This window comes from Giraffa tippelskirchi, chromosome 1, assembly GCF_054371585.1.
Source record: "Giraffa tippelskirchi isolate mGirTip1 chromosome 1, T2T-mGirTip1v1.2.pri, whole genome shotgun sequence".
Classification (NCBI taxonomy): domain Eukaryota; kingdom Metazoa; phylum Chordata; class Mammalia; order Artiodactyla; family Giraffidae; genus Giraffa; species Giraffa tippelskirchi.
The window spans coordinates 57,605-339,804 of NC_137275.1; the positions used below are offsets into that span (position 1 = coordinate 57,605).

The window sequence follows — 282,200 nt, forward strand, 5'->3', positions numbered from 1 at the left end:
TGACTGTTTGTGACCACATGGACTGTAGCCCTCCAAGCTCCTCTGTCCATGGGACTCTCCAGGCTAGAATACTGGAGTCTGTTACCATTCCCTTCTCCAGGGGATCTTCCCGATCGAGAGATCAAACCCAGGTCTCCTGCACTGCATGCAGATTCTTTACCATCTCAGCCACCAGGGAAGCCCCTAGAAAAGACTTGCTGCTGACTTAGGGAGGTCTAAATCTACCATGTAGACAGAATGTGGTCAGGTTTAAACTAGCATAAGGTTGCTCTCCCTGGAGGCACAGGTCACACACATGCAGGGTCTCTCATCATTGGACAGGGGCCTCACCTTCCTGCGGGAAACAGAAAGTAAGTTTCTTAAAGAAAAAATCATCACTGGGCTCCGCATGTCACCCACACCAGGAAACTGAAAGAATCTTTGTCATTAAACACTTCAACAGGCAAAACCAAACCGTTACCAGTGTCTTTGGGCACATGGTGGTCAGGATCCAGGGGAGATCCAGGGGTTTCTTAGAGTTGAGCCCAGGGTCCTGTACAGACAGACAGAAAGTGCCCTGATTTCATCATCCAAGGCTTCCAGGAGGAGGCAGCCACACTGGAAGCCTTCTAGGAAAGGATATTCTTTATCAGAATAAAAATTGTTGAAATTGAAAGCATATTAGTTATTATTTGCCAACCTAAAATATTCTTAAAAGCCTGGCCCCCAGATCCTTGCGGTTCCCACTGGTTCCTTTGTGTTCAGATTGTCAGGGTAGAAACAATCCATCATTTCAAATTAGTTTCTTCTAATTCTGTTATTTGCTATTATATGAAGGAAAGGTCACACTTGAAAAAATATATAGGAAAATTCCTGCAAAAAGATTGAATCAAGGACCCCATAAGCTGCATGAACTCTGCCTTCTAACAATTTCAGTTTCAAAGACCGAGGGCAGAAGAAGAGGGGACGACAGAGGACGAGATGGTTGGATGGCATCACCGACATAATGGACATGAATTTGAGCAAGCTCTGGGAGATGGTGAAAGACAGGGAAGCCCAGCGTGCTGAAATCTATGGAGTCACAAAGAGTTAGACACGACTGAGTGACGGAACAGCAACAAGCTTCAATTTTCTGCCTGGAGAAATCTGATAAAATAGGCATCCTGATTTTTTCAATTCTCTTTTCAAACTCTGCTAAAATGAAATTGATATTCATATCAACATGTAAGAATTTCTGAGTTTTGACATGTCACACCAAGGTAAGAGGTGCTGGTGAAAATAGAACGCTACTGGTAGGCAAAACATTCTTAAAGTTTTGTTTCAAATTGGATTTAAATACAACACTACATGGTTATATGAAGTATGAACCAAGAGTCTAAATATAGCAGGCAATATGTAAAAGCAAATTTGATATCCCATATGTGAGAGTAAAAGCTACTGGTTTTTGCAGCAGTCATGTACGGATATTAGAGTAGGACCACAAAGAAGGCAGAGCATCGAAGAACTGATGCTTTCGAACTGTGGTGCTGGAGAAGACTCTTGAGAGTCTCTTGGATTGCAAGGAGATCAAACCAGTCAATCCTAAAGGAAATCAGTCCTGAATATTCATAGGAAGGACTGATGCTGAAACCAAAGCTCCCATCCTTTGGCCACCTGATGTGAAGAGCCGACCCACTGGGAAAGACTCTGATGCTGGGAAAGATTGAAGGCAAATGGAGAAGGAGATGACAGAGGAAGAGATGGTTGGATTGCATCACCAATTCAATGGACAACAGTTTGAGCAATCTCCAGGAGATGGTGAAGGACAGGGATTCCTGTCATGCTGCAGTCCATGGGGTCACAAAGAGTCAGACACAACTTAACAACTGAACAGCAACAACCACGTGAGAGTATATGTTTCTTGTCAGATCTGCAGCTGGTATGTGCAAATTGGTTTAGAATACTCTCCAACATAGATTGTCTCTAGGTCTGATTAAGTGTGTCACAAGGGCATGAATCAAAATGTGATGTATTAATTCCAGGATGGAATAGAATGTTACTTTGAACAGTCTGTAAAACTTACACAGAGTCTGTAATCCACTCAAGATTTCAAATAATAAAACATTTACCTGAAATTTAAAGCCTCTTGGAAAGTTGTGTTCTAAACATTTCATAGATTTCTTTTCATAATCATTTTTCACAGTGATAACACTTTAACTCCTCAGTTGCTGATGTTGGTACCAAGATAAACTTGTCCTCATGGGTGTGGGAGATAAAGTTGATCCATTGTGATTGTTCTCTGGTCAAATGACTCTCACAATTTCTAATTATGTTCTACATCCACAATATTTCTTTTTATATCCATCAAAGTCTACTTCTCAGATCTTCATGTACACCAAATAATAGATACCTGGTGAGTTCAGATTACATTAAACACTCTTTCCATAGCTTTGCCCATGTCAATTGAATCAGAACAAGGTGAAGCATGGAGAAGAGTTGAAATTTTCAATGATTTCTAAGGCCTCTAAAAAAAAACATTAGACAGAAATCCTAGCCTTTACTGGTCTATACGAAAGAATCACAATGTGCCTTTTTCAAGAAATTGCAACAAGTGACTAACTAGATTTGCAATAAATTGGAATTATGCTTGGAATGATTTGAGTTGAAACAGTTTGGATGTGGGCATGTGAGGATATATATAGCATGATACATACTTAAGGAGGTATCAACAAGTATGTATCCATAAATTGATGAGGTATACTTTGTAAACAAAGATGACACATTTAACTTGTTTTCACTATCTGACCCTTCCACAATTTGCCATCATCTACTGACTCCCCTGTGGACTTGGTTTATTGCCACCAGATTAAAACTAGTTACAGGAATCTTTGTTCTCTTTGTTTGAAATTGTTTATGTTTCTCTCTCCTAGGATGCTCTTATAAATGCCACTATCTGTATCACTTATTTTGTCTATAAGGTTGTCTCTTGCATTTTCCACTGTGTAACCATCTTCCATGTATACAGATATTTATATGTCTATGTATATAAATATCTATGTCTATATGTATCTATAATAGATATTTATATCTGTATGTGGCGTGCTGCGATTCATGGGGTCGCAAAGAGTTGGACACGACTCAGCGACTGAACTGAACATAGATATTTATGTCTATATGTACATAGATATTTATATGTCTATGTATATAGATATTTATGTTTCTGTGTATCTAGGTATTTATATATCTATATATCTATGCATATAGACATTTATATATCTATGTACCTAGACATATCACTATCAGTCTGGACATTTATGTATCTATGTACCTAGACATTTATAACTATGTACACTTATGTATACACAAATAGGTGTTTTACCAGTGTAACAGGGCCTGGCGAAAAGGGAACGCTCCTACAAAAAGAGTCAGACATGACTAGGCGACTGAACAACAAAATAAAAAATACACTCGGTTCACCTGTCACCAACAACACATAGTATATCAGTGTTACTACAATATAAAACAAAGGTTTATTTAAAAAAAGAATGCCCAAGGGGACGTCCCTGCAGTTCAGTGGTTAAGATTCTGTGCTTCCAATGCAGAGGGCGAAGGTTCGATCCTTGGGCAGGGAACTAAAGATCCCACAAGCCGCATTGGAATGGCCAATAAATAAATAAAATTATTAAAATAAATAAATAAGAATGTTCAGGAAGAACACAAAAGCTTTGGGGTGTTTCTTCAGGTACATTCCGTATTAAATTACAGTCCTGAGTTAAAACGCGAAAGCTTTCATTTCCAAGGTAATCACAACTGGCCATTAAAGAATCCTGCCGCCTTGTGGCCATTCCCTGAAATAGCAACCTTAAGAGTTTTGCTTAGGAGTGCCTCTCTGTTGTTCAGTCCCCAAGTAGTGACCCACGCTTTCCTCTCTAGGACGTGACGCCGCCTCTCACTGATCCCTGAGGTCGTCCTCTCTAGGAGGCTGACGCCGCCTCTCAATGATCCCTGAAGTCGTCCTCTCTAGGACCTGACGCCTCCTTTCACCGCACTCTGGCGTCTTTCCTCTCTAGGACGTGACGCCGCCTCTCACTGATCCCTGACGTCTTTCCTCTCTAGGACCTGACGCCGCCTCTCAATGCTCCATGACGTCTTTCTGGGATGTCTTTCCTCTCTAGGACCTGACAAGGCCTCTCACTGATCGCTGAGGTCGTCCTCTCTAGGGCCTGACACGGCCTCTCAATGATCCCTGACGTCTTTCCTCTCTAGGACCTGACGCCGCCTCTCACTGATCGCTAAGGTCGTCCTCTCTAGGAGCCTGACGCCGCCTCTCAATGATCCCTGAAGTCGTCCTCTCTAGGACCTGACGCCGCTTCTCACTGCTCTCTGATGTCTTTCCTCTCTAGGACCTGACGCCACCTCTCACTGGTCCGTGACGTCTTTCCTCTCTAGGACCGGACGCCGTCTCTCAATGATCCATGACGTCGTTCTGTGTCGTCTTTCCTCTCTAGGACGTGACGCTGCCTCTCACTGATCCCTGAGTTCTTCCTCTCTAGGACGTGACACCGCCTCTCACTGCTCCCTGACGTCTTTCCTCTCTAGGACTTGACCACGCCTCTCACTTATCCCTGACACCGTTCCTCTCTAGGACCTGACGCCGCTTCTCAATGCTCCATGACGTTTTTCTGTGACGTCTTTCCTCTCTAGGACCTGACGCCGCCTCTCACTGATCCCTGACGCCTTTCCTCTCTAGGACCAGACGCCGCCTCTCACTGATCCCTGACGTCGTTCCTCTCTAGGATCTGACGCCGCCTCTCACTGATCCCTGACGTCGTTCCTCTCTAGGATCTGACGCAGCCTCTCACTGATCCCTGACGCCGTTCCTCTCTAGGACTTGACGCCGCTTCTCAATGCTCCATGACGTCTTTCTGTAACGTCTTTCCTTTCTAGGACTTGACGCGCCTGTCACTGATCCCTGAGGTCCTCCTCTCTAGGACCTGACGCCGCCTCTCACTGATCCCTGACGCCTTTCCTCTCTAGGACCTGACGCCGCCTCTCACTGATCGCTGACGTCTTTCCTCTCTAGGATCTGACGCCGCTTCTCAATGCTCCATGATGTCTTTCTGTGACGTCTTTCCTCTCTAGGACTTGACGCCGCCTCTCACTGATCCCTGTGGTCGTCCTCTCTAGGACCTCACGCCGTCTCTCAATGATCCTATAGGTCGTCCTCTCTAGGACTTGACGCTGACTCTCACGGCTCCCTGACGACTTTCCTCTCTAGTACCTGACGCCGCCTGTGACCGGCCCTGACTCTTTTTCTCTCTCTATGCCCTGAGACGGCCCACTTCAGGTCCTCTCCACAGACCCCGTGCACTGCCACTCGTCCACTTACGACTCTCCACCCCAGGTCCGCTTGACTGTTCCCCTCAGGGTCCTCTCCGCGGACCACCCCCCACCCCCCACCCCCAGGTTCTCTCCGTGGGTCCTCCCGCACCAGGTCGTCTCATCGGCCAGAATCGGGTCCCTAGCTCTTCTCGACAGCCCGCCGCTAGTCCCCTCTCGTCACCTGCCAATGGTCCTCTCATTGGCTGACTGCTGGTCCTCACTATGGCACGTCTCTGGACCTCACTACGACCTGACTCTGGTCCTCGCTATGCCCTTACTCTGGACCTGACTACACTTTGGTTCTGGTTCTGTGTCCTGACACTTTTCCATTCGGTTCCTTACTCTGCTGCTCACTTTGCGGTGACTCTGGTCACTACATCCTGACTTAGTTTACTCTACATCCAGACTTATTCCTTGGAGTAGGACATTTGGAACAGTCCAGACAGGATGAAGAGAGGATTGTCCTCAAGGCAGAGGTGGTCTTGGCAGCGGCTAAGGCAGTCCCTCTTCGCTGTCTGCTCCTGCCCTGGAGTTCTAATTGCCAGATGGGGTATGACTCGGTCTCAGCCTTTCCAGGCAAGAATGCCAGGTGATCTGCCCTCTAATGGAATTCTCCAACCTTCCACTCTCTTGGAAGAGGCTGTCATGGAGAAAATCTTGGAGCATCTGATCAAGTCAGAGGACCCACAGGGGCCATCCCCCAGTCAGCCCGACAATGAGCATCAAATCTGATTCCAAAACACCACCTTTGTACACCTGTGCTAAACTGAATCTCAGAGATAGAGTTTCAGGTGAAGTAGAAAAGCATAGCTATACTGCTTTGCTAGCAAAGAGGGACACAGAAAATTCATGCCCTCAAAAACTGCCCCAAGGCAGGAGGATTTGCTTAGTAGGAGTTTTATACCTATGGGCTTCCCTGGTAGCTCAGCTGGTTAATAATCTGCGTGTAACACAAGAGACCCTGATTCAATTCTTGGGTTGGGAAGACTCCCTGGAGAAGGGGTAGGCTACCCACTTTACTATTCTTGGGCTTCCCTGGTGGCTCAGCTGGTACAGAATCCACCTGCAATGCGGGAGACCTGGGTTTGATCTCTGGTTGTGAAGATGCCCTGAAGAAGGGAATGGCTACCCACTCCAGTATTCTGGTCTGGAGAATTCCATGGACTGTATAGTCCGTGGGATCACAAAGAGTCAGACTGAGTGACTTTCACATTATAGCAATGGTTAAAGGGCAGAGTTGCTGTAAGGATTAGGGTGTGTACAGGGCCTGAATTCCCTTCACCTGACCTCAGGTGGTCTCTTGGTGAGCTTCTCGGGAATGAAGAATGCTACAATTTTCCATTTTGCTGGAGAGGATGTTTACTTGGGTAAAAAGTTTAGAGATATTTTTGTGTGTATCCCTTTTGACAGGAACAGGACCCTGACCCAAGACAGAATACTCTTTCTTGAGTGCTCTTTCCTTCTCTCTGCATCCCCTCCCTCCCCTGATTAGCGCCTCTTCCAGTCTGCCCTTTGGAGCTCAGGGTAGGTCATGGAGCCGGGAGTCTATTCCCAGCAAAGAAACAGGGGACATGGGAAAGGCTTCTGGGCCCAGGAGCCCCACAGGGTCCTGCTCGATTTCACTCCCAGGCCCTGACCCTACACTAACTATGGCCCTGAGCTGTCCATGACGGCCTGAGCTTTCCCAAACTGTCCTCTTAGCTCTCTCCCTAACTAAGGCCCTGATGCTGGTTGTAACGAACACCCTGACAATATCCCTGGGACAAATGGTCTAAAGTGTCTTTTACTAAGGTCTTCAAGTTTTCTCTGAGGCCCTGACATGCTCCCTAATTAAGCCCTTAACGCTGTATTTAGGTGACGGCCTGATGCACTCCCTCTCTCAGGCACTGAAGATGCGCCCCTGATGCTCTCCCTCACTTCAGGGCACTAAGGATTGAAGAAGTCTCTACCTGAGGTGCTGGTACTGTCTGTAACCAATCTTCTGCCTCTTTCCCTAACTAACATCCTCATTTTGCCTCTAAATAACACCCTCAGACTCATCCTAATGCCCTGATGGTGTCCCTAATAGCCCTCAATATCCCTACTTTTGCCATGATCCTGTCCTTAACTAAGGCCCTGAATATGTACTGAAGTAGGTCTCTGATGCTGTCCCTAACTAACACCCTGACACTGGTCACAACTATGAACCTGACACTAGCCCTATTAAGGTCCTGAGATGCTGCTAAGTAACAGCCTGAACTTCTTTAAGGCCCTCAAGTTATCTCTAACTGAAGCCTTGAAACTGCCTTTAAGCCCCAGACACTGTCCCTAGCTAAGGCCCAAACTATACTTTATGAAGGCCCTAAGCCTGTCCCTAACTCTGACACTGCCCCTAATTGAGGCCATGATACTGCCCCTTATAGCCTAAGCTGTCACAAAATAACACCCTGATCCTATTACTAAGGCCCTGACTATGTCCCTAAGAAAGTCACTGAAGTGCATCTAACAGCCTGAACTATCTCTTACTTAGGCCACGAAGTTAATCTCTGAGGTCCTAACAAAGTCCCTAATTAAGGCCCTGTTGCTGGCCCTAACTAATGTCCTGCTGCTGAATCTGAGTCCCTGATGCTCCTCCTGTTATCCTTTGCCCTACCAACAGAGTTTTGCCAAGAGAACACACTGGTCATAGCAAACACCCTCTTCCAACAAAACAAGAGGAGACTCTACATAGGGACATTACCAGATGGTCAATACTGAAATCAGATTAATTATATCCCTTGCAGCCAAAGATGGAGAAGCTCTATACAGTCAGCAAAAACAAGAATGGGAGCTCAGATCATAAACTGAGCCATAAGACTGTGGCTCAGATCATAAACTCCTTATTGCCAAATTCAGACTTAAATTTAAGAAAGTAGGGAAAACCACTAGACCATTCAGGTCAGCAGTGACCACAGGACTAGGAAATGCCAAAGAATGTTCAAGTTCAGTTCAGTTCAGTCGCTCAGTCATGTCCGACTCTTTGCAGTAGTTTGAGCATTCTTTGGCATTGCCTTTCTTTGGGATTGGAATGAAAACTGACCTTTTCCAGTCCTGTGGCCACTGCTGAGTTTTCCAAATTTGCTGACATATTGAGTGCAGCACTTTCACAGCATCATCTTTTAGGGTTTGAAATAACTCAACTGGAATTCCATCACAATGTCACTCAACTCACATGCTAGCGAAGTAATGCTCAAAATTGTCTAAGCCAGGCTTCAACAGTATGTGAACTATGAATGTCCAGATGTTCAAGCTGAATTTGGAAAAGGTAGAGGAACCAGAGATCAAATTGCCAACATCTGTGGGATCATCAAAGAAGCAAGAGAGTTCCAGAAAAATATCTACTTCTGCTTTATTGACTACACCAAAGCCTTTGACTGTGTGGATCCCAACAAACTGTGGAAAATTCTTCAACAGATGGGAATACCAGACCACCTGACCTGCCTCCTGAGAAATCTGTATGCAGGTCAAGAATCAACAGTTAGAACTGCACATGGAACAACAGACTGCTTCCAAATCAGGAAAGGAGTATGTCAAGGCTGTATATCGTCACCCTTCTTGTAGCTTCTATGCAGAGTACATCATGCAAAATGCCAGGCCAGATAAAGCACAACCTGGAATCAAGATTTCTGAGAGAAATAACAATAACCTCAGATATACAACGACACCAGCCTTATGGCAGAAAGCAAAGAAGAACTAAAGAGCCTCTTGATGAATGTGAAAGAGGAGAGTGAAAAAATTGGCTTAAAACTCAACATTCAGAAAAATAAGATCATGGCATCGGGTACCATCACTTCATGGCAAATAGATGGGGAAACAATGTAAACAGTGACAGACTTTATTTTGGGAGGCTCCAAAATCACTGCACATGGTGACTGCAGCCATGAAATTCAAATACACTTGCTCCTTGGAAGAAAAGTTATGACCAACCTAGACAGCATATTAAAAAGTAGAGACGTTACTTTGCCAACAAAGGTCCGTCTAGTCAAAGCTATGGTTTTTCCAGTTTTAATGTATGGATGTGAAAGTTGGACCATAAAGAAAGCTGAGCACTGAAAAATTGATGCTTTTGAACTACAGTGTTAGAGAAGACTCTTGAAAGTCCCTTGGACTGCAAGGAGATCCAATCAGTCCATCCTAAAGGAAATCAGTCCTGAGTATTCATTGGAAGGACAGATGCTAAAGCTGAAACTCCAACACATTAGCCACCTGATGCAAAGAACTGACTCATTTGAAAAAAACCCTGATGCTGGGAAAGATTGAAGGCAGGAGAAGCGGACGAGATGACGGAGGATGAGATGGTTGGATGGCATCACTGACTCGATGGACATTAGTTTGAGTCAGCTCTGGGAGTTGGTGATGGACAGGGAAGCCTGGTGTGCTGCAGTCCATGGGGTTGTAAACAGTTGGTCCCGACTGAGTGATTGAACTGAACTGAACTTGCACCATTTCAGGAGGTGACTCAGTTTTCCCAGGTATCTTTCAATTATACACGAATGCATGGCATATATTAAACCTCCGATTGTTTTTCTCCAGTTCACCTCCCTTTCATTATGAGGATCTCAATGAAGAACATCAAAGGATAGATATAATGCAACACAATAGTATTCAGAGATACAAAGGAATGAACTACCAACCCATTTATTTAAAAAAGCATGAATCTAACACTTACATTACTAAGTGAAGGAATCCAGCCTCAAGTGCTACACACTGTACAAACTTATCAGACATTCTAGAAAAGGCAAAACAGACATGATAAACAGTTTATGTAATATGTGGTTGAAATATTTCATATGGTATTGTAGTGATGAATACCTGCCACTACGCATTTGTCTAAGCACATATATTTTTGTTTTTATAACCCAACAAGTAAATTATTGCCTATTCAAATTTATTTATTTATGCTATGGGAGTGTCAAAGACTGGAATGCAGAATTTAACAAAGAATCTAACTGATTGAGAAATATATGAAAAACTTCAGGACTTCCCTGCTGGTCCAGTGGTTAAGACTCCACGTTGCCAATGTAGGAAAGGTGGGTTCAATACCTGGTCAGGGAACTAAAATCCAACATGCCATATAGCACAGCCAAGAGAATTTTTTTAAAAAAAGAAGAAAAAGAAAAAACCCACTCTTAGTGGTAGGACAAAATGAGCTGACCTAAGTTCACTGTGGAAATGAATGGAATCTGCAGGCCAAAGGCAAAATGTACCATGCACAAACAATGGACTCTGTAAGTTCTTTCCTATGGGAGCGTGTAGCTAACAGGACTGGAACTACTGTATCAGTCATCGAATGGAACAAGCACTGGACTTGATAAATGACAAGTAGTGGAAGCCAGGTTTCTTAACCCCTGGAGTGGGAAGTTACAGGAAGACAAAGGGAGACGGTTACAATACCTGTGTCATAACAGATCAGGAGACATAATTATAAACTATCTTTAGCCTAATACAGAAACATATAGCTCCCTGTGAAAATCTTCATAACTGTGTGTATGCACAGTCTGGGATACATGCATATGTATTTTCATGCATTGTCTGCTGAGAATAGTAAGTTCCCACATGCAAGTTTTTATTACCATTCTCTAATAAAAAGGAATAAGCGTTCTTTAAATATGTGGCTGATACTAGGACTGAGACAGTAAATATGTAAAGCAAGATAATCTTAAAATATGAGAAAGAAGTACCAAAAAAATCCCATGAAAGCTGAATTATGTAAAATAAAAACAGGAGAGCATGGAAAAAGCTCTCAATAGCCAAAGCAAGAATAAACTAAGCAGTCTAATAACATAATGCTGGATTATAACCAAAAATTTAAAATAATTTTCATGTGTCCAAACTTGTTTTAAAAAAAAGTTACATAGGTTATGTGAGTAGTGTTGAATAAAAATCTCTATGCAGAAAGATTCTAAACAATTGATACAGACACTCAGCTGTCCATCAAGTATGTGAAGCTAACTCCCCTCTCCTCAAGTGCGAGTCCTGCATTCTGACTTCCTCTGTAATAAGGCGCACAGGACGGACATGGGGAAAACCGACAATAAAGACAAATAACGAACGTTGGCCAAAATGTACAGAAATTGGAACTCCAACTTTACTTGTGGAGATGTAAAATGGTGCAATCAATGTGTGTAAAACTTCAGCATTTTCTCAAAAATATAGAAATGTAATTATCATATGTTTTGGAAGCTCCACTCCTACACATACATACAAATAATTTAAAATAGGTGTTCAAATATAAAGTTGTACACCAATATTCATAGCAGCACTGTTCTCAACATCCCAAGGTGAAAACAACGAAAATGTCCACCAACAGGTGAATGAATAGGCAAAATAAGGTAGCTCCATCCATAAGATGCATTCTTCTGCCATATAAAGGAATATAGTAAAATAGAGCCGCAGCTGCAGAAAACAGTAGGGGGCTCCTCAAAAACAAACACAGAGTTAACACAGAATCCATCAATTCCAGTCCAGGGAATACACCCAACATATTTAAAACCAAGAACGGAAACAGATATCGTATCCCATATTCACAGAAGCATTATTCACTGTAGCCAAAAGCTGGAAGCAACACAAGCGTTCCACAGATGAATGGATAAGCACAGTGTAGTAGATACACAACGGAACATGATTCAACCTTTAAAAACAAGACAACTCTCACACATGGTCTAACGTGAATGAAACTTCAAGTCATTATGTGAAGTTGAAACAAGGCTGACACAAAAGGAAAAATGTGCTATGATTCCACCAGTACGAGATATCCATATAGGACAAATTCCAAGTAGAGTAAGGTAGCCAGGGATTGAGGGTGGTGAGTGTTTAATGATCACAGTGTCACTTCGGGGAAAGGAAAAGATTCTGGAGATAAATGTTGAGGATGTTTTTACAACGTGAGTGCAGTTAATGCTAGAGAAGTGCATACTTAACATGACTCAGATGATAAATATTATATGTTTGTAATCACAATTAAAAAATGATACAGGTTACAACATGGAAAAGCACTGAAAACATCTTCAGTGAAAGAAGCCACACAGAAAAAGCCACGCAGATCATAGTCATCTTGTCACTTTAAATCCACGGAAGTTTTTAACATGAGGGAAAGCCCCAGTGGTGGTCCCAGAAAAAGAAAACTGCGTTAGAATGGAGAAAGACATTTGCACAAAGTCTGGGCAGCTGATGCAAGTTGAAGCGGTCCTATGGAGAGGATTGTAATGTGGACACCATAACTATCCCCCATTTGGGAGTTATGGGCTGGTTACCTGGGAAAGTGACCCTATTTGGGGTAAAACACATTGCATTTTTCGGTGTAAATCACATTGCATTTTTCGGTGTAAATATAGAAAACCACTATTTAAACTTGACACTTTTGAAATTTTACTAGAAAGTAAATTGCTTTTCAGTACAACCATGTAAGTCACATGCCAGAAAATCAGAGATGGCATCAAACATTGCAATAGAGTCCAAGACTTAACCAGACCAGATTCAACTAAGGTAGTGATGCTAACTGCCTTGTAGTAGTCCACATGGTATTAAAAGTCACCGTAGGAGGAGTAGCCACCATGCCTTGGGTGCTGTGGATGGCCCTGATGGAACTGAAACTATGAGATGTCTGAATTCTAGTTTTCCATGTAACACTACACCAAAGCAACGGGCAGAACTATAAAGTGAATTCAGGGACTTCCCTGGCAGTCCAGTGGTGAAGATTCTGCGTATCCACTGCAGGGGATACGGGTTTGATCCTTGGTCAGAGAACTAAGATCCAACATGCTGAGTTGCATGGCCAAAAAATAAATCAGTAGAACTGCAAGATCATGTGTGATTCTCTACACTAATAATGAACTATCAGAAATAGAAATTAAGAAAATAATCCCCTGTACCATTGCATCCCCCCAAAACTAGAAATTTAACCAAGGACATGAAAGAGCTGCAAGCTAAAAACTGCCAGACATAGTGCTCAATTAAACTGAGCAGATATGAAAAGATATCCCATGCTCATGGGTGACAATACTGTTAAAATCTCCATTCTAACTAAAGTAACGTACACATTCATGCAATCACTACCAACATCTCATTGACATTTTTCACAGAAACAAAAACAATGTTAACATCCGTGTGGAACCACAAAGGACCCAGAAGAGCCAAAGTGACCCTCAGAAAGGAGAACAGGCTGGCAGCACCTCCATCCCTGACTTCAATCTACATTATGCACCTAAAGGCACCACAAGACGTGTGGAACTGTATCAGAAACAGGCACAGATACCAGAGAGCCCAGCAATAAATCTACAGATTCATGGTAATCAATTTACAAGAAAGGAGCTAAGAACATACACCCAGGAAAGGACACTCCCCTCAATAAACTATGCTGGGAAAAATGGACACCACACACCAAGGAACAACACTGGACACCATTCTATACCACAGACAAAAACTGACTAAAAACCCACAACTTTCCACATCAAGCCCTAACTCTCCTGGGTCCTCTGAAGACAGACACTCAGCAACAGTCACACACAGAAAGTTTCTTCCCAATTTTCCTCACCTTCTCCTTCAGCAGCACCACCTCCCTGCAGGTTCTGAGGAAACCAGACTCCTGTCAGACTCGACTGAACCCCACAATGTACCAAAGATGAAGCCCCAGCAGGTCCTGAGGAAACCAGGCTCCCGTCAGCCTGACCTGAACCCCACAATGTCCCAAAGCCAAAGCCCTAATGGGTCCTGAGGGGCCAGACACCCATCACCCTGGATTGAACCCCAAAATGTATCAAAGCTCAAAACCCAGTGGGTTCTGAGAAGACCAGACTCCCGTCAGCTTAAGCTGAACCCCACAACATCCCAAAGCCAAAGCCCTAGTGGGTCCTCAGTGGCCAGACCCCCGTCTCCCTGAACTAAACCCCACAATGTCCCAAAGCTGAAATCCCAGTGGGTCCTGAAAAGACCAGACTCCTGTCAGCCTGAACTGAACCCCACAAGGTCCCAGAGCTGAAGCACCAGCAGGTCCTGAGGAGACCAGACTTGCATCAGCCTGAACTAACCCCACAATGTCCCAAAGCCAAAGCCATAATGGGTCCTGAGGGGCCAGACTCCCATCACCCTGGATTGAACCCCAAAATGTATCAAAGCTGAAGCCCCAGTGGGTGCTGAGGAGACCAGACTCCCATCAGCTTGCACTGAACACCACAATGTCCCAAAGCTGACGCCCCAGTGGGTGCTGAGGAGACCCATCTCCTGTCAGCCTGAAGTGAACCCCACGATGTCCCAAAGCCAAAACTTGAGCAGGTCCTGAGGAGACCAGAATCCCTTCAGCCTGAACTGAACCCCACAAGGTCCCAAAGCTGAAACTCCAATGGGTCCTGAGGAGACCAGACTCCTGTCAGCAGCCACAGGCAGCCAGGTGCTCAGTCACAGCGGGAATTTCGCTTGCGGTGGGAGTGGGTCAGGGAGGCGGGCTCCTCGCTCCCTGCCAGCCAATGAGAATGCAGATCAAGCCTCCCTCACTCGCGCAGGCACAGCTAAGTGGAGACTCCGCCCCTCAGGGCAGTTCCACTAGGTCCATTAAACTATGGAAATTCAAACCGAAATATTGCCAATATCCAAAACTTCTCCAAAATAGTTAAGGAATAATTAACTTGACACTATAGAATGAAATGTAGTCACCAAATTCACTCAAATTTATTAACAGACAGACATTTAAATTTTGAAACTGTCAAAACTGTGGACATAAACATAGAAAATCTACATGCCCCTGGGTTTGGCCTGTGTATCATGAGCTTTGAGTTTTAACACACAAGCTGTCAGTCCACAGAAGAAAAATATTGTGGACTTTATAGAAATAAAGACGTCTATTCTGAAAGACCTCATTCGGAAAATCAAAATACAAGCGGCAAACTGGGAGAAAAATATTTGCAAAATTCATATCTGATACAGGATTTGGACACAAAATAGACAAAGACCTCTTGAACAACCCTATAAACAATAAGTAAAGATCTGAACAGACACCCAGGCAAAAAAAATTATACAGACGCTCAACATCATACAACATCATACACCATTAGGGAATTACAAATTAAAGTCACGAGCTATCACACTACACATATTAGGACTGCTAAACTCTAAATATATGACAATACCAACTGCTGGAGGCTGAGGAATAGCAGGAATGCTCCCTCACTGCTGGTGGGACGCATGCACAGCCACCTTGTAACACAGTTGGGCAGTTTTCTCCAAAGCTAAACAAACCTCACCTTGGGATCCAACAATCATACTTCCAGTATTTAGGAAACTGCTTTGAAAAATCCATGCCCAAATGCAAACAAAGATGAATTTAGGCACAGCAGCACTATCCAAAATAGTTAAAACTTGAAGTAATCAGGGTATGCTTCAATAGATGAATGTATAATCAAATTTGGTATATCGATGTCAAAGCAAGCAGAACATGCCACCCCAAAGTATGCCTCTCTGCTGTGAGGTTTGCTTAAGTCCACTTCCATGAAAAAAGAAGAGGAATCTCAAGAAAATATATAGCAATTGCTGTTTTGTGATGCATATTTACAACAGAGAAATCTCTGCATGTAAGTGTTGTCCCTGTTTGCACCAGAAATAAAAGGATCATTAAAACTCAAATAACTTATCAATGGAGAGGTCCCGACTTAAATCTATAAACAATCATACCCTTCTTTACTGTGTTTTGTATAATCACCTTCCATAACGGGCTTCTCCCATTCTTCAGGGTCTTTTGTTTTTAGCTGAAGATGGTATTTAAGGTGATGACTTTGGACATTTCAGGGAGTGACTCGGGTTTCTTTGGTAGCTTCCCTGTATACAGAAGCTATTTGTTGTTTTAGTCACTAAGTCGTGTTCACCTCTTTGCGACCCCATGGGCTGTAGCCCGCCAGGCTCCTCTGTCCATGGGATTTCCCAGGCAAGAATACTGGAGTGGGTTGCCATTTCCTTCTCCAGGGGATCTTCCCAACACAGGGGTCAAACCCAAGTCTCCTGTATTACAGGCAGATTCTTACCACTAAGCCACCAGGGAAGCATAGAGGAGGTATGCTTCTGTTTTTTCTCCTGGTAATTTGTCTTTTATTACAGAAGGGCAGAGTGACAATTGTTTTTCCTCCCATACACATGCAGTGGAGTATTACTCATCAGTAGTAAGGAATGAACCACCAAACCTTGAAAAGCATGGTTAAATCTCATGTGCATATCACTCAGTGAAAGAATACAGTCTGGAGAGAGAGCACACAGTATGACCTCATTTATGACATTCTAGGAAAAGCAAAGCTACATAGATGATAAGCAGATCATCTGCTGAAGGGGGTTGAAGTATCCCCTGTGATGCTTTAGAATGGACACCTGTCACTGTGCATTTGTCTACGCTCTTCGATTTGTATAGCCCAAGGGATCAAACAATCTATTCAAGTATAGTTATTTAAAGTGTAGGAGAGTCGCAGGACAGAATACACAATGCAACAATACTTAACCACATTAGAAATGCATGAAAAATGTATCTCACTGTAGGAGATGGGGGAAAATGTGACTTTGGAAATGAATGAAATCGATACACAAAAGGCAAAATGACCTGCACATAAACACTGGGCTTCATTTTATAGAGATCTTTCCAGAGTGCAGTAGCTAGCAATTCTGAGACCACTGTACATGTAATCTGAAGAGGAGAAAAGAACTGACAGATGCAGATGGTGGGGGCCAGGCTCCTCGCTGCAGGAGTGGGAAGTTACAGATAAGCAAAGAACAAGAGGATGAAGCTGAGCCCCTGACCACCACTCCTTATGGCTCTGAGTTGTGTCCAACAGGACCACCATCACCTGCATGTAGGGGCTATAACCCACCTGCCCCCTCCTGGCCTTTCCCCTTTCTCTCTGCGATGATTCCAGCGACATTTCCAGCCTGCACCCCTCTCCCAGGCCAGGTGCATCTGTCCATCCACAGCCTCACCATCTCATCCTGGGGGCTAACAGGCCCCTCAAGGACTGCCATCCTGCTGCTGCCCACAGCCAGGAGGCAGCCCCAACTTCTCCAGCTGCTGAGCCCAGACACCTGGTGGAACCAAGCAGGAGCCTATGGGGCCCTCCCAGGACAGACCCCGTCCCGTATCCTCTGCTGCAGCTCCTCTCTGAAGTATGGAGATAACAGTATCTGAGGCACACTCAGGGAGTTGTTTTACAGCTGCTAAAAGCCCCACTGAGTGGAAGAACTTGATGAGCATGAACGCATCACCCCCAGAGTGTCCAGCGCCTGAGGATTTGTGAGGTGAGCTGCCTGTTACCTCACCAACCAGAGAACCGTGCACCAGCGAATCACATACTCTGTGACCCCCCTCCCTCATGTGGCCTGTAAAACTGCTTTCCTGAAACCCTTCAGGGATTTCAGGGTTTAGAGCACGAGTTACCTGTCTCACGGACACGACTGAGCAACTTCACTTTCACTTTTCCCTTTCATGCACCGGAGAAGGAAATGGCAACCCACTCCAGTATTCTTGCCTGGATGATCCCAGGGATGGCGGAGCCTGGTGGGCTGCGGTCTATGGGGTCGCACAGAGTCGGACACGACTGAAGCGACTTAGCAGCAGCTTAGCAGTACCTGTCTCCACGTATTGGTGCCTTTACAATTAATGCTGCACTTTCCTTTACTGCAACTGGTGTCAGGCAACTGGCTTTACTGCACTCAGGTGTGTGGACTCAAGTTTGGTTTAGGAACACGGAGGCCTCCTGGGTTCCCAGTTCCTTGTGTCCCAGGGACTGTCAGCTCCTTCTCCAGGGCGTACGGCCAACCCCCACACTAATTCCCCTCTGCACCCTCAGCCTTGGCCCAAGCCGAATCCCTCCATCAGGCCCTGACAAAGCTCCCTGCCCTCACGGTGCGCCTCACATCCCACCCAACACGGTCTTTTGAAGCCTGAACAAGACCGTGCCCCCTCCTCCCTGTGATTCCCCTCACCTGATGAAGCCAGGCCTTGATCTGTTCCATGTGACTCCAGGATCCTCATTCTCTCCAGACCCCACCTGTGTGGCTGCTGTCTGTGCCCGTCTATATGGGCCTGTGGTGATCTCCTAAAATAAGGGTTATTTTATATACAGATAATGGGGTGAATAGTGGCCCCAAAAGATGTGCCCCCCCCCCAGAACACGGGAACAGGGCCATACCTGGGAAAAGGGTCTTTGTAAATGTAGTTAAGGATCTCAGGGTAAGGTCATCTAAGGTTAGGGTGACCTTCGATCCAACTGACAGGGTCCTTATAAGAGATGAAAGAGGACACAGACGAGAAGCCTCATGAAGATGGAGGCAGAGATGGGAGGGAGGGGGCCACAAGCCCCAGGACCCCTGGAGCCCCAAAGCTGGAAAAGGCAGGAAGGACCCTATCCTGGAGCCTCTGGAGGGACCTCAGCCCTGCACCACCTTGATCTCAGGTGTCTGGCCTCCAGGACTGGGGGAGGATGAACTCCTCCTGTTTTAAATCACCCAACATGTGGTCGTCTGTTAGAGAAGCCACAGAGAACTCACATAGGCCCTGCTCTGTGGGATCCTAGAAGTGTGGGTCTCACTAAAGGAAGATGGAGGCTGGATTACAGAACCCTTAGAGTCAGCACTGGGCCCTCAGAAATGCTAAAGCAGTGGCTGGACCGCAAAATGTTGAGGGGTCAAGTCTGAACCCTGTCCCTAGGGGTACTGGCTGCACATGCCTCCCCGGGTTCTTACACCTGTATGTGGCGTAGTAAGTATCTAGTCCTGACTGAGGACATTAAATGTCACTGTTCACATTGCTCATTAAGAACTCACCAGATACACAGGTGAAAACCCAATTAGAACACTTGTTACACCAATGAGCAATGCTGAAGATGGTCGGGGGGTGGGGACTTACATGCAGACAGCAGCCCTTCCACTCTCCCACCCCTCCTCCACACTCCCGACCCCCCCTTCCACACTTCTGACCCCCTCCTCTACCCTCCTAACCCCCCACCCCCACTCCCACAAGGAGGGTCCTCGGTGGGAAGCTGCGGGACCATGCAGAGGCATCTTGAAGTAAATGCTGCCTGATCCCTAGGCTAGCTGCTCCTGAACATTCTCCACCCATCCCAGTTAAAATACTCGAATATGTGCAAACAAAATTAGAGATACCAAGGGAACATTTCATGCAAAGATGGGCTCAATAAATGACACAAATGGTATGGACCTAACGGAAGCAGAATATATTAAGAAGAGGCAGCAAGAATACACAGAACTATACAAGAAAGATCTTAATGACCCAGATAACCATGATGATTTGATCACTCACCTAGAGCCAGACATCCTAGATTGTGAAGTCAACTGGGCCTTAGGAAGCATCGCTATGAACAAAGCTAGTGAAGGAGATGGAATTCCAGCTGAGCTATTTGAAATCCTAAAAGATGATGCTGTTAAAGTGCTGCACTCAATATGCCAGGAAATTTGGAAAACTCAGCAGTGGCCATAGAACTGGAAAAGGTCAGTTTTCATTCCAATCCCAAAAAAGGGCAATGCCAAAGAATGTTCAAACTACCACACAGCTGCACTGATTTCACATGCTAGCAAAGTAATGCTCAAAATTCTCCAAGCCAGGCTTCAACAGTCCATGAACCAAGAACTCCCAGATGTTCAAGGTGGATTTAGAAAAGCCAGAGGTACCAGAGATCAAATTGCCAACATCTGCTGGATCATAAAAAAGCAAGAGAATTCCAGGAAAAAAAAAAAAACCTATTTCTGCTTCATTGACTATGATAAAGCCTTTGACTGTGTGAATCACAACAAACTGTGGAAAATTCTTAAGCAGATGGGAATATGAGACCACCTTATCTGCCTCCTGCAAAACTTTATCCCGGTCAAGAAGCAACAGTTAGAACCGGACATGGATCACTGGACTGATTCTCAATTGGGAAAGAAGTATGTCAAGACTGTATATTGCCACCCTGCTTATTTAACTTACATGCAGAGTACATCCTGAGAAACGCTGGGCTGGATGAAGCACAAGCTGGAATCAAGATTGCTGGGAGAAATATCAATAACCTCAGATATACAAATGACACGACCCTTATGGCAGAAAGGGAAGAAGAACTAAAGAGGCTCTTGATGAAAGCAGCTGAATCCATGCAGGCTGAAGAGCACCAATGACAGCATAGAGAAATAGTTCTTCTATTGCTTCCTACCAAAAAATAAATAAATAAATAAAAGAGAGAAGAAAGATTGTAACTCTTTTTCTGACACTCAGATCACCAAAGGGAGAAACTGCTATGAGTATGTGGATAGAAAGGACACGTCTTTGGCCAACTGGATGAGGTGAGTGCAGTGAGTCTGCAGTTTGTAGACGTTGCTCTTCCCTCAAGCCCACACCCCTTTCCTTCTCAACCTGTCTCCCTCAATAGCTTTCACATCTTATTTCCTCTTTTCCCTCCATATCATGCTTTTTCATTTCAAAAGACATTAGAAAGAACGAAATAAAAATATAGCATGTGCCCTCAAAATACAAGGCTATATGCTGAACAAAACTGGGGGACTTGAAAACAACTTGAGGAATCTAGATTTACCAGGGACACTTTAACTCACTTAATTGACACTTACCAAGCACTTTATGTTTCAGTTTAGACAATGAACTTCATTACTGAAGTAGATCACACAAACCATGTCCTTTTGGAGAACATACTGCAGACAGACATTAGCCAATTGATTTTAGGAACAGTAACCTTAATTTTTCTATCTTTGAGTAACTGCACAGCGCCAGGATAACCTAACACAGGAGACCTTGAGTCCATGTGGGCAACAACTTCCCCAGGCTCGGTTCCAGTGAGAAGTGAGCCCTGAGGTGTGGGAAGGAATAGGGGGCAGGATGGCTGTGAGCATGGCCATTCTCTGAAGGCCTCTCCTTTCATCAGGGCAGGCAGAAAGTGACTAAACTATTACTGTTCTGGGTCTCAAGCTATGTCAGAGCACGCTCCAAGTTTCCATGGGATGGGGTGGGCAAGTGAGTAGGACCCTGGATACACGTGGGGAGATTGAAGAAAAGCCTCGGGAGAGAAGGCAGGCTGGGCTGAGTGCTGAGGGGTGTGTGCTAGCCAAGGAGCACCAAGTCCTGTGGAATGAAAGAGAACTTAATTTAGAGTTTAGGGGAGCTGGAGGTCACCAGCCTCATGGACAGTCCAGGTGGAGATGAGTCTAGAACTGGGCTCTGGAAAATGACTAATTAAGTAAGGAGAGAAAAACATTCGAGCCAGGAAGAGGACTGGAAACAGGATCTGGAAATAACAGTTCACACGGCCTGGTCTAAGGTGTGAACAGAAGGTCCCCATGAGGGGCGGTGGGAACCACGGCAGCCTCAGAGCCTGAAGGCAAGGAGCTGGGCATGGTCCGACCCTGGAGGGCACTCATCACCTGAGGTTTCTTTCCCTCTCCTGTCCTCGACCCCAGGTATGTGAACTGTGCCCGGGACGACTAGGAGCAGAACCTGGTGCCCTTCCAGTATCACGGGCAGATCTTCTTCCGAACCTGCCAGGTGGTCAGGCTGGGCTGGGAGCTGCTGGTCTGGTACGGGGACGAGTATGGCCAGCACCTCGGCATCAAGTGGGACAGCAGGGGGAAGAGCGAGCTCGCAGCCGGGAGAGGTGAGCGCCACCCCTCTTCCAGCGCCCCAGCCCATCCTGGGGAGCCCCCCGGTCCGATTCCGAAGCAGAGTACAATCCAGTCTAAAGTCAGTCAAGTCGTCATTAAAATGCCTCAGAATTTGATTCATTTCATATGACTGTTAGGAAAGATTTTTATATTAAAAATGTTACTTCAAATTTTCAAAATTGTGTGCAAAAACTATGTCACATCACCTTCTGCTGAAAGGCTCAGAGGCAAACAGCAAGTTTCTCAGCACCGACCCGCCCTCTCACCTCTCCGTGTTTCTTCCTCATTTCCTCCCATTTCTAAGCGACACGTGTACAGTGATTTGCATTCAGCCACTGTTTCAGTTGGTTGTCATGTGAGCTCATACTCTGCGCCAGACAGGGCTCCACCCACCGAAACAGACAGAACCACTGCCCTGGGGCAGCACGGGCTTCACACCAGACAGGGGCTGGTGCTCTGAGGAAAACAGCGCAGGAAAAGTGCCTCGGATCAGCCTGAGCAGAGGGTGGGGTGTGGCGCAGAATGGTGGGGCAGGGTCTCTGCAGAGATAACACCCCTGGGAAAGGATTCCAGGCAGGGGAGCAGCCAGTGCCACAGCCCCAGGGCCGGGACGAGAGGCCATGCCGGTGGTCGCAGGAGGAAGCACAGAGGGCGAGGAAGGAGGCTGGACCGGAAGCCTCAGGGCCCGTGTCCACGTGCAGGCCCCAGGGGTCTTCCTGGGTGACAGAGAACAACCATGAGGCTTTCAGCTGCAAGCGGCATGTTCCCTGTTCTGTGACGATGCTTTGGTTCATTTTGGGGAAGAGACAGCAGCGGGGAGTCCCCTCAGAGGTCAGTTCATTGCCAGACATGAGGGGAGAGTGGGCTGGCTGAAGATGCACGGGAGTGAGGGTGTGAGGAGTCTGGCTGGAGATGTATTCTTAAACAGGACTTCCTAGTGCATGTTAAATGAGCTAAGACTGAATGAAATAAATGAGGTATGAATACTGGTGAGGCTTGAGAAAGGACATGCCTTTATTTTCTGATTTATGGAAAACTGAGAGAGGAGCAATTTGTGAACCAGTTGGGGCAGCAGGAGCCAGAGACCTGTAGTCAGTGGGACCTGGGCCACTCGGTTTCATCCAGTCTGAAACCCACTTCCTGCAGAGATCGGCACAAAGGCTGCTCTTTGAACCAGGAGCCACAAAGTCAGCTTTACTCAAACCTGCTCTAACTACCCCTGTGCTGCCTCCCATATGCAGAGAGCTCCAGGCCAGGTGCCCCTAACTTAATAGACCCTTTCCCCTCACAGGGAGCTGCTCAGGAAGATTCCACCTAAGTCATCAAGAGTCTTATCTCTCAGTAGGGTAAAATACCTGTGACCACGGTGACATGACTTTTCAGATACTTACACACAGGGAAAGGTCCCTGCAGATCCACCTGTATCAGGAGAGACGCTGCCTCTGATGCTGCTGGAAGGTCCCTAGTCTGGGTGATATGTAGAAAAGGCCCTTGACACAGGCTTCCTGGATTTCTGTAGATGTAGTGAATAAGAATGGAATGGAAAAGTGGACTGTAAAGACACACTTGATGGGAGACAAATCGTGCGCTGTCAACACTTAGATGATTCGTGGGCAGGCCTTACCATGGCAAACCAGCTACCTGACCAAAGCTTTCTCTTTCAGCAGAACTGAAGCCCAAGATCCACCCATGTGCCTCCTGCTCTCTGGCCTTCTCTAGTCAGAAATTCCTCAGCCAACATGTCCAACGCAATCACCCCTCTCAAACCCTCCTGAGACCATCTAAAAGAGACCACCTCCAAGCAGAGGATCCCTGCCCAGGCAATCAAAATCAGCAGCAGTGATATTCCGATCCACACAGCCCGAGTGACAAACCTGAGGGTCACGAGGCTAAGGAAAGGCCCCAACCTTTGCTGGAAAGCGTAAGGCTGAAGAGGATTTCAAGGGCCTCTTCCTACTCACCCAGAGGACAAGTGGGGGGTTCTGGGGTGCATGAGAGAATGACAGAAGAGCCCAGCACAAGCCAGAAACTGAATCCAGAGGACACAGGCAAATCATTCATGGGGGCAGGGGCCTCAGGGATTATGAGAGACAAGTACAGAGAGTGTGGGCAAGTCTCCAAGGATAGGTCAAGTCTCATCACAAACCAGAGGACACACATAAGGGAGAAGCCCTATGTTTTCGGTGAGTGTGGGCGAAGCTTCAGTCGGAAGTCAAATCTCATCTCACACCAGAGGACACACACAGGGGAGAAGTCCTATGTTTGCAGGGAGTGTGGGCGAAGCTTCAATCAGAAGTCCCATCTCAACAGACACCAGAGGACACACACAGGGGAGAAGCCCTATGTGTGCAGGGAGTGTGAGTGAGTCATGACCAACAAACCACATCTTAGGATTACTGCAGCCACGGCATGCCTTAGCTCTAAGGGGGCCTCAGAGGAGGTCTATGCCCTGTTACTGTCCCCAAGAGTATGAGGAGAGACTTCCCAGGTGGTCTAGTGGCCAAGACTCCAATGCAGAGATCCACGTTCAATACCTGGTTGGGGAACTAGCTCCCACATGCTGCAACTAACACACAGTGCAGCCGAATAAATAAATACATAAATAAACATTTTAAAGAAAGAGTGTGATAAGCACAGAATTAATTGATTAAATAGACCTTCCACTTTCATGACAGGAGAGGAGATAGATAAACAGCAGAGGGTTTCTTAAGTGTTCCGGAGATGTTCATGCCAATTGCCTTCGTGGTTTTTTGTACTCCTAATAAATTTTGTCTCCAAACAAATCTGAAGCCCAGACTATGTACTTATTCCCCACTTATTGCTGAGAGCGGTGGGGTCCAGTGGTAGCTGAACCCCTGGGAAGGCATAATTCTGGAGCCAAGTCAGTTACGTCATGGTACAGTCGGTTCCTGGGTCCAGGGAGAGGAATCTAGGGTTTGAGACAGACAGGCAGATCTAGGGTTTGCCCTCTGGTTTCCTCTGACCTCTGTGGCCTCAAAGGTGAAGGCCTCATGCACGTATGTGTGTGCATGTGTGTGTGCCTCACTCAGTCTGGGCCATCTGGTCTTTGCCGCTCCCTCAGGGTCATCACAGCATCTGGACTCCAGATTCGACCACAGGGGTCCAGTTCTCAGCCCTGCCCTCAGCAGCTGTGCAACCTGGGGCAAGATGCTCAGCCTCTCTGTGTCTCTGTTCTCATCTGTGATACAGGGTGGAGGCACCAGCATTTTAGTCTGATGCATGAGCACAGGGAGAATCTGGCAGAGGCTGGCTGAGGGTGCAAGCCCCACCTTTGCTGTTCTTTGTGTTTTTTTCTTTAACCTTTTCTTATTTTTTAATTGAAGGATAATTGCTTTACAGAATTTTGTTTTCTGCATGTCCTTCAGCCTCTACACCTTTCAGGTCTTCAGAGCTAGACGAGGAAGGGGCCGTTTAGGCACTTGGCTGCCCTGAGGAGTGGGTGTGAGGTCAGGGGTGCTAAGGGAGGGCGCCCTCCCTTCCCACCACTGCCGTTCCTGCTGAGCGGGGCAGCCCCAGAGCCCCTCCACAGACAAGGCAGTGCCGACAGTCGTCCGCCCTGCCGAGAACAGAGCCTGGAGTCGCGTGTGCAGGAAGTCCCTGTCCGGCCCCCATCCCACCCCCACACGGAGGGTCCTCGAAGCCCACACAGCAGCTTCTCTATGCACGGGCCTCGTACCTGTGTCCACGTGCTCTGATCAACGCTGTCGCAACCCTGAAATTCTTAACTATGGAATAGTTCATCCTTACACGTCCCTTTTATGAGTGAAGCCTGATGGACCCCGGGGTGTGCTGTGAGCAGAGCAGATACACACACACGGGCCCCAGGGGTGACCAGGCTGCACGAGGGGACAAGGTGGACACAAAGACCCCCCAGTGAGTGAAGGTGGGGGCCGCATCAGGAAGCCACGCTTTCTTTGACCCAGAACTGAGCTCCAACACAGAGTGGAGGCAATGGCGTGCTAAAGAGTCGACCACACCCTCCCCTCTGTGAACGACCTCTGCCCTGGCCTGATCCTTCCAGGATGGGTTCAGGAGGCTGAAGTTCACCCGGTCACCAGAAGACACCAAGGGGAGAGTGGGCCGTGGGATGGGGGGCGGAGGGTGCAAACTCCAGGACTGGGGGCAATGGCCCTCAGTTCCCTTCGTGTGCCCGGCTTCTGAAGCATCTCTACATGAACCATGTCAGTAATAACCACCCACTAGTATTTTCTCGTTTCTTTCGTGCTTTCTTAAAGGAACACGTTTGTCTGTGGCTTGGTTTCCCTACAGGAAGGGAAGCCGTATAGATTCCCCATCTTCTGTGGCTTTAGGCAGGGGCCGCGGGAGGGAGAGTTAGGGGCGGTGCAGGCAGAGGGGCTTCAACTGAAATACGGTGGGGACCGAGCAACTTGCAGGGGCTTCTCACCTGCACCTCCCACCGGAGCTGGGCCTGGAATCCCCTGCAGGCCTGAGCAATTCAAAGCTTCTCCCTCCCCTCTGCTCCCCTCTCTTCCCCTCAAAAAGCTGACTCCTGGGCCAGCCCACAACACCCCCAAATCCCCCATCACCCACAGCCCCGCACAGGCCCTCCCTCACAGAAGTGGGACGACCTGCATGGTGGCAGGGATGGTGTGCTACCCCAGAGCTTGGGGTCTCAGCTGACCATGAGTAATGGGGCTGGTGTGTTACACAGCCTCCCAGCCCAGGGAGCTGACAGCAGCCACAAGCCACGACCTGAAGCGGGGGTGGGGTGGGGTGGGGATGTGAGCTGTCTGAGGTCCCATCCTGTCCCCACGACAGCGGCCAGGCCTCACCTGACACCGTGACTGCCCTGCACGGGCACACAGGACAGCAGCAGTCACGGGGACAGGACAGCCAGCTGCCTCCGCCGCAGGCTCCACTCTGACTGCAGTGGTCCCACGGCTGTACCAGCCCCACCTGCGTGCCGCTCTGCTTGGCTACCAGGGCTCAGGGACCCTGCATGAGTCGGTGAGGGCAGAGCTCCAGAGGCCAAGCCTGTCTTCAGCCGCCAGACCCACCCTGGTTGCCAGATTCATGAGCACAACTGGTATCTGAAGCCTTTGGGAGAATGACACCACAGACGCTGACCTCAGAGCTCAGACTCCTGAAAACTTACTAAACAGGTTGCTTTTAGTCTTTTTTTAAGTAGGAGGTTGGCAGGAAGGAGGGAGTGGAATGACTTCCGTGGTGGTGCAGTGGTTAAAATCCACCTACCAATGCAGGAGACATGGGTTCAATCCCTGATCTGGGAAGATCCCGCCTGCCATGGAGCAACTAAGCCCATGCACAACTACTGCAGCCATGAAATTAAGACACTTTCTCCTTAGAAGAAAAGTTATGACCAACCTAGACAGCATATTAAAAAGCAGAGACGTTACTTCACCAACAAAAGTCCATCTAGTCAAGGCTATGGTTTTTCCAGTAGTCATGTATGGATGTGAGAGTTGGACTATAAAGAAAGCTGAGGGCCGAAGATTTGATGCTTTTGAACTGTGGTGTTGAAGAAGACTCTTGAGAGTCCTGTGGTCTTCAAGGCGATCTAACCAGTCCATCTGAAAGGAAATCAGTCCTGAATATTTATTGGAAGGACTGATGCTGAAGCTGAAACTCCAACACTTTGGCCACCTGATGCAAAGAGGTGACTCCTTTGAAAAGACCCTGATGCTAGGAAAGATTGGAGGCAGGAGGAGAAGGGGATGACAGAGGATGAGATGGTTGGATGGCATCACTGACTCAATGGACATGAGTTTGAGTAAACTCCGGGAGTTGGTGATGGACAGGAAGGCCTGGTGTGCTGCAGTCCATGGGGTCGCAAAGAGTCTGACACGACTGAGTGACTGAACTGAACTGAATTGATTCTTAAAGATCTTATTCAGAAAATCAAAAGACAAGCCACAATCTGGGAGACAAGTATTTGCAAAACTCACATGTGATGAAGGATTTGGACTCAAAATAGACAAAGACCTCTTGAACAACCCCATAAAAAATGAGTAAAGATCTGAACAGACAACCAGCCAAAAAAAGATATACAGATAGTCAAAAACAAAAACATGTTCAACATCATACACCATTAGGGAATTACAAATTAAAATCATGAGATATCACATCATATATTATTAGGACTGCTAAATTCTAAATATATGACAATACCAATTACTGGAGGCTGAGGAACAGCAGGAAAGCCCCCTCACTGCTGATGGGACGTATGCACAGCCACTTTGTAACACAGTTGGGCAGTTTTCTCTGAAGCTAAACAAACCTCACCTTGGGATCCAACAATCGCTATCTCCAGTATTTAAGAAACTGCTTTGAAAAATGCATGCCCAAATGCAAACAAAGATGAACTTCTGCAGAGCAGCACTATTCATAATAGTTAAAAACTTGAAGGCAAGTGGAGCAGGCCACCCCAAAATAAGCCTCTCTGGTGTGAGGATTATTCACGTCGACTTCAAGGGAAAAAAAAAAGAGGACTCTCAGTCAACTAAGTAGCAATTGCCTTTTGTGAAGGACATTTACAACAGAGAAATCTCTGCATTTAAGGGTTGCCCCTGTTTGCACCAGAAATAGAAGGATAATTAACTCAAGTAACTTATCAATGGAAAGGTCCCACCTTAAATCTACCAACAGTCATCCTTCTTTACTGTGTCTTGCATGATAACCTTCCATAACCAGCTTCTCCCATTCCCCAAGGTCTTACTTCTGTCTTCAGCTGAAGATGGTATTTAAGGTGATGGCTTAGGACATTTCAGGGAGTGACTCACTTTTCTTTGGTAGCTCCCCTGTATACAGTAGGCATTTGTTGTTTTAGTCACTAAGTCATGTTCAACTCTGGGATCCCATGGACTGTAGCCCCGCAGGCTCCTCTTTCTATGGGATTCCCCAGGCAAGAATACTGGAGTGGGTTGCCAACTCCTTCTCCAGGGGATCTTCACAACCCAGGGATCAAACCCGTCTCTCCTGTTTTGCAGGCGGATTCTTTACCACTAAGCCACCAGGGAAGCAGAGAGGAGGTATGCTTCTGTTTTTTCTCCTGGTGATTTGTCTTTTATTGTGGAAGGGCAGAATGAGAATTGTTTTTCCTCCCATACACATGCGATGGAGTATTACTCAGCAGTAGAAAGGAATGAACCACCAACCCTCAAAAGGCATGGTTAAATCTCACGTGCATATTACTCAGTGAAAGAACGCAGTCTGAAGAGACAGCGCGCAGCATGACCTCATTGATGAGGGATGGGCTCGGTTTGGTAGGTCCTCCTGTTTCCTGGATCTCAGAAGGAGCAGGCCCCAGGGGGCCGTGGAGCAGATATGTGCAGTTCTGCTGCAGATAAGAAATTCAAACTGAAATAGAGATGAATATCTTATGATTTCTCCAAAATAGTTACAGAACAATCAACTGGAAACCATATGAAATGAAATGACTGTAAACACAAACTGTCAAACTTACACAAAATTCACTCAGATTTATTAACAGACATTTAAAATGCAAAACAATCAAAATTACATGTATATATAAGAAAATATACATGACCTTGGCTTTGGTCTGCAGATCATGAGCTTTGAGTTTTAACACAGAAAACGCCAATATACAAAAGAAAAAAATATGTGGACTTTATAAAATTACAGTTTTCTCCCCTGAAAGACCTTATTCAGAAAGTCTAAAGACAAGCCACAAACTGGGAGAAAAATATTTGCAAACACATATCTAGTAAAGGATTTGGACCTACAATAGACAAAGGCCTCTAAAACAGCCCCAGTTTAAAAAAAAAAAAAAGGGTAAGGATCTAACCAGAAACACCTGGCCAAAGGGGATATGCAGATGCTAAATATCATACAAAAATTATACAAAAGTATCATACTACTAGGGAATAACATTTAAAATCATGAGTTAACACACCGCACCTATTAGCACTGCTGTGCTCCGAATATATGACAGTAGCGATTGCTGGAGGGTGAGGAACAACAGAAGCTCTCCTTCACTGCTGGTGGTGTTGCAGGAAGGGGGACCCCTTCCAGGCCCCAAAACTGGGCTCTTGTCTAACACTCGGAAATGAATTGTCCGAGGAGACACACGTGCTGACAAAGAAAGAGATTTTATTGGGAAGGGCGCCCGGGTGGAGAGCAGTAGGGGAAGGGAACCCAGGTTTTATGGTGATGGGATTAGTTTCCGGGTTGTCTTTAGCCAATCATTCTGACTCAGATCCTGCCTGGTGGTGCTGAAGGAGGAAAGTAGGCCGAACAGATTCCGTCTTGAAAATCAGTCTCTGTCTTGAAACCCCTGTGAACTTTGGACTATATGCTTGGGTGCTCACCCGATGGACACTAAATTATGTGCCCAGTATCCATGGAGATAACGTATCAATTGCAAAAGTGACCCCCGGATAAAAGGCCTTCAGGACTCGTACCAAGACATCCTGTCACCAAGGGAGTGTACTAATTTACCCCAAAGCAAAACAAATTATCTGTACAATATCTATTGATATATGTTACCCTGTTTATCCAACTAAGACTTACTGCATATAAATCATAGCTACCCTTGATTATATCTCTCCTTTACACTATCCAGACTAGTTTCAAGGAATCTGGGGATGTGGGTTTGGGCACGTACACTTATGGTATATAAGGTTGTCACAAAAACTGGTCGGGGTCCTTGGCTAAGAGGAGACTCTGCCTTGGACCCACCAGTGTAATAAATTGCTCTTCAGTATTTGTGTTGTCCTTCTGAATGAGTTTGCTTCCCGGAGAGCGTGGCTACAACAGTGCACACCCTGTTCAGCCAAGATGGATGCCAGAGAGGATTCTGGGAGGTGGTTGGACATATGGTGTCTCCTTTTGACCTTTCCCAAACTCTTTCAGTTGGTGGTGGCTCATGAGTTCTGAGTTCCTTACCAGGACCTCCAGTCATAAAACAACTCATGCAAATGGTTACCATGGTGCCTGGGCAGGGTGGGCGGTCTCAGTCAGTGTGCTTCCCCTAACAGTGGGATGCCTGTACAGCCACTTTGTAACATAGCTGGGCAGTTTTTTCCAAAGCTAAACAAGTTTCACCTTGGGATGCTCAGTATTTAGTGAACTGCTTTGAAAACCTATCTCCAAATTCAAACAAGGATGAAATTATGCACAGCAGCACTATTCATAATAGCTACAAACTTGAACAAATAAGGATATCCTTCAATAGATGAATGCACAAGCAAAGTGGGAAACATCCATGTCAAGGCAAACAAAATATGCCGCCCCAAGATATGCCTTTCCGGCATAAGGAATATTTCAGTCTTATTTAAAAAAAAAGAAAAGAAAAAAAAAAAACAGGAATCTCAGAAAACTGTATGGAGATGAAGGACATTTACCATAGAAAAATTTCCATATTTAATGGCTATCCCTCTTTGCACCAGAAATAGAAGGATGATTAAATCTCAAGTAGCTCTTTTCAATGGTGGAGCCCTGACTTAAATCTGCAAACAATCATACATTTCTTTACTGTGTTTTGCATGATAACCTCCCCCAAGGACTTTCTCCTATTGTTTGTATCTGAAGATAGTATTTTAAATAATGGCCTTGGACGTTACAGGGAGTACCTCACTTTTTCTGGGTAGCTCTTGTATATACAGGAGGTATGTGCTTAGTCGCTCAGTCATGTCCGACTCTTTGCGACTCCGTGGACTGTAACCTGCCAGGCTCCTCTCCTCCGTCCAGGGGGGTTCTCCAGGCAAGAATACTGGAGTGTGTTGCTGTGCCCTCCTCCAGGGGATCTTCCCAACCCAGGGATCAAACCCAGGTCTCCTGCACTGCATGCAGATTCTTTACCATCTCAGCCACCAGGGAAGCCCCTAGACAAGACTTAGGGAGGTCTAAATCTACCATGTAGACAGAACGTGGTCAGGTTTAAACTAGCATAAGGTTGCTCTCCCTGGAGGCACAAGTCACACACATGCAGGGTCTCTCATCGTTGGACAGGGGCCTCACCCTCATGTGGGAACTAGCAAGTAAGTTTCTTAAAGAAAAAACCATCACTGGGCTCCACATGTCACCCACACCAGGAAACTGAAAGAACCTTTGTCATTAAACACTTCAACAGGCAAAACCAAACCGTTACCAGTGTCTTTGGGCAAATGGTGGTCAGGATCCAGGGGAGATCCAGGGATTTCTTAGAGTTGAGCCCAGGGTCCTGTACAGACAGACAGAAAGTGCCCTGATTCCATCACCCAAGGCTTCCAGGAGGAGGCAGCCACACTGGAAGCCTTCTAGAAAAGGGTATTCTTTATCAGAATAAAAATTGTTGAAATTGAAAGCATATTAGTTAGTATTTGCCAACCTAAAATATTCTTAAAAGCCTGGCCCCCAGATCTTTGCAGTTCCCACTGGTTCCTTTGTGTTCAGATTGTCAGGGTAGAAACAATCCATCCTTTCAAATTAGTTTCTTCTAATTCTGTTTATTTGTTATTATATGAAGGAAAGGTCACACTTGAAAAATTACATCAGAAAATTTCTGCAAAAAGATTGAGTCGAGGAGCCCATAAGCTGCATGAACTCTGCCTTCTAACAGTTTCAGTTTGAAAGACTGAGGGTGGAAGAAGAGGGGACGACAGAGGACGAGATGGTTGGATGGCATCACCGACCTAATGGACATGAGTTTGAGCAAACTCGGGGAGATGGTGAAGGACAGGGAAGCCCAGCGTGCTGAAATCTATGGGGTGGCAAAGAGTTGGACATGACTGAGTGACTGAACAGCAACAAGCTTCCATTTTCTGCCTGGAGAAATCTGACAAAATAGGCATCCTGATTTTGTCACTTCTCTGCTCAAAGGCTGCTAAAATGAAATTGATCTTCATATCAACATGTAAGAATTTCTGGGTTTGGAGATGTCACACCAAGGTAAGAGGTGCTGGTGAAAATAGAACGCTACTAGTAGGCAAAACATTCTTTTTTTTTTTGGTTTATAAAATGTAATTTTATTTTATGTTACTCTGCTGTTACATAGGGCATAACATTTTCACAAGGCTTTTTTGGGACTACAGTCAATGATTAGCAACATACAATAGTGGTCCAACTCTCTAAATAACAATCACTAGACAAACTGGACACCCTCTCACATGTGCACAAATCTGCATGGAAAAGTACTAATGTTTTAGACTGGACTGTGTGCTTTTTTTCCCCCTTTCTAGTGTATTAAGAAATGACACGCACTTTAATTTGCCAAAAGCAATGCTTGTATTCTGGCAGCAACATGCTACTTCTATTACGTAGTAAAGTGAATACCAGAACTACAAAGGCAGGAGGTGTAAGTGAGTTTTTATTGGGAAGGGAAGTTGTCAACTTAAACAGCAGCAAATGAAGAGTGAATAAGGAAACTCCCTGTTGTCACAGATACATAAGACCTCCATCACATATGATACAGGAGGCATTTTAATCTGTGATCCCCCAGCCCCAAAATGTCAAATGCTTTTCCATTCAATCTAATACTTCTGGATTCCTACTAAAAAGGAATACATTAAGAAGATGGAAAAGCTGCTTACTGAAAGGAAATTTCTGAAGAAGAGTAAGGGAGGGAATGTAGAAATTAAGAAGTTATGTAGAACACTCTTTAATTGTAATTAGCTACATTTTCATATCTTCACAGTAATACAAAACACAGTCACTTGCAGAACTGGTTCAGATTACTTAAATACCAGATACATTTTTAGTCCTCTACATAAGTGTTTGGAAGTTACTTATGTTTGTATGAAATGAAGCTATTAATGCTTTTCTACAGCAGTAACTGCACCCCAGGAAGGCTAAGACAAACACAAATCAAGGAATGGAGTTTTCCCAAAGCTGCAGTGTGAAAAGACTATAGTTGATTCCATACACATGAATGGGCTTCTTTGCTATAGGAAATCCAAATGGAATAAGGAATGGAGATGAGTAAAAAGGTTTCAAGGGGAAGAAAGATGACACCCTGTATGCACTTAGTTTTCTGCCCCTTCTGCCGCATCACATTCGTCTCCTGCACTGTCTGATGTCCATAATGTGAGGTTGTCTCTCAGCAGCTGCATGATGAGGGTGCTGTCTTTGTACGAGTCTTCATTCAGTGTGTCGAGTTCTGCAATAGCCTCATCAAAAGCCGTTTTAGCCAGTGTGCAGGCCAGTTCTGGGTTATTGAGGATCTCATAGTAGAACACAGAAAAGTTAAGAGCCAGCCCCAGCCGGATAGGGTGTGTGGGTTGCATCTCTTTCTTGCTTATATCGAAAGCCTCTTGGTACGCTCCTTGGGAATTATCTATCGTTTGCTTCCGATCATCACCACAAGCAACTTCAGCAAGGTACCGGAAGTAATCTCCCTTCATTTTCAGATAGAAGACCTTACTCTCCGGATTAGTTGCATTGGCTATTAAATACTTATCCAACAATTCCAGGACCGTGGTGCAGATGGACCTCAGCTCGGACTCCACTTTCTCCCGGTAGTCCTTGATCAGCTGCAACTTCTTGTCCGAGGTGTCGGTCTTCTGCTCGATGCTAGAGATGACCCTCCAGGCGGACCGGCGGCCCCCGACCACGTTCTTGTAGGCCACCGACAGCAGGTTGCGCTCCTCGTTGGACAGCTCGGCGCCCTGCTCCGTCACGGCCTTCATGCAGGTGGCCATGTCGTCGTAGCGCTCGGCCTGCTCGGCCAGCTTGGCCTTCTGGATCAGCTCCGTCTTCTCCATGGGGGCCGGGGGAGCGGACTGCGAGGTCGAGCGCGGACCCGGGGGGCTGGCGGGGGGAGGGGGGGCGCGGCGAGGAGGCCTTCACGTCTCCGCGGCCGCGGCGCGAGTCCCTAGGCAAAACATTCTTAAAGCTTTGTTTCAAATTGGATTTAAATACAACACTACATGGTTACATGAAGTATGAACCGAGAGTCTAAACATAGAAGGCAATATGTGAAAGCAAATTTGATGTCCCATATGTGAGAGTAAAAGCTGCTGGGTTTTGCAGGAGTCATGTATGGATGTGAGAGTTGGACCACAAAGAAGGCAGAGCACCGAAGAACTGATGCTTTCGAACTGTGGTGCTGGAGAAGACTCTTGAGAGTCCCTTGAACTGCAAGGAGATCAAACAAGTCCATCCTAAAGGAAATCAGTCCTGAATATTCATAGGAAGGACTGATGCTGAAACCAAAGCTCCCATCCTTTGGCCACCTGATGTGCAGAGCTGACCCACTGGAAAAGACCATGATGCTGGGAAAGACTGAAGGCAAATGGAGAAGGGGATGACAGAGGAAGAGATGGTTGGATGGCATCACCAATTCAATGGACAGCAGTTTGAGCAATCTCCAGGAGATGGTGAAGGACAGGGATTCCTGGCGTGCTGCAGTCCATGGGGTGACAAAGAGTCAGACACAGCTTAGCAACTGAACAGCAACAACCACGTGAGAGTAACTGTTTCTTGTCAGATCTGCAGCTGGTATACACAAATTGGAGAGCACTCTCCAACATAGATTGTCTCTGAGTCTGATTAAGTGTGTCACAAGGGCCTGAATCAAAAGGTGATGTATTCATTCCAAGATGGAATAGAATGTTACTTTGAACAGTCTGTAAAACTTACACAGAGTCTGTAATCCACTCAAGATGTCAAATAATAAAACAGTTACCTGAAATTTAAAGCCTCTTGGAAAGTTGTGTTCTAAATATTGCATAGATTTCTTTTCATAATCATTCTTCACAGTGATAACACTTTAACTCCTCAGTTGCTGATGTTATTACCAAGATAAACTTGTCCTCCTGGGTGTGGGAGATAAAGTTGATCCATTGTGATTGTTCTCTGGTCAAATGACTCCCGCAATTTCTAATTAAGTTCTACATTCACAATATTTTTTTTTTATCCATCCAAGTCTACTCAGATCTTCATGTATACCAAATAATAGATACCTGGTGAGTTCAGATTATATTAAACACTCTTTCCATAGCTTTTCCCATGTCAATTGAATCAGAACAAGGTGAAGCAGGGAGAAGAGTTGAAATTTTCAATGATTCCTAGGGCCTCTAAAAAAACATTAGACAGAAATCCTAGCCTTTACTGGTCTATACGAAAGAATCACAATGTGCCTTTTTTGTGAAATTGCAACAATTGACTAACTAGAGTTGCAATAAGTTGGAATTATGCTTGAAGTGATTTGAGATGAAACAGTTTGGATGTGGGCATGTGAGGATATATATAGCATGATACATACTTAAGGAGGTATCAACAGGTATGAATCCATAAATTGATGAGGTATACTTTGTAAACAAAGATGACACATTGAACTTGTTTTCACTATCTGACCCTTCCAGAATTTGCCATCATCTACTGACTCCCCTGTGGACTTGGTTTATTGCCACCAGATTAAAACTAGTTACAGGAATCTTTGTTCTCTTTGTTTGAAATTGTTTATGTTTCTCTCTCCTAGGATGCTCTTATAAATGCCACTATCTGTATCACTTATTTTGTCTATAAGGTTGTCTCTTGCATTTTCCACTGTGTAACCATCTTCCATGTATATAGATATTTATATGTCTATGTATATAAATATCTATATGTATCTATAATAATTTATATCTGCATGTACATAGAGATTTATGTCTATATGTACATAGATATTTATATGTCTATGTATATAGATATTTATGTCTCTGTGTATCAAGGTATTTATATATCTATATATCTATGCACATAGAAATTTATATATCTATGTGCCTAGACATTTATAATTATGTACACTTATGTACACACAAATAGATGTTTTACCAGTGTAACAGGGTCTGGCGAAAAGGGAACACTCCTACAAAAAGAGTCAGACATGACTTGGCGACTGAACAACAAAATAGAAAATACACTCGGTTCACCTGCCACCAACAACACATAGTATATCAGTGTTACTACAATATAAAATAAAGGTTCATTTAAAAAAAGAATGCCCAGGGGGACTTCCTTGCAGTTTACTGGTTAAGATTCTGTGCTTCCAATGCAGAGGGCGAAGGTTCGATTCTTCGGTGGGGAACTAAAGATCCCACAAGCCGCATCGCATGGCCAATAAATAAAACAATTAAAACAAATAAATAAGAATGTTCAGGAAGAACCCACAGGCTTTTGGGTGTTTCTTCAGGTACGTTCCGTATTAAATTACAGTCCTGAGTTAAAACTCGAAAGCTTTCATTTCCAAGGAATCACAACAGGGCATGAAAGAATCCTGCCGCCTTGTGGCCATTCCCTGCAATAGCAACCTTAAGAGTTTTGTTTATGAGTATCTCTTTGTTGTTCAGTCCCCAGGTCGTGACCCACACTTTCCTCTCTAGGACGTGAGGCCGCCTCTCACTGGTCGGGGACGTCTTTCCTGTCTAGAACCTGACTCCGCCTCTCACTGATCCCTGAGGCCGTCCTCTCTAGGACGTCACGCCACCTCTCACGGCTCCGTGACGCCTTTCCTCTCTAGGACCGGATGCCGTCTCTCAATGATCCATGACGTCTTTCTGCGAGGCCTTTCCTCTCTAGGACTTGACGCCGCCTCTCACAGCTCCGTGACGTCTTTCCTCTCTAGGACCGGACGCCGCCTCTCACTGATCACTGAGGTCGTCCTCTCTAGGACCTCACGCCACTTCTCACTGGTCCGTGATGCCTTTCCTCTCTAGGACCTGACGCCGTCTCTCAATGATCCATGGCGTCTTTCTGCGACGTGCTTCCCTTCTAGGACGTGACGTCTCTCGTCTCTAGGACCGGACGCCACCTCTCACTGATTCCTGAGGTCGTCCTCTCTAGGACCTGATTGAGGAGGGGGCGGTTCTCTCACTGATCCCTGAGGTCGTCCTCTCTAGGACGTCACGCCACTTCTCACTGGTCCGTGACGTGTTTCCTCTCTAGGACCTGACACCGCCTCTCACTGGTCTCTGAGGTCGTCCTCTCTAGGACCTGATTGGGGGGGGGGGTGGTCTCACTGATCCCTGAGGTCGTCCTCTCCAAGACATGACGCCACCTCTCACTGATCCCTGACGTCTTTCCTCTCTAGGACGTCACGCCACTTGTCACTGGTCCGTGACGTCTTTCCTCTCTAGGACCGGACGCCACCTCTCACTGCTCCCTGACGTTTTTCCTTTCTAGGTGCTCACGCCACCTCTCACTGGTCCGTGACGCCTTTCCTCTCTAGGACCTGAAGCCGTCTCTCAATGATCCATGACGTCTTTCTGCGACGTGTTTCGTCTCTAGGACCGGACGCCGCCTCTCACTGATCTCCGAGGTCGTCCTCTCTAGGACCGGACGCCGCCTCTCACTGATCTCTGAGGTCGTCCTCTCTAGGACTGGACGCCGCCTCTCACTGATCCCTGAGGTCGTCTTCTCTAGGACCAAATGCCGCCACTCACTGATCCCTGACGTCTTTCCTCTCTAGGACCTGACGCCGCCTCTCAGTGATCCCTGACGTCTTTCCTCTCTAGGACCTGACGCCACCTCTCACTGGTCCGTGACGCCTTTCCTCTCTAGGACAGGATGCCGCCTCTCACTGATCCCTGAGGTCTTTCCTCTCTAGGATCTGACGCCGCCTCTCACTGCTCCGTGACGTCTTTCCTCTCTAGGACGTGACGCCGCTCTCACGGCTCCGTGACGTCTTTCCTCTCTAGGACCAGACGCCGCCTCTCACTGATCCCTGAGGTCGTCCTCTCTAGGATCGGACGCCGCCTCTCACCGCTCCGTGACGTCTTTCCTCTCTAGGACCAGACGCCGCCTCTCACTGATCCCTGAGGTCGTCCTCTCTAGGAGCTGTCACCGCCTCTCGCTGACCCTGAGGTCGCCCCCTCTAGGACCCGACGCTGCCTCTCACTGATCCCTGCGGTCTTTCTCTCTAGGACGTGACGCTGCCTCTCACTGATCCCTGACGTCTTTTCCTCTCTAGGACTGACACGGCCTCTCACTGCTCGCTGACGTCTTTTCTCTCTAGGACCTGACGCTGCCTGTGACCGGCCCTGACTTCTTTCCTCTCTCTATGCCCTTTTGACGGCCCCCTTAAGGTCCTCTCCGCAGACCCCGTGCGCCGCCACTCGTCCACTTACGACTCCCCACCCCAGGTCCGCTTGACTGCTCCCCTCAGGGTCCTCTCTGCGGACCACCCCCACCCCGCGCCCAGGTTCTCTCCGTGGGTCCCCCCCAGGTCCTCTCATCGGCCAGAATCGGGTCGCCAGTTTTTCTCGACGGCCCGCCGCTGGTCCCCTCTCGTCGCCTGCCAATAGTCCTCTCACCGGCCCACTTCTGGTCCTCACTATTTCATGTCTCTGGACCTCACTACGACCTGACTCTGGTCCTCGCTATGCCCTTACTCTGGACCTGACTACACTTTCAACCCTGTCTCTGGTCCTCACTTGGGCCTGACTCTAAAAGAACTATTCAAATATGCCATACAATACCTACATAAACAGAGTGAAGTTATTTCAAACACAAATACAGATCACTTCAAAGCAAAGGAACTCAGAAGCACCTTCCAGATGAGATTTCCTGGAATGAACAACCACCAAAACGGGAACCAAGATTATCCTACATCTACAGAAACACAGAGTGCATGCCAGCGAGTTATCACACAGTCTGAGTTCTTGAAACATCCCAAGTGCGACTTTCCTAGTTTCCCAGAGTAATTCCTTGGAGTAGGACATTTGGAACAGTCCAGACAGGATAAAGAGAGGATTGTCCTCAAGGCAGAGTTGGTCTTGGCAGCGGCTAGGGCAGCCCCTCTTCGCTGTCTGCTCCTGCCCTGGAGTTCTAATTGCCAGATGGGGTATGACTCGGTCTCGGCCTTTCCAGTCAAGAATGCCAGGTGATCTGCCCTCTAATGGAATTCTCCAACCTTCCACTCTTGAAAGAGGCTGGCATGGAGAAAATCTTGGAGCATCTGATCAAGTCAGAGGACCCACAGGGGCCATCCCCAAGTCAGCCCGACAGTGAGCACCAAATCTGATCCCAAAACACCACCTCTGTACACCTGTGCTAAACCGAATCTCAGAGATAGAGTTTCAGGTGAAGCAGAAAAGCATAGCTATACTGCTTTGCTAGCAAAGAGGGACACAGAAAACTCATGCCCTCAAGAACTGCCCCAAGGCAGGAGAATTTGCTGAGGAGTTTTATAGCTATGGGCTTCCCTGGTAGCTCAGCTGGTGAATAATCTGCGTGTAACGCAGGAGACCCCGGTTCAATTCTTGGGTTGGGAAGACTCCCTGGAGAAGGGATAGGCTACCCACTTTATTATTCTTGGGCTTCCCTGGTGGCTCGGCTGGTGCAGAATCCACCTACAATGCGGGAGACCTGGATTTGATCTCTGGGTTGGGAAGATGCCCTGAAGAAGGGAATGGCTACACACTCCACTATTCTGGTCTGGAGAATTCCATGGATTGTATAGTCCATGGGATCACAAAAAGTCGGACTGAGTGACTTTCACTTTATAGCAATGGTTAAAGGGCAGAGTTGTTGTAAGGATTAGGGTGTGTACAGGGCCTGAACTCCCTTCACCTGACCTCAGGTGGTCTCTTGGTGAGCTTCTCTGGAATGAAGAATGCTACAATTTTCCATTTTGCTGGAGAGGATGTTTCAGTTCAGTTCAGTCGCTCAGTCATGTCTGACTCTTTGCGACACCATGAACTGCAGCACGCCAGGCCTCTCTGTCCTGAGAGGATGTTTAGTTGGGTAAAAATTTTAGAGATATTTTTATGTGTATCCCTTTTGACAGAAACAGCACCCTGACCCAAGACAAAATATGCTTTCTTGAGTACTCTTTGCTTTTCTCTGCATCCCCTCCCTCCCCTGATTAGCACCTCTTCCAATCTGCCCTTTGGAGCTCAGGGTAGGTCATGGAGCCGGGAGTCTATTCCCAACAAAGAAACAGGGGACATGGGAAAGGCTTCTGGGCCCAGGAGCCCCACAGGGTCCTGCTCGATTTCACTACCAGGCCCTGGCCCTACACTAACTATGGCCCTGAGCTGTCCATGACGGCCTGAGCTTTCCCAAACTGTCCTCTTAACTCTCCCCCTAACTAAGGCCCTGATGCTGGTTGTAACAAGCACCCTGACAATATCCCTGGGACAAATGGTCTAAAGTGTCTTTTACTAAGGTCTTCAAATTTTCTCTGAGGCCCTGACGCTCTCCCTCATTAAGCCCTTAATGCTGTATTTAAGTGACGGCCTGATGCGCTCCCTCTCTCAGGCACTGAAGATGCACCCCTGATGCTCTCCCTCACTTCAAGGCACTAAGGCCTTGAAGGAGTCTCTACCTGAGGGGCTGGTACTGTCTGTAACCAATCTTCTGCCTCTTTCCCTAACTAACATCCTCATTTTGCCTCTAAATAACACCCTCAGACTCATCCTAATGCCCTGATGGTGTCCCTAATAGCCTTCAATATCCCTACTTTTGCCATGATCCTGTCCTTAACTAAGGCCCTGAATATGTACTGAAGTAGGTCTCTGATGCTGTCCCTAACTAACACCCTGACACTGGTCACAACTATGAACCTGATGCTAGCCCTATTAAGGTCCTGAGATGCTGCTAAGTAACAGCCTGAACTTCTTTAAGGCCCTCAAGTTATCTCTAACTGAAGCCTTGAAACTGTCTTTAACTAAGCCCCAGACACTGTCCCTAGCTAAGGCCTGAACTATACTTTATGAAGGCCCTAAGCCTGTCCCTAACTCTGACACTGCCCCTAATTGAGGCCATGATACTGCCCCTTATAGCCTAAGCTGTCACAAAATAACACCCCGATCCTATTACTAAGGCCCTGACTATGTCCCTAAGAAAGTCACTGAAGTGCATCTAACTAACAGCCTGAACTATCTCTTACTCAGGCCATAAAGTTATCTCTGAGGTCCTAACAACGTCCCTAAGTAAGTCCCTGTTGCTGGCCCTAACTAATGTCCTGCTGCTGAATCTGAGTCCCTGATGCTCTTCCTGTTATCCTTTGCCCTGCCAACCGAGTTTTGCCAAGAAAACACACTGGTCATAGCAAACACCCTCTTCCAACAACACAAGAGAAGACTCTATGGTTAATACTGAAATCAGATTGATTATATACTTTGCAGCCAAAGATGGAGAAGCACTATACAGTCAGCAAAACAAGACTGTGGCTCAGATCATCAACTCCTTATTACCAAATTCAGACTTAAATTTAAGAAAGTAGGGAAAACCACTAGACATTCAGGTCAGCAGTGACCACAGGACTAGGAAATGCCAAAGAATGTTCAAGTTCAGATCAGTTCAGTTGCTCAGTCCTGTCCGACTCTTTGCGGTAGTTTGAGCATTCTTTGGCATTGCCTTTCTCTGTGATTGGAATGAAAACTGACATTTTCCAGTCCTGTGGTCACTGTTGAGTTTTCCAAATTTGCTGACAAATTGAGTGTAGCACTTTCACAGCATCATCTTTTAGGATTTGAAATAGCTCAAGTGGAATTCTATCACAATTGCACTCATCTCACATGCTAGCAAAGTAATGCTCAAAATTCTCTAGGCCATGCTTCAACAGTACGTGAACCATGAATGTCCAGATGTTCAAGCGGAATTTGGAAAAGGTAGGGAACCAGAGGTCAAATTGCCAACATCTATTGGATCATCAAAAAAGCAAGAGAGTTCCAGAAAAATATCGACTTCTGCTTTATTGACTACACCAAAGTCTTTGACTGTGTGGATCACAACAAACTGTGGAAAATTCTTAAACAGATGGGAATACCAGACCACGTGACCTGCCTCCTGAGAAATCTGTAAGCAGGTCAAGAATCAACAGTTAGAACTGGACATGGAACAACAGACTGGTTCCAAATCAGGAAAGGAATATGTCAAGGCTGTATATCATCACCTGGCTTATTTAACTTCTATGCAGAGTACATCATGGGAAATGCCAGGCTGGATGAAGAACAAGCTGGAATCAAGACTGCCAGAAGAAGTAACAATAACCTCAGATACACAACAACACCAGCCTTATAGCAGAAAGCAAACAAGAACTAAAGAGCCTCTTGATGAATGTGAAAGAGGAGAGTGAAAAAGTTGGCTTAAAACTCAACATTCAGAAAAATAAGATCATGGCATCTGGTCCCATCACTTCATGGCAAATAGATGGGGAAACAATTGAAACAGTGAGAGACTTTATTTTCTTGGGCTCCAAAATCACTGCAGATGGTGACTGCAGCCATGAAATTCAAAGATGCTTGCTCCTTGGAAGAAAAGCTATGACCAAACTAGACAGCATGTTAAAAAGCAGAGACATTACTTTGCTGACCAAGGTCCATCTAGTCAAAGCTATGGTTTTTCCAGTAATCATGTATGGATGTGAGAGTTGGACTATAAAGAAAACTGAGCACTGAAAAATTGATGCTTTTGAACTGTGGTGTTGGAGAAGACTCTTGAGAGTCCCTCGGACTGCAAGGAGATCCAACGAGTCCATCCTAAAGGAAATCAGTCCCGATTGGAAGGACAGATGCTGAAGCTGAAGCTCCAATACTTTGGCCACCTGTTGGAAAGAACTGACTTATTTGAAAAGACTCTGATTCTGGGAAAGATTGAAGGCAGGAGAAGGGGATGATAGAGGGTGAGATGGCTGGATGGCATCACTGACTCGGACATGAATTTGAGCAAGCTCTGGGAGTTGGTGATGGACAGGGAAGCCTGGCCTGCTGCAGTCCATGGGGTCACAAAATGTTGGACACGACTGAGCGACTGAACTGAACTGAAGCTCTTCCTAACTAAGGTCTTGATGAGGACTCTACCTAAGGCCCAGACACTGTTATTAATAACCTAACTCTTTCCCTATATAACACCCTACTTGTGGCCCTAACTCATGACTTGAAAATGGTCCTGTTTCTCTGATCCTGTTCCTTCATAAGGTTAAGAACCTCCTCCTCACAAAGGCCCTGACACTGTCAATAATGATGACCTGACTTTTTCCCTAAGTAACACCCTGATTTTGTCACTAACTAATGCCCTGACACTGGTTCTAACTACAGCCCTGACGCTGGTCCTATTGAAAGCCCTGAGATATCGCTAAGGAACAACCTTACCTGAAGCCTTGACACTGTCCCTAGCTTAGGCCTTGATGCTGTCCCTTATAGTCTATGCTGTCACTAAATTTCCCTCTGAATCTGCCCATAACCAAGGCCCTGAATATGTCCCTAATAAAGTCTCTGAAGTGTCCCTAATGAACAGCCTTAGCTGACTCTTGCTAAGGCCATCAAGTTATCTCCAAGGTCCTGACACTGTCTCTAAGGCCCTGATGCTGGCTCTAACTAACAGCCTGACGCTGACCCTTACTAAGTCCTTGCCCAGGAGTTGTCCCAGGCTGCTGGGCAGCTTTCTGTTTTCCTCATCTCTCGCCAGCTGCCTGCCATTGGCCAATCTAAGATTCTGTGATGCGGTGGTCCCACATAGGATGTGCCTGAGGAGGCTTACCTACCGGAGGATGCTCATAGCCATTCCACCCTCCAAGGGACAGTGGCTCAGGGTGGGAATCTCTCAGCCAGTGTCTGACCTCAGGTTCTGTGTCCCTATTTGTTGTAAAAACCTTGGAGTTACTTCAGTAACATTTTTAAATGGATCTCCCCCTTGGCATATTTATAAGATAAATTTTTACTGAATTAAAATTCAGAACAACATTATTAGAATGAGCAGGAAGACAAAGGATGCCCTCAATGATCTATTACTTGGAGGATTTTGCAATTCTCATGAGAAAACACTCACTCTCATCACCCTCTAGGCATCAGCATGAGGTAGGAATCATCTGCATTCTTTATTTATCCCTCTGAATCTTTCAGAACCTTTCCTTCAGGAGAAATCTCTGGGCTCTTCAGGAACTGTGAGTGGTGATGTCAGGTAAATCTGAAACTGAAAAGCAGAGGAAAAGAGAAGGTGAGGAGATGAGAATTCTTGATGGAGAAGCTGGGGCATCCATGTTGAATCTCAACCTGTGAGTCTAAGTTAGTATCAGTGAAAGTAAGGACCACCAGGACCTGGCCCCTTGGCCTTGTCACCTGGTGTGGGGACTGGAGACACCCAAACTGCCCTGGCCACTTTCAGAGAAATGAAGAAGCTGGGAGACCACGGGAGCCACATTGGAAAAGGTCCCTGCTATGAAGTAAGATGCACTTTTCAACAAAGTGAAGGATGATCCCTTGGTTCTCAAAGACTTGCAAAGATTCTGTGTTCTTCTGGAGACATGTTGAAGCCTCCAGTCTTTGAGGGCAGCGATGAGAAGGAACTGTGCTCAAAACCATCCACAACACACTCCTTGAGGGTGCTGAGGATGACCAGTGTCCAGCCCAAGGGTGTTGTGGGCCTGAAACCCCTTTATCACCTGGGATGGGAGGGGCCCCACGGGCACCCCACTGGGCCAGCAGGGTCTCGGCTTGTAGGCTACAGACCTTTATCAGGTGCATGATCTGCAAACATCTTGTGCCATTTTGGATGGTGGATCTTTTTCTTACTCCTTTTGTGCACAACAGCTTTTGTTTTGAAGAAGTCTAATTCATCTCTTTTGTCTTTTGTTGTTTGTGATCTAAGAAATCATGGCCAAATCCAAAGTCGTGAAGTTTTTCTCTCATGTTTTCTTCTATGGGGTGTATAATTTTGGTTCTTACACCTAGGCCTTTGATCCATTTGAGTCGATTTTGTATAGTGAGGGAAGTAGGGGTCCAACTTTGTTCTTTTGCATGTGGGATCTGGTTGTCCCAACACCTGTACTAATTGTTGGGGAAAAATATTTGCAAATGATGCCACCAAAAAGGTCTAATTTCCAAAATACACAAACAGCACATGCATCTCAAAAAAAAAATTTAAAAATGGGCAGGTCCAAATAGACATTTCTCCAGAGAAGACATACAGATGATCAACAGGCACATAAAAAGACACTTCACATGCTAATTATTAAAGCAACGCAAATGAAAACCACAATGAGGTATCACCTCATAGTCATCAGAATGGCATCGATAAAATGTCTGCAAATAACAAATGCTGGTGAGGGGGTGGAGAAAATGAAATCTCCTACTGTTGGTGGGAACTGATGCAGCCACTGTGGAAAACAGTATGGAGGATCCTCAAAAAACTAAAAAGTTGGCATATGAATTAGTAATCCCACTCCTGGGCACATATCCAGACAAAGCTATAATTCGAAAAGACACATTCATCACTATGTTCATAGCAGCACTATTCACAACAGCAAAGATGTGAAAGCAACCTACCTGTCCAACAACTGATGAATGGATAAAGATGTGCATGTGTGTGGCTGTGGTGTGTGTCTGTGTGTGTGTGTATACAGTCCATGGGGTCGCAAAGAGTCGGACATGACTAAGCAACTTCACTTCACTTCATACATATATATGAGTATCTCCCATTCACACATGCTGTATACACATTATTTAACTTATTTGTGCAACTATGTGAAAGTAATTAACATCACAAAACTGCATACTTAAGATGAATTAAATGGTTAGTGCCACGTTTTGTATTTTTAATGACAATGAGAAAAAAGTGTAGTGGTCATAATTGTTACAACATAAATGAATACTAAAAACGTCCTTGGTGAGAAAAGCCATACCAGAAAAGGCCACCCAGATCCCATGTTCATCTGACCTGCTTTAAATCCATCAAGGCTGTCCAAATGAGGGGAAAACGCAGTAATGGTTCCCGGAAAAGAAAACTGCATCAGGATGGAAAAGGTATCTTCACACAGTTGGGGCAGCAGGTGATGGTGGAAGCGGGCCTGTGTATTAAGCCATAACACAGAATTCATGCTTGCCTCATGGGGGGGCTAGGTGTTGGTGCCTCAGGAGAGTGTCACTGTTTGGGGTAAAACACACTGAACATTTTGTGTGAATTTGCAAATATGAGTACTATTTGCCATTATTAAAAGCTTTCTGTACATTTTAAATTAGTGGAAAGTGAGTTACTTTTCAAAACAACCATGACAATACCATTCAAGAACTCAGGTAAGACAGGCATCAGACTTTGTTATAGAGGCCAAGACTTACCAGACCAAGTTCAACCAAAGTTGTGACACTTATTTCCCTTGTAGGAGTCCACATGGTATTAGTATTAAGAGGCATCGTGGGAAAAGGATGTTAGTAGCCACTAAGTCGTGGGTCCTGTGGATGATCTGGATTGCAGGAGAAGCAGTGAGATTTTAGCTTCACAATCTTTTACATTATTTCAAAAAATATGTTAAAAGATAAATTCAGCAAAAAAAAATGGAATACACACAGATCAATTTTGTTTCTATACAAGAATAACAAACCATCACAAAGCATAATAAAACAATCCCATTCACAATTCAAGAAAAAAAAAACTATCTAGGAATAAATTTAACAAGAGACATAAAAGACCTATAATCAGACAACTATAGGGCATTGATAAAGAAATTGAAAACAGAAAAGAAAAATATCCTATACTCATGCATCAGGGAAAACTATTTTTAAAATATTTTCTACTGAGCCCAAGAGCCTAGAAGCCCATGCTCCACAGCAAGAGAGGCCACTTCCAAGGGAAGCCCACATACCGTAACTAGGAGCAGCCCCACGACCACAACTAGAAAAGGCCCAGGCATAACAAAGACCCAGTGCAGCCAAAAAGAAAAATAAAACAAAAAATAACTTTTAATAAAAGTCTATCAACAAAAGAAAAAACAATGTGGACTTTATAAAATTAAAAATTTCTACTCTATGGAAGACCTTATTGAGAAAACCAACAGACGGAGCACACCCTGTATGTATGCTCAGTTACTTCAGTCATGTCTGACTCTGTGACCCTATGGACTGTAACCTGCCAGGCTCCTCCGTCTATGGGGTTCTCCAGGCAAGAATACTGGAGTGGGTTGCCACACCCTCCTCCAGGGGATCCTCCCAGCCAAGGGGTCAAACCCGCATCTCCCATGTCTCCTGTATTTGCAAATGGGTTCTTCACCACTAGTGCCATTTCCAAAACACGTATCTGAAAAAGGATCTGACTCAAATTAGACCAAACGACCTCTAAAATTTGGTAAAGACTGAATACACACCCGGCCAAAGAAGACAGACAGTGAATAAGCACGCAAGAGCACCCTCAAGACGCTGGGGGAAGGCAGGTGCAGTCAACTTTGGAAGGCAGTGGCACTTTTCTCCAAATCCAAACAGTCTCACCTCAGGATCCAAGAAGTGTATCTCTTGTATTTAGACAACCGCTTTGCAAAACTGGGAAATAAAAACTAGCATCAAGTAACGCATGAGAGCTCTATTCATAATAGTTAAAAACTTAAAAGATATCAGGCTGTCCTTCCATACACATGGAATGACAAGGGACTCCAAGGAGCCAAAACTATCACAGGAGTCTGCAGTTCAAAGGGCCTCCGGGGTGCTGTGCTAAGTCGCTTCAGTCACGTCTGACTGTCAGAGCCCACCAGGCTCCTCTGCCCATGGGAATTTTCCAGGCAAGGATCCTGGAGTGCGTTGTGCTCTCCCCCAGGGGATCTTCCCAACCCAGGGATCCAATTCCTGCATTGGCAGGTAGGTTCTTTACCACTAGCACCACCTGGGGCAAAAGTGCCTAAATGGAGATCAGGGAAACCCAGTTAGGAGAAGGGACTCAGAGAAAAGGAAGTGAGGGAAGGAGACTCTGAGTCACATTCAGAGAAGCCCAGCAGGTAGTTCTGCAGATGGAAGAGGAGGAGGAAGCAGGCTGGAGCTACGTAGAAGACGAAAGAGGGAACTAAAGCAGGGGCCCCCAACCTCTAGGATCTAATGCCTGATGATCTGAGGTGGAGCTGATGAAATAATAATAGAAATAAGTGTTTGGTCACTCAGCCGTGTCCAACCCTTTGTGACCCTATGGACTGTAGCCCACAAGACTCCTCAGTCCATTGAATTCTTCAGCCAAGAATACTGGAGTGGGCTGTCATTTCCTTCTTCAGGAGATCTTCCCGACCCAGGGATTGAACCCGGGTCTCCGCATTGCAGGCAGACTCTTTACCAACTGAGCCTCCAGGGAACAGAAATAGAAATAGAGCGCACGGGAAACGGATGGCACTTGAAACATCCCAAAACCCTCCCCCACCCTGTCTGTCAAAAAATCGTCTTCCAGAAAAACTCCCGAGGTCAAGGAAGGAACTTCAAGTGTACTCAGCTGTCCCAGGCTGCTGGCTTAGGGAGATGCTGAAGCAGGGGTGTCCCAAGAGGTAGAACCTCCCTTGCACGGGGTCCTCAACAGACCTCCGATAGCCTTGGTGATGATCGGAGAGATTTGTTTCATTTTTTTTTTTAATATCCTTGTGGGATAAACTTAAAACTTAGCAATTCTGTTACAGTCTTTAAGAAAATGTTTTCTTTCTTTACTGATCTGTGAAGCACCAACTGTGACGATCACTGTTCTAATATACCTCATAGTGTTGCTGACACTATGGATATAAATGTGTGAAATTGAACTTATTCAATAAAAATGATGAAGCATCTGCCCTGTGCCCAGCACGTTCCAAGGGTTGGGGAGTATAATGAAAATACTCCATAAGATGCACAGCTGGTAGGCACATTCTTTAAAAAAGCCTTTTACACTTCCACCAATAGTTTATTCTCAATGTCAACACTTGCCAATTAATGACCATGCTGGGTAGGAAGCTCATTAAAAACACAGGAGCCAGGGTTCCTGGAAGGATATCCCATTCTCCCTTGGACAGTCCTCCGCCCTCTCTGGGTCTCAGTTTCCTCACCTGTAAAATCATGGACAACTGACTATAATTCACCCCTGGAACCCAAGCCTATTGAGAGGGATGGGAAATATTACTCCAAGCCCGGGATGATAGACCAGATTAAAAGAAAAATGTGGCATTGCTGCTTTTCAGTCAAACAGACAAATACATTGAAGGAAGGAGTCCCTGGCCCTGTGGGATTTGCCTAGGGGTCTAGTCTGGGAAATTCTTACACATCAGGAGATGGCTCCGAGCTGGATTTCCACAAACAATAACATCCATGCGAAGGACAAGCCTGAAGAGCTCTGTGCCCATCAGCCACGGGAAGAGACTGCCTCCCGCCAGCCAGCAGCATTTACGAGTGACCTCCTAAGGCCTTCACCAAACTACAGGGGCACCTCTGGGTTTTCTGTTTCCCTCACTTTTCTGACTCTTTTCTTAAAAACACGCACATTTCTTCATAGGATGCCACAGTGGAAAGAAAATAGGCCTTCAATTTTTAGACCTCAATTTGCAAAAAACTTGGAGCTTTTTTTTTTTTAATTAAAGCACCACATAATTTAAAAATTTTACACGTTCTAATTATTCAGTTCCAAAACACTGCACTTACTGCACAGGGTCCCCATGGAAAGGCCCCCTCTCAGCAGGACAGCCACAGATGCCACCATGAAAGGGCGGCAAGGTGCCCTCCTCCCTTCTTTTCCGCCTGGGTGGCCGCCAGGTTTTTAAATCCACGCACCCTACTAAGTTTCTACGGTGCAATTCGTGGACCCTTCCTTTCCCATCCCAGAAGGTGGTCAAGGGCCCGCTGGGCTGCAAACTGCTGGAAGCAGGGCTGGGCCAACCGGCCAGCGGAAGGGTTGTGGAGTCCCAGCAGGTGAAATCACCAGGCAGGATAAATCGCTTGGACTTCCTGGGGACCTCGCTGCGGGCACTAGGCTGCTTGGGAAAACCGCGCGGGTCTGAGCTTTAGGCAACGGGGTAAAGCGGTAAAGGCCTTGACCCCATTGGCGAGGCCTTTCTGCCACCGCCAGGTTAGGGGGCTCCGAGACTGTGCCAACAGAGAGGGCGGAATACGTGGTTCCCTGCTCCGCCCTGCGCCGCCGAGCCCCAGTTCCCTTACCTGTGGTCCGCACCCCTCCGCTCCGCTCACTGGATGCCGATCGATGCGGACCCAGGAGCCCATGAAATGGGCGTTCGCAGCCGCAATGGAGACCCCTGAGACCCGGGACCCACTGCCTAGGAGCTCGGAGGAGGCGCGCTCCGCCCCCGACGCGGCCAGGTGTGCTCCGCCCACACGCCCGCTCCCAGGAGAGGCCCGCGGGCCTCGCTACTGCCGCCAGGTGACATCCATCCGCGAGCAAATCCACCCCACCGAGACAACCCGAGCTTTCTATCCGCTGATCTATGACTACAGAAAGGAAAGATGACCTGACCTAGGATGGCCATGATATTCTATAGAACCAGAGAAAATTGGTTAAAAAAATTTTTTTTCTTGGAAATTGTAAAGCTGGTTCTTTTGCATATGCAATTAAGAACAATTAGCTTATTAAAAAGCCTGCCTAGGGCAAAGCTTGAAGTTAACCCTTTCCTTGAAAAACACTGCCCACTTTGCCTGAGATCTCAGCCTTGGGCAAATGAGAACTTCAAGCCCCCCCCCCCAAAAAAAGGAGGTCAAAGAGATATTTTAAATCTCAGGCGGAAAACTAGAAGATCTCTGTCTGTCTGTCTGTGTGAATTTATGTATGTCTCAGTGTGAGTCTTCTGTTTTTTGATAATATTGCTGAAGTTGTAAGTGAGTTCTTATTTAAATAATCTAAAGAAAAGGAAGCCCTTACAAATCGAACAGTTCTAAATACAAGAAAAAATTGACCTAAATGAATTTTAGATTCATGTGAACTGGGAAATAGTCAATATTAAATATCTAGTATTTTTTTTTGCTACTCTAATATCGACATGTCTAAGAGTCATTAACATTAAGCATAAAATTTTTATACTGCCTAGGATTATTATAAGTTAAATATTGCTATATTGTTATGTCTGTCACAAGCTTGTCAACAAAGAACGTACCTCTAAAAACAAACAACCAAAAAATCTAAAAAATGTAAATGCGATATGATCTACAAGATGTTCTAGAACTCACACCCAAAAAAGATGTCCTTTTCATCATAGGGGACTGGAATGCAAAAGTAGGAAGTCAAGAGATACCTGGAGGAACAGACAAAATTGGCCTGGGAGTACAAAATGAAGCAGGGCAAAGGCTAACAGACTTTTGCCAAGAGAATGCACTGGTCATAGCAAATACCCTTTTCCAACAACACAAGAGAAGACTCTACACATGGACATCACCAGATGGTCAACATCGAAATCAGACTGATTATATTCTTTGCAGCAAAAGATGGAGAAGCTCTATACAGTCAGCAAAAAACAAAACCGGGAGCTGACTGTGGCTCTGATCATGAACTCCTTATTGCCAAATTCAGACTTAAATGGAAGAAAGTAGGGAAAACCATTAGACCATTCAGGTATGACCTAAATCAAAGCCCTTACGATTCTACAGTGGAAGTGAGAAATAGATTCAAGGAATTAGATCTGATAGACAGAGTGCCTGAAGAACTATGGATGGAGGTTCGTTACATTGTACAGGAGACAGCGATCAAGACCTTCCCCAAGAAAAAGAAATGCAAAAAGGCAAAATGGTTGTCTGAGGAGGACTTACAAATAGCTGTGAAAAGAAGAGAAGTGAAAAGAAAAGAAGAAAAGGAAAGATATACCCATTTGAATGCACAGTTCCAGAGAAGACCGGGCAGAGATAAGAAAGCCTTCCTCAGGGATCAATGCAAAGAAATAGAAGAAAACAATAGAATGGGAAACACTAGAGATTTCTTCAAGAATATTAGAGATACCAAGGGAACATGTCAGGCAAAGATGGGCACAATAAAGGACAGAAATGGTATGGACTTCACAGAAGCAGAAGATATTAAGAAGAGGTGGCAAGAATACACAAAAGAATTATACAAAAAAAGATCTTCATGACCCAGATAACCACGATGGTGTGATCACTCACCTAGAGCCAGACATCCTGCAACGAGAAGTCAAGTGGGCCTTAGGAAGCATTGCTACAAAAAGCTAGTGGAGGTGATAGAATTCCAGTTGAGCTATTTCAAATCCTAAAACATGATGCTTTGAAAGTGCTGCGCTCAATATGCGAGCAAATTTGGAAAACTCAGCAGTGGCCACGGGACTGGAAAAGGTCAATTTTCATTCCATTCCCAAATAAGGGCAATGCCAAAGAATGTTCAAACTACCGCACAATTGCATTCATCTTACATGCTAGCAAAGTAACACTCAAAATTCTCCAAGCTAGGCTTCAACAGTACGTGAACCATGAACTTCCAGATGTTCAAGCTCAATTTAGAGAGGCAGAGGGACCAGAGATGAAATTGCCAACATCCATTGGATCATAGAAAAAGCAAGAGAATTCCAGAAAAATATCTCCTTTATTGATTATGCCAAAGCCTTTGACTGTGCGGATCACAACAAAATGTGGAAAATTCTTCAAGAGATGGGAACCCCAGACCACCTGAACTGCCTCCTGAGAAATCTGTATGCAGGTCAAAGAGCAACAGAACCAGACATGGAACAATGGACTGGCTCCAAAAGGGGAAAAGAGTACGTCAAGGCTATACATTATCACCCTGCTTATTTAACTATATGCAGAGTACATCGTGTGAAATGCTGGGCTGGATGAAGCTCAATCTGGAATCAAGATTGCCAGGAGAAATATCAATAACCCAAGATACACAGATGACACCACCCTTTTGGCAGACAGTGAAGAGGAACGAAAGAGCTTCCTGATGAAAGTGAAAGAGGAGAGTGAAAAAGCTGTCTTAAAACTCAGCATTCAAAAAAAAAAAAGATAATGGCATCTGGTCCCATCACTTCATGGCAAATAGATGGGGAAACAATGGAAAAATAACAGACTTCATTTTTCGGGGCTCCAAAATCACTGCAGATGGTGACTGCAGCCATGAAATTATAAGATGCTTGATCCTTGACAGAAAAGTTATGACCAACCTAGACAGCATATTAAAAAGCAGAGACAATATTTTGCTGACAAAGGTCCGTCTAGTCAAAGCTATGGCTTTTCCAGTAGTCGTGTATGGAAGTGAGAGTTGGATCATAAAGAAAGCTGAATGCCTAAGAATTGATGTCAGACTTCACAGCCTGACAAAATCAAACTATGATTATCAAAAGAAAGTTAGAAGAAGGGATAATTAAGAGTTTAGCATTAACTATACACACTAATATCTAACAAATTAATAATCAAATGGGACATAGTGAATAGAACAGGGAACTCTATTGAACAGACTGTAATAATCTATATGAGGGAAAAAATGGAAAAAGAATAGATACACTTCTATGTAAAATCAAATTAAGTTCCTGTACAGCTAAAACTAACAAAACATTGGAAGTCAACTTGACTCTAAAAGAAAATATAAATTATATAACCTGAAATCCGTCTAGGGAACCCCAGACAGTGGTGACCCTATAGATTAGATATGTGATATTCTATGACATTAATATGACACCACCAAACGTTTTCACTCAGCAGAACCCAGAGCAGCAACCCATTCAAAGGTGCCTGACCTCATGTGAATGTCCCAAGATGAAGAGAAGAAAAAGGACCACAGGTGAATCAGGGCAACACCCTCAATTCAGATGTTGGGAATCTCCGAGGGGCAAGAGCAGACACAGGGTCTCCAAGTACGGGATCCAGACCCACGTGGATGGGGTGAGACCCACACAATCCCCGGACCCTGCATCTGGGGTCGCGTGACTCTTGGTTAGGACACCAGGTCTCTGCTGGCTGGGCCCCTAAGGTGGAAACGAATGGGTTCCTGGAACTTCTCGGGATGGTAGAAAGAAGCATAGGGTCTCCTCTCCCCACACTTGTCCCAGGGAAGTCCTCCTCTCCCGCCCTTCGGTTCTGTCTGATACTGTTTTTACAGCTGTCACGATAATGTTGAAGACACTACTTTGGTTCCAGCAGGCTCGGTCCTTCGTTTTCCCACTGAGGAATTGAGAAAACACACCAGGCGCGGGGCTAGGAGACGAGGGGCAGGTCTGGTCTCTGCTGAGCAGGGACGGCCGACCCGAAGGCGATCACCATAGCAACCTCACCTGCTGCCCGTTGGTTTTCTGCCTCATCCCAGTACCCTGGAATCAACTTACCAGGTGAACCTGCTTCCTACTCAAACTGAATGTGCTGGAAAAAGGGACTAATTACCAGGTAGCCCACCTGAGGTGTCTCTGTGAGCCCCAGGGCAGGTGAACCTGGCAGGAGGAAAGACTAAGAGCCCTACTGCAGCCCTGACCCCTGGGAGGGCCACGGAAGCCCACTCAGAGGAGGGCACGTTACCCAGAGGAGCCCACCTCAGCTCCAGACCCCAGACCTCTGAGCACTGACATTCAGACACAGGCACGGAGTTTTCCAGGACAGAGGACAGGCCCAGTCTGCACCCAGGTCTCCACGTCCTAGTGCACACAGAACATGGTCGGTGTCAATATTCTCACACTATTTCAATAGGCAAGACATGGACTCATTGTAGAAAGCACGCAGTCTTGTCTAAACATAATCAGTGCAGACAGGACTTGGAAAGTCAAGGTGTTCGTCATTTAGACATGTCTGACTGTTTGTGACCACAAGGACGGTAGCCCTCCAGCCTCCTCTGTCCATGGGATTCTCCAGGCAAGAATACTGGAGTTGGTTGCCATTCCCTTCTCCAGGGGATCTTCCCGATCCAGAGATCAAACCCAGGTCTCCTGCACTGCATGCAGATTCTTTACCATCTCAGCCACCAGGGAAGCCCCTAGACAAGACTTAGGGAGGTCTAACTCTACCATGTAGACAGAACGTGGTCAGGTTTAAACTAGCATAAGGTTGCTCTCCCTGGAGGTACAGGTCACACACATGCAGGGTCTCTCATCATTGGACAGGGGCCTCACCCTCATGTGGGAACTAGCAAGTAGGTTTCTTAAAGAAAAAATCATCACTGGGCTCCACATGTCACCCACACCAGGAAACTGAAAGAATCTTTGTCATTAAACACTTCAACAGGCAAAACCAAACCGTTACCAGTGTCTTTGGGCACGTGGTGGTCAGGATCCAGGGGAGATCCAGGGGTTTCTTAGAGTTGAGCCCAGGGTCCTGTACAGACAGACAGAAAGTGCCCTGATTCCATCACCCAAGGCTTCCAGCACGAGGCAGCCACACTGGAACCCTTCTAGAAAAGGGTATTCTTTATCAGAATAAAAATTGTTGAAATTGAAAGCATATTAGTTATTATTTCCAAAATAAAATATTCTTAAAAGCCTGGCCCCCAGATCTTTGCGGTTCCCACTGGTTCCTTTGTGTTCGGATTGTCAGGGTAGAAACAATCCATCCTTTCAAATTAGTTTCTTCTGATTCTGTTTATTTGCTATTGTATGAAGGAAAGATCACACTTGAAAATATACATGAGAAAATTCCTGCAAAAAAAAATTGAGTCAAGGAGCCCATAAGCTGCAAGAACTCTGCCTTCTAACAGTTTCTATTTCAAAGACTGAGGGCAGAAGTAGAAGGGGACGACAGAGGACGAGATGGTTGGATGGCATCACCGACCTAATGGACATGAGTTTGAGCAAACTCTGGGAGATGGTGAAGGACAAGGAAGCCCAGCGTGCTGAAATCTATGGGGTCGCAAAGAGTTGGACACGACTGAGTGACTGAACAGCAACAAGCTTCAGTTTTCTGCCTGGAGAAATCTGATAAAATAGGCATCCTGATTTTTTCACTTCTCTGTTCAAACTCTGCTAAAATGAAATTGATATTCATATCAACATGTAAGAATTTCTGAGTTTTGAGATGTCACACCAAGGTAAGAGGTGCTGGTGAAAATAGAACGCTACCAGTAGGCAAAACATTCTTAACGCTTTGTTTCAAGTTGGACTGAAATACAACACTACACGGTTACATGAAGTATGAACCAAGAGTCTAAATATAGCAGGCAATATGTAAAAGCAAATTTGATATCCCCTATGTGAGAGTAAAAGCTACTGGTTTTTGCAGCAGTCATGTACAGATGTGAGAGTAGAACCACAAAGAAGGCAGAGCACTGAAGAACTGATGCTTTCAAACTGTGGTGCTGGAGAAGACTCTTGAGAGTCCCTTGGACTGCAAGGAGATCCAACCAGTCAATCCTAAAGGAAATCAGTCCTGAATATTCATAGGAAGGACTGATGCTGAAACCAAAGCTCCAATCCTTTGGCCATCTGATGTGAAGAGCCGACCCACTGGAAAAAACCATGATGCTGGGAAAGATTGAAGGCAAATGGAGAAGGCGAAGACAGAGGAAGAGATGGTTGGATGGCATCAGCAATTCAATGGACAGCAGTTTGAGCAATCTCCAGGAAATGGTGAAGGACAGGGATTCCTGGCGCGCTGCAGTCCATGGGGTCACAAAGAGTCAGACACAACTTAACAACTGAACAGCAACAACCACGTGAGAGTAAATGTTTCTTGTCAGATCTGCAGCTGGTATGCACAAATTGGTTTAGAACACTCTCCAATATAGATTGTCTCTAAGTCTGATTAAGTGTGTCACAAGGGCACGAATCAAAAGGTGATGTATTCATTCCAGGATGGAATAGAATGTTACTTTGAACAGTCTGTAAAACTTACACAGAGTCTGTAATCCACTCAAGATGTCAAATAATAAAACATTTACCTGAAATTTAAAGCCTCTTGGAAAGTTGTGTTCTAAACATTTCATAGATTTCTTTTCATAATCATTTTTCACAGTGATAACACTTTAACTCCTCAGTTGCTGATGTTACTACCAAGATAAACTTGTCCTCATGGGTGTGGGAGATAAAGTTGATCCATTGTGATTGTTCTCTGGTCAAATGACTCTTGTAATTTCTAATTATGTTCTACATTCAGAATATTTTTTTTATATCCATCAAAGTCTACTTCTCAGATCTTCATGTACACTAAATAATAGATACCTGGTGAGTTCAGATTATATTAAACACTCTTGCCATAGCTTTTCCCATGTCAACTGAATCAGAACAAGGTGAAGCAGGGAGAAGAGTTGAAATTTTCAATGATTTCTAAGGCCTCTGAAAAAAATTAGACAGAAATCCTAGCCTTTACTGGTCTCTACGAAAGAATCACAATGTGCCTTTTTTGTGAAATTGCAACAGTTGACTAACTAGAGTTGCAATAAGTTGGAATTCTGCTTGGAATGATTTGAGTTGAAATAGTTTGGATGTCAGCATGTGAGGATATATATAGGATGACACACACTTAAGGAGGTATCTACAGGTATGAATCCATAAATTGATGAGGTATACTTTGTAAACAAAGATGAAACATTGAACTTGTTTTCACTATCTGACCCTTCCAGAATTTGCCATCATCTACTGACTCCCCTGTGGACTAGGTTTATTGCCACCAGATTAAAACTAGTTACAGGAATCTTTGTCCTCTTTGTTTGAAATTGTTTATGTTTCTCTCTCCTAGGATGCTCTTATAAATGCCACCATCTGTATCACTTATTTTGTCTATAAGGTTGTCTCTTGCATTTTTCACTGTGTAACCATCTTCCATGTATACAGATATTTATATATCTATGTCTATATGTATCTATAATAGATATTTATATCTGTATGTACATATTTATGTCTGTATGTACATAGATATTTATATGTCTATGTATAGATATTTATGTTTCTGTGTATCTAGGTATTTATATATCTATATACCTATGCATATAGACATTTATATATCTATGTACCTAGACATTTATATCACTATCAATCTGGACATTTATATATCTATGTACCTAGACATTTGTAATTATGTACACTTCAGTTCAGTTCAGTTGCTCAGTCATGTCCGACTCTTTGCGACCCCATGAATTGCAGCACGCCAGGCCTCTCTGTCCATCACCAACTCCAGGAGTCGACCCAAACCCATGTCCATCAAGTCGGTGATGACATCCAACCATCTCATCCTCTGTCGTCCCCTTCTCCTCCCGTCCCCAATCCTACCCAGCATTAGGGTCTTTTCCAATGAGTCAACCCTTCACATGAGGTGGCCAAAGTATTGGAGTTTCAGCTTCAACATCAGACCTTCCAATGAACACCCAGGATTGATCTCTTTTAGGATGGATTGATTGGATCTCCTTGCAGTCCAAGGGACTCTCAAGAGTCTTCTCCAACACCACAGTTCAAAAGCATCAATTCTTCAGCGCTCAGCTTTCTTCACCGTCCAACTCTCACATCCATACATGATCACTGGAAAAACCATAGCCTTGACTGACGAACTTTTGTTGGCAAAGTAATGTCTCTGCTTTTAAATATGCTGTCTAGGTTGGCCATAACCTTCCTTCGAAGGAGTAAGCGTCTTTTAATTTCATGGCTGCAGTCACCATCAGCAGTGATTCTGGAGCCCAAAAAAATAAAGTCTGACACTGTTTCCACTGTTTCCCCATCTATTTCCCATGAAGTGATGGGACCACATGCCATGATCTCAGTTTTCTGAACGTTGAGCTTTAAGCCAACTTTTTCACTCTCCTCTTTCACCTTCATCAAGAGGCTCTTTAGTTCTTCTTCACTTTCTGCCATAAGGGTGGTGTCATCCGCATATCTGAGGTTATTGATATTTCTCCCAGCAATCTTGATTCCAGCTTGTGTTTCTTCCAGCCCAGCGTTTCTCATGATGTACTCTGCATATAAGTTAAATAAGTAGGGTGACAATATACAGCCTTGAAGTACTCCTTTTCCTATTTGGAACCAGTCTGTTGTTCCATGTCCAGTTCTAACTATTGCACAAATAGATGTTTTACCAGTGTAACAGGGCCTGGTGAAAAGGGAACGCTCCTACAAAAAGAGTCAGACATGACTTGGCGACTGAACAACAAAATAGATACACTCGGTTCACCTGCCACCAACAACACATAGTATATCAGTGTTACTACAATATAAAATAAAGGTTCATTTTAAAAAAAGAATGCCCAGGGGGATTTCCCTGCAGTTCAGTGGTTAAGATTCTGTGCTTCCAATGCAGAGGGCGAAGGTTCGATCCTTGGGTGGGGAACTAAAGATGCCACAAGCCGCATGGCATGGCCAATAAATAAATAAAATTATTAAAATAAATAAATAAGAATGTTCAGGAAGAACACACAGGCTTTTGTCTGTTTCTTCAGGTACTGCTGCGGCTGCTAAGTCGCGTCAGTCGTGTCCGACTCTGTGCGACCCCATAGACGGCAGCCCACCAGGCTCCTCCGTCCCTGGGATTCTCCAGGCAGGAATACTGGAGTGGGTTGCCATTTCCTTCTCCAGTGCATGAAAGTGAAAAGTGAAAGTGAGGTCACTCAGTTGTGTCCGACTCTTCGCGACCCCATGGGCTGCAGCCTACCAGGCTCCTCCATCCATGGGGTTTTCCAGGCAAGAGTACTGGAGTGGGGTGCCATTGCCTTCTCCGTTCTTCAGGTACATTCCGTATTAAATTACAGTCCTGAGTTAAAACTCGAAAGCTTTCATTTCCAAGGAATCACAACTAGGCATGAAAGAATCCTGCCGCCTTGTGGCCATTCCCTACAATAGCAACTTTATGCGTTTTGCTTATGAGTACCTCTTTGTTCGGTCCCCAAGTCGTGACCCACACTTTCCTCTCTAGGACGTGACACCGCCTCTCACGGCTCCCTGACGTCTTCCTCTCTAGGAAGTCACGCCACCTCTCACTGGTCCGTGACGTCTTTCCTCTCTAGGACCGGACACCGCCTCTCACTGATCCCTGAGGTCGTCCTCTCTAGGACCGGACGCCGTCTCTCAATGATCCATGGTGTCTTTCCTCTCTAGGAACGGGCGCCGCCTCTCACTACTCCCTGACGTGTTTCCTCTCTAGGACGTCACGCCGCCTCTCACTGCTCCTTCAGGTCGTCCCCTTTAGGACCGGCCACCGCCTCTCACTGATCCCTGAGGGCGTCCTCTCTAGGACCGGACGCCGTCTCTCAATGATCCATGACGTCTTTCCTCTCTAGGACCGGACGCCGCCTCTCACTGATTCCCTGGGGTCGTCCTCTCTAGGACCGGACTCCTTCTCTCAATGATCCATGACGTCTTTCCTCTCTAGGACCGGACGCCGCCTCTCACTGATCCGTGAGGTCTTTCCTCTCTAGGACCTGACGCCGCCTCTCATTGTTCCGTGACGTCTTTTCTCTCTAGGACCGGACGCCGCCTCTGATTCCTGAGGTCTTCCTCTCTAGGACTGGATGCCGCCTCGGTTCCGTGACGTCTTCCTCTCTAGGACCAGACACCGCCTCTCACTGATCCCTGGGCGGGGGGGGGGGGTCGTCCTCTCTAGGACCGGACGCCGCCTCTCACTGATCCCTGACGTATTCCTCTCTAGGATTGAAACAGCCTCTCGCAGCTCCCTGATGTCTTTCCTCTCTAGGACCGGACGCCGCCTCTCACTGATCCCTGACGTCTTTCCTCTCTGGGACCGGACACCGCCTCTCACAGGTCTGTGACGTCTTTCCTCTCTAGGACCTGATACCGCCTCTCACTGCTCCCTGACGTCTTTCGTCTCTAGGACTGACACCGCCTCTCACTGTTCCCCGACGTCTTTCCTCTCTAAGACCTGACGCTGCCTGTGACCGGCCCTGACTTCTTTCCTCTCTCTATGCCCTTTGACGGCCCCCTTCAGGTCCTCTCCAGAGACCCTGTGCGCCGCCACTCGTCCACTTACGACTCCCCACCGCAGGTCCGCTTGATTGCTCCCCTCAGGGTCCCCTCCGCTAACCACCACCCCCCCCCCGCCCAGTTTCTCTCCGTGGGTCCCCCCCCAGGTCCTCTCATCGGCCAGAATCGGGTTGCCAGGTCCTCTCAACGGCCTGCTGCTAGTCCCCTCTCGTCGCCTGCCAATGGCCCTCTCACTGGCCCACTGCTGGTCCTCACTACTCCCTGATATAGGTCCTCACTATTTCATGTCTCTGGACCTCACTACGACCTGACTCTGGTCCTCGCTATGCTCTGACTATGGACCTGACTACACTTTCAACCTTGTCTCTGGTCCTCACTTAGGCCTGACTCTAAAAGAACTGTTAAAATATGCCATACAATACCTACATAAACAGAGTGAAGTTATTTCAAACACAAATACAGATCACTTCAAAGCAAAGGAATTCAGAAGCACCTTCCGGATGAGATTTCCTGGAATGAACAACCACCAAAATGGGAACCAAGATTATCCTACGTCTACAGAATCACAGAGTGCATGCCAGCGAGTTATCACACAGTCTGAGTTCTTGAAACACCCCAAGTGCGACTTTCCTAGTTTCCCAGATTAATTCCTTGGAGTAGGACATTTGGAACAGTCCAGACAGGATAAAGAGAGGATTGTCCTCAAGGCAGAGTTGGTCTTGGCAGCGGCTAGGGCAGCCCCTCTTCGCTGTCTGCTCCTGCCCTGGAGTTCCAATTGCCAGATGGGGTATGACTCGGTCTCGGCCTTTCCAGGCAAGAATGCCAGGTGATCTGCCCTCTAATGGAATTCTCCAACCTTCCACTCTCTTGAAAGAGGCTGGCATGGACAAAATCTTGGAGCATCTGATCAAGTCAGAGGACCCACAGGGGCCATCCCCAAGTCAGCCCGACAATGAGCACCAAATCTGATCCCAAAACGCCACCTCTGTACACCTGTGCTAAACCGAATCTCAGAGATAGAGTCTCAGGTGAAGTAGAAAAGCAAGTTATACTGCTTTGCTAGCAAAGAGGGACACAGAAAACTCATGCCCTCAAAAACTGCCCCAAGGCAGGAGGATTTGCTTAGGAGTTTTATAGCTATGGGCTTCTCTGGTAGCTCAGCTGGTAAATAATCTGTGTATAACGCAGGAGACCCTGGTTCAATTCTAGGGTTGGGAAGACTCCCTGGAGAAGGGATAGGCTACCCACTTTAGTATTCTTGGGCTTTCCTGGTGGCTCAGCTGGTACACGGAGAAGGCAATGGCATCCCACTCCAGTACTCTTGCCTGGAAAATCCCATGGACGGAGGAGCCTGGTAGGCCACAGTCCATGGGGTCGCTAAGAGTCGGATACGACTGAGCAACTTCACTTTCACTTTTCCCTTTCATGCACCGGAGAAGGAAATGGCAACCCACTCCAGCATTCTTGCCTGGAGAATCCCAGGGACAGAGGAGCCTGGTGGGCTGCCGTCTATGGGGTCGCACAGAGTCGGACACGACTGAAGCGACTTAGCAGCAGCTGGTACAGGATCCACCTGCAATGCGGGAGACCTGGATTTGCTCTCTGGGTTGAGAAGACGCCCTGAAGAAGGGAATGGCTACCCACTCCAGTATTCTGGTCTGGAGAATTCCATGGACTGTATAGTCCATGGGATCACAAAGAATCGGACTGAGTGACTTTCACTTTATAGCGATGGTTAAAGGGCAGAGTTGTTGTAAGGATTAGGGTGTGTACAGGGCCTGAACTCCCTTCATCTGACCTCAGGTGGTCTCTTGGTGAGCTTCTCTGGAATGAAGAACACTACAATCTTCCATTTTGCTGGAGAGGATGTTTAGCTGGGTAAAAAGTTTAGAGATATTTTTGCGTGTATCCCTTTTAACAGAAACAGGACCCTGACCCAAGACAGAATACTCTTTCTTGAGTGCTCTATCCTTCTCTCTGCATCCGCTCCCGTCCCTGATTAGCACCTCTTCCAGTCTGCCCTTTGGAGCTCAGGGTAGGTCATGGAGCCGGGAGTCTATTCCCAACAAAGAAACAGGGGACATGGGAAAGGCTTCTGGGCCCAGGAGCCTCACAGGGTCCTGCTCGATTTCACTACCAGGCCCTGACCCTACACTAACTATGGCCCTGAGCTGTCCCCGATGGCCTGAGCTTTCCCAAACTGTCCTCTTAACTCTGTCTCTAACTCTCTCCCTAAGGCCCTGATGCTGCTTGTAACGAACACCCTGACAATATCCCTGGGACAAATGGTCTCAAGTGTCTTTTACTAAGGTCTTCAGTTTTCTCTGAGGCCCTGACACACTCCCTAATTAAGCCCTTAACGCTGTATTTAGGTGACGGCCTGATGCGCTCCCTCTCTCAGCCACTGAAGATGCACCCCTGATGCTCTCCCTCACTTCAGGGCACTAAGGCCTTGAAGGAGTCTCTACCTGAGGGGCTGGTACTGTCAGTAACCAATTTTATGGCTCTTTCCCTAACTGACATCCTCATTTTGCCTCTAAATAATACCCTGAGACTCATCCTAATGCCCTGATGGTGTCCCTAATAGCCCTCAATATCCCTACTTTTGCCATGATCCTGTCCGTAACTGAGGCCCTGAATATGTACTGAAGTAGGTCTCTGATGCTGTCCCTAACTAACACCCTGACACTGGTCACAACTATGAACCTGACACTAGCCCTATTAAGGTCCTGAGATGCTGCTAAGTAACAGCCTGAACTTTAACGCCCTCAAGTTATCTCCAACTGAAGCCTTGAAACTGTCTTTAACTAATCCCCAGACACTGTCCTTAGCTAAGGCCGGAACTATACTTTATGAAGGCCCTAAGTCTGTCCCTAACTCTGACACTGCCCCTAATTGAGGCCATGATACTACCCCTTATAGCCTAAGCTGTCACAAAATAACACCCTGATCCTATTACTAAGGCCCTGACTATGTCCCTAAGCAAGTCACTGAAGTGCATCTAACTAACAGCCTGAACTATCTCTTACTCAGGCCATGAAGTTATCTCTGAGGTCCTAACAAGGTCCCTAATTGAGGCCATGTTGCTGGCCCTAACTAATGTCCTGATGCTGAATCTGAGTCCCTGATGCTCTTCCTGCTATCCTTTGCCCTACCAACAGAGTTTTGCCAAGAAAACACACTGGTCATAGCAAACACCCTCTTCCAACAACACAAGAGAAGACTCTGTGGTCAATACTGAAATGAGATTGATTATATCCTTTGCAGCCAAAGATGGAGAAGCTCTATACAGTCAGCAAAAACAAGACTGGGAGCTCAGATCATAAACTGAGCCATAAGACTGTGGCTCAGACCATCAACTCCTTATTGCCAAATTCAGACTTAAATTTAAGAAAGTAGGGAAAACCACTAGACATTCAGGTCAGCAGTGACCACAGGACTAGGAAATGCCAAAGAATGTTCAAGTTCAGTTCAATTCAGTTCAGTCACTCAGTCGTGTCCGACTCCTTGCGGTAGTTTCAGCATTCTTTGGCATTGCCTTTCTATGGGATTGGAATGAAAACTGACCTTTTCCAGTCCTGTGGCCACTGCTGACTTTTCCAAATTTGCTGACATATTGAGTGCAGCACTTTCACAGCATCATCTTTTAGGATTTGAAATAGCTCAACTGGAATTCTATCACAATTGCACTCATCTCACATGCTAGCAAAGTAGTGCCCAAAATTCTCTAAACCAGGCTTCAACAGTACGTGAACCATGAATGTACAATGTTCAAGCTGAATCTGGAAAAGGTAGAGGAACCAGAGATCAAATTGCCAACATCTGCTGGATCATCAAAAAAGCAAGAGAGTTCCAGAAAAATATCGACTTCTGCTTTATTGACTACGCCAAAGCCTTTAACTGTGCGGATCACAATAAACTGAAGAAAATTCTTAAACAGATGGGAATAACAGACCACCTGACCTGCCTCCTGAGAAATCTGTAGGCGGGTCAAGAATCAACAGTTAGAACTGGACATGGAACAACACACTGATTCCAAATTGGGAAAGGAGTATGTCAAGGCTGTATATCGTCACCTGGCTTATTTAACTTCTATGCAGAGTACATCATGCGAAATGCCAGGCTGGATGAAGCACAAGCTGGAATCAAGATTGCCGGGAGAAGTAACAATAACCTCAGATACACAATGACACCAGCCTTATGGCAGAAAGCAAAGAAGAACTGAAGAGCCTCTTGATGAATGTGAAAGAGGAGAGTGAAAAAGTTGGCTTAAAACTCAACATTCAGAAAAATAAATCATGGCATCTGGTCCCATCACTTCATGGCAAATAGATGGGGAAAAAATGGAAACAGTGAGAGACTTTATTTTCTTGGGCTCCAAAATCACTGCACATGGTCACTGCAGCCATGAAATTAAAAGACACTTGCTCCTTGGAAGAAAAGCTATGACCAAACTAGACAGCATATTAAAAAGCAGAGACATTACTTTGCTGACCAAGGTCCATCTAGTCAAAGCTATGGTTTTTCCAGTAGTCATGTACGGATGTGAGAGTTGGACTATAAAGAAAACTAAGCGCTGAAAAATTGATGTTTTTGAACTGTGGTGTTGGAGAAGACTCTTGAGAGTCCCTTGGACTGCAAGGAGATCCAACCAGTCCATCCTAAAGGAGATCAGGCCTGAATAGTCATTGGAAGGACAGATGCTGAAGCTGAAGCTCCAATACTTCAGCCAACTGTGGGAAAGAACTGACTCATTTGAAAAGACCGTGATGCTGGGAAATATTGAAGGCAGGAGGAGAATGGGATGATAGAGGATGAGATGGTTGGATGGCATCACTGACTCGAGGGACATGAGTTTGAGCAAGCTCTTGGAGTTGGTGATGGACAGGGAAGCCTGGCCTGCTGCAGTCCATGGGGTCACAAAGTGTTGGACACGACTGAGTGACTGACTTGAACTGAAGCTCTTCCAAACTAAGGTCTTAATGATGAGTCTACCTAAGGCCCAGACACTGTCATTAATAACCTAACTCTTTCCCTATATAACACTCTAATTGTGGCCCTAACTCATGACTTGAAAATGATCCTATTTCTCTGATCCTGTCCTTCGTAAGGTTAAGAACCTCCTCCTCACAAAGGCCCTGACACTGTCAATAATAATGACCTGACTTTTTCCCTAAGTAACACCCTGATTTTGTCACTAACTAATGCCCTGACACTGGTTCTAACTACAGCCCTGACGCTGGTCCTATTGAAAGCCCTGAGATATCCCTAAGGAACAACCTTACCTGAAGCCTTGACACTGTCCGTAGCTTAGGCCTTGATGCTGCCCCTTATAGTCTATGCTGTCACTAAATATCCCTCTGAATCTGCCCATAACCAAGGCCCTGAGTATGTCCCTAATAAAGTCTCTGAAGTGTCCCTAATGAACAGCCTTAACTGACTCTTGCTAAGGCCATCAAGTTATCTCTGAGGTCCTGACACTGCCTCTAAGGCCCTGATGCTGGCTGGAACTAATGGCCTGAAGCTGACCCTTACTAAGTCCTTGCCCAGGAGTTGTCCCAGGCTGCTGGGCAGCTTTCTGTTTTCCTCATCTCTCGCCAGCTGCCTGCCATTGGCCAATCTAAGATTCTATGATGTGGTGGTCCCACATAGGATGTGCCTGAGGAGGCTTACCTACCAGAGGATGGTCATGGCCATTCCACCCTCCAATGGACAGTGGCTCAGGGTGGGAATCTCTCAGCCAGTGTCTGACCTCAGGTTCTGTGTCCCTATTTGTTGTAAAAACCTTGGAGTTACTTCAGTAACATTTTTAAATGGATCTCCCCCTTGGCATATTTATAAGATAAATTTTTACTGAATTAAAGTTCAGGAACATTATTAGAATGAGCAGGAAGACAAAGGACGCCCCCAATGATCTATTACTTGGAGGATTTTACAATTCTCATGAGAAAACTCTCACTCTCCTCACCCTCTAGGCATCAGCACGAGGTAGGAATCATCTGCATTCTTTATTTATCCCTCTGAATCTCTCAGAACATTTCCTTCAGGAGAAATCTCTGGGCTCTTCAGGAACTGTGAGTGGTGATGTCAGGTAGATCTGAAACTGAAAAGGAAAAGAGAAGGTGAGGAGATGAGAATTCTTGATGGAGAAGCAGGGGCATCCATGTTCAATCTCAGCCTGCGAGTCTGAGTTAGGATCCAGGGAACGTAAGGAGCACCAGGACCTGGCCCCCTGGCCTTGTCACCTGGTGTGGGGACTGGAGACACCCAAACTGCCCTGGCCGCTTTCAGAGAAATGAAGAAGGTGGGAGAACACCATGGGAGCCACATTGGAAAAGGTCACTGCTATGAAGTAAGATGCACTTTTCAAGAAAGTGAAGAATGATCCCTTGGTTCTCAAAGACTTGCAAAGATTCTGTGTTCTTCTGGAGACATATTGAAGCCTCCAGTCTTTGAGGGCAGTGATGAGAAGGAACTGTGCTCAAAACCACCCAGCACTCACTCCTTGAGGGTGCTGAGGATGACCAGTGTCCAGCCCAAGGGTGTTGTGGGCCTGAAACCCCCTTATCACCTGGGATGGGAGGGGCCCCACGGGCACCCCACTGGGCCAGCAGGGTCTCAGCTTGTAGGCTACAGACCTTTATCAGGTGCATGATCTGCAAATATCTTGTGCCATTTTGGATGGTGGATCTTTTTCCTTACTCCTTTTGTGTACAACAACTTTTGTTTTGAAGAAGTCTAATTCATCTCTTTTGTCTTTTGTTGTTTGTGATCTAAGAAATCATGGCCAAATCCAAAGTCGTGAAGTTTTTCTCTCATGTTTTCTTCTATGGGGTGTATAATTTTGGTTCTTACATCTAGGCCTTTGATCCATTTGAGTCGATTTTGTATAGTGAAGGAAGTAGGGGTCCAACTTTGTTCTTTTGCATGTGGGATCTGGTTGTCCCAGCACCTCTACTAATTGTTGGGGAAAAATATTTGAAAATGATGCCACCAAAAAGGTCTAATTTCCAAAAGAAACAAACAGCACATGCATCTCAAAAAAAAAATTTAAAAATGGGCAGGTCCAAATAGACATTTCTCCAGAGAAGACATACAGATGATCAACAGGCACATAAAAAGACACTTCACATGCTAATTATTAAAGCAACGCAAATGAAAACCACAATGAGGTATCACCTCATAGTCATCAGAATGGCATCGATAAAATGTCTGCAAATAACAAATGCTGGTGAGGGGGTGGAGAAAACGAAATCGCCTACTGTTGGTGGGAATTGATGCAGCCACTGTGGAAAACAGTATGGAGGATCCTCAAAAAACTAAAAAGTTGCCATATTAATTAGTAATCCCATTCCTGGGCATATATCCAGACAAAGCTATAATTCAAAAAGATACATTCACCACTATGTTTATAGCAGCACTATTCACAACAGCAAAGATGTGAAAGCAACCTACCTGTTCAACAACTGATGAATGGATAAAGATGTGTGTGTGGCTGTGGTCTGTGTGTGTGTGTGTGTGTGTGTGTGTGCATATATATATACAGATATACATATACATATATGTACACATATACATATACAGTCCATGGGGTCACAAAGAGTCGGACACGACTAAGCAACTTCACTTCACTTCATATATATATATATATATATATATATATATATATATATACATGAGTATCTCCCATGCACACATGCGGTATATACATTATTTAAGTTATTTATGCAACCATGTGAAAGTAATTAATATCACAAAACTGCATACTTAAAATGAATTAAATAGTTAATGCCACGTTTTGTATTTTTAATGACAATGAGAAAAAAGTGTAGTGGTCATAATTGTCACAACATAAATGAATATTAAAAATGTCCTTAGTGAGAAAAGCCATACCAGAAAAGGCCACCCAGATCCCATATTCATCTTACCTGCTTTAAATCCATCAAGGCTGTCCAAATGAGGGGAAAACTCAGTAATGGTTCCCAGAAAAGAAAACTGGACCAGGGTGGAAAAAGGTATCTTCACACAGTTGGGGCAGCAGGTGACAGGGGAAGTGGGCCTGTGTATTAAACCATAACACAGAATTCATGCTTTCCTCATGGGGGTCTAGGTGCTGGCTCCTCAGGAGAGTGTCACTGTTTTGGGTAAAACACACTGAACATTTTGTGTGAATTTGCAAATATGAGTACTTTCTGCCATTATTAAAAGCTTTCTGTACATTTTAAATTAGTGGAAAGTGAGTTACTTTTCAAAACAACCATGACAATACCATTCAAGAACTCAGGTAAGACAGGCATCAGACTTTGTTATAGAGGCCAAGACTTACCAGACCAAGTTCAACCAAAGTTGTGACACTTATTTCCCTTGTAGGAGTCCATATGGTATTAGTATTAAGAGGCATCGTGGGAAAAGGGTGTTAGTAGCCACTAAGTCGTGGGTCCTGTGGATGATCTGGATTGCAGGAGAAGCAGTGAGATTTTACCTTCACAATCTTTTACATTATTTCAAAAAATATGTTAAAAGATAAATTCAGCAAAAAAAAAATGGAATACACACAAATCAATTTTGTTTCTATACATGAATAACAAACCATCAAAAAGAATAAGAAAAAAATCCCAGTCACAATTCAAGAAAAAAAAAAACTATCTAGGAATAAATTTAACCAAAGACATAAAAGACCTATAATCAGAAAACTATAGGGCATTGATAAAGAAATTGAAAACAGAAAAGAAAAATATCCTATACTCATGCATCAGGAAAAAATATATTTAAAATATTTTCTACTGAGCCCAAGAGCCTAGAAGTCCATGCTCCACAGCAAGAGAGGCCACTTCCAAGGGAAGCCCACATACCGTAACTAGGAGCAGCCCCACGACCACAACTAGAAAAGGCCCAGGCATAACAAAGACCCAGTGCAGCCAAAAAGAAAAATAAAACAAAAAATAACTTTTAATAAAAGTCTATCAACAAAAGACAAAATAATGTGGACTTTATAAAATTAAAAATTTCTACTCTATGGAAGACCTTATTGAGAAAACCAACAGACGGAGCACACCCTGTATGTATGCTCAGTTACTTCAGTCGTGTCTGACTCTGTGACCCTACAGACTGTAACCTGCCAGGCTCCTCCGTCTATGGGGTTCTCCAGGCAAGAACACTGGAGTGGGTTGCCACACCCTCCTCCAGGGGATCCTCCCAGCCAAGGGGTCAAACCCACATCTCCCATGTCTCCTGTATTTGCAAATGGGTTCTTTACCACTAGTGCCATTTCCAAAACACATATCTGATAAAGGATCTGACTCAAATTGTACCAAACGACCTCTTTAAAATTTGGCAAAGATTGTAATACACACCTGGCCAAAGAAGATAGATAGTAAATAAGCATACAAGAGTACACTCAAGATGCTGGTGGAATGCATGTACAGTCAACTTTGGAAGACAGTTTGGCACTTTTCTCCACATCTAAACAGTCTCACCTCAGGATCCAAGAAGTGTATCTCTTGTATTTAGACAACTGCTTTGCAAAACTGTGAAATAAAAACTAGCATCAAGGAACGCACGAGAGCTCTATTCATAATAGTTAAAAACTTAAAGATATCAGGCCGTCCTTCCACAGACGCCTTCATAAGTAAATCAGGACACAGACATGTCAAGGGGAGCACAGTACAGCACACCCAAAATATGCGCATTTGACAAAAGGGTTATTTTGGACTGATTAATTTTAAAAAACAGCAGCACCAGGAGAATCTTGGAAAGCCAAGTAGAAACACCATTTTATGAAGCAGATTTACATTTATTCAGGATATCTCCATCTGTAAGGGTGTGTCCCTCTCTGGGAGAGCAATTGAATGATGACTAAATATCAAGAAAAGCTTGTCTAAGCTGGATGTTAATCTGCAAAACCACCATACCCTTATTTACTGTGATTCACCTAATAAATTTCCTTAAATGGCTTCTTCCATTCCCTAATCTCCTCCTTTCATTCTTAGTTGATGATAGCGTTTAAGGTAACGTCTTAGACCATTTCTTGGACCAGTCTTGGAATGCAAAAGTCAAGAGATACCAGGAGTAACAAGCAAATTTGGCCTTGGAGTACAAAATGAAGCAGGGCAAAGACTAACAGTTTTGCCAAGAGAAGGCACTGGTAATAGCAAACACCCTCTTCCAACAACACAAGAGAAGACTCTACATATGGACATCTCCAGATGGTCAACACCAAAATCAGATTGATTATATTCTTTGCAGCCAAAGATGGAGAAGCTCTATACAGTCAGCAAAAACAAGACCAGGAGCTGACTGGAGCCCAGATCATGAACTCCTTACTGCAAAACTCAGACTTAAATTGAAGAAAGTAGGGAAAATCACTAGACCATTCAGGTATGAACTACATCAAATCCCTTATGATTATCCAGTGGAAGTGACAAATAGATTTAAGGCATTAGATCTGATAGACAGAGTGCCTGAAGAACTACGAATGGAGGTTCGTGACGTTGTACAGTAGGCAATGATCAAGACCACCCCCAAGAAGAAGAAATGGAAAAAGGCAAAATGGTTGTCTGAGGAGGTCTTACAAATAGCTGAGGAAAGCAGAGAAGCCAAAGGCAAAGGAGAAAGGAAAGATATACTCATTTGAATGCAGAGTTCCAAAGAATAGCAAGGAAAGATAAGAAAGCCTTCCTCAGTGATCAATGCAAACAAATAGAAGAAAACAATAGAATGGGAAAGACTAGAGACCTCTTCAAGAAAATAAGAGATACCAAGGGAACATTTTGTGCAAAGATGGGCAGAATAAAGGACAGAAATGGTATGGACCGAACAGAAGCAGAAGATATTAAGAAGAGGTGGCAAGAATACACAGAAGAACTATACAAAAAAAGATCTTCATGACCCAGGTAACCACAATGGTGTGATCACTCACCTAGAGCCAGATATCCTGGAATGTGAAGTCAAGGGGGCCTTAGGAAGCATAACTACAAACAAAGCTACTGGAGGTGATGCAATTCCAGTTGAGCTATTTCAAATCCTAAAAGATGATGCTGTGAAAGTGCTGCATTCTATATGCCAGAAAATTTGGAAAACTCAGCAGTGGCCACAGGACTAGAAAAGGTCAGTTTTCATTCCAATCCCAAAGAAGGGCAATGCCAAAGAATGTTCAAACTACCGTACAATTGCACTCATCTCACGTGCTAGCAAAGTAATGCTCAAAATTCGCTAAGCCAGGCTTAAACAATACGTGAACCATGAACGTCCAGATGTTCAAGCTGGATTTAGAAAATTAAGAGGAACCAGAGACCTAATTGCCGACATCTACTGGATCAAGGAAAAAGCAAGAGAGTTCCAGAAAAACATCTATTTCTGCTTTATTGATTATGCCAAAGCCTTTGACTGTGTAGATCACAACTGTGGAAAATTCTTAAAGCGATGGGAATACCAGACCACCTCACCTGCCTCCTGAGAAATCTGTATGCAGGTCAAGAAGCAACAGTTAGAATCAGACAAGGCACAAGGGACTGGTTCCAAATTGGGAAAGGAGTCTGTCAAGACTGTATACTGCTACCCTGTTTATTTAACTTATATGCAGAGTAGATCATGGGAAATGCTGGGCTGGATGAAAGACAAGCTGGAATCAAGATTGCTGGGAGAAATATCAATAACCTCAGATACACAGATGACACCACTCTTATGGCAGAAAGCAAAGAGGAACTGAAGAGTCTCTTGATGAAAGTGAGAGAGGAGAGTGAAAAAGTAGGCTTAAAACTCAACATTCAAAAAACTAAGATCATGTCACCTGGTCCCATCAATTCATGGCAAATAGATGGGGAAACAATTGAATCAGTGAGAGACTTTATTTTGGGGGGCTCCAAAATCACTGCACATGGTGACTGCAGCCATGAAATTCCAAAGATGCTTGCTCCTTGGAAGAAAAGTTATGACCAACCTAGACAGCATATTCCAAAGCAGAGACATTACTTTGCCAACAAAGGTCCGTCTAGTCAAAGCTATGGTTTTTCCAGTGGTCATGTATGGATGTGAGAGTTGGACTATAAAGAAAGCTGAGCACTGAAGAATTGATTCTTTTGAACTGTGGTGTTGGAGAAGACTCTTGAGAGTTCCTTGGATTGCAAGGAGATACAACCAGTCCATCCTAAATAAAGGCTATCAGTCCTGGATATTCAGTCCACATCGATCGGCATCCAGTGAGTGGAGCGGAGGGGTGCGGACCACAGGTAAGGGAACTGGGGCTCGGTGGCGCAGGGCGGAGTAGGGAACCACATATTCCGCCCTGCCTGTTGGCACAGTCTCGGAGCCCCCTAACCTGGCGGTCGCAGAAAGACCTCGCCATTGGGGTCAAGGCCTTTACCGCTTTACCCCGTCGCCTAAAGCTCAGACCCGCGCGGTTTTCCCAAGCAGCCTAGTGCCTGCAGCGAGGTCCCCAGGAAGTCCAAGGGATTTATCCTGCCTGTCCCGCTGAGAACTTCCTACCTTCAGGCGTGTGAGAGGAGGAAGTTTCTCTCCAATCCACGTATTTGTTTATTTTGGTTTCTTTTCTGGCCGAGGCCAAAGACCTCTTCAAGCGAGTCCAAAGGATCTGATAGGATGAGAGGGTGCAGGTCAATCCATGTGTCAAGCGATCCAGAGAATCTGTCACAGCTGTGACTCGGGCCTTTTTCAGAAACAGGTCCACTTTGATGATTCCCCTGGACAGAAGTCACCCCAGAAGTTTCCTTGAAGGGATCGAGCTGCAGGAGTCGGGGGCGTGGCCCCGCCGCCGAGAGAGGGCCTCCTCAGCCCGGCAGGCCGGCCGGCCGGCAGGGGCTCTTGTCTGTGGGCCCCCCCTCCCTCCCCCTGCAGGGCCCCTCGTCGGATGGCTTCATTCAAATGCAGAAAGATTTCCAGTCAGGTCAGAGCCTTAGACTTTGCCTCGAGCTTCTCTCTACGGAACGGTGATCCACCCCACGCCCCATTTCTCCACCTTGAGGCTCCCCCTCCGGCCCCGCGCGGCGGGAAGGGGCTGGGGGGTGGGGTGGGAGGCTGAGGGACAAACTCGCCTTGGGTCCGGCCAAAGGCGTCTCCTCCTTTTCCTAACCCAGGAAGCCGCGCTCATGCGTGTGAGGATCACGGACGTGCGTCGAAGCAGCCATCGCCACTTGACATCTTCCTCCGTGGGAGGAGTTCCTTCCTGCCTGCCTTCAGGGAGACAGGAAAGGAGGGAGGGGCAGAGCGTCCCTCCGGCGCTGGCCGGTTCTTAAATCGCCTGAATCCAAAACCCTCCACAGGGCACGGAGGTTCCGTGCGGTGCGGTGGGGTGGGGGCGGCGGCCTACTCCGGACCCCAGCAGTTCCCTCCCCTGACACTTGCCTGGAACCCATGAAAAGCTGAGCTGGTGACTGTGTGTGTGTGAGTGCGTGCATGTCGCGTGGACGTGAGAGACGGCACGTGTGCGTGTGAGTGGACGCGAGAGAAAAAGAAGAAAGGAAGGAAAGAAAGAAAGAAAAAAAATCCAGAAGGAAAGAAGGAAGGAACGAGGGAAGGAGGGAGGGACAAAATAGGTTAGTTAGTACCAGCCTCCCTGTGGTGGAAAGAGTTTCTGAGCACAGATCCTCCGTTCAGTGAACCAGTTCTCACATCTCCTCTCAGGAGGCTGTGATGTCGATGGACGGGTTCGGGAAAGCAGGCCTGGGGTGCAAGCAATCAGGTATTTCCTCAGAGGCACTTGTAGGGAAACCAAGGAAACACACAGGTTCATCCCTGGAGCAGATTCGAAACCAGTCGGTGGGGGGGGAGTCAGTCAAGGAGATGTCTAGATGTCAGGGTCGGGTCCTGGAGCGGGTTGCCATGTCCTTCTCCAGGAGACCTTCCTGGCCCGGGGATGGAACCTGGGTCTCCTGCATCGCAGGCAGACTCTTGACCGTGTGAGCCACCAGGGAAGCTCTGTCAGAAATGTTCAGCAAGTCCTCTAGCTTCCATCTGCAGGGCTTCAGGCACAGGGCCTTTTGAGTTCTCTGTCAGAAGGGCAAGAGAACATGGGAAATGTTCCCCCAGAGAGAGTTGTCCCCAGATATCGGAGGCAACTCAGAAAACTTCAGGATCCAGGCCCACTTTCGGGGGAAGAACCACACGCAAAGGAACAAACACACGTAGCACAGGACTCTCCTATCCAGAAGCGTGTATCCCCGTTTCACGGAACCATCCTCCGGGCCCCTAAGGAACGTATGGAAATCACTCTATCGCCAAGGAGAGAAGAATCCTCACTGAGACTTTCTCAAGTCTGGAAGGACCAGGTAGAGAGAAAAAGAGAAACGATTCCATTCTGCTGACAGGGGTATTATTGTATGAAGCAACCAAGTGGATGTCCGTCTTTTAAAATTCACATTTTAAACATTGTGTCCTTTCGGTCCTTTGTTTTTCTCTTTGTATCTGGAAAGCAACAGATTTAACAGTAGGTCCTTTTATTATTACTTATTTTTTTTTCCCTGCCTGTCCGCCTGTCCCTCCGTCTTCTCTCTGTCTCTGTCTCTCGCTTTTCACTCAGGTTAGGGAATTAAAAAAAAAATGAGAAATCTATATTTCTGCAGGTCAGGAAGCAACAGTTAGAACTAGACGTGGAACACAACAGACTGCTTCCAAATACGGAAAGGAGTCCATCAAGGCTGTATATTGTCACCCTGCTTATTTAACTTATATGCTGAGTACAACATCACGAGAAACGCTGGGCTGGATGAAGCACAAGCTGGAATCAAGATGGCCGGGAGAAATATCAATCACCTCAGATATGCAGATGACACCACCCTTATGGCAGAAATGATAGAGTGGGTTTACAAAGTCATGTTCCTTTCAGGTTTTCAGATTCTTTTCCCTTATAGGTTAATCCAAAGTAGTAAGTCTACATTCCTGTGCTGCATAGTAGGTGCTTGTGGATTGTTTGATGTACAGTTTATGTACATGTCCAACCCGACCTCCTAAGTTGACCGTCCTGCCCCTCCCCCTCATCCTATTTTTGTCAAGAAGTCAGGCATCCACTGTAGCATCCTCCATTCATCCAATCCCATGGAGGTTCAAGGGGGAGGGGACATATGTCTACTTATAGCTGATTCATGCTGTTGTATGGCAGAAACCAAAATAACACCATAAAGCACTTATTCTCCAATTAAAATAAATTTTTAAAAAAGAAACTTTCATGGGAAACAAATCAACAATAATTAAAAACTGGGCAGACTATCAGGAAGAAAATTTCAACAGTCAGTCCTACTCACAGTGTTTAAAAAATAATCTATAAAAAAACGTGCTGAGCATTGTGAATTCTTACAGACAAGCAAATCAAAACCACAATAAGGGATCCCTCTGCACCAGTGTGAAAGCCCATCATGAAATATCTACAAAGAAGAAATGGTGGAAAAGGCATGGTGGTGGCATATAAATGGGAACAATCACTAGAGAGAGGAGTATGGAACTGCCTTTAAGATATAAAAAGAGAGCTACCCTGAAACACTGCAGACCCACTCCAAAGAGTATTTGAGAAGAAAATCCGATTTTGAAAAGGCACGTGCAGCCTAGTGTGCACTGGAATACAATTTATAATAGCCAACAAATGGAAGCAAACAAAATGTTTATGGAGAGATGAATGGATAAAGAACAAGCGACATGTATACACAAGGCAATATGACTCAGCTGGGAAAAAGAATGATGAATTTATGTGATTTTCAAGAACAAAGATAAAACTAGGGATCAAAATAAGTGAAGAAACTCAAAATCAGAAGAACTATCATAAGATATCACTTACAAATCTAAACATGCAAACCCATGAATTGAGAAAACATAAGCAGACTCAGAGACTTAAAAAACAAACATATGCTTACTAACAGGAAAAGAAGAGGGTAATAGGTTCCAAAGGCTAGATGCAACAAATATAATTATTCCATATAAAATAATCAACAAGGACCTAGATATACCAAGGGAGTACTATCAACACTCTAATAATCTATATGAAAAAAATCCAAATGTGAATGTATCAGGCTCAGGGGGCAGTGGCTGGTCCATCCCACACCTGAAGTGTCTGGACCTCAAGGCCCAGCAGACCCCAAGCCCTGTGTGTGGGCCCCTGGGAGGCAGACGTGACAGAAGGGCCTCCTCTGTGGCCCTCTTCCTGCCCAGAACATTCAAGGTCCAGGCCATCAGTAGGGAGAGGCAGGGATGGGGGCTGTCCCATGTGGGAAGGGGACACGGGGCAGCTTGTGTGCATGGACATCCTCACCAAGAATGTGGGCTGGTGAGATGCGGGCACCAGCAGGGGCAGACAGTGGGCCTGAGTAAGCAGGGCAGGACCGGGGTACACTGGAGGGGGTGCATCGAGCCTGGCCCATGCCAAGTATCCACTACCTTTCCCTCTCCTGGTCACTGCAGAGGAGGACTGAGCAGTGCTGTTGGAGTGACTTCTCTCATCCCCAGGCACTGCTAGTATTGGCCCTTCAGGCTGAGTTAAGGAGCCTGAGAGTGTGGGTCCAGCTGTGCCCAACAGGGAGGCCTGGAGGGGTTGGGCAGGAAGCACTGGTGCTGTCATCACCTGTGCAGAAGCTTCCAAGCCATTGCCCAGTGGGAGCTCTTGCCCTGCCATGTGGGTTTCATGTCCACAGCTCACATCAACTTCTAACAGCTCAGCTTGTTTTTTAGACACAAAGCAAAGTCCTAATAATCAGCAGTGGAAAACTCAGCACTGGCCACAGGAATAGAAAAGGTCAGTTTTCATTCAATTTCTAAGAAAGGCAATACCAAAGAATGTTCAAACTACCGCACAACTGTACTCATCTCACACACTTGCAAAGTAATGCTCAAAATTCTCCAAGCCAAGCTTCAACAGTACATGAACCGAGAACTTCCAGAAGTTCAAGCTGGATTTAGAAATGGCAGAAGAACCAGAGATTAAATTGCCAACATCCGTTGGATCATAGAAAAAGCAAGGGAATTCCAGAAAAACATCTGCTTTATTGACTACACAAAAGGCTTTGACTGTGTGGATCACAACAAACTGGAAAATTCATAAAGAGATGGGAATACTAGACCACCTTACCTACCTCCTGAGAAATCTGTATGCAGGTCAAGAAGCAACAGTTAGAACCAGACATGGAACAACAGACTGGTTCCAAATTGGGAAAGGAGTACATCAAAGGTTGTATATTGTCACCCTGTTTAACTTACACGTAGAGTACATCATGCAAAATGCCAGGCTGGGTGAAGCACATGCTGGAATCAAGATTGCCAGGAGAAATATTAATAACCTCAAATATGCAGATGACACTACTCTTATGGCAGAAAGCGAAGAGGAACTGAAGAGCCTCTTGATGAAGGTGAAAGAGGAGAGTGAAAAAGCTGGCTTAAAACTCAACATTCAAAAAACTAAAATCATGGCATCCAGTTCCATCGCTTCATGGCAAACAGATGGGAAAACAATGGAAACAGTATGGAACTTTATTTTCTTGGGCTCCAAAATCACTGCAGATGGTGATTGCAACCATGAAATCAAAAGACGCTTGCTCCTTGGAAGAAAAGTTATGACCAACTTATACAGTATATTAAAAAGCAGATACATAACTTTGCCAACAATGTCCGTCTAGTCAAGCTATGGTTTTTCCGGTAGTCAAGTATGGATGTGACAGCTGGACCATAAGGAAAGCTGAGTTTAGACGAATTGATGCTTTTGAACTGTGGTGTTGGAGAAGACTCTTGAAAATCCCTTGAACTGCAAGGAGATCCAACCAGTCCATCCTAAAGGAGATCAGTCCTGAATATTCATTAGAAGGACTGATGTTGAAGCTGAAGCTCCAATACTTTGGCCACCTGATGCGAAGAACTGACTCATTGGAAAAGACCGTGAGCCGCGAAAGATTGAAGGCAGGAGAAGGGGACGACAGAGGATGAGATGGATGGATGGAATCACCGACTCAATAGACATTAGTTTAAGCAAGCTCTGGGAGTTGGTGATGGACAGGGAAGCCTGGCATGCTGCAGTCCATGGGGTCACAAAGACTTAGACATGACTGAGCGACTGAACTGCACTTCCCAATTTGGAACCAGTTCATTGTTCCATGTCCGGTTCTAACTGTTGCTTCTTTACTTGCATACAGATTTCGCAGGAGGCAGGTAAGGTGGTCTGATACTCCGCAGTTTGTTTGCTCCACACAGTCAAAGGCTTTATAGTGTAGTCAGTGAAGCAGAAGCAGATGTTTTCCCTTGCTTTTTCTATGATCCAGTGGATGCTGGCAATGTTATCTCTGGTTCCTCTGCCTTTTCTAAACTCAGCTTGTACATCTGGAAGTTCTCGGTTCACATACTGTTGAAGGATTTTTGAGCATTACCTTGCTAGCATGTGAAATGACGGCAATTGTGCGATAGTCTTAACATTCTTTGGCATTGCCCTTCTTTGGGATTGGAATGAAAACTGACCTTTTCCAACTCTGTGGGCACTGCTGAGTTCACATTTGCTGGCATGCTGAGTGCAGCTGTTTCACAGCATCAACCTGGAGCGGCTCGAACGGTAAAAACCGGCCGAGGGGCGGGGCCTCATAGGCAGGCGCACCGGAAGTACAGTCAGAGCCCGGGGCCGCCTCTCCGGAAGCGGCTGACTCCTGGTGCGTATTTCCGGCGCGACAGCGGACGCTGAAAGGACGCAGGAAGTCTGTCAGGTGCTCCGGGTCTCGTCTGCTCGGCGGCGGTGGAGGCGAGAGCCTCTGCTCCTAGGCGAGAAGTGACCCGGTGTCCGGGAATCCAGATCTCGGTGTGGAGGGTGGGCGCGATGCGGCTGGGCTCTGGGACCTTCGCTGCCGGCTGCGTCGTGATCGAGGTGCTCGGCGTCGCGCTCTTCCTCCGGGGCTTCTTCCCTGCTCCCGTCTTTTCCGGAGCAGAGCGGCAAGCGGAGTCCCCGGCGCCGGAACCCTCTGCTGGTACGACCGCCCTTCCCCCCCCGCCTCCCGCAGCGTTTCTGCTCCCCGGGCCCTACTTTGCCCTTACGAGCCTCGCCTCTTTGTCTTCTTCCCGGGGCTCCCGGGGAGTCTCTTCCATTCTGATCCCAACTTCCTAGGATCCCCTTTTTGCCGCTCCAGCCTCCTTTTCTGTATTCTACAACTTTGTGGCCAGCACCACTACCAGCCCCACTAAGATCTTCGTCCCTGGTCACCGCAAAGTAAGCTCTCTGTACCCGTAAAAAGTAAGACTTTCCCCAGCTGTACTCATCCAGTGAACCCAAACCCCCTTCCCTGAGCAGATGTTTGGGTCACTCCCTGTTCCAGGCACCCTTTTTGCTCAGGAAGACACAGCAGGTAAGTTTCCTGCGACCTCTGGTGTTTTCTTCTGTGGCATTCCTCCAAGGGCCCGTTTTTTCCAGTAAAGACCTCCCCGCGTAGAGCCCTCAAATACCCAGCAATAAATATTAGGTAAATGAACTCGCGTTTTGGACCAAATCCACACAATACTAGCTAATAACTATGGAAAGACAGTTGGTAAGTGCTCGCCCATCCGTTTCCTGCAGCACTGTTTTATATCAAGCTCCCTGATACCCCATTGTAGGGCTTGCAAGGAGGAACTTCCCAGTGTCAATACACCCCACAATGCTAAGGACAATTCTCTCCTTAATACTGGGGCTCCTGAGCTTAACTTGTTACCCACCCTCTGACCCCAGCGTTGTTTCCCAAGAACAAGCCCTTTCCTTTGGGTCAGGATGTGTATATGTGACAGAGTATGTGCTGGAGAAGTAGGGAGAAACCAGATTATAAAGTTCCTGGATACTAAAAAAAGAGTTTAAAGTTCAATTTCCTTTTTCTTTTTCAAACACTTTAGGAGCCAGTTCCAACTGGACCAAGCTCCCACCACCTCTCTTCAGTAAAGTTGTTGTTGTGCTGATAGACGCTTTGAGAGATGATTTTGTGTTTGGGTCAAAGGGTGTGAAATTTATGCCCTACACAACTTATCTTGTGGAAAAGGGATCATCTCACAGTTTTGTGGCTGAAGCAAAGCCACCTACAGTTACCATGCCTCGAATCAAGGTAAACAGTTTGACTTAAAATATTATAGATCATGGTTTGGCTCCTTCAGAGGCTTAGAAAAATGCTCTATTGTCTTTTACTTGGAGTCCCAGTTTTAGCTAAGTGGAAACTACTTTGGTGCTGTCCTCCTAGCTGGGGCCATAGAATGCTGAAGAAGCCTTCCAGGTAGACTGGAAATAAGACACAGGATTGATGCCCTTTGTCAGGTAGCCAGAGCTCATGCTTCATGGGAATCATAACACATTTAGAGCCCGATCTTTTCGGCCAGTCTAATCCAAGAGATACCACCTTCTTTGCTAGCCCGCTGCTTTTAGTCATCAGTGAGTCAGTTAGAATTCTGAGAGGAGCCTCTAGAGTTATCTAGTTCAACCTCTTGATTTTATGGATGAGGAAGCAAACTCAAATAAGTTAAATGACTCATCCAATATTTTTGTGTATACAGTGACCAAATCAACGTGCTCTGGCCTCAGCAGATATCCCTGTTTTTACTGTATAAACCACCTTCTGCCTAGTGGGCATGACTTGACATGCATAGTGCTTTACTCAAGAACTATGGAGAAAGAAAAGAGTAAAACTTTATTTATGGGCTCAAAAACTTTTTTTAAAATGGTATCTCTGCCTGCATGGAAGTTTCAGTCTCTAATGAGAGGCATAGCCATAAAAGAAATGAACATATAAGTAGATGTGCAATTACAAAGTGTGATTAATGCATAATCAAAAAGAACAGGGTTGATGCAGTGCCAGCTAGGGGCTCAGTTGAGATTGGGGTGGTTCAGAAAAGCCTATCGGAGGAAATTACATTCATGCTTGGATCTGAAGGATGAGTAAAGACGTGGGATCGGAAAAGGACAGGAGCTTAAAAGTTTGTGAATGTACTGCAGGCCAGTATGGTGTAGAAGTCTCTAGCTGAGCTTTACATCTGTAGATGATCATGTGACACCTTATTATTTGTTTAGGAGAAGTCACATTTTGATTTAAAGCTTGGGGGCAGCGTTAGTAATACATGACTTCTGGATGAATAAAACAGTCTGGGGTTGAAGGGGTTAATGCTGCATCTTTCACTGACTCTTTTTCTTGAGTGTCCCACTCTGTCTGCCACTTTTGGATGTGCTTTCCCTTCATTCAGCAGTACTGATTGAGCATCTACTGTGTATCGCATGCTGATCCAGATAAGAGGGATTCAGTGAAGAACAAGACAGCAACTATCCTGTACTCATGAAGCTTACTTTCTAATTGAGGGGACAGAAAATATGTATGTGTACAAATAAATAGTCAGAACAGTTTCAGTAAGTGGTAAGTGCTACGGAGGAAATTGAGGAGAACATGAAGAGAGTGATGGGCAGTGACAGAGGCCCCCTGTAGTCAGGTTGCTCAGGAACAGCTTCTCAGCGAGCAGTCATTCTGCTGAAGAGTCCTGTGGAAGCTAGAAGAAAGGCATCCAGGCTCATGACCATCAGGATCATTGATTCTCTGTCCTGTCAGAAGTGTGGAAGGAAATCATTCCTCCTTCATTTTGATAGGAAAAGTGTTATTAGGAATCTGGGCGGTTTTGTAAGAAAAAGTATAAGTGAGCATGCCTGCTCTGGGTTCTGTTCAGTCCTGCACCTTGACCAGTGTGGTTCTCCTGTCTCCAGTTTGTTTCGTTTCACCAAACCAGTGTTTTGTGTTGGGTCCTTGTAGGTTCTTGCTCCTCATTCTTCACCAGTGAGGAACTAGTATACAGGAACCCCATCCTGGAGTTAGGATTTTACAGCTCTGGAATTTGATAGGATCAGGTAAGGCACACACTAAAGAGTGTGTCCCCTGCCTTGCTTGCACTTAGGGAAGGGACTTAGTTCAGCTGGAGATGCTGATACAATTGTCATGAAACACGATTTTAAAATTTCAAGACTGATGTCTCTAGTAGCATGTTCAGATTCTGTTCTGTGTTAAGATTACACAGTAAGTGAAAGTGAAAGTCGCCCAGTTGTGTCCGCCTCTTTGCAACCCCATGGACCATACAGTCCATGGAATTCTCTAGGCCAGAATACTGGAGTGGGTAGCCTTTCCCTTCTCCAGGGGATCTTCCCAACCCAGGAATCAAACCAGGATCTCCTGCACTGCAGGCGGATTCTTTACCAACTGAGCTATCAGGGAAGCCAAGATTATACAGTAGCTTCCTTCTAAAATGTTGTAACTAATTTTTGAATGCCTTTCCTTTTGGGGGAATTTCTAGTTGTAATAATGAGCAGTTACCACTGGCTGCAATGTGCCCGTGGTGCAGGCACTGTTTTCTGCCCTCTGACCACAGCCCGTGGACGAGGCTCCATGACACTGGTGCCACCGTCTTCGTTTCCCCGATGAGGAAGCAGGCTTGAAGTGGTGCAGATGTCACAGCTGGCATTAGAGACCGAGCATAAGCCTGTGTTTGCTTCCAGAGCCTCTGCTGGTCACACGTGTCCACAGTGAGACTGCAGAATGAGGTGACCAGGTCAGAGTCTCTTTCAGTAGTCTCTGCAGAGCCCTCCTTAATTCTCAGAAGACAAGAAACTACTGTTCCCAAGACCACAGCAGCCCCAGGAAAGCCTCCAAGGAGCTTGAAGCTCCTAGGCTCTCAGCTGTAACTCGGTTGCTGCCTGCATGTGTCCTGGGTTGAAGGGGATAGCAGCTCATCCCTGCTCTTCTTGAAAACGTCAGTGTGAACTCAAACTAGTGGGAGGAGGAGGGAAGTGTCTTATGAAAGCCCAGAGGAAGGATGGACAGATTCAACCCTAAGTGGTGGAAGACATTGTAAACAAAAGTCAACTGATGGTAAGTGAGGAAAATTATATTTACAGTTAACACAGCAAACAAGATATAAATCCCATAATATGTAAGGAGGATCTGATCAGAGGCAACAGTCTGGTGGCAACTGGACAAAGGATATAAAGAAATCCACATAGGAAGAAATTGAAATGGCCATAAGGATGTGAAAAGATTCTTAACTCTACTAGTAATCAGATCAGAGGCAACTGAACAATCTGTCTAGCACACTGTAAACATTGAAAGGTTAATGATAACACTCTTCACAAGAAATGAGGTGACCAGATCTCTTTACACTGTTCATGTGACTGAATTAGACTCAGCCTGGACTCCTCCCACCCTTGTCCAGTCTGCTGTGATCTCAGCCTGTAAAACCCTTGCCAGCACCTCGTCTCAGCCAGAACCTGTCCGAACAGATAGGTCACCCTGCTCTACTCCCGGCAACCCCCAGCGGCTCACGCTCTGCCTCCTAACTCAGGCCTCAGGGTGCATGGTCCTGCCTTTGTTCTCTCCTCACACTCATCTAAGCCCGTTTCCCCGTCCTGTGTCTTTTATCCCGCAGATCACATGTTCCCTGTGTGTCCCACCCCCTTTCATGGTGGGGTTTTCACAGTTTGCTGTGTTTCACTCTGGAAACCCCCACTTTGCCTCACTTAGACGACACTACGCCTTCACACCGCAGCTCCAATGGCACTTCCAAACTGGAAGCTTTTTAAAAGCAGTGGTCATTAAATCAGTCTTGGATAAATATACTGTACATCCAAACTCTGGAGTACTGTAGCTGTTAAAAAAAAAAGGTGAAATACCTGTATGCTTTCTGCAGAAAGAGGTTTGTGATGTTATGATGTGAAAAAAACAAGTTGCAGAACTATTTATATAGTTTACCATTTTGATAAAATGTGTACTTTAAGTATTTGTGATTTACACATACAGAACAAAAGGATGAGAAGATACTCACCCAAAGTAACTGGTTGCCTTGAGACCGCATATTTTTGGGGTGAAAAGATCAAGTTTTAAAAAATAAGCTCATTGACATAAATTTTCATGTAGTACAGTACAATATAATATGAGATTTAACAGCTGTATACATCCATGTAACTCCCACCTCACCTCTGGGTTCTGATCCCCATCCCAGGAGTGGTGGTGGTTGTCACTGTTGTTTTGTTGGGATGCTGAAGCGCGCTCTCGAGTCTGTTTCTCATGAGATCCTGAGATGGACCCTCACTGAGGGCTCTGCTCTCGTTTGTTTTTTTAAAGCTAGTCTTGCTGAGGGGCAGCCAGGTGAGCGTGGCTGAGTGGTGACCCAACTGGTCAGAGGTTGTGCTGAAGCACACGTGATGTGGCCTCTGCCCTCTGCAAAGGGACCTGTGTGTGGTTTGGGCCACACACTCATCTTCAGGCAGTTTATGCATCTCCCTAACTCTTACTGACTGTCCGAGCAAGTCTCAAACAGCTGGAAGGAACAGATAGCTCTCTCTCTTATCTGAACAGTTCTCTCTGTTCTCTCCTGAGTTTACACTCACCCCATGTATGCACCCTTCCAGATTCTAATGAGTTGGCTCTTCGCATCAGGTGGCCAAAGTATTGGAGCTTCAACATCAGTCCTTCCAGTGAATATTCAGGGTTGATTTCCTTGAGGATTGACGGGTCTGATCTCCTTGCTGTCCAAGGGACTCTCAGAAGTCTTCTCCAGCACCACAGTTTGAAAGCATCAATTCTTCGGCGCTCAGTCTTCTTTATGGTCCAACTCTCATATCCATACAGGACTACTGGAAAAACCAGAGCTCTGACTATACTGACCTTTGTTGGCAAAGTCACTGTCTGCAGTGATTTTGGAGCCCAAGAAAATAAAATCTACCACTGTGTACAGTTTTTCCCCTTCTATTTGCCATAAAGCGATGGGACTGGATGCCATGATCTTAGTTTTTTTAATGTTGAATTTCAAGCCAGCTTTTTCACTCTCCTCTTTTCACCCTCGTCAAGAGGCTCTTTAGTTCCTCTTCACTTTCTGCCATTAGAGTGATGTCATCTGCATATCTGAGGTTATTGATATTTCTCCTGGCAGCCTTGATTCCAGCTTGTGATTCATCAGTCAGGCATTTCACATGATGTCCTCTACATAGAAGTTAAATAAGCAGGTGACAATTTTCTCAGAAGGTGGGTAAGGTGGTACTCTCATCTCTTTAAGAATTTTCCAGTTTGTTGTGGTCCACACAAAGTCTTTTGTGTACTCAGTAAAGGAGAATTAGATGGGGTTTTTTGTGGGTTTTGTTTGTTTATTTTCGGAATTCCCTTGCTTTTCTCCATGATCCAGTGATTGTTGGCAATTTGATCTCTGGTTCCTCTGCCTTTTCTAAACCCAGCTTATACATCTGGAAGTTCTCAGTTCGTGTGCTGCTGAAGGCTAGCTTGAAGGATTGTGAGTATAACCTTGCTAGCATGTGAAATGAACACAATTGTACAGTAGTTTGAACATTCTTTGGCATTACCCTTCTTTGGGATTGGATGAAAACTGACCCTTTCTAGTCCTATGGCCACTGCTGAGTTTTCCAAATTTGCAGGCATATTGAGTGCAGCACTTTAACAACATCATCTTTTAGGATTTGAAATGGCTCAGCTGGAATTCTGTCACCTCAGCCCATGATAAAACACCACGGGTACTCATAGCTCTTACTGGAATTGGAAAGTTTGTTTTGAATAAGAACGTTTCAGTGTGTATATCCTTACTGAGTTTTCAAAGTCCTGTAGTGGTTGTTTTTGACAGTTTTATCCAGATTTGTCATTGCTCTTGGGGGAGAGGATTTGCCAAGTTCCTCACTCTCCGAGTCCAAGATTAATTCATTTTTGTTAACTTGCTGATAGAGAGGTCTTGGCAGAATTGTTACACTGTTCTCATTGTCCAAATTCCTGTTTATTTTTATCACACAGGTCCCTGGATGCCAGTGTTGTGGATTGCAAGCTCACTCCAGATCCCAGAGACCCATGACCCATTTAGACTCGGCTCAAATGCAGGGGTGGGGTGGGGGAGTGATTGACTTAATTCTGTATCAGAAAGTTGTGAGGACACGTTACACCCACCCACTTTTTCAATAATTATGCTGTGGGGTGGGGGGTGGGGAGCGTGTCCTACCAGCATCCCTGGGCCAGTTTACTGTGAGAATTCTTGTTTAGATGCTGCTTTCCTCCCTGGGTGAATGAGAAGCTATTCTTTCTCAGGAGTGGACAATAGAATTGCTGGATTTTAGGGTCAGGAGTTTGCTTGTTGCGTGAGGCAGTTCTGAAGCTTAGGTGAGGACCAGTCAGTGGGTTTGGATATACAGAGTTCTTGCCACCCTTTGCCATCTGCTTCTGTTCTTAAAATCCATCACTGCCTTTTTGACCACAGCTGTCATCTGGCTACCCCACAGCTGCCTCCTTTATCCTCTCGTTAACGGAAATATGGTCAGTTCTTCACTACTTAGTTTGCTGGTTTTGCCCAGAATCTGTGCCCTGCTTTGTCCTAATACTGACCCACCCTTCAGTGCTGGGGTCGCTTTAGCTTTATGCTTGCCTCCTTGAGTCATCAAGTCATTTCCGTCCCTGATCACCACACCACACTTGGACACCATGGGCAGATTCCATGGACTGACTCCTGAGTGCTCCCTCCTGCAGGCGTTGCTGACAGGGAGCCTCCCTGGCTTCATCGATGTCGTCAGGAACCTCAATTCTCCCACATTGCTGGAAGACAATGTGATCACACGAGCCAAAGCTGCTGGGAAAAGAATCATCTTTTATGGAGATGAAACGTGGGTGAAATTATTCCCAAAGCATTTTGTGGAATATGATGGAACAACCTCTTTTTTTGTATCAGATTATACAGAGGTCAGTTTTTAAGAAAAATATATCCTATGAGACAGCCTGGTACCCTGTTACTTAGCAAGGGGCTACTTTGCGTTGTGTGTGGCGTTTACATTACATTAAGAATAGTATGGAGAGGTTGAAAAACTTTTTCCTTCCCATAATCAGCTCCAAGCCAGAAACATAAACCCTGACACAGGTGTGAGATTAGTTCTCTGACCCTAAAGCCCAGATGGATACCTGTTGATGGGTACCAACAGTCAGGAAGGGCTTCCCAGGAGGAGGCCTTCAGCCTGAGTTTTGACAGCATCTGTGCATGGCAGAGCCCGAGGTGAGCATGGTCTGCCAGGCATCCTGCCTCGCAGCTGTGAGGTTGGCAGCATGAGGGCAGACGTGTGCTGGGTGAGCCTGGTCCCAAGAGGCATCTACCCTGTGCTGGGTGTGCAGCCTCCAAAGAGGAAAAGGGCATAATTAGACCCACAGTGAGAAAGCTGGCCCACGGGGCAGAGGCACTGCAAGTCTGAGCTGCTGTTGGATGGGTCCGTTTGCTTGGCCTTTGCAGTGTCTGCTTTGCTGAAGGTGACCTGTATAGACACCGCAGTTTCTGCCCTTCTGGTGTATGACCACTCAGAAGTACTTCTCTTCGTGGTAGATTCTTCAGTGGAAGGGAGAAGGGCCATCTGAGGAGTCAGGGCTGACCAGGCTAATGGGTGTGTCGGGGCTGTTTGGGAACCACTGAGCGTGTGTCTCTTTCCTCCCTGAATAGTGTTCTCATAGGACACACAGATGCCCTCAGCTTCACTCTGCTGGTTTCTTGAACTCGGGGCACTGTTACCCAAATGCCCTTAGCCCTTAGTTGCCTCGCAACAACCTGTTGAACTTGGTCATCTGGTCAGCTTTAGTTTATGCTCCAGTAGTGGTCTTATAGAATTGTTTTGTCAGAACAACCCTTGTGCATTTAAATTATAATATGTTCTGTTCATAACTTAGAGACACAAAAATATTAATGAAAGCTTGATCTAATGCAAACATTTTTTAAGACAGTTTTTATTTTGAAGGTTTGTTTTTTGGTCTTTGAAAACTCTCATGAATCCTAGTACCTAAAAAAACCACTAGATTTGAAAATAACCATGTCACTTTTCATTGAAGAGTGAACACCAGGGAAATTAGGGAAGCTATTGATATGTGCTTTTTTCCCTTTAAAGGTGGATAATAATGTTACACGGCATTTGGATAAAGTACTAAAAAGGCAGGATTGGGATGTGTTGATCCTGCACTACCTCGGGCTGGACCACATCGGCCACATTGCTGGGCCCAACAGCCCCCTGATTGGGCACAAGCTCAGTGAGATGGACAGCATCCTGATGAAGATCCACACCTCACTACTGTCAGAGGTGAGCATGTCAAGGTGCCAGTGTTTCCTGGAGGAAATGTAGCTTCTAAAGTGCACGCGGGTGACCTTGGTGAGCTTCATGCCCACCAGCACTCAGGCAGCCTGCACCTACAGTAGCACGTGCCATGTGCTGGGCACTGTACCCAGCAGCCCTGCCGAAGAGTGGCTCTTAGTATCTCTGCCTGTTCATCCAGATAATTTCTCCTGAATGCCTTCTCTGTCACTGTTCCTATACAGACACTTGAGGAGCTTAGCCTCTAGCCAGGAGGGAGAACGGAGCATAATCAGTGAGTTAAAGGTATCTTGGACAGTAGTTGATGCTGTAGCAGAAGATAGGGCAGAAGGAGTGTACATGTGAGAGAAAGGCCAAAATTTTAAACAGCAGGGTCAGAGCAGTCTTTGAGGACATGTGAGTGGTGAGCAGAGGCTTGACGGGGGTGGGAGTACCAATAAGCCACGTATGAAGGTATGTTCCAGGCGAAGAAGCAGCACGGGCAATTCAGAGCCTATCAGGTCCATCCCAGGGGCAGCAGGAGCCACTGGCCAGAGCCCTAGGGGCAGAGGGCAGCTGTGTGTGACAAGATAAGGAGACTCTTCCGTGCTCTGTGACCTCCGTTTAATCCCGTTTGTCTTAAGACATTACTGTTGTTAGTTTTGGGGTTTTTTTGGCCGTGCGTGGCATCTTAGTTACCTGACCGCGGATCATACCCAAGCCCCCTGCAGTGGAAGGGCAGAGTCCTAACCACTGGACTGCCAGAAAGTGAAAGTCGCTCAGTCGTGTCCGACTCTGCGACCCCATGGACCATTCAGTCCATGGAATTCTCCAGGCCAGAACACTGGAGTGGGTAGCCTTTCCCTTCTCCAGGGGTTCTTCCCAACCCAGGGATGGAACCTAGGTGTCCTGCATTGCAGGCGAATTCTTTACCAGCTGAGCCACCAGGGAAGCCCCTGGACTGCCAGTGAAGTCCCTATTTATGACATTACTTGACCTTGACCCTTTAATCTGACTGTAAGTTCATAGGTTAGAAAAAAAAATAAAAATAACTCATTTAGAAAGAGCTACTGTTTACAAAGCAAAGCTGAAATCTGAAGTAGTTTTCTTGGCAAGATCATGTGTTCTCCCCAGTCTGGGTGCAACTGAAATGTTTGCCCTTCTCCTCGCAGGAAAGAGATACTCTGTTGCCCAGTCTGCTGGTCCTCTGTGGTGATCATGGCATGTCTGAAGCTGGAGGTCATGGAGCCTCTTCCATGGAGGAAGTAAACACTGCTCTGGTCTTAATTAGTTCTGCATTTGAAAGGAAACCTGGTGAGATCTGGGGAATGTTTAACAGTTTAAGCTGTACTTTATTTCTTTGTTTTCTATACTTTGATTTTAATTTTAAAAACCGTTTTTGGAAGCTGTGTAAGTTTGAAAAACCCTGAATAATGAGAATGAAAATTAATGGGGCAAGGACCAGTCAGGATTTGGAGTTTATGTTTCTTACCCTGATTCTTAAAATGCAGATGTTCCTGTTGGGAATTGTGTGGTATGTATGTCACTGCCTGGATATCTAAAACTGTTAATAAAAAGAGCCAGAGGCTTAGGGACATCTGAACTGCATGTATGAATTGAGAGAAACGTTAAAAATTAAGCTTAAGCGAAAGAATCTATTATTTGAGACTATCTTGAGTAGATAGCAATGTCAGCTAGAGTTATAGGGCCAGTCAGAGTAGGACTGTCTGAGAGCCCATCATCAGCATTGAGACACACCTCAGCTCTCCAACCCAGGCACACCGGGCCCCTCACTCCGCACAGGCCTGCGCAAGACCCCTGCCTCTTCCCTTTAGGGCACACAGGCTGTCAGCTCACGGCTGTTTCCACGCTGGACACTCTGATACTTTTCAGTACCATGGGCACTGCTGACTCCTGGTCCTGGGACTTCCCGCCTGTTTGGTTCCCCTCCACCTGTCGCTCCTCTGCTCAGTTCTCTTGGCCGGCTCGGCAGCCTGGCCCTAGCCTTTTTTCTGGACTGCTTCTGTTTGATTCTGCATTTACCCCTGAGATGATCTCATGCACTTCCATGCCTTTAAATGCCATGAATGGGCTCACACCTGTTGGGTTTATCCTCCAGCTGTGCCTCTTTCTCTCAGCCCCACTGCCTACTGATGTCCTCTTGATCTCCCACAGGTAGAGCAAAACAGACAACCACACCTGCAGTCGGCCCTGCCTATGTCCCTGTCAACAGATGGCGCCATTCACACAGTTCTTCAGGTTGGAAACCTGGGCATCTGCCTTGGTCTGCCCTCTCCCTGCTCCTCACCTGTGCCAGACTGTCCCAGGCTCCGATACACACCACCTTTCAGCAGCTGAACCTTGGATAAAGTAAAAGCCCACGTGAGGCTTCTTGCCTCCCTCACCGCTTTGTCTGGGGCCACATCCCCGTTCCTCATTGAGTCCTGGCCTCTCCGACACGTCCTCCAGGTGTTAAGCTCTTCCTCACATGCCCTGACCCGTCCTCCTCAGCCCCTCAGCCTGCTCACATGCTCGTCCTTGGTCTCACCTTCCCTCTGGTCATCTCTCACAGCACTCGTCCAGTCCACTCCACCATCATCCTTATCGTGGTTCATAACCACAGAATGAACTGTGTGGTTCGTGTACATCTGCTTTCTCACTGTGAGCTAGAGTGGGGCAGGGCCAGGTCTGTTTTATGCATCACTGTATGCCTTGGGCCTCAGCATTGCCTGGTGTTTAATGGGTACTGAAAATACTGAATGAATGAATCTTCTGCTTGAGCAGGGACTGGCTGGGGAAGAAACTCCACCTGTTTCCTTTTGTCTTTTTACAGCACTACCTCCTCTTAAATGTCTGACTCCAAAGACATCAGGTATTGGCTCTTGTAACCTGAGCCTTAACTGGGTGCCCAGCTGGAGCTGGCCTTGCAGTGAGTGTGCACAGTACCCACCGGAGCGCTAGCCTCCGACACAGGCACACCCAGAGCAGGGTCCCAGGGGGCTCGTCTACCTCAGTGAGGGCCCTGGGCCAGATGCCCCCTCTCCATCCATCTGTCCACCCATCCTGCAGAGGACACTGAGCACCCGCGGTCAGCTGGGCACTGCTGGCCCTGTGCACAGGGAGCTTATAGTCTGAGGAAGAGCAGGGACAGCTAGGCTGGCGTGTTGCCATTAATATTATAGGAATGTTAGGGTTATTTTTAACTTAACTGCTGATGTTTCATGGCTCAGACGGGCACTTAAGGATAGCCTCCTTGGGAGGCCTGACGTGTCTTTAGGAAGGGCCAGGGCAGCTGTGCCTGGGGACTGCTTGCAGGGGCTGCTCACGTGGCTGACCTCAGTGCCCACAGTGAGCTCTTCCTTGTTTTGTTGGCTTCTTTGTTTGCTTTGAGAGTAGTTAGAGTCTGTGTTCTCATCAAGCTTATATTTTGAGCCAGGACTCCACCGCTGCCGTTTAGTTCATTCGAAGTTGGAGGGCCATCGTTAGTGTCAATTTGGGGATATATCGTCACCTCTTTACTGGTCAGCTCCACTTCCTCCACCCCAACGTCATCCCCATCCTCAGCCACCAGCAACCACTAATCTCCCTGTCTCTACAGATTTGCCTCTTCTGGACGTTCCATACAAATAGAGCCCTGTAATAAATGGTCTTCTGTGACTGTAGTGCTGCAGAAGACTCTTGAGAGTCCCTTGGACTGCAAGAAGATCAAACCAGTCAATCTTAAAGGAAATCAACCCTGAATATTCATTGGAAGGACTAATGCTGAAGCTCTAATACTTTGGTCACCTGATGTGAAGAGCTAGCTCACTGGAAAAGACAGTGATGCTGGGAAAAATTGAGGGCAGGAGAAAGGTGCAATAGAGGATGAGATGGTTTGATGGCATCACCGATTCAATGGACATGAACTTGGGCAAACTCCGGGAAATGGTGAGGGACAGGTAAGCCTGGTGTGCTGCAGTCCATGGGGTCGCAAAGAATCGGACACTACTTGGCAACTGAACAAAACAACAACAATAAATGGTCTTGTGTGACCAACTTCTTTTACTAGAGTAATGTTTTCAGGGTTCATTCATCCTGTAGCAGGTGTCGGGACTTCATTCCTTTCTTTGGCTGAATAATCCATTGTATATATGTTCTACATTTGTTTATCCGTCCATCAATTGATAGATATTTGGGGTTGTTTCCCCTTTTTGGGTCCTATGAATGATTCTGAACAAGTTTTTGTGTGGACATATATTTTCTTACCGTGTCATTTCTTTCTCCAGTAGAACTTTGCTTCTACTCACCTCTGCTCTGCTATTGGTCAGACACATGCCATTTGTATGTGTTGTAGGCTGACAATATATATGTATGGTTTGATACATACATATATATAGTTCTATATGATTGTTTTGGAATTTAAGAGAAAAATACATTTTATGCTATCTTTTATAACTGTATAGTTACCTTTACTAGTACTCTTTACCTTTTTTTTTTTTTAAGTGGATCCAGATTACCATCTGGAGTCACTAGCTTTCAGTGTGAAGAACTTCCTTTAGTATTTCCTGTAAGGCAGGTTTATTGTTGTTCAGTCGCTAAGTCGTGTCCCACTCTTTGTGACCCCATAGACTGCAGCACGGAGAAGGAAATGCTAACCCACTCCAGTACTCTTGCCTAGAAAATCCCATGGACGGAGGAGCCTGGTAGGCTACAGTCCATGGGGTCGTGAAGAGTCGGACACAACTGAGCGACTTCACTTTCACTTTCATGCATTAGAGAAGGAAATGCTAACCCACTCCAGTATTCTTGCCTGGAGAATCCCAAGGACAGAGGAGCCTGGTGGGCTGCCGTCTGTGGGGTCGCACAGAGTCAGACACAACTGAAGCGACTTAGCAGCAGCAGCGGACTGTGGTACACCAGGCTTCCCTGTTGTTCAGTGTCTCCCCAAGTTTGCCCAAACTCGTGTCCGTTGATTCGGTGATGCCATGCAACCATCTCATCTGCTGCTGCCCTCTTCCCCTTTTGCCTTCAGTCTTTCCAAACATCAGGGTCTTTAATGAGTTGGCTCTTCGCATCAGGTGGCCAAAGTGTTGGAGCTTCAGCGTCAGCATCAGTCCTTCCAATGAATGTTCAGGGTTGATTTCGTTTAGGATTGACTGATTTGATCATCTTACAGTCCAAGGAACTCAAGAGTCATCTCCAGCACCACCGTTCGAAAGCGTCAATTCTTTGGCTCTCAGCCTTTACCGTCCACCTCTCACGTGCGTACATGACGACTGGAAAAATGGTAGCTTTGACTGTGTGGACCTTTGTAGGCAAAGTGATGTCTTTGCTTTTTAATACACAGTCTAGGTTTGTCATAGCTTTCCTTCCAAGGAGTAAGCATCTTTTTAATTTCATGGCTGCAGTCACCATCCACAGTGATTTTAGAGCCCAAGAAAATAAAATCCACTTTTTCCTCATCTGTTTACCATGACGTGATAGGACCATATGCCATGATCTTAGTTTTTTGAGTCCTGAGTTTGCTAATAATGAATTGTCTTTTTTGCTTTTTTAGTCTCAGAATGTCTTCGTTTCCCCTTGGTTTTCTGAACGCTGGTTTTGCTGGGTGTGGCATTCTGGTTCTTTCAGCTCTGTGCCCACGCTGTCCTGCTGCCTTCTGGCCTCCGTGGTTCTGATGGGAAGTCAACCATTAATCTAATTAGTTTTGCTTCACTCCTTGTAGTTTGTCCAACTTGGAGTTCATTGAGCTTCTTGGATGTGTAAATTAATGTTTCTCATCAAATTTGGGAGATTTTCTGTTTCTCAGATTGTACGATTGTTTATTGTATAATTGTATGATTTTTGTCAATCTGTCTTTGCTGATTCTTCTGCCAGTTGGTAATCTGCTATTGAGCCTTCATAGTAAATTTTTCATTTCAGTTATACTTCTTACCTTCAGAGTTTCCATCTAATTCCTAACCCTTTATTGACAATCTCTGAAGGATGGGACCCTGTCATCATACCGCCTTTACTACCTTCCTAGGCAAGGAAACCTGCCTAGTTTCCTTTAGTCCTTTGACCATATTTACTGTGACTGCTTGGAAGACTTTGTCTATTAACTCTGACATATGGACTCTTCCCAAGATGGCTTGTGCAGCCTGCTTTTTTTTTTCTCTTTCAGCTATACTTTCCTGTTTCTTTGCATAATTGCATGTAGTTTTTGATGAAAACCGAACATTACATACTATATTGCAGTAACTTTGGCCCTCCTCACAGGGCCTGTTGTCATTGTTTTATTTTTGTTGTTCAGTCACTCAGTCGTGTCCGAGTCTTTGTGACCTCATGGACTGCAGCATGCCAGGCCTCCCTGTCCTTCACCATCTTCTGGAGCTTGCTCAAACTCATGCCCATTGAGTCAATGATGCCATCCAACCATCTCGTCCTCTATCGTCCCCATCTCCTCTCGCCTTCAACCTCTCAACTTCAGGCTCTTTTCTAATGAGTCAGCTCTTTGCATCAGGTAACCAAAGTATTGGAGCTTCAGCTTTAGTATCAGTCCTTCCAATGAATATTCAGGGCTGATTTCCTTTAAGATTGACTGGTTTGATCTCCTTGTAGTCCAAGGGACTCTCAAGAGTGTTCTCCGACACCATAGTTCAAAAGCATCAATTCTTCTGCACTCAGCTTTCTTTATAGTCCAACTCTCACATCCATACATGACTACTGGAAAAACCATAGCTTTGACTAGATGGACCTTTGTCAGCATAGTAATGTCTCTGCTTTTTAATATGCTGTCTAGGTTGGTCATAGCTTTTCTTGCAAGGAGCAAGCATCTTTTAATTTCGTGGCTGCAGTTACCATCTGTAGTGATTTTGGAGCCCAAAAAATAAAGTCTGTCACTGTTCCCATTGTTTCCCCATCTGTTTATCATGAAGTGATAGAACCAGATGCCATGATCTTACTTTTTTGAATGTTGAGTTTTAAGCCAGCTTTTTCACTCTTCTCTTTCACCTTCATCAAGAAGTTCTTGATGAGCTTCCCTGGTGGCTCAGAGGTTAAAGTGTCTGCCTGCAATGTGGGAGACCCAGGTTTGATCCCTGGGTCGGGAAGATCCCCTGGAGAAGGCAATGGCAACCCACTCCAGTATTCTAACCTGGAGAATCCCATGGAAGGAGGAGCCTGGTACGCTACAGTCCACGGGGTCGCAAAGAGTCGGACACAACTGAGCGACTTCACTTTCACTTTCTGCCGTAAGGGTGGTGTCATCTGCATATCTGAGATTATTGACATTTCTCCCGACAGTCTTGATTCCAGCTTGTATTTAATCAGCCCAGCATATAAGATAAATAAGCAAGGTAACAATATACAGCCTTGATGTATTCCTTTCCCAATTTGGAACCAGTCCACTGTTCCATGTCTGGTTCTAACTTGCTTCTTGAGCCGCATACAGGTTTTTCAGGAGGCAGGTAAGGTGGTCTGGTATTCTCATCTCAAGAATTTTCCACAGTTGTTTGTGATCCACACAGTCAAGGACTTTGGCATAATCAATGAAGAAGATGTTTTTTTCTGGAATTCTCTTGCTTTTTCTATGATCCAGCGGGTGTTGGCAATTTGATCTTTGGTTTCTCTGCCTTTTCGAAATACAGCTTGAACATCTGGAAGTTCTTGGTTCACATACTGTTGAAGCCTAGCTTGGTTGATTTATTGAGTACTTTGACTAGACCACTCCAATGAAACCTTGACCCCCTTGACCCCCACACGTGGAGTCTCTGCCGTCATGCCTGTGAAGGCACTGCGGCCTGGGAGCTGGTGGAGCTGGCAGAGCTCTGTGGTGGTCACTTTCCATGGTGGCTCTGAACTGTTGCCTCTCTTGCTGTCGGACCCACCCAGCTGTTGGCTCCACTCATTGCAGGCTGCCTGCACCCTCATTTTTGGCAGTTGATAATCAGTGTTCTCCATAGTCCGATCTCATCACATTTGGGCCGCTTTGCAAGAGTCTTTCTCAAGGCCAGTCTTTAAGGTGGTTCTGATACCAGGGGAGCCCTTCTCGGCTTATGCACTTGCAACTGGCCTGTGGCTCAGCTGTTGCTCTCAGGAAGCTGCCAGCTTCCTCTTAGTCACTTACCTCCAAAACCTCCATAGTTTTCAAGAGCATCCTTAGGCCTCAATTGCTCACATTCTTAAAATAATTTCAGTTGTTGTTGATGTGTCTCTAGGTCTCCTTTAACTTACAAGTCTCCATCCCCATCCTGTTTTATAGTGATTATTTGTTGAAGAATTTGGTTAGTTGTCCTGTGGAATCTCTTTCTGTGTTGTCTATTAACATGTCCTCTGTCCATCTGGTAAATCCCAGCTGACCTAGAGGCATGAGTAGATTCAGACCCTGCGGCTGTGGTCGGTTTAGGCCAGGTTGTGGTTGGTAGGAAGCACACAGGGTGATTTGATTGAACACTGCTCGTAGAAGGTGAGGTTTAAGAATGACCTACCATCACACATGTCCTAGAGCCTGTCACCTAAACTGCTTTCTTTTTTCTAGGTGATGTCAGACATCCAGTGCACATTCAACAGACTGATTTGGCTGCAACACTCTCAATAGGACTGGGTCTGCCAATTCCGAAGAGCAATATTGGCAGCCTTATGTTCCCAGTTGTAGAAGGAAGACCAATGCGGGAACAGCTGAGGTTTTTACATTTAAATACAGTACAGCTTAGCAAGTTGTTGCAGGAGAATGTTCCATCGTATAAAAAAGGTAAGCCAGTTAGCAGCTGCTAATATGTCTGTCATGGTGTGCACTTCCCCTTGTGCTGGGTGTCTTCCTGATGTTCCCACGATGGGCACTGCAGTGGTCCTGGGGCATTCCTTTTTATTAGTCAGTTCTTTGCATCAGGTGGCCAAAGTTTTGGAACTTCAGCTTCAGCATCATTCCTTCCAATGAATATTCAGGACTGATTTCCTTTAAGATTGGCTGGTTTGATCTCCTTGTAGTCCAAGGGACTCTCAAGAGTCTTCTCCAACACTACAGTTCAAAAGCATCAGTTCTTCGGTGCTCAGCTTTCTTTATGGTCCAACTCTGTCATCCATACATGACTACTGGAAAAACAATAGCTTTGACCAGACGGACCTTTGTTGGCAAAGTTATGCCTCTGCTTTTTAATATGCTGTCTAGGTTGGTCATAACTTTTCTTCCAAGGAGTAAGCGTCTTTTTATTTCATGGCTGCAGTCACCATCTGCAGTGATACTGGAGCCCAAAAAATAAAGTCTGCCAATCTTCATTACCCCTACCATAGTTTGGCCTGAGGCCAAACAACAGGAAGGGAACACAGGCCATCAACAGAAAATTGGATTAAAGATTTACTGAGTGTGGCCCCGCCCATCAGAACAAGACCCAGTTTCCCCCAAAGTCAGTGTCTCCTGTCAGGAAGCTTCCATAAGCCTCTTATCCTTGTCCATCAGAGGGCAGATGAATGAAAACCACAATCACAGAAAACTGACCAAACATCACTTTGCCAACAAAGGTCCGTCTATCAAAGCTATGGTTTTTTCAGTGGTCACGGATGGATGTGAGAGTTGTACTGTAAAGAAAGCTAAGCACCAAAGAATTGATGCTTTTGAACTGTGGTGTTGGAGAAGACTCTTGAGAGTCCCTTGGCCTGCAAGGAGATCCAACCAGTCCATCCTAAAGGAGATCAGTCCTGAATATTCATTGGAAGGACTGATGCTGAAGCTGAAGCTCCAATACTTTGGCCACCTGATGCGAAGAGCTGACTCATTGGAAAAGACCCTGATGCTGGGAAAGATGGAGGGCGGGAGGAGAAGGGGACGACAGAGGATGAGATGGCTGGATGGCATCACTGACTCGATGGACATGAGTTTGAGTGAACTCTGGGAGTTGGTGATGGATAGGAAGGCCTGGCGTGCTGCAGTCCATGGAGTTGCAAAGAGTCGGACACAACTGAGTGACTGAACTGAACTGAACCAAACTGATCACATGGACCACAGCCTTGTCTAACTCAATGAAACTATGAGCCACGCCGTGTAGGCCACCGAAACAGATGGGTCATAGTGGAGAGTTCTGACAAAACATAGTCCACTGGAGAACAGAATATCAAACCACTTCAGTATCCTTGCCTTGAGAACCCCATGAACAGTATGAAAAAGTCATAAGTTTATTTAGCAAATGCTGAATGTCTTCACGATGTTCCTCTTCAGCCAGGGGCTGTTGAGAGCACTAGAGGCTCAGCAGGAGGAGTGCTCTGCCCTCCTGGAGCTTTTCATCCAGAGGAGGAAGGAGAGAAAGATGGCCTCGGGGGCCAGGTGGTGATGGGCGCTTTAGGAAAAAGCTGACCAGGGAAGGATGGGCATGCAGGTGGGCGAGGGCCGTGGGGCAGGTGGCCTGGGAGGGGACCTTGTGGCCAGGCAGGGTCCTGTGGTGAAGACGTGCCCACACAGTCAAGGAGGGACCAGGGGCCAGCGGGGCTGGGGCACTGTGACCCGAGGGGAGCCAGAAGGAGATGAGGGCTGAGGGCCTTCCAGGCACTCAGATGGCCCTCCCTTCCATTCTGAGTAAGCGGAGATCTCCTGCAGGGTGTGGGGCAGGGCCTGAAATCTCCCACGTGCGTTTCCCGAGGCTGTCTGTAGGGGGCGGGTGCGCTGCTTCAGGGCAGGTGGAGGGTGAGGGCCCAGGCGGAGGAATCCAGGACAGAGGGTTGCTTCTGGATCTGTTTTGAAGGTAGTGCAAAGAGGACTGGCCAGTGGCATAAAAAGAAACTTTGGTTTTCAGCTGAACACTGTAAGGAAGCAGTGACCGTCACTGAGGTGGGCAAGGCTGTGGAAAGAGCGAGTTTGTAAGGCAGGGTGCTTGTGTGTGTGCTGAAGGGCCAGGGCGGGACTGGTGTTGACAAAGCCAAGTAAAGAAAGAACTTTAGGAAAGAGGGAGTGAGGGGTGTGTTGAATAGGGTTCAGGGTAAAATAAAATGAGGAACTGAGGGGAATTGCCTGGCACTCCAGTGGTTAGGACCCCTCACTTCCACTGCAGGGGCACAGGTTGAATCCCTTATCGGTGAACTAAGATCCTGCAAGCCGCAGAGTGTGGGCAAAAATAAAATGAGGAATTGAGAACTGACCACTTCTCTGGCCGGTGAGATCTCAGCAGCTTTGTTGACAGAGGGGGTCACGTGCCTGGCTGGCGTGAGTGCGGCAGGTACAGCGGGTCTAACAGGAACAGGGAGATGGGCTGTCGTCTGAGCTGAATGGGGGCCAAGAAGCGGGTGTTCTTGTTTTTGAGCTGGGAGGAAGAACAGGGTATTTTAGCTTGATAGGGATGACACCGACTCGATGGACCTGAGTTTGTGCGAGCTCCAGGAGTTGGTGATGGACAGGGAGGCCTGGTGCTGCAGTCCATGGGGTCGCAAAGAGTTGGACACGACTGAGTGAGTGACTGACCTGAACTGAGGGATGACACAGAACAGGAGGGTCATGGCTTTAGAGAGTTCATTCTGGTCCATCCAGGTATGTCAAGGCTGGTGTTTAACGCTGGGGCTGGGCTTGTTTGGATGCCAAGAAGGTCACTTCCCAGTTTGAGGCAACGTTCAATGGGATGTGGGCGTGTTTTCCTACTTGAGGTGGTGGGCACTGCCAAGCGGAGTGAGAGCCGAGAGTTTGTGCTGAGATATAACCCGACCTCGGGTTGGTTGTGGGAGACGCGCCCTGCCAGCAGGGAGTGGTCAGGAACCAGGGGTCCCGAACGGCAAGAGGGCTTGGGGAACGTCAGCTCTTAGATCGTGAGGCCTCCCCGTGGGTAGCGCTGTCAGAGATGAGGCCCGGCTACATGGATGTTTCAGTCTGGACCAGAAACAAGTAGCTTGCAAATCAGTTGCTGCTGGTACCATGTGTCCCTTCTCGTATACTGAGAACTAATAAAGAGGAAACCAAAAACAGGACAGCGGGGTTGAGAGAACTGAGCGCTGCAGTGGGTGTGGCCATAATGAGCCTGTGAGATGAACTGAGGCCAGTCCCCAGAGTGAGAAGGCACCCCAGGGCCTCACACCTGCAGGATGCCCGTCATCTGCACCATCAGTGAGAGTGTTTCCTGAAACAGAGCTGGGCACGTGTCTGACAGTGAGACAGGTCTCGAGGCCTGCTGTGGTGTCCAGCCAAGTCTGAGGCGGCACACTCACCTGACCATCATTTGGTCGTCGTGGGGGCTTTGCTCGCCTCAGGACGTTTGCATGTGCTGTTCCTGTGGATGCTGCTTTCCCTGCTCCCCTGGGTGGTTCCTGGGTGTCCTTCACATTTTCACTTCACTGTCAGACCACCCTTGTCCCCCACGCTCAACCTCAGTCTTATGTCAGTTCCCTTTGTGTTACCAGGGTCTCTCGCTATACCCTCTACTTTCCCTCCACAGCATTTCTCACTGTGTGTGGTTTGCACGTGTGACAGCCCTGCTGGACCACAGGCCCACACTGGCAGGACCTGAACCTGAGGCACCTAGCATGTAGTCAGTGTTCAATTTTTGTTTGGGTGTGTGCGTAGGTCCCCCATTTCTCTGTGACTCCAGGCAGTGGGGTCCCGACACAGACGCACCCTTGTCTGTGACTTGGGGGTAGTAGAGGGTAGCAAGTAAGGGAGACAGCTTGGATCCAGACTTACCCCAGCCCTCACTGCCAGCCCATGAGCTGGTGTCTGAGTTGCCTCCTCTCTGAAATGGGCGTGTAGTCATCCCAGTCCCACTGGTCCTGGGGACAGGACCGAGTGGGCTCGGGGTCATGCCTGCCCCCAGCACGTGGGGCAGGTCCCCTGGCTCCAGTGGCAGTGGTGGGGCTGCAGATATCTGAGCCCACACTCGGGCTGTGCAGCGAGGATGCCATCCTGAGATCGGGAAACGCTGGGGTGGGCACGCTGCTGGTGGTTTGGGCCAAGGCCCCTGAAGGGCATGGCCCAGACCACCTTGAAACAGCTCTGCTTGAATTTGGAAAAGGATGTTAAGTACCAGGAAGCCTCAGAAAAGAAGTTCTTGCTCTACCGGCCAGTCGAGTCACGACTGAGTCCGGTTCAGCCCTGAAAGGAAGCAGGCAGCCCCAGGCCTTAGGCAGCCTGCCACCCCCGTCCCGGGAGGAGCCCACCACAGCCAGGGCTGGGCTCCACCGACGAGCCGTTTCGCTGCCCTGGCTTTGCATCAGCCATGGATCACCTAGCAAGTGGGGCTGGGAGACTGCCGTCCCTTCCCAAAGAGAGTCTGTGAAGAAGGGAAGCAAGTAAAAGGGGCGCTGACAGTGAAAAGCAGGGGGGGCCCCCCGGCCTTGGGGAAAGGGCCGCGGTGGCACAGGCGTCAGGCACTCCTGCCGCGTCCTCACGCAGAGCCTGAGGGTTGGGAGGATTCTGTAGAACTGAGGGCCTCTTGGTGCTCTGCTTTGATGGGGTGTTACACTCTTGCACCTTGAGGAAGGAGAGAGGAGAGGGAAGAGGCGGCGAGCAGGAAGCCGAGAAAGCGGCTTCTGTCGTGCAGGTGGGGCAGTGGGAGGGCGAACAGGGCGGGCACAGGCCGGCGTCACCGCGGTTGGGGTTTTCCTGGGGGGCGGCCACCCCTCCCAGGAGTTTGAGAGTGTCAGGCTATGCCACGTGCTGTCAGTGACAGGTCTCACAGGTTACACGTGTGTGTGCGTGTCGATGATTGTGTGTGTGGCCTTTTGTTGTTCTTAGAGCCTGGATTTGAGCAGTTTAAAGTGTCGGAAAGATCGCACGGGAACTGGATCAGATTGTACTTGGAGGAAAATAACTCAGAAGTCCTTTTCAACCTGGGAACCAAGGTTCGCAGGCAGTACTTGGACGCACTGAGGACCCTGAGCCTGTCCCTGAGCAGACAAGCGGCCCAGTATGACATCTACTCCATGGCGGTGGGGACCTTCCTAGTCCTGGAGGTACGGGTCCCCAGGCAGGGTGGCTCCGTCACTGAGCGGACAGCCCCGCCAGGGTTTGGTAGTTTCTGAAAGGGGACAGGAGCGGCCCTGTTCCTGCAGTCGTGGACACCCCACTGTTGCTGTTCCAGGTCCTCGCCCTGCTCCTGCTGAGTGCCCCGCAGGCGCTAAGCAGCAGGGCTGAGCTGGACGTGCCCCTGCTGGCGCCCGCACTCTCCCTGCTCTTCTGCCTGCTGCTCCCGGCTCTCGCAGCCCTCCACGTCGTCGTGTGCACCTCCGCTGCCGGCTCGTGCTGCCTCTGCAGCCTCCCGTGGCTGGCGGCCGGCGGAGTGATGGTGCTGATTTCCGCAGTGCTCTGTGCGGTCGTGTCTGCTCTCACCAGGATCTTTGCCGGTGGAAAGTGTCCGAGTCAGGTAGGACTGGCTTTCCAGATGGGCTGCTCTTGTTGCTCCGCTGGTGAGATGTGGGTCAAACCCCTAGTGTGTAGCAGGCACGGTGCTGGTGGGAGCTGAGGAAAGGCCCACACTTCATGGGAGCTGACGGGACACGCTCACAGCGGCGAGTCTCCCAGGCCCCTGAGCATCCCAACTTCACACACACCTGTGTTGTCAAGCCTCATGCCTTCTTTCTCAGTTGGAAAGACGGGGTCCCTGGGACTGTGACCGGGGGCTTCTCTAGAGTGGCTGCACAGAGGAGCAAGCAGCTGACTGGCGGAGATGGAAAAGAAACTCAGATCTCATCCTCATTCTGCCTTGGAAAATGCAGTTTCCTGTTCTAGACTTTCTTGTAGCCTTTGGCTTCTGACACCTTCTTTCATCAGCTGGTTGTGGCAGCGGGCTGGTGAGGGAGACGCAGGCAGTCCTGGCTGGTTCACAGGGCCCAGGGCCCCAGGGACCCAGGGCAATGACTCCAGGCCCCGGAGTGCAGCTCCTGGTCGTGGGGCCGCAGACACCCACCCCTCCGCGTGTGCTGGCGGCTGAGGGAGTGCATATGTTGTCTTTTCCCACACATTTCCCTGCCTGCTCAAGCATGGGGCTCCCCAGAGGAGTTAATTCTCCAGGGCTTGACTAGGTTCACCGTGTCAACATCATGTACTAGGCGCACACGGTTACTAGAATGAATACCAACTAGTACTGGATGATAGTCTTTGAGTCCTCAACTTAAAATGCTTTACATTAGTGGATTTAAGGGTTAGTACTGTGATACCTACCATTGTAATGGAAGCTCTCTGGATTTCTGGCAAGTTCATGGAGAAGCTAGATGTCTGGTTTGGTGGAGTATGCCCTTGGGGTTCTTTGGTCTCAAGTAGTGGGCCGTGGCTGTGGGAGGCAAGGACGGGGTATGAAGGACAGGCTCAGGGCTCTGGCACTGCCGAGAAGGGGGGTCCAGACGTCTTCAGGCTCCTTGTCCCTCAGCTGCAGGCTTGCCGTCCAGGGCAGGGTCACCCTGCTGTCCCCACATCCTCTGGTTCACCCGGGGGGACGGGGTGAAGTGGGTGCTGGGCGTGAGGAGCAGTAGGTTATCTTCTGTGAGTGAGCACTGTATGCTCGTGCAGCAAGAAGGTGGACTGTTCAGATTCTTCCTTACAAAATGCATTTTCCTTTTCACAGAATCCACCTCAGTCTACCTCACGGTGGTCAGAGTTAGATCTTCTCAGCTTCTTGGGAACCGTGGGCCACGTGTTGAGTCTGGGCTCAAGCAGCTTCATCGAGGAGGAGCACCAGACCTGGTACTTCCTCACCAACACGCTGTGTTTAGCTCTGTGCCACCAGGTCCACAGACACTGCTTTCTGGGAGACGACGGCACCCCTCAGCGTCACCCACACGCGGGAGAGGAGCTTGACGAGGTCGCGGTGGCCCTGCAGGGCAAGCGTGCTGGACCTGAGGGCTGGGAGCTCAGCCGAGCGCCCGCGGACCCCTCCTCCCTGGAAGCCCTCAGAGGCCCTGAGCGGTGGATGGTGCTGGCGAGCCCCTGGCTGGTTCTGGCCTGCTGCCGGCTGCTGCGGTCCCTGAACCAGACCGGCGTGCAGTGGGCCCACCGGCCCGACCTGGGGCACTGGCTTACCAGGTGAGGGCGTGAGCTGCGGCCTCGGGCCAGACGCCTCAGAGACCTGTTTCTCCTACTCAGGATAGAAGTGGTATTTGAGATCTGAAGAAATAGAAGACTAACCCATGAACTGAGCTGAAAGGTGAATTTATTTGAGGCTAGCCTGGGAGTTTGGTTTTTCATTGCCAAATCACTGCTAAGTGTTCCTGTTGGAAACCAGTCCGTTTTATAATGATCACTGCAGCAGGATGTAGTTTGTCACTCGCTGCCCTGTCCCCCATGGTGCGGGGTTGGGGTGACAGGCTGGCCAGGAGCCCTGTGCCCCCGCCCCCTCTGTCTCCCTGCCCCCCCACCCCCAGAGGGCAGCTGCTTCTGCGGCCTCTCGCGGGTGGCTGGGTGACCCAGTGGGAAGTGTAGCAAGTACAGAGGACTGAAGTGAGGAGAAGAAACTAGGACAGAAAAGACCAAGATTTGGCTGCATCGTGAATTTTACTGTCAACGAAGTCTTTAAGAGCACAGCAAAATGAAAAGATATTTCCAAGAGAGACCAGCAGAGGCCACTGTTGTATCACTGGGTAGAGCTTCTTGAGAGCTGTTGGCAGAACGCAAGGCTCACAGCTATAGTAGACACACTCCTAAGGGAGGGAGTCCCCGAGGAAAAAGCAGGGAAAGGCGCGTTCCGCTGGTGATTCAGGAGCGTCACATCACAAAGTGCTGCTTTGTACCTGGTGAGGGCTTGGCAAGCACCAGAGCATCCTGGGACCACACACTGGCACAGTCCTTTTGGGTCAGTCCTTCTGGGACTGTACACCAGAGGCTGTAAGATTATTGATTCCTCTGGCCAGATAATTCTTATGGTAAATTTCTCCCCAGTGATAAGAGAACTAGCAAATCTTTGGCAGCCACAGTAACCACAGGTAGCAATTTTCAGGTGCCTGCTGTGTGCCCACTCATTCCATTTTCACAGCAGCCTTGAAAAGAGCGTACTGGCCTGTCCCTGCTTGGGGTGTGAACGCAGAGGGGAGCTGAGGCGTGGCGGGCAGAGCCAGAGCATGTGAGGGTGAGAACGCCGCGGCAGCACAATGACCTTCTAATTTTCCTGGGACGTTGCAGCACTGCAGGAGGACTTGGTGGTTTCCACCCCCAGATGCACTGACAGGCGTGCGTGCAAGGGCACCCCCGCCACCCCTGCCCCCTCTCCAGGGTGTAGCTGTGCTCACTTCTGAGTCTGCACCCTCCCCCAGCACACTGGCCCCCTGCACCTTTCCATCGGGGCGTGACTCCTAGTCCGTTTGTGAGGAGGCTGCAGTTTCAGTGATTCCTCCTCCAGGACAGAGCCTTCAGGAGGCCCCCAGAGACGCCCAGAATTGCCTCCTCTATGCTCTGCTTTCCACCTGTGACAGTGACCCAGGATCTGCATGAAGTGCAGCTGGCAGAGCAGCCATGGAGGCCCCAGTGTGACCCTGTCACCATCCCCAGGACCCAAGCCCTGACACCAGCCTCCTTTCGCCTGCATCTTCCCTAGGAGTTTTTCCATGTGGTGTGGATGTATCTTGATTCATCCACTTCACAGGAATTGAGTGTTTGGGCTTCATGACCATGAGCTGCAGTGAACAAAATGGGAAAGCCCTGCCTCCCAGGACAGCTCACTGAGGTAGCAGGGGGCATGGGCAAGGGCCAGGCAGAGAGACGGCTGTGACAGCCATGTGCCCAGCCTCTCTGCTGGGGCGCCTGCAAGGGGGCAGACACTCCCGAGTGATTCCCTCTGCACTGACAAGTGAATGGAAGAGGGTGCTGCCAGGACATGTCTCCTGTGAGCGGGTGCACACTGGGAACCACACCGTTTGCCCAGAACCTCCTCACCTGTGGTTGGGGAAAGCGAGGCAGCCCCAGAAAGGAGAGCCAGCAGGCAGTGTTGCCCTGACCAGTGCAGAGCTGATGGTGGGGACCAGTTGTGAATGAGCCATGAGAGTTTGGGTTGGCAGCCCTTTATTTGTTCCATCCTTAGCCACGTGTGTAGATCCATAACATCACTAGTTGTCCTTGGTAGTAATTTCTGGCATCTTACATTTCATTCCAGCCCTGATCATAAGGCTGAACTCTCTGTTCTGGCCGCACTTTCCCTCACCATGATTTTTGTGTTGGTTCGGAAGAGGTGCTGCCTCACATCAAAAGTGGCCATGGCGTTTGGCCTGCTGGGCATCTATTGCTACCGGGCAGCCACTGGAAATGTGCTGTTCCCGTGGCAACAAGACAACAGAGACATTTCAAAGTAAGTGTACTAGCAGACACAAGCACTTGTTTTTAGACGTGTTGTAATGTTTTGTGTACTAAAAATGCCATGCAATCTTGAGAACATCAGAGTTGGGTTTTTGTGAACCGCGGTTTTGTCACCAGTTGCTGAGAACACCTCAGCGAGCCAGTCCTGTCGGCCTCTTGCTTTGGCAGGAGAGACAGGAACTTGGAAGGAAGGTCCCTGGGGGGGATTGTTTAAAAATAAAGAATTTAAAGGATTTCATTTTGCTCCACTAAGAAGTAACTAGTAGTGAGGATAATGATGAGTAGATACTCCTAGCAGTTGGGGGTGAAGCATGGCAGAAAGCGCAACTTTCCCATAATTTACATCAGCTCCTGCAGCTAGCTCCTGCAAATCGTCAATACCACTTTCTGCACGTCACAGGGCTTTCTGTTTTTAACAGTCACAAGGGTTGGGGCGAGCAGACCCTGTTTTGGAAGGCTGTTCATAAAATGTGTTAAGAGTCTTAATTTTGTCCAACCCTCTGACTTGGATGTACTCGTACAGAATTCATCTCAAAGATACAGCCAGACATGAAGCAGGAGACTGGGATGTGGATGTGTTCTCTGAAGCATTGCTTACGGTTGCACATAGTAAAAAAGGAGGTGGTTGGCCAGCAGTTGTGGATGAGTCTCTGAGGTCTATGGTTTCAGGTCTTTAATCCATTTTGAATGTATGTTTGTGTGGGGTATGAGAGAGTTGTCCGGTTTGATTCATTTGCGTGTAGCTTTCTAGTTTTCCCAACACCGCTTGAACAGACTGTCTTTCCCCCATTGTATATTGTCGCCTCCTGTGTCGTCAGTTAATTCCCCACATAAGTGTGGGTTCATCTTGGTTCTACATTCCATTCCGTCAGTCCGTGTGTGTGTGATGTGTGTGTTTGTGCCTGTTCCCTACTGTTTTGATTAGTGTAGCTGTGTAATATGGCTTAAAGTTAAGGCTTGTGATACCTCCAGCTTTGTTCTTCTTTCTCAAGATTGTTTTGGCTAGTTGAAATCTTTTGTGTTTCCTTACAAATTTTAAAATTTTAGAATTACCTGTTCTGGTTCTGTGAAAAATACCATTTGTATTTTGATAAGGATTACATGAATATGTAGATTGCCTTGAGTAGATGATTGTTTTAACGATATTAATTTTTCCCGCCCAAGAACATGGTTTGTGTAAACGTGTCTTTACATCCGTTTGTGCTGTCTTCAGTTTCTTTCATGAATGTCTTACAGGTTTCTGAGTACAGTTCTTTTATCTCCTGCTTAGAGTTATTTCTCAGTGTTTTATGACTGATGTGGTTGTCAATGGGATTTTTTCTTACTTTTTATTTACGATAGTTTGTTGTTAGTTACAGAAATGTAAACTATTTCTGTATATTAATTTTGTTTCCTTCAGCTGTACTGAATTCATTGGTGAGCTCTAGTGGTATTTTGGATTTTGTATGTATTATATCATAGCATCTGCAAACAGTAACAGTTGTATTTCTTCCTTTCCGGTTTGGAGTCCTTTTATTCTTTTTCTTATCTGAGTGCTATGGCTGGGACTTCCAATTTATTTCTTTTTCTTATCTGATTGCATGGCTAGGACTTCCTATTTTATGCTGAATAGAAGTAGTGAGTGGACATCCTTGTCCTGTTCTTAGTCTAGATCTTGTCACCACTGAGTATGATGTTAGCTGTGGGCTTATCACACATGGCCTTTATTATGTTGAGGTATGCTCCCTTTATGGAGAATTTTTTAAATTGTACATGGATATAGAATTTTGTCAGAAGCTTTTTCCACATCTGTTGAGGAGGATCATGTGGTTTTTATTCTTCAGTTTGTTAATTTGGTATATAACTTTGATTGATTTTTGGATATTGAACCATCTTTGCATCCCTGGGATAAATCCCTCTTCATCACAGTGTATGATCCTTTTAATGTTTTGTTGAATTTGGTTTGCTGCTATTTTGTTGATAATTTATTATCTGTATTCATCAGTGATGTTGGCTTATAATTTTTTGTGTACAATATCTTTGTCTGGTTTTGATATCAGGGTTATGCTGGCCTCATAATGTGAGTTTGGAAGCATTCCTTCCTCTGTAATTTTTTGGAATAGTTTGAGAAGGATAGATTTTATCTAAATGTTTGGTATTGCTTTGCTAGTCAGAGAAAGCAAAGCAAGTGTTAGCCTCTCTGAAACATGTCAGGGTGCATCCTGAGAGCTATGGCCAGATTGTGTGGGTGGCCAGGAGGCACGGGGGTGCCCCTGGAAACAGGACCTCTCACCTGGTGCTGGAGGCGAGATGATGCCGAGGGCCTGGCTGAGGTGACAGCCGAGGTGCAGGCCTTACCCTGTGGAAGGAAGGTCACCTGGGGAGACACCTTAAAGGCTGTGTACCTCTAAGTCGGAGTTCTGTGCAGATGTCAAGACTGAATGTCACATGTGAGGGCATCCAACCCAGGGCTGTTTGTTTAAATCTCAAAGTGTGTGTTGCTTATATATAGTATCTAAAAAATGATACAAATGAACTTATTTACAAATCAAAGGGTGATACATGAGTAAATTCCTCTTTCCTCTCGGATGCACCTTATTTCAGCATCACTTGCTTCAAGGTATGGACCACTTCCTTATGTTTCATGGAGACAACAGTATATACCTTGTTGGTGTCCAAAACATTGACCAGTGCACCCTTTCATTAACCTACACTGCCTGGTTCCCATTCTTCCTGTAAAATGCTTCCACTCCCCACCCCATCTGTCCTGATTCTAGATGCATCGTGGTTCCAGGTCCATCCTGATTCTAGATCTCCCTCCTGGTTCTAGATCTGCCCTGATTCTAAAGCTACCCTGGTTCTCGATCTCCCTAAAAGCTGTTTCTCGCCTTTCAGTCCCCACAGGTGCTGCTGTCCATCGGTGTAGTGGAATCCCCTACATTCAACTCCTGGCTTTCTTCTCCGCTCTGAAGCCCAGACCTGGCTGGGGTGGAAGGCCTGGTTTCAGTGGTTCTGGACGTACAGGCACAGCTGGGTGGTCAGGGCAAGAGGGGGACCCTTAAAGACGTCAGCGGTGCTCTCCTTCCTGTTCACTGCCAGCCTGCCCGCTGCCCTCCCTGATACGGGACCCGGCCCCTTTCTTCTTGAAGTGTCTGATTGTTGGGCCTTCGCAGATTTCTCCCTCTTCACCCTTATCCTACTGCAGTAGCTTTTCAAATCAGCTGTGCAAAGCAGGTGGACAGATCTTTTGGCCACAAGTGATGGCTGTGGTCTTTCACCCAGGTGATCCTTGGCCGCATGAGCACGATTGCCTGTCAGCCAGCTCCGTCAGAGAAGTGCACGAGTAGAGGACAGGCCTGCGGCCTCTGGGGTCCTGGGGGGCTGATGTGCACGTGCAGACACCCCTGCTTCCACAGAGGACCCCCCAGTGGGTGGGTCCCGAAGTTTGTATTGTCAGCTCAGCTCAGTAGACACATGGTTTTCGTGGGAAAATACATATTTGATTTTTTGTAGCTGGTGCTAATGAATCTGACTTGTTTTGCTTTCTTTAGGGGCATTACCGAGGCTCGTTTTGTTTATGTCTTTGTCCTTGGCATTCTGTTCACGGGCACCAAAGACTTGCTTAAATCTCAAATCATTGCTACACACTTCACGGCCAGGACTGTGGGCCTCTGGGAGATATACAGCGGCTTAGTTCTCCTGGCAGCGCTGCTCCTCAGACCCCACAATCTTCCGATCTTAGCGCTGAGCCTCGCTATCCAGACCATCATGACTCAGTTCATCTGGAGGCCCCTGAAGCATGACGTAGCTGAGGTCACTGTGATGCATTACTGGTTTGGTCAAGCATTCTTCTATTTTCAGGTAGGTTTTCATCATTATCGTGGGTAGGAGACTATTAATTTGTATGTTGTTTCTCTTTTAGTTTTTCTTTAAGAAAATTTTACCATAAGCTGGGAAGTTTAGTGAAAGAACTGTTGGCATGGCAAGGTGAATTATGCTTAAATCATGCATATATTTATAAGATAAAGTACAGTTCGTTTTTAAGACAGGCATGCTTGGTGGCGACGTGCAGCTGCTGTGCGGGTCTGCTTCCCGCGGGCGGTCAGGGGAGTGAAGGGCTTGGCTTTATCAGCTTGGCTGGTGACTGCTCTCCCTGCCCCCTTGCTCTCAGCACTGGGCTGCTGGGGCTCCCGCTTGGCTGTTACTCTCCTGGGACCCGTGCTTGTCGCTTCTCCTCTTCAGTGTTGAAGGGCCCATAGAGGCAGACCCAGCCACCTCCAGGGCAGACCTCAGGGTGCAGCTGTGTACTTGGGACAGCACTGGACAGGTGGACAGAGCATCCAGCTCCTGGCCTTGGAGGGACCGAGTTCCACCTCAGCCTTCGGCCCTGCCCTTGACCTGTTCCCCATACCCGGAGTTCTGCTCACCAGAGTCTCCCACTTGCCCTGGGTGGCACAACAGACCCTGCCGCCTGATCAGGAAGGTGCCCACAGGCTCCCTGTGAACTGAACAGTTCTGCCCAACGCTCAGTGTCAGGAAGACTGACTGCAGGTCACGCCCCCAAGCAAGGAGCCAGTCTCTGACGTTCGGTTTGCTTCTCTGCCACACGTGGCCTCGTCCCACGGCAGGACACGCAGTTTCCATGACAGTATGTGGTATTGGCACATCTCAGGCACTGCCCACAGGCAGCCAGAGCACGTGTGTCTGACAGCCATGGGTGTCCCTGCAGCAGGCACCATCAAATGTGCTGCAGGACCCTAAGGAGCAAAACCAACATGGGTCAGCCCTTACACGGCAGGCCCTACAACATGTCAGACGAATGGGCAGTTGTGTGGCCTTAGGAGCACAGTGGGCCCCCGGGGCCTCTCTCATCTCCCCTCCCACAGCCCTTCCCTTGGGACATCCTTGTCTCACTGTTGAGTTTCCTGACAGGAGGCTCACAGGCTCACTGACCCTTTCCCCAGCCCTCAGCTTACTGGCTCCTCATGGTACAGGGTCAGGGGCATGATGCCCAGCTGGCTTCCACAGCCCTCCATGGGCCCCTCAGTCTCTCTCTGCGTCTAGGCCACCCCTTCTCTCCCCACCCACACACATAGCATCAGGACCGTTGAGGATCTAGCGACCTAACACCAGGAAGGCCCCAGAGCTTGCGGGCCGCGCCTTAGGCCAGCCCTCCCTGACGGCGGAGTCGGCTTTGGCAGCACCTCCAGCACCGCCTGGGGTCAGAGCCACTTTTCTGTCGTCGGCCTACCTCCCCTCGCCACGGCGTTTGAGATTCCTGTTCTTCCTTCTCCTCTCAGTGGCCCCGAGGTCTCCTCAGTCTCGAGGGAGGGAATCACTCAGTCGAGGGAGAGCCCAGAGGGACGTGAGCAGAGGGGGTCATGGGGAAGCTGCACAAAGGAGGGTTTTGTCAAGGGTGGGCCAGCGGTGGACAGCGAACACACGGGGAGTAGACACTTGGCCTGGATGTTTGGGGGTCGGCGCCACCACCCAGCGACGGCCCAGAACGGCACACCGCCCGGGAGGGGTGGTGGGCTTCGCCCAGCTCGGACTGTGTCCTGGGCCATCGGGTAGAAAGTTCCTGGGAAGGGCCTTCACTGTGCTGGGACAGACATTTGTGCTGTCAGGCCTGTAAACAGCGCAAGTGTCTGAGAAAAAGCCACCGGCGTCAGTGAAGACTGAACGGTGGGCGGCCAAACCTTGGGAGACCCTCACTGGGCTTCAAAACCCTGCCCTCCCGGTGGGACGAGCTGTCCTGTTAGTGGCCAGGATCTTGGGCCTGACACCCCCCGCACTCCCTGACAGCAGTGTCCTGCTGCTCCTGTAAGCCGTGTGGCAACACCACCCTTGGCCCCTCGGCCAGGGTCCCCGAGGAGGGAGGTTGCTATGTCTGTCTGAAGTTGACAGTCAGACATTTGGGGCTTTCTACACTCCAGCAGCAGACTTACATTGTATGGTTTCTCAAAGGTAAAAAAACATTCCACTTGCTCCCCCAGCCTGAGAGTGAGGTGGGCAGGTGGAGGGCCATCCTCTAAGGTCAGCCCCGGAGCCAGGAGTGAACGGGCAGCGGGGCTTCTCGGGGCCACGTCACCGTGACCAGCTCTCATGGTCACTAGTGGCCGTGGTACAGGACCAGCCACGTCAGCACTGTTTCTGCCCTTGTCCAGGGAAACTCCAACAGCATTGCCACTGTGGACATCTCAGCAGGCTTCGTGGGCCTGGATGCCTACATGGAGATCCCGGCCATGTTCCTGACGGCATTTGCAACATACTCGGGGCCTGTGCTGTGGGCCAGCCACCTGGTGAACTTCCTGACCTCAGAAGCCAGCAGGTGAGGCTCCTCATCTTTAATCTGATGGCAGGTTAACTCCTGCGCCCAGTAACTTAGAGGTCTTTTTCATCAGTTTTCTTTTCCTTAAATAAGAATGAAGAGTCCACAGGGCATGGCCAGTGTGGGGTGTGGGGCAGGTCTGTGTAGGGACAGCTCAGAGCTCCCTGCGGGCTTCTTCTAGATCATACCAAGTTGGGTCTCCAGTTGGACAGGATGGAAAGCCCCTTCTCATCTCATCTACTTGATGGGGACCTGGTTGGGGCCCAGGGAGGGAGGTGTCCACTGGGGACAAGAAAGCAGGAGTTCTCTCGCGAGTTGGTTCTCACCTCCAGGATCCCTGCTGGAGAGGGGAGCCTGGCCTGTCTCAAGGGGCTCCCCATGGGGCTGTGCCTCTGTCAGCCTGTCCTGCCCCCATGGAAGCCAACGGTCACCAGCCCCAAAAGCTCCTTCCTATCAGACTGACAGGGCAGCCCACCACACTGTCCTGCCCAGCACGTCTGTCCGTCCATCCTTCTCCTGCCCGTTTGTTCCACAGCGTTCCCACCGCCTCATATTCCGAGCTTCCTTCCTTGTTTGTACACCACTCCCCTCGGAAAGGGGCGTCATGAGGAAGGGCCTCCAGCGTCCGTCCACATGTGCCCAGGCCACTTGGCAGTGTGCAGCCTGAGTGGTGAGGGGCAGCCTGCTGCTGGGCCTCCCACATCAGTCAGACAGGGTGCTGGTGTTGCTGCCGTGGGCTGTGGACCCCTGTGAGGTGCTGCAGTGTGAGGAGTGCAGTGTCTGTATGTCGGGGCTCCCTCAGCGTCTCTGAACCCCTAACATGCTCCCCTTCACACACTGGGCGGTTGCGCTGGTCAGGAAGGCCCCAGGAGGACCCTTCCAGCCCAGGGGGGTTGAGCTTCCTGTCTCCACCTGCCTCAGGGTCCCCACTTTCCTACCCCAGAGAGCAGCACAGGCCTCACTAGGGTGACTGCTGACCCGACGTCTGAACCCCACTTCTTTGGCCTCCGTCAAGGGTTCTTCTCAGTCCCACAGGTTCACCCCCAGACCAGGTCCTGAGACACAGGCCTCAGGCCTCGCCCTCCGCCCCCACGCTTATGTCCCCGTGGACGTTCAGGGTGAAGGTGAGCATCAGTGTGAGGCTGACAAGACTCGAGTCGGACTTTGGGGAGGCTCCTGCTCAGGAGGGAGCTCCTGCTCTGAGGCCGCAGGCTTCCCGAGGACGGGAGGTGCCTTCAGGTGGCCTTTGGGGCGTCAGTGGACAGACTTCCCCCGACTCACAGCCACTGCTGGTCTGGTCGTCCGCGCCCCTGAGCCGGGTGCCTGCCGGTGGCCATGGAGGGACATGGGGTGGGTGTGTGGCCTGGGATGCCCTTCCGTTATTCATGCTGCACGTGAACCCTCCCTGGCTGTGAGATCGCCCCTGAGCTGTGGGTTCCTGGACAGCCCTCGGGTGGGTTTGGTTGGGTCAGGAGACTGGCAGGTCCCTTCACACATCTGGGCCGTGAGAAGGTGAGGTGTGCTCCCCCTGCTCTGGGGGGCTGCCTGCTGTGGTACCGGCTCAGCACACACCACGTCTGTGACTGCAGGCCAGCCGAGCGGGTGGACAGGGCAGGTGAAAGCCGGGTCGTGAGAGCCCCGTCTTCGGTGAAGAGCAGCTTCCCTGGTGCTAAAATCACAGCTTGATTTTCCTGGCACTTGACATCTATTACACTTGTATTGGGGAGAAAAAAAGATGTTTGCATGTTTTTTAAGTGAGTTGAAAGCATTTTAGTCAGTTGGGGAGTGTTGTATGATGTTTTCCCTAATTAAGGAACGTTTCTCTTTTATTTTAGAAAAAGTTTTTCTCCTTCATTTTCAGTCAAGTTTCACTCATTGTTTCTGTTTTTATTTTTCCAGTAAAATCAGAAAACTAACCAGACTAAAGTGGTAGAAAAAGAAAATTTCTTTCTTTTTTTTGTTTGATTCCTGGGTCAGGAAGATCCCCTGGAGAAGGGAATGGCAGCCCATTCCTATATTCTTGCCTGGATAATCTCATGGATAGAGGATCCTGGGGGGCTACCGTCCATAGGGTCACAAAGAGTCGGACACGACTGAGCAGCTAACACTTTTTTTTTTTAAGAGGGAGGTGATTTTTCTAAATTTTTTATTTTTTTTATTTTTGGCTGCATCTGGTCTTAGTTGAGGTACATGGGCTCTTAATTGCAGCATGCGGGCTTCTCTCTGACTGTGGCACATGGGCTCCAGAGCACATGGGCTCTGTAGTTTTCAGCAGGCAGACTCTCCAGTTGAGGCGCAGGGTCTTCCTGCCCCGCAGCATGTGGGACTTTAGTTCCCCAACCAGGGATCTAAGCCATGTCCCCTACATTGGAAGGCTACATTCTCAACCACTGGGCCACCAAGGAAGCTCTGAAAATGTATTTCTAATGGCTCAAAAACTAGGCCCTAGGTGGACCATGCCCCTCTACTGAGGAGCTGGCATCTGTTCTAGAGCTTAGCAGTGGGGACAGCCTAGCTGGTCCAAGCTGCAGGGCCTCCGTTCATCCCCTCAATTGCAAATTATCCTATGCTGAGGTTACAGGAACTGTCTCCTCACTGGGGCTGTCACTATGGAAGGAACCCATTCAGAGTCTTTCAACCCAAGCAAGTCAGTGTCCTGAGTTTCCCTACCTTCCTGTCTGGTCGAGAGAGCCGTGGGGTCGGCAGGCTCCCGCTGAGTACAGATGCCCTGGCGCCCAGGAAGGCAGCGGAGCTCATGCTGAGGCCTGTCCACCAGGCCCATCCCCAGGGGTTTCCTGTGCTGGGTGTAGGGGCCAACGCCCCAGGAGGGGAGGAGGTGATGCCTCAGGCCCAGCTCTCCCAGAGCCCCTGCCTGAGGGGCTGGACCCCAAGTGGGACACAAGGTTGGGCTTGAGGACTCACTCCAGGGCTCGTGCCCTGGTGGTTACATGTGTGTCCATGACTTGCACGATCCAGAGTGGCACGCTGTAATGCACGTTTCCCTTTTTGTTGACAGCGGCTCGGCGCTGGGTCGTGCTTGCTTCTGCTACGCGCTCATTTGTTCTACTCCAGTTTCTGTGTATATCATTATGGTGACATCCCTGCGTTATCACTTATTTATATGGAGTGTGTTTTCTCCAAAACTTCTCTATGAGGGAATGCATCTTCTCATCACAGCTGCTGTCTGTATATTCTTCACAGCCATGGACCAAACCAACACAAAGTCTTAGACTGAGCTATTAAGACACTGGAAAAATTATATATTTTTAAACTCTATTGTTTACTTCATGGGTTTGTATCATGAAGGATATCTGTTTAAATGCAAGATTATTCTTTAAAAAAAAGATGTGAATTCTATAAGGTTGATGAATAGTTTCAACTTCTTTGACTACTGTACTTGAATTTAGATTGAGTAGTAAGTTTTAAAAGCTCATCTTAAAGTCCTTAGTTTGGATATGCATCATATGTCCCTGTTGACAATCACTCCAGGAACTTCGGAGCTTTTAATTTCCTCTGGATAAGTTACCCAAATATATGTGTTTAAACTGAAGAATACAAAGTTTCCAGGTTTGTTAGTGTCCAGGGATTCTGTGGGACGAGGGTCATCTGCTGCCAGGGTCCCCTTGCAGAGCCCAAGGCCTTTATGATCCAGGAACCACCAGGGGTCACAGAAGCTTGGGTTTATGTGGGCTGTATCTGTCAGCATTTATGGCATTTAAGATTAGAACTAAGACATTTCAAATAAATATATTCAATTAAAAATAAAGATATAAATCATTTGCAACACCAAGTACTGTAGCCCACCAGGCTCCTCTGTCTGTGGAATTCTCCAGGCAAGAATACTGGAGTGGGTTGCCATTCCCTTCTCCAGGGGATCTTCCTGACCCAGGGATCAAACCTGGGTCTCCCACATTGCAGGCCGATTGTTTACCATCTGAACCACCAGGGAAGCCCCTATTGCGTGTTAATATACCATTTTAAAGAAAAATAAAGGCATCAGTGCTGAATAGTCATTTGAAGGACTGATGCTGAAGCTGAAGCTCCAATACTTTGGCCACCTGACTTGAATTGCTGACTCATTGGAAAAGACCCTGATGCTGGGAAAAATTGAAGGCAGGAGGAGAAGGGAACAACAGAGGTTGGGAAGGTTGGTTGATATCACCAACTCAGTGGACTTGAGTTTGAGCAAACCCCAGGAGATAGTAAAGGACAGGGAAGCCTGGCGTGCTGCAGTCCATGGGGTCACAAAGAGTCAGACATGACTGAGCAACTGAACAACAACCAGGATGGAGGCTTGTTGCAAGGAGAACCAGCCAGGTGATTAGAGAGCTGGAACTTCCAGGCCTGCCCCCTGATTCCTGGTGAGTCAATCACTATTGGCCAGTGACTTAGTCAATCTTCACTATATAATGAATCCTCCCTTTAAAAAAAAAAAAAAAAAGGAGTGCTTTCTTACCCTTTTTGAGAGTTCCCAAGTCAGGGAACCAGGAAGGTTCCATGTGCCAGCGTGCTGGGCCCCCAGCTCCACAAAAAAGAAGGCCTTTGTTCAGGACTTTGCCCTGCATGTCTGTTCATCTGCTTCTTAATTCATATCCTTTAATATCTTTTAACAGTAAATCATCAAACTAGTGAGTAAACAATGTTTCCCTGAACTCTGCTAGCCGTTCTATCCAGTTAAGGGAATGAGCAGAGGAGAGAGGCTCTTGGATGCCTCTGATTGACAGTCAGTCAGTCAGAGGCACAGGCAGCAACCTGGCCCTGGGTTTGGTGTTGTCGGAAGTGGAGGGCGGGATCTGATTCTATATCTGGGTTGATAATGCCAGGACTGAGTGGGATTCACGGACTCCATACTGCCACAGAGAGCTGCTTGGTCAGGAGAAGCCTCCACATGCGGTCATTGGAACTGGGTCCAGCAACTCTTCTCAGTATGAGACCGTTGAGTAGGGTTAAAAATGTGTACCCCTATGTTGGTAGCAGCACTATTCACGGTAGCCAAGACATGGAAGCAGTCTGAATGTCCACCAGCAGATGAATGAATCAAGAGGATGTGGTACATATACACAATGCAATATTACTCAGCCATAAAAAGAAATGAATTTGACTCTGTTCTAGTGAGATGGAAAGAACCTACAGACTTATAGAGTGAAGTAAGTCAGAAAAATAAAAACAAATACTGTATATTAATGCATATATACGGAATCTAGAAAAATGGTACTGGTGCACCTATTTACAGGAAGGAATGGAAACGCAGGTGTAGAGATGGACGTGTGGACACAGTGGGGAGAGGAGAGGGGGGCAGATGGAAAAAGGGACGTGTGGACACAGTGGGGAGACGAGAGAGGGGGGTGGATGGAGAAAGTGACATCAACATATGTACACTTTCACGAGCATTGGTGAGAAGTTGCTGAATAACACAGGGAGCCCAGTCTGGCACTCTGATGACCTAGCGGGTGGGGTGGGGGAGGGGAGGGAGGCTCAACAGGGAGGTGAGATACATATATATATCACTGGAGAAGGGAATAGCAAACCACTTCAGCATTCTTGCCTTGAGAACCCCATGAACAGTATGAAAAGGCAAAAAGATAGGACACTGAAAGATGAACTCCCCCAATATGCTACTGGAGATCAGTGGGGAAATAACTCCAGAAAGAATGAAGAGACGGAGCCAAAGCAAAAAGAACACCCAGTTGTGGATGTGACTGGTGATGGAGGCAAGGCCTGATGCTGTAAAGAGCAATATTACATAGGATCCTGGAATGTTAGCTCCATGAATCAAGGCAAATTGGAAGTGGTCAAACAGGAGATGGCAAGAGTGAACATCAACATTTTAGGCATCAGCAAACTAAAATGGACTTGAATGGGTGAATTTAACTCAGATGACCATTATATCTACTACTGTGGGCAAGAATCCCTTAGAAGAAATGGAGTAGCCATCACAACAAAAGAGTCCAAAATGCAGTACTTGGATGCAATCTCAAAAATGACAGAATGATCTCTGTTCATTTCCATGGCAAACCATTTACTATCACGGTAATCCAAGTCTATGCCCCGACCAGTAATGCTGAAGAAGCTGAACTTGAACGGTTCTTTGAAGACCTACAAGACCTTCTAGAACTAACACCCAAAAAAGATGTCCTTTTCATTATAGGGGACTGGGATGCAAAAGTGGGAACTCAAACATCTGGACTAACAGGCAAATTTGTCCTTGGAGTACAGAATGAAGCAGGGCAAAGGTTAATAGAGTTCTTCCAAGAGAATGCACTGGTCATAGCAAACACCCTCTTCCAATAACACAAGAGAAGACTCTACACATGGACATCACCAGATGGTCAACACCGAAATCAGATTGATTATATTCTTTGCAGCCAAAGATGGAGAAGCTCTATGTAGTTGCAAAAACAAGACCAGCAGCTGACTGTGGCTCAGATCATGAACTCTTTATTGCCAAATTCAGACTTAAATTGAAGAAAGTAGGGAAAATCACTAGACCATTCAGGTATGACCTAAATGAAATGCCTTGTCATTATACAATGGAAGTGACACATAGATTCAAGGGATTAGATCCGGTAGACAGAATGCCTGAAGAACTATGGACGGAGGTTCATGACATTGTACAGAAGACAAGGAGCAAGACCATCCCCAAGAAAAAGAAATGCAAAAAAGCAAAATGGCTGTCTGAGGAGATCTTACAAATAGCTGTGAAAAGAAGAGAAGCAAAAAGCAAAGGAGAAAAGAAAAGATACACCCATCTGAATGTAGAGTTCCAAAGAATAGCAAGGAGAGATAAGAAAGCCTTCCTCAGTGATCAGTGCAAAGAAATAGAGGAAAACAATAGAATGGAAAAGACTAGAGATCTCTTCAAGAAAATTAGAGATACCAAGGGAACATTTCATGCAAAGATGGGCTCAATAAAGGACAGAAATTGTATGGACCTAACAGAAGCAGAAGATATTAAGAAGAGGTGGCAAGAATACACAGAAGAGCTGTACAAAAAAGATCTTCATGACCCAGATAATCACGATGGTGTGATCACTCACCTAGAGCCAGACATCCTGGAATGTGAAGTCAAGTGGGCCTTAGGAAGCATCACTACAAACAAAGCTAGTCGAAGTGATGGAATTCCAGCTGAGCTACTTCAAGTCCTAAAAGATGATGCTGTGAAAGTGCTGCACTCAATATGCCAGCAAATTTGGAAAACTCAGCAGTGGCCACAGGACTGGAAAAGGTCAGGTTTCACTCCAATCCCAAAGAAAAGCAATGCCAAAGAATGCTCAAACTACTGCACAATTGCACTCATTTCACATGCTAGTAAAATAATTCTCCAAGCCAAGCTTCAGCAATATGTGAACTATGAACTTCCAGATGTTCAAGCTGGTTTTAGAAAAGGCAGAGGAACCAGAGATCAAATTGCCAATATCCGCTGGCTCATCGAAAAAGCAAAAGAGTTCCAGAAAAACATCTACTACTGCTCTATTGACTACTCCAAAGCCTTTAACTGTGTGGATCACAATAAACTGTGGAAAATTCTGAAAGAGATGGGAATACCAGACCACTTGACCTACCTCTTGAGAAATCTGTATGCAGGTCAGGAAGCAACAGTTAGAACTGGACATGGAACAACAGACTGGTTCCAAATAGGAAAAGGAGTACGTCAAGGCTATATATTGTCACCCTGCTTATTTAACTTATATGCAGAGTACATCATGAGAAACGCTGGACTGGATGAAGCACAAGCTGGAATCAGGATTGCCGGGAGAAATATCAATAAACTCAGATATGCAGATGACACCACCCTTATGGCAGAAAGCGAAGAAAAACTAAAGAGCCTCTTGATGAAAGTGAAAGAGGAGAGTGAAAAGTTGGCTTACAGCTCAACATTCAGAAAACTAAGATCATGGCATCCGATCCCATCACTTCATGGGAAATAGATGGGGAAACAGTGGCTGACTTTATTTTGAGGGGCTCCAAAATCACTGCAGATGGTGACTGCAGCCATGAAATTAAAAGACGCATACTTCTTGGAAATAAAGTTATGACCAACCTAGACAGCATATTAAAAAGCAGAAACATTACTTTGCCAACAAAGGTCCGTCAAGGCTATGGTTTTTCCAGTAGTCATGTATGAAGGTGAGAGTTGGACTATAAAGAAAGCTGAGCGCCGAAGAATTGATGCTTTTGAACTGTGGTGTTGGAGAAGACTCTTGAGAGTCCCTTGGACTGCAAGGAGATCCAACCAGTCCATCGTGAAAGAAATCAGTCCTGAATATTCATTGGAAGGAGTGATGTTGAAGGTGAAACTCCAATACTTTGGCCACCTGATGTGAAAAGCTGACTCATTGGAAAAGACCCTGATGCTGGGAAAGATTGAAGGTGGGAGGAGAAGGGGACAACAGAGGATGAGATGGTTGGATGGCATCACTGACTCGATGGACATGAGTTTGAGTAAACTCTGGGAGTTGGTGATGGACAGGGAAGCCTGGCGTGCTGCAGTCCATGGGGTCGCAGAGAATCAGACATAACTGAGCGACTGAACTGAACTGAATTGAACTGATATATGTATGTATATAAACATATATATATATAATTATGGCTGATTCAAGGTGTTGTACAGTAGAAACCAACACAACATTTTAAATATTTAATACAACATTTTAAAAAAAAGAATGAAATGATGCTCTTTGCAGCAACATGGATGAACCTGGAGATTATCATGCTAAGTGAGGTCAGTCAGACAAAGACAAATACCATATGATATCACATGTGGAATCTAAAATATGATACAAATGAACTTACTTACAAAACAGAAATAGACCCACAGACATAAAGAACAGGCTTGTGGTTGCCGAGTGGGGGCAGGGAGGTGGAGGCGGGGTGGAGTGGGTGTCTGGGATCAGCAGATGCAAACTCGTATATATAGGGTGAAGGAACAACAAGGTCCTACTGTAGAAGACGGGGAAGTATATTCAGTATCCTATGATAAACCGTAATGGAAAAGAATATATATGTATAACTGAATCACTTTGCTGTACAGCAGAAATTAACATTGTAAGTCAACGATATTTCAATTTTTAGAAAACATGCAGGCAACACTATATAACATGCACAGACACACACTTTTGTTGTGGAAGCACAAAAACACTCCAGGCGTGACCCACGACAAGCGGGAGGTGAGAGTAACCCAGAGGGTGAGGGGCACTCCAGTTGCTCGTAGACACTTCACATATGTAACAATAAAAGAGAACTGTGGACCGAACATGGGAAATGATATTTTAAACTGCTTTGTGTTTTGTTTTTGATGCATGTATTATATTACTTGCAATATATTAGATGTAACATCCTTCCTGATAAAAATAAAGGAAGTGTGTGGGGAAGAGGTGTCCTAAGAACACAGTCCCATACCACGGTCGTGGGTGCAAGGCCTTGCACCAAGGCCATTTCCAGAACTGACTGAAACCCTTTGTAACCATTGCCAAAAGTACCCCCGATCATCACTAACAGGCTTCCTGACTCCAAAATAGGCAGAGGCCCAATCCACTAACAGACTTCTTGACTCCAAAACAGGCAAAGAGGCCCAATCCAGTAGTCACCGTATAACATCCTAACCAATCACCTAATGCCACCCTTCCAGCAGGAATTTTTTTTGTCTTGAGGCTATAAAAATTGGCTACTAACCCATGAAAAGGGCTTCCCTCATAACTCAGTTGGTAAAGAATCTGCCTGCAATGTAGGAGACCCCAGTTCGATTCCTGGGTCAGGAAGATCCACTGGAGAAGGGATAGGCTACCCACTCCAGTACTCGGGCTTTCCTTGTGGTCAGCTGGTGAAGAATCCGCCTGCAACACGGGAGACCTGGGCTCGATCCCTGGGTTGGGAAGACCCCCTGGAGAAGGGAAAGGCTATCCAACCAGTATTCTGGCCTGGAGAATTCCATGGACTGTAGAGTCCATGGGGTCGCAAAGAGTCGGACACGACTGAGCGCCTTTCACTTCACAACCCATGAAAAGCATCAGCTCTACCTGGCCTGTCAGGAGATCGGCCGCTGTGCTCACAGGGCCCTCATTGTCTCTGCTCTCTGCTCTCACTCCTTTCTGAAATGCTCTGTGTCTGTAAACACTTTTCCAACCTGAGCTTGGACTGCCATGACACTTAAGTTAGACTGGTCAGCAGCAAGTCACCACCGCAGCTGTCAAGTCTTTGAATGGCGGCCGGTCTACTTTGAGATGTGCCTTATGTGTAATATACAACCAGATTTCTTCACTTAGTATGGAAAATATATACAAAAATCTCTTTACTCTCTAGTCTCCCAAGAGTGGCACTTGGCATTTGCATCAGGGCAAGTGGCAGGATGGAGCATGGGGCACCCTCTGGAATTCCCGACATCCAGTCCCCGGGGTAGCCATTGAATGAACACGGAGATAAATTAGCAGAGGCTGTATTGACGGCCCTGGTGACGGGCATAGGGGTGGAGCCCCTCAACAGAGAACAAGGAGAGGCTGCGTTTTGGCAAAAGTCTGAGTTTAAGGGTCCTAAGGGACCCTGAGGAGGGCAGTGGGCAGGCTGTTTGCTGAAAGCACAGGTCTGCAGAGAGCCGGAGGTTGCTACACTGCCACACCCGCGCTCACAAAATGCCCACAAATGCCACTTGGAAAAAGAACCTTGGTCCCACTTGTGGCTGGAACAAGGCAAGGGGCCTGGGCACAGCGAAGAACTGAGCCCAGACCCCTGTTCTCACACCAGCTCCATCCCAGGCACATAGCCCGTTCCCTGAGCTTAGGTTTTCCTACCTCTGAAGTGAGCTGTTTCCAGGATTAATGAGACAGCAATCTTAAAGTGCTTGTTGCACAGGGCCTGGCCCATAAAGAGCTCTCAACACAAACTGGCCATTGGTCAGATGACACCACACTGACAGATGGTGGTGGGCCTAGGACTCGGGCTGGAATGCAGGCTCGGGCAAGGCTAGTTGGTTGGGCAGGTGAAGGTGGGGTCTCGGGAAACTCCTGGAGCTTTCCCCCGCCTCCAGGCAGGGTTGGCGATTGCAAGAGGTGAGGGAGGCAGGAAGTGGCAGAGCTCACAGCTCTGGGCAGCTCCACGGTGGTAGACAACTGAAATCTTGCATTTAAGGAAAACTAACCTGAGCTACACTCAAAGGCAGAAGGGGCTCCCGGGGCCGGCCCACTCCACGGGAGCAGGGGGTGCCGCCTCCTGGGCCGACGGCTCAGACGGCCCTGCGGGTGCACGTGGAAGAGGCTCCCAGCAAAGGCGACGTCCCAGCAGGGCCAGGACACGAGATGGGGGTGAGGGTCCAGGGACGGACACACATGTTGAGGGGACTGTGTGAGCCAAGGCCGGGAGGAGGAGCAGGTGGAGAAAAAGTCCCTAAAATGAGCAAGATTGAGGCCACTGCCGAGTCCACACTGCCCCAGGCAGAGAGGCCCCTTCAGAGCGCATACTCTCCGGCCTTTCACTGGATGGGAGTGGAGTCTCCAGCAGGACTCCAGCCTCTGGCACAGAGGCCATGCCTACCCCTGCCCCCCCCCCAAGCTGCTGAGAAGAGGAAGCAACATGTGCCAGGCAGGAAAGAACCAGATCACGGGCGCTCTCACCGGAAGACGCTTGCAAATACGCCAGATGTTCAGAAAGTTTTCCCCCTGGGTGATTAATCTCACTGTTTCAGCTTTTTTTTTTAATGTTCATCTGACAGATGGCGAGGGCACCACCAGCTTCACCCCTGCACCCTGGCTCAGGGAAGGGATGCCCTCCTTGGGTATTCTCAGCAGCTGGCCCCAGGCAGGAAGGAGGGCACAGGCCACACAGTTGCACCTGAGTCGTACCAGGTTCAAAAGTGTTCAATGCAGTCCCCAAAATTCTTATTCACCTAGAACATGACCTTATCTGCAAATAGGGTCTTGGCAGATCACTCTGTACTAGAGAGGGACCTAAAGCCAACGAAGTCCTTATAAGAACCAGAGAAGGGCACACACAGAGAGCCAGAGGCCATCAAAAGTGGATCAGGTATAACGTGGTACATCCATGGGCCCAGGTATGCCTAGGACTGTTGGCTCCCAGAGCCTGGAGGGAGGAAGAGAATGAGTTCTCCCTTAGGGCTTCAAGAAGGAGCCAACCTTGCCAACTACCTGACCTTAGACTTCTGGCCTCCAGACTGTGAGATAACATATATTTGTTGTTTTAATCCATGTAGTGTGACACAGTCCAGGGAACTAAAACAAGCTCCTACAATGTCCAGGTCAATGAGATGATCCAGTCCCTGAGATGGTCCAGGCCCCTGAGATGGTCCAGTCCCTGAGATGGTCCAGGCCCCTGAGATGGTCCAGTCCCTGAGATGGTCCAGGCCCCTGAGATGGTCCAGGTCCCTGAGATGCTCCAGGCCCCTGAGATGCTCCAGGCCCCTGAGATGGTCCAGGTCCCTGAGATGCTCCAGGCCCCTGAGATGATCCAGTCCCTGAGATGGTCCAGGCCCCTGAGATGGTCCAGGTCCCTGAGATGGTCCAGGCCCCTGAGATGCTCCAGGTCCCTGAGATGCTCCAGGCCCCTGAGATGCTCCAGGTCCCTGAGATGCTCCAGGTCCCTGAGATGGTCCAGGCCCCTGAGATGGTCCAGGTCCCTGAGATGGTCCAGGCCCCTGAGATGCTCCAGGTCCCTGAGATGCTCCAGGCCCCTGAGATGGTCCAGGCCCCTGAGATGGTCCAGGTCCCTGAGATGCTCCAGGTCCCTGAGATGGTCCAGGCCCCTGAGATGGTCCAGGCCCCTGAGATGGTCCAGGCCGCTGAGATGGTCCAGGTCCCTGAGATGCTCCAGGCCGCTGAGATGTTCCTGGCCTACATCCTGGTACCCCTTATCATCTTCCCTGCTCAGCGACACCAGTTGGTTTGCCTCCCCATTCACACCCACCTCCTGACATGTCCACGGTGCACAACAGCTTCGGTCTCCACACTTACTGATTCTCTGGGCCCCAGACAAGAGCCCCCTGTGCCCCACAGAGAGGGCTGAAAGGTCAGACTGGGTCAGGTCCATGAGGTTTTACTTTTTCTTCAGAAAAGGTAGTTCTTGGAAGTTCCTGGGAAGGACACCACGATCTGACACGTGTTTTAGGAGAAAGTCGTATCAGGAGTAGAGCTGATAAAGGGCCCAGGCTGGTGGTGCAGGAACAGTGTGAGCACACAGCAGGTGCACAGGGCAAAGTTGGGCCTGGGCGTCAGGAGAAGGGCTCCCTTCTGCAGCCACAGGCAGCAGAGGAAGGGCCACAGCGGTCTCCATCCCTGACCGGCCTGTTGGGCCCTCCTGCCCTCGATGTAGCCCAGGTGGCTTGAGCACACAGTCTGCTGGACCAGGACCAGAGTCACACAGAGGCAGAGGGGAAGTGACCGCTGTGAGGAAAGTGTTGTGCTCTAACACAGATTGCATCGATTCAAAAGGAACAGGATTTCTGTTGACATTCTGTACAGGAGCGATGGTAGATGAAAAGGCAGAGACAGAACTTCTCTAGATGAAACTCACCTGTGTGAGGATGACCCTCCAAATGTGGAGATTTTGAGAAAACCATTAAAAACAGTGACAGGAACCCCTAGGCTTTCTCCCACCACCCCCAGGAAGTCCTTAGAATTCAAACTGGGGATGTAAGGATGTATGGGCACTACTTTCCAAAGTTAGATTTTTATTTTTCATTTTGTTGAGTTTTTTCCTGTAATTACTGTGCTGAAAAGTAGCAAATTAAACAAAGATATCAGATCATCTAGAAAATGAACCACCTAACATTAGGCTGCTGGCTTGCTCTCCTATAAAAAGAAGTTCACAGGTATATAAAGAATTTATACTTATTTACGTGCCAGAATTCATTTGCTTAGAGTCTCTTATTTATTCATTTTCATTCATATTTTGGTGAGAAAATGGCGCTTTGGGCAATAACAGTGAGGGCTTGCAAGGGGCCTGTGCCCAGAGCAGGGCTCAGCGGGTCACTCAGAGGTCTCTGCCACACTGCTGCCCGGGAGCCTGGGAGCTCGACCCGCACACCCTCACCAACCTGGACCCAACCTTGACGCTGCCCTGGTGTGGCTGGCTGTACTGTGCTGCCATCTGGGTGAGGAGCCGTCCCACCAGCCTGGATGTGACAGAGTGTGCAGGCCGACATGCAGCTCAGCACCCACAGAATCCTCCAAGGAGTGCTCCCCATAAGCGTGCTCCACGATGCCTCAGCCAGGGGTACCAGCCCACAGCCAGGCCACTCCACCGACACTCTGCACCTGGAGTTCTAGTGTCCCAGGCAGGCCACTGGCCTGGCCCTCAGACACCAGGAGGCAGTGTGTGTGTCTGTGTGTGTGTTCACGCACTGGTGCATGTGTTTGCAAACATGTTATGTCTGGGAGTGTAAACACAGGTATATGTGTGCATAGATGCATGTGTTCATTTGTGTGCATTCCTATGTGCACACAAGCTCATATGTGCATGCATCTGTCACACATAAATGTATTCCTGCGTGTACATTCACATGTATGTGCATATACACACCTGCACATGTGCACACATGTGCACATGTGGTTTTGTGTACACAAGTGTGCACTGCATGCACATGTATGCGTGCACACGTGTGTGCATGTGTGTGCATTTGCACATATTTGAGGTTCCCACCTGCATGGCATCATGACACTAGCCAAGAGTAAAAACATTGATAACCAGCAGTTTGATCTTCACCACAAGCACCATCTGACTGATTTTTTAAATGAAATGATTCCTTAATTATATCAGTCAAAAATTCAGTTTTGTAGTTGAGATTTGTGTGGCCAAGAGCACCTCCTCTGCCTGCGGAAGGCATGTGAGCCGGGCCACCCTGGGAGCGCTTGTTCATCAACATTAAGGAAACACCGGTTTGTTTGGTGACTGTGTCGTGTGTTGTTAATTAAGTCATTCTTTTAAATGTAAACAAACTTTATGTTTAAAATAACTTACAAACTTAAAATTAAACAAAGTAAAAACACAAAAATGTGTTTATTTAATTTGGTATTTCATCATGATATAAACTCTTGGTTTGGCCTCCACCAGGCCAAGAGTTTATTATTAGTGTGGGAAGTACAGTAAGACTCATATTTTAAGAACACTCCAAGAGCTGGGTTAGTTTCCAAGGAGCATAAGAATCAATTCTAAACAACTACCGTAAATTTTCAAAAGGAGAAAAAGCATGAATGAGCTGGCTAACCTCCCAGGACCCTGGAGCCATCACAAGGGTTAGAAAGAGGCGAGGTGGCGGCTCTCCAGTGCCTCCCTGAGTGCTGGTCTGCAGAACAATTTGAGGGAAGGCATAGTGGAGATTTTATTTCTTTAGCAAACTTTAAAAAATAAAACCCTGGTATCCCATATCATTATATCGGCTTCTGTAAAGTGGACTTAACCATATTCTGGAGTTAGAAACACCTCTTTAAAAATCCCATCTAACTTCTTGGTCACATGTACATTTGACGGGGGGAAGCCACTGTCTGTACCCCTGGATGCCCTCTGCTGCCCCATCCCATTCTGCCTCATCCCAAGGGAAGCCTGAAACCTTAGCGAGGTCATTGATTTTGCCTGCAAGTTTGAAAAACAAACCATGTAAGACAGAACCTCAGGAAACAGGAAGGATACAGGAAGGTCTGACAGGTGTCCGCGCGGCTCGAGCGTTTGCTCCATTCCAGTGGTCCCTGCCCAGCAGCCTTCCGAGAGAGCTCACTGTGTGCCCACTCCCTGGGTGCACCCTAGCTTGGCTGCCTCCTCATGTGGTTCTGGGAAGTCAGCCTTGCAGCTGCCCCTGAGGTCTGTGCTCCATGAGTGGGGAGCAGCCTTGCCTTATTGATTTGATCTAGGTAGATGGGGAAAAGCTTTTCAAAAGTCTCTTTTGCTGCCACTTATCACTTTTTCTGCTTGGGTTGATGGCCAGTGGGCTGGTGGTGTGTGTGTGTCGTGGGGGGGTGGGTGGTCAGGTGCTAAGGACCAGCAGGGGAACTAGTTGGGCTGGGCCCTCACCCTGGCTGAATCTCAAGGCCTAGTATGGACCATTATCTGAAGAGGTCTGGGTTTGAGGACCTGGGAGATTGGCCCGGAATGATTCTTTTTCCTCGGATGGCATCAGCATAACAAGGAGAAGACACTGCGCAAGGCCCCTGTGATCAGAATCCCCGAGTTTCTCAGTGATTGTCCAAGCGTCAGCATGACAGCTCTGCCCCCCCGAAGGGCGACAGGCCCCCGCTTCTCTGTGTGGACAGCGGGCCCTCCTCTCGAGCAGCCTTTGCTGCGGCTGGGTGGCCCTGCTGGGCATGGGTAAGATGCTGGACTCGGTCACCTGGGTACCGAGGAGCTCTGGCTTGGGGCAGGGCAGCTGGTCTCATCCCAGAGCCCGCACCTGGAAACTACCCTCCAACACCAAGTCTGGCTGCTTTTCCACGATTAGAAGTGGACCCCTATACACTCGAGAGAGATTACACATTATTTCCTTAGCTTTTCTCACCTCAGGTGTCCTGTGCTGTGCTCACCCCAGCAGGGCACCAGGGTGAATCCTCAACTCCCTTTGCAGGAGGGTCACACCATTTGGGCCAAAGCGGGACTCTGCTTATAGCACGTTCAGAATTAGCAGCACACCTGCCTGGAGCCACAATTCCAGCACATGGTAGTTGGATCACCTTTCTCCAAGATCCAGAGCCTACCTGGATCCCAGTCAGAACCACAGGACTGGGCAGAAACACATTTCACCATCGTTCAGAACGCGTTTCACGTTGTGTGTTTAAATAGGCACACACATGTGTACCCTAATGATTTAAAAGTATGACCTTCACATCAATTAAGGCTATTTAAGGGGTATATTTCAAATGAAATGCTATAATATCCAAAATTACCAGATTACTGAATTAACCAACAGGATAATAATCTTTGCCAGAAAAACTATGACTGTGATTTCCAAAATAGGATTGGATTGTTCATATGTATTAACCAAAATAAGCTCAGTTTTGCTGTAAAAACCCAATCTCCAGTTTCCAGAAAAAGAAATGTATGGGACCTGATATACACACAGAAAGTTAGCCTCGGAAAGAGGTTGGATTTAGCCAACCAGCTAGCATAATACAACTGTTCAAACGCCACATCTGTCAGACAAAATTCAATCATTTTCCCCCCAAATTGATTTGTGTGTCGACATTCTCTAACCCCAATTTGATGACTATCTCCAATAACATAACAATTAATTTAATAAAGGAACTCACCAATTTTAAATTGCAATAAATTTACCAAACATTTTCACTATTTATGGAGAGCTTTACAGTAAGAAAGTTATCAACAAAAGCAGGCACATCCGTGTACAAAGTGTTGCTGTGGGTGCTTCTTCACGTCTTCCATTCCGACAGTATCAGCCGCTCCGTCTTTCTGTTCTCTCAGTCAGCGTTCTTCCCGCTCGCTGGGTGAGCTTTCACCCGGGCCTGGGCCTCGGGGGCGCCCAGGGAACGGACTTGCCAAAGAGAAGTGCGGTGGGGGCGAGCCAACCCCAAAATATTTATTGTAAACCTTAAAATGGAGTCCGGATACGAGCAGACACAGAAAAGAAGAGAAACCTCCCAAACACAGAAATAATAGTAGTGGAGGACAGTCTCGCGGCGGGGAGCCCCCAGAGGCGCCGGGCCAGATCGCCCCTGAAGCTGCAGCGCCACGGAGAGGCTTGGTTTTGCGCTCTGCCAGCCCCCCACCTCCCTCGCCGCCGCGGCAGGGCAGGGAGACGGGCACGGCCGTCCGCACAGGCCCAGGGGCTCAGCAGGCCCGGCCCGGCTCCCAAGGGCGCGCTGCCTCGCAGGGCGGGCGGCAGCAGTAGGGGTAGGAGGCGTTGAGGTCGGGGTCCGAGGGCGCGTACCCCGGCAGCTCCACAGACGGGTGCCCCCCGCAGCACACCTCCACGCCCGCCTCGTCAAACGCGTGGAAGACGCCCACGTTGATGTAGGAGACCGCGTGGTGCGTCGCGAAGCCCGCGCAGTCCCCCGGGGCGGCGAAGTCCGACTCCTCCGGAGACAGGATGGAAGCCTCGCTGGGCCGCGGCTGCAGCCTCCGCCCCCGCCGGCCCCGCCGGCCCCGCCGCGCCCGGGAGGCTGGCGGCTGCGCGCGGAGCCCCGGGCCGCCGCGAGGCCGCGCCAGGGCCCGGCCTCCCTTCCGCCGGCCGCGCCGGCCGCGCCGGGCCTGAGACGACTTGTAGTTCTTGACCAGCAGGAGGCTGAGCAGGCCCAGGAGGCACTCGAGCGAGTTGAAGACGGTGGAGAGCACCAGGCCGCGCTGGTAGTCCTTCAGCTGACGGCACTTGGCGGAGGTGGCGCTGTCCAAGGTGCCGCGGGTGCGCGGCGCGCCGGGGGCCGGGCCGGGGCCGGCGGCCGCAGGGCCCGGGGCCGGGCCGGGGGCCGCGGCCGGCGCGCGCGGCGGCAGGCAGTAGTGGGAATACTTGCGCTCCACCAGGGACACGGTGTCGCCGTCGATCACGGCGCCCGCGAAGGCGCTGAGCACCCCGAGCATGAAGACGAGGACGCCGAGCAGGAGCAGGTTCTGGCTGTTCACCGGCCCCGAGGGCCCGGCGGCGCCCCCCGGGTCGCCCGGCGCGGCCTCCGCAGCCCCCGCGGGACCGGCGGCGACCCCGAGACCCGGGCCCGGCCCCGGCCCCGCGAGGGGCGCGTCCCGGGGCCCGCAGCAGAGTAGGGCGGCGCCGAGCAGCGAGAGGCCGGCGGCCAGCAGCAGCCCCGAATAGAAGGCGCCGGCGGCCGCCCCTAGCCGGAACGGCTCCCCGCGCAGCTCCGAGCCCAGCGAGAAGCACTTGAGGCCGACGGCGGCGGCGCTGAGCGCGCAGGCGAGCAGGAGGCAGGAGGAGAGCGCGGCGCAGGCCCCGCGGACGCTCCACTTCATCCTCCGCGCCCGAGCCGGCCCGCACCCCGCGCGCCCGCCGCCGCCCGCCGCCGCCCCCGCCGCCTGCGCCTCCTCCCGGCGCCGCGCGGCCGGACCGCCGGCCTCCTCCTCATCCTCCCGCGTCCTCCCGGGCCCGCGCCGCCGCCGCCGCCGCCGCCGCAGTCGGAGCCCGCATCCTCCGCCTCCCGCCGCCGCCGCCGCCGCGGCCCCGCGCAGGGAACCGATGCGGCGCGGAGGACCGCAGGGCGCGCGCGCCCCCTCCCCAGCCCGCGGCGCCCCTCCCAGGACGCTCAGCTCCCCCCACCGCCCGCGGCCCGGCGCGCCCAGCCCAGGCACCGCCCTCCCCCGCCCCCCCAACCCGCGTCGCCCCTGGGACACCCCTCGGCCACCCCCCAAGGAGAAGCCCCCCGCGCCGCGTCTCTCCGCCTTCTTCCTCCGAGTAGCGCCCGGGCCTCCCTGGGCACGCCGCTCCCCACCCCCGGGCGCCCGCCCCCGACGCCCCCAGGCCCCACCCCCAGCGCCTCCCACCTCTCGGGCCCCCGCGGACGCGCTCCGCAGGCCACAGGGCCGGGGTCTCACTCCTCGCCCCCCGCCTGTCGGAGATCAGGAAGCCTGAGGAAGTTGGCCTGGAGTGCGGAAACAGAGGACCCCCGCGATGAGGGCCACGGGGAAAGCCTGGGTGCGGGCGGGGAGGGGCGAGTCCGGGGGAGCAGGGGTTTGCGTGCGGGGGAGGCGGGCGGGAGGGAAGGGAAGAGAGGAGCCCGGGCAGGGGTGAGCCGGCTCCTCGCGGGAGCAGGGCGCGAGTCCAGCTGCGGGGCGGAGGGAGGGCCCGGAGGAGGCGCTCGGGTACCGGGACCCTCGGGCGCCGCGGGGGAGCGCGGGCCCCAGTGCGGTGAGGGGGGGGCGTGAGGCCTCGGGGAGCCCTGGAGGAGTCTCCTCCGAGCCCTTCTCAGGGATCATGCGGGACTTCCCCGCAGATGCGGCTGCGAGTGAGTTAATTCATCGGAAAGTGGTTCACGGCCTGAGAGCAACGCGGGAGACTGGGGGTGCGGCGCGGGGGAGGGTAAATCGCCTCCTTCCGACCGACGCGGCGCGCTCGGTGGGAGAGGAAGACGTGAGGCCGAGCAGGGCGTGGAGATGGCCTCGCCCGGGCCTCTCGGGCACCCAGCCTGCTGAAACGAGGCCTGGGAGCGCGTCTCCGGCAAGCCCTCTGAGATCCCACCGCGCTGAGCGCCCTCGGTTCTTTCCACACCGGCTGTGCCGCTGCTGCAGCGAGGCCCGGGGACCGATGACTCACCCTGCCGGCTAATTACAGCGTTAAATAACTTCGCGCTGGATCCCGGGGAAGCGGGCGGCGCAGCAGCTAGGGAACGCGATGCGGGAGGAGGGGCCGGGGGAGGTGCAGGGGTGCTTTGAGAACACTCCCCCGTTCCTGCCGCCCGCTTGGCAAGTTCTGGCCCTTGGAGGCATCCTCCAGAGCTCACAGCGTCGGGCCCTCTCCTGCAGTGTCCAGCGGTGCCCGGTGAGCAGGGGCACCAGCCCCCAGAGGGCCCTCGCGTCTGGAGGAAGCCTCACCCACATTCGCCAGGCAGCCCGCGCTAGGGGACCCTCGCCCACGTTTCACGGAAACCATCTGCCCAGTGAATATATGTGAAGGCCCTTCGTGCGTCTCTCTGGACATTTGCGTGGGACGGACGTGAACGGCGGTGGCTGCGCGAAGAAGCAGCAGGTTTCGCTGTATTTTTAGCAGGAAGTGCAGATTTTAGAGCATCAGCTGAACCTCCTCGTTCAGTCCTCTCCTCCTGCATGACGACTTGCCAGAAAAGTAGGGATAGTGAGCCTTCTTTCACATTTATGGGGTATAGGTTTTAAAGGACAGTGTGTAAATCAGCTTGTATAATAATCGTGGCACCCACGCGTGTGAGTGGAGTTGCCATGAGCTGACTTCCAATGATTATTTCTGTTTCCAGGGAGATGAGGTTTGCAGCCACCTCCGTGGAGGATGCAGCAGCTTCTTCGTTGCATGCGCGGTGCTGCGGCAGCCGGATTGGTGAGGCTTTGCGGGAGGAAGTGAGCTGCCGCGGCTGGTCCTGAGCCCGGCCTGGATGGAGGCCTGAGTCGACCTGGGCGCGCTGCGGTCGGCCGTGCAGCAGCCTCTCAAGTCCGAGGACCCAGGCAGGCTCGTGGTTTAGGATTTCTCCAGGATCTGACCTCCTCTGTCCTCCAGAGCCTGCTTCTGCCAGCCCCTCACTCGACCCCTGACCACTGCTCTGTCCCTTAAATGAGCGTTGCGTCTTACCAAAGCAAACCCTTGGCATACACTGTTCCCTTTTCTGCTTTATGTTCCCCGGGCCTCATCCTCACCTGGCTTCTGCTGTCCCCTTTCTTAGACCTTAGCTTCAGCTCCCTTAATTGCCTTAACTTCTGTTGGGTGCCCCCTGTCCTTTCAGCAGTATAAAGAGTGCTCCCAAAGACTTTCCTGTTTAGTCCCGGCAACGAACCCTGAGGCAGGTGGCTCTGCCATCCTCACAAAGGTTTTCCACCCCAAACCCAGACTCTGCCCACCTCCCTGGTCCCCGCCTCCCTGTACCCCCACCTTCCTGCACCCCGCTGCATCCCTGCCCCTCAGCTCCTGGCCAAAGGTCCCCCATAACAGGTAGGATCTCCCAGTGGTCCAGATGTCTGTCTTCCCGACCATATTGGGGGCTCAGTGCAAGCAGGGTCTATGTCCAGCTTGTCCCCACCCCCTCCCCATCAGGCCCCATCCTGGCCATGTGGAATGGACAAGTGAAGAGATGAATGAATGGGTGGACTGCCGCCAGCCTGGGGTTGCTCTGACCTGTGACAGCATCTAATGTCAGTCCAGTTTTGCTCCCAAGGAAAACAGGGCCAGGTGACACAGACCAGGTCCGCGGGACGGAGAGGACCCACCCCCCTGCTGCAGTGAGGGAGGCACTCTGGCCAAGAGCCAGAGTGACACAGACCAGGTCCGCGGGACGGAGAGGACCCACCCCCCTGCTGCAGTGAGGGAGGCACTCTGGCCAAGAGCCAGAGTGACACAGACCAGGTCCGCGGGACGGAGAGGACCCACCCCCCTGCTGCAGTGAGGGAGGCACTCTGGCCAAGAGCCAGAAGCAGAGCATGTGGAGCCCTGCAGGCCGAGTGACCAGCAGGTGTCCTGTCGTGAAGGGCCTTGAGCTGTGCAAGTTCGGACTTCGTCCTGAGGGTGAGGAGACCTTAGAAGGGCCAAGGGTACTGTGGGGTGTTCTAGACGCACTGCTGTGAGAAGACTGGGCTGGGGGCTGGAAGCATGTAGCGGTCGGGGCAGGTGGAGGGTCCTGCCCCATCACGGTGCTCATCGAACGCACTCTCGGGCTCCCGCCCCAACCGCCTGGCACTTGCAGATGGCCGGCTATCTCTTTTTTGGCTGCTCCGCCGGAACGCGGACAATGGTCAGCTATCTTGATGAGTGTGTCCGTCTGCCCTCTGTGTCTGCAAGAGGAAGGGACAGCAGTCTGCAGTCCCTGCCACACAAAGCTCCTGGGGACCCTGTAACCACTCCACTCCCACCTCTGCAACCCATGCATAGTTTGAAAGTCAGTTCCACTGCTTTTTTTTTAATGGCTGTGCTGGGTCTTTGCTGCTGCTCGTGGGCTTTCTCCAGCTGTGGCAAGTGGGGCCTGCTCTCTAGTTGTGGTGCTTGGGCTTCTCACTGCCGTGGTTTTCGGGTTGCAGAGCACGGGCCCTAGGGCTCTCGGGCTTCAGCGGTTGCGGCTCAGGCTCGGCAGTTGTGGCTCACGGGCTTTGTTGTCCGAGGCAGGTGGGATCTTCGCAGACCAGGACTCAAACCCATGCCCCCTGCATTGGCAGGTGGATTCTTTACCGCTGAGCCACCAGAGAGGCGCCCCCCTGCTTCCTGACAGAGTCCTTTCCCCCAGCCCCCGACAGGCTTACCTGTGAAGCTTGTCCCCTGCCAGCCCCTGGCACAGCGGGATCCAGGGGGTGACTTGAGGGCTGTGGTGAGCTCTGAGGCAGGGAGCTCATGCCAGAAAGAAGCAGCACCCTCATGAGAAATGACTCTACATGGGGAGGGGTGGGTGGCAAGGAGTGATTTTAAGAATTACAAACCCTACCACATGCCAAGTGAATTCACAGGGACCCTGTGGCACCTCTGTGTGGGACACATCACTGTCAACAGTCTAAGACCAGAGACCAGAGAGCAGAGAGGACAGTGTTTTTAAGTCATGTGTTTTTTTGATTATAGCAGTAATCCGGTGTCAAGTGAAGGATGTTTTCCCTATTAACGTTAAATTGCATTTTAATATTTACATATTTATTAGCATTTAAAATCCAATTTCCTACAGTGTTTACCTCAATTAATTTGGCTGATTCTAATTATTTTTTCTAATTTGTTTTTCATTTTACTTTCCAATATTTCATCCTTTATCTTTTTAACTGGCTAAGTGCTCAAATTTTTCTTTCATTATTAATTCTAAGCCCCCTTTTTTGGGGAATGATCTGTATAGGTCTTCGTGTATAAGTGCAGCCACCTCTGCACAGGTGATGGTTAATCTGAAGAACTCAGTCTCACAAAACCAGAGCCTGTGAATTCTTGGAGACACAGAATGCACCTTATTATTTTATAAGTTTTTGTCTTGTATAATAGAGCCACAGAAAAGCCCATAAAACATGCATGTAACAGTTTAATGACATAAATGAGCATCTGTGTCCTTGCCACCAAATCAGGAAACAGAACGCTGCAGACTCAAGGAGGCAGCTCACCTCCCCTCCCCCAAAGGGCCTGCTGACTTCATTGAACTGCTTCCTGTGTTTACTTGTACTTTAATCACCTAAGTATACATCCCTGGACATTTCAGTCTGGCTTTGCCCATTTTGTTTAGTTATACAAGTGGAATCATGGAGCCTGATTGTTGCACATCTTGTTTCTTTCGTCCAGCTTGATGCCTGTTTTTGTGTCTGTAGTTTATCTCTGTCAAAGCTGTACTAAGCCACTGTGGGAATGTGCCACAGTTTATCCACGTTACTGATGATGAGCATTTGATTGTTTCTGGTTTGGGATATTATGAATAAAGCTGTTGTGAACTTTCTTATGCTTGTGCACTGATGCACCTGAGCGTGGATTTTATTGGCTCTTGAGTAATATAATATATATGCTCAAAACTTTTGGGGCCCATTTTTATTGAGATACAGTTTATGTGCAATAACAATCACTGATTTTAAGTGTTTGAATGATTTTGGACAACTGTACACATTGATATGAGCCTCCACCACAGTCATGACCCAGGAATAGTCCAAACACCCCCCAAAGTTCCCCTTTTCAGCAATGCTGTGCTCCACTCAAGGCCCTACAGAACTCATCTGCTTTCTCTTGCTATAGTTTTGGTATAAAATTTCAGATACTTGCAGTCATAAACTATACTGTCTTTCATGTTTGGTTTCTCTCACTTGACAATGCTTTGTTTTTATTGTTGAGAAGAATTCCACCAGAATTTGTTTATCATTCATAAAATGATGGACTTTTGTTTGTCCATATGGAGTTATTATGAATTAATGTTCATGCACAAGTCTTTTGTGAAGGTGTGTTTTAATTTTTCTTGGAGTGGAATCTCTAGGTTTTGTCTTAAGTTTATCTTTAATTTTATAAGAAGCTGACCAATTGTTTTCCACAGTGGCTGTACCATTCTACATTCCCCTGAGCCATGTATGAAAGTTCCCCACACATCATCCCTTCACCAAACCTTGGTGTTATCAGCAGTCTTCTTAGTAATGTTGACCATATGATTTTGACTGGAATCGTATTGAACCTGTAGATTAATTTGAGCATAACTGATACGTTAGCAATATTGAATCTTCTGATCCATGAACACAGTTTATCTCTACATTTACTTCAGTTCAGTTCAGTTGCTCAGTCGTGTCTGACTCTTTGCGACCCCATGAACCATACCACGCCAGGCCTCCCTGTCCATCACCAACTCCCGGAGTCTACCCAAACCCATGTCCATCGAGTCGGCCATGCCATCCAACCATCTCATCTTCTGTCGTCCCCTCCTCCTCCCGCCCCCAATCCTTCCCAGCATTAGGATCTTTTCCAATGAGTCAACTCTTCGCATGAGGTGGCCAAAGTATTGGAGTTTCAGCTTCAACATCAGTCCTTCCAATGAACACCTAGGACTGATCTCCTTTAGGATGGACTGGTTGGATCTCCTTGTAGTCCAAGGGACTCTCAAGAGTCTTCTCCAACACCACAGTTCAGAAGCATCAATTCTTCAGCGCTCAGCTTTCTTCACAGTCCCAACTCTCACATCCATACATGACTACTGGAAAAACCATAGCCTTGACTAGACAGACCTTTGTTGGCAAAGTAATGTCTCTGCTTTCAAATATGCTATCTAGGTTGGTCATAACTTTCCTTCCAAGGAGTAAGCATATTTTAATTTCATGGCTGCAATCACCATCTGCAGTGATTTTGAAGCCCCAAAAAATAAAGTCTGACACTGTTTCCCCATCTATTTCCCATGAAGTAATGGGACCAGATGCCATGATCTTAGTTTTCTGAATGTTGAAATTTAAGCCAACTTTTCCACTCTCCTCTCTCACTTTCATCAAGAGGCTTTTTAGTTCCTCTTCACTTTCTGCCATAAGGGTGGTGTCATCTGCATATCACTTAGATCTTCATTAATTTCTCTCATTATTTTATAGTTTTCAGTATAAAGGACTTGCACACATTTTGTTAAATTTACCTTTAAGTATTTTATATATTTAATCCTTCTTTAATTATTACTTTAAATAACCTTTTGTTGTCCAATTGTTACAAGGATATGGAGAGATGTTTGATTTTTAAGTTGCCTTTTAAATCTGCAGCCTTGCTAAATTGACTTATGCTAGCAGCTATTTTATAGATTTCTTAACATTCTGTATATAAACAACCATATCACAGGTAAGTAGAAACAGTTCTCATGCTTCCTTCCCCACCTGCATGCCTTTTGTTTCTCTTTCTTACTTTGCTGTATGGGCTAGACCCTAATGCATAGTAGCAAACAGAGGTTGCAGGAGTGAACTCCTTGCCTCATTCCTGATTTTTCAGCTGCACCATGGCATGTGGGATCTTAGCTCTCTGACCACTGGCAGCTTGGGGTCCTGATCACTAGACAGCCAGGGAAGGCCTTATTGTTCCTGATTTCAGTGTGAGATCATTTTGATCTTTCATCCTTAAGTATGATGTATGCTCTAGCTTTCGAGGAGAAAATTTTTACTAGGTTGAAATCTATTTCTAGTTTTCTGAGAGTTTTTTTTTTGTTAATCATGAACAAGTGATGAGTTTTCTCAACTTTTTGTTGTTGTTGCTGTTGTATTTGCTGAGATTATTATATGGTTTTTCCTTTTCAGTCTGTAGTATGGTGAATTACATTCATTGTATTTCTGAGCTAAATTCCACTTGGTTATTCTCACGCAAGTAGCATCTGGTACCTATTGTCAGGAGTACAAATACTTCTGCTCACTACATCTAGGTTTAGGCATCACCAGGGAAAACACAAAATAGTCAAGCACTGGCTGGACCGAGCTTTACTCACACAGAGATGTGACAGCGCGAAATGACGGCTTCACTAGTGTTGAAGCTCCATGGCCAGCGGGTCCTTCCCAGCAGCTGAGATGTGGCCCAGAGCAGCGTGCCGGCCACTTGTGCTGCAGCAGGAGTCTCCCGTCTCCCCCCAGCGTGGACCAGACATGGGGTTGGTCAGGGGCCATGGCGCACACTGTCAAGCAGGAAAAAGGAACATAGTTTGAGCCCAAAAGAGGGAAAAATGTTCCAAAGCGATAAGCAAAGTGCGGTCTGAAACTCTACTTCTTGGTGAAGAGATGCCCCTGAGGCCCACTCTCACGCCACCAAGGCAGAGGTTAAACGACTGCCTTTCTCAGCAGTCATGATGGTTCCCTCCTTTTCATCCTGGGCTCACGTGATTTGCTATTATTTTGTTGAAGATTTTTGTGGCTGGGCTAATGAGGGATATTATTTTTAGCTTCCTTGTAATATTTTGTCCTGTCTAGTGTCACAGTGATGCTAACTTCACTAAATGAGTTGGGAAGTGCTCCCTTACCTTCTCTGTTCTGAAGAATCTGTAGAACTGGTATTATTTCTTCCTTCAGTATTTGGTAGAATTCACTTGTGAAGCCATGTGGGGTTAAAGTTTTCTTTCTGGGATGATTTTAACTGTAAGTTCAATTTTTAAAAGCAGTTGTAGGGCTATTCAGGTTATATAATTTTCTTGAATAAGCATTAGTAATTTGTGTCTTTTGTCTATTAAAATAAAATTTTTAGATTTGTTGGCATAAAGTTGTCCACAATATTCCCTTAAAAGTTGTGATTTTTATTGTGTGTAAAATATATCTCAATAAAGCTGAAAGAGTAAAAGGTTTAAATTTTTTTAAGTTTTTTTATGTCTGTAGGATCTGTAGTGAAATTCCCTCTTTCATTTCTAATATTGATAATCTGATTTTTTTTTTCCTGGGCAGTTATCAGCCTGCAGTCAATCTTTTATTACAAATAATTAAATCTCCCCACAAGGTCTCAAACAGTATCAAACACCGTTTCATATCTCTCAACACAGAGCGGACCAGGCATTCAGTACTAGAACCAGGAGAGAAGTGTTAAATTTCAAGCCTCTGATCACATCATGTGGTGACCCAAGCTTGTGTCATTTTCTCACGTTATCCAGCTGTGCATCTCACACTTCTTGTCCTCTCTGTGGAGACAAAAGTTTCTAGTTCACATTCTAAGTGCAGGAAGTTGAGAGAGACAAACTCCAGTGAAAACACATCAATCTCAATTCAACTCAGTTTAAAAAAAAAGCAAACTTAAATTATTTGTGTTGAGGGGACAAAGGGAAAGGAAGGCATGGGGTTAAGGGTTAAAACTGTGGCAAAGACCAGATGCTACACATGGCGTGCTGCAGTTCTGGGATCTATCTGTTATACGATATTTTAAAATAAAGTGGCTTTTGTGGATTTTTTTTCTCTTTTGGTATTGTAAACATATGCTGTTTAGTAGTACGCAAATTTAACACTTTCTTTTTTTGCAAACAAAACAAAATTGAAAGCCTTTAAGGCAAATGAACTCCTAAGGGAAAAAAGAAAGTCATTTGTTATAAAACTGTGAGAATACCCAAGCAAGACCCCACTTAAGATTCGTCAGCATGAACTGGAGAGCTTTTGTCCACCGTTCCTCAGAGTTAAACTGTGTTTTGATGGAATAGGAGCCACCACTGCCTCCTGTGTCTTCAATTTTGCCTTTCTCCACATCCATCCTGCAGGTGAACACGGCAGAACTCATTAGTAACTGAGACCCGAGTTAAGTCAGTTCAGGCAAATGGGCAGGGACTCGATCATGGGACCATTCACGTCATTTTGTCTGTTAAAGAACTCTTGGCGAGGAATGGTAGTGTATTTTGGATTTGCTTGAAAGCCCAGTATCAAGAAGCTGTCACAAGCGCCTCATCATCATTGCGGGACAGGACACACACGCAAATGGATGAGCAGCCGGGGGCAGAGGGTGAGTGAGGGGGACAGTGCCCTCCGCTGTTTTCCTGGGCGCCCCTCACTCATGGGGAGGGACGGGAGGCAGAAGAAATGCTTTGTTTGGGTGATGGAAGCAGCTCAGCCTCACTCTCTTAAGTGAGGTGCCCATCTGTCTCTGAGCTCCTACAAAATTTGATGAAAGGAAGCATTCCTGTATCTTTCCAAGGGCATAAGGGAAAACTTCCTTGAAACTGGCGAGCAGGCTTGAGCTCTGCACCAAGAAAATCCCCCACACCATGGAAGTCAGCATTTTCTCCTGGGATCAGGTGGTCACACTGTCTTGCTTGCAGTGTTGGATCCATCCTGCCCATCAGTGTCATGGGATTTTACTCCGTTTTCAGCTTTCCCACCACGCGTACTAGTTTTGCTTCCATTCTTACTATCCCTTCCATTCTGCTCGCTTTGGTCCTACTTTATTCAGCACTGGGGAATACTAACCTTAGCTTTGTCTGTCAGAGACTCCAGATATGAATGGTTTCCATAGGGAACAAGTCGATACCTCTGAAATTTCAGACCCATCTTATTGGCCAGGGTGTGGAGCAGCAACACTGTCTGGCCCCAAGCAGCATTAATCTCATTCCATTCCACAGGAACACTGGGTAGCCGACTCAGTCTGAAGTTATTGATTGTACCAAACTGTCCACTATGCCAAATGTGGAAGGTTACATTAAAGATGTTAGTGTTCTTCAGCTTGTCCAGCTGCATCTGGGCATAATGCATCTGTTTTTCTACACTCTTCAGCTCATCATTCAGTTCTAGCTGTTGTCTTTTAAATTCACTGTATTCCCTTTGATACTGAGCTTCCTCCTGATCCAACCTCTCAGCCTCAGCCTGGACCTTCTCAAGATTTTCTGCCACTATCCTCCGGTTCTTTTCCCCATCTTCCAGCTCTTGGATCAGCCTCTCCTCTAATGCCAGCTCCTTTAGCTCTCACTCAGGCTGTCCGCTGTCATCTTTATTCATTTGCTCTAAGATCCCCAAACAGCATTTGTAGTTCTGACACTCATCTTCACTGACGTTAGCTGAGGGTCCAGCTGGTCTAAGAGAGTGTCTGTGCGTCCCTCACACAGCAGGCGATCCACAACTGTCTGGCCTGACATGATGTCAAAAAGGTCCCCAGTGACCTTTAGTCTTCAGCTGAGGTTCTCCATGGTGCTGCCATCGGATGCCTCCCCAATCAGAGTGAAGCTGTTGACGCTTTCTGTGGACATCATCCTGGCTGGGGGGATGAATCTGCAAGAGACGCCATCCTGGTGAGTTTCAATGAATGGCTCCTCTGCTGAGTCAGCCTCTTTCTCCTGGGTCTCTCCTGGTTGCAGCTGGGCTGCGGCAAGGAATGGAGCTGTGAGCGCCTGGGTGGTGGCACGGTCCAGGCCCCTGCAGCTCATGTCCGCTTTCAGAGGCTGGCTGCAGCGCCGACACGTGAAGCTCACCTGCATGGTGCTCCTGGGTGTCTCAGACCCCTCCATCCCCCGGGACCCAGAGCCCACCACCGTGATCCGGTCTCCCTCAGGGGTACCGCAGCCTCGGGTCTGTCTGCGAGCAGGACTTCCAAGACTGCCATTGCCCAGCCTTCACTGCATTTTTTTTTTCTTGATCAGTTTGGTTAGAGGTTTGTCAGTTTTTGGTCATTACCAGAAACTACTTTCTAATTTCCTTTCTTTATTTTTGGTTTTATATTTCACTGATTCTGCTCTTTTATCCTCTCTTTTTTCTGCTTACTTTGGCTTTAGTTTGCTCTTTTTTTTCTAGTTCTGATTTGAGACCTTACTTATTTTCTTATACAATGTTTTAATGCATAAATTTCCCTTTAAGCATTGCTTAGTGGCTTACATCAACAATGAGTGAACTGATTCCCTTAATTTGAACTTGAATTCATAAAAAAATTCACTTTTTCTTTATATGCCCCCATAACTTTTTAATGTGCTACCTGATGGAAGATACTAGAAGACAGTACTCAAACTGGAAGACAGGAGCTGGGGAAGCAGATGGGTGGTGGGTGGGTAGATGGTGGATAAATAAGACATGTGGATAAAATAAAATACAAGAGGGACTTGGACCAATGGTGATAACGTGTCATGAACTGGGGAACAAGATTAACCCAACTCTGATCTGTGGTTAAAAAAGAAGTTAACTTCCTGTGTTGTGCTGCGGCAGTAGTCAGACTCAGATGGGTGTGGCTTACCACAGTCACAGTGTCCCTCACGCGTATTTCACAGTCGCAGGTCTGTCTTCTTCATTCTAGGACCCAGATAGCCCCTTTGGGGATGTGATGTGTTCACCGAAGAGGGATAAAAGGCAATGGAGCCCCATGGCTATTTAGAAGGGCCTTTCTTGCTTCCTCCTGAGACAGGCTGGGACCTGGGCCCCTTTGCTGCCATAAATGCACCTGGACACACCTCTCCTCCAGCAACAAAATACAAAAAAACTACATAGGACCAAAAATAACTGTGTACTTGCACAACTGGGCCAAATTCTGAACAAAAGTTACCAAAAGACCAAAAAAAAAAAAAAAATCCAACTGCCACTTATGAAGAGCCAGAAGCAAAAACAGGGGTAAGAGCAAAAGCAGGGCACACATGCCCCCTGCTCTCAGCATCACCAAAGGGCAAATCACCTCGATCACCCACCCCCTCGTTGGCCCAACCCCTGGACACACCCCCACCGTCACCCCATACAAGGAACAAGCTCCCCAGGGAGAAAGCGAGCTGGATCAGTCGTTTCAGTTCCTCAGCCGTGTCCAGCTCTCTGCGACCCCATGGACTGCATCACGTTAAGCTTTTCTGTCCATCACCAACTCCCGGAGCTTGCTCAAACTCGTGTCCATCGAGTCAGCGGTGCCATCCAACCATCTCATCCTCTGTCATCCCCTTCTCCTCCTGCCTTCAACATTTCCCAGCATCAGGGTCTTTTCCAATGAGTCAGTTCTTTGCATCACGTGGCCAAAGTAGTAGAGCTTCAGCTTCAGCATCAGTCCTTCCAATGAACACCCAGGACTGATCTCCTTTAGGATGGACTGGTTGGATCTCCTTGTAGTCCAAGGGACTCTCAAGAGTCTTCTCCAATACCACAGTTCAAAAGCATCAATTCTTTGGTGCTCAGCCTTTTTTGTGGTCCAGCTCTCACATCCATACATGACCACTGGAAAAACCACAGCTTTGACTAGACAGATGTTTGTCAACAAAGTGATGTCTCTGCTTTTTAATATGCTATCTTCGGTGGGTCATAGCTTTTCTTCCAAGGAGCAAATGTCTTTTAATTTCACGGCCGCAGTCACCATCTGCAGTGATTTTGGAGCCCAAAAAAATAAAGTCACTGTTTCCACTGTTTCCCCATCTATTTTCCATGAAGTGATGGGACCAGATGCCATGATCTTAGTTTTCTGAATGTTGAGTTTTAAGCCAACGTTTTCACTCTCCTCTTTCACTTTCATCAAGAGGCTCTTTAATTCCTCTTCACTTTCTGCCATAAGGGTGGTGTCATCTACATATCTGAGGTTATTGATATTTCTCCCAGCAATCTTGATTCCACCTTCTACTTCATCCAGCCCGGCACTTCACATGCTGTATTCTGCATAGAAGGGTAACAATATACAGCCTTGACGTACTCTTTTCCCAACTTGGAACCAGTCCATTGTTCCATGTCTAGTTCTAACTGTTGCTCTTGACCTGCATACAGATTTTTCAAGAGGTAGGTAAGGTGGTCTGGTATTCCCATCTCTTTAAGAATTTTCCAGTTTGTTGTGATCCACACAGTCAAAAGCTTTGACATAGTCAATAAAGCAGAAGTAGATGTTTTTCTGGAACTCTCTTGCTTTTTGGATGATCCAGTGGGTGTTGGCAATTTGAACTCTCGTTCCTCTGCCTTTTCTAAATCCAACTTGAACATCTGGAAGTTCTCAGTTCACGTACTGTTGAAGCCTCACTTGGAGAATTTTGATCATTACTTTGCTAACATGTGAGATGAGTGAGATTGTGTGGTAGTTTGAACATTCTTTGGCTTTGCCTTTCTTTGGGATTGGAATGAAAACTGACCTTTTCCAGACCCGTGGCCACTGCTGAGTTTTCCAAATTTGCTAGCCTATTAGTGTAGCACTTTCACAGCTTCATCTTTTAGGATTTGAAATAGCTCAGCTGGAATTCCATCACCTCCACTATCTTTGTTCATACTGAGGCCCACTTGGCTTCAGACTCCAGAATGTATGGCTCTAGGTGAGTGACCATATCATCATGGTTATCTGGGTCATTAAAATCTTTTTTGTACAGTTCTTCTGTGTATTCTTGCCACCGCTTCTTAATATCTTCTGCTTCTGTTAGGTCCCTACCATTTCTGTCCTTTATTGTGCTCATCTTTGCATAAAATGTTCCCTTGGTATCTCTAATTTTCCTGAAGAAATCTCTAGTCTTTCCCTTTCTATTGTTTTCCTCTATTTCTTTGCATTGATCACTTAGGAAGGCTTTCTTATGTCCCCTTGCTATTCTTTGGTACTCTGCATTCAGATGGGTTTATCTTTCCTTTTTCCTTTGCCTTTAGCTTCTCTTCTTTTCTCACCTATTAGTAAGGCCTTCTCAGACAGCCATTTTTGCTTTTTTGCATTTCTTTTTCTTGAGAACTTGTTTGTTTTCACTCCCTTCTACTGCACCAGGGACCCCACTAATGCCTTGCCTGAACTTCTTGTCTGGCCTCTGTTGATAGGGAAAGGCCAAGCACCCTGGTATCACTCCCACATTCTGTTAGCCAAACCAACAGGTCAGTTGCCTGAAGTCGATTGCAGGGATGGAACTGAAGAAGTTTAATCCTCTTACCAGACCATCAGCCACTACTTTATGACCCCCGCTGGGCAGTGGTATTTTATCCCAACTCCTTACTTGTTATCTAACTTGCAGTCACAGTTTCTTCTGGGCAGACAGATCCTTTGAACCAGAATATTTGTTCACAGGACTTTTCAGTATCCTCTTGGCCCTTGCGTCTGTGGTCATCGCCTGAGTTTTCTGTCTCAGTCAGTGTCACACCCGCCCTGAAGTTAGGGCCCATCCTTTTAGCTTGTTCTCTGTGCGTGCGGACACTTCCCATGGTGGGCCCCACCCTGAGATTCACACTCAGGCCCCAGAACCTCCTGGTCTGTTTCTCTGGGGAGCCCTGGCTCATACAGTAACAGCTGAACGTCCCCTACAGGCTCAGAAAAGCTGCTCAAAGGGCTAAACCAACAGCTGCTGAGGACGGCGGGCTCCAGGCTCCCTTCAGCTCTCGGCTCTTCCCTCCTGCGCTCTCGGCCCCGCCCTCACACTTGTCTTTCCCAGGACAGCCAGGTCTGGGCGGCCACTGTGCGTGCCCGGGAGGAGGGAGTCGTGACTGAGCAGCGTGGCCGGGACGCATCCCTCGCACCAGTGGCTCCAAGCTGATCCCTGCCAGCCTCTGGCCCCAGCACGAGGCTGTGGCTGGTTTAGACCAGCCAACTACAGCTCGCGGCCAACCTGGCCCACCACCTGCGTCAGCCTCCAGGGCTGCCCTCACCGAGCGCACACAGCAGCGGCTTTAACCGTTTATTCTCTCAGTTCTGGAGGTTAGAAGTCTAGGCTTCAGCACTGCTCCCCTCGGGGGAATCTATTCCAGGACTCTCTCCAGCCCCTGGTGGTGGTTGGCAGTCCTTGGTGTCTCTTCGTTTGTAGATACATCACCCAGCCTTTGCCACCATCCACGAATGTTCTTCTCTGTACCTTTTCTTATAAAGACACCACCTAATCCAGTAGAAAAGGAGTATATCAAGGCTGTATATTGTCAACCTGCTTATTTAACTTATATGCAGAGTACATCATGAGAAACGCTGGGCTGGACGAAGCACAAGCTGGAATCAACATTGCTGGGAGAAATATCAATAACCCCAGATATGCAGATGACACCACCCTTATGGAAGAAAGTGAAGAAGAACTAGAGAGCCTCTTGATGAAAGTGAAAGAGGAGAGTGAAAAAGCTGCCTTAAAACTCAACATTCAGAGAACTAAGATCATGGTATCTGGTGCCATCACTTCATGGGAAATAGATGGGGAAACAGTGGAAACAGTGGCAGACTTTATTTTGAGGGGCTCCAAAATTGCTGCAGATGGTGACGGCAGCCATGAAATTAAAACATGCTTGCTCTTTGTAAGAAAAGCTATGACCAACCTAGACAGCATATTAAAAAACAGAGACATTACTTTGCCAACAAAGATCCATCTAGTCAAGGCTATGGTTTTTCCAGTGGTCATGTATGGATGTGAGAGTTGGACGGTGAAGAAAGCTGAGCGCCGAAGAGTTGATGCTTTTGAACTGTGGTGTTGGAGAAGACTCTTGAGAGTCCCTTGGACTGCAAGGAGATCCAACCAGTCCATCCTAAAGGAAATCAGTCCTGAATATTGATTGGAAGGACTGATGCTGAAGCTGAAGCTCCAATACTTTGGCCACCTGATGTGAAGAGCTGACTCATTTCAAAAGATCCTGATGCTGGGAAAGATTGAGGATAGGCAGAGAAGCGGATGACAGAGGATGAGATGGTTGGATGGCATCACTGACTTGATGGACATGAGTTTGAGTAAACTCTGGGAGTTGGTGATGGACAGGGAGGCCTGGTGTGCTGCAGTCCATGGGGTCGCAAAGAGTCGGACACAACTGAGTGACTGAACTGAACTGAACTGAACTGAATCCAGTAGAGCTCATCTTAACTGGGTTACATCTGCAAAGACTGTAGACAGCTGCGCTGATGACTCAGACGGTAAAGAATTTGCTGTCAATGCAAGAGACCCAGGTTCAATCCCTAGGTCTGGAAGATCCTCTGGAGCAGGAAATGGCAACTCACTCCAGTATTCTTGCCTGGAGAATTCTATGGACAGTGGAGCCTGGCAGGCTATAGTTCATGGGGTCACAAAGAGTCGGACACAACTGAGCGATTGATTATCACTGTGAAGACTATTTCCAAATAGATATTCCCTTTCACAGATTCCAGGCTAAAAAAACAAAAGGCAGAAGTTGATCCACCGGGGCCTTCTATACAGTTTTAAAAAAGACCAAGCCCTGTGGTACCAGGGGGATGCCTGCTCCTTTTTCCCTGCCCCCCTGAAGCTCTCCTGTGAACCCCTCAACCCACCCAATGGAGGCAGAATGCTCCTTGGTTGCACTCATAGCCATAGGTCCTTCTCTGATTAAGTTAAGTGAAGCTATTAAAATTCTGTAAGCTTAAAGGATTCCATTTCTTCTGCCCTCTACCCCTGGATCCACGTAGGTAACGGCCTGGGTGAGTGTGGGCTGCTCCCAGCTCTGGCCAGGGAGGCAGGCAGTGTTAGCAAGGCCACCTGGCAGCACCCAAAGTCACGCCTTCTCTGGAGGGCTGGCAGCAAGGGTGACGCTCCCTCCATCCGAGCTCTCTGCTGTTCCAGGACTGGGGTGGAGAACAGGCAGCATTTCAGTCAGTTCAGTTCAGTCACCCAGTCGTGTCCGACTCTGTGACCCCATGGACTGCAGCCCACCAGGCCTCCCTGTCCTTCACCATCTCCTGGAGCTTGCTCAAACTCATGTCCCTTGAGTCAGTGATGCCATCCAACCCTCTCATCCTCTGTCATCCCCTTCTCCTCCTGCCTTCAATCTTTCCCAGCATTAGGGTCTTTCCCAGTGAGTCAGTTCTTTGCATCAGGTGGCCAAAGTATTGGAGCTTCAGCTTCAGCATCAGTCCTTCCAATGACTATTCAGGACTGATTTCCTTTAGGATGGACTGGTTGGATCTCCTTGCAGTCCAAGGGACTCTCAAGAGTCTTCTCCAACACCACAGTTCAAAAGCGTCAGTTCTTCTGCACTCAGCTTTCTTTATGGTCCAACTCTCATATCCATACGTGACTACTGAAAAGACCATAGCTTTGACTTGACAGACCTTGGTTGGCAAAATAATGTCTCTGCTTTTTAATATGCTGTCTAGGTTGGTCATAACTCTTCTTCCAAAGAGCAAGCGTCTTTTAATTTCATGGCTGCAGTCATCGTCTGCAGCATTTACCTCCCCTCAAAACCCAAACAGAAACATCCTAAGTGTCCATGAATCGAAGACTAACCAAATAAGTCAGGGAAGCTCCACAAAATGGAATTCTAGGCAGCCCCTAAAAAGTAATGACAGGCCAGAAATGACCTGTGCCCTGGCTCCGGGTGCAGAATCGCTGGCTTGGAACTGTGTTCAGAGAGGAGGCGGTCTGGAGGAAGCGACATCGCCTGCAAGGGCAAAGCTCCTGGCACAGTACGCCTCTAGCGAGTGCAGCGGCATCTCCACTGGACCCACAAGCGCCTCCAGGGAGGTGGCGGCGTGATCCTCAGCGTTGCTGGCTCTCCAGCGATGCCACTTCTCACACGCTCAGTGTCAGTGGAAGAGCTGCCTCCTGTGCGGTGCTGACCCACGGGAACACTGCCTCAGACCCCCCTGTGGCCCCAGGGTTGTGCCCCAGGCCCTGCCTCCGGCCCACCTCAGCCCCCCGACCACCGACCTGGCGCTGGGGGTGGGCACAGTCTCCCTCAGCTGCTTCTCCTGCCGCTTCTGCCACCCCGGTGGGCGGGAGGCCACCAGCTTTCTGAGTGGCCGCCCCTGCGGGCTGGGGAGCCCACGCCCATGAGGCAAACCATAGCCAGTGGGCAGGGGAGGTTGGAGGGAAGGCCACGGCCACATCCCCCCTCCCCTCCTCCCTCCTTCCTCGGCTGTGCCAGGGCCCGGGGCAGAGCGCTCGCACCTGCTGCCCGGCCAGCTGCGTCTCTGGCTCCTGGTGAACCCGAGTGTGCTCTCTGCCCAGCACGCTGCCCCGGGATGGCATCTCTCCTGTGAGGCGCTTACGCCAGGCTGTCCTCAGGGAATCAGCCACACGGGGCAGGACCAGGTGCCCCAAATCTTGGTGGCCTAAACAGCTTTGTGTCTCATGGTCTGTGAGTCAGTCATTTTGGCTGGGCTGAGCTGGGCACTTCCGCCAGTCTTGCCGGCGGTCACCTGCAGCCATGGTCAGCTGGCAGGTGACTGAGGCTGGAAGGTCAGCCCCTGGCCCACCCGGAGACTCAGCCACTCCATGGGCACCACCACTGCCCCTGCCGCTGGGGGTGGGCTCACAAGGGACCGCAGTCATCCTTAGTCTCCCTGGGGGCTGTGCAGACCCTGCAGGACGGGGCCCAGGGTGTCCCGACCGTCTTTGAAGGAAGCATGTTCTGCCTCCTGCTGCTGTGCCTGCCCTCTGAGTGCCCCGCGGCTCATGCTGCTGGCTTCCAGCCGCACCCCTGGAAGGGTGTAGGTCCCCACTCCACACTGGAGGTCCGACGCATCAAGACCCAAGTCTATGCTACTCTGAAGATAACGGCAGCAGAGAGGGAAGAGGTTTCAGCTTCTGACACCACAGTCCAGAGAAGCACAGACTCGGGGGGGCTCCCTCACCGCCCCCCACTCTTCCCGCTCCGCACCCGCTCCCTCCAGGCCCCCAAGGCTGACCTCTCTTCGCTCCATGTCCCTGCCTCCCCTGCCCCGCGAGCTGTCCCTGTGCACCACACCCGAGCCACACACCTCCTGGTTCCATTTCTCACCCAAAGCAGCACAGCAAGAGGCTTGCTGGCCAGAGTCCGCCCTGGTGTCAGGCAGTGGGTGGGGGCGGGGTGCACACCCACCCCAGCCTGGGTCCGAGCTCCAGAAGCTTCCCTCTGCCCCGCACAATAGCACCGTCCCCATCCCTCCAGTGACATGCCTTGCAGAAGGACAAGGTCCTAACGGATGTGTCTGTTTTCTGCACCACAGAGTAAATGATACTTCTGAATGTGAACTCCGATTTCCTCACCCTTTCCATCCTCTTGCCTGGTTCATTTTCATTTCAGGGCACTTGCTCCTTATGAAATTGCATCCTCTCCACAGTTTGGGCAAGGACCTAGAACTCTCTCCATGTAATAGCTCCCAGGGAGGGCTCACTGGTAAGATCCCACACTACGATGAGGGAAAATCAGCAGGAACCTGGCAAAGTGGCATTCCCACATCTGCTCAAACGCCTTCCAAGTTCACCTACGGAGAAGCTCTCTGTTGTGCCTGATGGACCCTTGAACAACAAAAAAATGAAGACCATGGCATCCAGTCCCATCACTTCATGGCAAATAGATGGAGAAGCAATGGAAACAGTGGCAGACTTTATTTTGGGGGCTCCGAAATCACTGCAGATGGTGACTGCAGCCATGAAATTAAAAGACGAATGCTCCTTGGAAGAAAAACCATGACCAATTTAGACAGCATATTAGAAAGCAGAGACATCACCTTGCCGACAAGGTCCATCTAGTCAAAGCTATGGTTTTTCCAGTAGTCATGTATGGATGTGAGAGTTGGACCATAAAGGAGGCTGAAAACCAAAGAATTGATGCTTTTGAACTGTGGTGTTGGAGAAGATTCTTGAGAGTCCCTTAGACTGCAAGGAGATCCAAGCAGTCCATCCTAAAGGAAATCAGTCCTGAATACTCATTGAAAGGACTGATGTTGAAGCTGAAACTCCAGTACTTTGGCCACCTGATGTGAAGAGCCGACTCACTGGAAAAGACTCTGATGCTGGAAAGATTGAAGGCAGGAGGAAAAGGGGAAGACAGAAGATGCGATGGTTGGATGGCATCACCGACTCGATGGACATGAGTTTGAGCAAGCTCCGGGAGTTGGTGAAGGACAGGGAAGCCTGGCGTGCTGCAGTCCATGGGGTCCCAGAGTCGGACACTACTGAGCGACTGAACAGCAACATGTGTGCGCCCCACAGGAGCCTCTCCTCTCTCCATACCTTACAGGCAGCCCTAAATGGAACATCTAATTGTATCGAGTCCACCCCTGGGGCTGCTCAAGAGCCTGGGACCCACCAGTGGGCACGTTGAGAAGTGACGGGGGAGGAGCCCCCCTGCAGGTGAGGTGGCCAGGCGCTTACACCATGTGCCCAGGACTCCTCAGGGCACTAACGCCTCAGCGCCCATACCTACAAGTGCTTCGGGGGGCAGCAAAACCCACCAGCAAGTAGCTGTGGGCTCCCTTCATGCCCACCCACTCCCACCAGGGGTCTCTCGTGGGTGCTCTGCCCCGAGGACTTGCTGAGACCCTCCAGCAGCTGTGCCCCAAGCCCAGGGCCAGGCCCTCCGTCCTCACACAGGGGAGAATCACTCCTCCTTTCCTCAGCCCTGTGGAGGCAGAGAGAGGAAAAGCAGAAACAGGGACGGTGGCCCCTGGCGGAGTGAATGCAGGGCCTGGGAAACGCACCCAGAGATCGGCTCCTCTGGGCTGTTTGGCCAGACGGCCGCCCCGTCGTGGGCATAGCCCCCACGTCCAGCGCGAGCTGGACTCCAGCTCGTGGTGGGAGGGGGCCCTGGATGCTGCCCAGGGCTGAATTTACAGCGAAGTGACCCTCAGCCCGGGCCCCAGCCCGAGCTCTGCAGCTCTGGCCACAGCACCTGTGCCCCCACCCCACCTCTCGCTGCCCCCCTGGCCGCAGCCACGCTCCCTAATTTGGGAGAACGGGGCCCTCAGCGCAGCCCTGAAAGGCCTCTGCTGCGTGACGAAGCGGAGGCAGGACGGCACGGCTCCAGGCCGGCACCCTGAGCTCGGCCAGCTGGGCCTTTGTGGCTGATGCAGCTGCCAGGCACCCACCCAGGGCCCTCATGGAAGGCCCCCCGGCACGGAGACTGGTGCTGAGCAAGCTTGCGCAACCGCAGAGGTGCTGGCGCCACACTCCCACACGCATGTGCATACATGTATGCCCACACATGCACGGCACGTCCACACATTTCCACCAGCTCAGTGCACACAGCCCTGCCTCCTAGTTATGAGCATGATAATGACATAGACACGGTAACATGAGAAAGACAAAGAAACTCAAGGCCCTTCTCCTCCCGGGCCTTCGTGACTTGGCCTCCAGCTAAACCACTCCGCTTCCTCCTCTGGCCGGGGAGCTCAGCACCCCTCTGGCTGCTGCAGAAGGCGAGCCCAGAACGCCAGCCCCCTCAACTCTGCTGAGTGATGTGCATGCTGGTCCCACGGTGGACAGAGCTCCTACCCTTGACCGTGCTGCAGTCCCTGAGCACACGTGCACACTCACATGCACGCACCCTCGTGCACACCCAGCATATGCACTCACATGCATGTGCACATATCTGCACACGGTTTCTAGTGTGAAGGGAAGTGAAGGGAACCCCTGCAGCCAGAGAGTCAGGCAGACCTGGGGTGAGTCCTCCAGTTGTGACCCAAGCTTTTTCACCTCATCCCGGCTCGCAGGGAGGCTGGGACCGGACCTCGAGGAGGGAGGATGGCACGGCCCTCAGCAAGAGGCCCCCACTGCCGTCCGGGCCCACAGGTCCCTGTGTGAGGCCCAGACACTCAGGCGTGACCCCGTCCGTAACACCGGGTGGTGCCGGCAGAGCCACCCTGGGCTCCGTGTGAGCAGAGGGCCTGGCAGTATGAGTAAGGGTCCCAACAAGTGGGAACTGAGCCGAGAAGAGAGAAGTATGGTGGGTGCTCGTGGAGACCACTCCTAACTAGAGACGCAGGCTCTTGACAGAGAAGAGCCGCCTCCTCGGTGAGAAGAGAAGGGGAGTCAGTGCAGATCCCCTCCTGGGGTTCCGGCTCCACCCCTCCTCCCTTCTCCCCACTTCCCTCCCCAGGGGTGGGCAGCGCAGTCCGGGGATCCAGCCCCACGCCCCTGAGCAGAGCTCTGCCCCTCTGCCCCACCAGAGCCCAGGTCTGGGGGCCCAGGAGACCCGGGGCTGCTGCTGGACCATCCCCGATCCTTGGGTGGCCCCTCATGGCATTTGTGCCATCACCTCTCCCTGGGGGTGGATGGGAGGGCCTGCCCCCATGCCAGGACCCCTGCCACAGGCAGAAGGCCCTGAGCTATTACCCCGCAGCCCCCACCTCAGGGGGTCTGATGTTCCCAGGAAGCAGGCGGTCCGGACCCTAAGGGGAGGGAGGGCAGGCGTGGGCGAGTCAGCTGGTCTGGTAATCATCACTAAGACAGGCTTTGCTGATGACAGTGTTTGCTGGAGGGCCCTGTGCACAGGGGCGGGTGCTGCTCTCGGACGGGCGGCCGGAAACCATGAGCCTCAGTGAGGAGCAGGTGCACAGGTTCCTGGACCAGAACCCCGGCTTCGCGGACCAGTACTTTGGGAAGAAGCTGAGCCAGGAGGATGCGGCCAGCGCCTGCGAGGACGGGTGCCCAGAGGGCTGCACCAGCTTCCGAGAGCTGTGCCAGGTGGAGGAGAGCGCGGCGCTGTTCGAGCTGGTGCAGGACATGCAGGAGAGCGTGAACATGGAGCGGGTGGTCTTCAAGATCCTGCGGCGCCTCTGCTCCATCCTGCGCGCCGACCGCTGCAGCCTCTTCATGTACCGCCAGCGCAACGGAGTGGCCGAGCTCGCCACCCGCCTCTTCAGCGTGCAGCCCGACAGCGTTCTGGAGGACTGCCTGGTGCCTCCCGACTCCGAGATCGTCTTCCCACTGGACATCGGGGTCGTGGGCCACGTGGCGCAGACCAAGAAGACGGTGAACGTCCAGGATGTGATGGAGGTGGGGTCCGCAGGCCCCAGGGGTGCCCAGGTTTTAGGAGGCAGCGAGTGGAGCAGAGCCAGCTCAGAGCTTGCAAGAGGGGAGGACTGAGGTGGCAGGGAGGACGCCTGCTGCCCCCTGAGGCACGACTCCCTGGGCGGGGTTCGGGCAGGAACAGCTCTGGGCAGGGGCTGGTGCAGAGGCCCAGGAAGGCGGGGCCCCTGGACCCCAGAGCCCTAAGCTCGCAGCCTCGTTAGAGACCGTACCACTCGCTGGGGTTGGGCAAGCTTGAAGGTTCAGAAGTTGGTCCAGTTTCCCTGCTGGCCTAGTGGTTAGAACTCTGCTTTCACTGCCGTAGCCTGGGATTCAGTCCCTCATGGGGGAGGAGATCCGAAAGTGTCCCAGCCAGAAAAAAACAAGAAGCTGGCCCAGGGCGCCCAGGGGCCAACATCTGCAAGGCGTGTGGGGCGGGGCCCACAGTGGGCACAGGCAGGACTGGCCTCCTCTTCCGACCTCCTCACCCCCTTGAGAGGGTCACAGGTCTCGCCTGGGCGTGGCTCCGCCCCCTGCCCTGCTGGGAAGGGTCCAGAGGGAGGCACCCACAGGGACAGGCCTCTGCCACAGCAGCCACAACCCCTCTTCCCTTGAGACAAAAACAGACTTGTGGGTGCCCAGGCCCCTGGCTCCAGACTGCAATCCTCTTAAACTTATCTCCTCGAACAAGGCTTGGTCCAGCGACCTGAATATGCTAATCTCTGGGATTAGCTTCATCTTCACTTCCTTTTCAGGAAATAGGTCACCCATGAATCGGAGGGGGAGGGTTGGGAGTGTAAATTACCAGGAAAACATCTGCAGGAGTTGAGGGGCTGCACCGAGCGTCCCCCTGCCCCTCCCTCCCCCTCCCCCCACTTCATCTCACCCCACCCCCTGTGAGCCTCCACCCCCCACTCCCCGACCCAGATCTGTGCTGCTGGCTCTGAGGTTCTGGTCCAAGTGGCTGGAAGGAGTGCGGCCAGGCGGCTGCTGAGAACCGAGGGCTCGTGGGTAGACAGTGGGCGGAGGTCGAACGCTGGGCAGAGTGGTGCCCGGCAATGCCATGGTCTCCGAACCCACGTCACTGAGGCCTCTACTCTGTTGTGGGGGGCAGTTGCTGTGTGGGGAAACTCCCAGGAAGCGGGACGGCCTGGACGAGGGAGGAGGGCAGGACTGGGCAAGCCACGCGGAGTGCAGGTGGACCAGGAGGCAGGCGGGGCCCGGGGATGCTGCAGTGACTGACTGATGACCGGGTCTGGGCAGTAGGCACTCTAAAGAAGTCACAGGGCTTGGCTAGGTCTGAGGGACAGGGAGATAAGGCCCAGGTCCCCTCTCTGGGGCGGTGTGTGGATGCCAATCCTTGGAAAGGGGACGGGTGGGCAGGCGTTTCTGGGCGTGAGGTCCAGGATGTAAGGGACAACTGGACCAGGACAAAGCTCAGATGAGCTGTTTCCTTCAACCAGCCCCTGACCAGGGAGAGGCCCTGAAGAGCAACTCCAAGACTGGGGGAACCTGCCCTGGGGGCCAGACATGGACAAAGGTCTCATCGAGGGGGCAAGAAAGCCCGTGGAGCAGATGCCTGCTGGAGCATAGGCCCAGGAGGTCCACGGGGCTGGCAGACAGGTCCTGAGCACGGGAGAGGGCTCAGGGTGGCTGAGCGCAGGAGGAGACCATAGCCTGGACCAGGAGGGGCTTGGGGACAGCTGGACTAGACAGACTCAAGAGGCATCTGGAAGGCCAGTTAGCCAGATGGCAGCAGATGTGGAGGCACTAGGCTTGCTCATAGCCAAGCTCTGCAGCCTGCGGATAGAGAGCTGGTGGTCGTCGGCTCTGAGATGGAGTGATAAGGACTGAGCCATTGGCCGTGTCTGCGTGTGCTTCCCAGGCCCCTGATACCCAGGGCGTGGCCCCCTGGGTCTTAGCACTGGCCTGGGCAGCTTAGCTGTGACCCCCAGGTATAAGGGGGACTAGGACTCCGGGTCCACAGAGCGATGGCCTCTCCCTTCTCTCCTCTTGTCTCATAGTGCCCCCACTTCAGCTCCTTTGCGGATGAGCTGACCGACTATGTGACGAGGAACATCCTGGCCACACCCATCATGAACGGCAAAGATGTCGTGGCTGTGATCATGGCTGTGAACAAGCTGGACGGCCCATGTTTCACAAGTGAAGATGAAGACGTGAGTGTCAGGGCCCTCCGGGGCGCACGCCTGTGCCTGGAGGCGGGGTCTGTCTCCTTGCGTGGCCCCGAGGGCTCACCTGCTGCAAGTCAGCCCGAGCGTGTGCCGTCCCCGCTCTCAGCAGCTGGGGGTCTCCTCCGCAAACACACACCTGGGCACACATCTGAAAGCCGGGGTTTTTCACTGCGGTTGTCACAACCTCTGTTTCAGGTTTTCCTGAAGTATCTGAACTTCGGGACATTAAACCTGAAGATCTACCACTTGAGCTACCTGCACAGCTGCGAGGCTCGCCGCGGCCAGGTACCCGCGCGCCACCGGCCGGGCGCCCTGCCAGCCCCCCGCTGCCCACCTCCGGGGGACTGCGTGCGCCCAGGCCACTTTCCCCAGTCTCCCTGGACAGAGGCACATGGTGCCATGGGCACCTGGGCACCTTGAGGGGGAGGGCCCAGGGCTTTGCGGCTGTGGGTCAGGGCAGTGAGTGCGCAGAGCTGCAGGCAGGAAGGCCAGGACCCTGTGGGAGGCCGAGGGCCTTGCCCTCGGGCCCAGGGCTTTGACCACCTGCAAACCTGACATCACCTCTCCGCCTTCTTCAGAAGGAGCAGGGGTGGATGGTGAATGTACAGCAGGTTCAGAGAGTCCCAGCACTCCTCAGCCAAGCCTGTAGGTGGACTCTGCCCCTGCCACACAGGAGAGAAATTGCCTCCAGGACTGGAGCCTGCTTTGTCCCTAAGCAAGGAGGCTTCAGGGCCTCAGCGGGGTTCGGCCCATGGTCCTCTGTGCAGAAGGGAAAGGTGGGGGGATGCTCAGGGGAGGGAGGCGGGGGTGAGAGGAGGCCCGGCGGGGCCTGAGGCCAGCAGCCCCGGACTGCGGTGTGGGGCTGAGAGCCAGGTAGGGCGTGGGGCCGGCAGAGCCCCCCGAGAGCTGCAAAGTGCACTCGGAAGAGCTGCTGGGTGGCCGCCGGGCTCCACGCCGTGGGGGCAGGGCCACACCAGAGATCGCTCTGCCTACTTCCTTCTTTCTGTTATCATTTGCCCATTAGTCTGGACGCAGGGGTATTCTTTATGCTTTAAGGTGTAACCCAGCAGGACTAGACTGATTATATCGTTCAGCTCATCTCCTCAGTGGCTCCTGTGCCCTCTGGCATGTCCAGCAACCGCATCATTCTGGGTGGCTTTTGTTCGGTTGGTGGGCGGGCGGGTGGGTTTTCGCTTCCGGCTTCTGCGCATCCTCAGTGCTTCCCAGGTAGCTTCCTTACTCTCACACATCCTTACTCTCTACAAAATGCTCCTGTCTCCTTTGTGTGTTCCTGCCCGGTCCTGGAATTACCCATTCCTCAAGTGTACTGCCTCCTTTTGTTGGAGCTAGTCTTAGAAACAATGTCCAGGGCGCCAGGGATGACCTCGCCCTGGCACGCTGTGGCTTCCAGGCCCTCAGTCGGAGGAGCACAGAGACGTGGGTGCGCGTGCACAGCTGACACGGTTTCTGCGGGTAGCCCTCTGCGTCTACACTAAGTTAGGCCCGAGTTCCCGTTGATGTCTCCACCCCCACCCCGTGAGTCCTTCTGACCTCCTCCCTCCCGTGCGCAGGGAGGTCCCCGGCTGCTGTCTTCTGCTGCTGGTTTGGTCGTTGTCCAGTTTCGGCGCACGTGTATGGCAGGGTCAGAACTGTAACCTGTGGTCCACGGGAAGCAAGTTCGTCACCGGAGCCCAGAGGGTGTGCACTCCTCTGTCTTTGCTCTTGCAGACGCCTTCATTTCCAAAATGCTGAGGGCAATGCCTCTCCCTGTCCCCTTCCATGAGGAGGTCTCTTGCATTCTCTTGTCACAGTCTGCATTCTTTCCTGGAATCCTTCAACCTATTAATGATTTTTTATTTGCAAACATTACAGTTCATTCTTTGTGCTGTAGCTTTTTACAGATCTTGACAAGTGCATCATGGCATGCATCTACCGTTACAGTGTCATAAAGAATCATTTCACCACCCGAGAAACCCCCACCTCCACCAAAGCCCTGACAACTGATATTTTCACTGTCTCCATAGTTTGCCTTTTGCCGTCATGTACTTGGAATCATACAGTGTGGACCGTTTCAGGACTGGCTTCTTTCACTTAGTAATACGCGTTTAGGGTTCCTGCACGTTATTTCATGGCTTGTTAGCCCAGTTCTTTTCATTGTTGAATAATATACCAAAGACTGGATGCATCATAATTTATTTATCTACTCACCCATGGAAGGACACCTTGATTGCTTCCAGTTTGGGGCAATCATGAATAAAACTGCTATAAACATTTGTAGACAGGTTTTTGTGTGGGCATGAGTTTTCAATTCAACTGAGTAAATACCAAAGAGTGTGATTGCTGGATAATATGGTATATAATTGTGTTTAACTTTGTGAGAAACTGTCCCAAAGTGGCTGTCGTGTTTTACATCCCCACCAACAATGAACGAAAATCCCTGTGGCTCTGTCTGCATCTCTGTCGGTTTTTTAGATTTTGGTCATTCTTACTGTTGCTTTAATTCACAGCTCTAATGACAAATGACTTTGGACATCTTTTCATATACTTATTTGCCAACTGTATTTCCTACTCTTTGGTGAGGTGTCTGTTCAGATCTTTTGCCCGTTTGAAATCAGATTATTTTTTTCTTATTGTTTAGTTTCAAGAGTTTTTTTGTAACATTGGGTTTTAAGTCCTTTATCAGATATGTATTTTGCAAATATTTTCTCCAGTGGTATAGCTTGTCTTTTCATTCTCTTACCAGTATATTTGGAAAAAAAGTTTTATATTCTCTTTTTTTAAATTGAAGTATAGTTGATTTACAAGGTTATGTTAATTTCTGCTATATAACCAAGTGATTCAGTTATATATATATATACATTCTTTTTCAAATATTCTTTTCCATTATGGTTTATCACAGGATATTGACTATAGCTCCCTGTGCTATGCAGTAGGACCTTGCTGTTTATCCACCCTATAAGTAGTGACTGAAATCTGCTAACCCCACCCTCCCACTCCACCCCTCTGCAACCCCCTTCCTCTGGGTAACCACTGTCCATGAGCCTGAAAACATAATTTTTTAATTTTAAAAAATTTATTTATATAAATTTATATATTAAATATAATACATCTGATAAAATATTAATATTAATCATAATATTAATTTAAGTGTAATGTTAATTATAATATAATTAATTTTATTAATAAACATAATATATTAAATAAATTTACTAGGATGGATTGTAGTTGAGTGTTATAAAACTCCTCAGCAAACTCAAAGTCATCTAGATTTTGTCGTATGTCACCTTCTAGCAGCTTTATACTTTGCATTTTACACTTAGGTCTATGAGTTAATCTCAAGAAAGGTGTAAGGTTTGTGTCTGCATACAATTTTTTGCGCATGATATCCAATTGTTTCAGCAGCGGTCAGTGAAAAGACCAGCCTTTTCCCACTGAATTTCTTTGTTTCTTTATCAAACCGCAATTGACTGATTTGTGTGAGTCTATTTCTGGGCTTTCTGCTCTGTTCCATTGATCTATGTCCTTATTTTTCACCAATACCATGCTGTGTTCTATCTTGATCACTGTAACTTTATAGTCTTGAAGCTGGGGATATCAACTCTCCAACTTTTTTTTTCCTGCAGTATTGTACTGGCTATTTTGTGGGTTTTGCCTTTCCATATAAATTTTAAAATCAATTTGTCCATATGCACAAAATAGCTCACTGACATTTTAACTGGTTCTGGATTAGATCTGCACATTAGGTTGAGAAGAATTGGCGTCTTAACAATAAGGATTTCCAGTTCATGAATGGAGAATATCTGTTTATTTAGATTGTCTTGATTTCTTCAGAGTTTTGTCAATTTTGCATATGGACTCAGTACATATTGAGTTACTTTGCACCTAAGTATTTAATTTTATGCTAATGTAAGTGGTATTGTGTTTTTAATTTCAAGTGCCAGTTGTTCACTGCTCCTATAAAGGAAAGCAACCGACTTTCCTGACGTCAACTTTGTTATCTTATAAATTTAAGACAATAATTAGTTCCAGGAGGTTTTAAAAATTGATCCCTTGGTGTCTCCCGTGAACGATCACGTCATCTGCAAGCACAGACATTTTCATTCCTTCCTTCCCCGTCTCTCCCCCGTTGTTCTTTCTCTCTGTCTTGGTGCCCCTGCTGGGACTTTCAGTACGACGCTGCCCAGAGTGGTGACGTGGCCATCTTTGCCTTGCTCCTGATGTTAGGGGAAGAACCAGTTTCTCACCATCAGATATGACATTCGCTGAAGGGTTTGTGTAGAAATTTTTCTAGTTGACAAAGTTCCCTTCTATGTACACTTTGCTTAGAGATTTTATTCCGAATAAGTGTTGGATTTTGTCAATACTTTTCTCCATCAATTGATGTGATCATGTTAATGTTTTCCTCTTTTGCCCAATAATATACTGGGTTACATTAACTGATTTTCAAATGTTGGACCAGCTTTGCATACCTGGGAGGTATGCTGTCACTCCATTGTGGAGCATAATTATTTTTATGCACTATTGAATTGGTTTGGCTAATATTTTATTAAGAATTTTTGTACCTATGTTCATGAGAGATTTTGGCCTATAATTTTCTTTCTTGTAATGTCTTTATCTGGTTTGGATATTAGGGTAATGCTGGCCTCATAAAATAGGTTTCGAGGTTTTCCTTCTCCTTCTATTTTCAGGAAAAGATTGCTGTGAATTGGCATAATTTCATCCCTAAATGTTTTGTACAATTCACCAGTGAAACTATCAGAGACTGGTGCTTTCTTTCAGAAGATTATTAATTATTGATCCAATGTCTTTAATACTTATAGTTCTATTCAGATTATTCTGTTTCTCCTTGTGTTGGTATTGGTAGTTTGTGTCTTTCAAAGCATTGAAACATTCATTTAATCTAAACTACTTAATCTAGATTATCAAATTTGGGGGCATACAGTTGTTTTTAATATTGGTTACTTATTATTTACTTCCTTCTGCTTGCTTTAGGCTTAAAATAATCTTTTTTTCTACTTTCCTAGGATTAAATTATTGATTTTAGACTGTTATTCTTTTTTAATACATGCAATCAATGCTATAAATTTCACTCCAAGCCCTGCTTTCACAGTATCCCACAAACTTTGATAAGTTGTATTATCATTTAGTTTAAAATCTTTATAAATTTCTCTTGAGACTTCTTCTTTGATCCATATATTAATTAGAAGTGTATTGTTTAACCTATTTTGAAATTTTCCAACTATCTTTCTGTTAATGATTTCTAGTTTACTGCCCTGTGGTATTGGAGAAGGAAATGGCAACCCACTGCAGTATTCTTGCCTAGTGAACCCTGTGAACAGAGAAGCCTGGTAGGCTGCTGTCCATAGAGTCACAGAGAGTCCGACACGACTGAAGCACCTCAGCATGCATGCATGCATTGGAGAAGGAAATGGCAACCCACTCCAGTGTTCTTGCCTGGAGAATCCCAGGGACAGGGGAGCCTGGTGGGCTGCCATCTATGGGGTCACACAGAGTCGGACACGACTGAAGCGACTTAGCAGCAGCCCTGTGGTATGACAATGTATTCTTATGATTTTTAATTCTTTTAAATGTGTTAAGACATGTTTTGTGACCCAGAATATGGTATCTCTTGGTGAATGTTCCATGTGACCTTGAGAAAAATGTGTATTCTGCTGTTGTTGGATGAAGTTGTCTACAGATATTCATTGCAGCCATTGTTGTTTAGTTCAACTATTTTCTTACTGAGTTTCTGCCTGTAAGATCTATCAGTTAACTGAAAGAAGAATGCTGATGTCTCCGGCTGTGATAGCGGACTTGACCCACTGTGACCTGCAGCTCCTTTTAGTCTTAACTCTGTGCGATCTGATGCGCTGCTGTTGGGCGTATACACGTTAAGGGTGAGCGTCTCCGTGGAGAAATGACCCTTTATCATTATGTAATGTCCCTCTTTACTCCTGATAATTTTTCTTCTTCTGAAGAAAAATCTTATCTTCTGCTTTGTATAAAATTAACATACTTCCTCAGCTTTCTTTTGATTGGTGTAGCATGGTATATATTTCTCCATTCCTTTACTTTTTTCGCAATTATTTTCCTTGTGATAAAATACACATAACAAAAAAATTACTACCTCAATCATTTTTTATGTTTTTTTGTTTGTTTTGTTTTGTTTAATGACAGTGGATTACATTACGTTTATTTCTGTACAATCACATTGCTGATTTTGGTAATACAGAGGATGCTCATAATAATTTTATAATCTTCTTGAATGCCTAGACTTAACGTAAAAAGACAGCATGGGGCCAATTTGTCACACTTTTTTTTGGACAAAGCAGGAGAATTTGTTGGGAAAGGGCGCCCGCGAGAGCAGCAGGGTGAGGGGAAGCAGGAGGACTGCTCCGCCACGTGGCTCTCAGCCTCGGGTTTTATGGGGATGGGATTAGTTTCCAGGTTGTCTTTGGCCAATCACTGTGACTTAGAATTCTTCCTGGTGGTGCACGCACTGCTCAGCCAAGATGAATGCCAGCGGGAAGGATTCTGGGAGGTGGTCAGACACATGGTGTCTCTTTTGACCTTTCCCAAACTCTTCTAGTTGGTGGCTTATTAGTTCTGTGTTCATTACCAGGACCTCCTGTCATAAAATAATTCATACAAATGGTGACTATGGTGCCTGGCCAGGGTGGGCAGTTTCAGTCAGTGTGTTTCCCCAGCAACTCCCTGCTAAGAGACTTCATACTCAAGATACTTCTTGGGAACTGGGGCAGAAGTCTCTTTCCTTCTGTGACTACTTCCTGCTGTGTGTGGGCATGGTCCTGCCTAGCAGAGCAGAAGTCTCTCTCTACCTGATCTAACTTGATGAAGTATTCTGTATCTGAAACGGCTTCCACCCTTGTAGTAACAGCAATTTAGCCTGAAACTATTGGACCCTGTCAGAGATGAAACAGGGGCCGAACAGGAGGCCTAACAGAATGGTCATCACCAGTCCCCAGAAAAGGAAGGCAAAATTTGGGGTGAGGGCTGCAGGGTGTGTGTGTGTGACTATCTTAATCATTTTTAATCTACAGTTCAGTGGCAATACGTACACTCATATTGGGCAACCACCACCACCATCCATCTTCAGAACTCTGTACAGATTCCCAAACTGGAACGCTGTCCTCTTTAAACACCAGTTCCCCAGACCACCCATCCCAGCCCCTGGAAACCACATTCTATTTTTCTGTTTCTATGATTTTAGTGCATATAAGTGGGATCCTACAGTATTTGTCTTTTTGTGGCTGGCTTATTGCACCGAGCATGTTACGGAGTTTTATTCCTTCTTAAGGCTGAATAGTGCAGCATTGTATGCATATACCACATTTTTTGCTTCTCTATTCATCTGTTGATGGACACTTTTGTTGCTCCAACATTTTAGCTATTATGAATAATGCTGCTGTGAACATGGGTGCACAGATATCTCTTTGAAATCCAGCTTTCAATTCTTTTGATTGTATGACCAGAAATGGAAATGTTGGATCATATGGTAATTCTGTTTATTTTTTTTTAAAAAACCTCCATATTGTTTTCCAAAACGTCCCTGCCACATTACATTCCCACCAACAGTGCGAAAGGGTCCCGGTTTCCCCACCTCCTCACCAACACTCACTTTCTGTTTTGGGTTTAATGGTAGCCACCCTGATGGGTGTTAGTTCTGATTGTAGTTCTGACTTGCATTCCCCTAATGATTGCTGATATTCGTCATCTTTTCATACGTTTATTGGCCATTTGTATTTCTTCTTTGGAGAAATGTCTATTCAAATTCTTTGCCCATTTTTTAATCTGGTTGTTTTTCTTGTTGAATTTTAGTAGTTCTCTACATAATCTTTGTGTTAATCTCTTATCAGATGTGTGATTTGCAAATATTTTCTCCCATTGTGGAGATATTTTCTCCTTCCCTTTTTACTCTGTTAATGGTGTCTTTCAATGCACAAAGGATTTTACTTTTCAGGAAGTCCAGTTTGTCTATTTTTTCTTTTGTTGTCAGTCATAATGTTATATCTAAGCAATCATTGCCAAATCCAATGTCAGGAAGCTTTTTTCCTGTATTTTCTTCTAAGTTCATATTTTTAGATCTTACACTTAGGTGTTGATCCTTTTTGAGTTTATTTTTGCTTATGGCGTGAGATAAACGGTCCAACTTCATCATTTTGCATGTGGGTATCCAGTTTTCCCGGCACCATTTGTTGAAAAGACTACCCTTTCCCCACTGACTGGTCTTGGCTTTCTTGTCAAAAATCATTTGACCATATATGCCAGGGTTTATTTTGGGGCTCTGTAAGCTATTCCATTGGTCTATATGTCTGTCTTTATGCCAGTATCATGTTTTGATTAATGTAGGTTTGTACTATGTTTTGAAATCAGGCAATATGAGTCCTCCAGCTTTAGTCTTTCTCAAGATCGTTTTAACTATTCAAGATCCCTTGAGCTGCTATATGAACTTCAGAATGTGTTTTTATACTTCTGCAAAAGCATCATTGAGATTTTGATAGGGATTATATTGAACTTGTAGGTTACTTTGTGTAGTATTGACATTGTAACAAATTAAGTCTTCTTCATAAGCAAAGAATGTCTAACTATTTATGTCTTCTCTAATTTACTTCAGCAGTATTTTAGTTTTCATTGTTATAATAATTCTAGTTTTGAGGTCCTTTCATTTCACCTGGAGGGCATTTCTTGCTGGGAAATTGTAGTGGTCATTAATTCCTTCAACTTTTGTTTTTCTGGAGATGTCTTAATTTCTCCCTCGATCTTAAAGAGCAGTTTTCCCAGATATAGGATTCTTGATTGACAGGTTTTTTTGTTGATTTTTTTTTTTAATTTTAGCACTTTGAATACACTAAGTTGGGCTTTCCTGGTGGCCCAGTTGGTAAAGAATCTGCCTGCAATGTGGGAGAGGTGGGTTTGATCCCTGGGTTGGGAAGACCAGCTCAATCAGTAAAGAATCTGCCTGCAATTCAGGAGACCCGGGCTCGATTCCTGGGATGGGAAGATCCCCTGGAGAAGGAAATGGCAATCCACTCCAGTGGAGTGGAGTTCCCTGGAAAATCTCATGGACAGAGGAGCCTGGCAGGCTACAGTCCATGGGGCTGCAAGAGCCAGACACGACTTGGTGACTGAACCACCGCACACCAGGTCACTGCCTTCTGGTCCCCAAAGTTTCTGATGAGAAATCTGCTGATAAACTTAGTGAGGATCCCTGTATGTGATGAGTCTCTTCTCTCACTGTTTTCAAGAGTCTCTCCACCTTCAACAGCTTGATTATAACCTGGGTGTCTTTGGATTCATCCCATTTGCTGTGTGTCGAACCTCTCGGATGGTGGTATCAAGTCTTGCCTTCAATCCCAGCCCTGATTTCTTCCCGTACGCTCACTCTGTGCCCCTCTGCCTTTGGTGAGGCCTAGCCGTCCCCCCCGAGGGAGGGTTCTGAGTGGCTTTCATCCTACCCTGGCCCTGAAGCTGCCTTTCTCTCAGCTTCTTCTCAGCCAGGCCCTTTAACCTAACTGCTGTGAGGACATTTCTCCAAATTCGTATCTGCAGCTTCAAGCAGTGGCCTCAGGCCAAGATTCAAACCCAGCCCACACACCCCAGGTGTGGGACTGGGGAGGCAAGTCTGGGAGCACCTTCTGGACTCTGCCCCACCACACACCTTCCCCCAGCAAATCTCACCAGGGGCTTGTGTTCCCTCCAGGAAAGTTGGATCTCAGGAGAAGCCAGGTTTCTAATTCTCTACCTGTCAAGTTCTGACCCCTAGCCCTTGCTATGGATTTCCTCACTTTTCAGCTCCTCTTCCTGCAAACTGTCCCAAGGTCCTGCCCCTTCTGCCTCTCTTGTTAGCCCCCCCAACTCAACAGTCAGAGCCACACTTTGAAAATGGAGGCCCTGTCACTGGGTGGCCCTCAGGACCTCTCCTGCAGCCCCTGCCCCTTCCACCTCCCCTACTCCACCATCCTGCCCCAGCCATGCTCCTCTCAAGGGCTTATGGACTTGCTGGTCCCTCTGCCAGGAACACTGCCCTACACGTGGCACAGCTCCTTTGCAGACAGGCCTCCCCTGACCCGAGCACCTCCTCACTCTAGCCCTGCATTCCCTCCCCACCTCCACCTGCCGGACCCCTGCGTTTGCTCATCTCTCTGTGACGAGCCAGCTGGTTGCTTTGTTTGTTTGTGTTCTAGCCTGCACTCCCCTCACTAGAAGATGAATCTGAGAGTCGAGGATTTTTGTCTGCTCTATCGTCCAGTTATTCCTGTCCTAAGGCAGGTGGTAAATATCACTGCAGCAAAGGAATCCCTGACACTTGGGAAACACTCCCTCCAGAGACCCGCAGTTTCCAGCTCTTCAGGCCACATGCATGTACAGATGTGGGAGTTATAAAGGGGGCTTCCAACAAAGGGCGTTCATGTCTGAATTAAATGCTTTGATTTCCACTCAGATGTCGCCTAACCCCAGTAGAAAGCCACTTCTGAGACCTTACACTCTGAACAGCATTTTAAAGAACTCTAATTACTTCACAGCTCTACCTCACAGCTCTTTCTGAAAAGAAAAGACTGAAATGAACAAAGCCCGGCTCCCACATTGCCTGCGGTTCAGTCTGGTGCCCACTCCTTCCTCATGCTGTAGGGGAGCCCCAGTTGCCAATTAAAGTGCTTCTCCGCACAGTGCCCCCCGCCTCGCATAGACCTTAGCAATCCTCCAGGGTCCTAGGCCCCCTCCCCAGTCAAGAACCACTGTCAGTCAGCTCTGGTCCCTCTCCCCACGGACTCCGCCTCCGGGGCTCCCATCAACCCCTTTTTGAAGGTGTCTTGGCCACTTTAGTCAGAGGCCAGAGAAACAACAAAGAAATCATAGACTCGGCCCTGGGATGTTGGAATTTCTCTCAGATCTGCTGCGTTGAGAGGCCCCAGGGGTACAGAACTGGCTCCACGCCGCCCAGGCCATGCTTTTGTCCACGACCCGTTGGCTGGTATGAAAGCAGAGCCTGTGCACTGCCGCTCCCGGGACGAGGTGGGCGGCGTCCCCGTTCACAAGGCTACATAAAGAGCACCCAGGCTCAAAGCTGTCTCGTATCCCTGACCCGTGGTCAGGGTCAGTGTTCGGAAGTCAGGACACGTGAGTGGAGGCAGCAAGGAGGGGCGGGCTCGCCCCCGGGCAGTGCAGACCGATTTCTGTCACTGCAGCTCCCACTCTGATGCCACTGGACACACGGCTGGGAAAAGACGTGTTATAGGGTGAACCTTCCTTCCACCGTCAGAAACCATAAGCATACAAGTAACAGTCAACTGTAGTGAAATGACGGGGAAACAATGCATTTGCATATTTATTATTTTTGCCTTAATGTAATTTCTTTCTTTTTCTTTCTTTCTGTTCTTTGGCCTTGTGGCTTGTGGGATCTTAGTTCCCTGACCAAGGATCCAACCCAAACCCTCAGCATTGAAAGTGCAGAGTCCCAACCACCGGACAGCTAGGAATTCCCTAATTTTCTTAATTTTTAAGTTAACATTATTTAACTTGAATAATGGCTGTGTTTAACAACTGATTCTCAAAATTCTTTAAGATTCAAGAACTTGCCCCTAAATAAGGGCCTTGGGAGCTGAAGCAGCCCAGGGTCTCGGGGTCACCTTTCCTACCTGCCCCTGCCCTCCAGGCAGCCTGACGTCTTCTCCCCATAGTATGAGCATAAGCTTAGGCCTCACACGCCAGCCTCCCCACTCCAGGGGCGGTGCAGGCCTCTGCATTATCTGTCCCCAAATGCAACTGGATGCCCCTCACTTCCAGGGTCACCAGGTGGCCCCTCCCGGATCTCATCTTGGAGCGTTAAAGAGGAGCACCCCGCATGAATCTGTGAAGGGCAACAGTGCAGCTCCTGCCGACCACAGGCTCCTGGTCACTCAGACAAAGAAGGGGCTCCAGGGGCAGCAGCGAGACAGCACCATTCACAGCAGTTAAGACGAGCAGTCCAAGGGCCCACAGAGGACAGACTGGTCTGGGAAGGGCCGCCCCAGACAGGTGTGGGACAGACAGCGGGGGCCGGACGTGGGGCAGGTGCTGCATGCATCCATTAAGACAAAGTTCTAGAACACTCAGAGCTCAGCGGCCAGCGGGGCAGTTCCAGGAGGGATTGGGGTGTTGGCTGGGGGCTGAGGACCTTCTTGGGGGCTGGAATGCTCTAAAACCTGGTATGGCAGTGGCTACAGGTACCCCCTAAGATGCCTTCATCCCATCAGATGGTACCCCAGACTCAAGTCAGAGAGAAACAGGAAGGAGGGGAAGGCAGAGGCCTGGGGTGGGCCTCGCACCGGGCTTCAGACCACTGTGGACACGCTGCCTGACCCGCTGAGCACCCATGTCCTTGGGGCCATGGGAGAACCTGCTTCGGCGTCCGGCATGCGGACCGGCCCTCGGTCCGGCTGTGGCCCTGGAGGGGCCAGGCAGAGGTGGAGAGCGGTCTCCCCTGGAGGCTGTGCTGTGACACCCAAGTCCGTTCCTCCTCAGCCCGTCCCTCTCCGAGAGGACAGGTTTGGGGACAGAAGTACTCAGATGACTCAAAAATTAGGCTTGCGGCCCAGACACCCCCACCCCCAGCCTCAGCTGTCCATGACACCCCTGAGCACCCGACCGCCGCCCCCGACACCTGTGACATGGGTTCTGCTCCCGCCAGGACTGGTACCAAGGAGCTCAGCAGGTCTCTTGGGGGAGAGGCAGAGGTGACTGACGTGCACACACTCACTCTCAGATGCGCACATTGCCACACAGACTCACAAACTGGCAGGAAGGGAGCCGGGCAAGGAGGCTGGCTCCTCATGGTGGTGGAGGAGGGACCGGGCACCGGGCCGCCCTCATTACAGGTCAGAAGGCTGGGAGGCGGGGAGCATGTGTGAAGGAGTGGGGCCTGGCGGGGCCGGCCCGGGGCCGCGGCTGAGGGGGTGGCAGGAGAGGCTGACCCTGCACAGTAGCCGGGGCCGGTGGGGGGCTGGCGTCCCGGGCAGGGTCTGGCCAGGGCCTCCTGGGCCGTGTCGGTGCATTCTCGCTTTCAACTTGCTTTGCGGAGACCATGAAAGCACCTGACATCCAAAAAGCAGCGAATTCATGTTCTGAAGCCCCAGCTTCTCACAGGCTAGTTATGGAGGGCTGACTGGTCAAAACTCTGCCTTTCAAGCTCATGGCAATTGATCTAAATTTTCACTCATTCACTCACTACCACAGCCTGAGGCCAGCACTGAGCAGTGAGTGGCAGGCATGTGGCCAAAGCCTGGAGAACCTACCTGCCAGGAGGCTTCCGGGGACCCTGAGCAGGGAGCTGAGGGCCACCTGCTGGATCAAACCTGGGGTGCTGGCACCCTGCAGAGATACCAGGAGAGGTGCCACTGCCCGTGTCCCCGGGGCACTGCCTGTGTCCCCGGGGCGCCACTGCCCGCGTCCCAGGCTTCGTGTGCACACGTGGAAGTGTGTATCTCAAGTGTGGCAGCCCTCACAGGTGCTGCTGTGCCCACGTCCCTGGGGCACACTGCCCGCGTCCCGGGCTTCATGTGCGCACGTGGAGGGTGTGTCTTGGGCGTGTCGCTCCCCCAGGTGCTGCTGTGGTCGGCCAACAAGGTGTTTGAGGAGCTGACAGACATCGAGAGGCAGTTCCACAAGGCCCTCTACACCGTGCGGGCCTATCTGAACTGTGACCGGTACTCGGTGGGCCTCCTGGACATGACCAAGGAGAAGGTGAGGCCCCAGCGCCACAGGCCCCCGGCCGCCTCGCCCCGCTGCACTGCTGACTCGGGCCCCGATCCCGTTGCTTCTCTTCCAGGAATTCTTTGACGTGTGGCCTGTGCTGATGGGAGAGGCCCAGGCGTACTCAGGCCCCCGCACACCGGACGGCCGAGTAAGTCGCTAGAGGGGGACAGGACCTCGCCCTGCGCCTGGCTTCCCGGCCCCTCCACCGGGGGGAGGGCTCGCCCCAGCTGACCCGGGTGCGGGGGGAAGGCTCGGGAGCCTGTGGCAAGGAGAGGACAGGGCGGAGGGCTGGCTGGCTCTCTGACGGCTCCAGAGGGCAGGCCCCCGAGGATGTCTCCCTAGCGCCAGCCCCCTGCAGTGCTCCGGGGCCAAGGGCCAGGCCTGGTCCTGACGAGGGCTGTCAGCCTGGTTTACCGACCAACATCTGCTCTGGCTGAGCAGACCTGTCGCTGCCCTATTCTTAAATCACTCTAACATCCACCCGAGCAGGGCCGCGTCAGGGTGCGGGCAGGGTACGGTCGTGTGCAGATACCTCAGCCGCACGTTGTGCATCCAGCCTGGGTCACATGTCAGAGCTGTGACTCAGTCTCCCCTCCTGTCAAGTGGGGGGACAACAGGCTATCTCAGGGACTCCAAGGGTTCTGTGTGCCAAGTACATGTGGGAATCTCTGCACAAAGGCCGGCCGTGACCACAACTTGTCCTAGTTATACGAGAGAGACAGGTGTGTGTGTGAGAGACAGACAGACACACAGGCCTGGCTCAGCGGCACGCACTTGTGTGAAGGATACAGGCCAGCGTGTGTGTGCGCTTCGGTAGGACGTGGCTGGATGGAAGACAAACGTGTGTCCCAGGACAGTAAGTGATGGTCCAGGTGTGTGGCAGTTCACGTGTGTGCCTGCGTGTCAGTATCTGGGCTCACGTGGCATGGCGTGTGTGTGTGTGTGGTGCGCTCATGCCCGCTGCGGTCTCTGCTTCTCAGGAAATCCTCTTCTACAAAGTCATTGACTACATCCTCCACGGCAAGGAAGACATCAAGGTCATCCCGTAAGTGTCAGGGTTCTGAGACGTGCTACCCAAGGGCAGGGCCCCCAGGACCCAGGCTAGACGGGGCTGAGGACCTGTCACGGGGGAGTCCCTGGCCCCCGGCTCGCCCCAACACATGTCGACGCTCCCTGCGCCGTGAGGCAGGACAGAGTGTGGAGGGAGACGGGCTCAATGGTCTTGGAGGAAATGACTGGGGTCACGAGGAGGCCTGACGTCCCACGAATGTTGGTGTGGACTCAGGGCTCAGCTGGGCTGTCCAGGTGGCCCTGTCAGCAGCAACTGGCCTTTGAGGCCCTTAGGATCTCATCTTGGTTCACCCGGCCAGCCCATGGGCAGAGTCTCCAGGGAGGCCCAACACTGCACAGCCAGGGGGCAGAGGCTGGGACGGGAGGGACCAGCCCAGTGGGCAGAAGAGCCAGTGGAGGTGAGGGCAGCCTGGAGAGACCATGAGTGGCACCTGATCCCTCCAGCCCCACAGCCGCACGGCGTACGAGCCCCAGAAGCCCGTCAGGACCTGGCCCCGTGGGGCCCACGCAGGGAGCGGGACCCTGAGCCAGGCCTGCAGGGGTGAAGCCTGTGGCTCCCAGGAGGATGAAGGGCTTCCTGCAGGGCGAGGGCCTTCTCACGGGCAGAGAAGGAGGCACGACGCAGCTCAGGTGTCCCCAGACCCAGCCCTGGCCTGCCCTCCCCTTCTTCAAGTCTTTGCCAGCTTCCCACACCCACCCGGAGCCCGGAGAAGGGAATCAGCACAGACACACACCCAAGCACCTGCCCATCCGCCCTCTGCTTCTCTCCCCACAGCTCGCCCCCGGCCGACCACTGGGCCCTTGCCAGCGGCCTTCCAACCTACGTGGCAGAAAGTGGCTTTGTGAGTCCCCCAGAGCCCTGCACCTGACCCATTGCACGCCAGCTCTTCCCACAGGCCTGTGTGCCCCAGCTTGCCTATGTAGAAGCTCGTCAGCTTGGACAGTCTATTTTAGAATCATACTCTGTATTTGGCCGCTTCAAGTGAAATTGTGTTTCTGATCCTTTTTCAGATCTGTAACATTATGAATGCCCCTGCCGATGAAATGTTTAATTTTCAGGTATCTGTCTATTCAATAATGGAATGTGTGCTATACTTTAGGAAAGAAGATGTTGTGGTTCAGAAATGATGGACTGAATTTGTTTTTGCTGCTTGAGAAACAACCTCAGATCTCACAGGCTAACGGCAGCAAAGCGTGTTCCATGCACGCAGGTCTGCTGGTTGGGCCAGTGTGGCTGCACCTGGAGAGGGCTCATGTCTGCTCCATCTGGGGACACACAACCAGGGTGGGCTCTTTTCCGAAGGAGGCCTGAGACATGTGGACTGGTGGGGCTGGGCTTTATCTTTCAGGGCCTCCTCCAGGAATCGGCCAGGGTCCATATTTCACTGGCCAATCACGAGTGGAATGTGAGCAGGGACCCACCGCATCATCCGCGGGGCCCAGGGGATGCCAGGTCCCTCGTTCAACAGTTATTGGGAACTTGGCAGCAAAGCATTCGGTCGAGCGGGGGGTGGGGGGGTTGGCCCTCCAAGCTCGCCCGGTGAGGCGTCCTGGTGGACGTCTTCCGCCTCCTCCAGGAAGAGGTCACCGCCAGCTCGCAGGCAGGGTGGGCCGACAGATGGGAGCAGGGACCCAGCCTCTGCCCTTTGAGGGCAGAAGCAGTGAGGTTCATGCTCCCTGGGTGACGAGCAGGCCCAGGCCAGGGTCAGACCCAGGGCGGTGGTCAGCTCTGGACGCCTCTCCCCGCAGGAGGGGCCTCTGGACGAGTCTGGGTGGATCATCAAGAACGTCCTCTCCATGCCCATCGTCAACAAGAAGGAGGAGATCGTGGGGGTTGCGACATTTTACAACAGGAAGGACGGGAAGCCCTTCGATGAGCAAGATGAAGTCCTGATGGAGGTAAACACCTGTCACAGGAGGGGCTCTGGAGGTGACCCCTGGGCATGGGAGACACCACCTGCTCCCGGCCCTGACCGGGCACGAGGTCCCACCCTGGGGGCCGGGGGCTGGCCCACCAGGGGCTCCCTGTGCCCCGAAGGGCACACCTGGGAGCCGGCCCCGGGGGTGCCCGAGGGGGTGACGTGCGCCTGCAGTCTCTCACACAGTTCCTGGGGTGGTCGGTGCTGAACACCGACACCTACGACAAGATGAACAAGCTGGAGAACCGCAAGGACATTGCCCAGGACATGGTCCTGTACCACGTGAGATGTGACAGGGAGGAAATCCAGCTGATCCTGGTAGGTCCGGCGCCCCCACGGGAGCGAGGGTGTGGCCTGGACTTGCAGGCACTGCACTGCCAGGGGCTCCCTGCCCGGCCGTGGGCCCCCAGCAGTGACCCCAGCCCCGCGGGGCGTGCTGTGTGAGGGCCCTACCGCCATCGTCCAGGCGGAGAGCTTGGGCCGGTGTGGAGGGAGCAAGAGCCGGCCCGAGGCCCCCGCCCCTGTCTCTGAGGCCAGAGGCTCCGGCTGGGGCTCCCCGAGGGATCACCCTGTGCCCCAGCCGCGAGGGGTGCAGCTGACACCGTCACGGCCTCAGAGCACGTCTTCTCTCCCAGCCAACAAGAGAACGCCTCGGGAAGGAGCCCGCCGACTGCGAGGAGGACGAGCTGGGGAAAGTCCTGGTCAGAGTCCGCCCCGCCCCGGGGGCCGAGGAGCCCTGCGCGTGGGGGAGCTGCCGCCCCCTAGCGGCAGAGGGTGGTCCTGCAGGGTTTGCGCTGAACCCGCCCGTCCCCGTGACCGCGTGTGTGTCCCGTTCCACGTGCCTGTGTATTCACACGTCCTTGTCGCTCTCGGCGTGTGCCCACGCATGTGTGTATCTTTGTGTCTCCCTCACAACTTCACTTGCCCGGTGGGCAAATTCTTGCTGCTGCGCCAGCGGCGGGAGAAGGGGAGAGGAAAGGGGCTGAACCGGGAGGGGCTGGGAGCCCTCAGGCTGCAGGCGGAAGTGAAGAGACACCTGGCGTGTCCGAGCCCGGACAGAGGGTCCCAAGAGGAGCCGAGGAGCAGGGGGGCTCCGGCGGGCCTGCCCCTCACCCCACCGTCCCTCCTACAGAAGGAAGTGCTGCCGGGGCCCGCCAAGTTCGACATCTATGAGTTCCACTTCTCAGACCTGGAGTGCACAGAACTGGAGCTGGTCAAGTGCGGTATCCAGATGTACTATGAGCTGGGCGTGGTTCGGAAGTTCCAGATCCCCCAGGAGGTGAGGGCTCAGGTGTGATCCAGGATCCCAGCTCTCCCAGGAGCTCACAGAGAGATGGTCGGGGTCCCGGTTCCCGCAGGAAGTTTGGGGGCGAGCCACGTCCACACAGAATGGACAGTGCAGGCTGGCAAAATACACACAGCAAGTATGTGGAGACTCCATGACTGGATGGACGGACGGACAGAGAGTGTGATACGCAGGTGCTACAGGCAGTCTGATCACGCACATCACTGGGCAGCAGCGGGTGTCTGGTGTTGGGAGCAGGGGGCCCAGCAGAAGCAGCCCAGCTCCTGCGCAGAAAGCAGAGGGTGCCCTTCAGGTGTGAGCACAGAGGGCCCTCGGGGCGGGTCCCCGGGGGGGGGGGCCCTCCCAGCTCTGCTGCTTCCCTTCGGTTTTCTGGCTTCTGCCCGTGTCCACCTTCAGGGGGCATCTCCTTCCCCACTTAAGTCAGACAGCATCTTCCTTTACGGTCTGGACAAGCTCAGAAGTCTGGCATTTTCTAAGATGCTGCACAAAAAAACTAAGGGAAAACACAGACGAAATACATTACAGAAAATACTAGCAGAATGGAAAAATTCCAAATAATTTCTGGCCCTAAAAACCGCCGTGGAAGTGATAAGAAGCTCCGTTGAGCCCATGTTCTACCATCCAAACCCAACTACCCTTCAGAAGAAGGCTCACACTCCTGCTGCCCCCCAGCCTCTGGACCTTCAGCAACCATCTCTTTCCCTACCACTGTGCCCAGTGCCCACACATCCTGCCCCACTCAGGGGCCCACGGCTGAAATGGGCATTTTCTTCCAAAGTATCCCAGGCCCCTCGCCTGGGGTCCTTTCCCAATCTGAGGTTTGGCGACAGGATGGAGTCCCCAGGCATCCTGTGAGCGCTGGAGCTGCTCGGGGCCTCAGCTCCGCTGCTCCGGCTCCCTGCCACCCCCGTCCGCACCCCACCCCGGTCCGCCCCGCTTCCGCCCCGCGTCCGTCCCCTTGTCCGCCTCTCATCCACTCCCGTCTGCCCCTCGTTGGTGCCCCCACCGTCTGCACCCCACCGTCCCCATCCGTCCCCTGTCCGCCCCGCGTCCGTCCCCTTGTCCACCCCCCATCCACTCCCGTCTGCCCCACATCCGACCCTCATCTGCCCAGCATCCACCATCGTCCGCCCCGCGTCCGCCACCCCCCGCCCCGTCCCCCTACCTTTTGCCCCGCATCCGCCCCCTTGTCCGCCCCTCATCCACTCCCATCCCCCCCCGTCCACCCCGCGTCTGTCCCCTTGTCCAACCCCCATCCACTCCCGTCCACCCTCGTCCATGCTCCCCATCCACCCCCCATCCGCCCCGTGCCCGCCCCTCCTCCACCCTTCATCCGCCCCTCGTCCGCCCCTCATTCGCCCTGCGTCCACCGTCGTCCGCCCCCCGCCCCGGTCTACCCCTCGTCCACCCCGAGGTGCCACCCACCAAGGCGGTTGGAGGCCAGTGGACAGGAGGGCCGCGGGGCAGGGAGGGACGTGAGCCTTTCGCACTGCCCTCAGCTGGAAATGCGTCACTGGGACTGGGCACTGCGGTGCCTGGACCCCGTGTCTCACCTCCCACAGGTCCTGGTGCGGTTCCTGTTCTCCGTGAGCAAGGGCTACAGGAGAATCACCTACCACAACTGGCGCCACGGCTTCAACGTGGCCCAGACCATGTTCACGCTGCTCATGGTGCGTGGACGGGACAGGGGTGGGGAGCGGGCACCCTGTCTGATCAGGGCAGGGAGGAGCTGCCTGCCCCCCACAGTGGCGCCCGGGGAGCCTGGAGGTGGGGCCTTCAAGGGCCCGGAAGCGGGTGGCGGGCACCGGAGCTGGGGAGGGGCGGTGGGTTCCGCTGAGCTCCCCGGGGCCAGGCAGGGCAGGAAGGGAGGCGGGCGGCAGAAATCTGGGTGCCTGTCTCTGCAGACAGGCAAGCTGAAGAGCTACTACACGGACCTGGAGGCCTTTGCCATGGTGACCGCCGGCCTGTGCCACGACATTGACCATCGAGGCACCAACAACCTGTACCAGATGAAGTAGGCGCGCGTCCTGGGGCCTCTGAGGGTGCCGCCCCTTCCCCTGGGGAGCTGGGCACGCAGGCTGCCCTGGGGCCTCTGCCCGCTGCTTGTGCTTAGCCAAACCTTTGTGACAGGTCCCAGAATCCTTTAGCCAAGCTCCATGGCTCCTCGATTTTGGAACGACACCACCTGGAGTTCGGGAAGTTCCTGCTCTCCGAGGAGGTCCGTGTCCTCCCCTCACTCTCCCGTAGCCCCTGGCCAGCTGACCTGCGCCTGCACCCCTGGGCCTCCACTGCCAGGGACCGCTCCACACCGCTCTGCGGCTGGAGAAGGGAGGCCGGCTCGGAAGCGATGGGGGCCGGGGGACCCTCCTGGCGGTTCCAGTTTGGAAATGCCCCCTGGGGGCGGGGGCGCAGATCTCAGGTGTTGAGGGAAGATGGGTGTTAGAGGCCGCCCAGTGCAATACGGGGCCACCAGCGTCTGGTGCCCGTGACCCTTGGGTAGAAGATGGCCGGCAACATGGGAGGGACAGACGGACGGCCTCCAGGAGGGAGTGGGGGAGAGGCACAGAAGGGGTCGCAGCTGTGACGGGAGCCCCCCCGCTCCACAGACCCTGAACATCTACCAGAACCTGAACCGGCGGCAGCACGAGCACGCGATCCACCTCATGGACGTCGCCATCATCGCCACGGACCTGGCGCTCTACTTCAAGTGGGTGCCCCGGGGCCCCGCTGGGAAGGAGCCGGCGGAGGGATACCTGGGGGCCCAGACAGACGTGCCCCTCCGCAGGACCGCAGGCCTGGACTCGGGCCTCGAGTCCTCTCCTGGAGGGTGGGTGGGGCTCAGACCAAGGAGGACACGTTGGCGCGGGGTCCTGCGTGGGTGGGAGGCAGGGGTCGACTCCCTCCCTTTGTCCTTCGGGTTCAGAAAGAGGACGATGTTCCAGAAGATTGTGGATGAGTCCAAGAACTATGAGGACAGGAAGAGTTGGGTGGAGTACCTGTCCCTGGAGACCACGAGGAAGGAGATAGTCATGTGAGCAGAGCGCGCGGCTCCGCCGCTGGATTGCAGCGCTTCCGGCAAAGTTCCGCAGGCGGGACTAGGAGCCCAGAGCCAGGGCAGCTCACTTCCGGACAGCGTCCATGCCCCCACCCCACCCGTTCTCCGTTTGGGGGAGGCTGCAGGATTTGGGATCAGACAGGCCGAGTCCACAGTTAAATAATTTGCTCATGTTATGAGTCTCCATTCCTTCATCTGCAAAGTGGAGATTCAGAGCTAGTCCAGCCCCGGGCCTGTCCCAGTGGCCCAATTAGGAACTATGTGTAAATCACTGGCCCCCAAGAAATGCGTGCTGACTGTCACCTCTGGCGGCCCGGGGTGACGGGAGGGCTGGGGTGGCGCGCAGGGCAGCACGTCCACTGCTGGAAGGACACTGGGGCTGGGACCTGGGCCCCCCCCAGTCACTGGGCCTCGCAGGGGAAGAGAGCAGGCAGGAGGGCAGGGAGGGAGGCCAGGCTGGGCGTACCTGGAGCTCCATCTGCCCACAGGGCCATGATGATGACGGCGTGTGACCTGTCTGCCATCACCAAGCCCTGGGAAGTCCAGAGCAAGGTCAGAGTCATGTAGGTCCCCAGATGTCTTGCCAGTCCCATGGGGTTGCAACTAAGTGGGGCCCGGGGTAGGGAAACAGCCCCACTTGTCTGCAAGGTGAGGCAAGGGCGGCTGCCCAGCTCTGGGGCCCAGCCAGTGTCGCCATGCTGGGGGAGGCTGCTGCCCTCCTGGGCACCACGGCAGTGTAGCCTCAGTAGTAGAGCCACCAGAGTCTGGGGCACGGAAGGCCGAGGGCCCTGGCCGTCCTGGCAGGGTCTCAGGACAACGTCTGACCAAGCTCTGAATCCACCGGCGCTTGCCTTCGGTGTGCCTTTCAGGTCGCTCTGCTGGTGGCAGCTGAGTTCTGGGAACAAGGGGACTTGGAGAGAACGGTTCTGGATCAGCAGCCCATTGTGAGTGTCACGTCCAGTATCCTCCACACCTGTCCCGGTCCTTGGGAGCCTCAGGCCTGGCTGGGTGCAGACTGGGGACCCCCGGGGGTTCTGGAATCCTGGGGCCTAATTCTCACTTTGTGGGGTCATGTGACATGAACCTGGGTCTGGATCTGGGTAAAGTTGTGGAAATACAGGGATTGGGTAAAAATGTGATGCTCCTCAGAGGTGGAAAGCTGTTGCCAAAGCTGCAGAGCCAGGCTGCGGCTCCTGGCCAAAAGCCCCTGTGGGCCTAGGCAGCTCTGCAGTGAGGCCCTGTGTGGCTGTGAGCTGCTCCAGGGAGGCTCAGGGTGGGTCAGGCCTGGCCCATGGGGAGAGTGCTGGGCAGGGAGTGGTGGCCGGAGTCCAGGGCTCACCTGGATGTGGCTGTGGCTGTGGAGGGAGTAGCCGAGGTGGGGAGTGTGCGGCAGGGCTGGGGTGGTGTGCAGAGCAGGACTGTCCACTACGGGAAGGACACGGGGGCTTGGATCTGTGCCTGCAGTCACCAGGCCTCACAGGAGTGGAGGTGAGGGAGGGAGGCAGTCTTGGTGTACCTGGAGCTTCATCTGCCCACAGGCCCACAGGATGCCAGGATCTTTGGGTCAGCAATGTGGGGGTCAGGATTCTGTTGCTAGACCGAACTGACAGGTGCATGGGGACAAGGACACGAGCGCTGCCCAACCATGAGCAGAAGAGACGGAGGGAGGTTTGGTCTCACAGGCCAACTCCAGCCACCGGAGAGCTCTCTGAGCATGGGGCTTCAAAGGCCTGGGGCCAGGTGCAGACTGCAGGAAAGGGTGCCCTGTGTCTTGGCGAGAGGACAGGCAGCCTGTCTGTCTCCCCGGGCTAGGCCTCTAGGGTCCTGCGTGACTCACTCCAGCACGCTGAGCTCCAGAGAGTGTGCAGCTATGAGGAAGAGACTGCCAGGAGGTAGCTCAGGGAGGTGGTCCAGAGGCTGGACACCAAGTCATCTCCTTCAGAGTATCTGGGCTTTGCCCCTTAGGGGTTGTGGGCCAGGTCTCGGGTCAGGACCATGGATAGCTCATGGGTAGCCGGAGGAGCTTGGCTCCAAGCTCCACACCGGGGCTGGCATGGCAGGGGCCCGGGGCTGCCTAGGGCAGCTCCCCAGAATGGCGCAGTGTCTTGGAGGGGAGTGGGGGGTCCTGGGTTTCCCTTCCAAGGTGAGCCCTACATGGACAGGTTCATCAGGCGGGGGTGGGGCTGAGTCCTGGGGCTCAGGGAGGTGTCGGGGGCCTCACAGTGTCCCTGCTCCTCCTTAAGCCAATGATGGACCGGAACAAGGCGGCCGAGCTCCCCAAGCTGCAAGTCGGCTTCATCGACTTCGTATGCACGTTCGTGTACAAGGTGAGCAGCGCAGCCCAGGGCCTGGCTGGGTTTGCGGGGGAGGGGTGAGGTGGGGGCTGCTGTGGGGCTCCTCTTCCCTCAAATCTACACTTAAACTCGAAATCGCCAGTCTCACCCCAATGGGGTCCCCTCCCTGTCAGTTCCTCAGAAGGATCATGAAATTTCCCACCCCAATCTCTCCCTCCCAGAACATCCTCCTGCGCGCCCTGATGTCACACCGCAAACATCCCTTCCCGAACCCCATCTAAAGGCACCCCCAGGCAGGCCCCCCACAGTGTTGTCAAGGCACCAACTGCAGGATGCGGTGCATCCACTCAGGGTCTGAGCCCTGGGAAGATGGGGGTGGTCCAGTTGCCAGCTGGGTGCGCCCAGCCCCGCAAATACCTGGGCAGAGCCGGTGCAGGGGGATGTGAGCCAAGGACCTGGGGCAAGTGCTGGGACCTCGGCTCCAGGGACTGACCAAGAGGCGGAGGCAGAGCCCTCCCGAAGGTCAGCTGCCACGACTGTTTGCTGCAGTCTCGGGGGCAAACCCCATATTCCAAGAAGGAGGTGCTGGGTTCTGACCACCTTGTCCCACTCCCCACCTCAGCCCCCAAGGCCTCATGCTTCCCTTTACTGAAGCACCAGCTCCCTTTTCTGCCTCCACCAGGACGCTGGGGTCTGTGAGTGCCGGGAGGAAGGCGGGATCAGGATGCACATGCTGGTCCTTAGGTTGTCACCGCTGGGGCCCGCCAGGCACTCCCCTCCTGTGCCTTTCCCCCCTCCATCTACCTGCACAGCCTGTGTGTTCACATGTGTTCATGTGTGACAGTGTGCTCTGTGTGACATGCGCTGTATGTATGAGGGTGAAGGAGCCCCAGGGCCCGCACGTCTGCCCAGCCTTCTCAGACCCTTGGCTAGGGAATGTCCTTTCTGCTTGGATGTTTTCTACTCTATTCTTCAAGATGTCACCCCGCAGCTCCTGTTCCAACCTCAAGGACACAAACCACAAGGCCTTATCCCTTATTAGGTCTTTGCTGGGGATATGGCGTCTCTAACCACCCCACCTCTGGCCCAGCCCGCCCAGGAGCCGCTGGGGATGTGGTCTGACTTCTGTTTCCTTTCCAGGAGTTCTCCCGCTTCCACGAGGAGATCCTGCCCATGTTTGACCGGCTGCAAAACAACAGGAAGGAGTGGAAGGCCTTGGCCGATGAGTACGAAGCCAAGGTGAAGGCCCTGGAGGACCAGAAGAAAGAGGAGACGACGGCCAAGAAAGGTCTGGGCTCCACTCCAGCCTCAACCAAGGCCACGCGGCCCCGGCCCTGGCCTGCAGGGGGCGGGTGTGAGACGACACTTCAGTCTGGATAAGGCTGGCTTCGGGGGCCAGGCAGTCATTGTACCTGGACTCCAGGCTGCACGGGCAGCACCCCCCCTCACAGAGGGAGGCACAACCCCTAGGAATGGGCTGGCTGACTCAGCGCAGCTGATGAGCCCAGTCTGAAAGGGCCTGCTCGGCATTCTGGAGGGAAGCCACGTTTATAAAGGGGCGGAAAGCCAACTCTTAAGAGCTCCTCTGTTCCCATCATCAGCAGTTCCCTCTTAAGTAGCTCATGAACTCTATCTGCGCTCCCACACCAGCCTCAGAGCTGAAACAGCAGACCCACGGAACCTAAGAAGCAAGCTAGGGGCCAGCACGCGTGGTGTCCCGTCTCGGGTGCAGAGCCTGTTCCCCTCCCCACCCCACTCCCAGCACTGCGGGAGCGTGGCTTCACCCTCACCAGCTGGCGCCCCCGAATCAGAATCCGCGAGCCTCGCTTGTGCTCTGCGACTTTCCTCCCGCTCTCCGAAACGTCCGCAGGGGAGAGAACCAACAGAAACCAGCCAGCCTGAGGCCCCTGCTGGAGTGTCACCAGGAACTAAATCAGCATTGGCTGGGCTAATGGGCTTAGGCAGACCAGCCCCTGCTGTGCCCGTCCCCCTGCAGGCCGCTCGAGGCCCTTGCTCACGTCTTGTCTTCTCTTGCAGCGGGCACAGAAATCTGCAACGGTGGCCCGGCACCCCGGTCTTCTACATGCCGCATCCTGTGAGGCGGTCGGCGGGCCCCCTGCCCCAACCCCACCCGGGCCTCCGCCTCTAACCACTGGTACAAGAGGTGAGGGAGCCTGAGAAAATGACTGAAGACCATTTTGGATACTTTGAACTTTTTTAAGGTTTGTGTTTTTATGAGCTGAAGTCAACGATGAACGATCTGAACAGTGTGTAGCCTACCTTACCCTCATCCATCTTTTGGATACATTATCATACCACCAAGAGATCTTCAAAAAGGGTCTGTGAACTGTGTGTCTGAAAGCACTGGGTGAATATATTCACAACTGCACATGTATTTATGTGTATATGGGTGGAGAAATGGATATATAGATGCCAATTCCCATCTGGTTTAAGAACAAATATATGAATAGAAATTTAGAATAAAATCAAAAGAAAACATGCTGCTCATTTTTATGTGGTGGAGGACATTCATTTGTGACCAACCAGAAATCCCGCCAGGAAGGTCCAGGCTGTGAGACCAGTGATCACAGCTGAGTGATCTGTGCGGAAATAATCTGTTAATAAATGCTGCCCAGGGAGCTGCTCTGAACCGTGCTGAGGGACCCGCACCTGTGGCCTGCCCGAGTCCTCCTGCACCCCTGAGGTTTCCTTCATGGAAGCAACCACCCGCCTCCAAGGACCAAATGGTTCTGAGCCGGGAAGAAAAGCCAAGTCAGACCCAGACAGAACACAGGACTCACACTTGAAATGGGTGCTAAATATCTGATAGAAATAAAAGGCTTTAACTTGTAACGTTAGCTTCAAAGCAACTGTTTCCACACACTGGAAATTCCTCTTGGCTACAGCCATGGCCAGTGCTGCAAGGTCACTTGGGTTAAGGCTGGTTCAGATGCCGCTTCTCCCAGCACTCCCGGCAGCAGCGGGCAGGGGACGCACAGGACCCACACAACCTTCAGCTCACAGTGACGCCTGGGGACAACACCGTGTGACTGGGCCCCCCCCCCCCAGTTCCCAGAGGGACCCAGTGCCAGCCACCCACCAACCTCAGGACCTCCTAGGGGGTGTGCACTATCACACTCCAGCCTCACCTTTACTGAAAACAGGGAAAACAAATGAACTGGGGCTCGAAGCCTGGAAGTCCACTCCAGGCACAAAGCTGGAATAGCGACTTTTGACACCAGGCCTCATGCATGCATATTATATATATAACATTTGTGGGTTTTCCAAGTGGCGTCAGTGGTAAAGAACTTGCCTGCCAATGCGGGAGATGTAAGAGACAAGGGCTCATTCCCTGAGTCAGAAAGATCCCTTGGGGGAGGGCACAGCAACCCACTCGTGTTCTTGCCTGGAGCATCCCATGGACAGAGGAGCCTGGCGGGCTGCAGTCCACAGGGTCGCACCGAGTTGGACATGACTGAAGCAACCTGGCACGCATGCACTGGGCTTGAAGAGGCATAGCCAGCAGGGGCAGAGTCTGCTGTCTGCTCAGGCACAAAGGCCCAAGCCCACCGACAAGCTAGCTGTACCCCAGCCAAGTCCTCAGGAGGCCACATCATCCCCTACCTGGGGTCAAGAGGAGAATATGCAAAAGGAGAAAAGAAATCCAAGTTCTACCTCTAAGGGCATCAGGACACCCCCACCCCTCCCACTTGGCAAAGCCTGCCCCCTTTCCTGAGCCAGGGCTGAGTGGAGGTCAGCAGCACCCATGATGCTTGGGCGAGCTGCGCCTCTGTTACAAACTGCATCCTTAGGGGCTCCCCTCAATCCCCACCTGCACCCCTAGAGCAAGCAGTGAAGTTTCTCGTGTTCCACCCTGTTTATACACCAATCACTGAATCATTGATTAGTTTTTATGGAATCCCTCTCCATTCACACCGCACATAATCTGAGAAGGCTGGCATACAACTGAGTCTGAGTCCAGAAACCAAACTACTAGGGACAATAAAGGCAAGTCAGAGACTCACAGAGCACAGAAAACTTTATTCATCCACACTGCTCCGGAGAACGGCAGGCTCACTTCAATATGGTATCCTCCTGGGCTGGAAAGTTAGAAGGAAAACACACCATCACACAGCTGCACCGCCCAAAAGGACCACCTTAGGTTTTGGGGTTAAACCGTCCAGCGTCTCATCTCAGGGAGCCTGGCTATGCTGTTTCCACTCTGTCCTCCGCCTTTCCTGACCTGCGGGTCCTCACTGGGACCTGCCCCTGCAGTCAGGGAGGGTGGAGCCTGGCTCTGATTGTGTGCCCTCTAAGGGTGAGACAGTCCACCTCTAAAGCCCAGGGCCCGAGCCTCACTAAAGGCAGGGTAGCACCCGCGCCCAATGGCTCTCCTTCCCCACTCCCACCCCACGCCGCAGAGGATGGCCCAGGGGCCAGTGGAAATGGAGAAGGCGGCCTTTCTTCTCCACTTGCTGCTCCATATGAACAGCAGCTGTTTCTGAAAACCCATCGCAGGGCGGGGGACAAATCTAGGAGAGCCAGCCGCATGAGCACCTTCCGCTAGCTCCCGCTCAATGCGCTTCTGCTCATCTCGCTTCTTCTTCTCCTCGGCTGCGAGCCTCCTCTCCTCTTCTGCCCGGGGTTTCAAGTAATCTGTCAAAGGGAAGGCGGGGATGGGGGTGTCCAGTGAACGTTTTCACTTAAGCTCTAAAAGCAATTCAGTTCACAGGCAAAGTCACCCTCAGGTACACTGTGAGTGCCAGGGGCGCCCGATTCCCACTCTCCTTCACCTGGATGTAAGTAAAGACCTGATATCCACTTCCTAACGGAGAGCCCGACCCGGAGGGCAGCTACAGGACGCCCGTGGCCCCACCAGGCAGCCAGCCGCCCCGCACTCGGTCTTCTGTGCTGCAAGGGGCTGCCCGGCCAATCTCCAACCGGCCGCGCGCGGGGGTCCGGCCCTCTCTGGTCTCAAGTCAGGGGCCTCCCGCGCCGCCCCTCTCCGGCCCGGCCGGGGGGCCGCAGACGCCCGCAGACACTCACTGTAGCGCTTGGCGCCGTAGGCCATGCCGAGAAACAGGGCGGAGTAACGGCCGAGCTGTGGGGAAAAGCGGTCAGGGGCGGCAGGGGGACCGCGCCTGGGGCTCTCAGCCCACAGGGTCGGGGTCCGGGGCGGGGGTCCCGGGCGCTGAGAGAGGGGTGGGGAGAGCGGGGGTCACACCCGCGGCGTCGGGGCCCGATGGGGGGGGGTCTCAGCCCACAGGGTCGGGGCCAGGGCGGGGGTCCCGGGCGCTGAGAGAGGGGTGGGGAGAGCGGGGGTCACACCCGCGGCGTCGGGGCCCGATGGGGGGTGCTCAGTCCACAGGGTGGGGGCCAGGGCGGGGATCCCGGGCGCGGAGGTGGGTGGGTGGAGCGGGGGTCACACCCGCGGCGTCGGGGCCCGATGGGGGGGTCTCAGCCCACAGGGTCGGGGCCAGGGCGGGGGTCCCGGGCGCGGAGGTGGGTGGGTGGAGCGGGGGTCACACCCGCGGCGTCGGGGCCCGATGGGGGGTCGCAGCCTCTGGGTCAGGGCGGGAGGCGCTGAGAGTCGGGGGCGCCGGGCCGGGGCCTCGAGCCCCGCCGAGGCGCTCACGCGCTTTGCCCACGCAGAGCCGATCAGCGGCGGCGGCTGCGGAGCTTGGTTCACCTTGATGAGCGGCGAGACCTGCACCGGCGGAACCATCTTGTCCGTGACCCTCGCGCCGGAAGCACAATTCGGACCGAGGAGGACGCCGCAAGACCCTGAACACAGCGGAGACGCAGACGCAGAGGCGCGGCCGGGCGTGCGCATGCGCCGTCCACAGCGCGAGGTCGCCGAGTGCCGACCCCTGGCGGCTGGAGGGCGAACGGCGCGCGCGCCCGCCCGGCGTGACGTCGTCAGGCGCGGGGCGCTGCGGGTTCCGCATGCGCAGTGGCCGGGCAGCGAGTTCGCGTTCCCAGCCGCGGGTGCGAGCCTCCTGTCCGCTGAAGTTTTCGAACCAGGTTGAGCGCAAATCGAGGTCCGCACACCTCGGGTACAAATATTTGAAAAGTCTGAGTCCACTGTACAAAGTGCAAACCCGAGCGCTCTCCCTCCTGCCCGTCCCGCCCCTCCCGCGGCTCCAGTGCGGCCGCAGCCACACCCAGGCCTGTCCGGGCCGCGGTCCCCCCAGACCAGCCCTGGGGACGGCCCCGGAAGGGACTCCAGGCGTCCCCCCAGACCAGCCCGAGGACGGCCCAAGAAGGGGCTCGAGGCTCTGGGCAGGGAATCCGGGGTCCGGGTACAAAGTGTAGCCTGAGTGCAGGCTGGCTCCCAGCGGAGTGACCGTGGCCAGCCCCTCTGGACTCACAGGCCAGGTCGACCGTGTGACCCGAGCCCCTTCCTGGGGCGGCACGGCCGTGGGTGCCCCTTCGCCCACCACCAGCCCCATTCTCAGCCTCCAGGCAGAGCTACGGTTTCCTCACCCCTGGAGCCTCCTTGGCAGAAAGGGGCACAAGTCCTCCCTAGAAGGCCAGCCTAGCAGAGCCTGCTCCCTCGGTCTCCTGACTCCAGCCCTCAGGACCCTGTAGCCCCAAGTTTCAAGGTCCACATCAGAGAGGCCCTCACCCTCACTTCTGCCTTCAGCCGGGGATGCAGGGGTCACGCTGGTGGGGTATTCTGTCCCTCAGCCCTGTGGTCAGCCCCGGGGAAGACACAGCTGACCCAGCCCAGGTGTGCAGAGAGGCTTCCCAGAGGTGGACAGTAGTGGCCACTCTCCCAACTGAACCTGCTGTGCTTACACACAGTTCCCATGGCAACGGGGGTTGGGGACACCTGGAGAATGATGGAGGGGGCAGCCCCGTGGTGCCTGTACCAACCACAGGCCACCAGGGCAGCTGATACCCCTGCCCAGTGACCCCACCCCCACCCCTCATTCCTGCAACAGGCAAGATCAAAGTCAAGGATGACGAACTGGATGCCACATTCAAGGCGCGTCAGGGCCCATCAACTTCACCGAGTTCCTGAACGTGTTTGGGGAGAAGCTGAGGGCGAGCACTGGGCCAGCTTCAGGTCTGCCAGCACTCTGTGTGCGGTTAGTTGACTGCTAACACATCTGCATAAAACCCACATTTGCAGACCTCTTGAGGATCTCCAAGACCTGGCATTCCGGGACCCACATCTGGGGGCCCTGTCGGCCCCCAGCCCAGGCCCACCTCTCCTCCACTGGCTGATGGGGGCCTCTGTCCCTCACTGAGAAGTCGCCCACCTCTGGGCCTGGCAGGACCAAGGGGACTCCAAGAACAGTACCCTGGGGTGGGAGCTGAGGGTCTCTCAGGTGCTCAAGAGTGGGAAGGCCACTGAGAGCATCGACAGGGCAAGGACGTGGAGCCCTGGGTGGCGAGGGACAGGACTAGCGCCTGAGACGCCCAAGGCTCGAGGCCTCCTGTGGGCAGGCACGGACCCTGAGGAGACTCCTCAGCACATTCAAGATGCTGGACCCCGACGGCCAGGGAAGCGCCAACAAGGACTAGTGAGCAACCCTGGGCACCCAGGCAGCACCAGGGCAGGAGGAAGCCAGGCCCACCCCCAGCCTCCACCCCACCTGCCCCAGCTTTCAGGTCTTGATCAGCCTGCCCGGGATCCTGAGTCCCTCAGGGTAACCCAGGGCAGGATCAGCCATACCCACGTGGGGCCAGCGGTCACTGCCATTCAGACCATCACTGGGTTTTTAGCCCCTCTGGACTAAAACAGGTCCTCCCAAGAAGGCCAGCCTAGCAGAGCCTGCTCCCTCGGTCTCCCGACTCCAGCCCCAGAACTCCAGTCCTGTTCAGCCTCATGAACAGGACTATTCGGTGTGCCAGGCTCTTGTCCCAGTGATGTGGGAGTCAGGGATGGCTCCCTGTGGTCCCCCTAGTGCCCAGGACTCACCCAGGGCCAGGCTCCCCAGAGGTACCTGCCCTGTGAGCAGGTGGGATTGAAGGGGGCAGCCCTGCCCTGGGGCAGCCCTGTCGCCCATGAGGACCCATCACAGGGCTCCCCTGGGGCCACCCCTCCAGTTCAGGGCCAGTGCCTTTCCCATAACAGCCTAATTTGGCACCTCCCTGCTGTCCTCAGCAGTGGGCGGCAGCTCGTGTCCCAAGGTGACAACGTGACTGCTGAAGAGGTCTGGCCTCTGGCACCCTACGTCCTTCCCCGTGGCCCTCTGTGAGGCCCAAGCATGGCCCTCGGTGCTCCGGGGGAATGTGCCTTGGCCCCCAGAAGCTGCAGCATGGGGAGGGTGGGATGCCCAGTGTCCAGGAAGGGGGGCTCCAGCCCTGGCCCTGCAGGGTCTCCCGCAGCTTCCTTCCCCCCACGAACAGAAACAAGACCGAGCCTGGAGTCCAGTTCCTGTAATTCACCTGCTGGCTGCAGCCTTGAGGACTCGCCCACTCCCTCCACCCTGGCCTGGGCCTGCCACCCGCCACCAAACTCGCAGGTTGACCAGATGTTCCAGTTCTCCACCATCGATACTGCAGGCAACCTGGGCTACAAGGTGCTCAGCTACATGCTCACCCATGGGGAAGAGCGAGAGGCACCCCCACCCCACTGGGCTGTGGCCGGTTGAAGAAATGTGAACCCACAAACCTTCCTGCCCACAAACAGCGGGCAGAACCCATGAACAGTGTCTCTGTTGGGGGGAGGTGTCCTCCTGGGGGTGGGAGTGTCCGTGGGGTGAAGGTCTGGGGTGGGGGTAACCCCTTGGGGGCAGGAGGGTCTTCAGGGAGTAGCAGCGTCTGCCGGGGGCCCACGCTCTGCCTCCTGCCCAGCCTGGCCCCACCTGCTCTGCCCATCTATGCTGGCACCAGGCTGGAGGGCTGGTCCTTCAGTGGTCAGCAGAGGTGGCTCTGGTATGGGTTCCTTCAAGGAAGGCCTTCCTCACACCTGTCCACTCCACACTCAGCCATGCTGGGGCCCTTGGAATCCCACACTCACTCAGTTCCCCCTCACCCTGGGCCCCCAATGCCAGGCCAGCCCCTGAAGCAGCCACCCTGGGCCTGGTCTGGCCACTGGGGTACCCCTGGTCAGTGGCCTCTTGTCTACACAGCAGCAGCTCTTGCTATGGCCACAGCGAATCCCCTGGGCCCCCCTGCCACGACCCTGGGTCCTCCAGGATGCCAATGTCATCCCAGCCTCAGTCATTACAGGTCCGGCCAGAGGGACCAGAGCCCACATCTCTGCCTCCCCTTCACATCCCCAGGTCCTCTGTTTCTCATGCCAACTGCTCTCCAGCCTCTGGCTCTCTACAGGGACCCTGAGACATCTTGGAGGGCTCCCAGGAGGAAGGAGGCAGGGCCAGGAGCACCAGTTCCAGGAAGGGGCTGCTGGGGGCCAGGGTGCTGCGGTGGAGCCTCAGGGCATGGCTGCCAGTTAGGGCGCGTGGTCCAGGGGTGCTCCGGTTGCTGGGCGCTCATCCTCCTGAATGGAGGGGCTGGCGTCGGCCTCAGCCTGCAGGCGCCGGTAAGGGGTGTGGAAGGAGAGCACCAAGAGGCAGCTGAAGAGGACGCAGAGGCCGGCCATCAGCAGCATGGGCTCTGGGGAGACACGGCCAGCTCTGCCTGAGGCTCTCCGAGCGCCTGGGCACTCACCCAGGTGCAGGGGACCCCAGAGCAACCTCGGGCACAGATCCCCGCCCAGCCCCAAGAGGGAGGTTCGCAGACCCAGGGCCCGTGAGCCCCAAGGTCACCCCACCAGCTCTGAGGACGTGGGTGTGCAACACAACCCCACTCCTGTCTCTCTGGCTTTCTGTCTCCATCTCTGTCTTTCTCTGCGTTTCTTCCTGTGTTTTTCCTGTCTCTGATCTCACTTCAAAACTGCTCACATGTGGGGTCACAGGTGGGCTCCCGTGAGGGCTTCTCCCGCCAGGCTGCGCTCCAGGTTCTGCCTGCTGCCCTCGGGTCCACCCCAACCCACCTCGCCCCCCAACAGGCGCCCTGCACCCGCCCGCCAGGACAGTAGAGGTTGCCAAGAGAAAGAGGCCAGTGGAAGGGAGACTCCAGGGCTGGGTGGGGCCAACCTCTGGGCCTGTGCCCTCACCCTTCCAGTCCAGTGGGCCCTGGCCGTCCCGGCAGGTGGAGACAGACGGCTCCGCGCGGCGCACGGTCAGGGAGGTCAGCAGCACCATGATGAGAATGCCCTCAGCCTGCCTGCACAGCCACAAAGCCCTCAGCCCTGCCCAGGAGCTGCCCCAGGCACCCCGAGGGCAGCACACAGCAGGTGCCCAGGTCGCCCGCAGTGCGTCCGCGTGGGGGGAAAGGGGAGGGTCCCTGGGTCCCTAGGGAAGCCATGGGAATGGGCACTCACCCCAGCACAAAGACCAGGCCCGCGGCTGCACCCTCACCCACGGGGAAGGAGCACTCGACAGCCAGCTCCATGGCAACGGGCGCCACCGAGAAGCCGAAGAACCCCAGCAGCGAGCAGATGGCGGCCAGCACGACGGTCTGTCCCTGCAGCTGGGACACCTGGGCAGCGAGTCACAGACCAACAGGGCAGGAGTCAGAAGTGCCCCAGCCTGGACCCCAGGCCCCTCCAGGCCCTGTCGGGAGTGGGGCAGTGCCAGGGCTGGAGAGGCCACAGCGCCCACTTCACTCCAGGAACACCCCGATGGGGGGGCCTGGCTCTGAGTCGGTCTGGATGTCTGTTACGGCCAACCTGCCAGCTGCCCCACCCCTGGGGCACCCCACTCTCACCCTCTGCAACGTGGTCTTGGCTCGAGAGGACTCTTACCACAGCAAAGGCCACGCAGGCCAGAGACGTCAGGCAGAGGCCGATCTTGATGGCCTCAGTGAAGTGCTTGGTCCTGTCCACATACAGGCCCAGAGCCACTGCCCCTAAGAGTCCAGACGCGATGAAGAGAGCCCCGCAGAGGCCCGCAAATTCCTGGAGGGTAGGGGGCACCTTGTCCATCATCTGAGCCCAGGAGGTGGCACTCATCCTTAGTATGTACACCACCACCAGGGAGCCCATGGCAGGGTCAGCGAGCAGTGCTGGAGGCCCAGGCAGGACTGCGTGGAAGGCTCGGGGGCGGGAGGTGTCCTCCCTGGATGGGCCACGTCCTTGTCTCACCTCCACCCAGGAACCAGACAAGTCCTAGAGAAAGGGCCCGGCCTCCGCAGACGCCCTCAGTGCCTGTCACCGCTGAGAAACTAGAAACACTCGGGACCTGAACCCCACACCCAGTGCTGAAGCCAGACCGCAGTGGGCACAGCGGAGATGCTGTGGGTAGAGGGGCCCTTCCCTCCGCACCTGTGATGTCAGAAGGACCCACAGGCCTGGGGGACAGGCATGGGAGCAGGTGGGCTCTGCCAGCACCCCGGCCCACGGCTGCGACCCACCGTCTGTAGACACAGACTCATACAATGTCTCAGGAGCACCCTAACAGGAGGTCACCCTGTCCAGGTGTGGAGACAGCACTTGGGGAGCTCGTGGGCCACTCCACAGCCACCAGCAGGTCGACAGGCCCCCAAGGCTGTGTCTGGGCTGGGGGCCCCCAGGTCGGGGCCAGCACTCACGCTGGAGTAGCCATTCACGCAGAGGACCTGCTCCAGGAGGGCTGAGAAGCTGGAGAAGATGCCAATGCCGCCCCCAAAGCACACGGCCAGGATGACGTAGGCCTTGTTCCTTGCGAGCTAAAGGGGAGGGGTCGCTCAGTCCAGAGCCTCAGCAGCCCAGGCAGGGGCTCCAGAGGAGGCCTGCCCCTCCCCCTCCTTGCACCCCCGCCCCGGGGCCCACAGCACGCGCAGCACTGACCAGCTTCAGCCCGGCTAGGAACGACAGCGAGGTGGACTGGGCAGCCCCCGCAGAGGGCGGGGTGGGGGGCACACTCTCCCAGAGGCATGCAGTGGCCAGCAGGAAGGCAAGGCCGGCAGGGAGGATGTAGGTGCCTAGCTGTGGGGAGGGTGTACATGAGTGCACGCACACAGGTCCCGGTGGATGCACGCACGGGCGTGAGCGCACGCACACAGGCCCCCGTGGATGCACACACGGGCGTGAGCGCACGCACACAGGTCCCCGTGGATGCACACACGGGCGTGAGCGCACGCACACAGGCCCCCGTGGATGCACACCCGGGCGTGAGCGCACGCACACAGGCCCCCGTGGATGCACACACGGGCGTGAGCGCACGCACACAGGTCCCCGTGGATGCACACACGGGCGTGAGCGCACGCACACAGGCCCCCGTGGATGCACACACGGGCGTGAGCGCACGCACACAGGTCCCCGTGGATGCACGCACGGGCGTGAGCGCACGCACACAGGCCCCCGTGGATGCACGCACACAGGCCCCCGTGGATGCACGCACGGGCGTGAGCGCACGTACACAGGCCCCCGTGGATGCACGCACGGGCGTGAGCGCACGCACACAGGCCCCCGTGGATTCACGCACACAGGCCCCGTGGATGCACGCACGGGCGTGAGTGCACGCACACAGGTCCCGGTGGATGCACGCACGGGCGTGAGCGCACGCACACAGGCCCCAGTGGATGCACGCACGGGCGTGAGCGCACGCACACAGGTCCCCGTGGATGCACACACGGGCGTGAGCGCACGCACACAGGCCCCCGTGGATGCACACACGGGCGTGAGTGCACGCACACAGGCCCCCGTGGATGCACACACAGGCACCTCAGCCCTGCTCCCCAGGCTCCAGACGAGCTGCTGCCTCCCCACTCCCTGCCCCCGCCCGTCGTTCCAGGTGGACGCCAGCAAGCCCAGGGCCCGTTCGGGGGCTCCTCTGTGTTGCTCCATTCAGAAGCCTGGCTTTCAAAATTCCACCCAAGGGTGACTCCAACAACGACGGCCTCAACTCGACCGTCTCTGGGAGCTCTATCCAACTGTCACCTGGACCCCCTCTCCCACCTCTGTGAGTGACCCCAGCCCTCACCCAGCTGGAAGCCCCTCACTCTTCAGCGCACCCCACTCCCTAGCTGGAGCAAAGCCCAGGCTCTCTCCCTGGACACTCCAGGCACACCTTTCACTCCCCGAGCCATTCTGGACCAGATGGAATCACTCCCCCTTCAGATCTCCCCCGGGTGTCCATCACATCAAGCCAACCACCTGCCACCTGGATTGACGCTTCCCTCCGCCCTCCCCTTTCTCAGCAGGCACACACCTCTGGCTGCAGCTGCACCCCTCAGTCTCGCCTCCACCTCAGCGCCTTTCTCTGCTGGTCCCTCATCCTGCCCCCCGCCCCCCCAAATGCGTCACCCTGCTGCAGCCAGCCTCTCGCCGCCCTGGTGCTCTCTCTCCTCCAAGGAACACACTCAGCACCCCAGTGCCCGGGGTTGTGCCTGGCACTCGGAAGGTGCCCAGTACTTGCAACGGAGGAAGCCCCATGCACACGGGGTGCACTCACCCGTGTCCACAGAAGGTCCGAGTGCACACTCACACGGACAGTGTGGGTGCACGAGCCCACCACTCCTGCACACATGTGCACACACGCACTAGCACACAGCCCACAAACATGCACACACACACGCAAACACACACAGCCACTCAAGCACAGCCACACACTATACGCCATACACAGAGGTGCACACGTGCGTGCACCTGTGAGCTCCCTCACCATCCAGGGGATGTCCTCCTCCGTCTTCACCAGGATGGGAGACAGGATGTTGGCTGTCAGAATACCCAGGGGATTCGCTAGACGGACAGGGACATGTGTCAGCTCAGGAAGGCAGGCTGGGACCCCATCCACGGAGGAGCCCTCGGCCCCCAGAGCGGGGAGCGCACAGAGGCGCACGGGCCATACGCTAAGCCGGAGGGGACGCCGGCCTCACCGAGACTCACCCATGGTGCCGATCATGTTGGCTGTGGCTCGCTGGTGCTCAGGGAACCACAAGGCAGCCAGCTTGGCTGGAGAGAAGATGACCAGAGCCTGGGCCAGGGCGCAGACGCCCTGCCCGCCCAGGAGGAAGAGAAACGGGTCCTGGGTGCCGATGTCCATGCAGGGCGTGGAGCGGATCACGCTCCCCAAGAAGTTCAGGAACGCGCCTAGGGTGGTCTGCAAGGGTGGGGTCAGAAGAGCTGCCCACCAGCCGGGACGCCCCCCAGCACCCCAGCCTCTACTCGCCACCCAGTGGCTCTGCCTGGGGACTCGGATCTCGGGAGGAGGGGCTGGCTCTCGATCCCACGCTCGGGGACCCGCCCGTCCCAGGGCCCTGGTGTGCGGTCTGACTCACTGCCCAGCGGAGTCCGACGGAGTCCAGAACCCAGATGGCCACCACACCAGACGGGATGGACACCACGAGGTAGACCAGTGACAGCCAGTTGACTTGCTCGGTGGAGAGGAGGAAGTGCCGGGCGATCGTGTCAGCCACGGGTGCGAAGCTGAGCCACAGCTGCGAGACACAGGCTGGCATCAGCCCGGGGCGGGCACCACAGACACTGCGGCTGCCAGCTGCCCTGGGTGCGGCCGGCTGGTCTGAGGGAGAGAAAGGGTCCAGGGGTCCCGTCAGGGCTGGGGTCTTCACTAGGTCACGCCAGAGGGAAGGCACCAGCTGGGGGCTCAGACAGCATGTTGGGGCAGAGGACCAGAACCATCCTCACAGACATGGTCCCAGGGCAGATGGAGGCTGACAACCTGGCTGGACCCTGCAAGACAGCGAGGCCCCCAGGACTGACCCTCCAAGGAGAAGGCCTGGGGCTGACAGCAGAAGAGAGATGGCCACCACGCCGGGGTGGGGGGCGCCTAGACTGGCTGCTGGCCAAAGCTGGAGCGCCAGAGAGTGGGAGAGGGTCCCCTGGCCCCCGCCACGTGGACGGGACAGGCCAAGGAGCACATTGTGGGGGGCCACTCCGTGGACACTCAGTGCCTGTGGAGGACACCCAGGTGGGCCAGGGCTTACTGCAGGAGGGAGTGGGGAGGCGTCCTGGCTTGGTCCAGAAATGAAGGTGTCACAAATCAAAGCCCGCGGACTCCACCTCTGAGAGGACACAGCAAGGCAGGAGCCCAGCCAGGCCGCACAGCCTGCCCCACGGCGGAGGCCGCAGGGTCCAGCCTTCCTGACCCGAGCAGAGCTCTGACCGCAGAGCCCCACATGACAGCGACCTTGGGCAACAGTTGCCTTTTCTTCTCCTTTTTCAGGACAGAGCTTCTAGGTTCAGGAAGAGTCTCGTGCAGGCCACCAGCTTCCTGCCCAGCTGACCCAGCGGTGAGAAAGCCGGGCTCTGGCTGCCACGCTGTCTGAGCACAGCCCACCTTCGGCAGCCTCGCCCCTCGGTCCTCCCCAGAACCTATGGCCAGCGGGGCAGAGACGGGTCTGAGACGCACACAGCAACGTGGGGGCGGCTGTGTGCCCACGGCACGGACTTCCTCCACGTGTTCCCAGCCTGCCAGGAGGCCTCGTGCATCCTTTGAGAACGTGGGCGGCTGTCCCCCACGCTGGCCCTCACCCAGACCCACTCCAGGGCCACTCAGACCTCATTGCAAGCGCCGCCCACGTGCCCTTCCCACCACCCACCCCGCCTGGGACCCGAAGGCCCTGCGCATCTGGCTGCAGGAGGAGTAGGTGAGGGCGCACCTCTTCACCTGGGCTCCCTGCCGTGACCTCGCGGGGACTGTGACAAGCCCTGGTGTGATTCCTGTCTGCTCCGCGATGACTGGGGACAAGTGCAGGGGCACAGCCTCGGCCTCCAACACCCACCCCAGACACTGAAGCAGCTGAGGGGGCTGAGAGACCCCCGCTCTGCATTCTCAAACCACTGCACCCAAACCCAGTCCTGGCTTCACACTGTTCAGACGCAGACCGGCGGCTGCACAGAGAAAAATGTCTCTGAAGTCCCAGGCTGGGCATGCCCCTTGTCTCAGCACAGAGCTGGCCAGCAACGAGAGGAGGAAAGAGGTCCCAAAAAGTTTGCAATGACCTCCAAGAGGGGCTGTCGCCCAAGAACCTCTCCAAGGTGGTTCCTTCCAGGGCTGCCCTGGCCTGCCAGCCCCTCCTCGTCACAGTCTCTGCATCTGACCTCCCTCCGCCACTCGGGGCCTCCCTGAGCCTCGGGCCCCACTGCCCCCCATCACTTTGTGTTTCATGATCGTGGCCACTCCTTGCTGCCCAACCTCCTGAGGTCCGGTCTGAGGCCGAACAACATTCTTTCAGGCAGCCTACGGGAGGAGACCCGGGTGCCCTGTGACTCTGCGGCCTGACCGCTCAGCAGGCAGCCACTAGGCCTCAGGTTGGGAAGAGCATGCAGTCCAGGGCACGCAGGATGGCGCGGCCCGGGGCTGGCGGAGCACAGAAAGGTCTGCTGGCTGAGCCGTGGTGTGTGCTGGGCTGGTAGGGGGCCTGGGCCCACAAGGGGTGAGTCTGGGGGAGCAGCAGGCTGGGAGAGCTGGGGCCCGAACCGGCAGACCTGGTTCTGGCAGGAGGTTCTCTGGTCTCAGGGGCTGTGATGACAAGCTGTCTCCGCCAGCAGTGGGGTCGGTTCTAGAACAGCTGAAGGGTCACTGCCGACCCCAGCTGGGTGGCTGTGAAGAAAGGGACTGGGTGGGCAGGCAAGAAAGGCCCCTGGTGAGGGACCTTGGAAGTGAGCCAGAAACCCCGGGAGGGCAGCCAGGGCCCAGGGAAGACAGGCAGGTAGAGGGACAGAGCAGGTGCCCAGGCTGCGGTGGGGTGCGCTTGGCAGAGAGGGGAGGCCGCGGGAGGAGCCCTGCGTGGCTGTAGACCGTGACTCCTTCGGAGGTAGGAGAGGCATCCTGTCGAAACCACCGCGAGTCTCAGGACCTGGGCTCAGGCCCCGTGAGGACAGACAGGAGCCCCGCTCTCCTTGCGCAGCCTCGGCCAAGGAGGGGACTCTCCGCCCCAGGCCTGCGCTGAGGTCGCCGGCGGCCTCGCGGGAGGCCCTCCCCCGCGGTTCCGCCGTCGCGAGACGCGAGGGCTGCGTCCCGGGACTGGCCTAGCGGGTTCTCCGGGGCGCACCGGACGTCGACGGGCCGGGCTCGGCAGGGTCCCGGCCTGTCCCGCAGCCCTGCCCCGCCCGCCCGGCCCCGGCCCAGCCCCTACCGTGGCGTTGGAGTAGCTGAGCAGGCTGATCACCAGCAGGAAGACCCACCGGCGGGCGTAGGCGCGGTAGCCCCCCAGCGCGCTTCGGGCCCAGGTCGCCGCGGCGGCCTCTGGCCAGTCCCCCGCCGGCCCCGCCATTGCCGCCGCACCCGGGCCGCCGACTTTTGGAGGCGCGCTCGCGGGCCAGGACCGCCCTCGGAGGTGGGGTCGGGTCAGAACCCGCCCCACAGGCAGGGGTTACCACTGGTCAGGCTGAAAGGACCTCTGTGAGGTCCCTGCGATGGATGCGCCCATGCACGCGTGTCAGGAGAGGCTCCGAGAAGCCACTGCCTCGCAGAAAGGCCGCACTTCCTGAAAGGGGTTGTGGAAAAAACCCCTCCGCCACCCCCACCCACCAATTTCCTGAGGTCCGAATAAGTAACAGCTGGAGGCTGGAGGCCAGCCTGAAAGAGGAGGCTGGAGTCAGTTTGCAAAGCGCCTTCAATCAATGCTCTAGACTCCACTAGATGCTCTTGACTCCACTCGAGTCAGCCCTGCAGAAAAGCAAAACTGAGAGAGGACGGGCAGAGGGGGAGGTGGAGATTAGTCTCTCCTCCTGCCCAGGGAAAGGACTGTGCCAGAGCACAGGACCTTGGGCCAGGGAGGAGCAGGTGACCTCTCCCTACCTGGGACTCTGCAGTTTGCAGCTGAGAAAACATGAGACATAGATTTCTGTGGGCTTGAACACAGGGATCCCAAGGGAACATTTCAAGCAAAGATGGGCAAATAAAGGAGAAAAACAGTAAGAACCTAATAGATGCAGAGATATTAAGAAGTGGCAAATATACACAGAGGAACTATTCAAAAAAGTCTTAATGATCTGGATATACATGATGGTGTGATTACTCACCTAAGAGCCAGACATCCTGGAGAGTGAAGTCAAGTGGGCCTTAGGAAGCATCACTATGAACAAAGCTAGTGGAGGTGATGGAATTCAGCTGAGCTACTTCAAATCCTAAAAGATGATGCTGTTAAAGTGCTGCACTCAGTATGCCAGCAAATTTGGAAAACTCAGCAGTGGCCACAGGACTGGATAAGGTCAGTTTTCATTCCAATCCCAAAGGAAGGCAATGCCAAAGAATGTTGAAAGTACTGCACAATTGCACTCATTTCACATGCTAGCAAGGTAATGCTCAAAATCCTTCAAGATGGGCTTCAACAGTACATGAATCATGAACTTCCAGATGTCCAAGCTGGATTTAGAAAAGGTAGAGAAACCAGAGATCAAATTACCAACATCCGTTGGATCATAGAAAAAGAAAGGGAATTCCAGAAAAACATCTATTTCTGCTTTATTGAATGCGCTAAAGCCTTTGACTGTGTGGATCAAACTGTAGAAAAACAAACTGTAGAAAATGCTTAAAGAGATGGGAATACCACACCACCTCACCTGCCTTCTGAGAAACCTGTATTCCGGTCAAGAAGCAACAGTTAGAACTGGACATGGAACAATTGATTGGTTTTTCCAGTAGTCATGTATGGATGTGAGAGTTGGACCATAAAGAGGGCTGAGTGCCGAAAAATTGAAGATTTCGAACTATGGTGTTGGAGGAGACTCTTGAGAGTCCCTTGGACTGCAAGAAGATAAAACAAGTCAATCTTAAAGGAAATCATCCCTGAATATTAATTGGAAGGACTGGTGCTGAAGCTGAAGTGCCAATACTTTGGCCACCTGATGTGAAGAGCTGACTCATTGGAAAAGACCCTGATGCTGGGAAAGATTGGAGGCAGGAGGAGAAGGGGACGACAGAGGATGAGATGGTTGGATGGCATCACTGACTCAATGGACATGAGTTTGGGTGAACTCTGGGAGTTGGTGATGGACAGGGAGGCCTGGCGTGCTGCAGTCCATGGGGTCGCAAAGAGTCAGACACAACTGAGCAACTGAACTGAACTGAACTGAAGGCTGGAAGGAGAGAAGGGCCACCTCCTTTCTCCCACAAGAGCTCTCCTGTGGGTGGGCAGTCTCCTGTCCAGCTTCCTTCCTCCTCTGAGGGCCCCTGCAGGCAGGTGGCTGGCTTGCGCTCTCCCTCCTTGCCTCCCCTTGACCCCCTGCTCTGCCGCAGGGCTCTCCTCCCTCTCCAGACGGCTCTGGTGGAGTAGGCAGCACAGAACCACCAATCGCCTTCCTACACATCAACTTTAAACATGTGGAAACCAAAATTAAAGACACATGCTTTACAGTCACATCAATTCACTTTAGTTGCTCAGTCGTGTCAGACTCTTTACAACCCCAAGGACTGCAGCACACCAGGCCTCCCTGTCCATCACCAACTCCTAGAGTTTGCTCAAACTCATGTCCATTGAGTCAGTGATGCCATCCAACCATCTCATCCTCTGTCGTCCCCTTCTCCGCCTGCCCTTGATCTTTCCCAGCATCAGGGTCTTTTCAAATGAGTCAGCTCTTCCCATCAGGTGGCCAAAGTATCGGAGTTTCAGCTTCAACATCAGTCCTTCCAGTGAACACTCTGGACTGATCTCCTTTAGGATAGACTGGTTGGATTTCCTTGAAGTCCAAGGGACTCTCAAGAGTCCTCTCCAACACCACAGTTCAAAAGCATCAATTCTTCGGCGCTCAGCTTTCTTTATAGTCCAACTCTCACATCCATACATGACTACTGGAAAAACCATAGCCTTGACTAGACGGATCTTTCTTGGCAAAGCAATGTCTCTGCTTTTGAATATGCTCTCTAGGTTGGTCATAACTTTCCTTCCAAGGAGTAAGCATCTTTTAATTTCATGGCTGCAGTCACCATCTGCAGTGATTTTGGAGCCCCCAAAAATAAAGTCAGCCACTGTTTCCCCATCTGTTTGCCGTGAAGTGATGGGATCGGATGCCATGATCTTAGTTTTCTGAATATTGAGCTTTAAGCCAACTTTTTCACTCTCCTCTTTCACTTTCATCAAGAGGCTCTTTAGTTCTTCTTCACTTTCTGCCATAAGGGTGGTGTCATCTGCATATCTGAGGTTATTGATATTCCTCCCGGCAATCCTGATTCCAGCTTGTGCTCCATCCAGCCCAGCATTTCTCATGATGTACTCTGCATATAAGTTAAATAAGCAGGGTGACAATATACAGCCTTGACGTACTCCTTTTCCTATTTGGAACCAGTCTGTTGTTCCATGTCCAGTTCTAACTGTTGCTTCCTGACGTGCATATAGATTTCTCAAGAGGCAGGTCAGATGGTCTGGTATTCCCATCTCTTTCAAAATTTTCCACAGTTTATTGTGATCCACACAGTCAAAGGCTTTGGAGTAGTCAATAAAGCAGAAGTAGATGTTTTTCTGGAACTCTCTTGCTTTTTCGATGATCCAGCGGATATTGGCAACTTGATCTCTGGTTCCTCTGCCTTTTTTAAAACCAGCTTGAACCTCTGGAAGTTCATGGTTCACGTGTTGCTGAACCCTGGCTTGGAGAATTTTGAGCATTATTTTGCTAGCCTGTGAGATGAGTGCAATTGTGCGGTAGTTTGAGCATTCTTTGGCATTCCCTTTCTTTGGGATTGGAAGGAAAGCTGACCTTTTCCAGTCCCATGGCCACTGCTGGGTTTTTCAAATTGGCTGTCATATTGAGTGAAGCACTTTCACAGCATCATCTTTTAGGATTTGAAATAGCTCAACTGGAATTCCATCACCTCCACTAGCTTTGCTCGTAGTGATGCTTCCTAAGGCCCACTTGACTTCACTCTCCAGGATGTCTGGCTCTAGGTGAGTGATCACACCATCGTGATTATCTGCGTTGTGAAGACCTTTTTTGTACAGTTCTTCTGTGTATTCTTGCCACCTTTTCTTAATATCTTCTGCTTCTGCTAGGTCCATACCATTTCTGTCCTTTATTGAGCCCATTTTTGCATGAAATGTTCCCCTGGTATTTCTAAGTTTCTTGATGAGATCTCTAGTCTTTCCCATTCTACTGTTTTCCTCTATTTCTTTGCACTGATCACTGACGAAAGCTTTCTTATCTCTCCCTGCTATTCTTTGGAACTCTGCATTCAGATGGGAATATCTTTCCTTTTCTCCTTTGCTTTTCACTTCTCTTCTTTTCACAGCTATTTGTAAGGCCTCCTCAGACAGCCATTTTGATTTTTTGCATTTCTTTTTCTTGGGGATGGTCTTGCTCCCTGTCTCCTGTACAATGTCATGAACCTCTGCCCACAGTTCATCAGGCACTCTGTCTGTCAGATCTAGTCCCTTAAATCTATTTCTCACTTCCACTGCATAATCGTAAAGGATTGGATTTCGGTCATACCTGAATGGTCTAGTGGTTTTCCCCCACTTTATTGAATTTAAGTCTGAATTTGGCAATAAGCAGTTCATGATCTGAGCCACAGTCTGCTCCAGGTCTTGTTTTTGCTGACTACATAGAGCTTCTCCATCTTTGGCTGCGAAGAATATAATCCATCTGATTTCGATGTTGGCCATCTGGTGATGTCCATGTGTAAGTCTTCTCTTGTGTTGTTGGAAGAGGGTGTTTGCTATGACCAGTGCATTCTCTTGGCAAAACTCTGTTAGCCTTTGCCCTGCTTCATTCTGTACTCCAAGGCCAAATTTGCCTGTTACGCCAGGTGTATCTTGATTTCCTACTTTTGCATTCCAGTCCCCTATAATGAAAAGGACATCTTTTTGGGGTGTTAGTTCTAGAAGGTCTTGTAGGTCTTCATAGAACTGTTCAGCTTCAGCTTCTTCAGCGTTACTGGTCAGGGCATAGACTTGGGTTACTGTGATAGTGAATGGTTTGCCTTGGAAATGAGATCATTCTGTCATTTGTGAGACTGCATCCAAGTACTGCATTTTGGACTCTTTTGTTGACTATGATGGCTACTCCATTTCTTCTGAATGATTCTTGCCCACAGTAGTAGATATAATGGTCATCTGAGTTAAATTCACCCATTCCAGTCCATCTTAGTTCGCTGATTCCTAGAATGTCGACGTTCACTCTTGCCATCTCCTGTTTGACCACTTCCAATTTGCCTTGATTCATGGACCTAACATTCCAGGTTCCTATGCAATATTTCTCTTTACAGCATCAGACTTTGCGTCTATCACCAGTCACATCCACAGCTGGGTATCATTTTTGCTTTGGCTCCATCCCATCATTCTTTCTGGAGTTATTTCTCCACTGATCTCCATTAGCATATTGGGCACCTACCGACCTGGGGAGTTCATCTTTCAGTGTCCTTCTTTTTGCCTTTTCATACTATTCACGGGGTTCTCAAGGCAAGAACACTGAAGTAGTTTGCCATCCCCTTATCCAGTGGGCCACATTTTGTCAGAACTCTCCACCATGACCTGTCTGTCTTGGGTGGCCCCACACAGCATGGCTTAGTTTCATTGAGTTAGACAAGGCTGCAGTCCACGTGATCAGATTGGCTAGTTTTCTGTGATTGTGGTTTCAGTCTGTCTGCCCTGTGATGCCCTCTCTCAGCACCTACTGTCTTACTGGGGCTTCTCTTACCTTGGACGTGGGGTATCTCTTCATGGCTGCTCCAGCAAAGTGCAGCCACTGCTCCTTACCTTGGATGTGGGGTAGCTCTTCACGGCCGCCGCTCCTGACCTCGGACGTGGGGTATCGCCTCTCAGCTGCTCGCCGCTCCAGCACCGCACAGCTGCCCCTTGCTGCAGTTACATCAAAGAAAAGTAAATACTTTGGTGTAAGCTTAGCAAAGTGTACAGAGGATCTGTATGCTAAAAATTATGCAACAGTAAGGAAAGAAACCAATGAAGACCTGAAAAAATGGAGGTATATACTATGTTCATGGATCAGAAGACACAGCATGGTAAATATGTCAAATGTTTTCAGATTGATCTGTAGGCTTAGTGCAATTCCCATCCAAGATTTTTTTGTAGACATAGATGGGGAAAATATTTGCAAACCATGTACCCAACAAAAGACTGGTATCTAGAATATATAAAGAGCCCTCAAAACTCAACAGAAAAAAAAAGTGCAGTTAGAATATGGACAAAAGACATAAAAGTACATGTGTATATTGACTGTGGCATGGATACACTCATGTCAGGCACACACACATAATGAATGCGGGTGAAACTGGAGAAAAAGATCATGGATTGTATTCGCATCTGTGTTACGGCTGTAATTGTGGACATCTGTTTTGCAAGAAGTTAGATTGGGGGGAAACTGGGCAGAGTGTAAAAGGAACCTTGGTATTGTTTCTTACAACTGCATTTGAATCTATAATTACCTCAAAATAAGAAGCTTAACTTTTAAAAACTTGTATAATGTGGAAAGTACATTCATCTGGAAACAATGACTTTCTTTACTCACATTTAATGAGAGAGTTTGTTTAAATTCTGGACAAGTTTCTTAGGGTAAGCACCTCCGCTGTTCAGTTTGACCCACGCTGCAGCAGCATGCACACGCGTGCCTCTCTGTGCCTGGAGCCCTGGTGCACCGCGTGCCTCTCTGTGCCTGGAACCCTGGTGCACACGCATGCCTCTCTGTGCCTGGAACCCTGGTGCACACGCGTGCCTCTCTGTGCCTGGAACCCTGGTGCACACGCGTGCCTCTCTGTGCCTGGAACCCTGGTGCACACGCGTGCCTCTCTGTGCCTGGAGCCCTGGTGCACACGCGTGCCTCTCTGTGCCTGGAGCCCTGGTGCACACGCGTGCCTCTCTGTGCCTGGAGCCCTGGTGCACACGCGTGCCTCTCTGTGCCTGGAGCCCTGGTGCACACGCGTGCCTCTCTGTGCCTGGAGCCCTGGTGCACACGCGTGCCTCTCTGTGCCTGGAGCCCTGGTGCGCCGCGTGCCTCTCTGTGCCTGGAGCCCTGGTGCGCCGCGTGCCTCTCTGTGCCTGGAACCCTGGTGCACACACGTGCCTCTCTGTGCCTGGAACCCTGGTGCACCGCGAACCCTGGTGCACACGCGTGCCTCTCTGTGCCTGGAGCCCTGGTGCGCCGCGTGCCTCTCTGTGCCTGGAGCCCTGGTGCGCCGCGTGCCTCTCTGTGCCTGGAGCCCTGGTGCGCCGCGTGCCTCTCTGTGCCTGGAGCCCTGGTGCACAGCTCTGGAGCCGTCACGTCTCGGAAACACGCACCCTTTGGTCTCCACAGAAACCTGCCTTGTGTGCTGCTTCTGAAAATCATCCAGAAATGCTTCTTTAAAATAACATTCGACACAGAATTATGATCGAAACTGAGTTTCTATTTCTTTTTCTCTTTTTTCTGAATCAAAGACAGACTCCTATCAGCATCCCGCACAACCATTCACTGGAGCTTCTCCAGGCCAACATGTCTTTCTTAAACTGTCTCTTGCTCATAATTAGGCAACTGAAGGGGGTCTCTGCCAAGACTGGAGCAAAGGCAGCATAATAATACCAGGGAAGAGATCTCCGTCGCACAGTGAGTTGCCCCATCTTGTTTGTTTGGTGTGTACTTGGTTTTTATCCTCTCCCCTCAGGAGACTGCCAGCTATGCGAGGGCAGGAACCAGTCTGTCCACACCCAAAGCCCTGGAGGGCATGGGGCCAGCAGGTGGCTGTGACTGAGGGCAGGGGGTGGGGGTGGGTGCCTTTCCTGCCTGTGTCCTCCACCCTCCACGGCAGCCCCTGCGTCTCCAGGCCCTAGCCTGCCCGGCAGGTTCTCCAAGGGGGCTGACGAGCTCACCGATGTGGCAGGACCCGCCAGACCATCTGGTCCTGAAGCACAGGGTCCCCTCTCCTGGAGTCTGAGCCCCTGCTGTACACACACCCTAATACTACACACCTCGGTACCACCCTGGCAGGGACTGAGTAAGCAAATCAGAATCCGGATTCTCCAGCTCCTCAAAAGGACAGTGAACTTCTTCCGTATGGGAGGCCAAGCAGGGGTCTGTCTGCTGAGAACTCTTGACAAAACTGCCCTGGAACATGAGCTTATTTACTTAAATGCAGAAAGGCTCTGACTGCCCAGAAAGAAGCCCTCAGGGCCCATCCCCACCTTTCCCCGGTCTCTCTCCAGTGTAGCTGGGGGAGGTTAGCACAGGGTCACATACACCCCAAAGTCCTGGCAAAAGCATCTGGGACTCAGCTTGCCAGCCCTTCCCACAGAGAACCCTGGGGCCCCCCACCTGCGCTTCTCAGAACCGTTCAGGCTGTGGAAGAAGTAGGAGCTGGTTTTCTCACTTTTGTATGTATCTGTACAAGATGGGCAACTTTTTGTGTATGCACGGTGTGAGGTCATATCCTGTTGGAGCGGGCAGAGGAAGAGAGGGAGGGAGAGAGGGAAGTAGGTAAGTGATGCCGTGCATGGCCGGATGCCATCTCGTCCGTGTGTCTGGTATGAGATGGTACCCAGTGTGTGTGCACGCTGTGTTATGTCAGGCTGTGTGGTTAGCAGCTACTAAGGTATGCGAGGTGTGAGATGGGTTTGTCTTTTCTGTGTATATAGTACGTAAAAGGGTTACTTAATTTTTCTGCCTGAATGGAAAAAATGGGCATCTCATTCTTTGATGTAAAATGAACAGTTAGATCAGAAACGGTGAAGGGTCTGAGACAGCTCTCCCTGCAGCTAACAGGGTGACCCAGTACAGTCTCCCGTCTGTGGGAGCAACACCCGGGTCAGAGGCAAAGAGTGTTAGTTCCTTGCAGCAGTGGTAATGCCCAGACCAGCTCCTCCAGCTCCTCCCCACCAGCACGCAGAGGTGTGTTTCAGAAGAACCTTGAAATTAGGAACTCTGATCTCATATGGGACTGCTTGGGGACCTCCCATCCTGCCTTCTAGACAGAGAGAAATGTTCATTTGCTCTGGGATGTAAGCAGAACTTCCCCTGGAGGGGACATTCCTGTCTACCCTGGAATGTCTCTGAGATGGGCCTTCCTGACTTGGCTGTAAATGGCCTTGCTCGGAGTGCCTGGACCATGCAGAAACAGAAACAGGAGATGATCATGGAGAGCTCCTAGGACCTATTTTTTAAAAATACTTATAGATGGAAATCTAATTTTCTTAGTGTGGATATGGCGTGATGAATATTTTAGCATGGTGTTCTGAGCTGGAAAAGTATGGGTTGTCCGTGTGTGTGTGTGAGTGACTAATTTATTCGCTTAAAGTGTGAGGTGGATGTCTAACTTTTTTCTCTATATGACTGAAATTCATTCTCATTTTTCTGTCCGTTGTATGGCATGATGTTTTGTGTATGGTATGAGACAGTTATCAAATTTTCTGGTACATTGGAAATGGTATTTTTTTGAGTGTGTGCTGTAATTGAATATTTAATATTTTGTATATGATATGAAATAAAGATGGAGAAGGAAATGGCAACCCACTCCAGAATTCTTGCCTGGGAAATCCCATGGACAGAGGAGCCTGGTGGGCTGCAGTCCATGGGGTCGCAAAGAGTCGGACACGACTGAGTGACTAACGCACACTCATATGAGATAAAGATCTCATTTTTTATATGCATGGTGGGAGAGGGTATCTAACCTTTCATATGTGTTTCTGAGATGGATATATAACTGTTTTGTGTATTGTGTGAGAGGGACATTTATGTAAATATGTGTGCATATTCATGGAGATAAACATGTAGCACTTTAATTTCTATCAGTTCTAAATATTTAGTACTTTCTTTTGTAATCCTCTTTTTAGATAACAGCTGTATTGAGATATAACCCCCATGTCAATACTCCTGTCACGGTGAAGGGGCTTGTGTAACTGAAGAAGCTCTGAGCCATGCTGTGCAGGCCCACCCAAGACAGACGGGTCACGGTGGAGAGTTCGGACAAAACATGGTCCACTGGGGGAGGGAATGGCAAGCCATTCCAGTATTCTTGCCGTAAGAAACCCAAGAACAGCATGAAAAGGCAAAAAGATACGACACGGAAAGATGAGCGCCCCGGGTCAGAAGGTGTCCAATATGCTACTGGAGAAGAGCGGAGGGCAGCTACTAACAGCTTCAGAAGGAGCGAAGAGGTTGGGCCAAAGTGGAAATGATGCTCAGCTGTGGATGTGTCTGGTGGTGAAAGTACAGTCTGATGCTGTAAAGAACAATATTGCATAGGAACCTGGAATGTTAGGTCCATCAATCAAGGTAAATTGGACGTGGTCAAGCAGGAAAAGGCAAAAGTGAACACCAACATCTTAGGAATCCATTAACTAAAATGGATGGGAATAGGCTAATTTAATTCAGATGACCATTATATCTACTACTGTGGGCAAGGATCCCTTAGAAGAAATGGAGTAGCCCTCATAGTCAACAAAAGAGTCTGAAATGCAGTAGTTGGTGCAACATCAAAAACGACAGAACGATCTCTGCTTGTTTCCAAGGCAAACCACTCAACGTTACAGTAATCCAAGTGTACACCCCAATCAGTAACGCCGAAGAAGCTGAAGTTGAAGAAGCTGAAGAAGTTGAAGTTCTATGAAGCTCTACAACACCTTCTAGAATTAACACCAAAAAAAGATGTGCTTTTCATCACAGGGGACTGGAATGCAAAAAGTAGGAAGTCAAGAGATACCTGGAGTAACAGTCAAGTTTGCCCTTGGAGTACAAAACAAAGCGGGGCAAAGGTTAACAGAGTTTTGTCAAGAGAACGCACTGGTCATAGCAGACACCTTCCAACGACCCTCACGTGGACATCACCAGATGGTCAACACCAAAATCAGATTGATTATATTCTTTGCAGCCAAAGATGGAGAAGCTCTATACAGTCAGCAAAAACAAGACCGGGAGCTGACTGTGGCTCAGATCATGAACTCCTTATTGCCAAATTCAGACTTAAATTGAAGAAAGTAGGGAGAACCACTAGGCCATTCAGGTATGAGCTAAATCAAATCTCTTACGATTATATGGTGGAGGTGATGAATAGATTCAAGGGATTAGAACTAGTAGACAAAATGCTGGAAGAACTATGGATGGAGGTTTGTTAACATTGTACAGGAGGCAGTGAACAAAACCATTGCAAAGAGAAAGAAATGCAAGAAGGCAAAGTGATTGTCTGGGGAGGTTTGACAAATAGTTGAGGAAAGAAGAGAAGTGAAAGGCAAGGGGGAAAGGGAAAGATACACCCGACTGAATGCAGAGTCCAGAAAATAGCAAGGAGACATAAGAAGGCCTTCTTAAATGAATAATGCAAAGAAATAGAGGAAAATAATAGAATAGGAAAGACTAGAGAGATATTCAAGAAAATTGGACATATCAAGGGAACATTCCAAGCAAGGATGGGCGCAATAAAGGACAGAAATGGTAAGGACCTAACAGAAGCAGAAAAGATTAAGAAACAGTGGCAAGATACACAGAAGAGCTATATAACAAAAGTCTTCATGATCTGGATGACCACGATGTTGTGGTCACTCGTCTAGAGCCAGACATCCTGTAACATGAAGACAAGTAAGCCTCAGCAAGCGTTACGACAAGCAAAGCTACAGGAGGCAATGAAATTCCGGCTGAGTTATTTCAAATTCTAAAAGATGATGCTGTTAAAGTGCTGCATTCAGTATGTCAACAAATTTGGAAAACTCAGTAGTGGCCACAGGACTGGAAAAGGTCAGTTTTCATTACAATCCCAAAGAAGGGCAATGCCAAAGAATACTCAAACTGCCCAATTGTGTTTACTTCACATGCTAGCAAGGACATGCCCCAAATCTCTCAAGCTAGACTTCAGCAGTACTTGAACCAAGAACTTCCAGATATAGAAGCTGGATTTAGAAAAGGCAGAGGAACCAGAGATCAAATTGACAACATCCGTTGGATCATAGAGAAAGCAAGGGAATTCCATAAAAACATCTATTTCTGCTTCACTGGTTGTGCTAAAGCCTTTGACTGTGTGGATCACAACAAACTGTAGAAAATTCTTAAAGAGATGGGAGTACCAGACCACCTTACCTGCTTTCTGAGAAACCTGTATTCAGGCCAAGAAGCAACAGTTAGAACCAGACATGGGACAACTGACTGGTTCAAAATCGGGAAGGGAGTATGACAAGGCTGTATATTGCCACCCTGCTTATCTAAATTACATGCAGAGTACATCATGCAAAATACCCCAGGCTGGATGAATCACAGACTGGAATCCAGATTGCCAGGAGAAATGTCAACAAGTTCCCTGGTGGCTCAGACGGTAAAGCGTCTGCCTATAATAAGGGAGACCCAGGTTCAATCCCTGGGTCATGAAGATCTACTGGAGAAGGAAATGGCAACCCACTCCAGTACTCTTGCCTGGAAAATCCCATGGACAGAGGAGCCTGGTAGAGTACAGTCCATGGGGTCGCAGAGAGTCGGACACGACTGAGCAACTGAACAACGACAGCAAATGTCTTCTGTGACCGCCCTCTTCACTGAGAGTAATGTTTCCAAGGTTCTATGTTTCTGCATGTTAGCCCTTCCTTTCTTTTTATTGTCAAATAATATGTCATTCATTATATGGATTTACCACATTATCCATCCATCAGCTGATGGAATTGGACTGTTTCCACCTTGAGACTTTTATCAATAATAGACACTTATATGCCAGTTTGGGGCAGACATTTGTTTTCATTTCTCTTGGGTCTGTACCTAGGTGTTGAACTGCTGGGTCATATGCTAACTTCACATTTAATTTTTCCAGGATCTGCCTGACTGTTTTCCAAAGTGGCTGCACCATTTTACATTCCCATCAACAGTGCCTGAGGATCCCAATTTCTGTACGTCCTTGGCAGCACTTGTTTTTGCCTGTCCTTCTCTTTTCGGCCTCACCACGCAGTGTGTGTGTGGGCTCTTAGTTCCCGGACTAGGGATCAAACCTCTCCCCTTCCTACGGTGGAAGCATGGAGTCTTAACCACCGGGCCGCCAGGTAAGTCCCTCTCCTGTCCCTCTGACTCTAGCCATTCTGGCGGCTGAGAAGCGGCGTCTGTGGTTTTGGTTTGCGTTTCCCTAGAGGCTGACGATGAGCATCTTTACATGTACTCATTGGCCAACTGTGTATCTTCTCTAGAGAAATATTTATTCAGATAATTTGTTCACTTTTTTAATTGACTGTCTTTTTATTGTTGAGTTATAAGTGCTTCTGCATTGTTTGTATTCTTACATATTCTTTTTTTGAGGAAGTTTTTTGTTATTTATTTATTTATTTGTGGTTGTGCTGGGTCTTTGGTGCTATATGCTGCTGCTGCTAAGTCGCTTCAGTCGTGTCCGACTCTGTGCGACCTCATAGACGGCAGCCCACCAGGCTCCGCCGTCCCTGGGATTCTCCAGGCAGGAACACTGGAGTGGGTTGCCATTTCCTTCTCCTATGCAGGCTTTCTATAGTTGCAGGGAGCAGGGCCTGCTCTTCATCGCGGTGTGTGGGCTTCTCATTGTGGTGGCTTTTCTTGTTGCGGAGCACAGGAAGGAAACAGATGAGTGTGTGGGCTTTAGGGTTGTGGCAGGTTGGCTCAGTGGTTGAGGCATACGGGATCAGTTCCCTATGGCATGTGGGATCTTCCCAGACCAGGTATCTACCTGTGTCCCCGCGTTGGCAGGCAGATTCTTATCCACTGTACCACCAGGGGAGTCCTCTTACATATTGTTTATGTTCTAGATACAAATCTCTGATCAGATTATGATTTGCAAAAATTTGAGTTTCTCTTCACTTCCCTGATGGTGTCCTTTGAAACACATGTCTTTCATTTTATGATGTTCAACTTATCCATTCTTCCTCGTGTTGTTTGTGCCTGTATCCTGTCTAAGAAACCATTGCCTAATTCAAGGGTTATACCCATGCTTTCTTCTAAGAGTTTAAAAGTTTGAGCTCTCACATTTAGGCCTTTGGTGCCTTTGAGTTAATTTTTTACATACATATGTGGTAGCAGTCCAATTTCATTCTTTTGCATGTGAATATTCAGTTTTCCCAGCGCCATTTCTTGAAAAGACTATGCTTTCTCCATTGACTTGTCTTGGCATCCTTTTTGAAAACCAGTTGATCATAAACGTGACGGCTCATTTTTGGACTCTCAGTTCTAGTCCATTGATCTGGGTTTCTGTCCTTACGCCAGTACTGTCTTGATTACTGTAGCTTTGTAGTAAATTTTGAAATCAGGAAATAGGAGTACTCCAACTTTGTTCTTCTTTTTCAAGATTGTTTCGGCTATTCTGGGTCTTGTGAATTTCCACACACATTTTAGGATCACATTATCAATATCTGCGAGGAAGCCATCTGGGTTTTGATATGGGTTGTAGATTAGCTGTGAGAACATTCACATCTTAACGGCTTTGTTTCTGATCCCTGAACATGGATGTCTCCCCGTTCGTTCAGGTCTTCTTCAATTTCCTTCAAAAATGTTTCCTAGTTTTCAGAATATAAGTATCATACTCTTTCATTACATTGATTAGTAATGTGCTTTTTAATTAACACACTATACTTTTTAGAGCAGACTTAGGTTCACAGAAAAACTGGTCACAAAATACAGAGTTCCCACATGTCCCGTGTCTTCCAGCCCCCAATTATTAACATCGGTATGTTCGTTATAATTGCTGAACCAAATTGATACATTGGTGTGTACTGGTATGCATCAATACTACATAAGTTCAGAGTTGACACAGCTGTGCATTCTGCGGGTCTGACAAGTGTGTGATGACGTGTGCCCACCATCATAGTCTCACACAGAGCTGTCTCACCCCCGAAGGTCATCTGTGAGCCGCCTGCTCACCCCTCCCCACCCAGACCCCTGGCAACCACTCATCCTTTCTCTCCACAGTTTTGCCTTTTCCAGAATGTCATCAAGTTGTAATCATATAGTATGTAGCCTTTCCCACTGGCATCTTTTACTTAGAAATACACATTTAAGGTTTCTCCATGTCTTTTCAGGGTGGCTCAGAGGGTAAAGAATCTGCATTTTTTTTTATGGCTTGATAACTCATTTCTTTATAATGCTGAGTAATATTCCATTGTCTGGATGGACCACAGTTTATACATTTACTGAAGACATTTTGCTTGCTTCCAGTTTGGGCTGCTGCTAAGTCGCTTCAGTCGTGTCCGACTCTGTGCGACCCCATAGACGGCAGCCCACCAGGCTCCGCCGTCCCTAGGATTCTCCAGGCAAGAATACTGGAGTGGGTTGCCATTTCCTTCTCCAGTGCATGAAAGGGAAAAGTGAAAGTGAAGTCGCTCAGTCGTGTCCGACTCTTAGCGACCCCATGGACTGTAGCCTACCAGGCTCCTCCGTCCATGGGATTTTCCAGGCAAGAGTACTGGAGTGGGGTGCCAGTTTGGGCAACTATCATTAAAACTGCTATAAACATTTCTGTGCAATTTTCAACTCCTTTGGGTAAATACCAAGGAGCATGACTATTGAATCTAATGGTAAGAAAATCTTTATTTTCTAAGAAATTGTCACAATATCTTCCAGCATGACTGCACCATGTTGCACTCCCCAGCAGTGATGAGAGCTCCCAGTCCACGTGCTCACCGGCGCCGGGTGGCGTCAGCGCTCTGGGTTTGGCCGTTCTCCTAGGCGTGCAGTGGTGCCAGAATGTTGCTTTGGCTCACATTTCCCTGATGATGTATGACGGGGTCTATCTTCTCACGTGCTTGTTTGCCATCGCTAAGTCACTTGGTGAGGTGTTTGTTCAGGTCTTTTGCCCATTTCAAAGTCCGGCTCCCAGAGGTACAGCCCCAATGACCGCCCACCACTGGGGGCCTGGCTCCCTCTCAGGCGCTCGCGGGGCTCCTCTCCCCCTTGCTGGAGATGACCTGGGACAGACTCTGCACAGATTGTGCCGCCCCCTGGAGGGTGCTCACGGGGGGTGGTCAGCAGTGGACACACGGGTGTGGGGTGAGGCACAGAGCACCCGCTGCAGCTGGATTCAGGTTGGGATTTTTAGGCGACACTGCGTTTGAGCAGGAGGCACGGATGTCTGGCCATCTCTCTTTTAGGTTGGCATTCCCACTGCTGTTGTTGTTCAATCACTAAGTCAGGTCAGACTCTCTGTGACCCCATGGGCTGCAGCACGTCAGGCTTCCCTGTCCTTCATTATTTCCTGGAGTTTGCTCAAAAGCATGTCCATTGAGTCAATGCCGCCATTCAACCATCTCATCCTCTGTTGCCCCTTCTCCTCCTGTCCTCAATCTTTTCCAGCATCAGGGTTTTTTCCAGTGAGTCAGTTATTCACATAATGTGGCCAAAGTATTGGAGCTTCAGCTTCAGCATCAGTCCTTCCAGTGAATATTCAGGACTGATTTCCTTTAGGATGGACTGGTTGGATCTCCTTGCAGTCCAAGGGACTCTCAAGAGTCTTCTCCAGCACCACAGTTTAAACGCATCAATTCTTTGGCGCTCAGCCTTCTTTATGGTCCAATTCTCACATCCATACATGACCACTGGAAAAACCATAGCTTTGACTGTATGGACCTTTGTCAGCACAGTGATATCTCTGCTTTTTAATATGCTGTCTAGGTTTGTCATAGCTCTTCTTCCAAGGAGCAAGCATCATTTAATTTTGTGCCTCCAATCACTGTCCATTTTGGAGTCCACAAATATAAAATCTGTTACTGTTTCCACTTTTTCTTCCATCTATTTGCCATGAAGCAATGGGACCAGATGCCATGATCTTAGTTCTTTGATTGTTGAGTTTTAAACCAGCTTTTTCACTCTCCTCTTTCACCCTCATCAAGAGGCTCTTTAGTTCCTCCTCACTTTCTAACATTAGAATGGTATCATCCATCCAGTTCTAACTGTTGCTTCCTGAACTGCATACAAGTTTTTCAGGAGGCAGGTAAGGTGGTCTAGTATTCCAATTTATTTAAGAATTTTCCACAGTTTGTTGTGATCCAGACATGGAACAATGGACTGGTTTCAAATTGGGAAAGGAGTACGTCAAGCCTGTATATGTCACCCTACTTATTTAACTTCTATGCAGAGTACATCATGCAAAATGCTGGGCTGGATGAAGCACAACCTGCAAACAAGATTGCTGGGAGAAGTATCAATAACCTCAAATATGTAGATGACATCACCCTTATGGCAGAAAGTGAAGAGGAACTGAAGAGCCTTTTGATTAAAGTGAGAGAGAAGAGTGAAAAAGCTGGCTTAAAACTCAACATTCAGAAAACTAAGATCACGGCATCTGGTCCTATCACTTCATGGCAAATAGATGGGGAAACAATGCAAACAGTGAGAAACTATTTTGGGGGCTCCAAAATCACTGCAGATGGTGATCACAGCCATGAAATTAAAAGATGCTTGCTCCTTGGAAGAAAAGCTATGACCAATCTAGACAGCATATTAAAAAGCAGAGACATTACTTTGCCAACAAAGTTCCGTAAAGTCAAAGCTATGGTTTTTCCAGTAGTCACGTATGGATATGAGAGTTGGACCATAAAGAAAGCTGAGCGCCGAAGAATTGATGCTTTTGAGCTGTGGTGTTGGAGAAGACTCTTGAGAGTCCCTTGGACTTCAAGGAGGTCCAACCAGTCCATCCTAAAAGGAAATCAGTCCTGAATATTCATTGGAAGGACTGATGTTGAAGCTGAAGCTCCAACATTTTGGCCACCTGATGCGAAGAGCTGACTCATTTGAAAAGACTCTGATGCTGGGAAAGAGCGAGGGCAGGAGGAGAAGGGGATGACAGAGGATGAGATGGCTGGATGGCATCACCAACTCAATGGACATGAGTTTGGGTAAACTCTGGGAGTTGGTAATAGACAAGGAGGCCTGGCATGATGCAGTCCATGGGGTCACAAAGAGTGGGACATGACTGAGCAATTGAACTGAACAGCATTGGCAGGTGGGTTCTTTACCACTAGTGCCACCTGGGAAGCCCAAAATCTTTGACTGTCTTCAGTTCAGTTCAGTCGCTCAGTTGTGTCCGATTCTGCGACCCCACAGACTGCAGCACGCCAGGATTCCCTCTCCATTACCAACTCCCAGAGCTTGCTCAAACTCATGTCCATAGAGTCTGATGCTATCTAACCATCTAATCCTCTGTCGTCCCCTTCTCCTCCTGTGTTCAATCTCTCCCAGCATCAGAGTATTCTCCGATGAGTCAGTTCTTCGCGTCAGGTGGCCAAAGTACTGGAGCTTCAGCTTTAGCATCAGTCCTTTGACTGTGTGGATCACAATAAACTGTGGAAAATTCTGAAAGAGATGGGAATACCAGACCACCTGACCTGCCTCTTGAGAAACCTGTATGAAGGTCAGGAAGCAACAGTTAGAACTGGACACGGAACAACAGGCTGGTTCCAAATAGGAAAAGGAGTACGTCAAGGCTGTATATTGTCACCCTGCTTATTTAACTTATATGCAGAGTACATCGTGAGAAACGCTGGGCTGGATGAAGCACAAGCTGGAATCAGGATTGCCGGGAGAAATATCAATCACCTCAGATATGCAGATGACACCAACCTTATGGCAGAAAGGGAAGAAGAACTAAAGAGCCTCTTGATGAAAGTGAAAGAGGAGAGTGAAAAAGTTGGCTTAAAGCTCAACATTCAGAAAACTAAGATCATGGCATCCGATCCCATCACTTCATGGCAGATAGATGGGGAAACAGTGGAAACAGTGACAGACTTTATTTTTCTGGGCTCCAGAATCACTGCAGATGGTGACTGCAGCCATGAAATTAAAAGACGCTTACTCCTTGGAAGGAAGGTTATGACCAACCTAGATAGCATATTTAAAAGCAGAGACATTACTTTGCCAACAAAGGTCCGTCTAGTCAAGGCTATGGTTTTTCCAGTGGTCATGTATGGATATGAGAGTTGGACTATAAAGAAAGGTGAGCGCCGAAGAATTGATGCTTTTGAACTGTGGTGTTGGAGAAGACTCTTGAGAGTCCCTTGGACTGCAAGGAGATCCAACCAGTCCATCCTAAAGGAGATCAGTCCTAGGTGTTCATTGGAAGGACTGATGTTGAAGCTGAAACTCCAATACTTTGGCCACCTGATGTGAAGAGCTGACTCATTGGAAAAGACCCTGATGCTGGAAAAGATTGGGGGCAGGAGGAGAAGGGGACAACAGAGGATGAGATGGTTGGATGGCATCACCGACTCGATGGACATGGGTTTGGGTGGACTCAGGGAGTTGGTAATGGACAGAGAGGCCTGGTGTGTTGCGGTTCAATGGGTCGCAAAGAGTCGGACATGACTGAGCGACTGAACTGAACTTCCAATGAATATTCAGGACTGATTTCCTTTAGGATGGACTGGTTGGATCTCCTTTCAGCCCAAGGGGCCCTCAAGAGTCTTCTCCAACACCACAGTTCAAACACATCAATTCTTCAGCACTCAGCTTTCTTTACAGTCCAACTCTCACATCCATACATGACTACTGGAAAAACCACAGCCTTGACTAGACGGACCTTTCTTGGCAAAGTAATGTCTCTGCTTTTTAATATGCTGTCTAGTTTGGTCATAACTTTGTGACCCTATGGACTGTAACCTGCCAGGCTTCTCTGTCCGTGGGTTTTCCCAGGCAAAAATACTGGAGTGGGTTTCCCTATCCTTCGCCAGGAAATCTTCCCAACTCAGAGATCGAATCTCTGTCTCCTGTATTGCAGGTTAGACATAAGACACACCGGTTCGATCCCTGGGTCAGAAAGATACCCTGGAGAAGGGAATGGCAATCCACTCTAGTATTCTTGCCTGGAGAATCTCATGGACAGAGGAGCCTGGCAGGCTACAGTTCATAGGGTCGCACAGGACTGAAGTGGCTTAGCACAGCACGACATAGTCAATGAAGCAGAAGTAGATATTTTTCTGGAATTCCCTTGCTTTTTCTGTGATATAACAGATTTTGGCAATTTGATCACTGGTTCCTCTTCCTCTTCTAAATCCAGGTTTTACATCTAGAAGTTCTCGGTTCACGTGCTATTGAAGCCAGTCTTGAAGGCTTTTGAGCATTACTTTGCTAGCATGTGAAATGAATGCAGTTCTATGGAAGTTTGTGGAGGCATTCCCATTAGGGCTGTGAAATGATAGTATTTTAACACCGTACTTCTTCATCAGCTGGGATAGTCACAAAGAAAACTGATCCCTCAGCAGGTGTTTGGTTACCTTGAGATGCAGTTTGTATGCAAGGCCAGGAAGATAACTGATTTTCTCCCATCATCCATCAGGTTTGAAGATTATGAGTTGGTTCCTCAGGGCCCTACGCTACCGCCGTGCTGTGTTTTTAAGTAGCGTCATGTATCCATGGTTTAAGCATGTTTGGTATTGTAACCCGTTGCTGCTATTATTCTTTTCAGTGCTCAGTGGCCCACATGTGGCTCCTGGCTCCTGTCCACAGGGATCTGTGCCTTTGCTTTCTGTGGCCCCCGTCATTTCCTGATTCATGTCCAAGAGTGCCCAGCCACTCCCTGCCTTTGAGTACGTGGATAGGGTATAAAATCCACCGTAGTGTCTGTTTCCTGGTTCTGGCTTTGGCATCATCTGTACATCGGCCCCGGCGACCAGCGTTCTCCTCTGCTCTCTGGTGAGTCTGCTGGACCCGACCCAGGGCACTGTCCTTGTGGAGTGCTTCCTGCCTGTGCTTTGTCCTGGGCAAGGTCAGACTCCGGACACCCTGTTGTTCCCTCCACGCTTCTCCACTGTAGGCTGGTGGGGGCTGCCTACCTGCTGAGGGTTAGGTCATCGGGCCTGGGGCCTGGCCCACGAGGGCTCCTGGGCTGGTGGGACATGCCCTCCCATCATGACCTCCCAGAACATCTGTCTTGGCACCTCTCAGAGCTTCTTTGCAGCCCCAGACAGCTTCCTCCATGTACACCCCTCTCAGGGCTCAGCCCAGAACTCAGGCTCTCCTCCCAGCCCTGCAGCGCCCCTCTGAAAGGCCCTCCTGTGCTCTCCCTGCAGCCTCGGCCCCTTGGCCTCCGAACTGTGGCTTGCTCCATTCATCTATTTCTCGGGTCACGGCCTGCACTGCCTGGTGTGGCCCAGTTTTTAGCTGTCTCTGGTGGGAGGGCGAATTCGGTCCCTCCACACACATGCTGACCTCAGGAAGCAAGGCAGGAGGTTGTCACTACCTGCTTGTCATGGAGCCTTGGGGGCAGTGTTGGCCAGCTGACTGTTGCTGGGCTGCTGTGCCTCCCTCTGTTTTATGAGGGGTCCAGGAGACCGAAGTCCCACTGCTGCCACCATCTTCACAGATTTCTAGTCCAGAGAAATATGTGCAACATGCAGTAACCCCCACAGTCTGGGTACCCTTTTCTCCTGCTTGGCCACCTTAATGCTGTGCCCTGGACACCATCCTGGAGGCAACCCCGTGACAGCATGCATAGGTGTCTGCACCTTTATTACAGATGCAAGAACCCCTATGTAGAGGGTCAATGGTTTATTAAGTACTTGCATCCATACCTATGGACCATTCCAGCTTTTCTGTTATAAATTATGTTGCAGTTAGCAGCCCTGTTGTATCTTTTGTACTTTGTATCTTTGGGACTTCCCAGGTGGCTCAGTGTGTAAAGAATCCCACTGCAATGCAGGAGACACAAATTCGATCTCTCAGTCGGGAAGGTTCCCTAAAGAAGGATAGGGAAACCCACTCCAGTACTTCTGCCTGGGAAACCCCACGGACAGAGAAGCCTGGTGGGTCAGTCCATAGGGTCACAAAGAGTCGGACACCACAGCAGTGACTGAGCAGGTAAACACACAGTGTGTCTTTAGGGTGTTTTCCTACCTGGGGACTCTGGGCCAAAGGGTGATGCCCGCGTCGCTGTGCTGAATATTGTCAACCCCCTCTTTGTTGCCACCAACGGTACATGAGAGGAGGGTCTTGCCAACAAGGTAAGTTGTCAAGTGCTGTGTTTCTGTTGCCGTATTGGTCAAGAGAGGCCTCAGGAGATATCTGAGCACAGGTCTGAGGGCGGGAGGAACCCTGTGGGTGGCCACAGAGTGCCCCCTCAGGCCTGGGAGCAGCTCAGCCGTGCCCTTGAGGTGTGAGGGCCCGGCATGTCCCGGAGGGCCAAGGAGGCCAGACCAGAGTCAGGGCAGGGCCCAGGCCCGAGGCAGGACCTCTGGGGATTGCAGCAGTGACTGGGGCTGAGGGGAGGCCTGGCGCACTCTGACCTAGATGCTGAGGGTCAGCTTGTTAGCTGCTCTGTCCAGGAGAGACCAGGGGTAGTGGGGTATGGCAGCCACCTAGACAGGACAGGTGGGCCCAGGCCAGGAGCTGCAGAGGCTGAGAGCCACGGCCGCATCAGGCACACGTGCAGACAGAGCCGAGAGGACCTCCTGATGAGCCAGATGTGGGGAAACAGCAGCGGAGGGCTCAGGCACAAGCCCAGGTGCTTGTGTGCCAGTAGCAGAAAAGATGGAGCCCTGCTGGCCAATATGGGGAATTTCACCACCTGCAGTCACTGAGGGACACGGAGGCGCACAGGCCCAGGAGGGTCACTCACGTCGGGACAGAGCTCAAGAGCACGGGGCAGAGTGAAAGCACTGGCCAATGTGGCCGCAGAGAGAGGGGACGAGGATGGCCAGGGTCCGAGAAGGTGCTAGTTAGAGGGCAGGACCCGGGCCAGCCAGCCGAGGGGCCGCGTTTCCGGGAGCGGAGAGCCACGTGCGGGTCAGAGGTGACGGCAGACGCAGCTCACAGACTCTGGGGTGACCTGGGCCAGAGTGTTTTTCTGGGGGAGGGCAGAAGCCTGCAGGGTTAAGAGACCAAACAGGAAGGGAAATTGGGTGGGCCAGTGTAGACGGCTCTCCTGAGGAGTCATGCTACAAAGCTAAGCAGAGAAGCACAGGTCAAGAGAGCCCGTTTCATCTGTCGCTCAGACGGACAGCCTCACTGGAGCGGTCCATCAGGGAAGAAGGGGCCATTCAATAGCAAGGGAGCAGTGAGGGGGCCCGGGGGTGTGGAGGGGGGGTGCCTCTGGGGGTGGCTGGGAGGCAGAGGAGAGAGGACCGCTCCCCTCTGGGGAAAGAGGAGGCATGGGTGAGGTGGGATGAGGGTCTCCTCTCTCTGCTTGTGTCCTGGCTTCTGGTTCCTTCTTTCTGTTCTGCCCTGTTGACGTATGACCACACAGTGTAACCCGCACATGCCTGAGCTGTGACCCATGTGCACACTCACGAGCTTATCACCACCATCAACACAGCACACAGGCCCATCACGCTAGGCGTCCTCAGGCCCCCTGTGACCTTTGCTCCTGTGCTTTGGCTCTCAGTGAGGCTCCTGGATGGTTTTGGGCAGAGGAGGGACATTCTGCAGCTAATGTGTTATGAGAGTTACCATTTCATGTTGAGAGTAGATTTGGGGCCCAAAGAAAGAAGCAGAAGGGCAGTCCTGAGTTGATACACCAACTGGCGAGATCGACGGCCTTGGACCAGGGTGGGGTGGGGGAGCGGCAGCAGATTCTGAGGGGCCCGCTGACAGCACACGTGGGGGTGGCAGGAAGGAGCCCACCTGCAAGGGGGCTGTGGGGAGGTCAGGAGTGGACCTTCTGTCATCAGAGCCTGAGCTTCTCAGATATTGCAGCAGAGATGAGGCCGGGCAGCTAGACACAGGAGCCCAGGCTTCAGGCCAAGGTCTGGGCTGTTGTCATCAAGGAGGTTACCCTGGAGAATAGGTGGGCAGCGCAGATGTCTGGTCTGCACCCTCAGCAAGAGACCCCAGGCCTGGAACAAATTTGGACCTGTTGCTGTGCCTCAAATGCCTGTTACTGGCTCTTCCCAACTTGCAGACAGGTGATCACAGTGTCAGAGGGCTGTCAGATGACTTGTTGGGAGTCACCTCCCCTAAGTCCGGGGCTGATCCCAGTCTGCTGTCCCCTGGGCCTCCTCTTCCAACCTGGGTCAACTGAGCTCCCATTTCTTGGAAGAGAGAAGCATCTAGAATAGACCATGCATTGGGGCAGGGTGTGGACCACCCCCATATGAAGGGCTGTCAAATGCCCCCATATCTGGTCCCCAGTCCTAGGTGGGGACTGGGGTTCATAGAACATGTCACTCTCCCTTCATACCCAGTCACCACCGAGGTAGTAATTGGTTTTCTCCCTCTGCAGCGTGGTCACTCTCACCTTGTACCCAGTCACCACCACTGAGGTACCACACTGTCTTCTCCTCACACTAGGTAGTCACGCTCCCCTTCTACCCAGTCCCCAACCACTGAGGTAGTAAACTGTCTTATCCTCACATATCGTGGTCACTCTCGCCTTGTATCCAGTCACGACCATTGCGGCAATACATTGTTTTCTCCACACACAGCGCGGTCACTCTCCCCTTGTACCCAGGCACCACCACTGAGGGAGTAAACTGTCTTTTCCTCCTGGCACCCGAACTCCATTTGTGGCTTCAGTCTACAGCCTTGAATATTTGTCTTTACTTGCCTTCTTCTGCTGAGCAATGCTTTCCCCAACAATGTGTCCACACTGCACTGGCCATGGCCCCAGAGGTGCCTCACCACCCTCATCCCTCCACCAGCCAAATCACAACACTCGCTTGTGGGGGCCTCCTCCTCAGTCTGCAGACCCCTGAACAGGGGTCTTTCCCACTGGTCCCTCCTGGACTCCCTCGTATCCCCACTGGGAGGGCTGCCGGGGGCATGGTCCCTTGTCCTCACTCACTGCCTTAACCATCTCATCATCTCCAGGTGCTGCAAGCTCCGGCTGCACTCCCGTAGGCCCCAGCCTCACGGCAGTCCCAGTTGGGGGTCAGGTGACATCACCCTCCCCAGAGGGTCAGCAGCTGTCCATCCCTGCCTCCTCTCATGCCAGCTACCCCAGCAGTCCCACCCACCCTCCAGCTCCCCATCTGGTGCAGCGCCCTGGCTCTCCCCTGCTCTGCCCCAGTCCCGCCCCCACAGACACAGGGCAGCGGGAGGCCAACCCCAGGTAGACGCCCTCTGCTCAGACACTCCAGGAACCTCTCCGTCTGACCTGATCTCCAACCTCTCTGTGCCCTCCAGCTTTCGGCTGGTCTCTGGAAAGCATTCTTTACACTCTCTCCCACCCCGGGGCCTGAGGTTGGCTGGACTCTCCACGTGCGAGCCGCCCCCAACCGGTTACTTGCAGGGCTCGCTGCTCCTCACGACCCTTCCGTGCCGGTTCAATCTAATGTAACCATCTCCGGGCACCCTCTGCCTGCCCCAATCGGCTTCTTTCCCACAGGACACCATATTTACGCTGTCCTTTGTGATTCTCGCCCCCCACTGCAGTGTGGACCCCACGAGGGCGTGGACGTCATGATCACTGCTTACAGCTCCAGGGCAGGGCCTACAGAAAGGCGGACCCAAGGACGGGTGGCGGGGTCAGCCTTGCTGCCTACTGTCTGGGAGTCCAGAGCCAGGGTTTCTGTCTGTCCGCGGCAGCCCCGCTCCTGCCTGATGCTGGTTCCCAGGAAAACAGGAATGCAAGAAAGAGACTGCCTCCCTCGGAGGAAACCCCAGGTCTGGGGGCGGGGTCCTAACGCCAGCTGCCTGCAGGACCCGGGGTTCCGCAAGCCGCGCCTCCGCCCCGCGCTGCGCCTGCCGGACCCGCCCCGCCCCGCCCCGGACTCGCCCCGCCCCGCCCCGGACTCGCCCCGCCCCGCCCCGGACTCGCCCCGCCCCGGACTCGCCCCGCCCCGCCCCGGACTCGCCCCGCCCCGCCCCGCCCCGCCCCGGACTCGCCCCGCCCCGCCCCGCCCCGGACTCGCCCCGCCCCGCCCCGCCCCGGACTCGCCCCGCCCTCGGCCCGGCCCCCGTCCCGCCCCCGGCCCGGTCCTGCCCCACGTCCGGCAAGGCCCCGCCCCATCTCTGGCCCCGCCTCCCCAGCCCCTCTAGCGTCTCACGCACCCGGCTTGGTCTCTGCACGGAGCCCGTCCCGAGGCTCCCTCTGACCCCGCCCTCCGTCCCCACCCACAACCTCTCACCACGCCCCCGTCCTGGGTTCCGCGGCCGGCAACCCTCGCCTCTTCAGGCTCCAGAGCCTCCCCAGCCCGGACGCGCCTGCGTCCTCTGGCTCCGCCCTGGCCCCGCCCCCAGACCGCCCCCTCCAGGACCCGCCCCTGCCCCGGCCGCCGGGTGGGAGCCGGGCCGCGCAACGCGCATGCTCCAGGCGCGGCGCCCCCGACTCTGCGGTCGGCTCCGCTCGGGCATTTCCGCCTCTTTGTTTTAAACTCCGGACGGGTTTTTTTCTCCTGCTCTTGGGGGGGACCCGGAGGGAGCGGCGCCCCCTCCCCCTGCCCGCGCTGCCCCCGCGTGCGCCCAGCTCGCCCGCAGCTGAGACGGCAGGTCAGTGAGTCCGCGCCCCGCCTGGCCTGGCCCGTGGCGCCCGCTCCACAGGCCGCGGCCTCGGCCCGTATTCGGGCCCGGAAGGCTCCGAACCCCGGCCCGCGCCCCTGCACCCTCGTCGGCCCGGCCTGCGGGGCCCCGACTCCGCTCGGCAGGCCCAGGCCCGGGCCAGACCCACGGGGGCCGGACCCAGGGAAGGGCCCGACCTCGGGACGGGTCTTCGGGGAGCGACCGGGGATGACTGGATCCCAGGACCGGCCGCTGGGGGGGACCAGACCCCTGGACAGGTCACCAGGGAGGGACCGGGGAGGACCGGACCCCTGGACGGGTCACCAGGCAGGGACCAAGGAGCACCGGACCCCTGGACGGGTCACCAGGCAGGGACCAGGGAGCACCGGACCCCTGGACGGGCCACTGCAGAGGGGCCAGAGAGGATCTAACCCCAGGATGGGTCGTCAGGGAGGATTGGACCTTAGGACCCACGGAGAAAAGACTGGGAAGTAGTGGACGCCAGGACAGATCACCTAAGAGAGGCCAACTCCGATATGGGTCATGGAGGAGGGCTGGGACCTTAAGACTCAGCGAGAATCAGCTGGACCCTGAGACAGGTCACCAAGGATGGCCAGGACCTAGGAACAGTTGGGACTGGGACAAGTCACTGAGGAGCCATGGACCTTAGGATGGGTCACCCGGGGGCGGTCTGGACTCCAGGACTGGCCCATGGAAAGATCAGGACTTGAGTAAACCCACTAGAGAGGACTGAGACCCCAGGACTGGTCCCCAGTAGGGCCAGGATTTCAAAACTGTCCTGTGAGCACTTCTGGGACCCTGGGACAGCCCCTCCTTCCCAGGAGTCAGGACCCTAGGGCTGTGCCACGTGGAGGGCTCTGTCTTGTGACAGGCTGCAGGGATGACCCAGGTAGGTCGTGTAGGAGAGTTGGACGCTGGGCAGTCCTGGAGAAGGCTGGCTCTCAGACAGGGCCAGAACTGTGATGAGAGCTGAAACTTGGAAACAGGCCCCCAGGAAGGCTGCGACTCTTGAATGAGTCACTGAGAAGCACCCTGGCCTCAAGGGTGGTCTCTGAGGAGTGCTGGGACCCCGGCCGGACCCCCAGGGGCCTGGGCCCTGGGGCAGTTTCCAGAGTGCCGGGAATCCACTCAGCTCACTCAGCTGGACCCCACCTGCTATAAAGATCTGGAGCATCAGGGATCCCGGGCACCTAAGCCCCACAGGTGCAAACCAGCCCTGTCTGTGAGGCCCCTGAGCACCTGGGCCCCACAAACCTTTTGACCCTCAGCAGTTGCTGCCTGGACTGGGCCCCGAGGTTAGGCTGGGTTGGGACTGATGGAGCTCCTACTCCACACTGGCTCCGTGCCCCAAGCCAGCACGGTGCCCCTCCCCAGACCCGGAAAGCTGCTCCCTACCCTCTGCTCCCTGTCTCTGCTCCAGGGCTGCCTTTTCCTTGCCTGGACTCTGTGGCCAGTGTCAGTCACCTTCAGTCACTTCTGCCCTCCCCGCCCTCCGTTGGTGTCACCGAAAAAGCCCCATTCTCTAGGTCTAGAGGCGTTTTCCATGTCCGGGAATTTCCAAGAGGGATGGTATCCAAATGGCCATATGGGTTGCAGGAAGGGCTTGGGGGCCATCGGTCCAGTGTGTCAGGTGAGCCATCAGGCACCTTTTCCACTCCAGGAAAAGACCCTGGGGTGGGGGCTCTGCTTCTCCAAAACCTTACCATCTGACCTCACCCAGATCTTGCCCGCGGTGTCCTTTACTTTGAAATTAGGGATGGAGATGTGCTGCCTTTGGGCCGGGGAAAGGCTCCAGAGTGTGTCCAGTACATGAGGCTGCCCAGGTGGGCACTGTCTGCCTGGCATGGGACTAGCGTGCGGCGCGTTCACTGTATGGACAAAAGGCAGGAGTGCATTCAGAGAGGTTGCCCTGTGTTAGAACCCAAGGGAGACGCTTGAATGATCAGTTCAGTGTTTCATTTTGTGCCATAACTTCTCTTCTTGGTTACTTAGGAGAAACCCCCTTTGAACTTTCACTGTAACATTTCATAGGACCTAATCTTAAATGGAGTCCATGAATAGTCCAGCCTAGAAACTTTTATTTATCAAATGTAACCACGCTTGGGACCTTCTTGCTCAGTGCTTGCTTCCGATTTTGTTTGTTTGTTTAAATATAACACTTTACTTTTTAAAAACTTAATTTTCGTTGAAATTTTGGAAAAAACTTGTGAAACTGGGCATTCAAGTTTGATTAGGCTCTTTATTTTCTCATTTTGGGATTTTTGAAGGTGTGATAGCGCTGGATGGTTGTATTATTTCTATATTACTGTCCTGCAAGTTACCCCAAAATGTAGTGCGTTAAAACCACATCAGTTATCTCACTGTCTGAGGTCTAGGCACGGCTTAGCTGCGTCCCCAGCCTCAAGAGTCTCACAAGGCTGCAGACAGGGTGCTGGCTGGGGCTGTGGTATGTCTGTAGGCTCAGCTGGGGTATCTGCTTCCAGGCTGCTGGCTGGAGACATCCGTAAGGCAGCTCGAGGGAGCCAGTGACTGAATCGGAGTGTGAGCATGGGGCCACACTGCTCGTGACCTAATCTTGGCTGGGGTATCCCATCCCTTTTGCCATGTTCTTTGTTAGAACCTAGTTACCAGGCCCTGCCCATGCTTGAGCAGGAGGAACACCACAAGTGATTCCTGGGAGGGGCCGGGGGCCGCCGGGCCACCCTAACGCCTTGCCTGCATTAGATGTTGGCTCCTGAGAAGTGCCCTGAAGCGTGAAGGAACAGGACTGTGCAGAGCGGTGAGGTCAGCCCGAGGGCGCAGCAGCTCAGCTGTCTCCCGAGTTACCCAGGCTGTGCTGATGGAGCGATGCTGGAGCTTGCACACGACGGGAGAGAAGTTACAAATAGGAAGGATTCTTAGGAGTGCGCCTGGAACACGCGCAGCAAACCATCAGCCCCCACCCCCACACAGGGAGACTGTAGGCCTGTGTGTCCGAGATGTCGAGTTCTTTGAAGCTTCAAGTGCAGTGACTTTAGTTGTTTCTAGAACTTTGATTCCTGCCAGTTATTTTGCTCTGGGAATTATAAACGGATGTTTCTAAGACATTTTTGAAGTGTGAGATCCAAGATGTTTTCCATATTTGACCCTCGAAGGGAAGAGTGCTCCAGGAACCTATGTGATGGGGCCTGGTTCTCAGCCCACTCCTCCCCTCCTGGGTGCCTGGACCCCGGTTCCTGGACTTCCCATTGCTGGGGCAGGGCTGCAGGACTGTGAAGGCTATGAAGGACACCCATGCGGGGCCTGCCTCCCTCGAGGACTGCTCACCACACGGAGGGCGTCCTCTCCTGCCACCCTGCTCCCTGGGCCTGCTGGGTTTCCGCCCAGCTGGGGTGAAGCAGGGTCGTTTCCGGTGATCACACGTATTCGGGTTATACGCAGGGTTTGTGTTAGCCTATACTGTTCCTCTTTAATTTACCAAATGACAGGATTTCTTATTTCATAGTTTTATTTGCTCAATGGTCAGAATCGAATTTGAAGTTGAAAATCAATTTTCTTTTCTATTGAAATATGTTGATGTTTGAGGACAGTTTCTTACTACCTTTCTGATATTTGCTGTTGCTATTGCAAAAATGCTGCACAATTCATTATGCTTCAAAAAATGGAACTATTCTTCAGTTCTACAAGTTGATAGTTTTTCACTGTTTTAAAAAAGGGAGATATTTTAAAAGTAACTAGACTGTCTTTAAAAACTAGTTATTAGGCTAAAAATATTTTCTTTTTTTGAAGAGAACTTCTAATGCTTAGGTGAATTTAGAGAGTGGAGGTTAACGGGATTTTTTTTTTTTTTTTGCAAACGCATCAATATTTGCTGGACTTTGCCACACTAACAGAAAATTCCAGGTGTTTGACACGGAAAAAGCAAAGAGTAGGAAGGTGTCCACAGACCTCCCTGAAGTTCCTGGCTAATCTGTGGGTCCTCTGTGCCTCTGGTGGCGGCCCGGCGGGTTTGGTGGGGGGGGTCTTGTCAGCTGCTGTGTTTGCTGATTCTCAGCAGGGCCTGGTGCATAGAAGGTGCTCAGCTAACTAAAAGCTGACCTGCTCCCTTCTGCGGCCCTGTTCTGGAGCTGTCGTGTGCATCAACGCCTTCTGTGGATCACCGAGGACGACCTGCTCGCCCGCGGCTGCTGGTGGGACACGCCAGGCGCAGGGCGCGGTCACAGGTGGTGAGGGGCCGAGAAGGGTCAGCCTCTTCTGTTCTTGTTTGAAGTGATTTAGTTATACTTAAAAAACAATTATTTATTTACGTATGGCTGCACTGGGTCTTGGTTCCTGCATAGGCCGTTCTCTAGCTGCGCGCAGGGGCCGCACTCCCATCGCGGGGCGCGGACTTAGAGCGGGGGCCTCGCGTGCGGCGCGCCGTCTAGGGCACAGGCGCAGGAGCTGCGGCGCCCGGGCGTGTGGACCCTCCGGGGTAAGATCGGACCCACGTCTCCTGCGGTGGCGGGTAGTGTCTTGACCGCTGAGCCACCAGCGAAGCCCCTTTTAGGTTTTTAGCAAAGTTTCTGAGGAAAAAAAGACGAAGTGGAGAAAAAACAGATTAGACAGTGAGCGCCCTCCTGCCCTGACCGCAGGCTCAACAATCGTGTGTGTTTTGCCACATTTGCTCATCAGTTTCTCTAAACACACATGTATTGTTGAATCATCTGATGGCTCAGACAGCAGAGAATCCGCCTGCAGTGCAGGAGACCTGAGTCCAGTCCCTGGGTCGGGAAGATCCCCTGGAGAAGGGCACGGCAACCCACTCCAGTGTTCTGGCCTGGAGAGTCCCGTGGACAGAGGAGCCTGGTGGGCCACAGTCCAGGGGGTCACGACGAGTCGGACACGGCTGAGCGGCTAAGCGCAGCACACTCAGCGCAGCCCCCTTCTGCCCTCACCCCGGACCCGGCCGTTCCATGTTTTGCCACATACGCTTATTGGTTTCTCTAAACACACACTCACTGTTGAATCATCTGAAGTAGCTGCAAACCATCTGCCTCGTTCCTTAGGTGACTCAGCACGTGATGCTGGTAAGAAGATGGTCTCCACACGACTGCGACATCGTGGTCACACTGAGAAGTGGACGCTTATTCCACGTACTGGCTAATTTCCTGTCCACTCTCAGCTCTTCCCGGGTGTCTCAGGAAGGTCTTCCTGAGCATCATCCCTGAACCAGAGGCAGGTGGTTCCCTGCGTGGCACTGGGGTTCTCCCACCCTTTCGGGTTCCCCACAGCACAAAATTTTCCAGGCCACCCATCACTTGTGAGTTTTTCTGACTCTTCACCCAGGGTACCGTCCACCTTTGTCTGTGTCCCCTGTTTACCCTGTGGACAGCGTGGGGCTGGGCCCCTCCTGGGGTGAGAGATGGCCTCACGGGCTCCGTGTTGTGCTGGCAGGCCGTGTGTCCCTCACTCAGCACTGCTGTCACTGCTGCTGTGCCCCGTGGACTGGGCCGAGGCTGCGGGGAGCCCAGAGGAGCCAAGCTCTGTCCTGGGAGCGGCACCCGCTCTTGCACGTGGGGGCTGCCTCAGCCGCCCCATCTGTGTCTGACCTGGAGGCGTCCGGGGGCCGTTTTGTCATCCTCACAGGCAGATGGTGGCGAGTGTGGTCAGCTGTGTTGCTTCTAGCAGACTTTATAAAAGGGTTAGTAGGTAGAAAGTTTTTGAAGTTGTCGGGAAATAGGCGTACTGCTATGGAGTAGCGTTTCCTCTGGGTAGAATAACTTCTTCCGTACCCTGGAGACGGGAACTGCGGGAGGCATGCCTCACAGCAGCCGCCTCGAGAAGGAGCTGGGAGACGGGGGTCTCCACACCGCTGCTGGAACGAGACGTCACAGACAGGGCGGTTCAGGGAGGCTGAGGTCCAAGCTCAGGGTGCCAGTGGGCTTGGTTCCGGTGAGGCCCTGTGTCCTGGCCTGAGGACGGGCCTTCTCGCCCTCACAGGCAGACTGGAGCAGGCTGGCCCCTTCCCGGCCGGGTGCTCACCCATCAGCCCCGACTCATGAGTCAGCCTCGAAGAGGCCCCATGTGTGGAGATGGGGTTGGAGCTTTAACACGTGAGCTTGAGGGGCACAGTTCAGTCCGTACCAAGGGGTTCTTGCTTCTTCCACTTGTTTATTAACCTAATGCTTGTCTCTGGAGCTGGGAGAGCAGGTGCTGAGTGAGAACATCTCCAGAGGTGGTGGCTGCTTTGTTTTTCACGTGTTTGGGAAAGTCGCCCTTTCCTCTAGAAGCTAGCAACTTTCATTTCTCCAAACACTATTGTCTCACTTTCTATTGCTGGAAAACGAATTGCTACAAACTTAGTGGCTTGAAAGGGCACCCACTTACATGTCACGGCTCCGTGGGTCAGAAGTCCAGCAGCACATGGCTGACTCCGCTGCCCAGGGGCAGAGGGGCAGCCCTTGTCAGGGACTCACCGATGGGCCCCGCCCTGGCCTCGAGGCCCCATGGTCCTTTGTCTGAGGGCTGAGGCCCGTTGATGCATGTTGGGTTCTGCTGTGACCTACTCTTCTGCCACTAGCTGAGAAAACTCAGCTCTGAAAGACCATGCAGTTTGGTCAGGCGCTGGATACTTGCCCTGTTGTAAGGTCAGCTAATTTGAGACCTTAATTACATCTTCAAAAACCCCTGTACAGCAGTAGGTGGGATATTTAGAGCAGAGGTGTGTGTCCAGTAGGGCCCAGGATCTTGCAACCATCTCAGAATTCTGCCTTTCATAGTCTTCCCTCTGGCCCCCCAAAATTTATGCTCCCCAAACGTGAAACCCCCTTGCCCCTCCCCTCCAAGGCTCCCAGAGTCTCAGCCCCGGAGTCACCTGTGTGGTGTGACCTGCCAGGGGCACCTGCGAACCGAGTGAGGCGGTGTTCTCCCTGGGGCTTCCCAGCACCACGGGCAGGCTGGCCAGCTGTTGTAGCTCAGACGTGGGGTGGGGGTGACAAGGAGTCGTGTTGAGGCACAGTTCTGAGGCCCCGTGGGGAGCCCAGCCCGGGTCCCTGGTTCTGCCTGAGTCGGTCTTTTTGGTGGAAGGGTCACGTGTCTGCTCCTGAGCAGGGTTTGCAGCCAGCTGCCTGCCAGCAGGATCTTGGGGTCCCTCAGCCCTTTCGCTGTGTTTTTTGTGCTCCTGAGTGGGAAGTGGGTGAGACTGTGCGTCAAGTCTGCTTTCTGGCCGCACTTCCTCCTCCTGCCTTTGCCTGCTGTCCCTCTCCTGGTCCACGTTCTCGAGGGTCCGGCCTGCACCCTCTGCCCTCCTTGGTCCTCTGTCCGCGTCCCTGGTCCCGGCTGGAGGCCTCATGCTGGGCTCGTGGGGCCCCGGACCCTGTCCGCACGGCACCCCCTGCCCCGGTCAGAGCGGGGACGTCTCTCCACACGTCCTTCCTCGGTCACAGCCAGAGCAGCCGGCCTGCCAGCGCCCGGCGCTCACTGCACCTGTGCTGGCATATCAGCACCTGCCGGCGCGTGACGCGCTCCAGGGCGTTCTGTGAGCGGGCGTTTGCGCGTGTTCCCGAGGCCTCTGCCGGTCTGCTGGGTCAGCCGTCTGGCTGGATGTAGAACCCTACATTCCAGCTGTCTTTCCTTGGGCTCCTTGGAGTCGGGCGCTGCAGGTGAGGAGGCTGCTGCGGGCGATCCCTCCTCCAGGCTCCTCCTGCCCCAGAGCCTTCAGGACTCTTCCTCTTGCCCTTGATGTCTTCAGGTTCAGGGACCTGCGTGGACGTGGGGCGGCACCAGGGCCCTTGCCGTCTGACTCCCAGCTAGGGAGACACGCGAATCGTTTTTTCCAGGTCATGAAGTGTCAGCTGTGAATGAGCACACGGAGGACCCGGGGATGCGTGCGCTCCCAGCCTGGCTGCAGACTGTCCGTCAGAGCTTCTGTCCGTTTCCCTTTTCTGGAGCACCTGTTAGTTGGACGTGGCATTTCTTCTATATCCCATCTTTTCTACCCTTCGGACAGATTTTCTCAGTGTCTGTTGAATTGTCAGCGTTCCCGGTCACATGCCTGACAGTGCGATCTAGGTGCGAGTAATAATAGAGTGGTCAGTTAAGGGTTGGAGGGGGAAGGCTCGAAGTTGTTCGTGTGGGTGTGGACCTTAGGATGGTCTCGGAGAGCTCACTGCGGAGGGGACGCTTGAGACAAGACTTGCTGGGAGGGAGCCAGCAAGTGGGCCCCAGAGTGGGGATATTCCGGCTGAGAGTACAGTCCTGCAGGGACCCCAGGCGGGACTGCAGCTGGAGTGTCCTAGAACAGCAGGGGCCCATGGAGGGCTGTGGAGCTCCCTGAGCTTCGCAGGACTTCATGCTGGAGGTCCCCCGAGCCGCGCTGAGGGGGACGCAGCCGGCATGGATGACCTGGGTGAGCAGGGCCGCTGTGAGTGCAGAGCCCCCGGCCGGCCGTCCTCCAGGACTCACGCAGACACCTTGCTGCCGCCAGACAGCGTTTGGGTCCCGTGACCCAACAGGGGCTTGCCTGGTGAGCAGGACAGGGCAGACACCCACGACAGGTGTGTGAGCGAGGTCACCGGGGCCTGGCGTGGACAGGCCAGCGTGGGGAGACGGCCTCAGGGGGCCCAACAGAGAACGGGGCTCTTCCCAGGCACCTGCAGGGACTCTGGGTGCGGGCAGCCTGGCCAGCTCCCCCAGGCGGAGGGGTGGGAGCTGAGTGTGGGGCTCCGCTTGACATGGCTGGTCAGGAGAAGAGGGCGTGTGCAGGGAGCCGGGGCCGCAGTTCGTCAGCTCTGTGTGAATAGAAACAGGTAGGTTTCCTGGAGTTCTTAGAGCACGTCAGAAATCTCTCAGGCCGACTGGACAGTGCTTACTTCCTGGACGCCGGCTCTGGGGTGGGCTCCCTACTGGACGTGGTACGCTGTGGTGAGGACACAGCCTCAGCCCTGTGGGGTCGCGGGGCACAGACCCTGAGAATGTGACAGCAGGGGGAAGGGCGGCAAATGGGTTCAGACTCGAGCTTGGGTGGCCCGTCCAGGAGTCTTGCTGGTCTGTGATGGCCCCTTGAGGGTGGATTGCCAGGCGTGTACACAGCCGAGAGGTGGGTGAGGCCCCGGGGGATGGAGCTGACGTGGGCTGAGTGCGCGTGGGTGGGCGCCGATGTGGATGGAAAAGCTGGTGGGCGGGGAGACGAGCTGGACGGGGGAGCGTGGGGGAGGGCTCAGCTTGTCCTGAGGCTCCTTGATGGATTTTTCAGGGGGTTTCGGGTTTGCTTTTCTAAAGTTGTCAGACTTGTCTGTGGAGAATGAATCGGTAGTATGAACGGTTGGGAGACTGTCCTGGTGGCTCTGCCATCCATTCAGCAGCCACAGAGATGTCCGGGGAAGGGCCGTGGCCACAGAGGACTGATGGAGGCTCTGGCGTTGGGGCGAGGATGGAGTCAAGGGGGCGGAAGGATGGGCCCCCAGGGCAGCGGGCACGGGGCAGATGGGCACGGCGGACCTCCACAGTGGGAGTTTCCCCAGCGGGCCATCCACACAGAGCCGTGGGCACCCCTCAGCACAGAAGGGGTGAGCCGCCCATCCACGTGGCCGCTCGGTGAGTCTCAGGAGGCTGCCTGGCCCTGTCTACACAGCGTCCAGAACCAGGGCCCAGGGGCCCCTTTAAAGTTTGTGTCACTGGTCGGACGCTCCCCAGTGAAGCTGTTTCGTAAGTTTTCAGGCTGCTCTTGAGCAGTTCTGTGACAATAAATTTGATGACCTGTTTCCTAGGAAAATCTAGCTTAACAGCACTAACACCAAATAAATCGAAAACAGTAAGGTTCTCATAAGATATGTTGATAGAAGGAAGTACGACCAGGGTGGGCTTGTACGGGGAGGTGGTTCTTTCTCGGGGGTCCTGAGGGCAGGGAGCTGAGGCTGGCTGTGGGCAGAGCCTCCAGGAGGAGCACACCAGGCCACAGCCACGGTCAGAGAGCCCAGACTGTGCCTGGTTCTGGGCACTGGTGTGGGGAGGCATCCCAGAGTTTGTAACTGAGGGTCTGAGGACGCGTGTGAGTGTGGGTGAGGGTGTGTGTGTTTGCAGTGTCAGGCGGAAGTGAGGGTGAGGGTGTGTGTTTGCAGTGTTGGCGGAAGTGAGGGTGAGGGTGTGTGTTTGCAGTGTTGGCGGAAGTGAGGGTGAGGGTGTGTGTTTGCAGTGTCAGGCGGAAGTGAGGGTGAGGGTGTGTGTTCGCAGTGTTGGCGGAAGTGAGGGTGAGGGTGTGTGTTCGCAGTGTTGGCGGAAGTGAGGGTGAGGGTGTGTGTTCGCAGTGTTGGCGGAAGTGAGGGTGAGGGTGTGTGTTCGCAGTGTTGGCGGAAGTGAGGGTGAGGGTGTGTGTTCGCAGTGTTGGCGGAAGTGAGGGTGAGGGTGTGTGTTCGCAGTGTTGGCGGAAGTGAGGGTGAGGGTGTGTGTTCGCAGTGTTGGCGGAAGTGAGGGTGAGGGTGTGTGTTCGCAGTGTTGGCGGAAGTGAGGGTGAGGGTGTGTGTTCGCAGTGTTGGCGGAAGTGAGGGTGAGGGTGTGTGTTGGCAGTGTTGGCGGAAGTGAGGGTGAGGGTGTGTGTTCGCAGTGTTGGCGGAAGTGAGGGTGAGGGTGTGTGTTCGCAGTGTTGGCGGAAGTGAGGGTGAGGGTGTGTGTTCGCAGTGTTGGCGGAAGTGAGGGTGAGGGTGTGTGTTCGCAGTGTTGGCGGAAGTGAGGGTGAGGGTGTGTGTTCGCAGTGTTGGCGGAAGTGAGGGTGAGGGTGTGTGTTCGCAGTGTTGGCGGAAGTGAGGGTGAGGGTGTGTGTTCGCAGTGTTGGCGGAAGTGAGGGTGAGGGTGTGTGTTCGCAGTGTTGGTGGAAGTGAGGGTGAGGGTGTGTGTTTGCAGTGTTGGTGGAAGTGAGGGTGAGGGTGTGTGTTTGCAGTGTTGGTGGAAGTGAGGGTGAGGGTGTGTGTTTGCAGTGTTGGTGGAAGTGAGGGTGAGGGTGTGTGTTCGCAGTGTTGGTGGAAGTGAGGGTGAGGGTGTGTGTTTGCAGTGTTGGTGGAAGTGAGGGTGAGGGTGTGTGTTCGCAGTGTTGGTGGAAGTGAGGGTGAGGGTGTGTGTTTGCAGTGTTGGTGGAAGTGAGGGTGAGGGTGTGTGTTCGCAGTGTTGGTGGAAGTGAGGGTGAGGGTGTGTGTTCGCAGTGTTGGTGGAAGTGAGGGTGAGGGTGTGTGTTTGCAGTGTCAGGCGGAAGTGAGGACGGTGAAAGTGCTTGGTACGCGGGGAGCAGCAGTGAGTATTGGGGGTTGAGACTGAGAGGGCTTTTTCCTTAACTACATCCAGTGAAGAATTCCAGGTTCTGATCAGTGAATATGTTTGCTACTTTTATGCAGCGCAGCAAGCCTGGTGTGTTTCCCTGGGGGAGGAAAGGGGGCAGTGTGTGTCACACGAGGGTATCGCGTGGGGAAGTACTCCTTAAGTAGGCTGTGGCGTCGGGGGTGTTGCAGACGGGTGGACAAGGTGGACAGGGCAGTGGTCCAAGACGCATGGACAGGAAGAAGGGCCTCTTCATGCAAGAGCGAATGCCCCTGAGTTCTGGAGTGACCCTGAGAGATGTCCGGCATGCGGCCTGGCCCTTCTGCAGTGTCCGGGGCTGAGGCCAGCGTCTGACACCTGCTGCTTACCCTGGTGGCAGGGGCCGCATGGGAGGGGTCAACTGGGCTGCAAGTGGGCGGCGGTCTTACATCTTGGGGGGTTGGCGATGTTCTCATCACCGGGACTTTGTGGAGTAGAGGACGGAAGACGGGCAGGGGGGTGACTGGGTCGTGGGGTGGGGGGTCCTGTGGAGGTGGGTTCTGTCAGGAGGGAGGTGTCGAAGGTTCCGGATGAGAAGGGCTTGCTGGGACTGTCAGAGCCCTTGAGAAGCAAGCGGGTAGGGCCTGGATCAGCCCAGAGCCCGGGGAAGGGGGTAGAGGTGCCACCCTGCCCCGGGGGAGCAGGTGCTGCAGGAGGGCAGCAGAGGGGACGAGGCCGCAGCAGGGTCAGGGCCCCGGGGCGGCCAGGCCTCGGTCACCGTCTCGGCCTGGATGGGCTTGTCTGGGCAGACACGGAGAGGCCCGGCGGGCCTGGGGCGTCAAGAGGCTGAGGGCTGTGTCCCGGGTGTGCAGGCGCGCAGGTGGACTCCTCATGCTCAGGGCTGTGGGTTATTTCAGCCAAAGGTCACAGCGGAATCCGTGAAGGAAGCGGCAAATGGGACGAGCCTTGGGGGTCCCGGCACCGCGTCCAGAGTCCTCTCCCTGAGTCAGGATGGACATGCTCAACGACGGGAAGGGCTGTCACCCCAGAGACCAGGGCCCAGGGGGCTCTCACTGAGGCACCTGCCTGGCAGGCCCTCAGCTCCTGAGGACGTGGGTCTTGGTGTGGACCCCGCTGAGCTTTCAGGGAAGTTTTAAATCACCGGTGGGAACTGTCACCAGCCTGGTTTCCAGGCGCCAGCCAAGGCCGTCCTCACTGGCCTCTTCCCGCCGAGTCTCAGCCACCAGCCTGGGAGGAGCAGGAGCCGGTGTTGCGGCTATGCTGGCCACCGCACGGGACAGTCCAGGGGTCGGCACTGGTGTCGAGGGTCACGGGGCCAGAGGATGGAGCCCTTTAAGGAGGGGCAACCGGTTGTCTGAAGTGTTGCATTATTTTTTGGTTTCATTTTTGAAAATTAAAGATCTTGTGTACATATATATAACGTTGCATCTGCCACTCAGGACACCCTGACACATCAGACTCAGGAGGTGTCAGCAAGACTGGGTCAGGGCGGGGGCCTGCCCCCCACGTCTGCGCCCGTGAAGCCCACGACCCCGGGGGCCAAGGCTGGTGAGAGTGGGAGTGTGCAGTGCCCCACGGCGGAGCCGCCCGGCAAGACGGCAGGGCTGGTGACGGCCAGGCGCTGCACGTGTGTCCTCAGCCTTGCGTCGTGCCTCACACATCTGGTCTCCGCCCGCCTGGAATTGCTGTTCGGGGATGCTTGTCAGGAGAGGCCTGGCGTAAGGGAGAATTCTCACCACTAGGAGTGGTGCTTGCGTTCGGTGGGTTTTTTGGTGAAGTACACTGTTTAGGGAGGTGCTGTTCAGATGCACTGAAGTGCCCGGTTTCATGGTGCAGTTGCTGTCTGGGAGCACCTGTCCAGTCATGCGTCCCCCTGGCGCTGATCTCTGGTTGCCTGCTGCGTCCAGGAGAAACACGGCCGCAGCTGCTCCCCACAGGCGGCTGGGAAGAGAGCTCTGCAGTCAGGCATGAACCTTCCAGTGGATGGAAGTGTTAGTGTCTCTTAGATGGAGAGCTTTGTTCAGGTGGGGAAGTTCCTTCTGCTCTTAACTTGCTGCGAGTGTGTGTCTCTGGGGAGATCTTAGCATCTCTCTCCTTTTAGCTTGTGTCATAAATGACATTCGTTTCTTATTCGGAGCCCCTCGTGTTCCAGGGTGCCCCTCCTGCTCGCTCTGCAGGCGGCGCTGCAGCTGTCCGTGGTCCGTGTCTCCGGCCCCCCTGGCCTGGGTTGTGCGGCCTCACCCCCAGTCGGGAACACACGCCTCTGCGCTCGGGTGGGTCTGGGGTGGGCTGCCACACGCAGGTTTGGTGGAGCCGGCCTGGCTCAGCCTCCAAAACTCTTGATTCTGTTTCCATTCATCTCCGTTCTGGTGAGCTGTTTTCAAGCAGTTTGTCAAATTTCTTAGGAGTTTTCAACTCTGTTGGCGTGAAGTTAGATGTCACTGCAGGGAGGTGCTCTGGACCCCGTTCTCCCGACCTCCGCCCCTGCTGATGTGTCCTGTCTGTCCCCCCCGGTGTCTGAACGGCGTGGGTGCTCGTGGTGTTATCACTTAATGTCTGTCTTCTCCTCGAGAATGTCGGCTCTGGGGATTTGTGTCCCTTGCTCACTGACGTCTGAGGTCTCCCGTGCAGTGTCTGTGACTGTGTCGCTGGCCATGTCTAAGCGACGCTGCCGCTGAAGCTCTGCAGGCGCACCCCCACCCCCACCCCGGAGCTCCGAGAACCACTCCAGCTCCTGGCCCTTCAGCTCCGTCTCCCCGACGGCCGAATCCTGCAGGGGCCTGGCGCCCCGCTTCACTGCTGCCGCTCGCCCCAGCCCCGCACTGTGTTCGCTAGGCGTGGCCCTGGCGCCGCCATCCGCAGACACACGTGCCCTTTGGCGTGTCTGTCCCCTGCGGTGGCCCAGAACCCGCTCGGAGCCTGTGGGTATCCTCCTGTGGGTTCCTTAGTGAGCCGCCCTGGGGACACCTTCCGGGGCGGGAAATGCGAAAGCAGCACCGGAGTCACATGATCGCTCTCCTGGCCTCCCGCCAGGTCACCCCAGAGCCCACCGCCTCCCCGGGAGCTTCTCTGGGCCCCAGGGCACGTGGGGCAGCCCCCAGCTGCACCTCCCCACCCCCAGCCCTGGGCCTCGAGCCACCAGGCTCCTGTCAGGGCCTGCCTGTGTCTCCGTGGTTCCTGCAGGTGCTCTACCGTCAACCCAGCTTGCTTTTCTCTTTGTTGTTCTGAGCAGGTAAAGGAAGAGACCTGTTGACCTGAGCAGCCGAAGCTGCTTGTCCAGGGGCCAGGCTCCGTGGAACGGCACGTGTGAGTGACACCCCATCCCTGTGTCTCCACAGGCTTCAAAATGTAGCGGAGAGCCTGGCTCTGTGCACAGGTAATGCAGTGTGAGCTCTCAGCTTTTCCTTCTTTCAGTGCATGTGAGTTGATTAAACTTACCTTGAATTACACTCTGTCTTATACTGACTCTGTTGTAGCCGTAGAAAAAGTCAGCGCCTTGTAGCTCCTTTAAAATTTCATCTCTGATGGCTCCAGAGCAGGTTTGAGCACAGTTACTTACACATATTCCAGTTTTTTCCGATTAATATTTCTGATTGACTCCGTTCTGCTGTTTGCTACGTGGGGCTCTTCACAGCTTCTAGCAGAAACCTAACTACAGGGCTGTGTACGTTGCATAAATGACGTGACCTTGAACAGCAGGTGCCATTTCTGTGCTAGAAAATGGAAACACCGCGAGGGACGCAAGCAAGGCGCAGACGTGAGGAGCCAGAGCACGGAGGGCGTGGCGGCCGAGGCGTGAGCGCGGCGTACCCGTAGGCGGAGGCGTCCGATGCAGAGGCAGCAGGAGGGACCGACGGCCTCGAGGAGGTGGGGATGGGCTTCTCGCGCGCGGCCTGCCGTCCTGACGCGTCAGAGGTGCCTCCGGGGCCGCCTCAAGCGCCGTCCGCCTGTGGTCTGGAGAGTGCCGCCGGCCCCCCGGGTCCTGGCCGAGGTGGGGCGACGGGGCGTGGGCCGCTTGCGAGCGTGGCTGGTCACACGCCTGACTGGCGTGGAGGGCCGTGTGGGCAGAACTGGAGGCCGGGCCCCCCATGGGGCTCAGGCTCTGGTAGTCGCCTGTCAGGCGTGATGCCAGGGGGCGCCCCTGCAGCGGGGTCCTCGCCCGGGTGTCACCCGTCACGCCGTCGGCAACACATGGGGCTGTCTTCCTGAGGGTCCTGCCCTCCTCAGGGGCTGCTGAGGGTTTGGAGACTTCGTGCACCTTCACTTCCTCGGTGAAGTCTTCCCCCACTGATCCCCACCGAGGCTTCCTGAGCCAGCGTCCCTGCAGTTGTCCTTGGGTGGTGACCCTCACTGCCAGCCTGCCGTCCATTCACCAGCTCGCGTTCTGTGAGGAAGGGCGCCCCTGCCTTTCCTGTCTGTCCGCGTGGCCTCATAGGCTCCTGTGTTATCCCGCTGACCATCAGCAGTGAGAGTTGCTGTCCCGGTTCGAAGCACAGAGGTCCGCCAGGTCCTCGCCCAGCCAGGGCCGGCTGCGCGTCAGCACTGCTGGCTCCTGCGGCAGAGGCGGTGTGGAACCTCTCGGTCCAGGGCTGCCCAGCAGCGGTCACTCCCAGGGGACATAGTTGAGAGTGGGTGGGTGTGTCCACACTCGCACACACACGTCTGTATCTGTTTGCCTGTTGCCACTAAAGATGAGTTCACACTGATCTTGACCCCGGTCTGTGTGATTTGGAGCTGGCTTTGGCCTGGCTGTCAGGCTGGTGGCAAGTGTGAGCCTGGCGGGCGTGTAAACAGTGCCCAGTGAGCCACGGGCGCGGTGCTGGGCCCGGTTGGGCAGGTGGTAGACAGCGCCCCGGGCCCTGCGTCCAGCAGAGCTCTCGGTCGGTGCCCTCCCATCTCCGCTTTGCTTTGCTGGGCGACGACTCAGGTTTCTCCCCCTGCAGTTACTGCCCATTTCTTCCTCTTCCATGGGGCACACAGGCCCTTCTTCGCGAAGCCCGTCTCAGCAGGTCAGCGGGGAGGCAGGCTCCGCACATCACCTGGTAACCGGGACACCAGAGTGCCTGGCCCCGCAGACTTAGGTTTGCTTCCCGGGGCCCGCGGAGCCCCTGTGGGAATGACCCCCTGTCGCTCCTGACAGCTCGAAACCACACGGGTCCGCGAGAGGGGTGTCTCCGGCGGGGGCCCGTGCTAGCGTGCCCCTGCGATGCCTCCCGTCCTGTCTTCTGTAACAGGCGTGCGGTGTTCTGGCTGGTTTAGAGGCCCTCGCGTGTCCGGCTGGACCGCGCCTGGCACTGTGCTGGCTGCATCAGTCTCTGCCGATGGTCGATCTGGGGTTTGGTGTGAGGTGACGGTTTCGTCTCGGGGTCGGGGCCCTCCTCCTGGGTCTGGTGTGGCCTCATCTGCCCGCCCAGCCGCTTCCTTCCCTCTGCCTGTCCTCAGACAGCGCTGAGCCAGGAACGTCTGTGCTGGAGCCATTGCGTGCACTGTGTCTGCTGGTGAGGCCTTGCTGTCCAGCTCACTGACCAGGGGTGCTGTGGGCCTCCTGGCCTTGGCCTCCATCTCCTGGGGCAGTTCTGCCTCTGGGCAGAGTTGTCAGTGATCCTGGCTGTGGAAGCTCCTGGCACCCTGTGTGGTGTAGCATCCAGATGAGTCTCCTGCTCGAACCACAGCGAGTGTCCCAGAAGCTGGTGGCTGAGTGAAGCCTCAGGGGTCTCACTGGCCAGTGCTGCCGGCTGGGCGTCCAGGGCTACAGTCCAGGTGTGGGCGGCACTGCTTGTCTCAGAGCTCCCCACTCCTGGAAGCCCCTTCCCCGCTCCCCGCCTGCAGGCAGCTCCTGCCATATCTCCTTTGAGCCTCCTGCGCCCCAGAAGGGCCCTGTGGTGACACGGTCACCCGGGGACTCCAGCGGGGATCCCGTCTCAGGGGCCTTGTGCTCCATGAGGTGACATACAGGTTTTGGGGAGGACGTAGCATCTTTGGGGCTGCTTCTCCTGCACAGCCTTCTATTAGGGAGGTGACAACAGACCCTGCCCTTGGGAGCCTGTGGTCTGGGAGGGGAGCCAGTCAGAGCCACTGCAGCTCTGGAGGGCGGCTCTGGGGCGGAGGCGGCGTGTCCACACTCCGAGCACGGTGACAGAGGTTTGGACTTAGGATGCTGTTGTGCGCTCTGCTTCCTGCGGGGAGCGGGCCCCGGCTGCTCACCTGTGTCGTCTTATCGGAGGAGCCAGAGCTCCAGACAGACCGTCTTCTGCCCAGCACAGCCCACCTGCTCCCTGGCCTCTCCTCCCACGGCTGCAGAGACCTCTCCTGCCTCGCACCGCCTCACCAGCTGACCTCGCGGGTTCTGAGCAGGAGGAGCGGGCGGGGGCCCTGGAAGGAGGGGTGCTGCCCCAGGGCGGGTGACCTGCTCCACCGGGGGCGACTGCGTGTCTCATCGTGGAAGCAGGGTCGCAGGGTGTGGAGCTGACACAGTGGGAGCAGGGGGGCCTGGCCTGGTGGGAGAAGGGGGTGGGGGGGACCTGTCCTGGTGGGAGGGGGGCCTGGCCTGGTGGGAGCGGGGGGACCTGGCCTGGTGGGAGCAGGGGGACCTGGCCTGGTGGGAGCGGGGGGACCTGGGCTGGTGGGAGGGGGGACCTGACCTGGTGGGAGCAGGGGGACCTGGCCTGGTGGGAGCGGGGGGACCTGGGCTGGTGGGAGGGGGGACCTGGGCTGGTGGGAGGGGGGACCTGACCTGGTGGGAGGGGGGACCTGTCCTGGTGGGAGCACGGGGGGGACCTGTCCTGGTGGGAGCAGGGGGGGGGACCTGTCCTGGTGGGAGCAGGGAGGCCTGGCCTGGTGGGAGCAGGGGGGGACCTGACCTGGTGGGAGGGCGGCCTGGCCTGGTGGGAGCGGGGGGACCTGGCCTGGTGGGAGCAGGGGGACCTGTCCTGGTGGGAGCAGGGGGACCTGACCTGGTGGGAGGGGGGACCTGGCCTGGTGGGAGCGGTGGGGGGGGGGGCCTGGCCTCAGCCCTCCTCATGCTGAGCTCCTCCTGGCCACAATGGAGCTCGATTTATATTGAACCTGAACCTTTGGTGAAACATCGGACTATGTCACACTTTGGTTAATATGCTTTTTTCTCTTGCAGAAGCCAAAGATGTTGACCAGAAAGATTAAACTCTGGGACATAAACGCCCACATCACCTGCCGCCTGTGTAGTGGATACCTCATCGACGCGACCACGGTGACCGAGTGTCTGCACACATGTGCGTGCAGAGTCCTGTCCTCTAACACTTGGGCTTCTTTCCCCAGAGCATTTACTCAAGCACAGAGCAAGACCCAGCAGCAGAAATAAAGGAGATCCTGAAGATAAATGAGAAAAGTTATCTAAAGTTAAAACACTGGGGGTTATTTCACTGTAAGAGGTATCATTTGAGAAAGCTAAATAAATGCAAGAAAAACTTAGTTATTTGTATGTAACAGCTAAAGCATTACATGTGGTATGACAGAATATTGGTTTCTGGTGGGCCAAAGTGCTTATTTTTGCCATTTGCAAATGAATTCCTTAAACTTTGTGCCCCCTGCCCACCACGGCCGCTGGCCTGTTGCAGGGTTTAGCTTTGCAGCTGGTGCTGAACTTGGGTGCCCTCCTCCTTCAAGTGGTGCCCCCCGCCCCCACAGCCTTCACCAGCAGGCTGGTCCTGGGAGGCTGGCCCGGGATGCTGAGGGCACGTCCTAAGGTTAAGCGAATCCTCTGAATCTTGTATTTCTCAGTTTAGAAGATGCTTGCCAGTTTTGATCAAATTTTTATTTTAAAGGTAATTGTATTTTAGATACTGGCTGGCAGTGTTTTACGTTACACTCACTGAGTCTTATCCCATTTGGTTGTGCAGAGAAGTTCTAGTGCTCTCTTAGACTAACATAGAATTTACCTGTTCACTGCTGTGACGGGAGCCCCGTGATGGGCGTGAGGGCACCTTCCCCCTCCCGTCTGTGTCCTCCGTGGGTGGTGGGCCCAGGTAACGGGCCTGTTCCCGGTGGCCCGGGGCAGGGGGCCAGCGGGAGGAGCACCCCGCCCGCCGCTGACGCGTGCGCCCTCCGCAGTCTGCCGCAGCTGCCTGGTGAAGTACCTGGAGGAGAACAACACCTGTCCCACGTGCAGGATCGTCATCCACCAGAGCCACCCCCTGCAGTACATCGGGTGAGCGCCTCGGGGCGGGGGTCTGCGGGAGGGGGTCTGCGGGCTGTATGTCGGGTGAGCGCCTCGGGGCGGGGGTCTGCGGGCGGTACGTCGGGTGAGCGCCTCGGGGCGGGGGTCTGCGGGAGGGGGTCTGCGGGCTGTATGTCGGGTGAGCGCCTCGGGGCGGGGGTCTGCGGGCGGTACGTCGGGTGAGCGCCTCGGGGAGGGGGTCTGCGGGCGGTACGTCGGGTGAGCGCCTCGGGGCGGGGGTCTGCGGGCGGTACGTCGGGTGAGCGCCTCGGGGCGGGGGTCTGCGGGCGGTACGTCGGGTGAGCGCCTCGGGGCGGGGGTCTGCGGGAGGGGGTCTGCGGGCTGTATGTCGGGTGAGCGCCTCGGGGCGGGGGTCTGCGGGCGGTACGTCGGGTGAGCGCCTCGGGGAGGGGGTCTGCGGGAGGCCTGTCGGGCCCGTTCTGCCCTGTCCTGACCTTGCGGCTCCACAGAGCTTCAGGAGAGGGTGGGGGGTCGGGGACTAGGAGCACGGAGGGTGTCGTGGGTACTGGAGGCCGGCTCTGTTGTGTGTGTGCGTGTGTGTGTGTGAGATCCACACGTTCACGTCAACACGAGTGTCTTGACATGAGAGGTGCTCCTTGGGCAGGTCCTGGTCAGGGACGTTTGAAAAACCCCCTCTGGTCTGGCACAGCCCGAGGCTGCCTGACACCTGCAGGACTTGAGAAGCCCAGTGGGTGGAGGTCGCTGGTCGCCGAGGGTCTTGCTTGGGTCCTTCTCTGAATGTTCAGCAGCATCTAAAGTCCACACTCAGTGACGTGTCCGCTCGGGTCCTGTGTCACTCCTGCTGGCACAGACGTTTTTATAAGTACAAACTAGAAGCAAAACCCAACTACAATTGCAGTTTGTGATTGTGGAGTTTGTTGCTGTTACATGGAAACGTTAGAGGGTTGACGTTTCTGCCTAACCCACCTGTTCTCTTCCTTCTGCCAGTCATGACAGAACCATGCAGGATATTGTTTACAAATTGGTCCCAGGCCTCCAAGAGGGTAAGTGTCGGAACCTCCCCCTGCACCCCTGCGTCCTCAGCACAACCTCCAAGCGCCTTTTCCCTTGGGGGCCCTGGCTTTGGACGTCTCACTTGGCCCTGCCCTGAGCCCCCTGCCGTCTGCTCGCTGGTCTCGTCCACCCTCGCTCACGCGTCTCTCTCTGTGCTCGGGGGGCACTCGGTGCCCGGCATGTGTGCAGCCCCCGCCGGGCCCCGGGGGCAGAGCGGGGGGCCTCCCGTTCGTGCTGTCGGAGGTGAAGCCAGGAGCCCCGTGTCAGCCAAGTTCAGTTCAGCTCAGTCGCTCAGTCATGTCCGACTCTCTGCGACCCCATGAACCGCAGCACGTCAGGCCTCCCTGTCCATCACCAACTCCCGGAGTCCACCCAAACCCATGTCCATCGAGTGAGTGATGCCATCCAGCCATCTCATCCTCTGTCGTCCCCTTCTCCTCCCGCCCCCAATCCTTCCCAGCATCAGGGTCTTTTCCAATGAGTCAACTCTTCACATCAGGTGGCCAAAGTAATGGAGTTTCAGCTTCAACATCAGTCCTACCAGTGAACACCTAGGATTGATCTCCTTTAGGATGGATTGATTGGATCTCCTTGCAGTCCAAGGGACTCTCAAGAGTCTTCTCCAACACCACAGTTCAAAAGCATCAATTCTTCGGCGCTCAGCTTTCTTCACCGTCCAACTCTCACATCCATACATGACCACTGGAAAAACCATAGCCTTGACTAGACGGACCTTTGTTGGCAGAGTAATGTCTCAGCTTTTTAATATGCTATCTAGGTTGGTCATAACCTTCCTTCCAAGGAGTAAGCGTCTTTTAATTTCATGACTGCAATCACCATCAGCAGTGATTGTGGAGCCCAAAAATATAAAGTCTGACACTGTTTCCACTGTTTCCCCATCTATTTCCCATGAAGTGATGGGACCAGATGCCATGATCTTAGTTTTCTGAACGTTGAGCTTTAAGCCAACTTTTTCACTCTCCTCCTTCACCTTCATCAAGAGGCTCTTTAGTTCTTCTTCACTTTCTGCCATAAGGGTGGTGTCATCTGCATATCTGAGGTTATTGATATTTCTCCTGGCAATCTTGATTCCAGCTTGTGCTTCATCCTGCCCAGTGTTTCTCATGATGTACTCTGCATATAAGTTAAATAAGCAGGGTGACAATATACAGCCTTGACGTACTCCTTTTCCTATTTGGAATCAGTCTGTTGTTCCATGTCCAGTTCTGACTGTTGCTTCCTGACCTGTATACAGGTTTCTCAAGAGACAGGTCAGATGGTCTGGTATTCCCATCTCTTTCAGAATTTTCCACAGTTTATTGTGATCCACACAGTCAAAGGCTTTGGCATAATCAATAAAGCAGAAATAGATGTTCTTCTGGAACTCTCTTGCTTTTTCGATGATCCAGCAGATGTTGGCAATTTGATCTCTCGTTCCTCTGCCTTTTCTAAAACCAGCTTGAACATCTGGAAGTTGACGGTTCACGTATTGCTGAAGCCTGGCTTGGAGAATTTTGAGCATTACCTTACTAGCGTGTGAGATGAGTGCAATTGTGCGGTAGTTTGAGCATTCTTTGGCATTGCCTTTCTTTGGGATTGGAATGAAAACTGACCTTTTCCAGTCCTGTGGCCACTGCTGAGTTTTCCAGATTTGCTGGCGTATCGAGTGCAGCACTTTCACAGCATCATCTTTGAGGATTTGAAATAGCTCAACTGGAATTCCATCACTTCTGCTAGCTTTGTTCGTAGTGATGCTTTCTAAGGCTCACTTGACTTCACATTCCAGGATGTCTGGCTCTAGGTGAGTGATCACACCCTCGTGATTATCTGGGTCATGAAGATCTTTTTTGTACAGTTCTTCTGTGTGTTCTTGCTACCTCTTCTTAATATCTTCTGCTTCTGTCAGGTCCATAGCATTTCTGTCCTTTATCGAGCCCATCTTTGCATGAAATGTTCCCTTGGTATCTCTAATTCAGGATTTAAACTTTAAATACAAGCTTTAAGTCAGTCTTATGAGACTTGAGAAGAAATACTGTGTGGTACAAGTATCCTGAGAATGGGAATGACCATTCTCTCCGCAGTTCTGGGCCCTGAGACTGTCCTGTCCTTGGTGAAGGGTGGTCCATTCAGAGTGGGTGCTGGCTGGTGGGGCAGGGCGAGCTGATAAAACCTAGGTGCAGCTTTCTTTCCAAGATAAGAAACGGCAGCAGTTCGTTTGGGAGTGTTTTCTCACCGCTGTGTCTCACAAGGTGATGATTTAAGGAACAGCCTCACTCTTGTTAGCTCAGTAGATGTCACATCTGACTTTTAAGACACAACTTAGGCAGTAATACTGGTAAAGTCTTCTTTCACTGTTCACAGAATTCATTCAAGAAAGAAGAATTTAAATTTTCTGAGTAAATATATGTAGAAACTGTCATCTTTTGATATTTGAAGAGTTTTCTATTTCCCTGGTGGCTCAGATGGTAAGGAATATGCCTGCAGTGCAGGAGACCTGGTTTTGATCCCTGGATCAGGAAGATCCCCTGGAGAAGGGAATGGCAACCCACTCCAGTGTTCTTGCCTGGAGAATCCCATAAAGAGAGGGGCCTGGTGGCTGCAGTCCATGAGGTCACAAAGAGTCAGACATGACTGAGCGACTAACACTTTCTTTTCTAGTGCTGGGGAAAGGCAAAGAATACATGAAAATAAAATACTGGTAGTGATAGTGTTAAAGATTATTCTAGGGTATTTTAAACATGCTAAAGGCAAGACTTCATAAAGCACTTATGACCTGGAGTCCGGAGCTTTTGGCTTGGTCCCCCTTCCTTTTGTTTCATCCAGAGATGTCGCCGTTTGTTTCCCCAAAGAGGATTCTTTTAAAACAAGGAATACAGCACCTTTGCAAACTAAGAGGGTAGCGCTGAGTCTATTAGTGCCAGGAGCTCGTGGGTGGGGCCGGCCCGGCTCTCACGGTTTGGCTGATCCCAGGCCCCTCGGTCCCCACGTTCCTGTGTGCGGGCGGGATGGAGAGGCCCCGTGCGATTCTGGCCCCTCCCAGGTGTGATTGTCCAGACAGGACTTCACGGGTGTGGTCCCGCGGAGCCACAGCTCGTGGGTCCCAGTGACCCTGCGTGTGTCCCAGCGTGTGTCCCTGAGCCTGTCCCAGCATGTGTCCCGGCGTGTGTCACCAGTGTGTGTCGTGTCCCAGCGTGTGTCACCGGTATGTCACCGGCGTGTGACCCTGCGTCTGTCCCAGCGTGTGTCCCTGAGCCTGTCCCAGCATGTGTCTCCGGCGTGTGTCACCAGTATGTCACCAGTGTGTCCCGGCGTGTGTCACCAGTGTGGGTCGTGTCCCAGCGTGTGTCACCGGCGTGTCCCAGCGTGTGTCACTGGCGTGTGTCCCAGCACAGCGGTTAGGTTAGATTTCTCTTGTGCACCCGCGGTCGGGAATGGGTGGTGGTGTCTCACGTGTGCTGTTGAGCAGGGTTCTGAGACTCTGCAGTCCCGTCTGAACATGTCTGCTGGACAGGATGAGGCTGGCAGGCAGGCACGCTTACGATTGGCCTAGCCCGCATTGCCCAGTGCTAAGCATTCAGATTGTTTCTGATCCTTCAGTTGGAAATAAGGCTTTATCTCCTTAGGCACTTACCTGATTATTTCCTTGGGATACATTACTAACAGTTTATGTAAGTCACCCTGATGCTTGGAAATATTGAGGGCAGGAGGAGAAGGGGCAACAGAGGATGAGATGGTTGGATGGCATCACCGACTCAATGGACATGAGTTTGAGCCAGCTCCGGGAGGTAGTGAAGGACAGGGAAGCCTGGCGTGCTGCAGTCCATGAGGTCATAAACAGTTGGACATGAGTTAGCTACTGAAAAACAACTTTCCTGAAAAGTTATCCCAATTGACATTTCTATACCTGTGTGTATCTGACATCGAATATTGTTATTTTCAATTCTTTTTCATTTTGATAGGTAAAAATTAAAGAAATAGGAATTAAAACTAGGTACAGGCAGACCTCAGAAATACTGCAGGTTCAGCTTCAGACTCACAGTAAAGCAAGTATCGCAATAGGGTGAATCACATCGATCTTTTGGTTTCCCAATGCATATAAAAGTTATGTTCATGTTATACTGTGGGCTACTGAGTGTACAATAGCATTATGGCTAAAAAGTAGTGTATATCTCTTAGTTAAAAACACAAAATGAAAAAAAAAACAATTAAAATAATAACATCAAGGTTCCCTGATCACAGATACCATAACAAATATAACAACAGTGAAAAAGTTTGAAATATTGTGAGCGTTACCAAAACGTAGCACAGAGACACCAAGTGTGCAGAAGCTGTTGGAGAAGGCGCCAACCGACTCGGTCGCGGGGCTGGCACAGCGCCTGCCCGTGTGAGGCTGCACGTTCTGCGTCCCGGTGAGGTCTGTCTCGCAGGCCCGCCCTCGAGCATAGAGAGGAGTGGGCTTCAGCACACCGTATACGGGATTGTTTACGGGAAACGCTTCCCTTCAAGCTAACCCTAGACTTGCCCAGGTCTGGGATTTGTGTGTTTGGCTCCGGCGCCCCCCCAGCTCTGCGCTGGCCCTCACACATCCGTCAATTCTGAGAGGCCTCCCTCTTTCCGTCTTAGCCCGCTGCCTCACGCGTTTGCTTTTTCCTGCACAGTCAGGTATTTTGCAGCCTCTGCCTGGGTCTAGGACGTGGCCAGGGCGAGTTCTTGGCCTCACAGAGCTCTGGCGTTTAGGGAGGGAGGTGTGCAGTGACTGAGCTTTACTGGGCCATCTGCACGTGGGTCTTCTCCACAGTCTGCCTTTCGGTTACGGGTCTGGGTCAGATTTCCTTTGCTCCCGGCCACGTGGTCCTGAGCAGTGGCTGCCGCTTCGTACCTGGGTGTGAGCCGCTTCTCAGTAGCCGCCTGCGTCGCAGAGTCGGCCCTTCCCAGGGGTGTGTGAGGACCCGGCTGGATCAGCTGTCCTCTCGCCGCCCGGCCCCGCGCCCCTCAGTGTCTGAGGCTGACGGCTGGGGCCCTCTGCCACCTCCGTCCAGCAGAGACGGCTCCCCTGTGGTGGGCAGCTCCGGCCCCCAGGACTAACGAGCGTGGCTGCTGGCCGTGGACACCACGAGTACCCTTTTCCCCTCAGGCACACCTGGGGCCCGCCTGGGGGCGCCTGGGCACCTGCCGTCACAGGGCCCAGGCTGCACCCTGGGGCAGGGCCCAAGCCACACAGCTGGCAGCCACCCTGAAATCCTAGGGGGAGCAGTCCAAAGCTGTTCATTTCTCATGAGTAGCAGCCTTCAGACCTTTTCATCTAAACCTGCTCCTTTTTTACATGTGATAATATTTGTGAGCAGAATTTTAACATAATCCATTGTCTGCCTAAAATTAAGGATTACATGTTAATTTTTCATAGCGGAAATGAGAAAGCAGAGGGAATTCTACCACAAGTTAGGCCTGGAAGTGCCTGGAGACATCAAGGGGGAGACGTGTTCTGCAAAGCAGCACCTGGACCCCCACCGGAACGGTGAGTGACCCGTGTCTCACCTGCACGAGCCCCTGCAGGTTCCCGATGGGCGTGGTGGGCGTCAGCGTCCATGTGGAGCTGACAGGAGCGGGGGACGCTGAGAAACAGGGTCCCAGTCCCAGGGCTTATGTGGCGGGCTGTAGGGGGGAGCTGCGGGGGCCCCAGAGGTGCCTGGAGGTGGGGTGTGCAGGGACCACGTGTGCACGATGGGCCTTCCAGGGCTCTTCTCCCAGTTTGCCTGTTTTCTTGCAGAAAGGCCAACTTCTCTTTGGCTTTGACGGAAAATTAATGGTGCTTTGAATCTGTACATATCGTTACAGTTTATTCAAACCTTTGACTCCATGGGCCACACAGGTTCCTAAGCACTCTAGTCTGTTCTGTGTATCTCTGAGCATCTGAGAAGGGGAGGCCTTGGCTGCCAGCCCAGAGGAGCAGGGGCTGCATAGGTGCAGGCTCGGGCTCAGGGGTGAGGCCCAGAGGCAGCTCGGGAGCCAGGAATCCCGTCTTTCCCTAGCTGGAGGCCTTACTCTTAAAGCCATGTGGGACCAGCGCGAGCTCAGAGCCGTGCTGTTGGGTGGAGTTGAGGTGTGACATCCTGGTGGTGCCCAGTCGACGGTACCCTGCCCAGGACCCCCAGACGCACGCGGCCCCGCTGCAGCCTCGCGAGCTCTGTGACTGAAGCCCTATCCACCAGCGCTCCTCCAACTCTTACGTGTGTGAACTCCTGTCACCGGGGGATTTTACAGCGTTCGAGTGTTCTGTGGGGGAAAAATAATGGTTTAACACTTGGGATGTTGTGATGCAGTCTTTTCTGTTTTTGCTAAAAGGAGAAACCAAAGCAGACGACAGTTCGAACAAAGAGGCGGCGGAGGAGAAGCAGGAGGAAGACGGTGATTATCACCGGAGCGACGAGCAGGTGGGCGTGCGGCCCGGCCTCGGGGGTCTCCTGACAGAGTCGGGAGGAGGGGAGCCGGTGGGCTCTCCCCTGACAGGAAGGGCCGGGAAGAAGGGAGCAGGCGGGCGCGCGGCCCGGCCTCGGGGGTCTCTCCTGACAGAGACGGGAGGAGGGGAGCCGGTGGGCTCTCCCCTGACGGAGACGGCCGGGAGGAGGACACAGCAGAGATGGTCGGTGCTGGCGGCTCCCTGAGGCTCTCTCCCGACCCCTTCCCTCCTCCCCTTTCTCCTCCTCCTCCTCTGGGCCGCACAGCTTGTGGGATCTTGGTTTCCAGGGACTGAACCCGCGCCCTCAGCGGTGAGAGCGCCGCCTCGCAATTCTGGACGGGGAACTCCCCTTCTGTGGCCAGTTGCCAGAGTGAGCCCTGCCCACTGAGGAGTGCTTTAGGAACGAAGAGGTTAAAGCGGATGTCTTCAGCGGGGAGTGGGGGACGGCGTCTTCCGTGCAAGCTGCAGTGAGAGTGACTGGGAGGGGGCCGCTGTTGGCGGCACCCACTGTCAGGGATCAGGGGAGTCACCGGGCCCTCACGGGGTGGTGCTGAGAGCATGACTGGTGCGCCTCCTCGCCTGCGGGCTGCTCCCCGCGCTCCTTGACTTGGCGCCTCCAGTGGTCCTCACGCTCCCTGATGGAACTCTCATCAGCGTCAGAGTAAGAAAATGTCTGCCCACGGCTGTCACTCAGTGTGATTTGGGAGGTCCCGGCCCCCCCAGTCAGGAGACGGGAACACGAGCTGGGCGTGCGGTGACTCTCGGGCACACGTGTGTGGCTCAGCTCCTCAAGATGCTGAGACCTGTTTTCTGGTGGTAAGACCAGCATGTAAGAGTCAGCGGGTGGGCGACCTCGTTCAGAAAACCAATAAGAACTTTAAGGCAGCCTAGCAATAAATGTGAGAGACCGAAACAAAGATACCAGAGCCTTCCGGAAGAACACAGGAAATTGCATAATTGGGCATTCCGGGATGGAAGGTTGACCTTAGGATTCAAGTTCTCCCCAAATTAATCTCAGTGGTTGTGATTGTAATCAGTTTTATACATAGGAATGTAACCAACTGCTTCTGAAGCTCATCTGAAAGAGGAAAAAGTCGGGAATAACTATAAGAACTTAGGGTCTTGGCTGTAGCAGAATATATATGTAACATATCCACGCACACACGTTTCTGCATATAGGCCCCTCAGGAGACACTGAGATTCAGTTCCAGACCGTTGTAATAAAACAAATCATGAATTTTATTTCCCAGTGTATATAAAAGTTATGCTTCCACCATATTGTGGTCTATCAAGTGTAAGGTTTTGTTATATCTAAAAAACAACGTTGTTTAGTCGCTAAGTTGTGCCCGACTCTTTTGCAACCCCATGGACTGTAACCCTCCAGGCTCCTCTGTCCATAGGATCTCCCAGGCAAGAATACTGGAGTGAGTTGCCATTTCCTTCTCCAGGGGATCTTCCCAGGCCAGGGATCAAACCCACGTCTTATGCATCTCCTGCATTGCAGGCAGATTCTTTACCACTGAGCCACCAGGGAAGCCCTCGGGAAAAAAAGTAAGGTACATTCCTTAATTAAAAGATAACTTTATTGCCAAACAATGCTAGCCATCATCTACCACAAACATTCAATTCATAAAAAACACAGTATCTGTGAAGTGCAATAAAGCAAAGTCTGCCTATATATATATTCTGACATATGGCAGCTCAGTGGTAAAGAACCTGTCTGCAAGGCAGGAGATGCCTGAGACATGGGTTTGATCCCTGGCTTAGGAAGATCCCCTGGAGAAGAAAATGGCAACCCACTCCAGTATTCTTCCTTGGGAAATCCCATGAACAAAGGAGCCTGGCAGGCTACACTCTATAGGGTTGCAAAACAGTCAGACACTACTGAGCAACTAAACACACATACATGTATATATTTAATAGGTAAAATAATGTGTATATATGCACACTGACATTTATTACAGACATGATTAGCGTAGTGTGGATGTAAAGATAGAATAGCGGAACCTTACTTTTCCAGTTTATATGCTTCTGTGTTGTTGAAAACTTTCCCCAGGTGCTGCAGGAAGAGGAACATCTCTGTGGGGTGTGGGAGTGTGCTCAGATGTGTCTCAGTGAACAGAGAGCACAAACACGGGGGTGCAGGGCGCCTCCCGGGGCCCACGTCTCCACCTTTCTGGGCTCTGAGAGGTACCTCCTGTCGGACTCGGAGGTCTCGCTGGGTCTGGCTCAGGCTGCTGGCCCGGCCTCTTCAGGTGCAGGGTGGGCCACCTTGTTAACCCCTGTTCTGTCACTTTTAAACCTCCAGCGTTTATTGTGACTAAATTTTGCCTTTTTTATCACAAACATGCCAAAGAAGTGTCTATGTGGTTGGCTGCTTTCAGAAGAGCCAGCAGGCTGTCCCAGGGACAGGGGGACGGGCCCCACTGCGTCCCTGTGAGGCTGCGAGTCCACGCCAGACTGAGCCTCCTGCACTGGTCTGTTGCTGGCCCCGAGGAAGGTAGAGCGGGGGTGGCCGTGGCCCGAGACAGGGGCCTGCTGGGGCCCCCAGGTGTGAGGAGCAGGGGCAGGGCAGGGCCTGCAGGGAGGGAAGGCCGGGGGCAGGGCGGCCAGGCTGGAGCCACAGGTGGGCGGGGACCGGGCAGCAGGGCCCTGGGCAGGTGGTGGTGCAGGTGCCTGGCGCTTGGCCCGGGACACACTTGCAAGCAAACCTGGGGGCCCTGCTGGGCTCCTCCGACCTGAGTCCTGAGTCTTCACGTTTATGATGCAGCCACACACCATAGACACTACAGAACAGGCGTCTTTGTGCAGCCCCCTTTTCTCAGTTAAAATTGGCTTTTGAGATGGTTTTTGAGGTGCATCATGTGGCCACGTCCTACGGTTGCCGTGTGATGTGGTGCCACGGTGGGCCTGCGGTGTGTCCTGGGCGCGTGCATGGCTCAGGCCTCGGAACAAGGATTATTCCAGCCCTCACAGACTCCTGGGTGCTGGCCTTGGTCTTCCTGGTGCGTCTCCACTCGCTGTTCGTGCCAGACTCCGGGGTCAGTGATCTGTTTATTGCCCGTCCATCTCCAGCTCCTGGGGCGGCCCTTGGTTCCTTCACACGCAGATTCTTGCTGTGTTCATGGATGTGTGTTGCATGTTCTGATGTAATCATTTCACAGGAACTGTATGTATCTGTTTAGCTTTGGTATCAAGGGGAGAAGTCTCAGAGCTGGAGATAGTCTCTCTCTCCCTTTTTTATTCTCTAGGAAAGTTTGTATAAGATTGAGAACATCCGTTTTATTGAATATTTTGTTTAAACTTCCCATGAAGCCATCAGATCTTGGTTAATTTGTTTGAAGATGGGTAGGAAGATTTTAAACTATAAATTAAATTTCCTTAATGATTTTAATCCTCCTCAAATCTTTTGTTTCTTTTTTGGATTATTTTATAAGTTATATGTTTTCTAGGAAAGTTTCTACTTGGACTTAGGTTTTCACAGAATTCTTTTGTCTTTGGGCTTTGCCAAGTGTCTGGTTGTTCTCCATTGCTCTTCCTGGTATCCCACTGGTGTCTCCTGCTGTTCTGGTCGTTCTTGCCAGAGATGGAGCCATGTTCTTCTCTGTTAATCATTCCTTCTTTCTGCTCTGTGTTCCCTTTTGTTCCTTCTCTACTTTCTTGAGTTGAATGTTCTTTCATATGTGCATTGGAAATTTTGAACATCAAATCTTATTAAACAAGGCTGCAGTAATCAAGACACTGTGTTGCAGGTGTTAAGGTAGATTTTTTTAATCATTGTGGAATGTGGAAATAAGCCCTTAGATTCAAGGTCATTTGGTTGCAACACAGGTGCCATGGCCCTTCCTGAGGAAAGACCAGTGTCTTGGATGGTGCTGGGAAAGCTGGACACCCACGTGCAGAAGATTCACTCATGCCCCTGCCTCTCACCACATGGAAAGTGAAAGTGAAAGTCGCTCAGCTGCGCCCAACTCTTTGCGACCCCATGGACTATACGGTCTGTGGAATTCTCCAGGCCAGAATACTGGTGTGGGTAGCGTTTTCCTTCTCCAGGGGATCTTCCCAACCCAGGGATCGAACCCAGGTATCCTGCATTGCAGGCGATTCTTTACCCAACTGAGCTACCAGGGAAGCCCAAGTTAACTCAAAATATGAGGGCTCAAACCTGGAAACTTTTCAGGAAAATGTGAGAGAAACTCCTTAGCATCTTGGGTTAGGCTTGTAGTTCTCAGATCTAAAACCAAGAACACAACTCAGGAAAGAAAACTGATGAAAGAAAATTCATCAGATGAAGAAAGACTGCTCTTGGGACTCCCTGGCGGTCCAGGGGCTAAGATTCTGTGCTTCCACTGTGAGCGCAGCTCAGCCGCTGGTCTGGGAGCTGAGATCCCTCAAGCCACACGGCACAGCCAAAGGAGTTGCTACTCTTCAAAAGACACTACTGAGAAAAATTTAAAAGACCGCAGACTGGGAGAAAATATTAGCAAATGACATTTCTGAAAAGGACTTTAAAAAAAAAAAAAAGGACTTTTATCTAGATATGTAACTCTTAACTTAATAACATGAACAATCCAATTAACAAATTGGCAGACATTTCATCAAAGAAGAATTATAAATGTTTAATAGTCGCATTCCCTGGTAGCTCAGGTAGTAAAGAATCTGCCTGCAATGTGGGAGGCCTAAGTTTGATCTCTGGGATAGGAGGATCCCCTGGAGAAGGGAAGGGCTACCCACTCCAGTTCACGGTTCATGTATTGTTGAAGCCTGGCTTGGAGAATTTTGAGCATTACTTTACTAGCGTGTGAGATGAGTGCAATTGTGCGGTAGTCTGAGCATTCTTTGGCATTGCCTTTCTTTGGGATTGGAATGAAAACTGACCTTTTCTAGTCCTGTGGCCGCTGCTGAGTTTTCCAGATTTGCTGGCATATTGAGTGCAGCACTTTCACAGCATCATCTTTCAGATGTTCAAGCTGGTTTTAGAAAAGGCAGAGGAACCAGAGATCAAATTGCCAACATCTGCTGGATCATCGAAAAAGCAAGAGAGTTCCAGAAAAACATCTATTTCTGCTTTATTGACTATGCCAAAGCCTTTGACTGTGTGGATCACAATAAACTGTGGAAAATTCTGAAAGAGATGGGAATACCAGACCATCTGACCTGTCTCTTGAGAAACCTGTATACAGGTCAGGAAGCAACAGTCAGAACTGGACATGGAACAGACTGGTTCCAAATTGGGAAAGGAGTACGTCAAGGCTGTATATTGTCACCCTGCTTATTTAACTTACATGCAGAGTACATCATGAGAAACGCTGGGCTGGATGAAGCACAAGCTGGAATCAGGATTGCTGGGAGAAATATCAATAACTTCAGATATGCAGATGACACCACCCTTATGGCAGAAAGCGAAGAACTAAAGAGCCTCTTGATGAAAGTGAAAGAGGAGAGTGAAAAAGTTGGCTTAAAGCTCACCGTTCAGAAAACTAAGACCATGGCATCTGGTCCCATCACCTCATGGGAAATAGATGGGGAAGCAGTGGAAACAGTGTCAGACTTTATTTTTTTGGGCTCCACAATCACTGCTGATGGTGATTGCAGCCATGAAATTAAGACGCTTACTCCTTGAAAGGAAGGTTATGACCAACCTAGATAGCATATTAAAAAGCAGAGACGTTACTCTGCCAACAAAGGTCCGTCTAGTCAAGGCTATGGTTTTTCCAGTGGTCATGTATGGATGTGAGAGTTGGACGGTGAAGAAAGCTGAGCGCCGCAGAATTGATGCTTTTGAACTGTGGTGTTGGAGAAGACTCTTGAGAGTCCCTTGGACTGCAAGGAGATCCAATCAATCCATCCTAAAGGAGATCAGTCCTGGGTGTTCATTGGAAGGACTGATGTTGAAGCTGAAACTCCAATATTTTGGCCACCTCATGTGAAGAGTTGACTCATTGGAAAAGACCCTGATGCTGGGAAGGATTGGGGGCAGGAGGAGAAGGGGACGACAGAGGATGAGATGGCTGGATGGCATCACTGACTTGATGGACATGGGTTTGGGTGGACTCCGGGAGTTGGTGATGGACAGAGAGGCCTGGCGTGCTGCGATTCATGGGGTCACAAAGAGTCAGACACGACTGAGCGACTGAACTGAACCCACTCCAGTGTTCAGGCCTGGAGGATTCCATGGGCAGAGGAGCCTGGCAGGCTGCAGTCCATGGGGTCTCAAAGAGTCAGACTTGACAGAGCAACTTCACTAATAGTCACATGAAAATGTGTTCAACATCATTAGTCATTAGGAAAATACAAGTTAAAACCATAATGAAATAGCATTTTACACTCACCAAGATGGCTGAAGTCAAAAAGATGGTGACAGTTGTTGGCAAGGAGGCGGAGAAGTGGGTCAGCAGTGCAAGGTGTTGCCGTACGCTTGAGTCTTCGCACTTGACTGTTGAAAGAAGTCAGATGGGAAGACTGTGTTGTATGATCCCATCTGTAGACCGTCCAGGAGAGGCTGGTCCACAGATGCAGGCCAAGGGTGGTTGCCTGGGTGGGGCAGATTGACCACCAAAGCCATGAGGGTCTTTATGAGGTGATAGGTCTGACCTCATACAGGGTGGCATGGTGGTTGCACAACTCTAAATTGGCTAAAAATTACTGAGTTGTATACTTAAAACATATATGTAAATTATACTGCAGCAAAGCTGTTAAAAAAATTACAAACGTGCTTTTAACTTAGTGTATTTAAATAGGTAATGCATTTGGGGGCTTCCTGGTGGTTCAGTGGCTAAGACTCCCCTGCAGAGGACCGAGGTTCAATCCCTGGTCTGGGAAATAAGGTCCTGCATGCCGTGCAGCGTGGTCAGAAACACAGGCAGGTGGTGCACTTGTGCGGTCCAGAGGGCAGGTCACGTGAGAGAGGTCCGTGTCGCTGTCCCGAGCTCCCCTTCGTAGGCTGCCCTTCGGGGTCACTCCCGTGTTTGCACAGACTGGGCTTTGCAGAGCACATGTGCGGAGCGCGTGTACGGAGCACATGTGCGGAGCGTGTGTGCGGCCCTGTGCTCCCTCCTCCCTGGTGGCCCAGCCCACGGCCTCCTGCTCCTGTTGTTGGGGGGCCTGTGCCTTCTTTCTCTGGTTGACACCTCTGCGTTTTTTAAAAGTCCAAAATAGATAAAGTCTCTCCTTGTCTCCCCTAAACAGTGCAGGGCTCCCCGCCGCCTGGGCCCCCGAAGCCCAGCCATTCTGGCTGCTCCGGGCTCCCTCTCCCTGAGCTGCTGCCTCTCGTTTGGTGCTCGGGCTCCGTCTCCGTTTGCTGGTGACTTCATTCCACTTCCTCTCTGAGTGACAGTTGGGCTCTCCTTTCTGGCAGCACGGTGGGAAGCCCCGTGCCCGGGCTCAGCGCCTGAGCGCCACCCCCCCTGCAGACCCGCCCAGCCCCCTGGGCCTCTGTGCCCTGTGCTCGGAGGGGTTGCACGTCTGGGCGCAGGTTTCCTCCGATTTCCTTGGTTTCAGGTTCTTTTGCTTCCTGGCGTTGAGGACTTAGTGTCTTGCGTCGTTTGGGGGGATCCTTTTGCCTTTGTTTTCTCCTTTCCCTCTGGTCTCGTGTGATTTTCAGACTCTGTGGTCTGTCTTCATGTGTCCTCTCTTTCCTTTGTTTTCTTATTTTAATTGATACCTTTGTGTCTATACTTTCTTTGGGTAACTTGCGCACATTGATCTTTCAGAAAATTGATCTGCATTCAGCTAAGGCTAATCTGTGGTTTGACCATCATTGAGTTTTTAATTCAAATGAATATGTTTTTTTATTTTTGCCGGAGTCCTGCTCCAGCAGGTCCAGGGGTTCCCTCAGGATGGACGGCGTCGGCGATGTGAATGAGAAGACACAGGAGTCTCGGTGTTTCCGAGTGTCTCCTCCTTTATTGTTTTTTAAGACAGCTTTTATATCTTTAGTGGTACATAGAAACAAATGTATAGAGTCATATCAAATCAGCTTAATGGGTCAACAGTGTTGACCTTTACCGACATCGTTTGCATATCTTAGTTCATTTTGTTTACATCCTCTTCTGGCCTGGGGGCCTGCTAACACCTTGTGACTCTCCTATTGATAAGGGTTGATCAGTCAGAACACTTTTGTATCAGGCACAGCAGGAAAGAATTCGTCAATAGAAAGTTTCAAGGTAAAACCTGTTTTTGGTAATTTACTCTACGCCTTGAGCTTAACAGAAAAGAATGTGGTCCCATAAAGTCATAGAACAGCAAGCTGAAGGTCAGCTCTAAGTAAGAATCTTCAGTTAAATCTACAATTGTCTTATTATTTGTATTAAAGCTAAACTTTTATTTATATAAATTGTTAACTATTATGCTTTCATTATATAGGCTAAATACGTTAAGAGTAAAAACATAGTGAGTGAATATAGACTAAGTAACAGTTTTATAAAGCAATATTTCTTATATTTCCTAACAAGCCTTTTTTCTTGTGAAGGGTTTTGTGCCCATAAGGGCCTTTTGTGTGGAGGCTCTCAATGTTATTTTATTATTAAGGAACAGTTATGCACATTGGCTCCAAAGGCACAGGTACACTTACTAAACAAACCAATATGTTAGCAAAAGGAATTTAGATCAGCATATTCTATATCCCAGATAATTTTATTTAGGGTGCTACCGTTCAGGGGCCTTGTTGATTTGAGGTTTCAGAATGATCTATTTTAGAAGGAAATCGGGAAAGGCCTTTTGCTTAAGTCATAGAAAATAAGAAGAGGTTTTTTTATAGTAAACATCAGAAAGACAGATATCTTCAAGGTGAGCGCTGAGGCAGCCTTCCGAGAATCCCTGAGGCCTGAGAAGCCCTGCTCAATCATTCCTCTTTCCCGTGACTCTGTCATGGGTGGGATCTCATGGGCTGGCTCCCGGCATATTTTTACAAGTTATATTTGAATATCTTTTATACCTGCCTGTTCTTTATTCATAATGTTATATTTTTAATTCCTTCTTTCATAACTAGTGATTTTAGATATACATATTTCAGTTATTAGTGATTCTTTTGTCTGAGTTTTGGGGGTCTGGTTTTTAGTCACACCCTAACCATTCCTGGAGAAAGACTTGCCCCAGCGTGAGGCGAGGCGTCTCAGCTGGGGCCAGCTCAGCCGTGCAGCGTGGCCAGGCTGTCCCTCCGCTGCGTCTGCCATCGGGAGTCACTTTACTTAGTTTGTTGTCTTGACCTTCCCTGTCACACGCTGAGTACTCCGACCCATGGACTCGTGATCTCCCAAAAGGGAAACGTGAACTTGAGACTTTGTGCATTTGCTCAGAGTCCTCCGCCCTCTGGTGAGCTGGCTGAGCGTGGTGTGCCCCTTGGTGACCCTTCCTGGATGTGGGGGCCGTGGTGCCGCCACGTGTGATGTCTTTCCTCATCGTTCCTGCGGAGCACTTGGCCTCTGTGGTGACACATGTGTGTGTCCCGCCAGCTAGAAGCGTTTACAACAGGATTTCCACCTTTGTCGGTGTAACTCTGAGGCTAGCATGTACTGCCACAATAAATAAATAATTCTCAGGTTTACTTTAAAGAACTGTATTAATAAAACAGAATTAATAATGTTAGATTATTTTTCACAAAATAGCAAAAATAAACAGATTTTAAGGTAGTGTGTTTAGGTCAACACAGAGTCATGATTTCCAGAACGTCTGTAGTCTTAGATCTAACTGAGAAGGCCTGCAGGGAGCAGCCCTGTGGCGACCTCAGCGCGCCCCCCAGCTGAGCCCTCTCTCTTGCAGGTGAGCATCTGTCTGGAATGCAACAGCAGCAAACTGCGGGGCTTGAAGCGAAAATGGATCCGCTGCTCAGCCCAGGCCACAGTCCTGCATCTGAAGAAGTTCATTGCCAAAAAACTTAACCTCTCGTCTTTCAACGAGGTAAACAGAAACTGTAACGAGTCGTTTCTTATTTGTAGAAGTGATACTTCCGAAGTTCTTTGGGTTTGTTTGCTTTTTACGATTTTGTTTGGAGATTTTCAATCAGAAAAAAAAGTCTTGTGTGTTGCCTACTCCCAGTTAGCGTGGCAGTAAATAGTGTTGGAGGCCCGGAGCCCACGAACATGGAAGCCACTGCTAAGAGAAGAGGAAGTGCTAACAGGATGGCAGCGAGATATGTTACCGATTTTCACAAGAGAGATTCTGGTCTTAATTTCACAAACGGACGGGGATGGATAGAGCGCGTGGGTAGACAGAGAAGATACTTCCAAGTGTTGGTGGATGCTGAGACTAAAGTAAAACCTGTGCTCTAGTGTGCAGAGAAGGGCGGTCCCAGAGGGAGAGCGGGCACACTTGCTAGGGGTGTCGGACACCCTCCTGAGGGCATTCGCTTCAGCTCAAACGTGGCTTGTCCGCAGGGGCTGGCTGTGCAGAAGTGTCAGGAGAAGGCACTGTGTGATGTAAAGCCAGGGACTCATGATGAAAACAGCCCTCAGCCTTCAAGGAAAGTGGTGTTGGGGTCCGGAAAAGGAAGCAGGAGAGGCCAGTTGGGGGGACTCTGGCAGAAGCCCCAGGAGAGCAGGCCAGTGAGGGTGGAGAGAGGAGGCCAGCTTCTGAGATGTGTGTCAGAGAAGAGTGAGTGGACGTGGCCCCACGGAGGTGTGTCCACACCCCAACCCCACAACCTGTAAACATGATCTTTCTGGAAAAAAGATCTTTCCAGATGTAATGAAGTTGAGGGTCTTTAGATGAAATAATCCTGGATTGACCCTCAATCCAGCAACATGTGCCCATACAAACGGGTCCTTAGATGAAGTAATCCTGGATTGACCCTCAATCCAGCGACATGTGCCCATACAAACGGGTCCTTAGATGAAATAATCCTGGATTGACCCTCAATCCAGCGACATGTGCCCATACAAACGGGTCCTTAGATGAAATAATCCTGGATTGACCCTCAATCCCACGACATGTGCCCATACAAACGGGTCCTTAGATGAAGTAATCCTGGATTGACCCTCAATCCCGCGACATGTGCCCATACAAACGGGTCCTTAGATGAAATAATCCTGGATTGACCCTCAATCCCGCGACATGTGCCCATACAAACGGGTTCTTAGATGAAGTAATCCTGGATTGACCCTCAATCCAGCGACATGTGCCCATACAAACGGGTCCTTAGATGAAGTAATCCTGGATTGACCCTCAATCCAGCGACATGTGCCCATACAAACGGGTCCTTAGATGAAGTAATCCTGGATTGACCCTCAATCCAGCGACATGTGCCCATACAAACGGGTCCTTAGATGAAGTAATCCTGGATTGACCCTCAATCCAGCGACATGTGCCCGTACAAATGTGAGGCAGAGGGAAATTTGAGACACACAAAGAGGAGAAGATGGTGTGAAGATGGAGACAAGATTGGGGTGATGTGACCACAAGCCAAGGGATGCCTGCAGCCCCCAGAAGCTGGTATAGTTTCTTCTTGGTGCTTATAATAAAATGTTAAAGGAGAAGGATGAATTCAAGAATGAGCTGCCAACAAAAAGGAACCTACAGCCTATCCAGATTGTAAAAAGATGGTAATATTAGGAATTTGACCATTAGAAACACACTCAAGAGAGAAGGGCAAGTGTGTAGCTGTTCAACCTTTTGCTTAAGGATTTAGTTGTTTGACTCTTGGTGGCTCAGCTGTCTCATGGGAGGATTAGAGAGAAGTTTATCCAAGAGAGCTCCACAGAGGATTTTCATGTCAGTGGCCTGGATCGGTGACATACGTGGGAGACCCACGGTGTTTCTAAGAATGTGGTGTCGGCAGAACCACCACCAACTTGGGCTGAAGGGGCAGAGACAGGAAGAAGAGAGAGAAGGCTATCGTACTTCCAAAATTCGACCAGCAGGAAACAGGCTGGTGAGAGCTGCTCAGCTGCCAAGGTGAGCCTCCCCAGAGGGTGAGGCCAGCACGGGCCCAAGAGAGCAGAACCTTGACCCACAGTGATCTGTTTTCAGATCTTGAGACCAAATGGAATTTCCATACTGGATTTCAAATGTTATGTAGACCAGTGATGTCTTTATGTCTTCTAATATATCTCCCTTTTGGACTTAGAATATCTATCCTGTCCCACACTTGTATTTTGAAAGCAAATAATGTGTTCTCTAGTTTCACAGATCTTCAGTGGGAGAGGAATTTTTCCTCGGGATGCATCATACTCAGAGTCTCACCCATAGCTGATTCCCGTGATTTAGAAAATAAGCTCTGAGACTTTGAACTGATGATGTCAAGATGAGATCTGGGGATCTGGAGTGGACACTACAGTGGCTTGAGTCTCTTTGGGCTAAAAAAAGGGATGCAGGGTGGATGTCAGTTTTATGGGGTCAGAGGGCAGACTGTAGTAGGTTAAGTGGTGACCCTGCAAAAAAAAATACGTTCACTTTGTAATCCTGAGAACATCAGCATACTTCTTTATTTGAAAAAAGGTCTTTGTAGACATGCAAAGAATGTTGGAGTGAAGAGACCTCCTGGATTATCCAGGTGGGCCGTAAATCCAGCAACCGGTGTCCTTAGAAGAGCAGACACAAATTGTCTCAGTAGATTTTAAAAGATGTTATACAAAGTATCTTCTCATACCACAGCTGCACGAGGTTAGAAGTCAATAACCGAAGGAACACTGGAAAATTCACAAAATTGTGGAAATTAAGCAACTAGTGGATCAAAGGAGAAATCAAAGAGTGGCTAGAAAATACTTAACAGACAAATAAAAACAAAAATGCAGCCTATCAAAACTAAGGGGACGCAGTGAAAGCAGTGCTGTGGGGGAGGCCACAGCCGTGAGCACACGAAGACAAGATCTCAAATCAACAGACTCAGTCTACAGCTTTAACGATCTAGACAAAGACTAAGCTAAACCCAAAGCTAGCAGAAAGAAAAGAATAATAAAGGTTAGAGCAGAAATAAACAAAACAGGGAATAGAGAAACAATAGAGAAGTTCAGTGGTTTTTCAAAAAGGCCAACAGTATTGACAAACTTTGAGCTGGAAGGACCAAGAAAGAGGACTTAAGTTACACAATCTGAATGGAAGCAGGGACATCACTCCTGATTCTTCAGATACAGATTTTCAGAGAGCACTCTGAGCAGTTGTATGCCCACAGATTGGATGACCTAGCTGAAGTGGACAAACCTAGAAACACAAGGCCTACTACGACAATCACAAATAAATAGGAAATTTGAATAGACCTGTAACTGGTAAGGAGATTGAATCACCAATCAGAAAACCTTGCAACAACAAAAAAGTCCTGGACCTGATGGCTTCACTGAATTCTGACAAGCATTTAAAAAACTAGTATCAACCCTTCTCAAACTTTTCTAAAAGATTGAAGAGGAGGACCACTTCCTGACTCATTTCATGAGGCCAGCATAACCCTGAGAAAGCCAGATAAAGACACTACAAGAAAACTGTGCAATATCCCTTATTAACATTGATGCAAAAAATCCTCAACAAAATAGTAATAAAGAGAATTCAACATATTAAAAGGATTTACACACCATACCTAAGTGGGTTTCAAGGGATTAGATCTGATAGAGTGCCTGAAGAACTATGGATGGAGGTTTGCGACATTCTACAGGAGGCAGTCATCGAGACCATCCCCAAGAAAAAGGAATGCAAAAAGGCGAAATGGCTGTCTGAGGAGGCCTTACAAATAGCTGAGAAAAGAAGAGAGGCTAAAGGCAAAGAAGAAAAGGAAAGATATACCCATCTGAATGTAGAGTTCCAAAGAATAGCAAGGAGAGATAAGAAAGCCTTCCTTAATGATCAGTGCAAAGAAATAGAGGAAAACAACAGAACGGGAAAGACTAGAGATCTCTTCAAGAAAATTAGAGATACCCAGGGAACATTTCATGCACAGATGGGCACAATAAAGGACAGAAATGGTATGGACCTAACAGAAGCAGAAGATGTTAAGAAGAGGTGGGAAGAATACACAGAAGAACTATACAAAAAAGATTTCAATGACCAAGATAACCACGATGGTGTGGTCACTCACCTAAAGCCAGACATCCTGGAATGCAAAGTCAAGTGGGCCTTAGGAAGCACCACTACAAACAAAGCTAGTGGAGGTGATGGAATTCCAGTTGAGCTATTTCAAATCCTGAAAGATGATGCTGTGAATGCTGCCAGAAATTTTGAAAAACTCAGCAGTGGCCACAGGACTGGAAAGGGTCAGTTTTCATTCCAATCCCAAAGAAAGGCAATGCCAAAGAATGTTCAAACTACTGCACAATTGTACTCATCTCACAGGTTAGCAAAGTAATGCTCAAAATTCTCCAAGCCAGGCTTCAGCAGGACGTGATCCATGAACTTCCAGACACTCAAGCTGGATTTAGAAAAGGCACAGGAACCAGACAGAGTTCACATTGCCGACGTCCCCTGGGTCATCGAGAAAGCAAGAGAGTTCCAGAAAAAACATCTGCTTTGTTGACGACGTCAAAGCCTTTGACTGTGTGGATCACAACAAAATGTGGAAAATTCTTCAAGAGATGGGAATACCAGACCACCTTACCTGCCTCCTGAGAAATCTGCATGCAGGTCAGGAAGCAACAATTAGAAACAGACATGGAACAAAGGACTGGTTCCAGATAGGGAAAGAAGTACATCAAGGCTGTATATTGTCACCCTGCTTATTTAACTTAAATGCAGAGTACATCATGTGAAATGCAGGGCTGGATAAAGCCCAAGCTGGAATCAAAATTGCCAGGAGAAACATCAGTAACCTCAGATACGCAGATGATACCACCCTTATGGCAGAAAGTGAAGAAGAACTAAAGAGGCTCTTGATGAAAGTGAAAGAGGAGAGTGAAAAAGCTGGCTCAACATTCAGAAAACTCAACTCAACATTCAGAAAACTAAGATCATGGCATCTGGTCCCATCACTTCACGGCAAATAGAGGGGGAAAAAACAGACACAGTGAGAGACTTTATTTTCTTGGGCTCCAGAATCACTGCAGATGGTGACTGCAGCCATGAAAGACGTGTGCTCCTTGGAAGAAAACCTATGACCAACCTAGACAGCATATTAAAAAGCAGAGACATTACTTTGCCCACAAAAGTCCATCTAGTCAAAGCTGTGGTTTTTCCACTGGTCATGTATGAATGTGAGAGTTGGACTATAAAGAAAGGTGAGCGCCGAAGAATTGATGCTTTTGAACTGTGGTGTTGGAAAAGACTCTTGAGAGTCCCTTGGACTATAAGGAGATCCAACCAGTCCATCCTAAAGGAGATCAGTCCTGAATATTCATTGGAAGGACTGATGCTGAAGCTGAAACTCCAGTACTTTGGCCATCTGATACGAAGAACTGACTCACTGGAAAAGACCCTGATGCTGGGAAAGATAGAAGGCAGGAGGAGAAGGGGACGACAGAGGATGAAATAGTTATATAGCATCACCAACTCGATGGACATGAGTTTGAGTAAGCTCCAGGAGTTGGTGATGGACAGGGAATCCTGGCGTGCTACAGTCCATGGGGTCACAAAGAGTCATACACAACTGAGCGACTGAACTGAAGAGTAAGGAAGAAGAATTTGCAGAAAACTCTAAAAATTCCACAGGAAGACCCTGTCAGAACTAACCGCAAGGCAGCAAAACGCAAAGTGAGCAGAGAAATCAGATGCATTTTTGTACATGAGCAATGAACAAGCTGAAAAGCAAATTTTAAAACTAAATACATTTATAATAGCATCAAAAAGAATAATATACTCAGCCATAAAAAGAAATAAAAGTAGGTCATTTGTAGAGACGTGGATAGACTTCAAGAGTGTCATACAAAGTGAAGTATCAGGGAAAACAAATATATTAACACATATGTGTGGAATGTAGAAAAATGGTTTAGATGACGTTATGTGCAAAGCAGAAATAGAGACACAGACGTAGAGAACAAACATGGACATCAAGAGAGGAAAGCTGGGAGATGGGATTAATTGGGAGGTTGAGGTTGACACATGCCCTATGGATGCTGTTTATAAAGTAAGTGATCAATGAGAATGTGCTGTGCACTCAGAGAACTACTCACTGCTCTGTGGTGACACCAACGGGAAGGAAATCCAAAGAAGAGGGCATATGTGTATATGTATAGCTGAGTCACTTGGCTGTACAGTAGAAACTAACACACCATTGTAAAGCAACTATAGTCCAATACAAATAATTTTAAAAAATGAAATACTTAGGAATTAAGTTAACAAAGGAAGTGAAAGACTTGTACAGTGAAAATTATAGAAAATGCTGAAAAAATGAAAGACAGAAGCAAGAGGAAATGTATACCACATTCATGGATTAGAAGACTTAATATTGTTTAAAATGTCAGTATTACCCAAATGATCTACCGATTCAGTACAATTCCTATCAAAATCCCAAAGATATTTCTTGCAGAAATAAAAAAAAATGCATTCTAATTTTTTTATGGACTCTTAAGGAATCCAAATAGCCAAAACAACCTTGAAAAAGAAGAACAGAACTGGAGGACTCAAAGTTTCCCAGTGTACTAGAGAGATGCACTAACCAAAACGGTGGTGTTGGTGTTGAGACAGATTAATGGAGCAGAACAGAGGATGGAATAAATCCTCACATATGTGGTCAGCTGACAAGGGTCCAAGATGCTCTAACGAGGAAAGGACAGTCTTTTCAACAAATGGTGCTGAGAAAACTGTATATCCACGTGCAAAAGAATGAAGTTTGACCCTTACCTAGCCCAACATACAAAAATTAATTCAAAGTGTATCGGGGACATAAATGTAAAACCTGAAACAATAAAACTCTTAAAAGAAAACATAGGACAAAAACTTGGCATTGGATTTGGCAATGATTGCTTGGATAGAATACCCAAGGCACAGGCAACAAAAGAAAAAAATAGACAATTTGGACTTCGTTGAACTGAAAAAAAAAGAAATTGTATGGATGGAAGGAAGTATTTATAAGTCATATATCTGACGAGGAATTACTATCCGGAATAGATAGACTATTTCTAAAATTGAGCATAAAAATAATCAGTTACAAAATGAGCACAGGACTTGAGTAGACATTTCTCCAAAGATGTACGAATCCCAATAAGCACATAAAAACATACTCGACATCACTAATCACGGGAGAAATGCAAGTCAGAACTGTGATGAGACCTACCTCAAATCCAATAGGATGGCTACTGCAAAAAATAAGAAACAAGTGCTGGTGAGGATGTGGAGAAATTGGAGCGCTTGTGCACTGTTGATGGGATATGAAATGGTGCTGCCACCCTGGAAAACAGTACGAGGATTTCTCAAAAAATTAAACAGAACTACCATGAGATCCAACAATTCCACTTCTGGGTAATACCCAAAAGAATTGAAAGCATGATCCCGAGGAAATATTTGTACCCCCATGCTTGTAGCAGCGTTATTAACAGTGGGCAAAAGGTGGTAGCAACCGAGTGTCCATCAGTGGGTGATTGATAAGCAAAATGCGGTCCGTCCATACAATGGAATATTCTGCCTTAAATAGGAAGGAAATTCTAACACCTGCTACAGCATAGATGAATCTTGAGGAGACTGTGCTAAATGAAGTAAGCCAATCACGAAAGGACAAATACTGTCTGATTCCACTTGTACTAGGTCCCCAGAGGCATCAGAATCATAAAGACAGAAAGTAGAATAGGAGTTGCCGGTGCTGGGGAGGGGACTGGGCGGTTACTGACTAAGGGGGCAGAGTTACAGGTTCACACACGCAGAGTCTGGATGGGCAGCAGCTGCACATCAGGGATGCAGTTAATACTACTGAGCTGGGCACTCAAACGGTTAAGCTGGTAAAGTTTACGTGCATCTTACCCTAGTTATTTTAGCGATAAATAAGAATGAACTATTGATGCGTACCGGAGAAGGCAATGGCACCCCACTCCAGTACTCTTGCCTGGAAAATCCCAGGGACGGCAGAGCCTGGTGGGCTGCCGTCTATGGAGTTGCACAGAGTCAGACACGACTGACGCGACTCAGCAGCAGCATTGATGCATACAGAGAAGAGAGTAGAGGGAGTTTGGGGCCACCTGAGGACGGAAGGAGGGTTGGGAGGACGCTGCCCCGGGCCAGGGAGCCCCGGTGCCTCCAGAGGGCCTGAGCCTGCGGGCTCCCAGACAGAACTCTGAGGACTGCGCCCCTGGCGTTCTCTGTCCTGACCCGCAGGTGTGCTGCGTGCATGGCAGACACAGGAGGCACACATCGGGACCCCCCTCCCCTGCCTTGAGAGAGACGTTTAAAAGACCATCTGGGAACTCCTGGCGGCCCAGTGGTTAAGACTTGGTGCTTTCCCTGCAGCGGCCTGGGTTCAGTACCCTGGTCAGGGAACTACGATCCTGCGAGCTGCACGGCACTGCCAAAAAAATAATAATAAAAAGACCATCTGGGTCAACATCATTTGTCATCAGGGAAATGCAAATTAAAACAATGAGATCCCGCTCCAGACCTATAGAACGTCCAAAATCCAGGACCCCAGCACCACCATGTGCTGGCAAGGACGTGGAGCAACAGAATCTCACCACTGCCGGTGGAAATGCACAATGGTGCAGCCACTGAGGAAAACAGTTCAGTGGTTTCTCACAAAACGACTCTTATCATACGTACAATCCAGCAGTCAAGCCCCTTGGTGCTTACCCAAAGGGGTTGAAAACCTAGGTCCACTGGAAAACTTACACACAGATGTTTATAGCAGCTTAGTCATAGTTGCCAAAACCTGGAAGCCAAAGCATCCTTCAGGAGGTGAATGGATAAGTAAACTGTGGTCCATCCAGACAGTGGAACGTTACTCAGCCGAGAGAAAAGAGCTAACAGGGCATGAGGGACGTGGAGGAACCTTCCGTGCGTATGACAGTGAAAGAAGCCAATCCAAAAAGCCTGCACGCTGCGATCCACGCCTGCGACATCTGGAAAAACCCGTGGAGACGGCGCAAGAGCCGCGGTTGCCAGGGGTGGAGGGCGAGATGGACCGGCCCCCTGAGGAGTCCTAGGGCCGTGACCCTGCTCTGAGTGACGCTGTCCTGGAGGACACTCGTCACTCTGTGTCCAGACACGCAGAAGGCACAGCACCGGTCCTGAGCCTCGTGGAGGCCGTGGGCTATGGGAGGTGATGATGTGTTGACTGAGGTTCATCAGGTGTAACATGTTTACATCAGGGATGTTGATGGCGGCCGGGAGGCTGTGGGGTGGGTCCAGGAGATATGTGAGGACTCTGTGCCTTCTGCTAAATTTTTCTGTGAACCTAAAACTGCTCTAAAAAGTATTTTAAAAAAGGGAAGAATTGTCTGTGGAGCTCATAACCTTTTTCCACTGAGGTGAGAGGGACAAACCTGGCCAGGATGGACTGAAGCTGGGGGACAGGGTGCTTGTTGGTGAGAGTAGCCTGGAGGCTGCCGTCCCACGACAGGGGTGCTGCCTTGTGTGTGGACAGAACTCCCTGAGCGCTCTCCACCCTCGGGCGGGGTGGGGAGGGGCCTTCCACGCGCTGCTTCCCGCCAGTGCTGCCCCAAAAGGAAGGCAGGTGGCTCTTCGCTGACGGGCGTGCCTGCCTGGACCGGAGGCCCCGCGTCCTGAGCACCGCACCCTCGGCCCCGCTGACTGAGGTCTTGTTCTCCCGGCAGCTGGACATTTTATGCAACGAGGAGATCCTTGGCAAGGACCACACACTCAAATTCGTCGTCGTCACGAGGTGGAGATTCAAGGTGAGACTGTGCTGTGATTGTCTGTGGTTATTTCAGAGCTTAGGAATCAGCCCACCGTGGGGCTGTCAGCAGTGGGGTCGCTCGGAAGTCATCAGCCCCGGAGCTGTGTGGCCGTGGGTGGTGCAGTCCCCAGGCCCCCACTCGTCTCATCCCTCCTGGCCAAGGTGACTGACGTCCTGGGGAGGGAGTGGCTACTGCAGTCAGAAGGCACCCTTCAAGCCACGGTGCCTCTCTGGAGCAGGAAACAGACGGGCGTGACCCCCAGGGTCTGCCTGAGAGCAGGGAAGACAGGCTGGCCGAGGCCGAGGCCTGGGGGCAAGCGGGCACTAGACAGGGCAGGCGGGGGGCTCCCCTCAGCAGCTGACCCCCGGGGGCCCCGGGCCCTCCCCTCCTTGTCTTGCAGAAGGCACCCCTCCTGCTGCACTACAGACCCAAGATGGACCTGCTGTGAGCCCAGCAGAGACTCAGCCCCCAGGCGCCCGAGGGCACGGGCCAGGCGGGGCCACAGCACTTGGGTGCTGCCCTGGGCGCCGTGTGGACCGGACCACGAACACAGAATATTTATCACTTTTGTATGAGAGAGAATTCGCACGCGACGAGACGCTCGGCACAGGGCTACAGCCGTGACACGCACGGGGACCAGCGTGAGGACGGACGGGGCAGCGGCCTTCATTCCGACACGTGACATTTGCTTGCTTTCCAGGTCTTGAAAATCTCAGTCACTTCCGTTCAGTTTATGAGTTAGGTTTCACGATAACCCCCAAATACTTGTACGTTTATTGAATCCTTCCTAAGTTATTGAAAAAAATGTCTATTCATGGTGAATGACGATATTTATGTTGCCTTTAGCTTCCTGAAGACTTAGAAGATATATAAAAATTTAACTTAAAAGCAACCAAAAGAGGTTTCCATGAGTATCGTGAGTTAACCGTGGTATTCCATTCTCCACGTTAGGGAATGTGAAGCCGGGGGGCTCTGACCCCCAGGGGACCCAGAGCCCAGGGCAGGGAGCTGCACCCCAGCACCAGTGCGGCTGCTCAGCAGAGCGGACTGGACCAGTCGACGCTGGTTCTCAGAACAGTTCTTCTCAAAACTTGCTTTTATTAAATAGGGCACAAGTTGCTCAGTGCCGCGGCTTGACTTCACTCTGATTCTTTCCCTTTTTCGTTTTGCTGAAGGAGTCGATGCTGGTTGTGGGGGTGGGGCTGGTGCCCGGGTATGTGTCTCCACTGAAGCCCCAGGCGTGCAGACCCCGGGGCCCGCCAGGCCCACCTTCAGCGGCGGGCACGTCTGCCCTGCCCACCCCCTCTCCCGGAGCAGACGGCGGGGCCAGCGGGGTCCTGTGCGTCGGAAGCTGCTGTCCTCAGTCCCTTAGGACCTAAAACCCGGCAAAGGCAGCACACACTCTGTTAACCTTTCTCCGCCCAAATGTTCGTATTTTTGTGGAATTCGAGAATAAACTCTTTGCCAGCACATCCATCTTTGTTCTTTCAAGATCGTAATTTGGAACGTGTGGAGGCAGGAGCGAGGTGAGGGCCCTTTCCCGGGTGCAAGCTTGTCCCGGCTGTGTGTCTGCCCCCGTGTGCGTCCGGGGGCTTCTGCTGAGCTTCGGGCTCTTCCCTGCCGTCACCTCGGGGCCCTGGGGTCCTGGGGCCGCCTCGTTCGGTAGGTAGTCTTGATGGTCTCCTGAGAGCTGGGTTTCCCGTGAAGAGCTTCACCTTGGTGACTAGAATTTTTCTTGAACTTGCTTTGGAAGTGGTGGTCAGGCTCATCTACATTCGAGTTTGTTTATTTTCTTTTACTTCCTGTTTCATATGCATAAATGTCAGAAGCAGCTCCTTAGTGATGAGTGAAATGAACTCAGTCTAAGTGATTTTAATATAAGGCCTTTCAGAAACATAAAACCAAGTTTTTCCCTAGGAATCAGTCGAAGTTCACCTCTTTGTTTAAGCCCATTACTCCCAGGACTGTTTGAATTATTAGTTACTTAAGCTCATTTTTCATCCAAATTGTTTTTTTAAGAGTTCCTATTCAAGGGTTTAATGAGTAGATGTGTATGAGTAAATATTACCTGTCTACCTCAAATACACATTTCTGCTGAAACGTTCTGTAAAACCACGTGTTCTCAATGCAGTTGAAGTATAAGATTAGAATTTAGGTATTCTGTGTGGTCAAGGTAAGGAAGGGTTAAACAGTATGAGCGTCAGAATTCAAATACCGTTAATTCAGGGTCAGACTAACAGGAGCCTGGCCGTGTGACCTCAGTGTGTGTCTGTAACCTTGCGGCTGTCTTGCGATCACTTGAATTTGCTGTGGTGCTAAAGTCGATGAGCTTAATACACAGAGAGGCAGAGGCGGTGAGCTGCCGTCCCCCTGGGCCCCGACCACCCGTGATCTTGCGTGTGTAACGTGTGGCCCTGATGAAACCTCAGCAGCAGAAGTACCTATTTTTCTAAGATGTCCCCGTGCAGGCTGTCTTCACTGCAGGAGAGCCGGGTCCTGCCGCCTCTGGTGCGACACAGCCTAAGGGCCGGCGCTGGGGGCCCTTCAGCAGAGGGGAGCCTGCCCTGTGCTCGCTGTCTGCTTAACATCAAAGGGAGACTCGTATCTCTTCCAGCTGGAAAGCCGGGATCAGTTAGTAATTGGATCCTGTCACTTTTTTTTAAACAGATGGAGTTACTGTGAAGTAGTTTTCACAACTGTTTATGCTGGTAAAACAGACGCTGTCAGTCAGCAAGCAGCAGCAGCGAGCTTGTCACCAGTGCAGGGTCTCACTAGACACAGGTGTCATGAAAATAGAAGATTCAGATAGAATATATAATATTGAATTTAAGATTTGGGGGGTGAAAAAGAAGAAAACTTAACTTTATAAAATTATTTATTCTATTTTAAGCCTTTTATCATATTTTCCCATCCAATTGTTTGTTTTCAGTGGTCCAGCTTTATTTACAGGCATATAAATTGAAATTGTGAGGTGTTTTGCAAGCTTCTTCTTTTTACTTTGAGTAGCTTTTCATTTGTGTGTTTTGTTTTTCGTGGATGAAGCGTGGTTTGTGCGTCTGTGCAGTAGGCTCCAGCGTGCGTTCACGAGAGTTACGCTGAGTTGTCCACAGCATCTGTTCTGCTGGCCCGAAGGGGGTGCAGGGGGCCCTCCGAACGTGTACACTCAGCTCTGATTCTTCTCCATCGTGGTCCTCATGAGAATGCTGTTGTTGGGAGTGTGTGGGAGCCTGCGCGGGGGTGTCGGCCATTGGTGAGAGTAAGGGACCGCGTGGCCAAGACTGGCCTCGTGCCTTGGGCCCCACGTGCTGGTGGGCCAGGACACGCCCCGTGCTGACCACAGATGTGATGGTGCTGTGTCCTGGGCTCCTGAGCCCTGCAGGGCGTGCGGCCTCCACGCCCTCTGGTGATATTAGAAGTCTTTAGAAATTCATTTGTTTTTTTCTCAAAGCCCACGGGATGTATTTTACAGTGATTTTGAAATGTGTCATTGGATTGAATATTCTAGGAACGAGCCAGCTGATTTCTTCTTTGTACATGAATATTTGATGTACTCTCAGAACACTGAAAATACATTTAGTGCAGATAAATCACAAAAAGCTCAGTTTCTCTTATTTCCTCAGGAAATCATTTACACTCCAGTGCATCACGTGTGACCTTCGCGTGATAAACCAGTGTGTTTTAAAGTAAATAGGTTGGGATAAGTTGTTAGGAAACGATTTGGATGACACCAAAGTCATCGCTGAGATTCTGCCCCTGCTGGGGAGCTGCCCGTCTCATCAGTTCACGCGTCTCCAGGTCGGGGGCGCGTCTGAGGGGCCTGGATTTTGCGTGTCCCTGAGCACGTGTGTAGCATTTGTGTAAATGTGTATTCCAACAGCTTCGTCAGGTGCAAGAAAACCAATTTTCCTGACAGATGTGGCTTTCGGGGGCGAGAGCCCTTGCCAGCCCTGGCGTCCCACATGGAGCTTGGGGGCTGGGGGGCTGTGGAGCTGACGCTGCAGACACGCGCTTCTGACTGTTGAGTTTGGAAGTTTACACTTTTTATGCTTTCTGTTGGTGTGTAATTGTTTTGTACTATTGGTGGCTAGATTTTAATCTAAAAATCTTTTTTGGAATATTGCTTAAATGTTTTGATTTTATGATAGTGAAGCTTGTATTCAGTGTTTTGCCAATTGATATTATATGCTTGTAATAAAAGCAAAAGGAAAACCTACCTAGTTCTCTGAAGCTGGATGTTTGTTACCTAAGATGTTTGTACAAGTGTCAGTTGGTGCCCTGTTAGGGTGATCTAGTACCTTGTGTATCGGTGAGGACGCACACACACCACGCCAGGCCCACCCCGCCCCCAGCCCGGACCCTCTGCCCCACATGGCATTTGCGGCCGTGACCTTGGATGCAGGCTTCATTGACCTGGTCTGGTGGTTAGCACCAGAGGTTTGATGGGGCCTCTGGGAGCCCACGCTTGTCTGTCTGCCTGGAGAGGGAACTGTCTTTGGTTTGGAGCTATGAGTGCCAGGGGAGCCATGTTAAAGAAAACCTCTGATTCCTGTTATCGGCAGACCGCCAGCAGATTGGCAGCCTCTTCTCCTGTTAGCTGGGCTTCTCCAGAGTGCAGGCCCCACAGGACACACGTGCACGCACGTTTCTCGTGAGGAGGCCCTTGAGGGGGTGAGTGATGCCCATCCCCATGGGAGGGCTCAGGCAGGCCACCCATTCTAAGGTTCATCTCACCTGGGACACCCTCACACACACACCAGAATAATCGTCACTTGGGCACTGGGGCCACGTCAGGTTGACACATGAAATCAGCCATCACAGACGGTTTAAGGGAAAAAGTACTGTGCCCAAAACTTAATTTCTAAAGGTTAAGTAATTTACAGCAACCTTGAAAATCTGAGAAAGCTAGAATTGAAAAAAGGGAGAATGTATTGACCAAAATTATACTCCTTGAGTTTCAGATCAGTAAACTTTATATTGGAGGTAATTGGTTTACAATGTTTTGCTGGTTTCTGCTGTACACCTGGGTGAATCAGCTATAACTGTATATATATCCCCTCTGTCTCGACCCTTCCCCGCCTCGCCCACCCCCCCCACCCCCCCCCAGGTCATCACGGTGCACAGGGCTGAGCTCCCTGTGTTACACAGCAGCTTCCCGCTCCAGCTGTTTTACGCATCACAGTGTATATATGTCAGTCTCCCTGTCTGTCTCCTTCTCCCCTCCCCCACCGCTGTTTGTTGTCTCTGCGTCTCTATCCCTGCTGTACAGCCAGGCTCATCTGTGCCATTGATTCTAGCTTCCATACATATGAGTTAATATATGCAGATCAGTAAACTTTAATGTTAAATTTAGTCTTAAGAAACTAATTGTACCTATTCTGCTTAATTTTGGTAAGTCATTTACCCCATCTAACGAGTGTCAAGATGCCAAAGCCACATGTAAACGTTCAGCGAGGTGCTGGGCGCACGATTAGGTCCCGTTTGTTGGGCTCCACGTGGACAGCGAGCCGCTGGGCAGGTGCCTGGGGAAGGCGAGCCCGGGAAAGAGCGAGAAGGCGACTGGCCAGGCCCCGGAGCCAGGAGGACGCGCTTCGAGGGAGGGTCGGACGATCGGCTCCGCCTAGAGCTCTGGCAGCAGGTTTACTTCTCCAGCGAGAAGTGGACAAGTCCCGCTTTCACCGTCAGCGCCGTTTCCGCCTCGGCCAAGATCCTGAGCGAGGCGGAGCGCTGGCCGGAAACGAGCGCAGCGCGCCCCAGGAGCCTTCGCCACGCCTGCTGCCCGTCCAGGTTAAGTGTCTCCTCTGACTCTTGGTTCCTAAGGATAAACCCCGCGGTGGGGCCCCTGAGGACAGGCCCGGGGGCGGGCCCTCCTGCTCCTCAGTTCCCCTGGAGCACGGCTGCACTCCCGAAAGAGGCTCCCCCAGGGCACACCGCCACCTCATCCGGGCGGATGTACACCCGGGGCTTTGGGTGCGTTGTGGCGGGAGGCCTGAGAGACGCTTCCCCAGCTTGGGCCCTGTCTGTCTCCACCGCCAACAGGCTGATGTGTCCGTAGGACTCTCCTTGCAGCCTCATTGTCTCTGGGTTTTATTTGCATGTGAAAATATTAATCATTTGACCGTTACATTGAATCCTATGGGGTTTGTGTGTGTGTGTGTGTGTGTGTGTTTCAGGTACTACGATACAAAATTACTTCTTTAGGAACATTTTTAGTCAAAAATCTTTTGAAGCATAGAGAGATCTGGCCTTTATAACAAATACGTCTGAAAATGCACCAAATAAGAATATATTGGTGGGAAATGGCTTCTCTACTAACATCGTGGGAAGCACAAAGAAGCTGTTATTCCAGCTTCTGGGAAGCACTTCCGGTGATTCTACTGTTTATAGTCTGCTGTCTGTAGGACCCCAGGGCTTGGGCAGGGGCATGCTGGGACCCCAGGGCTCTGGAAGGAAGGTGTGGTCCCAGGACAGCCAGGGCTCCTGAGAGTCAAGGGTCCCAGGGGCCCACACTTCTTTCTCTTCCTGTTCCTACGTGGTCCTGTGGCTCTGTAGGCGTCACAGGTTCACCTCCTCCTTCCCTCTGTCTCTGACCCCACACCCAGAGCAGCTGGAGGGGCCCAGAGCCTGCCCCTCCCCGAGAATGCAGCCAAGAGGGGCTGGATGCTCCCCACGGAGCTGTGGCTGGTCTGGTCCACCTGCTCCTCCAGCACCCCAGTTGGCCCCTGCAAGGGTTCATTTCGTTGCGGGGACTTGCTCAGCAACACTCACAGGTAGGGGGCCCCCCTGGGGCCTGTCAGAATCGCAGGGCGTGTGTTCCGTTTGGCATCCAGCGTGGACAGCACCTCCTTGGGTTGTGTCAGTGTTGGCGTTTCACCCACAGCATGCCACGTTCATGTGCTTAGACTCCCTTCAGGGTCTTGCAGAAGCTTTTCCACGTTTTCTTCATGCAATTCTCACATATTTCTAGTTTGGTTTATTTCATGTATTTTCTCAGCGAGATGGGAGCACCTGGTATTGTGAGGTAGAGAAAACACTGGTGGTTGTACCCAGTCTGCTGGTTCTGACTGTGACTGGTGGCCGTCCTTGATGCCCACCCTGGTGACAGCATCAGAACCACACAGACCCACCACTCCTCACCCAGAAGAACATCAGTGGGAAGAGACCTGCTGTGCAACCCGACTTGAGTGGGGATATTCTTAACATTGCCATTTAAGCACGATTGTTGTGGGGGTTTGATAAATACCAGTTATTAAGTCAAGAAATTTCCTTCTCTTAAAGCTTACTGGACATTTTAGGCTGGAATATGTAATTCCCATTTTATTTTTTAAGTTAAAAATTTTTAGTAACCTTCCTGTTCTGCTTTTGAATTTTTAACACATACGGATTCATGCAACCACCACTGCAGTCAGGACACAGAGTGGCTCAGTCACCCCAAAGACCTCCTGGTGCCAATCCTTTCTTTCACCACCCCCTGTAATTCCTGGCAGCCACTGACCTCCAGCATTATAATTTTGCCTTCTCAAAAATGTCGCATAAGTAGAATTATACACATCACTTTAGAGACTGGTTTCCTTGACTCCACATACTGCCAGGTGGCCACATATTTGTATTTCCTGTGACATGGATAAACCAGTCTGTCTTCCAGTCCACCTGGTGAAAGGCTTTTGTATTTTCAGTGTTTGATGATTGTGAACTTCACATACAGCTTTCCATGTGTATGTAAGATTTCTCTACAAAGCAGGATTGCTGGGTCATATTTTCACTTTAAGAAAGCAGTAAGCCATCTGTTTTCATTCTAACCCCAAAGGCAATGCCAGAGACTGTTCAAAGTACCACACAATTGCAGTCATCTCACATGCTAGCAAAGTAGTGCTCAAAATTCTCCAAGCCAGGCTTCAACAGTTCATGAATTAAGAACTTTCAGATGTTCAAGCTGGATTTAGAAAAGGCAGAGGAACCAGAGATCAAATTGCCAACATCCGTTGGATCATAGAAAAAGCAAGAGAATTCCCGAAGAACATCTACTTCTGCTTCATTGACTACGCCAAAGCCTTTGACCGTGTGGCTCACAACAAACTGTGGGAAATTCTTCAAAAGATGGGAATACCAGACCACTTTACCTGCCTCTTGAAACATCTGTATGCAGGTGAGGAAGCAACAGTTAGAACTGGACATGAAACCTGTATGCAGGTGAGGAAGCAACAGTTAGAACTGGACATGAAACCTGTATGCAGGTGAGGAAGCAACAGTTAGAACTGGACATGAAACCTGTATGCAGGTGAGGAAGCAACAGTTAGAACTGGACATGAAACAACAGACTGGTTCCAAATTGGGAAAGGAGTATGTCAAGGCTGTATATTGTCATTTTGCCTATTTAACTTATATGCAGAGTACATCATGGAAAATGCCAGGCTGGATGAAGCACAAGCTGGAATCAAGATTGCCAGGAGAAATATCAGTAACCTCAAATATGTGGATGACACCACCTTTATGGCAGAAAGCAAAGAGAAACTAAAGAACCTCTTGAAAATGAAAGAGGAGAGTGAAAAAGCTGGCTTCAAGTTCAACATTCAGAAAACTAAGATCATGGCATCCGGTCCCATCACTTCATGGCAAATAGATGGGGAAACAGTGGAAACAGTGACATACTTTATTTTTTTCAGCTCCCAAAGCACTACAGATGGTGACTGCAGCCATGAAATTAAAAGATGCTTGCTCCTTGGAAGGAAACCTATGACAAACCTAGACAGCATATTAAAAAGCAGACATTACTTTGCCGACAAAGGTCCCTCTAGGCAAGTCTATGGTTTTTCCAGTAGTCATGTATGGATGTGAAAGTTGCACTATAAAGAAAGCTGGGCGCCGAAGAATTGATGCTTTTGAACCGTGGTGTTGGAGAAGACTCTCGAGAGTCCCTTGGACTGCAAGGAGATCCAACCAGTCCATTCTAAAGGAGATCACTCCTGAATATTCATTGGAAGGACTGATGCTGAAGCTGAAGTTCCCATAGTTTGGCCACCTGATGCGAAGAACTGACTCATTGGAAAAGACCCTGATGCTGAGAAAGACTGAAGGTGGGAGGAGAAGGGAACGACAGAGGATGAGATGGTTGGATGGCATCACCGACCCGATGGACATGAGTTTGAGCAAGCTCCGGGAGTTGGTGATGGACAGGGAGGCCTGCTGGGCTGCCGTCCACGGGGTCGCAGAGAGTCGGACACGACTGAGCGACTGGACACGACTGAGCGACTGGACACAACTGAACTCAAGTGTCCATGGATAAGTTAGAAGTTTAATTTCCAAACATGGAGGTTTCTGAATCTCTTTATTTTTAATCTTATACCAGGTGCCCTGAGGCTAGACGATGTGCTTTTTGGAGTTTTTTTGGCCACACTGGGCAGTTATGGGATCTTAGTCCCCCCTAGTCTCCCCGCTGCCACAGACTGAGGGCCTCTGACAGTGAAACCTCGGAGTCCTAACCACTGGTCGCCAGGGAATTCTCCCACATGTTCTGTTCTATGCCAGTTCCATGACTTGCTGGGACTAGTTCTACGGCCTAGTCAGCAGTTAATGTCCCTAAATATTCATGGAACTTGAAAAGTACACGTGTTTATCTGTGTTTCAGTTGGATGTAGGGTGCTGTGTGTCTAGTAGGCCGTTCTCTAGCTGCACTGTTTGAATCTGCTGCATCTTTTCCTGATTCAGCTGCTTGTTCTGTGCTCTACTTGTTACTGAAGAGATATGTGAAACGCTTTCCCACAGACTTTGATGGTGAATGAATTCCTTTTCTTACTGTTGTGTTTCTTAGTTTTCTTCCGGGGGAGGCTCAGGGCCACATTTACCCGTGTCTGCTCGTTTGTGGCTTGGCTGCCCCTCCGCCCCCGTTTTGCTCCTGTTCGGCCAGCTCTGTTGGGAACTGGCTTCCAGCTGAGAGACAGGCGAGGCTCTGCTCTCTCCCTGTCTCTGAAGCTGGTTTGCTTTCTCTTCTGCATCGGGCAGGAAGGCTGCTGGGCTTTCGAGGACCATGAACATCTCAGTGGCCTGAGAGGTTGGCAGGGGCCAGGCAGGAGCCGGATGGGCTAGAGCCATCAGATGAACCTGCTCTGAGCAGGATGGCGTCAGGCCACCTGGCCCAGTTCTCCCCATGGGGCAGAGCAGGGGCAGCTTCACCCCCGAGGCCCCAGCTCCTGGAGCCATAGCAGCAGTGAGGAGAGAGGCGACTTGGCTGGGAAGGTGCACGGGACTGCCCATGTGCCCACGTGGCTGAGGCTCTGCGGTCATGTGAGCTGGCTCTGGGCTGAACCCGAACTTCTCTCTCCTGGGTCTTTCAGTAAAGAGCTGGGATTAGTGTTAACTGAATTGGATTATACCTTTTTAAAGTAAACTTTGAGAGCAGATTTAGATTTACAGGAAAATTACGAGGCCAATGCAGTGTTCCCTACACTCCACCCATAGGCTCCCCGCCTGTAAACATCTTCCACTGTCTGCTACTGAAGTCCTTTCTGTGTTCAGGTTTCCTTAGCCATTTTCCTTGATGTCTTTCTGTTCCAGGATCTTATCCAGGATATTGTTACGGAACCAAACTTGGGCCCACTTGCCTGCACACAGTGAAACCACTTTACCGACACCAGGTGATGCTGAAGCAAAGGGCAGAATTTGTTGCGAGGCCGAGCGCCAAAGAGCTGACGCTTCTGAACCGTGGCACGAGAAACGACTCGCTCCGAGTCCCTGGGGCAGCGAGGAGGCGGCGCCAGTCAACCCAGAATATTCACTGGAGCAACTGATG

The 282,200-nt window shown here is 50.7% G+C and overlaps 7 protein-coding genes, 4 long non-coding RNA genes and 3 pseudogenes across 34 annotated transcripts; 8 read left to right on the forward strand and 6 right to left on the reverse strand.

Moving 5' to 3' along the window:
- The first annotated feature begins 19,371 nt into the window (after window positions 1-19,371).
- LOC145539732 (histone-lysine N-methyltransferase PRDM9-like) lies at window positions 19,372-24,349 on the forward strand (annotated as a pseudogene).
- An 8,573-nt stretch (window positions 24,350-32,922) lies between these two features.
- Window positions 32,923-80,016, reverse strand: LOC145541219 (14-3-3 protein theta pseudogene; annotated as a pseudogene). Of its 2 annotated transcripts, XR_014078881.1 has the most exons (10): window positions 79,835-79,951; window positions 74,446-75,814; window positions 73,880-73,985; window positions 69,723-70,923; window positions 69,325-69,455; window positions 67,365-67,499; window positions 46,965-47,089; window positions 45,360-46,696; window positions 44,680-44,823; window positions 32,923-35,738 (listed from the first exon to the last, which is right to left on the reverse strand). The product of XR_014078881.1 is annotated as a 14-3-3 protein theta pseudogene, transcript variant X2 (transcript). The 2 variants fall into 2 exon arrangements; XR_014078880.1 differs by lacking the exons at window positions 45,360-46,696; window positions 46,965-47,089; window positions 69,325-69,455; ... (1 more) ...; window positions 73,880-73,985; window positions 74,446-75,814 and having other exon boundaries at window positions 79,835-80,016.
- A 26-nt stretch (window positions 80,017-80,042) lies between these two features.
- On the forward strand, window positions 80,043-120,682 carry PIGG (phosphatidylinositol glycan anchor biosynthesis class G (EMM blood group)). 17 transcript variants are annotated; one of them, XM_081576964.1, is made up of 14 exons: window positions 80,043-80,706; window positions 81,224-81,429; window positions 87,862-88,071; window positions 89,253-89,441; window positions 90,605-90,746; window positions 91,608-91,691; window positions 97,930-98,142; window positions 103,093-103,310; window positions 103,439-103,720; window positions 104,918-105,375; window positions 107,435-107,626; window positions 111,165-111,474; window positions 113,781-113,944; window positions 116,961-120,682. In XM_081576964.1, the coding sequence occupies exons 1-14, from the start codon at window positions 80,652-80,654 to the stop codon at window positions 117,172-117,174; spliced, it is 2,937 nt and encodes a 978-aa protein (XP_081433090.1). In that variant the 5' UTR covers window positions 80,043-80,651; the 3' UTR covers window positions 117,175-120,682. The 17 variants fall into 17 exon arrangements, 13 of the variants coding, with proteins under 13 accessions (XP_081433090.1, XP_081433071.1, XP_081433120.1 ...); XM_081576945.1 differs by having other exon boundaries at window positions 80,043-80,331; XR_014078874.1 differs by lacking the exon at window positions 91,608-91,691 and having other exon boundaries at window positions 111,356-111,474.
- LOC145541221 (uncharacterized) lies at window positions 81,543-86,063 on the forward strand. Its single transcript, XR_014078884.1, has 2 exons — window positions 81,543-84,219; window positions 85,755-86,063. It is a non-coding gene; the product is annotated as an uncharacterized LOC145541221 (long non-coding RNA).
- Window positions 120,683-131,719: 11,037 nt separating the features above from the next.
- TMEM271 (transmembrane protein 271) lies at window positions 131,720-132,850 on the reverse strand. Its single transcript, XM_081576933.1, has one exon. It carries the CDS (start codon window positions 132,848-132,850, stop codon window positions 131,720-131,722), a length of 1,131 nt encoding a protein of 376 aa, XP_081433059.1.
- Window positions 132,851-134,820: 1,970 nt separating this feature from the next.
- On the forward strand, window positions 134,821-137,959 carry LOC145541226 (uncharacterized). The gene is made up of 2 exons (XR_014078887.1): window positions 134,821-135,743; window positions 135,823-137,959. It is a non-coding gene; the product is annotated as an uncharacterized LOC145541226 (long non-coding RNA).
- Window positions 137,960-142,146: 4,187 nt separating this feature from the next.
- LOC145541230 (beclin-1-like) lies at window positions 142,147-143,913 on the reverse strand (annotated as a pseudogene). The gene is made up of 2 exons (XR_014078892.1): window positions 142,883-143,913; window positions 142,147-142,173 (listed from the first exon to the last, which is right to left on the reverse strand). The product of XR_014078892.1 is annotated as a beclin-1-like (transcript).
- Window positions 143,914-155,523: 11,610 nt separating this feature from the next.
- PDE6B (phosphodiesterase 6B) lies at window positions 155,524-184,100 on the forward strand. 3 transcript variants are annotated; one of them, XM_081577142.1, is made up of 22 exons: window positions 155,524-155,991; window positions 158,028-158,180; window positions 158,391-158,480; window positions 171,795-171,935; window positions 172,021-172,095; window positions 172,928-172,992; window positions 173,794-173,860; window positions 174,030-174,077; window positions 174,768-174,917; window positions 175,112-175,255; window positions 175,573-175,638; window positions 176,070-176,216; window positions 177,806-177,913; window positions 178,148-178,257; window positions 178,374-178,461; window positions 178,850-178,950; window positions 179,167-179,274; window positions 179,787-179,850; window positions 180,168-180,242; window positions 181,542-181,625; window positions 182,733-182,880; window positions 183,630-184,100. In XM_081577142.1, the coding sequence occupies exons 1-22, from the start codon at window positions 155,524-155,526 to the stop codon at window positions 183,689-183,691; spliced, it is 2,562 nt and encodes an 853-aa protein (XP_081433268.1). In that variant the 3' UTR covers window positions 183,692-184,100. The 3 variants fall into 3 exon arrangements, with proteins under 3 accessions (XP_081433268.1, XP_081433278.1, XP_081433288.1); XM_081577152.1 differs by lacking the exons at window positions 155,524-155,991; window positions 158,028-158,180; window positions 158,391-158,480 and adding an exon at window positions 170,318-170,419; XM_081577162.1 differs by lacking the exons at window positions 155,524-155,991; window positions 158,028-158,180; window positions 158,391-158,480 and adding an exon at window positions 170,318-170,401.
- A 1,513-nt stretch (window positions 184,101-185,613) lies between these two features.
- ATP5ME (ATP synthase membrane subunit e) lies at window positions 185,614-187,344 on the reverse strand. The gene is made up of 4 exons (XM_081577187.1): window positions 187,282-187,344; window positions 186,639-186,693; window positions 186,150-186,248; window positions 185,614-185,692 (listed from the first exon to the last, which is right to left on the reverse strand). Exons 1-4 carry the CDS (start codon window positions 187,315-187,317, stop codon window positions 185,667-185,669), a joined length of 216 nt encoding a protein of 71 aa, XP_081433313.1. The 5' UTR covers window positions 187,318-187,344; the 3' UTR covers window positions 185,614-185,666.
- On the reverse strand, window positions 185,614-198,806 carry SLC49A3 (solute carrier family 49 member 3). Its single transcript, XM_081577174.1, has 13 exons — window positions 198,633-198,806; window positions 195,813-195,971; window positions 195,421-195,634; window positions 195,197-195,273; window positions 193,381-193,518; window positions 193,143-193,259; window positions 192,358-192,510; window positions 191,935-192,092; window positions 191,668-191,777; window positions 187,282-191,165; window positions 186,639-186,693; window positions 186,150-186,248; window positions 185,614-185,692 (listed from the first exon to the last, which is right to left on the reverse strand). The coding sequence occupies exons 1-10, from the start codon at window positions 198,768-198,770 to the stop codon at window positions 191,002-191,004; spliced, it is 1,428 nt and encodes a 475-aa protein (XP_081433300.1). The 5' UTR covers window positions 198,771-198,806; the 3' UTR covers window positions 185,614-185,692; window positions 186,150-186,248; window positions 186,639-186,693; window positions 187,282-191,001.
- Window positions 187,424-190,249, forward strand: MYL5 (myosin light chain 5). The gene is given in 7 exon segments (XM_081573814.1): window positions 187,424-187,580; window positions 187,787-187,894; window positions 188,540-188,581; window positions 188,584-188,681; window positions 189,048-189,124; window positions 189,709-189,757; window positions 190,070-190,249. Coding segments are annotated over 7 exon segments (660 nt in total). The 3' UTR covers window positions 190,199-190,249.
- Window positions 198,807-204,259: 5,453 nt separating the features above from the next.
- Window positions 204,260-219,944, forward strand: LOC145541254 (uncharacterized). Its single transcript, XR_014078899.1, has 4 exons — window positions 204,260-206,025; window positions 208,245-209,413; window positions 211,199-211,424; window positions 218,792-219,944. It is a non-coding gene; the product is annotated as an uncharacterized LOC145541254 (long non-coding RNA).
- A 4,626-nt stretch (window positions 219,945-224,570) lies between these two features.
- On the forward strand, window positions 224,571-275,630 carry PCGF3 (polycomb group ring finger 3). Of its 3 annotated transcripts, none has more exons than XM_081577208.1 (11): window positions 224,571-224,748; window positions 239,276-239,419; window positions 239,761-239,910; window positions 243,173-243,290; window positions 244,129-244,225; window positions 245,204-245,259; window positions 250,674-250,784; window positions 251,612-251,700; window positions 261,486-261,623; window positions 271,334-271,414; window positions 271,818-275,630. In XM_081577208.1, the coding sequence occupies exons 4-11, from the start codon at window positions 243,182-243,184 to the stop codon at window positions 271,863-271,865; spliced, it is 729 nt and encodes a 242-aa protein (XP_081433334.1). In that variant the 5' UTR covers window positions 224,571-224,748; window positions 239,276-239,419; window positions 239,761-239,910; window positions 243,173-243,181; the 3' UTR covers window positions 271,866-275,630. The 3 variants fall into 3 exon arrangements, with proteins under 3 accessions (XP_081433334.1, XP_081433356.1, XP_081433345.1); XM_081577230.1 differs by having other exon boundaries at window positions 271,821-275,630; XM_081577219.1 differs by having other exon boundaries at window positions 239,382-239,419.
- LOC145541265 (uncharacterized) lies at window positions 243,147-258,262 on the reverse strand. The gene is made up of 4 exons (XR_014078905.1): window positions 258,059-258,262; window positions 244,923-245,054; window positions 243,957-244,154; window positions 243,147-243,387 (listed from the first exon to the last, which is right to left on the reverse strand). It is a non-coding gene; the product is annotated as an uncharacterized LOC145541265 (long non-coding RNA).
- Window positions 275,631-282,200: the final 6,570 nt, after the last annotated feature.

Bases quoted from the DNA above. Each gene is read 5' to 3' on its own strand.
- PIGG (XM_081576945.1), top strand. From the start codon at position 80,184: ATGCGGCTGGGCTCTGGGACCTTCGCTGCCGGCTGCGTCGTGATCGAG. The intron at 80,332-81,223 runs GTACGACCGCCC...CAAACACTTTAG, and splicing joins GGCGCCGGAACCCTCTGCTG to GAGCCAGTTCCAACTGGACC. The intron at 111,475-113,780 runs GTAGGTTTTCAT...GCCCTTGTCCAG, and splicing joins AAGCATTCTTCTATTTTCAG to GGAAACTCCAACAGCATTGC.
- TMEM271 (XM_081576933.1), bottom strand. From the start codon at position 132,850: ATGAAGTGGAGCGTCCGCGGGGCCTGCGCCGCGCTCTCCTCCTGCCTC.
- PDE6B (XM_081577142.1), top strand. From the start codon at position 155,524: ATGAGCCTCAGTGAGGAGCAGGTGCACAGGTTCCTGGACCAGAACCCC. The intron at 174,918-175,111 runs GTAAACACCTGT...GTGCGCCTGCAG, and splicing joins AAGATGAAGTCCTGATGGAG to TCTCTCACACAGTTCCTGGG. The intron at 178,258-178,373 runs GTAGGCGCGCGT...CCTTTGTGACAG, and splicing joins AACAACCTGTACCAGATGAA to GTCCCAGAATCCTTTAGCCA.
- ATP5ME (XM_081577187.1), bottom strand. From the start codon at position 187,317: ATGGTTCCGCCGGTGCAGGTCTCGCCGCTCATCAAG. The intron at 186,694-187,281 runs GTGAACCAAGCT...TTTTCCCCACAG, and splicing joins AGGTCTCGCCGCTCATCAAG to CTCGGCCGTTACTCCGCCCT. The intron at 185,693-186,149 runs GTGCTCATGCGG...CTAACTTTCCAG, and splicing joins TGAGCGGGAGCTAGCGGAAG to CCCAGGAGGATACCATATTG.
- SLC49A3 (XM_081577174.1), bottom strand. From the start codon at position 198,770: ATGGCGGGGCCGGCGGGGGACTGGCCAGAGGCCGCCGCGGCGACCTGG. The intron at 195,635-195,812 runs GTGAGTCAGACC...CCACCCTTGCAG, and splicing joins CCGTCGGACTCCGCTGGGCA to ACCACCCTAGGCGCGTTCCT. The intron at 191,166-191,667 runs GTGAGGGCACAG...GTGTCTCCCCAG, and splicing joins GGGCCCACTGGACTGGAAGG to AGCCCATGCTGCTGATGGCC.
- PCGF3 (XM_081577208.1), top strand. From the start codon at position 243,182: ATGTTGACCAGAAAGATTAAACTCTGGGACATAAACGCCCACATCACC. The intron at 243,291-244,128 runs GTGCGTGCAGAG...CGCCCTCCGCAG, and splicing joins GACCGAGTGTCTGCACACAT to TCTGCCGCAGCTGCCTGGTG. The intron at 245,260-250,673 runs GTAAGTGTCGGA...AATTTTTCATAG, and splicing joins GGTCCCAGGCCTCCAAGAGG to CGGAAATGAGAAAGCAGAGG.